The sequence below is a fragment of the Cibotium barometz genome, chromosome 9, assembly GCF_041138505.1.
Source record: "Cibotium barometz isolate CiBa-2024 chromosome 9, ASM4113850v1, whole genome shotgun sequence".
NCBI classification, from domain to species: Eukaryota; Viridiplantae; Streptophyta; class Polypodiopsida; order Cyatheales; family Cibotiaceae; genus Cibotium; species Cibotium barometz.
Window position 1 is genome coordinate 14,189,943 of NC_141054.1, and position 288,358 is coordinate 14,478,300.

General features: G+C 43.2%; 3 protein-coding genes across 6 annotated transcripts in view; 1 reads left to right on the forward strand and 2 right to left on the reverse strand.

Annotated features, from left to right (window-relative positions):
- The window catches only part of APC7 (tetratricopeptide repeat (TPR)-containing protein), a 134,481-nt gene extending 76,718 nt beyond the window's left edge, over positions 1-57,763 (reverse strand). Inside the window, exons 1-4 of the mRNA XM_086802520.1 lie at positions 57,659-57,763; positions 57,433-57,559; positions 12,858-12,926; positions 12,421-12,471 (exon numbers count right to left, since the gene is read on the reverse strand). Coding sequence (XP_086658646.1) covers positions 12,421-12,471; positions 12,858-12,926; positions 57,433-57,501 — 189 coding nt within the window. The 5' untranslated portion in view covers positions 57,502-57,559; positions 57,659-57,763. The remainder of the gene's footprint in view (positions 1-12,420; positions 12,472-12,857; positions 12,927-57,432; positions 57,560-57,658) is intronic.
- Positions 28,334-38,995, forward strand: LOC147635283 (uncharacterized). Its single transcript, XM_086803239.1, has 4 exons — positions 28,334-28,352; positions 30,155-30,996; positions 34,263-35,198; positions 38,780-38,995. Exons 1-4 carry the CDS (start codon positions 28,334-28,336, stop codon positions 38,993-38,995), a joined length of 2,013 nt encoding a protein of 670 aa, XP_086659365.1.
- Positions 57,764-100,011: 42,248 nt separating the features above from the next.
- Positions 100,012-226,694, reverse strand: LOC147635284 (histone-lysine N-methyltransferase ATXR6-like). 4 transcript variants are annotated; one of them, XM_086802521.1, is made up of 7 exons: positions 225,955-226,694; positions 142,674-142,742; positions 134,394-134,635; positions 129,579-129,713; positions 101,082-101,182; positions 100,803-101,015; positions 100,012-100,423 (listed from the first exon to the last, which is right to left on the reverse strand). In XM_086802521.1, the coding sequence occupies exons 1-7, from the start codon at positions 226,388-226,390 to the stop codon at positions 100,264-100,266; spliced, it is 1,356 nt and encodes a 451-aa protein (XP_086658647.1). In that variant the 5' UTR covers positions 226,391-226,694; the 3' UTR covers positions 100,012-100,263. The 4 variants fall into 4 exon arrangements, with proteins under 4 accessions (XP_086658647.1, XP_086658648.1, XP_086658649.1 ...); XM_086802522.1 differs by having other exon boundaries at positions 225,961-226,693; XM_086802523.1 differs by lacking the exon at positions 129,579-129,713 and having other exon boundaries at positions 225,955-226,691.
- Positions 226,695-288,358: the final 61,664 nt, after the last annotated feature.

Genomic DNA, 288,358 nt, shown 5'->3' on the forward strand with positions numbered 1-288,358 from the left:
CTTAGTTCAGCATTCATTCTTCAGTGTGCTAAGAGCTTTCCTCCTCAGCCCTAGGAGTACCCTTGCCTTCAACCTAGATTGAACTCCTACTCCTTGGTAGTTGGTGTCTTCTTGCAGCCCTTCTTGAAGCCCATCTAGTAGCCCTAGGCGCAGCCATCAGACCCCTTCAACCAGCAGCCAGGAGTCCTTTTAACGCAACGGTTCAGCTCTTCAATCATACAACAGGTGCAGATCTGCGTTACAGCCCTACAACAGCCCTACAGACCTGCGTTTGCAGATTCCCAGCAGTTTCAGCCTTGATTCATCAGTCTACATCCGTATCCAGCATTCAGTGCATCATCTAGGCATACACCAGTCGTTTGGTAAAGGTATTCTATCATTCATAAGCATTTACAGCATTCTAACATAGCTTAGAACAGTCCACCGCCTTCTTTTCTCAGCCTCAGGTGTGCAGCCCTTCCTCATACCCTTGGGAAGAGTGCATAGCCTGTCATGATTCGGGGGATAGGAGCATTCTTGGCGTTCCTATGATTTCTCATCTCCAGGCCTGACGAGCTATGTGCAAGGAAGCAGCAGGAGCATTGATTTATGCTCAGACAGCTTCTATCTCATCGATAACCGCTGTCTCATCATCTTCAGTCCCTTAGTTGGCAAATCTCCTTTCTCATTCACACATTTTTAAGGATGATCTCCTACCCAGTATCCCATAGTTAGCAGAACCTCCTAGAAATCTGCGCTAGTCTGCGGACTCCATGATCTGGCGGAGTGAGGGATGTCCACTGAAGATGGTGGTATATCTCTCTCTAATGACACTATATGCTCTGCATCTGCATACATAATGTTCCTCACTCTCAACCTCCTCCTGGCATAGTCTGCATATCCTCTCTGCTCTGGGGATCCGTACTGTCCTAACTGCCTCAATCTCAAGCTGGTGTGATGACACTCTGAGCTGGCCAATCACCACTCGGGCACTATGAGGCATGTACACATCCATGTATCTAGGTCTCTGTATGAATCCATCCGTTGAGATACGCATAAACTGATCTTTGTAGTATAGCATCTTCAGAGGTAGAGGCTGACTAGGTGTAATCCAAGTCTCTTGAGTGTACTGCTGCCATAAATCCTACTGAAGGACTCTGTTCCTCTCACTGTGAGAGAGCTGGATGTGTGGTGCATGTATATCATACTGGAAAGGTGGCAGGTGATCTATGTCAAGACCATGCTGAGTGAGCCACTGTATCATCTGTGAATACCATGATCTCCTATCTCCACTCTCTGCGAGCTGCCTGGACGCCTCAAAAGCTCTATGTGAGAGTCGATCTGATGGTCTGATCCTCTGTATGAAGCAGATCGTCTGGAAGAGGGCCTCTACTAGCATAGAAGGTGCAGCAAACTCCGTCCGGACAATGTCATGTGGGACGGAGGGTTTGCTGCGGATCATCCGTGAGAGCATGAGAATCTGAGGCCTCTCTATCTGAGACCATGTGGAGGTGGCGAGCCCAAGTGCCCATACTACTGCAGCATACATCAAAGCAGGGGTGACTAGTGTGTCAAACAACCACCCTTTGTGCGGGGCTCCTGGAAGTGTGCCTGGTGACACTGTCTCTCTAGCATGGCCAGAGCTGCATACCCTCATGTGAGTCTATCCCTGGCTACCTGTGCCATAGTAAATCTTCCTAGCGGAGTCGTAAATGTAATCCCCACGTACACATATGAGTCTACCACCTCTACCTGTCCTCCTAGTGTGAAGATGGCCTGTCGTCGAACCGGCCCTGAGGTGTGGAAAATCATGGCCTTGGTTTTCCCAAGGTTCACTGTAAGCCCCCTCTGTGTGCAGAAGTCATCGAGTGCATGGAGATGGTGCTGTAGTCCCATCTGCGACTCAGAGACCAGAATAATATCATCTGCATATAGCATAATGTGGACTGTGGTACCTGAGATGTCTACCCCGTCCCCACCACCGTGACCAATGAAGTCAGTCACCTCATCGATGTATAGCCCAAATAGTGTAGGAGAGAGTGGGCATCCTTGCTTCACACCTATGGTGCTAGCAATAACATCAGATAGCCCCCCGGGGCATCGTATGCGCCCAAAGACCTGCTCATATAAAGCATAGATGCCCCAAACCATCTCTGATGGAATCCCCAATGACTGTAGGCGCTGGAAGAGTCTCTCTCGTGGCACCGTGTCAAATGCTTTGCGGAAATCCACAAAGCAGCAGTATAATCTCTTTTCCCGCACCCTAGCCTGGTCAATCAGACATCTCAGAGTGAATATATAGTCAATAATGGAGAAAGCTCGTCGGAATCCAACCTGCCTTGGTGCTCGCAGTCACTCCTCCTCTACATATGAGCTCAACTCTGCCTCAAGCACTGCGCCATAAAGTTTGGCCGATGTATGACCAATCATGATAGTCCTGTAGTTGATGGGGTCTAGCATGTCTCTCGCTTTGTGGAGACGCACAATGGTGTGCATCGTCCACTCAGCTGGTAGGCCCTCCACTAGTGCCCTATTAAAGAGGTGAGCAACAAAGGGTCCCAGTGTGTCAGCTGCATAAATAAGATGCTCACTCTGTATACCTGTGTGGTCAGCCAATCTCCCATGATGTAACCGGCGGATAGCTCTCTCTACCATCGAGGCGGTAAAGAAAGTAGAGGTGGTAGGGCGGGATTCCTGTGGCTGTGGTATGGGCGGCTGCTGAGGAATATGGTAGAGGCTCTTGGCATGTGTGTGCCATGTGTGTGCATCCTCAATCGGGGTACGAGGGCGAGGCTCTCTCATCCTGCGCCATGCAGTAGCTGCATCTCATGAGAGAGAGAGAGAGAGAGAGAGAGAGAGAGAGATATTAAGCGTCTACTAAAGACCCAATGGGCCTATGAGACCAAAGTGATACAATAATGTCCATGGCATATCTCATCATGAAATGGAAAATAAAACAGAGAAAACATAAACATAGCTATCTCACGGGGTGATACAAAAGTGTCCATGGAAACTCATCATGGAATACTAAGAACATAGAAACATGAGAGCAACATCAGCTCCGAGTAGATGGTATACCACTCTCCAAAATATCAAGCATGGGGCTAATGAGTATGGTCGAGAGGTCTCCCTCAGCTATGTCACGTGGAAAGGTAGCTCGATGGCGGTGGAGCATGTCCTGGATCTGGAGAGCTGATGAGGTGATCGTGGCCGACGGCCGGGGGGCCAGGGGCATCGGGCACGCTGGAGTGTGGAGGCTCACTCTGACGTAACTCCTCTCAGGCGAGGTAGGTCCAGAGTAGCTCGTGGAGGGTCCACAAGATCCACTATATTGTGTCCTCCACCTCCAAGGTCCAGAAGAAACTGGTGATAGTTGGCTGGCGAGGGAGGGGGCGGGGTGCCTGGGGCCGAAGCTCTCTCAAGAAGGTGTCCCTGTGTCTGTCGAGCTCAAGCAGGAAGAAGCCTAGGCAACGCCGGTCCTGGAAGTCAATGATCCTGGAAAGTGGACCAAATCCCTCACGAAATAGACAGTGAAACCTCCCACGGATCTCATAGTATACTAGGCAGCAGCATATGTAATGCTCCTCCGTCTCAACCTCTGTGTGGCATAATCAGCAGATCCACTCCTCTCTGGGTCTCCGTATGAGCTTCCCGGCTTTGAAGATGCGCTCAACTCTACCTGTCTCCACTTTGAGGCGGTGGGATGAAACCCGTATCTGGCCAATCGCAATCCACATGGCATGGAACATGTGAACACTCAAGTAGCCCGGCTGCTGGATGAATCCATCCTCAGTGAGTGTGAGGAAGTGATCTTTGCAGAAGTGCATCTTCATGGGGAGCTCCGGAGGTGTGATCCATGTGCAATGGGTGTAGAGGCTATGAAGATCTAACCGGATAACCAAGTTGGTATCTTCGTGAGAGAGCCGGAGAAAAGGGGAGTCCTAACTATACTGAAGGGGAGTAGGCAATCCATGCAGAGCCCATATACTAAGAACCAAGTGGAAACAAGTGCATACCATACTCCAGTGTGGCCCTCAAGTGCTAGCTGGCTATGAAGATCTAACCGGATAACCCAGTTGGTATCTTCGTGAGAGAACCGGAGAAAAGGGGAGTCCAAACTGTACTGAAGGAGGGTAGGCAGTCCATGCGGAGCCCATATACTAAGAACCAAGTGGAAACAAGTGCATACCATACTCCACAGTGGTCCTCAAGTGCTAGCTATCTTGAGGACTCCAGGGCAAGCCTCGGGTACCTGTGGGGATCCACGTGACTAATGCGATGGAGGTATGTGACTATCTGGAAGAATGCATCCACTACCATCGAGACTGCATCCACTACCATCGAGACTGCAGCAAACTCTGCCTGGATAATCTGTTGTGGGACTAATGGTTTGTTGCGGATCATACGGGAGAAGAACATGACATGCAATTCGTTGCCGGTCCTCATCGGATAAATCTGGCCCCAGAAGGCTTCTCCATACATCAAGGCTAGTGTGACGAGGGTGTCAAAAAGCCAGCCCTTCGTCGTGCACTCCTGGAAATGTGCCTGGAAGCACTGCCACTCAAGTAAGCTCAAGGCTACAATGCATATCCCCGTGTCACTCTGGCATGTGCTGTGGGAAGCATGGTGAAGCGTGGGCCACTGAAAGTGACACCAAGGTAGACATAGGATGAGACAATCTCCACAGGATCCCCTCTATATGTGAAGCTCAATCTGGATGTGAAGGGGCGAGAGGTATTGAAGACCATTACCTTGGTTTTACCAAGGTTAACAAAGAGGTCCCGCTGAGTGCAAAAGTCCTGTAGGGCATCCAATTGTCTCTAAAGCCCCTCGGCCGAGTCTGAGAGGAGGACGATGTCATCTGCATAAAGTAGTATGGGGATCAATATGCCTACCAGTGTGGGACCAGCCCCGCCTAATCCGTCAATGAAGCTCGAGATCTCATCAATGTAGAGGCCGAAAAGAGTGGGTGATAGAGGGCAGCCCTATTTCACCCCAATAGTGCTGGAAATCTCTTGCGATGTACCTCCTAGGGCTCTCACTCGTCTGGTGATGGATTCATAGAGGGCGATGATGCTCCAAACCATGTCAGATGGGACTCCTATCTCCTGTAGACGGTGTGGGAGGCGGGCTCAGGGTACAGTATCAAAAGCTTTGCGGAAATCCACAAAGCAGCAATAAATCCTCTAATGTCGTGCTCTACCCTCCTCGATGATGGCACGGAGGGTGAAGATGTGGTCAAGGTTAGAGTAGCTCCTCCGAGAGCCAACCTGTCTTGAGGCTCTACATCCCTGGCTCTTTGCAAATGAACTGAGCTCCGCCTCTAGCACTGATCCATAGAGTTTGGCCAATGTGTGCCAATCATGATCGTCTTGTAATTATTAGGATCAAGTGGACCTCCGGCTTTGGGGATGGGAGTGATGGTGTTGGTGGACCAAGAGGTTGGAAATCCTTCACAAAGGGCTCTATTGAACATGTAGGCTAGTAGGGACGCCAAGGTATCATCGGCATGTAAGATGTACTCGGCAGTGAGTCCCTCATGATCCTGGGCTCGCCCATTGCATAGTCTACGAATGGCCTTGAGGACAATGCCCTTTGTGAAGAAGGTGGAGGTGGTGGGACGGGGATCTGATGGTGGAGGTGGGGGTAGGGGTGGTTGATGGGGGATATGATAGAGAGAGCGTGCATAGGAGTGCCATGTATCCGGGGAGGTGATAGGTGTGGGAGGGCGATGTTCTCGGAGTTTCCTCCGAGCCTCTTTGCAGTTCGCGACCCTAAGAAAATGTGCAGATGAAAGAAGTGGTGGCGTACGGTGGAGTATGGTGGTGGAGAGAGAGAGAGAGAGAGAGAGAGAGAGAGAAAGAAAGAAAGAAAGAAAGCAAGAAAGCTGTATTAACGTCTACTAGAGGCCGAACTCGACCTATGAGAGAGAGAGTTATATTAACATCTTCAAAAGACCTAAAGGGTCTGTGAGACCAAATGATGTGTACATAGTGTCCATGGAATCTCATCATGTGTAAGTCCAATTGGTAAGACATTTAAGTCTTAAAGCGAGTGATCAAGATCGAATCCCATTGGACACAGCATTTAGACATGCAAATGGCTGTACCCACTATAATACACACACACACACACACACACACACACACACACACACACACACTTATTTTTTTTTTAAATCTAAATAAATTTCTATTTCTATATTTAAATTTGTATTTACATTTCAATTTGTCTTTGCATTTATATTTGTATTTATATTTACTTTTACATTTATTCATATTTATATTTTATATGTGCCTACATGTATGGATGTGTGCATGCATGTATGTATGTACATATTTACGTATGTACTAACACACACACATACGTATGTGCATGCATGCATGTATGTATGTACATATTTACGTATGTACTAACACACACACATACGTATGTATCCTTGTGTGTGTGTGTGTGACATACATATGGTCTCTTACTTGGTTGTTGTGTGTGGTGGTATAGACACAGCGGCGCCTGCTCGACCTGCCTGCCCGGCTCGCCTGCTCGCCTGGCTCGCCTGCTCCCTCGACCTACTCGCCCCCTTCTGTGTGTGCTAGTGTGGTGAGGCACGTGGTTCCTGAACTTTATCGGGCCTGCTTCCTGGATTGTGTCGCCCCTCCAGCCCTTATCGTCTATCAGCCCCTTTTCCTCTCTTCCGCGTCCTGTGTGCGCCTGTACGAGTGTGTGTGTGTGTGTGCGGCTGTGTGTGTGTGTAGTGTGTGTGTTTATGCGCTTCTTCTTGTCAGTTCTTCGCACGCCATCCTCTCTCCCCGTGCAGCTTCGCCTTCCTCTTCAGGTTCAGTTCGCATCTGCAGATTTTCTACAGTTCGAAATCAGTTTCAGAATTCCAGTGTACAAAGCTTTTTTTGATTCGCATCAGCAGAAGTCAGTTTCAGCATTCCAGCAAATAGAGCTTCTTTTTGATTTGCATCAGCAGAAATTTTTTAGGCTACTGTATACAGCATACAGCTTTCATAAAATTAAAAAAAAAATAAAGTTGTTTGGCAGTGTTGTACAGACTTTACTCTTGCAATTATGTCTGAGACTGTTGTGACCTATGCTCGCCGGGATAATGCTGCAGACAGTAACAAGAGGCAACATACTGCAATTGAATCTGTCACCATGATTAAGCAAGATTCGTCGGATGCACAGTTTGTATATGAGGCTTTATGTGAGGACTTTGTAGACAGTCGTGTCAAATGGAAGGACCCGCCTCCTTCTTTCAGTTATAAGATTAAATTGCCGACGATTGTGTCTCCTCTGCGTAGATACTCAGAGAAAGGGATTATCCTCTTCTTTCCGGGCAAAATGCCTTCTGCACAAGAAGTAGCTCAATGGATTCAGTCCATTCTAGGTGGACCCTTTGTAGATGGAGTTCACTTTGCAGCAAGGGGTTTTTATGATGTTTTACTGTCTGATGGTCAATATAAGCAGCAGATTCTTGAAACTTCTCCCCTTATGTTTGGTATACAGTTGGTACATGTGTTACCTTGGTCCCCGACCAAGGACTATCAGTCCTTGATTAGGCATCGTTGTCCTGTTTGGGTCGAGGTCGTGGATTTTCCGGAATATTTGAGGGAACATTTGCCAGGTATAGCAGCCACTCTGGGCAAAGTGGTTTGTGCACCTCGTCCTACAGGAAACAAAAACAGATTTTGCATCTTGTGGGATACGGACCATGAGCAACCACCTGCAATTGCTGTTGAAGTAGAAAATGTGCGTGGCATGGGTGCACGTTATTTCAAATTAAATTGGGGAGTCTTTGCACGTGCTTGTTTCACTTGTCATAAGTTTGGGCATATGGCTTCTAAATGTCCTTCTCTGCTGCATCCTCCGCCGTTATCTGTTGTACCTCCCATTTCAGCGAATGTGCAGCCTACTCAAGTTAAGGAGATACCAACAAATCAAGCCACTTGAAATACTCAAAAGGAGAAAGAGAAAGGAAAAGCTAAAGTTATTCCATAAGTTGTTTCTTTGGCCGTGCCTAATCAATCCAAGGATAAAGGAAAAGATAAAATATCTTCGGCTGAATGGAAAACTCCGAAAAAAGCTACTATGGTTCGTCGTGCTCCTATTCCTTCACGTAATTGGACTGCATCTGCCACTATTGCACAGTCTTCTACTTCTTCGACTATGCTTTCTAGAATATGGTCGGATGTAGTTCGAGGTGCTTCCTCGAGTATGGATGCCGATGTAAATGCTTTGGATATGTGTGTTGATACGAATATGCATGAGTCTCTCTTGATTCAGGGCGAGGGCTCTCTCCCTGATTCAGTTGTTGTTATGCAGCATTGATTTTTGCTAGCTGTTCACTGTATATACCTTTGTACAGATTTGATGTTTGATGCTCCAATAAAATGTCTTTCGTACAATATTAGAGGACTTTGTGATCCTGGTAAATTTAGGCTGTTTTGGCACTATGTACATAAAATGCAACCTCATCTGGTGTGTGTGCAAGAACACAATCAGCATACCTTAGTGGGTCAATCAGGTCACTTTGCTGGTTATGATATATTTTATGCGGGCACTCAGCATTACTCGGGAGTTTTTATGCTCGTTAAGCATGATCTGCAACCAATGTTGGCCTACAATGATTCTGCTGGCAGATGGATGGTCATTCAATGTTCATTGTATGGACAAATTTATGAATTTGCAGCAGTTTATGCGCCACAAAGCTCAGCTGACAGGGCAAATATATGGTCGCAAATGTTGGCTTATCCCTGGCTCCATAATGCATTCCTTTGTGGAGATTTTAATAATGCTCCATCTCCTGAATTTAATTCCACTAGAAGAACACATATGCTTGGAGCTGAACGCAGAACATGGAATGATTTGCTCTCTTCCTGCAATATTCTGGATCTATGGCAGCATGTATTCCCTCGTCTGCAAGGGTTTACCTTTAATCACAATGCTTTTCCACATAGCTGGACACGTCTGGATCGCTGGTACTTGTTACATGCAGACCAATACGATGATTTTGTTTGCAAGCTATGGATTGATCGCTCCATGTTACTCTCTGATCATTCTCCTTTATGGTTAGGCCTTTATTTTGATATGCCGCAGGATGTTTCTATTCTTCAGAAACATAGGCTGTTGCTTTTAAACAACAGTTATCTTGTGCATGCTGATTTCAAGGAAATGGTTTTGCAAGCCATTGAGCCTTTGCCCCTTCAAATGCATGAGGATATTGACATTGCTTGGTTTCAATTTGTTCAGCGCATGCAAGCTGTGATCTGTGATTATGGTGGTTATTACATGGCCGACTTGCCGAATCGGATCTTACAGGCTAAAGAAACATGTCAATCTATGGCTGATCTTGCTCAGTTTCGGGTTTTAAATACCAATGAACAAGAATCTTTAATGCAAGCTAAGCACTTCCTCATGCTAAATGATCAGAGAAAATTGCAAAAATGGTTGACACGTTCGCGACATCGAGCTATCATAGATAAGGGTTGCTCTTCCAAAGATTTTTTCAAAAATCTACATGCTTCAAGACAAAAGGAATGCATCAGAAGGGTGAAAAAAATCTGATGGTCAATGGACTCATTCTTTGTTGGAGCTCTCGTATATTGCTAGTCAGCATTTTGCAGCTCTTTTTGCTAAACCGCCAACTACTTCACCTGACATACTTAATGCTCGTTATGCTTTATTGCATCATGGTCGGCCCATTATTTCTCCACAGGATGCTTTGGAATTAGAATCTCCGTTCACTGATATTGAACTTAAAGATGCTTTACGTTCAATGGGTCGATGGAAATCTCCCGGAGGGGATGGATTGACAGTGGAATTTTTCCATGCATTTTGGCCTCAGCTGGAACAACCATTGTTGTATATGATCAATGAAGCTTGGGCAAATGATGCACTACCATCTTCTTGAAAAGAAGGATTGGTTAAGCTTTTCCCTAAACGGGATCTTTGTGAAGCTTTTTCTGATTGGAGGCCCATTACTCTTATGCCTGTCATCTATAAGCTTCTGACTAAGATGTTGGCAAATCGTATTAAAGGATTTTTACATGATGGTTTGCATCCTGCGCAATATGGTTTTGTGCCTCGCAGGCAAATCAATGATAATTTGGCTAATGCTTATATTGCCATTGAATACGCCAAATACACAAAGCATGATGTACTCATTTTGCAGGTTGATATTGAGAAAGCTTTTGATTCTGTGCATTGGGATTATATAGCTATGACTATGAGTTATCTTGGTTTCGGTGCAAAGTGGCAAAATATTGTGTATTGGCTCTACAATGACAGTGATGCTTCTTTGATTTTGAGCTCTTCTCTATCAGATTCTTGGAAATTGGGACGTTCAGTTCGCCAGGGTTGTCCGCTTAGTTCCTTGTTGTTTGCTATTGCCACACATCCTTTTCTTTGCTACTTGGATTTTTTGCAAGCTACTGATGAATTGCATGGCTTACAGCTTCCTGCTGGGCATACTTTCCTGGCTCAGGCTTATGCTGATGATTCTTTTTTTATGCCCAAGAATACGCAACAAGATCTTCAGAGATTAATGGAGGCTTTGGAACTTTTTGGTCTGGCTGCTGGTTTGAAAGTAAACTTCCGTAAGTCTACCTTGCTTGCGCTTAATGTACAGCAATGGCATCATGTATTGTGGCCCGGTGGAATACCTCCTGGTGGACATATCGTTCGTCATTTGGGTTACCCTTTGGGTTGGCAGCTGTCATCTTCACAAATGATTCAATGGGTTATGCTAAAATTGAATCTCAAAATTGATTATTGGCAGCTTTCCACTTGGCCTCTTCATGTACGTCTCAGGATAGTGCAGGCTATTGTAATGGCTTACATACAGTTCTTTCTTCCATTGATTATGTGGAGGAAAGCTGATATAGATCGGTTTATGTCTCTGGCAATGGCAATTGTGTGGAAAACGCAACATCGTAAAAAGGGTCTTCGTCTTTTGTCAATGCCAAAGATGTGTTCTCCAAAGATACATGGTGGCTTGAACATATTGAATATTCATTTTCATGTGCTTGCTCGTAAATCCACTTTGCTGTTGGAATTTGTACAACAGCGCCAACCATGGGCTATTATGTTGGGTTATATGTGTATGTCTATGTCTTCACCTGCTTTTGGAAAGTGGACTGTTACGTATTGGGATGCAATTTTCAGCCATTTCGATGGAAAGATTGTCGGCTACCCTCTTTCATCTAAGTTAATTTTTGCCTGAAAACAGGTTACGCAATATCTTTTTTGGAATCCCAGGCTTAATGCGCAATCTTCTTCGCTTCGCCTTGAGAGTATTCATTGGTCAAAGGCTTTTGATGTACCCTTGGCTCTACGTGAACCTAGGAAGGCATATTTCCTTTCAAAGAAAGGAGTTTATCTTATTGATGATGTTTTGGATGCTGGTGCCCATGTGCTTTCTTTTGTGGTTGCCGCCAGGAAATTTGGTCTGGGGATGCATTATAGATCAATCTGGCAGCTTATTCGAGAGCTTCTTGCTCCTTTTGAACCAATTGCAGATTTGGATCGTTCTGATCGTTTGGTTGATTGGAGCCTTAAAAGAGAACAACCTGCACGAGGCCCTTTATCAATGGCTAAACTTTCGGTTCATTCGATATATCATCTCTTGTTGCCTGCCTCTTGGGTTCAAGAACATGCAAATCAGATTTGGCATCTTCATAAAAGTCAGGCTTGGTGGAAACAGCGGCTTCATTCTCTTTGGAAATGCAGTCTTCCTTTGAAAAGTAGACTTTTTTTATGGAGATGCTTGATTGGAGTCTTGCCAGTCGGCCTTTTCTTGGCTAGGCGACTTTTGGCACCTTCAACTTGTCATAGTTGTGGTGCTTCTCAAGAGACAGTCTTTCATCTTTTGTGGAGTTGTCCTCTCACCAGGACTTTATTGGATCGGATTGCTGCACGTTTGAGAGCCCGCTTCCGACAGGCACCCTTTGGGAAATACTTTTGGATCTTCGGTCTTCTCCCTTCACCCCTTAGATCCTATAAAGTCTTCTTTGATTGGGTTCGCTATTGGGCTTTATGGACTACCTGGCAGTCTCGCAACAGGATAGTTTTTGCTGGGCCTCATTTGGATACTTACTCATTCTTCCGTTCCTCTCTTCAGCAATCTTTATATGATTGTCTCTCTCTTCATGAGATTGACTCATCTATGTATGTTCTTTTTACAGATTGTTTTTAGATGTTTAACTATGTTCACACTGAACATAGTGAACACTCTAGTAGTCTCCCTTGTATATGGTCTTTTTGGTGGGTTTTCCTCGTTTTGAGGTTTCCCACATGTAATTAATGACATGAAGCTTTACCAAAAAAAAAAAAAAGGTGTGTGACATACATATGCATATGTATGCATGTATGTATATATAACACACGTACTTACGTATCTGTGTCTACTTGCACGTGCTAATGCATGATAGTTCTCACCTGTGCCCTTCTGTACTCTTTTTTCCCATACAATGCATCCGCAAATAGAATCTGCAAAATAGCCAGGCGCTCCATTACTATTCTACGTGGGGTATGAGGAACTAAAATAGTTAAAGACAACGTGGAGAGAGACACATTGTCTAACAACCTCTACATTCTGAATTTTATCCACATCCAAGGCAGCTTACACATACAGCCCACCCGCTCCCGGTGTCTGAAAATGTGACGGCCACAGGCGAGGGAGCCGTTGTTCATGGATGGCCAAACAAGCCCCTACACAGCTCGCTTGTCTGGGCTGTATGCGTAATGGCCTCAAGATCCAAGCATCAGCGACACCTAAAGCGCTAACAAAGAGTATCCAATCATGAAGACTTGGTTGCATAACCCCATGCTATCTAATGGCATTAGCCATAGACTGAGTAAAAGACCTTACATACCAGATTCTCTGCTCGTGCTGTTGGAGACAAGTCCACACTTGAGCTGATTGCAGACATCAAGAAACAACCCTGCATGACAAATCAAGCATAGCAGCAAGAATTTTGTTAAGACAACATTTTCGACAACCATTCAAACCTTGAAGAACTAGCTCTAGTTCAAAACCAAACAAGTGAAACAACACTAATTATGACTACTGGAGAACACTAGGGCTAAGGTTTTGCAGAGAATGCTGGTCATAGAGAGCTCGATTCATAGTAAAGAGGCCCTTAGTGTAAGTGTGGTATGCACACAAATCAATTATTTCAAGTCGGTGCACGATTCAAACCTATGAGAGTGTCAGACAAGAAGCAAGATCAAAACAGACAGATGGGAGCAAATCAGCATAGACAAGCAGGGAGACCAGTTTTTGGCAGCCTTTGCCCAATGTTGGAGAGCAGCCCAAGACAGTCCCAACCACAGGCTGGGCATGTAAGCAGCCCATAAAGGGGCAAAAGGGGGTATACACACCAAAAATGCAGGTTGTGGAGCCTGCCCACAAGCAGCAAGGGGGGCTCATTTTTTCCCCTTGAGTGTCATATGCACACCTTAATTCGGTGCCACATAGACATGATTATTCCTTGCAGCTCCCTAAAAGGAAAAGTTAGAGGCCGTATACAACAGTTTGGAGCCGTTTTGACAGCCCTATATGTGCCGTGAGGTGCCCACGACATGCACCAACGGTTGGGACAAGTATTAGGCATGATATGAGCACATTTTATGAATGTTTTTGAAGACTTTTTTGGCCTGAAAAGGGCTGGCCATGTCACCATTTGGCCACCCAACTCGTCCACCCGTGCTTTCGCATTATGTATGTACATTGGACTGGCGTCCATGCCAATTGCATATGCCGGGGATTGATGCCACTCATGTGATACTATGGATTTGGCTTTCCGCTAGGACTTGTGCCTGTGTGTACATGCTCAAAAATGCATAGAGGATTGGTGTTTCATTGGGTCTGGTACCTCGTGTACTTGCCTGGAACACGTCTATTTTGGTATAGTCTCATGACCGGGGATTGTCCATACCAATGTTGCATTGCATAGCATCTTTATGTGCTTGCTTGCAATCGAATTTGCATGCTGTTTTCATGCTTGCTTGACCAATGTGTAGTTCCGGGTAAGGGGACGCCCGCCCGTGAACCGTGCGCGTGAAACTGTCTACTGACATGGTTATGTGGCATGTGATAGGTGGTAAGTATTGGACAAAACCTAGCCTTAGAAACTAGCACTAATTTATAAGTGAGTGTGTACACACTTTATTAAGTTTTGAGCAACCAAAACCAAACTATACCAACCCTGTGTTCGCACACTTATGTCCCGAGGTGAACAAAACTCAATGCCCACAACCCAAACCTTATACCCTTTGTTCAAAGAGAGCAACCAGCCATGTGTCCATCCCAGCTTGCACCACAAGTTAGTTGTCCTTTCTGCCTGACACCCAAGGTGGACATCTCATCATCTCTCTCTTTCCTCTCTCTCTAGCAATAGGTGCCCCCCTTAATGAGCCTCTTTGGTTGTATTTTCTGCACTTTCTCCTTCCCAACTCCATAACCAAGCTTGCTAGTGTGTTTTCCAAGCTTCCAAGCCTATTTCCACATGGTATTCACTCTCCTACACACTCCCGATGATGACTGAAATTCAACAAAACAGCTCTTATATTTGCTGTAATTTCTGGTCTTTTGACTGAAAACCCTAATTTCAGCATTCCTTTCTCAAGTTAAACCATAGGGGAAGCTTCCCCAAGGTTTCTTTCATCCTCTTGAAGACTTTTGTCGCGAAGGAACGCGACCAATTGAAGATTTCAACACTCGAGACACTTCCATCGTAAAGACTTCCGCTGTCATCGACTCTACTTGCAATTGGTAAGCTTTAATGCTTAATTATGGAAGCAAGTGGCAGAAGGGAGGAGCAGGACTCCATGTTCACGTACCCTGTGTAGTATTCTCTTATCCTATGTGCTCTCTTGCAGATTGTTGCTACCATGTGTTGGTGGAACAATAGAGAGCAGATGATGGTAGCGACGAACATGGGCACTTTCAGAGGGTAGTGTGAGTTGCAAATCTTCACCAACAACCATATTGTTTGCAATATTGTATTCATATGCATTGGTATGGAAATCTGGTCAGAAATGCCCACGACACTATGTACTTGATTCTCCCAAGATTAATATACACTATTTGATGATTCTTATGCATGTTTTTTACACTCCCTTTTTGGATTATAAGCCTTGTTTTTATCCATTCCCTTGATTATTGTAAGAGAAGAGTACACACACCCTATTGTTATAAAAAGAGAGGGCTCTATCTCATTGTTTCAAGAAGGATAGTTGGAGGCTAAATCCATGTATTGAATGTCTTTCACAAGTTTGGCTTAAGGAGAGGTTTATTGGCAATAAGCCCGACTTGTAGTCCCTAGCCTTTTTAATTATTTTGCATAGGATATCTTTTAGTCTAAGATCAAAGATGTAATCTACCACCAAATGCCATAAGCAGTGATGTCATCCCAGAAATATATCAAGTCACATTAAGTGTACCTCTCATGGCTATATTGTGTGGGAGAAGGAAGAATTAGGGTTAGGTTAGAGTATTCATGTGGGAGACATACACAGAGAGAACAAGGGAGAGAGAGAGAGAGAGAGTTGTGGGGATAAGTCAACTCATAATGATATGAGTGTGTGACTCCCCTATCACACATGTATATTGCACTAGTACACATAGTGCACTTAGTACTTTTAATGTACTAAGTGTACTATGTACTATAACTTATGGGCTTGTACACACTATAAGGGTGGGCATAACGCCTTTACCCCAACAACCTCCCACTTAAAGGCAAAGTGCCCTTAAGTAAAGGAAAAGAAAAAATCAGCATGTACATGATAATATACAAGGCCTGGCCTCATCCAATGCCCATCAAGTGTCTGCAATGAGCAAACCGCTCCGGAGGCAAACTCTTTGTCAACAGATCAGCCGGGTTGTCATCCGTGTGAATCTTAACAAGCTGAATTTGCTTGTTCTCTATCACCTCTCTGATAAAGTGATACTTCAAATCCACATGCTTCGTCTTTGCATGAAAGACAGGGTTCTTTGCCAACTGGATGGCACTCTGACTGTCACAATGCAACAATGGAATATCCCCTGTATAGCCCAAATCAACCACTAACCGAGATAGCCATAATGCCTCCTTGCAAGCCTCTGTGGCTGCAATATACTCGGCCTCTGTAGTAGATAAGGCTGTGCACTTCTGCATCCTGGATATCCATGACACAGCACCTCCTGTGATTGTAAACACATAACCGGTAGTAGACTTCCGGTTATCTGGATGACCGGCATAATCCGAATCCGTGTAACCATGCACTAATGCATCCTGTTTGCCAAAGCATATGCACATATCCTGTGTGCCCTTTAGGTATCTCATGACACCTTTCACTGCTTCCCAATGCTTCTTGCCAGGGTTGGCCATGTATCTAGAAACCACTCCCACTGCAAATGCAATGTCCGGCCTAGTAGCAACCATGGCATACATGAGACTGCCACAAGCTGAAGCATACGGAATCTTGGCCATATCAGCCCTGTCACTATCCGACTGTGGGCTGTCCATAGCACTGAGTTTCACATATGGAGGCAAAGGAGTACTAGTCTTCTTTCCCCCGTCCATATTGAACCTCTGCAAGACTTTGCCAATGTATCCGCATACCCAAGATGTGATTTGCATCACCCAAATCCTTCATATCAAAGGTCTCATGCAGCCTCTTCTTCAAGGCATCCATCTCTTTACGAGATTTCCCGGCAATCAACATATCATCAACATACAAGATGAGGATCAATAGATTGCCATCTAAAGCTTTCTTGGTGTACAAGCAGTGATCTATGTCACTTCTCCTGAATTTCTGAGATTTCATGAATGTATCAAATTTATGATACCATTCTCTTGGTGCCTGTTTGAGCCCATAAAGACTCTTTTTCAGCTTGCATACAAGCTTCTCCTTTCCACTCACTGCATAACCCTCTGGCTGCTGCATATATATCTCCTCATGGAGATCACCATGAAGAAAAGCAGTCTTCACATCCATCTGAATCAAGTCCAGATCATCATGTGCAACCAAAGCTAACACAGCTCTAAGTGTGGTCATTTTGACCACTGGAGAGAAGATCTCATCAAAGTCCACACCATATTCCTGCTTGAAGCCCTTAGCCACTAACCTGGCTTTGTATCTTGGCTTTGCATCTGGTGCAACTTTGAGCCTGTATACCCATTTGCATGGCAAAACCTTCTTGCCTGCAGGCAAAGGCACCAACTTCCATGTTCCATTTTTATGCAGAGAATCCATCTCTGACTTCATGGCACGCTCCCAAAGAGCCTTGTCTGCCCTCTGTAAAGCCTCCTTGTAACATGAGGGCTCCCCACAGTCAGTAAGCATCAAGTAGTCAACCCCTGGAACAAACCTGTCAGGGGCTCTGGAGGGTCTTGTGGACCTCCGTACCCAATGACCATCATTTGCAGGTTGCTGTCCAGCCTGCATATCACCCATTGGTGGCTCCTGTTCCATGCCATAAGGCTGAAAAATCATGCCCGGTATCTCCTCTAACTGTGGTATATCCATAGGGATATCTTCTGCCATCTCTGGCTGTCCATTTGGACCATTTTCAGCACCATTTAAGGGCTGGTTTTCCTGCTGTAATGGCTGATTTACAGCCCTTGGTTGTTGTCCATGATGTCCATCATCATCAAAGATGACTCTGCCAGGCTCCTGTTGCCTTGCAGGCTCCTTATACATGCATGTTTCATCAAAAATGACATCATTGCTGCGTATAATCTTTCTATTCACGGGATCCCAAAGTCTATACCCCATTTCACCTCTGTCACCATATCCTAGGAATATGCATTTGTGAGACTTAGGATCAAGTTTGGTGCGCATTTCCCTGCGTATGTGCACGTACGCAACGCAACCAAACACTCTCAAGTGCTTGTATGACGGAGGCTTCCCTGTCCATACTTCCTCTGGCACTTTCCCACCAAGCCTCGTGTTAGGTGACCTGTTTATAAGGTGAACGGCTGTCATAACAGCTTCAGCCCAAAAACCATGAGGTAATGCAGCATGTGACAACATAGAACGGACCTTCTCCTGAATGGTCCTGTTCATCCTCTCTGCTGTCCCGTTTTGTGGAGGATCATAAGGAGTAGAGAGCTCCCTCTTGATGCCTTTAGCATCACAAAAGTCCTGAAACTGTTTCGACATATACTCTCCACCATTGTCGGAACGCAAAGCCTTCAGTGTTTTGCCAGTTTGATTCTCAACATGAGTAACAAACTTCTGAAACACTGAGAATGTATCACTCTTCAAACGAAGAGGATAGACCCACACCTTGCGTGTGGCATCATCTATAAAAGACACAAAATATTTTGCCCCTCCCAAAGAAAGCTGAGGCATCTCACATACATCTGTATGCACAAGCTCTAACTGAGCATCTTTCTGTCCAAGAGCTTTCTTGTGGGGGCACTGTAGTTGCCTACCATATATACAACGCTCACAAAATTGAAAACTTGAAAACTTTAGAGAAGGCAAGTAACCCAAACGAGACAATTGCTCCATTCCTTTGACACTCATGTGTCCCAACCGGCTATGCCACAGAGATTTCCGGCAGCTCGGTTGCATTTACATTAGCATGGTGACAAACACCTGCATGCATGAAATAAAGAGTGTCCACCTTAGAGCCTCTGGCAACAACCAGTGAGCCCTTACTAATCTTCCACTTTCCACGACCCAATGTGGTAACATAATCAGCATCATCAAGCTGTCCAGTAGAAAGCAGATTCTTCTTGATCTCACGCACATCCTTGACATCATGGAGCATAAGCTGTGAGCCATCTGAAAATACAAGCCTCACATCACCTCTGCCAAGAATTTTGCATGCATGGTTATCACCCAAATAAACCACTCCTTCATTGCCAGCAGTATACCTGACAAACAAGTCTCTGCAACCTGTGACATGAAAGGAGGCACCTGAATCAATGATCCATGAGTGCATACCATGACCACCTGTAAGAAGTGAATGGGCATCAAGTGAAGAAGTAAATAGGACCTCAACCTCACTGCCACCTGCATGTGACACATTGATTTCTTCAATCTTGACTCCACTTTTGCCCTTTGGCTTTACATCTTTGGCTTCATCTTTCTCTTTATCTTTGGCTTTTCCCTTTTCCTTTTGATCATTTTTCCATTTGTAGCATTGCTTTTTAATGTGTCTCTTCTTGCCACAATAATGGCATTCCAAATCCTTTTTGGAGCGAGACTTGCTCCTTCCCCGTTCTTGGCTTTTTCCCCTTTGTTGGGATCTCCCACATGCATTCATTGCATTGGACTTTCCAACAGAGTTGTTTTTCCTGTTCATCTCTTCTTGAAGAAGAGCACCCTCAACATCTGCATATGACAGCATAGCATGCGAATTGCTAGTGGCTGTCCTGAATGTGTCCCAACTCTCTGGCAAAGTGCATAACAGAAAAGTGGCTTTGAACTCATCGTCCATTGCCAACTTTTGATTAATGACCTGGATGACAATACCATTAAACTCATTTAGATGGGCTGTCATAGACGCCCCTTCCTTCATCTAAAGACCTATGAGTTTCTTCAACCAATACACTTTGCTTGAGGCACTTTGTTGGGCATACGAGTCCTGCAATCTCTGCCACATTCCCCAAGCTGTCTTCTCTTCACGAATGCTGAAAAGTAATGAGTCTGACACAGACAACATGATAGTAGATCTTGCCAGCTTATCCATATCTTCCCACTCTTCAGCAGTAAGAGAAGCGGGCATTACACCCCTTTCTTTGATAGGCTTGTGCTGCTTTTTCTGGAGCAACACATTGTAGCACTGGGTTTGCCAAATATCATAATTATGCGAGCCTTCAAGCTTCTTGATGTGAAGCAATGAAGAGCTCTCACCTGTGGTTGCCATAGCAAAATGCAACCTGTCAATGCCTGACTCCCTGCAAAAATGTGCAAACACTGCACCAAAAGCACACAAAGTGCTCACAGTTTTTCTCCCAAGCTTTATCTCCCACTGCGGAAGCACAAATGCAACTTTTCTCCCACTTTATGTGATGAAATCACCAAAATCTGGTTGCTGCAGATTTTGGACAGCACCTTAAACGTGCTCTGTTGTCCTTCCAAAGTACTGTACAGCAGTACCAAGTGCTCACCAATGATGTACCAAACCTGTACCGGCAAGTACAGCAGCTGAAATTGAACCTTTTGGTCACTCAAAACAGTGTACAGCCATGCCAAAACTTGCACAAAGCTGTGCCAAATCTGTACCAGCAGGTACAATAGCAATAAATGCTCTCCTGGCTGTCCAAATGAGTGAAAATCAGACTTTTACAGTCCTGTACACTGCATACAACAGTCCCGAACAGAAATTGGGCAAAAGCCCCTTGACTGCAAGCTGATTTTTGAGGATTCAAGGCATAAATGTCTTGCCTGCTGCTTTGCCAAGCTCAACAAGCATACGAACTTGAAAAGCCCCTTGATTTAAGATCAATTTCTGATCATACATGGTACATTGACGCACATGAAGGCATCCAGAGTGTTCACGATGCTTCCCCCTGGCCACATATACATCAAATACATGAAAGCCCCTTGATTTACAGGCACATTGAGTGCTTGTAAGGCATCAACACATTATCCACAGCATCAAATGCGATCACCTGCATGCAAATCAATCAAATCGGCACAAAAGCCCCTTGATTTGCACTGCAATTTTGCCCAAATGTGCGATTTTTCACATCATACAGCATGTATGAGTGCTTAATTGCACAATTACATCAAAAGCCCCAAATTTCGACATCCAATTTCCTGCAAATTGATCCTGATTGTGACCAATTTCCTGCAAATTGATCCTGATTGTGACCAATGTCACCCAATTTTGCCAATTTTGCTCAAAAATTGAGCAATTGGGCACTTGTACCTGCTCAATTGTTGATTGTACTTGCTCAATTGCAAATCCCAAAAAAAATTTGAGGAAAATACCTTGTAATTTTCTGATTTTTCTCTGATTTGCAGGCGGGTTTTGTTGTTGCAGGAAAAGGGGTGATGATGATGCTGCTTGTTGTGCAGGTAGGCAATAGCTGAGGAGCTCTGGTTGAATTGCTGAAGGCGACCAAGCTCAAGCTATGGAACTTGCCTCCCAATTGCGACCGAGAGGAGTTTCTGGAGGTGGCCCATGCAGGTGTCGAACTCAATGACGAGGAAGGGAAGGGCCTACGATTTGAATCGCATTGTAGTCGGGCAGGTCGTGGGGAAGGTGACGAGGAGCGAAAGGCCTACGATTCGCTAACGGGAGCGAAGGGCCTACGATTCGCTAATGGACGCCCCTTCCTTCTTCGCTGGCCTGCCTTCGCCTAGCTGCCGCCGACTCAAGTAGCCAGCCGACGACTTCACCTTCACGCACTCACAGCCACGTGTCAGTGTTGAAAGCGCTGAAAGCGCTGGCCTCCTCGCTCGACGCCCGCTACGCTGCCTTCGCAGTCTCCGCCAGCAGCGCTAGAACTCCACGCTCACCCATGTTGAGCGCCGCCCGCCAGAGCTAAACGGCTTTCGCTACACGCTGTTGTACGCAGCCTTCTACTAAAGCACACAATCGAGCCAGCAATCGTGAAAGCAAGCTTGTAGCGAAGACCATCACAGAGGTGGTTCTGCCTACAGGGCGCCTTCAAGCTGCTGGCTGCACTTCCGTTCAGACTGCCAGTGCCATCTGGGTAGCTCCAGGAGTGACTGGCTCTGATACCAGTTGTGTGGGAGAAGGAAGAATTAGGGTTAGGTTAGAGTATTCATGTGGGAGACATACACAGAGAGAACAAGGGAGAGAGAGAGAGAGAGAGAGTTGTGGGGATAAGTCAACTCATAATGATATGAGTGTGTGACTCCCCTATCACACATGTATATTGCACTAGTACACATAGTGCACTTAGTACTTTTAATGTACTAAGTGTACTATGTACTATAACTTATGGGCTTGTACACACTATAAGGGTGGGCATAACGCCTTTACCCCAACATATATAAGCACTATGTACAAGCTCATTTGGAACAATGCAATTTTCATTATGAATGGCTCACTTTTCTTTCCCCCTTAAATTTTTAACAATACATGGACAGAATCTGGGGATGAATATGCTAACAGTATGTGGCCGGGTTGCTGCAGTGATGTACTACGCAAGAGCTAGAGGCCCGATTGCTTGATGACGTGTTGGTTTACACCGAATGATTATGTTGAATATAAAGTGCTTCTTTTATATAATGTAGGGCTACTGGTCGGTCCAGAGGGATGCTATTGGCCAGCAGCAAATGGACAAAAATGCCTTTTGGGCTAGTTGTCACACATCCCCTCTCGGGCAAAAAGGAGATCATGAAAGAAGATGAGGATGATGGTAATTGGGTAAAGAGGAACATAATGAAGTATTTGGCTTCGGGTAGGATTGGTTGTTGCGGATGCAGATCATGTGCTCTTCGTCTTTTGTAGAGTCTTTTGAGTTTGGGCTGTACTGGATCGATGCCACAATGCCCATATGGATTCTCATTCACACATGCACCCGAAACATAAAAAACAAAATGCGATACAAAAGGTATGCAAGATGGTAAATGCTATGCAGTGGGTTTTCACATGAGCAGTGCCCTCACGAGGTTTTCACTTACTCATGCGCCTATTACAACAATGATAAATAATCCAAATGGTGAGGGTAGTCTCCCTCTCAAGATGTTGAGGGTGATGGTGGAGAACCAATGCCAATCCGCTCGCGAAGACGCTCGAGGATAGGCCGATTGATGGACTTTGTAAAAATGTCGGCATTGTTGTCCGCCATAGGAATGTACTGGAGCCTGATGGTACCAAGCTCAACCTGTTCCCTAATAAAATGAAAATGAACAACAACATGCTTGGTACAGTTAGAAAAAATAGGATTGCCGATGAGGGCAATCACACTGACTATCAATGAAGATGGTAGAAGCGGTGTCCATGGGAACGCGCATCTCCTCAAGAAGCTGACGGAGATACATATGTTGGAATGGGTAGCGGAAATGAGACAAACTGCTGTGAGAAAGAAAACGCAGAACTGCAAGAGAGAGAAGCTGTATAAACTCTACTATACACAAGAGATCCAGTACAAAATGGTGTGGGAGGTAAGGGTGGTATAAATTGGGAGGCAAGGGTGGTATTTATACCACCCTAGGCTGCTGGTCGGCCAGCCTAAAAAAGGCTGACAGCCCCATGAGAGCCCCACGACTGGATCAAATCCAATCGGCCAGCAAAAAATAGAGTCAACCAGCAAAAATGGTCAACTCCTGGTTGGCCAGCAGATCTACAGCCGACAACAGAAGAAAAATAGCCCCCCACGTGGTGCAATATTGGGAAAGGACAGAAAAATGGAAAAATGGAGAAAACTCGTATACAGGCGGGCACACCCACAACAGAGGCCCTCACTCCCCAAGATGTAATATGGTATTGACAAGAGATGATTGCTAACACCCTCTTTCAGCTCCTGGATGTGGAACCAACCCCAATGAGCTAGAGTGTTAACGGAGCATCTCCTGAGGTAGAGGCTTCATGAAGACGTCCGCCGCATTGTCCGTCGTCAAGCAAAAGATAAGCAAGATGTCACCAGCCAAAATCTTCTCACGAACAAAGTGATATTGTATCTCTATGCGCTTGGTCCGGGCATGGAAGACCGAGTCCCGAGAAATAGCTATACAGCTCTGGTTATCGCACTGGATGACCGTGGGTTCCTTCTATGGAAACCCAATCTCACTAAGTAACCTCCGCAACCGAACCACCTCGCAAGCAGCACTACAGGCAGCCCGATACTCTGCCTCAATAGAAGACAAGGCAATAGTTGGCTGCCTCTTGCTGCTCCAAGAAATAGCTCCTGAGAGCCAAGGGTAAATCCGTAGCCTGATGTAGATCTCCTCATGTCTGGATCTCCTCCCGAATCAGAGTCACTCCAACCTTGGAGACTGATTCGGTCCTTCGTTCCTCATCCAATGTCATAGAAGAGTCCAAGGTCCTTCATGCCCTGCAGATACCGCAAGATTTGCAATCCTACGTCCCAATGAGTCTTCAAAGGTGTCTGCATAAATGACCTCAACAGCCCCACTGGAAAACTCGAGTCCAATCTGGTAATCAACAACCAAATCAATGAACCAACAAGCTTCCGATACAAGGAGGCATCAACCTACTCACAAGGATCATGTACTGTCAGTTTGGTATTCGGGTCCATCGAAGATGAAATAGGCTTGTAGTTCTCCATCCCAAAGGCCTCCAACAACTCATGAACATACCACTACTCAAAAATAAAGAACCCCCTTTGGGTCTACAAAATCTCCAATCCCAAAAAGAAATGGAGTAAGCCTAAATCCGTCATGATGTCATCTCAAACTCCTTTGACAAGACAGCCTTCGTCATAGCTATGTGCTCCACATGACCACCAGTGAGATAAGATCATCCACATAGAGGATAATCAAGGTGACCATACCGCATTCCCGAAAGAGATCCAAGTTCGGATCTGCAACCGATCTCTGGAAACCCTTTCGCAGAAAGAAGGAATCAATCTTCTGATTCCAAGCCCTAGGAGCCTGTTTAATACCATACAAGGCCTTCCTTAACCTGTAAACCATTCCCTTTGATCCCGGAACCTCAAAGCTTCGAGGCTGCTCAACGTACACCTCCTTCTGAAAATCACCATTCAGGAAAGCAGATTTGACATCCATCTGATACACCGGCTGCTGAGAAGAGGCAAGGGCAAGAACTGTCCGAATAGTGGTCATCCTAGCTGTCAGTGCAAAAGTGTCCTCATAGTCGATGCCACACCACTGAGCATAACCCTTAGCCACAAGTCTGACCTTGTGCTTGTCCACCGACCCATCAGATGTATACTTGGTCTTGTAGACCCACTTGACACCAATGACTGACCGTTTTGACGGCCTCGGAACCAACTCCCAAGTGTTATTCTTCTCTATGGCTTCAAGTTCCACTTGCATGGCTTTCCTCCAAGTCTCCTGGGAAAGAGCTTCCTTAACAGAAGTGGGCTCTTTGTCCCGAATGATGCGAGACATCAATGCATAATTTACCTGGAAAAGCTCCGCTGACTGACGAATGCAAGAACTGGAACGTCCCTGCATGCTGCCAACATCTGGTCACGGAAAGCCCGCCGCAGCGTGTCCACATTCAAGTGGCCAAAACGGAAATGCCACAAATCACCGAGCTGAGTACCTGTCAAAGAAGAGAGTGCTGAGAATTTGTAGATCCCATTCTCCACTCCGCCTTCCCAAACAACCTGGCCTATTGCTTTGTCTCGGAGAGCAACAAAATGCTCATCAAACTCCACCCGCATGCCAGTCTTGCAAACCTCATGCACTGACAAAGATGAAAACCAAGGAATGGAACATAAAGAACCCAAGAGGAATGCTTCCCCCCTCTACCATCGGGAATAATCTCCAACTTGCCCTCACTATGAATCGGGATAGTGGATTTGTCACCAATAAAGATGTGACCTGTTTGCCGTCGAAGATCCTGTAATAACTCTCGGGAATGCCTGGAAGCACCACTGTCAAGAATCCACTCCCGACGAGTATCCCTAGCGGTGAGACCAACTGCCTCCCTGCTCGAAGAAGATGAAGCTCCGGTGTCCATAATCTCCAAGTGCACAAAAGTTGGAGACTTTGCAGTTGCAACTAAGGAATCAACACCTTTCTCGGTGCTTCGCTAAGGACATTTCCTTCAATAGTGACCCGTCTGGCCACAATGGTTACAGGTCCGCTCGGGCTTCAAGGCATCACCATCCGAGTCGGTCTCCTGCTCAGAAGACTTCGCTTGTGAAGACTTCCCTTTGCCCTTGTTGTTGTTGTTGTTGTTGTTGTTGTTGTTGTTGTTGTTGTTGCAAGCTTTCGACCGCTCGCCAATCAAGGCCTCAGAACGTCCGCCCTGTGGAGGGTTCGTAAACCGCTCTTCCTGATCCAAAACCATCGGCACAAGCTCCTCCCATGTGATGGTGCTGAGCCACCCACTGGTGATCAAAGAAGAATAGAAAGCTGAGTACTAAGGGGTAAGATGAGACAGCAAAGTGATGGCCATATCCTCTAAGAATATCTCCTTCCCAACCTGAAGAAGCTCCTGCTGAAGAGCCTAGAGTTTGTTGATGTGCTCTCGCATAGTCAAAGACTTTGCAGGATTCATCGTTCACATCTGCACTTCCAAGGAAATCCTCTTCATGGGTGATACCCTGTTCTGGCCACAATGGTTACAGGTCCGCTCGGCCTTCAAGGCATCACGATCCGAGTCGGGCTCCTCCTCAAAATACTTCGCCTATGAAGACTTTCCTTTGCCCTTCTTGTTGTTGTTATTGCGGCCTTTTGACCGCTGGCCAGTCGAGGCCTCAAAACCTCCACCCTGTGGAGGGTTCGTAAACCGCTCTTCCTGATCCAAAACCATCGGCACAAGCTCCTCCCATGCGATGGTGCTGAGCCACCCACTGGTGATCTAAGAAGAATAGAAAGCTGAGCACTGAGGGATAAGATGAGATAGCAAAGTGATGGCCATATCCTCTAAGGATATCTCCTTTTCCCAGCCTAAAGAACCTCTTATTGAAGAGCTTGGAGTTTGTTGATGTGCTCTCGCATCGTCGAAGACTTTGCAAGATTCATCACTCACATCTACACTTCCAAGGAAATCCTCTTCATGGGTGATACCCTATTATACAAAGAAGCCAAGTGCTGCCAAATCCCTCGGGCCAGCGTCATGTGTTTAATGTGATTGATCACTTGGGGTGTGCAATTAAGGAAGATGAAAGAACGCACACGGGCATTGACACGATCCCACAGTTTTGCCTGAACCTCTCACTCTTTCCTAGTAGAGAGTGAAAGCTCCTCCTCCAACTCTAGCCGTGGAACTCCAACCACAATAAAATCAGCCACATCATAAGACTCCAGGACAGACTCCATCATTACCTTCCAGATGCCATAGCTGGTCCCACTGTCGGTCCACTAGGAATGTCGAGAGGGTGGGGATCTTCACATGCTTCTCAGCCATCTCGAGTAAATCCCCCATCTCAGGGGTTCACAAGGTCTTGTGAAGGGAGGGTGAGTGGGAAAAAAATGAAGAAGCTGCAACTGCTATATGCAAGGTGGCTGTCCAGCAATAATGGCTGCCTTCTACCTGCTTCTCCACATGCCGAACAGCCTAGAAATTCTCCAATCAGCACCAAAAAACAGCAAACCCTCCCTCAAGCTCTCACTGTCTCCAAGCTTCAAGCCACCTGGGGCTCTAATACCATGTCGGAATGGGCAGCAGAAATGAGACAAACTGCTATGAGAAAGAAAACGCAGAACTGCAAGAGAGAGAAGCTATATAAACTCTACTATATACACGAGATCCGGTACAAAATGGTGTGGGGGGCAAGGGTGGTATTTACCAGGCCTGCTGGTCGGCCAACCTAAAACCGGCCGACAGCCCCATGAGAGTCCCACGACTGGATCAAATCCAGTCGGCCAGCAAAAATGGGCGACTCCTGGTCAGCCAACATAACTACAACCGACAGCAGAAGAAAAATAGCCCCCCACGTGGTGCAAAACTGGGAAAGGACAGAAAAATGGGAAAAATGGAGAAATCTCATATACAGGCGGGCACCATCAAGAAAATAGAAAGTAATGAGTTGAAGACAGTACTTTTGTTGTGACACAAAGATACCATCAAGATGTTGGACCACCTCCATGTAAAGTAAATAAGAGAGAAGACCGAGATCAATCATCTCAAACGTTCATCTCAGTTGTGCCATGATATCAGCCACTTTGGCTTGATTTGAACCAAAGATGATAAGATCATCGACATACAACACTAGGTAGCACACCATCCCCTGCTCTATGTGGATATCGATATTGGGATGGTTGAAAACCTTAACTGCATAGAAATTTGTCGATGCGATGACTTGGCGAAACTCTTGCACTACAAGCCAAGCTTTGTACTTGTCCAAGGTACCATCGGCTTTAAATTTGGTGCAGGAAATCGATTTGGTTCCAATGAGACCTTCTTATGATGAGGGCGATCCACAAGGGACCACATGCCATTACGGTCAATGCTTTGGAGTTCTTGTTCCATAGCCTGTTTCTAGGCTGACTGTTTGATTGCCTCTTTCCACGATGTTGGCTCATCATGCGCCACATAGTCTGCTGAAAACACACAAAGGCAAATGAGGCACGAGGATTGAGCGTGGTGGACCGACGAGGACCATCCAAGGGATATCGCTAGGAAGCATGCATGAATCCCGCATGGTCTAGTGGTACCAACCGGGTAAGGTCCCTGGGTAGCTGTCGGGAGGAGGAAGGCTCCTCAAGTGGCGGAGTAATAGTCAACTGATTGGGTTCATGTGGCACAGTCGGAGATTCTTGTTTGGGTGATATGGGCAGTGAAAGGCAAAGTAAGTCCCGCTCATCAAAGACAATGTCTCGACCAACGAAGACTTTGTTCGATCTTGGATCAAAGACTTTGTAGGCCTTTGATTCAGAAGAGTAGCCCACAAAAATAAACAACTCACTCCTTGGCTCAAGCTTGCCCCTCGTATCATTCAGAGTGTGTGTAAGCACCACACCCAAAGACACAAAGATGGGGAACAGTCGGTTTCTCACCATAAAATGTCTCAAAAGGGGTCTTGTGAGAGACAGCGACCATAGCACAACGGTTCAAAAGGTACAGCGCAGTGTTGACTGCTTCTAACCAAAGGCATTCAAGCAGCTCTACTACAAAGAGCATGGAGCAAGCCATATCCATAAAAGTACGGTTCTTACACTCAACCACTCCATTTTGTCAGGAAGAGTGTCACCATTTGGTCCCTTCACCAATCTTGACCAGTGTTTCACACATTGGGCAAAACCAAGGTGTGAACGGGGATCTTTCCACAGAAGAAAGCTGGAGCTTTCACCAACAAAATTTGGCCTAAAAGATGGTTTCTGAGCAAAAGCAGCATGAATTTTATTCATCCAAGTGGCTTATAAGATTCATGAGTTAGTGTGTTCACACATCATTAATACCAAGGTGGACATATTATTACCTTGGGCATGGACAGGTGGACAAAAAGAAGGCGCCTACTTCAAAACTTGGGCGACAAGTCTGGAAAAAGCACTAAGTTTATATTTTGGACAAAAGTTCAGCTATTTTGGTAAAAAGGGAAAAACCCATTGCAAATATGGCTAATCGAGTTCATTAAAAGGGGATGAGCTCTGTCTCAAAAAGCATGTGCCTATTTCTTCAGCAAGTCAGGCAGATCTCTCTCTCTCTCTCTCTCTCTCTCTCTCTCTCTCTCTCTCTCTCTGTGGCTTATAAGGTTCATGAGTTAGTGTGTTCACACACCATTAATACCAGGATGGACATATTATTACCTTGGGCATGGACGGGTGGACAAAAAGGAGGCGCCTACTTCAAAACTTGGGCTACAAGTTTGGAAAAAGCACCAAGTTGATGTTTTGGGCAAAAGTTCAGCTATTTTGGTAAAAAGGAAAAAACGCATTGCAAATATGGCTAATCCAGTTCATTAAAAGGGGCTGAGCTCTCTCTCAAAAAGCATGTGCCTATTTCTTCAGCAAGTCAGGCCCGAGACAGAGGATCATTACATATGCCGATGCCCTATATACTATGAGATTCAGGAGAGGTTCCACTGCCTCTTGCGAGGTAGGTTCGGACCACTTTCCACGATCATGGACTTCCCGGATCAGAGATGCCTAGGATTTTTTCTGATAGAGCTCCGTAGACACAGGGAGTCCTTAGTGAGATCTAGATCAGTTGTACTTGCTCGAGGACCAACACAGAGAGCTCTCACCGACTTCTTCCATACCAGCACTCCGAGGGCCGATCCACCCATCATACCCAGACCACAATCTAATGCAGGAGCTCGGCTGAGAGGTGTGACACTCGATAGAGCCACTGAGTTATGTAGAGCTCGACGCCCCAGACCCCATGGCCCTCGCCCACGGCCACACCACCACAAGACGATCCGGGCCATCATCTCCCATCATCCCAACAGCACCTCCCGCCAGCTCAATTTTACCACCTTAAGCACCACGTCACAGCGGCCCATGCGGGATGTATTAGGGTGATATGAGAGCTCTCTACTCATGTACCTAGATCAGATTTTATAGTTCTAGATTTTTGTTATCTTTCTTTATTACTATTTTGTACCTAGGATGATGTACCTCATGGATATGATGTAACCTTTTGGTCTCATAGGTCATTTTGGTCTGAGACTTGCAATATGGAACTGCAACGGAGCATTGAGACTGGATGTGGGGGCCTTAGAGGACAGCTTCAGAGATAGGGACATCATCTTCTACTCGGAGACACATCAGGCCCCAGGCAGCACATTACCGAGAGTGGCGGGATACAGATGGGAGACGACTTGCAGACAGGAGGCCCGTTCGAAGCATAGTGGTCGCGGATCCGGAGGAGTTGCAGTTCTTTTTAGAGAGGAGCTTCAGCCACTCATCCATGTTATGCGCCGTGATGAGAGCGCGAGGTACATGTGGGTCAGAGTGAGGGCAGATGAGGGTAGACCCCTATACATTGCTATATGTTACTTTCCACCCAGCACATCTCATTATGCAGCGCCCAAGGGGCAATCTCCATATATGATTCTAGATGAGGACATATGGGAGTTCTCCAGGGAGGGAGATGTTATCATACTTGGGGACTTTAATGCTCGAACGGCTCAGTACCAGACCTCCTTCTTTGACACTTCGGAGGAGATGTTGAGAGAGATAGATGTGGAGGAGATGTGTTTGACCCGGAGATCACAGGATGAGGTGGAGTGTACTGAGTATGGGAGATACCTCCTGGAGATGGGGACTGCACATGGGCTGGCCATTTTAAATGGCCTAGAGAGGTATCCACTTGCCAGTGGCTTTACTTGCTTTCCACACAGACATGGGGCCAGCACAGTGGATTATGTTTTAGCCTCACCAACCTTCATCCCGAGTATCCAGGATTTTGCGATTGGCCCCAGGCCCATCAGAGTTACGGTGGATCATGCACTTCTCTCCTTTACGGTGGATTTCCACTACAGTACCCACCAGGTTGGGCAGTCCTCCTATCACCCAAGATATACCTTCTGTAGAGAGACTGATGGAGTATACACCATAAAGATCTACAGCTTGTTGAGTGCAAAGGATCCACAGAGGCCATTAGCAGAGCTCACATAGATCCTGACAGAGGCTTTACATACAGCTGCACCGACAGCCTTCCCACACACGCAGCCCACAGTGCGACCACGTCCTGGGAGCATGCCCCAGAATAGTTGGTATGATGATGACTATAGGGAGCTCAGAGCCCAGCTACAGAGAGAGGTGGCCACAGGTGTTACTACATATAGATAGTCACGCATCATCTTCCGATCCCTCATTTGGCAAAAGAAGAGAGCATTCTTAGCTCGGCTGGAGAGAGACATCTATCAGTTGTTTTTGAGTCAGGATTCTGGGGAGGCCTGGAGATTGCTTAGAGTGCACCCCCCGCCTCCGGCCATTACCTCTCCAGATACATGGGGCGAGTATGCAGCCTCCCTCTACACAGTACCAGAGCAGCCACCACTACCGAACCCTCCAGAGCCTTGTCCACCCACTTCTACCTTCTTCACAGCAGAGATGGTGAGGAGGACCATCAACAGATTGCATACAGGGAGGGCACAGGATCATGAGGGCATTGTAGCCAAGCATTTCATACATGCTAGAGATATGATTGCAGACTTGCTAGCTCTCATGTTTAATAGAGCCATGTGTGAGGGGTTTCCTGGGACTTGGAGTACTTCCACGATTGTGCCGCTACTCAAGTCTGGAGATCCGAGCCTGCCGACTAACTACCGCACCATTATGATTGGTCACTTACTGGCCAAGCTATATGCCTCTAGAGTTGAGGAGATGGGCAGAGAGACAAGGGGTCCGAGCTCAAGGACAGGCCGGTTTCAGGAGGAGATTCTCTACTTTGGATCATATCTTTACCCTTAGGGCTATCATTGAGGAGGGCAGAGCACATGGGAGGAGGATCTACTGTGGCTTTGTGGATTTCCGCAAGGCCTTTGGACACAGTGCCGGTGCCCAGAGCTAGACTGATGCGCAGGCTGGAAGACTTGGGGGTTCCATGTGAGCTCATTTGGGGTATTATGGCACTTTATGAGACAGTAGTTGGGCAGGTGCGGACATCAGAGGGTCTCTCCCAGCCAGTACACTCCACTGTAGGGGTGAAACCGGGCTGCCCGCTCTCTCCGACTCTATTTGGACTATACATTGATGAGATCTCTGATTATATTGGGACACGAGGGGACAGAGGAGGCCAGTTGGCTGGCACTTGGATACCTCTGCTCTTATATGTTGATGATATTGTGCTTATAGCAGACTCACCAGAGGGTATGCAGAGGCACTTGGATACTTTACATGCTTATGCACAGGACAGTGGGCTCTCAGTTAACCTTGGTAAGACCAAGGTTATGGTGTTTAACACTACAGCTCAGTGGGTCTGGAGATCAATGCCTATTTTCACATATGGGCAGGAGACAGTGGAGTATGTTGACTCATACACATATCTTGGAGTGGTGTTCACTGGGCCCACATTTTCCATGAGGGGGGCAGCAGAGGCCAGATTGACTAGAGGATATGCAGCACTAGGAGGTCTAGAGAGGATGTGCTCACAAGTACAATTTCAGGAGCCACGCACTAAGCTGTGGCTTTTTGACACGCTAGTCACATCGGCTATGCTATATGGAGTACAAATCTGGGGGCCTAGCCTAGATCGTCATAGTCGATCAGGACGCACATACGATGGATGGAGATCGATGGAGAGACCACTTGTGTCCATGATCTCCAGGATGATTCGGGCTAACGCCTCGGTACCCCATGAGATTATCCGAGCCGAGATGGGAGCACCACCGATCGTAGTCGAGGCTCTTGCCAGATCAGTGTCCATTCATAGTACCTGGGAGCTTCCCCGACACCGGTATGCACGACTTGCTTTAGAGTCCTCTCATCAGCTAGCCATGGAGGGAGACACTTCATGTTGGTATGCGCAGATAGCATCCTGGTTTGAGCTCCACGGGTTCAGCTTAGACAGACTTCCACCCTTCCAGTACTCTCTAGAGGCACCCTCTCTCACCTTGACACATTCTGAGATTAGTAGAGTCATCAGACACGACCTCATTCAATTGGACACTAGGAGGACATGGCTAGAGCCCTCACAAGAGTTAGGGACGAAGATGGCTTTCTATAGAGACCATCTTCTCCGCACCACTGAGGATGGCTTTATACTTAGACCGAGCTACATGGATACCCATTTGTCTCATGGATTGAGGTGCGCCATTGGGCAGATCCGCACCTCTTCACATCAGTTAGAGATAGAGACAGGCAGATTTAGAGGCATACCTCCAGGGGACAGGATATGTCAGATTTGTTGGATAGAGCTAGAGACGGAGGAGCACTACATCTGTCGCTGCACAGCATATTATGAGATTCGAGGGCGCTACCATTGCCTTTTCAGAGAGGGATTTGGACCACTGGCTAGAATCATGGACTATTGTGATCAGCGATGCTTGGGTTTTTATCTCCTGGAGATCCGCAGGCTCAGAGAGTCCATTATGAGGAGCAGACGCCCGACTGGCAGGGAGTCCACACAGAGACAAATTATTGACTTCTTTAGAGGGACTACCCGGGAGGACACACAGTCGACAGCCCAACAGTGGGCACCCCGTGGGACTCTAGTTGAGAGAGCTATCCAGTTGGGCAGATCCAGACGCTCGAGGGTTCGCGGATCCTTACATCAGAGACGGTGCCTACACCGGAGAATTCAGAGCATCATTGTGAGGCATCGGGCTTGTCCGACCAAGCATCTCACTATGGCAGATATCCAGGCCATCCGGCAGAGACCCATGCTAGAGCTCCTAGGATGATTACCACTCCAGCCATATACTGTTGTACTCACTGTCACTTTTGTACTCTCCCATATTCATGTATTCATGTATCCATGTACTCATGTACCCCATTTTGACTAGTAGCATTAGCTTCCCACTCCCTAGTTGCTGATTCCGGATGCTCCCTACTGATGTATTGTAGGGCTAGATACTTACCTTCAGTCCTTTCTTTTCTTTTCCAGATAGTGTATCAGATGTCACATGGTTGTAACTTTGGTCTCATAGGTCACTTTGGCCTAGACATGGTGCTAGCACAGTGGATTATGTTATGGCTATGCGAGCTTTGTTTCATGTATTGAGGACTTCACAGTTGGATCTCGGCCCATTGGGGTAGTAGTGGATCATGCATTGTTGACATTGACTATCTCTTTTCACTTTATCACAGCTCAGAGGACACGAGGGGCAGATCACACTCGATATACTTTTACCTCAGAGACTGATGCTGTCTACACAGATGGGATTTATAGACGTCTGTACACAGAGGAGCCAGGGAGACCTTTGGAGGAGTTGACCCATATACTGACAGAGACTTTACAGGATGCAGCGAGAGAGGCATATCCACATACTCAGCCTGGACAGAGACAGCGTTCTGGATGTATGCCCCAGAACAGCTGGTATGATGAGGAGTGCAGAGAGACCAGAGCCCGACTGCAGCGGGAGGTTGCTTTGGGAGTCACTACTCACCGACAGTCACGTATTGCCTTCCGACGCCTTGTGCGAAGGAAGAAGCGGGCCTTCCTTGCTCAGCTAGAGCAGGAATTATACCAGTTGTTCTTGAGCCAGGATTCGAGGGAGGCTTGGCGTCTGTTTCATGAGTCCTCCCCTGCTTTGGCCATCACTTCTACAGAGGTCTGGGGTAGTTATGCAGCATCTCTATATACAGTTCCTGGACAGACACCTTTTCCTGACCCGCCAGCACCATGCCCACAGACATGTACTTTCTTTACCGCAAAGATGGTAAGGAAGGCCATTGATAGGATGAAGACTGGGAGAGCATATGATCATGATGGATTGGTCGCTGAGCACTTTATTCATGCGAGAGACATGCTGGCAGAGCTTCTAGCAGTGATGTTCAATCGTGCTATGTGCGAAGGCTTACCCGAGACTTGGAGTAGGTCCACCATCGTGCCTATCTTCAAGTCAGGGGACCCTATGGAGCCAGGGAATTATCACACTATTATGATTGGTCACACACTAGCACGATTGTATGCATCCATTCTTGAGCAGCAGTTGAGTAGATGGGCAGAGAGAGAGGGCATTCGAGCAGAGGGACAAGCAGGGTTCAGGAGAGGTTTCTCTACTCTTGACCACATCTTGACTCTGCGGGCCATTATTGAGGAGGGCAGGTCGCATGGGGACGGATTTATTGTAGCTTTGTGGACTACCGCAAAGCATTTGATACAGTGCCCAGAGCCAGATTGATGAGGCGATTACAGGAGATGGGGGTACCCACAGAGCTCATATGGGGATTATGGCTTTATATAGATCAGTTGCAGGACAAGTACGCACCCCAGAGGGGGTCTCTACTTTGGTTCACTCCACTATAGGAGTGAAGCAAGGTTGCCCGTTATCTCCTTCATTGTTTGGTATGTATGTGGATGAGGCTTCTGACTACATTGAGAGATTGGGGGACAGAGGAGCCCAGCTAGCAGGTACATGGATCCCACTATTGTTATATGATGATGATATTGTGTTGATCTCTGACTCCCTTGAGGGTATGCAGCGTCATCTGGATGCTTTACATGAGTTTGCACATGATAGTGGATTGTCTGTCAACCTTGGCAAAACCAAGGTTATGGTGTTTAACACCACGCCACAGTGGGTTAGGCGATCAGCTTCCACATTTACATATGGGCAGGATATTGTGGAGTATACAGATGCATATACATATCTTGGGGTAGTATTCAGTGGGCCAGTGTTTTCGATGAGGAGAGCAACAGAGACTAGATTGACTAGAGCACATGCAGCCCTGGGTGGTTTGGAGAGGATGTGTTCGCAGGTTTAGTTTCAGGGACCTCGAACGAAACTTTGGCTTTTTGACACTCTAGTGACATCAGCTATGCTTTATGGAGTGTAGATATGGGGACCTTCAGTGGGCCATCACAGCGCAGGCGGGTGGAGAGGTATGGAGAGGCCTTTGGTATCTATGATTGCTAGGATTATTAGAGCCAAGGCCGTGGTACCTCATGAGATTATTCGAGCAGAGCTGGCGGCTGCCCCTCTGGTGATTGAGGCTCTTACGAGATCAGTCTCCTACATACATGGCTTGTGAGATCTTCCCCGAGACAGATATGCACGCCTCGCCCTGGAGTCCTCCCGATAGTTAGCTTTACAGGGAGACACGGCTTGTTGGTATGGACAGATGACATCTTGGTTCCATGCACATGGTTTTAGCATGGACAGATTGCGTCCCTTCCAGTATTCTCTGGAGGCACCCTCTCTCACTCTCACACGGACAGAGATTACCAGACTCATCCGTCAGGATTTAGTTCAGCTGGACATTAGGAGGACATGGATACAGCCGACTGAGGAGCTGGGCACGAAGATGGCTTTCTACAGAGAGCATTTTCTTCAGCTCACAGCAGATGGTTTTGTGATCAGACCCAGTTACATGGATGTACACTTGTCTCATGCAATACGATGTGCTATTGGTCAGATTCGCACATCCTCACACCAGCTTGAGATGGCGATTGGCCGATATAGAGGTATACCAGCTGAGGCCAAGATATGCCGAGTATGCCATGGGGAGCCAGAGACAGAGCTGCATTATATATGCCATTGTACTGCATACTATGAGATACGTGGTCGTTTCCACTATTTATTCAGAGAGGGTTTTGGACCACTTTCCAGAGTCATGGGGTACCAGGACCAAAGGTGTTTGGGATTGTTCTTGCTTGAGCTGTGGAGACATAGAGATAGCCTGCTTAAGCGCACAGAGAGCCAGACTCAGAGGCACATTACAGACTTCTTTAGTCCAGCCATCACTGCGCCAGATGGACCACAGCAGCATCAGTAGGACATGGATACCGCCCACACCAGAGGTACACTGATTGATCGTGCGATTGAGCTTGGGTGGTCTAGACGCCCATGACTACGGAGGAGGGCATCCCAGCATAGACGAAGGTTGCAGCGGCGGATTCGGATTATTCTTGCGAGGCATACGGGACACCTAGTCAGGGTGCTGACCACAGAGGATATTGAGGAGATCCGCCAGTGTCCGATGCGGCACATATCTGTCAAGAATCTTGTCACGGAAGCGTTACACACACGCACAAGTAGAGAGAGAGAGAGAGAGAGATAGCCGAACAAGCTTGATATTAATTAGCAATGAAGTTAAGTTTACAATGGTGGGTATAGAGCTTATTTATATGCTCTCACAAGGGTGACCGACCTATACATGATAATTAGTTAATTATCTATAAAGGTGGTTCCCACATGAGATGCATAACTTTAACACGCCCTCTGCAGCTCATAGTGGGCATAGATGGGAAAGCCAAGTCGATGACGATGCAACCATGGACACCTCAGCATTTGCAACTACTGAGTACACCTCGGAAAATGCACCAATCAACCTGTCTTCACAAGAAAATGCCATCTTGAGCTTCAGCTGCCACATAGAATAATGAATTGTAGACAACTCCACATTCATGATCCCCCATTCGTTGAACTGCGAACACACACGTCCAAGAGATCTCCTGAACATTGAACTGTCAACACATGACCTCCAAAGTCCTCTGACAATGAACTAGGAACTCATCCCGTCCATAGTCTTACCACAATGAACTGCAAACAAAAGCACGTCCATAGTGTTGTCAAGCCGTTCTTCTCGCCAAATGCATGTGCTTTGAACTCCGTCACACGGTTCCAATACACCTGATGGAAGCTTTGATTAGCCCCCTCTCCCCCTCACGTGCCTCTCTCTGGCTGAAACATGTGAGGGGAGTATCTCCATAGTTACGTTGAAGTTGACACCTCCCAATCCCCTTCTGCTACAATAGCCCGAAGAAGATAAAGAGTCTCACTGCTCCTGGATAATGGGAACCCTGGTCCAAATGGCTTGCCACAAGATGTTAGCATGGAAATCATCCGCAACCTCGATGTCAACCAATTGATTATCAGGAAAACTATCCTTTGTGAACTGGAAACTGACAAAGAGTGATGGTTAGGGTCCTCGGATCTGAGTCTCGGAACCAACTCCACAACACGGAAACTTTGTTGTACACATGTCCACTGGTACAGATATCCTTGTCGCTTCATAGCCAAATCAAATACTTTGCTCATGCATGGAGAGTCCATCACAGTTGTAGCTAGGAAACACCCGCCAAAATTCATCAAGGCTCTCGGATTTTCTTGTTCTTTGGTCCACTTATATAGACATACTAGTCTCTTTGAGAATCGCCACCAGGTACCCCTGCCAGAATCTTGCCGACGCTCAACATGTGAACGCTCCATCGAGGTCCACTCTTCAAGGTCAACCTTCCAAACGTGCATGGGAACGATGTTTCAACTGTCCTGGACAAGCTTTTTACTTCGGCGCGGGAACAAGATCTTTGCTTTCACAAAACTTTTTTTTAAAAAAAATTGAAGCGCTGATCCGTTGGAAAATGAAACGCAGCACCTGTATGTTGTTAAAAATAGTATCTCACGTGGGAATGCCAGCTGGCCTAGGTGGACTTTTATTGGGTTTAATTATCATATCCAGTCGGCCAACTCCCTTGTGTGGGTATAAATATCCTTGCCTTCCATTGTAATTCTCATCTTCATTGCTAATAAAGTTCAGGCTGTTAGTCCACTTGTCTCTCTCTGCGTCAACTTCTCTCTCTCTCTCACTGCGTGTGTTAAGCTTCCGCATACACGATTCTGACATGGTATCAGAGCTGAGCTCTTGATCCTCGGCTGTACGCAAGGAGCAGAAGGAGAAGGAAGGCAAAGGGCTGCGTTTTCTCAACTGGAAAGCTCGTGACCTTGGCACGGAAGAGAAGAGCGCAGAGCAAGCGCGCATGCTGTGCAGGAGGCAGAACGTGACGGGTGCTCTTCGCGAGGAGGACAGAGCGCCAGGACCACCAGTTCGCGTGGAGCGTGGAGTCGGCTCAGCGGGAGCGGCAGCTCGAGTCAATCGCTAGGCTCTTGCAAAAGAAGAGGGCAGCTCGCGTGTAGCAGTTTTTTGTTTCTGTTGAGTATGGCCAGGCTGGTGCACGGCTGTAAAGAGCACTTTGATGGAAAGAGTACGATAAGGAGGGTGCTGGAGGAGAGGCTAAGAGAGCGAGCTATGCGCATTCGGGCATGCTCTCTGTGTGGCCTTGCAGAGAAGCTCACGAGAACAGCAGAGCAGGAGCTTGTGCGCCGGCAGGACAAGGCTACTGGCGCTTGGGAATGCCACCCTTTCAATCGCTATGGTAGCAATGTGCTTAGCTGGATCGGCAATGAGGCCCTTACTTCTGCTTATGCATTAGCTTCCCTAAGGTGCTCTAATCCCAAGAAATCATTCATCGAGCTTCCATCGCTCACCTCCGAGGTCATCAAACAAGACAACAAGCTTGATGGAATGGATTTTGCGCATAGGGATTTGATCCTAGAGTCATATCCAATGAAGGCAAAGATCATCCATTATGAGCTATTGGCTATGAACCACACAACATTCATCATGTTATCCAGTCTACAGGTGGCTGCTTTGATCTTTAGAAAGCTTCTTCAGGAACATGATATAGTCTCCAAAGAAGATGATGAGACAATATTAATGTCCCAAGGTAAAGTGTATGCATCCAACTCAGTGGAAGATTCGGAGCAAACATTCCAAGCTAGAGGAAGACAGAAGGCAGACAATCGTGACAGTGATACTAGAAAGGAATTGGAATTCCATAATCGAGCTTATGTGGTCCAACCCACATTGGCTAAGGATTCTGCATTCTAGTTGTATAACAGTTCCACCACATGCTTCAGCCAGAGAGAGACACGTGAGTGGAAGAGAGGGCTATTCTGAGCTCTCAAACAGGTGATTTGGACCCATTGTGTCGGAGTTCAAGGCACATGCATCTGGCATGGAACAGCTTGACAAATCTATGGACGTGATGTGTTCGTAGTTCATTGGTAGCAGACTATGGATGGGATGAGTTCCTGATTCATTGTGTAGCAGAATTTTGGGCGTCGTGTGTCGACAGTTCAAGGTTCAGAGGATTTTTTGAATGTGATGTGTTCGCAGTTCAACGAATGGGGGATCATGGATGTGGAGTTGTCTACAATTCATTATTCTATGTGGCAGCTGAAGCTCAAGATGGCATTTCTTGTGAAGACATGTTGATTGGTGCGTTCTCCGAGGTGTATCCAGTAACTGCAGTGCTGGAGTGTCCATGGTTGCATCTACATCGATTTGGCTTGTTCATCTATGCCCACTATGAGCTACAGAGAGGGTGTTAAAAATAGTATCTCACATGGGAATGCCAGCTGGCCTAGGTGGACTTTTATTGGGTTTAATTATCATATCCAGTCGGCCAACTCCCTTGTGTGGGTATAAATATCCTTGCCTTCCATTGTAATTCTCATCTTCATTGCTAATAAAGTTCAGGCTGTTAGTCCACTTGTCTCTCTCTGCGTCAACTTCTCTCTCTCTCTCACTGCGTGTGTTAAGCTTCCGCATACACGATTCTGACAGTGCTGTCGCTGCCGCCTCCACTGTACGCGCTCCTCTCGCTCCTCTGTGCTCAGCTTAGCCCTCTCAGCCTTGCTGCTCTTGGTGTCTCCAAGCTGGCCACCAGAAAAAAAACGCTGCTCTCACTTTCCATACACTCCTGCTAGACAGAAAACGCTGCTTGCCTTGTGCCTTGCTTGGCCTGCTTTGCGCCAAACGCTGCTTGCCTTGTGCTTTGCTTGGCCTGCCTTGCGCCAGATGCGGGACCATAAAGAAAGACGTCAACCACCGCCTCTGCTACTGCTGCCCATGCAACTGGTGTACAGCCTACCTGCAATCGCCAGACCTTGCTCACAACGCCTTCTCCACGTTCTGCTACCTACTGCCAGGTGCCTCGCCTTCTTCTTCTTCTCCTGCTGCTCCTTGCGTGGTGCTGCCGAGAATCACGAGCCTAGAGCTCTGATACCATGTCAAGAATCTTGTCACGGAAGCGTTACACACACGCACAAGTAGAGAGAGAGAGAGAGAGAGAGATAGCCGAACAAGCTTGATATTAATTAGCAATGAAGTTAAGTTTACAATGGTGGGTATAGAGCTTATTTATATGCTCTCACAAGGGTGACCGACCTATACATGATAATTAGTTAATTATCTATAAAGGTGGTTCCCACATGAGATGCATAACTTTAACATATCATGAGATGGAGGCACCTCCATAGTGTACCCCTCCGTCCCACGTGATATTGTATCCCCTCACTATATTCCACTCACCTCCATAGCGTACCCCCCCTCACTATATTCACACCCTATAAGGGTTTCTGTTTACCTTCCAGTTCCAGTTTCATTTTCTAGGTGCCAGTAGTATCATCTTTATTTTTCATTTTCTGGGTTTTTTTATCCAGACATTGTATCAGATCCACCATGATGTAACTTTTGGTCTCATAGATCATTATGGCCTTTTGAAGACGTTAATATAACATTTCATTTCTCTCTCTCTCTCTCTCTCTCTCTCTCTCTCTCTCTCTCTCTCTCTCTCTCTTATTATCTTCTACACAGAAACGCATCAAAAACCTGAGAGAGGGCTACCCAAAGTGGAGGGTTATACATGGGAATCAGCTTTCAAAGGACAAACACGCACCACTAGAGGGGTGCGGGGCTCGGGAGGAGTGGCATGCTTGTTTCGACCTCATTTGAGAGGCATGCTCACAATGGTTAGACACGATGAGGAGGCTCGTTTTATGTGGATGCAATTAGCCAGGCCTGGCTTGAGAGTGATGCATATTGCAGTATGCTACTTCCCAACAGAGAAATCAGAATAAGCGTGCAGGTTGACAGAGAAATGGGAGACTCCCTATGCGCCATTATTTGTAGACATTGCAGAGTTCTCCCACATCACTTTCTTTCATGATCTCATGCCCCATCATACCGCCCACACCCACACCCCCTGTCACCACCTTCACCCGGATTCATTTCCATCATGATCTTGACCACATCTATGAGGACCACCTCTCCCGCCACATTTCAGCTCTCGACTTATCCCTCCCTATCTCCACCATCACATCCCAACTTTCCTCCATCATCCATGACTCTGCCCACGCCAACTTCCCCTGCACCACATGCTCCACAGCAAGTTTGCCAGTGGGATCCCAACCCCAGAATGGATGGTATGATGAAGAGTGCAAAACCACCAAGCTTCGCCTCTTACGTGAGAGGGAACATGGGCTGATTTCAGCACATAAGATGCAACGCATCTTCCGTACATTCACTTGCCAAAAGAAACGGGCATTTCTCGCCAGTCGAGAACAAGAGTTATACCAGCTCTTTTTGAGCAAGGACAACTCAGAAGCTTGGTGCATTCTGGAAGAAAAAAGAGCACCTACACCTATCACAGATCCTAGCCTTTGGGAAGCCTATGCACGACAGCTGTATGATGTGCCAAACCAACCTATACCACAAATGTCACACATCCCTAGGCCTACATCTTATCTCTTTGATTCCCCCAATGTCACTAGGGCTCTAAAAAAGCTGCATGATGGGAGAGCAAAAGATCATGATGATCTACACACGGAACATTTCGCCCACAGGCACCACGTATTGGCTCCCATTCTTGCCAATCTTTTTAACAAAGCACTCTGTGAAGGCTTCCCACCCTCCTGGACAAACCAACACCATTGTCCCCATCCACAAAGCAGGAGAACCTACGGACCCAGGTAACTACAGGACTATCATGATTGGTCACCAAAATCTATGCGGCAGTACTAGAGGACATGATGAGCTCTATGGCAAAGAAGATAGGAAACAGAGCATCAGGCTAGGTAGGCTTTAGGAGAAACTTCTCCATGTTGGACCGTATCTTTACTTTACGTGCTATCATAGAGGAGGCGAGGTCCTCAAAGAGACGTGTATTGCTGCTTTGTGGATTTCCGCAAAGCCTTTGACTCCGTCCCTCAATCTCGTCTAATAGGACGCTTGCAAGAGCTCTAGTTCTGACATGAGATGATACGGGGTGACTATATGAGGCAGTACTCAGCCAAGTACGTGCACCCGGTGGGACCTCGGGAGATATATGTAGCACTATTGGGGTTAAGCAGGGCTGCCGACTCTCACCTACACTCTTTGGCCTATACATTGATGAGATCGCAGTATTTGTGGATAGTTTCAGAGGTAGAGGTTCACCATTGGCTCAAACAATAGTGCCCATATTGCTATATGCTGACGACATTGTCTTGATCTCAGATTCAGCCGAGGGTTTACAGAAACACTTAAATGCATTGGACAGATTTTGCAAGGAAAGAGACCTTACGGTCAATTTGGGCAAAACCAAGGTTATGGTCTTCAACACATCTTATGCAGTTGCCTCGCTATTCTCTTTTGCATACAGAGATGCCCCAGTGGAGATTGTGCAGAAGTATGTGTATCTAGGAGTCACTTTTACAGGCCCTTTGTTTTGCATGACCACGGCTGCCACTGACCGACTTGCGAGGGGCACGCCTCCCTAGCCCGTATGGAGAGACAATGTTTCCAGGCACATTTCCAAGAACCCCGCACTAAGTGCTGGCTCTTTGATACTCCAGTACGACCAGCGGCTATGTACATTGTATGGTGCAGCCCTTTGGGAGCCAGGCCTAGGGAAGGATCACTGGAGGAGCATAGAGGAGGCTACAGGTGATGATGTTGTCACGCATGATCAGGACTAAGCCATCTATACCCATGACATTCTACATGCAAGAGTTTGGGGTGGCCCCACTGGTTACAGATGCCCTTTTTCACACTCTCACTTATATTCAACATGTATACATGCTTGACAGAGATCACCTCCCACATCTAGCACTAGAGTCCTCTATGCAATTATACAGCGAGAGGGAGAGGGAGCGATTGAGACGAGCTGGACTGCCCTCCTCCTCAACGACACGGCCACCACCATTACCGACACATGCATGGTACTCTGAGGTAGTCGAGTGGTTTCATGCACATTGCATACAGATGGACCGTCTCCCCCCGTTTCAGTATAGCCTGGATTCCCCACACCTTGATCTCTCACGTCAAGAGATCATCCGGTTAGATCTACTCGGGCTACACATACACCAGACATGGGGTGTCTCCGTCAGAGATTGGTAAGAAGTGTGAGTTCTACAGAGATCACTTCTTGAGACTCTCCGAGGATGGATTCTTTGAGATCCCGAGATACATACAGATACACGTGTCACATGCCATGCGTATCACGATCGGCCAACTCAAGGTATCCTCCCACCGCCTCAAAGTAGAGACTGGCAGAGCTCAGGATATCCCACATGAGGAGAGGACATGCACAGTATGCATCACAGGAGCAATAGAGGATGAGGCCCATTATATGCTCAGTTGCCCGGCTTACTACAAGATACGGGGGAGATTCCATTGCCTCTTTCGAGAGGGATTCGGACCACTCACACGGGTGATACAGTTTGAGGATCAGAGGTGCTTGGGCATGTACTTGATGGAGCTCAGACGACACAGAGATGTAGTGTTGAGACAGCTATTAGAAGTCATCTCCTGTCTTTATGTTGACACCAGGGCCTTTGTTGTGGGTGTGCCGCCCTTGTAGGTGTTTTCTCATTTTTCCTCACTTCCCGTATTTTTCCCCATTTTTCCCTATTTTTCTGTGGCTTGGGTGGCAGCCCTGTGGTAGAAAGAGGACCTCTGAAGCTGGCCGACTGCATTTGGACATGCTGGTGCTGGCTGATTGTGTTGCTTCAGGTCCACGACCTCCCACATGAGCTGGCCGCCACCCTGCTGTTGGCCGACTGGTGATCATGGCTGGTCGTGGAGGTTCAGGCCCTGTCAAATGTCCTACAGCAGGTCGACTACTGTTTGGGGGCCATATAAAATGGCCCCACAACCCCTTGCCGCTATGGTATCATTTCGAGATCTTCTTTGTGTATATAGAGCAGAGTTACACGCCTCTATCTCTCTCTCTCTCTCTTATGCTGTTGTTTTCTGCATTGCGTTTGCTCTCGTGTTCCCAGATCTGGTCATCATCTCTGTTGCGCATTCTGACATGGTATCACAGCCTTAGGCTCTTGATTGTTCTTGGGATTTGTGTGAGTAAGAGGGGGACTTGTGTGTTGCTGATTGGTGGACTGTTCGGGACTGTTCGGGAAGAGGAGAAGCAAGAGGACGGCGGGCTGATTTGCTGGACAGCCACTTGCAGGTGTAAGTTCTTCTTTGTTCCCACTCACCCACCCTTTTTCAGAGTACATCCCCGCAATGGCAAATCTATTAGAGATGGCCGAGAGGCATGTGAAGATCCATACACTCCCCACGTTCCCGGTGGACCGTCAGTTGGACGGGAACAACTACAGCATATGGAAGGTTCTGATGGAATCTGTTCTGGAGTCTTACGACCTCACTGATTTCATCGTTGTTGGGGTTCCACGGCCGGAAGTAGAGGAAGGGGAGTTACCGTCAATCCGAAAGGACCGGGAGGCACAGGCACAGATGTGGGATCGTGTCAATGACAGGGTCCGCCGTTCGTTTATCTTCCTCAACTGCACACCGCAAGTAATCAATCATGTAAAGCATATGACGCTGGCCAGAGGTATATGGCAGCATTTGGCTTCTCTTTACAATAGGGTATCGTCCATGAAGAGGATTTCCTTGGAAGTACAGATGCGGGTTATGAGCCCTGCAAAGTCGTTGACGATGCGGGAGCATATTAACAAGCTTGAACTTGTTGACATACCGGCTCCTCCAGAATGGCAGCAAGCTTTGCAGCAACTTCAGCAGCAGTTCCAACAGCAACTCCAGGAGTCCATGGCATCCTTGGCTTCACAGATCCAGCAGCTCCACACGGACCGCCACTCCCACACGAGTTCAGTACCAACAGCAGATGCTTCATTCCTTCCAAGGTAGAAGACGACTACCTTAAAACTTTGTATCGTCTTTTACAAGCCAATAAAACAAAGAAATTGGAAATTAAACCCCCTGAATCTTATGGTGGTCAGTGCAATAAGCGCATCTTAGACCAATGGCTCTACAAACTACGGTTATACTTTGAAACCATGACCCTTTCTGATTCCAAAAAGGTGATTTTTGCGGTATCCCTCCCCAAAGACACTGCTTTATTGTGGTGGCAACGACAACAGCACGCCGGAAAATCGGTTACAACGTGAGAAAAATTCGAGCAGGTCCTCCGTAAGTAGTTCATACCTGCCAATGCGGATTTCCAAGCCCGTGCTCGCTTATGCCATTTGGACCAAAATGGTTCCTTGGCCTCTTATATCTCCCAGTTCACCAACTTGATACTGGAGATTGACTCCTTGTCCCTAGCAGACGAACTCCATGCCTTAATTGAAGGTCTTAACCCCACACTGCGTGCCGATGTTCAAAAATATAATCTTGTCGATCTTGTTGATGCTATACGTTATGCCGAGCACGTTGCAGACATTAATTCTCGAAATTCGGCCTCTTTCGAGCGAGCTAATGCCTTTCAGAAAGCCAATGGGTCTCGTACGAACCGAGATAGTCGAAGAGAATCTTCTAGCACTTCTACCTCCCGGCCTAACCCCCAATGGAATAATTCTCTAACACCCTCGCCGATGAGAAGGATCGTCCTCTTTTCAATCTCCCGACGTCCTCAGTCCTTCCAACTGCACAGTTTGGATCGTGGACGGGACCAAGAACATGACCAATCTCGCAATCCTCGTCCTTCCACTGTTCCTTCTGGACGGGATCAACAAAAGACAGGATTGTGCAAAATTTGCAATGGACCTCATTGTTGGTTTGAGTGCCCCAAAAGACCAACCCATCGACAGAATTCTAATGCTGAACCCTCCACTTCCGAGGAGAAACCCTCCAGTTGCTGACAAAGGAAAGCGTACCATTAATCATCATGCTATTGCACATGCTTCGGTGATCACCGCTACTGCCACAGCTCAATCTGCCTCTTCGCCGTTACCCCAGCGGTCTACTCAGGTTTTGGTTCTTCAAGGTTCTATTTCCAATCACCCTATTCATGTGCTCATTGAGAGTGGATGTTCTCATAACTTTGTGGGAACCACCTTGACCCAGAGATTGAAGATTCGGACTTCTCAAAGTGCTGTTATTTATGAAGTAGAGCTTGCCAATGGTTCCACATCCTTGTGTAACACTGTTGCCAAACACCTCTCCTTTCGAATTCAGCACTATCGTGACAAATTGGATTTCCAAGTCATGTCTTTGGCACAGTATGATATGATTCTTGGTCAAGAATGGTTGTATCAATATGATCCCCTGATCAGTTTCTGGAACCATTCCATACAATTTGCTCAAAATGAAGCTTGTGGCACTCGAAGGCATCAGAGACCAACCCTCTGCACCAACCCTTTCAGCTCTTCAAGCAAAACGGTGGGTCCGCAAGAGTGGTTGTTCCTCAGCACTTTTAATGGTCTATTCAGCCAAAGATCCTCCCGAGAACATGGATACGAAGATGATGTACCTCAAGCAACCTTTCTTTGCTCCATACTTGGATCTTTTTCCTCACGAGCTTCCTAGGACCTACGGTTCTCCCACCTCGGCGACCAGTCGACCATGCTATTGATCTCCTTCCTGGCAGTGCTCCACCTACTTGTGCTCCATATCAAGTTTCTTTTACGGAATCTCAGGAGATACAGTGACAACTTACTGAACTTTTGGAGAAAGGACATATTCGACCAAGCAAAAGCCCTGTTGGAGCTCCAGTACTTTTGGTAAAAAAGTAGGATAAGTCTATGCGCCTTTGCATCGACTATCGTGCCCTTAATAAGTTGACTATCAAGAATAAGTATCCTCTTCCGCGCATTGATGAATTGTTTGATCAATTGCTCCATGCAAGGTCTTCTCCAAAATTGATCTTAAGTCTGGATATCATCAGATTCGCATTCGCGAAGGTGATGAATATAAGACAGCTTTTCGCACAAAACACGGTCATTACGAGTACCTGGTCATGCCATTCGGGTTAACCAATGCCCCTTCAACATTTATGAGTCTGATGAATGATCTTTTTCGTCCTTTTTTGGACAAGTTCATTATTATCTATCTTGACGGCATCCTGGTGTTCAGCTGTAATATGGAAGAACACAAGGCACATATTAAGATCGTTTTCCAGGTGCTTCGTGACAATGCTCTTTACATTAATCCAGGTAAAAGTGAATTCTTCAAAACATCCTTTGAGTACCTCGAACATGTTGTTTCAGCAGATAGTATTTCTGTGGATCCGAAGAAAGTACAGGTTATTGTCAATTGGCCAACTCCCACAAACATCCATGATGTTCATTCAACTTCTATCACACAAAGGTTCATCGATTTTCAGAAATAGCTGCTCCTCTCACAGAACTTTTAAAGTCCGCTCCTGCATTCAAGTGGACTAAAGCCGCAACACAAGCTTTTGAGAGTTTAAAGACAGCTTTGACCACAGCTCCTGTCATGGCTATTCTTGACCCTACTCTTCCTTTTAATGTTTATACGGATGCTTCCGATATTGCCACTGGTGCCGTCTTGATGCAACATGGACGTGCTATTGCATTTGACAATCATAAGAACTCTGTGATTCAAGTAAAATACCTAGTATATAACAAGGAATTTTTGGCTATTGTTCATGCCTATTGTGCATGGAAACATTATCTCCTTGGTGCGGATTCAGTGGTGAAAACAGATCATCATTCTTTGAAATACATCTTCACGCAGCCAATTATGAATGCTAGGCAAGCACGTTGGGTCGAATTCTTAGCCAATTGAGTATGACAATTGAAAATGTTCTTGGTCTTACCAATGTGGTTGCGGATGCCCTCAATCGTATGCCGCCAACTTCGGTCTTGGTTATTTCTACAGTTGAAATGGATATACCTCAAAGTTTCAAGGATCGTGATTTTGGAAATTCATTTCAAACTCTTAATTCTCAGAATGCAACTCCTTCCAAATTGAAGATTTATGGAGCATATACATTAGTGGATGGTTTACTATATTATCAAGACCGTATTTATGTACCTCATGATACTTATGTTCGAAGAGTCTTAGTGAAAGAACATCACGAGGTCACTTATGCTGCACACCCAGGCATCAACGAGACATCGTCTTTTAACGGCTACATACTATTGGCCTCAAATGAAGCAAGATGTTATTAAGTTTGTCCAAGCATGTCTTTCATGCCAACGTATGAAAGCTAGCAGACAAGTTCCAACTAGTCTTCTTCAACGACTTCCAATTCCCAATGAACGTTGGGAAAGTATTAGTCTGGATTTTATCACTTCATTACCACATTCTTCTAAAGGCAATACACTGATTCTTGTGGTGGTTGACAGATTTTCTAAGATGGCACATTTCATTCCGTGCAAGAAAGCAGCCCAGGCTTCGGATATTGCAATACTGTTCATACAATATATCTTTAAACTTCATGGGTTGCCAAAATCTATAGTTTCTGATCGAGGTCCAAAATTTACAGGACATTTTTGGACTTCGATATTCAAGTCTCTTGGTACGAATTTACTCTTTAGCTCTACTTATCATCCACAGACAGATGGACAAATGAAACGAGTTAATCAGATTCTGAAAGAAATGTTGCGTCATTATGTTCAATCTCGATTAGCTTCATGGGAAGAATATTTACCTTTGGTGGAATTTGCTTATAATAACTCTTATCATTCAGCTATTGGAATGACACCTTTTCAAGCAGCTTATGGCCATACTCCCCTTGTTCCTGCCAACTTTGTTCTTCAACATAAAGTGACTTTAGCAGACCAACTCATTCAAGAGATGCAAGATATTTTGTTACAGATTAAGGATAAGATGGTCAGCATACAAGAGCAATATCAGCGCACAGCTAATAAGCATCGTCGTCACATTGAATTTCAAGAAGGAGACTTGGTATTATTATATATTGCCTCTCATTGATACAAGACAGTGAAATCAGTCTTTCCAAAGCTTCGCCCAAGATATTATGGACCCTTTCGTATTATTAAGAAGAACTCATCTCTCAGTTATAAGTTGGAATTACCGCCTTCTTGGGGTAGAATTCATCCAACTTTCCATATTTCTTGGCTCAAGAAGTTTGTGGACAGTGATTTTCCAATTTTAGATGTTTTGAATTATGTTCCAGAAATCAAAGATGAACGCATACTCTTAATTCCAGAGACAATTCTTGATGTCAGACAAAAAGAAACACGATATAAGAACACTACAAAAATTTTAGTTAAATGGAGAGATCTTGATGATTCTGACTCTACTTGGCAAAGTGATGAAGACTTACACGAATATCCAGAACTTCTTCGGGAATTCTTTCAAAGACAACCATCTCTTCTTAGCCGGAGTCTTATTTTAAGTGGGAGGGAATGTCACGATTGTGACTAACTCTCTTAATCTCTCCCTAATTACTCCTTAACTCCTCATTAACTGTAAAGACACCTGTGAAAGGTCACACCCTTGCACATGAATCACTATCAAAGAACATGCCTATTCAATGTTCATTAAAGACACACCCCTGAGTCCTAAGGACATAACCATTGATTCAAGAGCCACACCCCTTCACATGGATGTGCCTCTTCAATTGTACCTTTTCGACCTCTATTTAAGAAAGGCCCCTGTCTCAATGCAATCACTCAGTCTTTTCCTACATCATTTATCTTATGTTCATTAACCAAGTCTTAATCATGTTAATTAAGCTATAAAAGCTTTACCGCTCCACTGTCGACTATCCAAGTGACTGCATGGCCAAGGGGAAGAGTTGGGTCGGCTTCGATGATTGGCACAGATGGATCATCAGGTAATTGATAGATTTGAACGAGAGCAGAAGCTTCCATACGCTTACTGCCTCATCTAGCCCAATGTTTCTTCTTCCTTTTTTAAGAGTGGCCAAAGTCCAACTCAGATGTGGCGTGAGCAACATTGGTTGAGGAGCCGGGATGAGGTGTAAGAAATGACCAATCAAACATCCCTTCCGGGGTGACGAAGGATACTAACTAGGGGGGTGGACCTTGAGCAACTTGACGAGTGGTTCGCCACTGGGAAGACCTAGGCCAATTTGTACCAATGCCTTGTTGCTAGTTTCCTGGTGGGGGACCTTGCAAAGTACGTGCTGAAGTATTACCCCCTCTCGACCACCAACTTGGGGCATTGCCGCCACCTTGGTTGTTTTGACGATTCGAGTTGTTGGTGTTGGGGTTGGGGTTGGTACCTCTGTTTTCCCTGGCTTTGATGCCACTCATCATCAACATGTCTAGACGTCTGGCAATGAGTGGAGTATCTATTCCATAGTCACAAGGGACGGGGGACGGTGACGGGGGACGGGGACGGGGACGGGACGGGGGACGGCCATAAGTAGGGAACGGGGACGGGGGAGGGAACGGCACTCAAAAAATACTTTTTTTTAAAATTTTCTACTCTGCACTTATTCTACTTTGGAAGCACATCAAAATGAGCACAAATTTACACTAAAATGCTAAGATTTTGAGTCATATTAATAATTAAGTAGATACAAAACAAGTCATGACTCAAGAGTCAGGACTCAGGAGCCTTAAGGAGGCAAAATACAAGGACGGACTCAAATGAGTCAATGACAAAAAAGTGCTGAAGACTAGAGGCTAGAGGCTAGAGCTAAGTAGTAAGGCCCATGAATCATGATCCATGAATGATCATCCACGTGAAGTGCTCGCCTCATGGTCATGGGTAGCTTGTGCGGCTGCCAAAGAAGCATCAAGCTCATCCTCAGTCTCATCCTCACTGGCATGCTGCTCCTGCACCTCATCCTCTCGTTGCTCTTCTTGTTGACTCATCTCCCACTCGGTGAAGGAATCTGCCTTCTTGGTCATGCTCTTGCAAAGCATTCGCAAGTTCGCGCTGACGAAGACAAGGTCATTGGCACGCTCTACCCCGAGTCGGTTCCTCTTCCTAGAGGCAATGTGGCTGTAGGTACTCCAAAGTTGCTCCAAGCAAGAGGAGCTGACGGCCTGGCTAAGTATGCGGATGGCAAGCTGCTGCAGCTCCGGTCCATCTGAACCAAAGTCCTCCCACCATAGAGCAGCACCAACTTTGGAGCGGTCATCATGACAGCCATAGGAGCCATGAAACGACCTGTACATCGAAAGCTGGTCCCTGATCTTGCGCCTAACCGATGCATCAGGCACAAGACGATCCAAGATGATCCTCCATCCAGCACTCACCTCCCGGTCGCTCTCCTGCTTGTTGCCTTGGAATTCTGGGTCCACCACATAAGCTGCTGCATGCAATGGAGAGTAGTAGGAATTCCACCTTCCTAGACACAAGGCATGGATCTCCTCGTATCTGTCTTCGTCAGGCACGAAGTCTTTCAACTTCTCTATCATGCGATCCATGGCCTCGTAGACCTTGCCTATGCATGGCTGCATAGCGTCTACAATCCTCAACAGGTGGACTATGGGCCTCACCATAGCATCTGTGGTCTTCACACGCTCCCACCAAGAGGCGTCATCCGCCCGTAGCCTACACTCTTGGCCAGTGTTTGTATGGGACTCTTGCATGGCGACAAACTTGTCGCTAAGGAAAAGCCCCCTCAAAGCACCACTACAATCCTTCAACCGGCCCAACATGAGAAAGTTGTAGGCGAACCGGGTGTCGGAATATTTGAGAAGAGAGAGACAGGACCTCTTGTTGAACTCATGCCGAAGTCTTTGGTGGTTGAGGACAAAGGAGACCATGGTGTTGGCCTCCTCAATGAGCGGGCTGATCCATGGTAATGCCCCGATGTCCTTGAGGAGGTTGTTTAGGCAATGAGCCATACAAAAGGACACCGTGACATGTCCATACATACTTGGAGAATAGCTCCCGCCGCCCTATTGGAAGGCTCCCCATCCACAACAAAGCCCACTACATGCTCGGGGCCAACGATCTCCATGGTGGTAGCCCACTCCGCCGCAAGCACATCCGCGCTCTTCCCAGTGCCGGATGCATCATGAGATGAGATGAAGTACATCTCTCCACGGGAATATGCAACCATGCCGTGAATACTCCTCTTGCGGGTGTCACTCCATCCATCCACAATGAGGGAGACTCCGTTCCTCTCCCATTGCCGCTTTGTGTTGTCGGCCGCTTGCTCTACAATGCGCTTCTCCTTGTCGAGCAATGTAGTGCGCAAGCTCTCGGATGAGGGGGGCGTATAGGTTGAGCCATACTCCCCAATCTTCTTAACCATTACCTTGAAGTACTCCGACCTATTCAAGAAAGTAATTTACTAATGAGAAGGAGACTAGGATGATGAAAACATGAATGATGAATTGGCAATGATCGATTGCACTTACCTAGCCGCTTGAAAGGCAATGTGGTCGTGGAAGAAGAAGCGGGCCACCGCCATATCCACCTCCTCCTTCAACTTGGGGTTCCAATTCTCCCCAAGTGTAGATTGTCACCGTGGGCCACGTAATGATTGAGAGACCGTGGAGATGGAGGGTGCCGGTGTCGTGGATGGAGTAACATTCCGACTTGATGGCGAAGGTGATGGTGTGCATGATCCCGATCCACCACATGACTCCATGGTAGAGGCTTGAGTTCCTCTCCCCATTGTCGCGGGATCCACAGCCACTCATGGTGTCCTTCTTGTCGCTTCGACCGCTTCGTAGACGCTAAGCTTGTCAAGAAGTTCCCGTCTCTTCTCGGGCGTGACATTCGTGCAAAACCTCACTTCATGCCCACTCTCATGCAAGAGGTGGGCTCGCACTTTGTCGGCGCCACCCGTTCGCCGGTACGGGCAAAGCTTGCATACCCATGGCCAAGAACCGCCTCCATGAACGGATGTGGTGTAGTTTACCTCCTCCCACCATGTCCATCCCGTTGTCCTTCTACGAGAAGCCCCGGCACGTGAGGAGGATGCCATGGTTGAAGATGGCTTGCCGCTTGACTCTTGAGCCTTGAGGAGTGAGAGAGAGAGAGAGAGAGAGAGAGAGAGAGCCTTGAGGAATGAGAGAGAGAGAGAGAGAGCCTAGAGGCTTGGAAGTTGGAAGAGTCAAGACTCAAGAGGCTTGAGGGAGAGGTGAGAGCCTAGGCCCTAGAGCTTGGAACTTGGAAGTTGGAAGAGACTCGAGAGAACTTGAGAGATTCAAGAAGCTTGAGCAATGAGCAATGAACTTGTGTGTGGCAGCTTGTAGCCTTGTAGAGGTGGGCTCTTATATAGATAGGCAAGAGAGAGAGAGGGCCAAGGCCCAACAGCCATAAACGGCTAGTAGAGCCCAAGCCCAACAGCCATAAACGGCTACAGTGGCAGGCACGCAGCAGGCAGGCGCAACGGCCAGAAACGGGCGCAGGCGCAACGGCTATCTGCCGTCCCCGCACAGGCCGTCCCCGACAGCTGTCCCCCGTCCCTGCGCCGTCCCCTGCGCCGTCCCCGGTTTGAAACGCCAATCAGGGGACGCCCGTCCGTCCCCGTCCCTGCGCCGTCCCGTGTCGGCGTCCCCGCGTTCCTAGGCACCGTCCCCGCCGTCCCCTGTGACTATGATCTATTCTTTTTAGGAATATTATACCAGTAGTAGGGAGTGGGTATCGAGGTAGTGTTTTTGGGATCATTGTGGTTGCCTTGTGGTTTGCCTTGATTACCTGGATTGATGTTTGCTACCCTTTGTGGGTACAGGAGGTATAGGAAACAAGGGCCCCCTCTTGGGTAGAGGAGGAAGAAGATGACTTCTTGGGGTGAAACTGGTCATGCAACCGAGCGAAGCGCAGGAGTTGGCACTCACACTCATACATGTTAGGCATAGGTTCTAAACTAATGGTCTGCATGACAAAAGTAAAGAAACTAGGTGGTAACTTGTTTGATAATGTGATGACCTGGTCTTCCAGAGACTTGGCAGAGCCAGTGGTGGCATGCTCTGCATTAAGGCACCGGTACTCAGCAACCTTGACTTTCGGATCATCCCCCTCTTTGATAGAGAATTTTTGGATTTGATGCTCGAGATCAAAGCGACACATGCGATCACGTGCTGCATATCTCTCTACAAGGTGTGTCCATCTATCAGAGACGGGAGAACTGCTGGAGTTGTGAATGAAACTCCGGCAAAAGGCCTTGCAGCATGAGCTCCACTATGGCAGTGGCATTCCTAGCTTCCCAATAGCGACTGGTCGTCTCCCAATGTAAGACCTCGAACGGGGCTCTCCAATGAGTAAGAAGTCCCATCCTCCATGTGGTCTAGATCTGAGTAAGGAGAATCAACTTTTGGTAAGAAAGGCTAGTCCTCCAGAATCACGGGTAGATGATCCATGCTGCGTGCTCTCGAGGTCTTCAATCCCTTTGCTCACAATAGCTCTGATACCATGTGAGGGCAAAAGGACAAAAGGACCAGATGTGCGAGAGATCAAAGCAAATCAACACAGCATGCAATGGATGAATGAATGTATGTATAATGGTGAAGTAATCCACTACAAGAGGCCCTTTGATGTGAGGTGACTCTAAGTAGTAGACCAGTGAGGAAGCAAAGACGAAGTCGAAGCAAGAGGCTCAGTCGATGATGAAGGCTCGTGTCAGGGACAACGGTGGTACTCCATGTGATATAGAGGCTGCGAATGCAGGGCTGCACAAGATCAGTGTGCAAAGCAAGGCCTGCAAAATGCAAGTATGCATGCTGACTGGAGCAGGGCTGCTGCAGATGAAAATTGAGTGCTGCGCACAAGGCAGACTGGTGGCTGTCGATGGTGAAGCAGAGTGCTACGCTGAGCACTGGATGCCGTGGGGCAGGGCGATGCAACAAGATGATGTAGCAAGGGGAGGAGCGAACTGCTGAACTGATGGATGATGCCGGAGCAGATCGCTGCGCTGATCCGGGCTGCTGCTGTTGTGTGTTGCGCAGATGGTATAGCCGCGATGATGCGTTGATCAATGTGTTGATGGTCCAGGCGGCTGCTGCAGTGGTAGAGCCAACGAGTTGATGGAGTATGTGGCCAGGCTGCTGCAGTGATGTACTGCGCAGGTGGTAGAGGCCCGATTGCTTGATGACGTGTTGGTTTACGCCGATTCCCGAACGATTATGCTGAATATGAAGCGCTTCTTTTATATGATGTAGGGCTGCTGGTCGCGGTCCAGAGGGAGCCTGTCGGCCAGCAGCAAGTGGACAAAATGGTTGTCACACACTGCGCACACTTAGCCACCTCTACAAGCTGTCTATGCACACCTGCCCATCTAATCTTGGAGATAAAGTAATGGATGAGGAAACTTATAAACGATTTGTTGATAAAAAGAATAAGGAGCCGAATCTCACGTCGAAGTGCATGATGTACAAGAACATCAGTTTGGCCATTCTCTCTAAAGAAGTCTTGATAACGAGTATTGCATATTGCATAATTTCATCATGCCCCAACGACTGCCTAAGTGGATATTTATATATCCAAGCATTATAAGGGAAGAACCAAAAGCTATGTTTCGATTGTACGACAATCCAGAAGAAGACATTCAAGTATATGGTTAGCAAGCTCAACCTCATGACAGCCAGAAGCAACTGGTACACCAAACCGAACACGCCGGCAACAAGGCAAAACCGCCGCCAGTAAGAAGCAACTGGGGAGAAGAAGCAACACATCCAGCAAGCCTCACTGGACAGATGTGAGGCTGCAGTACTTGATTGAGCCAGGAAAAGCCATATGCACGTATATAGATTGGGGGTGATGCACTAGACCTCAACACAGCACTCTCTTTTTGCCCGGAGCTACTAGACACGTGGTGTCACCAAAGAAAGGCCATACCCTCTCCCCAAAGAGCGGCCCACTAGCGACACGCTTCCCATCAGCTTTAGATGGGAAGCGTGTCACCAAAGAAAGGCCATACCCTCTCCCCAAAGAGCGGCCCACTAGGGACATACACTAGCTGCACATGCCCCCACCCGGGAGGTCGATATTGAGGTTATTCACTCTATTTATGCTGAGGATGACACATGATTCCCTCTTCTACTTGGATACACTAGAGCCATTTGTACTTGTTGGGTCCACGTAGTACATTGAACCTTTACTTAGGGGGTTTTTTCTTTCTATGTTCCAAATTTTAGCCTATTCATATTGCTTGGTCTCAAAAGCCTTTGGGTCTTTGGTAGACATGAAAAAATCTCTCCCTCTCTCAATCAAAGAGGGTATACTTCCTTCAGAGGGCCAGACGCCCCACCCCCACTGCCTACAAAGACCCAAGCCCTCTTCTCATCAGCTTCAGGTCAGGGACATACTCCGGCGACACCAACAGGGGAGGTGAACATTGACTCTATATATCCAGTTGCAGGAGAGGATGCTACAAGATAGTACATACCCGTTTCATAGTACATGCAGGGTCCACGTAGTATGTGGGCCTGTTTTAGACAGACAGGATATTTTTGCTCACATGTTCATGACTTTCAACTTGTACATGAACCACGTGTACTACTTCTTGGTCTCACAGACTCTTTGGGTATTTGGTAGACGTTAATACAATCTTTCTCCCTCAAGCTATCCACAAAAAGAAAGAAAACCAACCAGAATTTCAGCTGAGTCGTACAGATTTTGCTCTAGAAGGAAAAGCATCTGCTCTCGGAAAACCTCCATATGTATGTATATGTATCTGTCTCTTTCTCTCTGTCTCCTTGACCAGATCAATCTGCACCTGTAAAAATGCGCCCTAGAAAAAGATGCGTTAATAGCAGCCTAAGTACGAGAAACATTTAACCTAATTCCCTTTCAGAGGCGCAGCACAGCACAAGACCTTCAGAGCTTTTGCCCTCCAACCTACCGAACACTTCTAGTCGAGTGTGCGTCCGTTCTGATCAAATAGTATTTCAAATGTGCGCGTATCAAACTTTTATTTTCGTTCAAATATAACTTTTAAAGATATTTAAATCAATAAGTTTTCAATGTAATACTTCAAATAAACAAGATAATAAGTATTAAGGTGTTGAAGTCCCATGCATGATGTGCTATGTTCAAAACCTGCTCGTTGATGGCGGCATGAAAAGCACACATGCACACTAGCACAAAAAGATTTCAAAAAAAAACAAGGCAATAAGGTACCCAAATGGCAAGCACTTTAATTAAGTGGGTATATATATTTTTGGATAATCTTTTTTTAGGAGAGCACTTTAATTAAGTGGGTATATATTCTCGGATAATTAAAGTGCTCTCCTGAAATCTTTTTTCGGGAGAGCAGTTTGGGTATATATTTCCGGATAATATAATAAGTTGGGCATCCAATTTTTCCCTTTTTTAAGGTGTCTTGCGGCTATTACCACTATGCCACTATATTTTTTTAATTACAAACAATAACTATACTTACTTAAACAATGAATGCTAATCAAAATGCCTATATTCCAAATCTAAATTTTCATAAAACAAAATTGCACAAACAAACCTCTACCCTTGGATCGTTTGATGATTTGACTTTTTTTTGGGGACCAATAATATATATATATATATATTATAAAAAGAAAAAGACGGCTTTACATAAACTTTCCATGCCCACAGTCAGCCCTTAACATCATCTGCATAAGATTCACTATTCAACACACTACACATCAAATCATTCTCTGAAACAAAAGAAGATTCACCCTAAGATAAGTGATATCCTTGCAAGATACATGCCTCAATTAAGGCTTCAGATGTGCAACCCCTAGGGGTTTGTTTTTCCAAAATCTCACCCTTCATCTCCCCTTTTTGAAACCATATTTTGATAGTTGGTCTGGACCCCACTGGATTCTCAATCAATGCCACAAAGATGTAACTAGCTTGTTTGACCTTCTTATACCACCTCTTTGTTCTAGGACCATACCAGGTTGTCATAATCTTCACCCTCTGCCTTCTGAGACCCTACACAACAATATCCCAGAAGTTAGGCACAACCCAGTATGTCTGCACAACTAACCCCGCACACTGCAGAGAGTGAATCAGTTGAAACAAGTCAACTTCACTACTTCTGTTAATCAAACATATAGAGCAGCACATACAAATACATTTATGCATCAATCCACTAACATCAATCCCTGTATCTTAATCTTTCTGGAATTCCAAATTTTCCATAAATAGTAGCACCTAATGATATTAAAGATCACATCCTCATGTTCATCATTAGCTGAGACCATCTGCCAAACAGCCAGTCCCCCCATTGACCATGCACTCCTCAACAATTTTGGACCCATTCCCCAATTTTAACCCAAGCTCCTTTAATAGCATGGCAATCCCAAAATGTATGTTTCCCATCTTCCAAGGCAATCCTGCATCTGGGGCAACATCCACTTGTGAAGTTCCTTTGAACCAATTTGGAGCCAATGGGCAAAGCTCCCATACAAACTCTCCACAAGAACACCTAAGATTTGGTAGGTATTTCCAGTTCCCATATTGCCTTCCACTTCCTTCTCCAACAGTTAGGGCTCCAATTCACTCTCCATATTCTGCTACAGTGAGTGACAATATCTTCACTTACCCTCAAGGCACTATACAAAACTCTAGTTGTGCCTTTGTCTAGCTTAGAGCCATTAAACCAGGTCCAATCCTTGATCCAACAAGTATCATCCACAGCAGTGGATGTCCAACCTTTCTGCACTTCCTCAACACATACCTGACCAATTGTGCTTCTATGTTAGACAGGGCAAGATCCATCTCCAATTGCTCTGGCTCTTTCCATCCCATTGATGCATTATCCCAACAATCCTTAAATCTCCTCAACCCCTTATTATTCAATCTTTTGGCTATTATGGGGTCTTGTAAGGCTAAGGGGGGTCTGAACTTATGAGTCCATCATATCCCTAAGTACAATAAAGAATTCCTTGAAGCTCTACCACATCCATTCCATACAATGAGTTCTAACACCTCTTTCAATTTAGAACACAACATCCTGCACAGTGGGGACCCAATTATTTTGAGAGGGGTATGAGAAAATACTTTATCCTTCCAGCTTAGACCCTGCCACACTCCATCCAGATACACAGCTAAACATTCCACCAATTCTCTTAACATCTTAGCTCATATTTCCTTTTGGTTAAGACATTTGGGCAGAAACATAGCCAATCTAGCAATGGTATGGGAGGGGAGATGGAGAATGCCAAGCCTACCATCAGATTTAGGCATACAAATTTTGTCCTAGGCCCTTTTCCAAAATCTAGCACAGGGCAGAAAAACATAATATAGGTATTTAATACTATGTTGTAAATAGCCACCCTATCATGAAAAGGGACACGTTCCCACTTCTTTAATTTCACAAAAAACATGTCTAATGCCCAATCAGTTAGTTGTTTATTTGTCACATCCACCCCAAAAGAAACCTCTAGGTAGCTGACAATCTGACCTCTCCTCACCACCTCACACCCCCATCTCTCCAGATAAAAGTTGACAATCTGACCTCTCCTCACCACCTCACACCCCCATCTCTCCAGATCAAAGTTATTGTCCTCATACAAACTGATCAGTTTAGACTTGTGGATATTACATTTGGATCCTGAAACATCAGCAAACTCTTGTATAATATCAAGAGCCAATCTAACATTATCATTATCAGGTTCCAAAAAGAGTAAGGAGTCATTAGCAAAACATTGTATTGCCAATTGCTCCCCATCACATAACTTCAAGCCCTTCACCCTCCCAGAGCTCTAATCAAGGGGTGAGAGGCAATAGCAAAAAGAAGAGGAGCAAGGGGGCAGCCTTGTCTTACTGATCAGTGAACCTCAAATCCTCCAACCACTCTTCCATTCAGCAGTAAATTAGACTTGCTCCCTTGGGTGAGAGTAAATATGCAAGTAGACATTCTGGAGTCAAAACCTAATTTGTCCATTACTCTAGCCACAAAGGACCAGTGCACCCTATCATATGCCTTCTCCAAATCTAGCTACAGAAGGATACATTTTTGTTTAGTCTTCAAGGCCACATACATACCCAACATAGCCATCTCAAGAGCTCTAATCAAGGGGTGAGAGGCAATAGCAAAAAGAAGAGGAGCAAGGGGGCAGCCTTGTCTTACTGATCAGTGAACCTCAAATCCTCCAACCACTCTTCCATTCAGCAGTAAATTAGACTTGCTCCCTTGGGTGAGAGTAAATATGCAAGTAGACATTCTGGAGTCAAAACCTAATTTGTCCATTACTCTAGCCACAAAGGACCAGTGCACCCTATCATATGCCTTCTCCAAATCTAGCTACAAAAGGATACATTTTTGTTTAGTCTTCAAGGCCACATACATACCCAACATAGCAACATAGATGTTATCATAGATGGATCTCCCCAATAAAGCCATGCTGCTTCTCAGAAATCATCTCCTGTAGAGCAAGGGTTATTCTAATAGCAATGACTTTGGCTAAGATTTTACATATTGCAGTCAATAAAGTGATAGGCCTCCAATGATTGAACTTGTCACAAGCATTCTGCTTAGGGATCAATTTCACCAGCCCTTCCTTTAAGTCTCTATCCAGCTTGCCTCACTTGAAGGCTTCACAACACACGAAGGCCAGAAAGTAATGAAAAACTCCATAGACACCCCATCCTAGCCAGGAGACTTTTCTCTCTCCCAACCTCAGAAGGGCCTCCCAACATTCCTCCATTTCAATGTCCCTTTCAAGCCATTTGGCTCTATCAATGTCCAGACTCCTATTAACATGTTCCAGAATCTTAGATTCAGCTTGGGCGGGCCCTTCTAGCTGCTGACACATCCTCCTTGAGACTCAGAGTAGCACCTAAGTACTCCACCCATTTCCTAGCTATTAGGCTCATCCCTTTCAATTCATGCCCATTGTCATCCAGTATCCTTTCTACCACCTCTTTACCTCCCAACTTTTCAGTTAGCTTGAACAGATACCCATCAGGTTTCCTTTTACAGGTTTCCTTTTATTGGTAAAGGTTTTCCATTTATACCTGGCTTCTTCCTTCTTGGAACACTTCTCATCCTCACTTTGATAGTTAATTTCCCCACCTGCCTCTTCTTCTGGAGATATCCCCCATCTCTTTCTTTCTTGTCTACCCTCCTTTGCCCTTAATTTCCCAACTCCCCTAATTATGCCATGCATTTTATTAGCAAACAATCTCCAAGATCCTTGCACATATCCTCTGCATTTAAGTCTCCCTATGGCTTCCTCAGTTTGCTAGACAAACAACTCATCTTTTAAAGTAGTAGATTATTCACCCTTAGTTTCCTAGAGGGGAACTTCTTCAATTCAACCTCACATCCACCAAGCACATGCCATCCCCACTCAAGGGGCATATGATCAGAAAGAGCAGTGCTGGAGTCAATAGATATTTTAAGAGTATGAGGAATCCAAGTGGCTTGTTGGCTGCAGAAAACCCTATCAATTCTAGATGAAGAACCAAAGTATTGCAAGCTAAAATAGGTATGCCCCGGATGCCCCGGGTCAGAGTTCCAACCCTATCAATTCTAGATGAAGAACCAAAGTATTGCAAGCTAAAATAGGTATGCCTCGGGTCAGAGTTCCAATCCCCCATCTCCCAACCATCTCTCATACCTAATTTACCTCTTAGCCCTTCCCATCTCACCTTTTCATGGCCCATCAGCACAATACTCCCCCACATCTATCCCTTTATTCCTATACCATATTAAAGTCTCCCATGAGGATGCAGTGCCCCTGGTAGTTCAAGTTGTCTATCCATTCCCACATTCCACTCCTTACTTTATGGTTGTGAGCTCCATATAAGTTAACTATCCATATCTTCTCTCCTTCCAAATCAATTTCTACTTCCAAAATCCTCCCATTAGGGTGATTGGCTATAATAATAGGATATAAGCTCTTTTTAACAATAGCCATGACACCACTAAACCCTCCTTTCACCCCCCCCCCCCGGCGGTACAAAACAGTCCAATCTCTAAACTTATCCTTTCTCAAAACTTTATCCCCAAACAGATTATGTTCCTGGATAACACAAATAGACAAATCCTACTCCTTAATCAAATTCCAAAAAACAACACTCTTCTTTTTATCCTTTACCCCCCTAATATTCCACGAACACCCACTTATTTTAATAGAACTCGTGAGAGGGCTGTCTCAGGGACCATTTCTACCTCTTCTCCACTACCCCCTTGATCCCCTTCTTTTTGAATCCCCTTCCAAGCTTCCTCCACCTGCCAATTAAATTTCTGAAACAGTTGAAGTTCCACTATCATCATCCCCTAATGGTTCAAAAGGATTAGAATACATCACAGGACTTAAGCTACCAGATTAATTGCTGCCTTGGTTATTCCTTGCCCCACCCCCACTTGCTTTTTTCCTACCCTCATCCTTAGCTTGTCTCACATTCATTTTCCCCTTTACTGTCTTCCATCCACCCTCTCCCCCATAATCCTCAATATTCTCTTCAATATTTTTACCCTTTTCCCCCTCCATCTCCCCCTTTTCCTCTCACTCTCCAACTTATCCAAATTTTCACCCTCTTCTTTTGCTAGGTTCCCTTTAGCACAGTTCCTAGCAATATGCCCGAAACCCACACATTTGAAGCATGCATCGGGAGGAAAGGGACCAAACTTCAACTTCAACTCCAACTTTCCTAGTTCACTAAATCCACCTCTACTGATTTAGGGGTTTCAACTTTTCTATTCCATACAATGCAAACACTATTGCCTTGCTTATTGCTAGCTTCATCCTTAGGTAGATATAATATCGGCCCAATTGCACGGGCAATTTCCCTCAAGGCGGAACGAAGCCATGGGGGTAACCCTGTGATTTCACCCCACACAAGGGCAAGATTCAACCAGACTTTTGTTGACATCAAAAAACGGATCGAAAGGAATCACATGTATAAGCCTGTGATCCATGAATAGGGGAGCTCTAGCGAATAGATTAGGGACAGCTTGCGCCTTATTAAAAAGAACATTAAAGAAGCCTTTCCCTATATAAAAAACCTGAGACACAACACGATTATGCAGAACGTCAACTTGCAACCATCTCGCTACCTCGGCTTTCAAGGGGATCTTTCCTGAGCAAAAATAATCACACTACACAAAGAGAGCAATTCAATCTGGCTCCTCACCAACTCAAAAGACACTTTCAGACATACCTTTTCACCTCTTGTTAATAGTTTTTGAGCCTGCGAGATGATCCTCTCAGCTACTCTCTCATGCAAGGAATTCTTATGATCCCTTCCTCATCATTGTTTGTGCGCGTCCTCTTCATCTTGACATCCACTCCATCCCCCCAATCCCCCCAGCCATTATCTCCTTCTTCCGATCAATTCTCCTAGAGACACTCCATGCATGCGTCTCGTCACTTGTAAACGTGCACTATACTTACCACAAACAACATATTCTAATTTGCTAATTAAAACATATCTACACCAAATCCAATACACTTCCACCCTTGGATCGGTTGAATGTAGATGCAAGTGTTTGAACCCTCTTTCTTTGTTATGAATATTTACTAAATTATTTAAAATGTTAATGTTGAAAGCTTATTCTAATAGAATGTCTTTCTTTTTTCCTGGTTTTGCACTAACTTTGTTGTGAACAAAATGTAATGAAAAACTGAATTAAAAATTTTAAAAAAACAAACATCATGACATATGTAGATATAAAAATCTTAAATATTTTTTAACATTTCAATTCTTACAATAATAAAAAATTTCAAAATATGGAGTTTTAAATGAAGGTACTTACTCAATGCATTGACAAACGTAAACACTACTTATTAGGGTTTTTCATGATATTTTAATCATGTTAAAGCATTAAGTTTTATCTTTTCCCATTCCACTTATCTTAAGCAAGAAGCTCGAAACCAAGTAGTTTGTCATTCATCAAGGTGGAACAAGGTCAACTCTCTCCTACACTATGCATTCTTTGTAGATAAACTTTGAAAACAGTATGATCTATGTCCTTTTATGCATGTGGTGTAGTACTATCACATATTCCATAGATATAGCAATACATTTAGATGAGCTCTATCATGTTATGCATGTGGTGTAGTACTATCACATATTCCATAGATATAGCAATACATTTAGATGAGCTCTATCATGTTATGCATGTGGTGTAGTACTATCACATATTCCATAGATATAGCAATACATTTAGATGAGCTCTATCATGTTATGCATGTGATGTAGTACTATCACATATTCCATATATATTGCAATACATTCTTTGTACATAAAGTTCAAAAATGGTATAGTCTCTATCCTTTATGCATGTGATGAAATTCCATACATATGGTAATACATTTAGATGCTATCCTTTACACTTGATGGGAAGCTAGGAAAGATTCTTTATATACTTTGGAGTTGTTTTCTCAACCCTTGCCAGTGAAACCAATTCCCTAAACAACTAACAAAACTATATACATCATTTTCGATTGTCTTATTGAGCCCATTCTCATCGAGTCTAAACCAAGGCACTTCTTTATCCCTTGTCTCCCAAGCAACGATGTCTGGTGCAACCTTTTGGACTATGGACCTCCATCCACAAGATTGGAGCTAGATAAACAAATTACATGTGAAGAAATTATCATACCTTATGAGTTGTAAACCCTCCCGCATATAAGTTTACAGGTCACTTATAATGTACATTAATGTATCATGTTTTTTTATGCATATATTCAAAGGATCAATTTTATGGAAGAGATAGTTGAGGGCAAACTTGGCTTGATATATCCAAAACATGTGAGCAAAATTGAAGAAATCAATGGGTGGTTTTGCATCTTAGGCACTTTATGATCTATAACTATAACCCTTATCTTATGAAATGATGGCAAAATAAACTTAAAACTTGATAGTCATAAGAGGTTTGTTTAACTAAGCATTTAATATTAGTATCCATACAACATAGCATCAAATATAGAAAAGTATTTTTACACTCATGACCTTGTGCGACTCTGACAAATTGACTCCATGATGTCGATGTCCTCACTTCCTTATGCTATGTATTTAAACATTCTAGTAAATGATTTTGTGTCAAAGACTCTTAAACCCATACATCACATGGTGGGAGACTATCTGAAATTTGTGAAAGCCAACTTTTTTTTGTTCTCAATCTTTAGCATATGTGTGGCTCATCTTTAAAATTGTGCCTAGGTGAGCCAATAGGAATTAATGATAGTGTATGATTTGTGAAACATGAGCATTTATCACTCCATATGTACATATATTTTCTCACACTTCCCTCAAAGTTATAGAGTGATATGATGATGACAACATTCAAAAGATGAGATGCTAAATATACACTCATTTGGTCATTGTGTGTACATGGAGTGATATGATGATGCCAACATTCAAAAGACGAGATGCTAAATATACTATCATTTGTCCATTGTGTGAGTATGCGTAGAGTGATATGATGATGCCAACATTCAAAAGACCAGATGCAAAATATACTATGATTTGTCCATTGTGTGTGTTTAATAATTTCTTAAAAGGTCAATAACACCCAAAACTATAAGTACAACCAAATCAATTTTAACTATCAAGTATTGCAAAGGCATTTTACACACAAAGAAAATAACGAAAAGCTTTATTTCCATGATCCGTACAAGCCTTAATCCTTGCATTCGTCTAGCAAGACCAATTGGTAAATCCATTTTAAAGGAACTACAAGTGTCAAAAGTAACATGACAATTGTTATCATCATTAACAAGGAACTAGGAAACATGACACTTGTTATCATCATTAACAAGGAACTAGGAAACATAGAACCGTGTTTTTTAGCAAATTGCATTGAATGATTCATGTGTAATTGCAACCATGCTTCATTTCAAAAAATCATACCAGATGGTTTGAAACTCTTGGAGGGTAGGAAAGGAAGGTAGTGCCTCAATAATATTATCTTTGGACCACCATGCATCTCTACTAGATAAACACCATGTGCCTAGTCTCTACTAGATGTGAACACCATGTGCCCAGTCTCTACTAGATGAACATTATGCATTATGGTGGCAAGCATGTAATTCATGAGACTCCACCCATTATTACAAAGAAAACTCTAGTTGTGCATGTAATTCACATTAAAGTAAAAAATACATGCAAAGCATTGATTATAAAAAATTTATATCTTAATTTGTTAGAGCAACAAATATGCTCAAACATTATACTCTAAGTGACGTGCACTTAGAGTATATCTAAAATTTATATCTTAATTTGTTAGAGCAACAAATATGCTCAAAGATTATAATCTAAGTGACGTGCACTTACCTTATAGTTTCTATAAAAAAATCTAACCTTTTGATAATAAACATGATAATAAACATGATCCATAAAGAGGGATTTCTTATAAGACACACCACCCTGCTATGTAGAATTCCTTTTCCAAAAGTGCATTAATATATTCCTTCCATGTTGTAGCACTTGGAAAATAAAGAGTCCCTCTAATTCAAAGGTCCGAGTGCCTCTACAAAAGTTACAAAGCTTATGTAGCTTGCAAGGATCCACCCCAAAAGTTTCAGCTAAGCGTTAATTTAACTACTCTTGAGAGTCTTCACATCTCTCAAATCCATTGTGACAAAATACACCTACAAGCTCCTCAATAAACTTAAGAGCATCCTTAGTCTACTATGAGTAAAACAATGGGGGTTATTTACGAAATTATAACTCAATGAGACTAGTCCCTATGAATGCATTTGTCGAATTCTAATGGGAGCTTCCTTGACTTATGAATGCAAATGGTATTCCCATTAGTGAAGGTTATAATAGTTATTGGTAAGGAATCAACATTATTACCAAATGAAACCTTTTTTCATCCTTTGACCATGATTAGCCAAGTGGTCAAGTTTTTTTAATTAATGGGCCTTTATAACATTAAGGGGATTATGGATGTTAAGTATTAGGAGGTCATCAAAGTGTCTAAAAATCCTTTGAGTACCTTTAATTATGGCTTCAAGGCAATTCTCTTTCTTACGGGGAATACACTTGTAGTAATGTCTTATATTTGTATTAAATGCATTATCAATATGACTGGAAATCTTTATAAAAACACCATACTAAGAATTAGGATTGTACTTGGATGCCATGCATCACATAAAGATCATATTGAGATTCGAACTTGAGACCTTTTGTTCCTAGCACTACCTTCTATCCCACCCCCCCACGAAGCATGTGCTCTTATCATGGCTTGTTTCAATTTTACTCATATGTTTTAATTTGGTGCAATTTACTTATGCTCCATGGAGTGGGGATCATACTTATACTCTATGGAGTCCATTCCTACACGTGTTCCCATGGTTGGTAGGAACTCAAATGCAATATCACCATTATATTTCCTAGGAATCTCCACGACCTTGATAACCTCTTTGACATTTAACAAAATCTTTGTTAATGTTTTTTCCTTCTTTGTGATCCAAAGGTATTCCAAGATGCTCTTACCATCTCCTCTTGCAATAGGTTGATGCACTGATTTTGTTGTTATCTTGTAAGGGGCTGCATAAATCTATCACATTAGTTTAAGTTGGAAGTCCTATGGGTAGGCTATCTAAAATGGCTATTGGTTGTGGGTTTGAGTTTAACTAAGTATCAACTATTGCGGAGTAATTCACCAAAGAGAGTCCTCAAGTATAACTGTATATAGAACTCCTCCCCCGATGATTAGAGGTAGGCTCTAGAGGGACACACAACTCTTGGGACCCAATATTTACTATTACTTGCAATCCATAGAATGACATGGGGGGGGCTACTTGTTCTTATAAGAACTTTGCATTAATGAGAACTTGACCATTGCTGAAACATAGATTCTTCTTAGAAGATGGGAAGGAGATTATGCAGCTCATTGTAAAGAGGGAAAAAAGAAGTACACAAGAACAAAAAAGAATATCACAACAGGTACAATGACACACGAAATGAATGGTGATCAACACCCTTAAATAATTTGGTGGTTTTTTTGATCGTTTTAATATAATTATTATTTATGAAACAATATTAATTTCCTAAAAAATAATTTTAGTGCATATATATATATATATATATATATATATATATATATATATATATTGTGCACTTTAACAAATTTGAAGAACCAAACCATAATCACAAAGAGAAGCCTAGTACAAATCTTGAGATGATAAACATGCATGATTTTCAAATAATAGATTTGACTGGTAATAAATTTTTCTTTTTCACTACAGTGGTCCTATCTATTTCAAAAGGGGATCAGCAAATATATATATATATATATATATACCTATACATTTATATACATTTACATGTATGTATATGTATATGTATATACATGTATGTATATGTATATGTATATATATATATATATATATATATATATATATATATATATATATATATATATATATATATATATAAATGTATATACATATACATTTACATGTCTATACATATACATATATAGATGTATACATATATATATACATACATACATACATACATGCATACATATATATACATACATATATATATGTATATATATATATATATGTATATATATATATATGTATATATATATATATGTATATATATATATATGTATATATATATATATATATATATATATATATATGTATACATATACATATATATATATGTATACATATATATATATATATATATATATGTATACATATATATATATGTATATGTATACATATACATATATATATATATGTATACATATATATATATATATATATATATATATATATATATATATATATATATATATATGTATACATATACATATATATATGTATACATATATATATGTATGCATATATATATATATATGCATTCAGCTATATTATTTTAGCCCCATATCTTAGCCATTGGGCTCTATCACATGGCTCTCATCATTATGCAAGAGGTAGCAATGTGGTGTAAAAATGAATGGTGGTCATTGGTTGCTTAAGGTGACAAGGAAAATAAAAAAGGTAGAAATTTGGAAAAAAATTGGTTCTCTCTCTTTGCCTTGAATTGGACACTCTTAAGTACCAAAAATTGGATCCTCTTTCTCTCTCTTTGCACATCTCAAACCCCCATGTCCCCAAAGAGAATGCCTCCCCCGGAGCATTTATAATCTAAGGGCTTCACTGAAAATCCAGATGAGATCGCAATATTGTAGGATGTGGGCATGTCACAAGTGGCCATATTAAGTGAGGTAACCAATACATCTAGATTATAATTGGGTGCAAGGCCTGTTCCTACAATGCCCATCAATAATCGTGTTCCTAGTAGTAGTGCCACCATTACTGAAGAAGAGGAGTCCATAAAGGAAAGTTTTGGCCAAGAGGTTGATTAACACATCTCCACAAATTGGGTGAAGGACCACTTGGTTGATAATCATCACCACCTTCCTAGAGTGCCTCTTTGTTGCCTCCTTGCAAATCCCACAAATGAGGATTTTATCTAAGGGTTAATTAAAAGCATGGAAGAGAGCACATACTAGTCGATAATGGTGGCGTTCATTGTCTCTGAGGGTTTCCCTGGCTAAGAGTGCCTTTCATTTTACTGTCGAAGTGTAGTTGGTCACGACCTATCATTGTCAACGGAGTTTAACACGATACTAGAGTAGACGGAAGGATGGCAACACATGGTTGGGAAGATGTTTGTTGTTTGGGATGGCAACCATCAACTCAAAGCATGGTAGGAATGGGCAAAAACCACTTGAGTTGAAAGAGAGAAGGTTCCAAAGGTGATTTGTAGGGTGGTTTGATTCTTGCAGAAAGTAGGAGGAGGAGGTTAGGTTCCTGTTGGTGCTACACATGATAAACAAGTAAACCGATTGTATCTTATTTTTTTGTAATTGAATTGAACAAACATCTTATATGTCATCATACACCTTATTTATTATGCATGCCAAATTTCTAGGGTCACTACCATTCATGTGCCGAACACAACACATGATATATTTATGATGCAACGTGTGGGCCTTGCCGATTCGTAAATTGTTGTTGTCAAAGTTCAGTGACGCAGATCGTGCATGGGCTGAGAAAGCTCTTAGGCATCAGGGGCCTAACAGATCGAAGTGGCTGAAGCTTCCCATGGCACTCCTCTCTCAATTGGTGTTCAAGGTTTGTGTGCGACTCGTACTCAGACTACAATAAAGCCATGTTTTGATTTCGAAAGATGTTTCTAAATTACAGTCTGAGTTTGATGCCACATACTAAGCTAAGGTCATTGGCTTGCCTAAGCAAGGGAGTAGAGAATACATTCAAAATGTATAAATGATTGACAAGAATTATAAAGATGCCCTGAAGGAGACGAAGGTGCTATTAACAAAGAGGGGACATGATCTAGCACAAATTGGCAACCTTGATTGTGGCAAAATAGTTTTTCAAGAAGGTGATCTCCTACTAGGGCTAGGGTGAAAAGGCTAGCAGATTCACTACTTCCAAGCTAGCAGATATTGCTCGGGCACATATTTCAAATGCAGAGTAAGATCACACATTTTCTCTCGATGCATTAAATTATTTTTGATATGTAGCTAGACACATAAAGCTGGTTCACAATGTAGGAAATGTAGGCTCGTTGACATATTTGTGGGTGGTGAGTTTGAAATGAGAGACGCCCAAATTCCTCCAGCATCCGATAGAGCATTCTTCGTGGTGCGGATACATCGGCATGTGTACTAATTCCAATTTATCGAGTATATGCTGCAACTCTACGCAAAGTTGGAGGCGAGCTCACCCGTCAGAATACACGAGAGAGACACACTATACTCTAGGGTAGGTATCACGGATGCCATCAAAGGTTTCAGTAAGAATCACTTTGAAAAGGCATTTGTAAGGTGGAAAGGGCAAATGCGTGCCACCTAGGATCCTGACCAGCAACCACACTTACCGTGTACGACACGACGCCTCTTGTACGGGTATGTAGTAGCATGTCACGATACTATGTGTCTTATATTATTGTTATTTTATTATTTTGTTAGAGAACTAAAATGTCCTAGCATGCCACGATATTGTGTGTCTTATATATTGTTGTTATTATATTATTTTGTTAGAGAATTAAAATGTTTTTGTATTAGGTGGTAGAGAAGTTGTGTGTGTAATCAGATATATATTCCCGAGCACTCTTGAGACACATGGGTGCAATCCAAGACAGAGGAGACATGATTGTAACCCAAGAAGTGGGTCGATGAGCTACGGGGCAAGGACACTTGGATATTGTGCCCATGGTGGATAGAATACCTCAAGGGGGAGTTTCCTCTGCGAGACTGAGCAGTTTCATAGTACATTTCATTGTGTAGGGTAGCATGTTTATATAAACTATGAAGTTTGTTTTTAGGGAGTTTAAAGTTGTTATAATGGTTGAATGCATGAGCGAAGAAGGGAAAGAAGCCTCTCATCGAGCAGCAATCAGCCCCGCTGAGGAGAAGAAGGGCAAGAAATTAGCAAAACAAGGAGCAACCTAAGGACAAGGGTAAGAAGCTAAATGAACATGCACCTCCATCATCCACAACTGTGACAACAACGCCCAAAAAGAGGTCCCGGCTAGAGTGAGAAGGGGATGACGATGATGAGGATGTTGAGGATAGTGACTATACTTTATCAAGACAAACCCGTGTGGAGTTTATGATGAGTTGAGTGGTGAAAGTTTATTCCAAAAAGGTTTAAATACTTCAAAGTCCCTCGAACACTCCCCGCCAGCTGTTGTAACCAAACTTCCCTTAGATAAACATATATGCCAAATGCTCCCTCCAGCATTCTAGCGTAAGACAGTCCTTTAAGAAACAGGGTTTCTATGCAAGTTGTCAGTTTTGATTTTGTTTGAATACCATGAATAATCTTAAATCCGTATCTCAATACTTCTAGATCTAGGTCTGAATTCCAAACAGAATTCCTCGAATTCTGTTAACTTGATCCTCATATTAGAATCAAAAGTCTTAGCTTAGTTTCAGATTCGGCAAACATATGGATGCACATACACATGAACAAATGTATGCATGAGCAATCTTATGTGCGCAAACATATGCATACACATGCCCAGCAGCCTGGCCAGCAGAAGAGCAAAGGCGCCCATCACATAAAGCAAAGAGTTGTAGATTTATGCATGACAATTCAGGTCATGGGAGATAAATTAAGCCGACCCCTGTTCTGCCCACCAACCAGCCGACTAGCATCCTATAGTAGAGGTCATATAGGCATTTCTACAGTGGGGTTAAGAATTCCTACTTTGGGCATGATGACATCAATGTTTCCTAACACACATAACCTAGTTTCCATAAAAGTTAGGTTCAAGAAGTGTCGCATACATCATTAATAACTTTTTTCATTTCCTAATCATTGTTGTCCAACTATTGATCTATAGCTTCTCAAGTGATATTCAGCTCTTATTGAGGCAATTTTTTGGCAACACTTCCATTTTTGTAGTGGGGTTAAGAATTCCTACTGTGCACATGATGACATCAATGGTTCCTAACACACATTATCTAGTTTACACAAAAGTTAGGTTCAAGAAGTGTCACATACATAATTAATAATTTCTTTCATTTCCTAATCATTGTTGTCCAACTATTAACCTTATAGCTTCTCAAGTGATATTCAGCTCCTCTTATTGAGGTAATTTTTTGGTAGCACTTACATTTCTTGTTCTCAAATCACCTTCCATCCAGTCCTTAAGATCCTTCCATAGACTTGAATTTCTTTTCAAAAGCTCCTCCCACAAATCCTGTGCAGTCGTAGATTTGCATGCACTTGAGTACTCTTCACTAGCATGTACTTCTTCAAGCTCATGTGAGACATTCATAGCCTCATGCACTCCTTTCCGGCACTGCACGCCATAATTTTCATAGATGCTAAAATATGTGGCCATGACTGTAGCCCCTGATACACCATTGTGGATCATGATCTTAATTTGGTGTTTATTACAAATATTCCCAAGCTCAGCCCACTGACATGTACAACAAAAACCAATATCCAATGTTGAAAATTGAAATGATGCTTTAACATAGGGTGAGAAAAAGGCCGACCCCCTTGTAAATATGATTATATTATCAAAGGAAGTTTACATATAATGCTTCGTGTGGGTAATGCTTGCCAAATTTCTAATGACATTCATCCATATGAGAAATGACTTCAAACATATTGTGTCATAGTAGAGGTTGAATCCACAACTTCTATCCATGAAGGACCTCACTCCCCAATCCCCTATATCTTGTCACACAAGTATCTATTCTCCAATGGCATCCAATGGCATCCATACACATGCAAATGTGTGCTAGGCTAAGACATAGGAGACCTTAATGCCAAGAACAAAGATGTAGAGTATATTTAGAGAACATAAGAATCTCTTACCTAAGAATTTGAAGCCATTTGCAGATACCTTCCAGCTTTAGGTCGAAGTAATGATGATAGAATACTTGATCAATCTCTTGGCTAAAATGAGGGTTTTTATAAATTAGGATTTCAAATGAATTAAGGTTTTTAAAAATTATTATGAACCAAGATTTTTTTAGTTTTAGGAAGGCTATTTGGTGATAAAATTGATCAAAACCCTTGCCATCATGTAGAAATCCATGAGAGAATAGCATATTAGGTCAATCTAATGCTAGAAAGAAAAAATGGACCATATCCAACAACATTCATTAATATGAAAACAACTTCAAACATGTCATGTCATAGTAGAGGCTGAATCCACAGCTTTTATCCTAAGGACTTCACTCCCCAATCTCATGTATGTTGCCACACAAGGAGCTATGCTCCACTCGCATCATCACATACATGCAAGTGTGTGCTAGGGGCGAGACATAGGAGACCTTAATGGGTAAGAACACGTACGTAGAGTAGTGTGTTCAAGGTAGGAGCTTCCCTTAGCCTTGCCAAATCGTGTGACATTGGCCTTGCCTTACAGAGCCACAATAATGCAACTACCGGATGTGGGTGTGCTAGCTTGTTTGACTGTGTCTTCATTCTATTATCACATGGGAATGCTACTTGACAACACAATGGGGTGAAGGGAGAGATCTCTATGCCTAAAATGAGGCAAAAAGAGATAGCCTTTGTGATGGTCCTCTCTCATAAAAGGTAGTGAAAGAAGAAGAGGCTAAAGCTAATCCAAGAGGGAAACCTACAAACAAACCTATCTAGCATGCATACATGCAAGCAAGATCTAATAGTATACATGCAAGAAAAAATAGAGAGGAGAAGAGCTCACAAATATTCTATAAGTGAATGACTATGACCAAACTTAAAAATAGTCCAACTAAACTTAAAAATGGTTCAGCATCTATTACTAGTCCTGATCAAGTATGTACATAAAGTCATGAACAAGTATGTAGAAAGTCCTTAGACTAGCTACAAAAAAGTTTGCGGAACTTTGCAACATAATCTTCCACTATCATTTTCTTCTGGGTCATTCTGGATAGCTTATCCAAGATATGCACAGATGTCTTATCCTCTTTGAAGCGTTGAAGGAATGCATCCCGGATGGAATTATAGGTGGGGAAATGGGCATAATCATACTGAGCTACCGAGAGAGCAGCACTTTTGTGAAGTGTGGGAATGAAAGTAGCCTTCTTGAGATTCTGGTCCAGTGGGCCAGGAACATTGACATGCCAAGCTGTGTCAAACATCAGGATGTGGGCATCGAAGGCCTAGTCCACCAATTGTTTATTTGTGACATCCACCCCCCAAAAGGAATTCCTAGATGTCTAACAATCTGCCCTCTTTAACAACCTCACTTCCCCACCTTTCCACGTCAAAATCATTGTCTTCAGAAAGACTTATAATTCTGGACTTTTGGATATTGCACATGATCCAGAGGCATTTGCAAACTCCTATATGATGCTTAAATCATGTCTCATATTTTCATTATTAGCCTTCAAGAACATCAATGAGTCATTTGGTCTTTAGGTTACACACCGTATTCACACCTTGACTAGGCCACATTATATTTCTAGTCCATCCATGCCTCCTATTCCCTTGATTTCTTTTTACCATTTACCCTTGCCCACATTTCATCCTCTCCCTTACCTTAAAAATTTTATGGTTCATAGGTGGGTGTTGTTTAGTGGAAAACCCTTTGTTGTATCCATGTATCTAATACAAGGGATAGGATCATAATAAAAAAACTTGAACCTAGCTAATGTGAAATTCTATCACACAGAAAGTGACGGACAAGGGTGTCGATTGCGTGAGCTTGTACTACTGATTTTCGTGCCCGCTTGCCCCTCTGCTGCCCCCACCTGCCTTATGCTGCCCTCGCCTGCCCATCTATAGCCCCTCACCTCCCCCTTGTGTGCTGCCCTTGCTTGCCCTTCTACAGTCCTCACCTTCCCTCCTGCTGCCCCCACCAACCCTCCTGTTGCTCCTGCCAACCCTTCTGTGCAGGCCCTCGCCTGCCCCTCTTCTGCCTCGCCTGCCCTTCTTCAGCCCCGCCAGCCCTTTTGCTGCCCCTGCCTGCCCCTCTGCTGCCCCTGCCTGCCCCTCTTCTGCCCCTCCTACCCATCTACTGCTGTCCCCGCCTCCTGCCCCACTACTTTTGCCACCCCAATTGCTCCCGCCTTCGCCCCCCTCTTCTGCACGTGCCTCTTTATTAGCAGTAATTTTATCTGGATTCAAGTCGACCGCCCATTTTTTTGATTGGCTTTATGGCTTCTTCTGTCATAGCCAACAATCTTTTGTCACCCCCACTGGCCAACTAGGAGAATAATCAAATTTTCACAGGACGAGCTCACCTCTCTTCAGCTCACGACATTGACCTTGAGGTCCAAACCACCCTTGTTGCGAGAGTTTATGGTTCCCACCCCTCCTGTTCGCGTCGCAGGCCCGTGAATGGCTTTTAGCAGCTCTCCCTTCGGAGCTGATTGTGCACTTCCAGGATACTCGTTTTCTTGGTCGAGGCTTCTTCCAGGTGGACTTTCATTCTTCAGAAGCTACTTCTCAGGTTTTGGTTGGCAGTCCCTTCCCTCTTGGTCCTAGGAAGATTTTCTTCTTTCCTTACCAGCAGGTGGGCTTTGATCCTGTGGGGCGGAGGATCAGCGCCTTACCCCGGTCTGACTACGGTTCCCTGCTCTTCCTCGGTCCTATTATTGGAAGCTTTTAGCTTCCATAGGGGCATCCTTTGGCCAAATTCTAGAGGTACCAGTCCTTCCGAGCTCTCCCGCCTCAGCCTCCGCGCGGCCGTTACCGCCACTCTTGATGGTGTACCCCGGGTCCTTGTGCTTGTTCCTGATCCATCGATTACTGATGATTATGTTATGCACTTTAGAGACCTGACGGATCTCATTTCCGACAGAGGATGGAGATTACAAGCAGACTTGACCAGTGTCGGATTTTGTCATTGACAAGGTCACATTGCTAGAGAGATTATCCCAGATTGAGGGGCCATGCTAGGAGGTGGCATGGCCCTATCCATCAGAGGCCTTCTACAGTTGCCGAGACTCCATTTTCTCCTTTGCCACAACATACCACATAACATTGGGTTGTGGTTAGGGATGGCAACCACCCTCGGACCCCCGTACCTGCCCCTTCACCCACACCCCTTATGGAGCACCCTAACCCCTATGGAGCTCTTGCCTCACAGGATGTTGATCCTTCTTTGGAGGATGAGGCTTTCTAGGCACATGATTTGGATCCTTCACAAGAGGATGCTGCATTACAGGTACAGGATGATTGTACCCTTGAGGATGATGTTGCGCATTCACATTGTCATGGTATCTCTCCAGTTCTGAGGACTTTTCCCCAGAGTGGGAGAGAGAGGTAAGGTTTACATCGTCAGATTTTCCCTCCCTTACCTATGCGAGACATACTTCCGCCTCTAAAGGGGGTACTTTGTCGACCACAAGATTTGGTCGCTCCTACTCTCAGTCCTTTTGTGAGGATTGTCTCTTGGAACATTCAGGGTCGGGGGGTTTTTTTCCTCGTCAGCGGAAACAAATTGTAAAAACCCAGCTTCATTGTGCAGTCACAAGTGGATCTATGGATGTATTGCTCTTGCAAGAGCATAAACTAGATGCTAGCCCCCAGTGCGGGAGATCAGGCAAGCTTCTCTCAGGACACACCTTTTGGTCACCAGCTGTTGGTACCAAGGGTGGTGTTTGTATCTCTGTTTCAGCTTTGAACTTGCCTTGCATCATTGGACATGGTGTCATTTAGCTTACGAGAGTGTAGTGGATCCTTCTTATGCAAGGTACTACATGCAATGGTATTCTCAACCTCTATGCTCCTAAACATAGAGGTGAGAGGATTGCCTTTTGGAAATATCTCACTACACTGATGCCTCTTGCTGACCATTGGATTATTGGTGGTGATTTTAACATGGTTGAAATGCCAACGGAGAAAAGAGGTGGACATGAGGGCTTGGTGCATCCTCTTTAAAGAGCGTCTTGGGAGAGGTTTATACACTCCATTCGTGGCATAGATTGTTGGCATGAGGATGACATTTTGAGGAGTCCATCCACTCTTCTTTATTCATGGTCTAACATGAGAAGAGATGCATGATGTTTCTATGCAAGGTTAGACAGATTTTATGTGGATGATTGGGTGCTTGACAGAGGTGGACATACTTTTCTTGCTACAGGGCACCTCTAAATTGGATCATTGCCTAGTGGTTTTATGAATTAGAGATCCGAATTGTCATGGATTAGCACCCCTTGTACGCATCCCTGATCATTTGTTTTTAGATGCAGAATTGTCGTGTCGTATGCTTGATATTTGGATATCTCATGATTTACAGGTCTCTCAAAGCCTGGCCTCTACTCGCTATGATATTAGTGACTTTTATCACACATGTGCCCTGTCTAAGAGGCAAGAGGCCTTGGATTTAGAAAGGGATATTAGACATAGATTGGTTTCCTTGCAGAAAGAGCATGAGAAACATCCTTATGCTCAATGGGTTGCAGATTCTTTATGTATTGTTAGGGCATAGCTTCATCACTCTCTTGAGCAGTGCGCAGAGTACCGTTTCCATGCCCAAGAATCCTTTTGGACACAGATGGGTGGCAGATGTACCAAACATTTCTTTGCTACTTATTACGGCCCAGAGATAGTGTTAGGTAGTTGCAAGATTCACATGGTACTCTTCACTCAGATTCTCTTGTGGTTAGACAGATTGCCATTGATTTTTATCGCCAGCTTCTTGGTGCTGAGCCACACTCTGATTTGAGACATAGGGCACAAAGGAAGGTTTGGAATGCATTGCCACATTTGATCACTGAGGAGATGTGTGCCGCTCTGGATGCCCCTTTCTCTATGATGCAAGAGTTCAGTCATGCTCTTCATGCCTTACCTCATGGTAAGTGTCCAGGGGAGGATGGCCTCTCCCCTATTTTTTTCATTACTTTTTGGGATGAGATTGGGGCTGAGATCACATCGTCTCTGAGCACGAGATGTGGGACACACTCTATGCCTTCTTCTCTCACTGAGGGGCTTATTTATCTTATTCCTAAGTGTGGGGATAAGACATTGATTGGCCAGTGGTGACCTATCACCTTACTTGGGATTGCCTATAAGATTCTTGCTAAGGCAGTGAGCATCAGATTGCAACCAATTTTGCAGGATGTCATTCATGATACTCAAAATGGATTCTTACACGACGGGGCAGGAGCATCTTTGATAACATTTTCTCATTTTGGGAGGCCGTCGAATGGACTAAAGCGAGCAATCAGCCCTTAGCCATTCTGCTCTTGGATTTTGAGAAGGCCTATGATAGAGTGGATTGGGACTTCCTTGAGGGTACTCTCAGCCATATGGGCTTCTCTCAGAGATGGATCAAGGGAGTTTCACCCATGTATCATGATGCCCATAGTAGAGTGCTCGATAGCAGAGAGCGGTTTTAGATTTCTTTTGCTCCCCATTATTATATATCATAGTTGTAGAGGCCATGAGTATCTTTCTCCGCTCCACTGTTGATATTTCAGGATTGAGGTTTCCTCTTCGTAGTAGTCAAGAGGAATTGGTTGACTCTGAGTTAGCTGATGACAACAGGGGCACTCATTAATTGGCACAAATCTGTTGGTTTTTGGGTTAGTGATTCACTGAGAGTTGTTTGGGGTGCAGAGCTTGGTTTTACTTGGATCAGCAGGATGCATTGCTAGATATTTGGGATGCCAAGTTGAGATTGATGTTTCTCCTACACAGTAGTTTTTTCTGGTACTTATGAGTATCCGGAAGAAGCTCCTCCATTGGAGCTCTAGGAGATTAGATTTAGCTTCCAGAGCTTTGGTGGCTAATCAAGTATTTCTTGCCTCAGCTTGGTTTATTTCCTCTTGTTGGTTTATTTCCTCTTGTTGGTGCTTCTCTCATGCGTGCATTGGCCAATTGCGGAGATTGATCCGCAATTTTCTTTGGTCGGGGGTTTGGATGACACCTCAAACACTCGTGCCCAGGGCAGCTTGGCTCACAGTTATTCAGCCCAAACGAGAGGAGGGCTTGAATATTATCGATCCGGATGTTCAGTGCAGGGCATTGCTTTGCAAACTTATGGTCAGAGGTTTCCTACCAGGCGGCACTGAGTCTTGGAAGGATTTTTCTTGTCTCAGATTTTTGGATGTGCAACTAGGGTCAGGAGAGACTGGATGCCCAGCACACGTTTTTTGTTCATAGAGGCTGATTTCAGGGCACCATCTTCCCCTCTTATTGTAGCCATTATTAGAGCATGGAGAAGCATGAGATCTTTTTAAGACAAAGGCCTCCTAGGTCTTTGGATGAGGCTGACCCGACAACCTATTATGTGGAACGAGCTCATTAGGGAGATGAGGCTAGTCAGCCACTTGGTGCATCTCGTTATATGAAGTGGTCAGGATGGGAGAGATGTGCACACACTTTCGGAGGATCGAAGAGCTGCATCCATTCAGCATCTTAGGGGCTCTCGCATTTGTATTGATCAGATTGATGTAGCTATTCCGCATAAGCGGCTTTCTGGGACCTTTCACAAAAACTATCATCCAAGTTGGCTTGGAGTTTTTTTGAGGATAGGCATACCTCTGCAAGTCATTGCTCTCTTGGGCCAGGAGGCTACAGATTGCATCATTTACTCTATCATGCCTAGAGGAAGATTGAGGAGATGTAGTATGGAGGAGATCATCCCAGATACTAGGCTTAGTCCAGTGAGGATTGTTGGTCATGCGGAGAAGCGTTGGTTCATTGACCCTTCTCCTCAGATAGTGACTCATGGCTCTTGGTGTTTGTGTTATATGGTGGCAGTCCTATCAGGATTGTTGGTCGTTCGGACAAGCATTGGTTCATTGACCCTTCTCTTCCTCTAGTACCACAGGTCTTACATGGCATCATGATGCTCCTCAGGAAATCACCTTACATATTGGGGTGATTCTATTCTTTTCCGGCTTATAGCTGTGATTTTTGTATGTTTTTCTCATACTACTTAATATAGAAGTCTCTTTTGGAAAAAAATAAAAATAAAACTTTAGTCACTCCCACATACCCCACGCAATATACGAGATTTCAGTCATTTACAAGATGAAACAATGACTAGTAGAAAGCTTTAGCTTGCATGCAAGATTGTTGGTGTCCTCTTACTTCCACACTAACAACACATGTACAACATAACGACTTAAACTCAACATACCATACACCCTGTAAAATGACGTTCGTATTTCTAGCACACATAACCCATCAAGCATCGCCCTTTGGTGAGTGACCATAATAACCATCCAAAATAAAAAGACACAGAACTACCACCATCCACAAAAATTATTTGCACACACAAAAACTCTAATCTCAAGAGTGGAGTTATTAGGTTGCCATCACATGTAAAGGTTGAGCCTTTGGATATCAGCCAGTGCTTCCTTGTTTTTAATAGTCAGGAGTCTTGTAAGCATGAGTATGAAAAACTCAAACACATAAAACTATACCATAGCCTTGAGATTGCAGCAGCAAAAGCTTCACGATCTTCACCAGCTTCCAGCTTCCAGGATAGTGAATTTGAGTAAATTCTTCAAAGGTAACGACATGAAACAACTTCATGTCACACTCTGGTCCTCCACACTATCAATGAGCTACTCAAGCATAAACTGTTGAACTATTTGCTCAAAAATTCTACAGCATCTCCTTCTCATTAATGGCCAAAGGATCTGAACACCACGTCTTGGAACTCCTTTTATAACCATTTCCTATCTCTCTAGTCAGCAGCCCACGTACCTGCTATACTTCTCACATCCATGAGCATCATCATCATCATCATAATGACCATCATTTCAATTGCCATACGTCCCCCATATCTACAATGGCCTCAACCTTCATTGGCTTGCCTTATTAAGCCTTTGACACAAAGCTTCAGCCTTAACTTTTTAGTTTTTTGAAATTTTCAATTACCATTATGGCTTGTTCCCATGCTACACACACATCACACATTTCTCCCCAAGCACACCCAATATTGGCACTAGTTCACACAGGTAACCACCACTACCACATTAACACTCAAAAACAAGCATATACAAAGGCAAGCCATCATCTTCACCATCAACATCGAGCCATGAACCTTCCAAAGGCTTCAAAACATGTTAGTCATGCCCATCACATCAATCCCTGCCACAACAAGATGAGCTAAAGACCATCAAGTGCCTCTCCTTCTCTTGCTGCCAAAACCATTGGTTGAGTAAACTGTTACATCAAGGAGTTAAGGGAAAGCCACATCATATCCTGAACTTTTAAGACACACACAACACCAAACAAGAATCAAATGCTATAGCATATTTACATAATTCATGTCCTAGATGCATCCAACTGCCACTCCTAAGAGCACCGGTACAACTAACAGATTATACATATACGGGGTTGTTTTTTGAGCCTCACATACTTTGCCTTCCCCCCTCACTGCTAGATCATTCATGCTCAACAACAAAGAATAAAACACATAAGCCATTTTTTTTTCTTCGTCTTGTTGTGTAAGGTCTTCATCTGCAACCTGTGAGCAAAACATCCTTCATTATAGTCATGAGACTTGCTATGTACTTCTTCAGTATAGATTTGCAAGCTAATAGGTTCCATTCTTGAATCTCTCTAACACATAGAATGGTCCTTCCCACTTGATTTGAAACTTTGTTTTGAAAGGTGTTATCGAGTATGTTGTTGTATCTAAGTACAAGATCACCTCTCCCAATGTTCTTATCTTTGACTTTCTTGTTGAACCTCTCATGGTTCTTTAGCAATACTTGAGCATAATGCTCAAAGGCTTGTATCTTGTCAAGTTGTTGTAAAGCATTAGCACATATTTCTTCATGCTTCATTAATACCTTCACAGTTCGTATCTCCACTTCTATAGGTAGCAAGGCTTTCTTCTAAACACTAGATGGAAAGGAGATAATTTAGTTCCCTCTTTAATAACAACCCTGTAGGCCCATAGGGCACTAGGTAATTCCAAATCCCAAGTTTTGCCATATCCTTCCATCATCTTGGTCAACATCTTAATAAGCTCACCACTGAATCTTTCATTCATTCCATTACACTAAGGATAGTAAGGAGTAGTGTACTTATGTTGAATTTTCAACTTAGCACACAGATGGGATATGAGATCTCCTCTAAATCTTGGTCCATTATATAACAAAAGCTCCAAAGCTACACTAAACTTATAGATGTCTTCATAGAAAAAATTAGCTACATCTTTGGCTTTAATCTACTTCACAGCTCGAGCTTCTGCCCATTTTGAAAGGTAATCCACAGTAATAAGAATGTAACACTTCCCTCTAGATGTCATGGGCAAAGGCCCCACCGCATCAATACCCCACCTTTCAAAAACATCATAAGACAAAAATGTATGTCTAAGCTCATATTTTAACACTCTCTTGCCTAACGGTTGGCATTGTATGCAAGACCTACACCAATGTGATACATCTTTTTTAATGCTAGGCCAAACATAGCCTTCCAAAATCACTTTATGCAGGGTTATTTTCATAGCATAATGACCACCACATGCTCCCTCATGGTTGGCTTCAAGGATCTTGTAAATTTCCTCTCTCCATGGTACCCTTCTAAGTACTAAATCTGCACCCTTCATATATAAGACATCATTGAGCACATCATGAATTTTGTTTTGCTTTCTTGACAAAGGTATACTTCTTGGATTTCCCCAAGCCCTCTGGAAGATGACATGTCAACAAAAAATGTTCCTCATGTTCTAAGCTTTCCCTCCCTAGATATAAAGGAGGATTAGCCTTTACAATAAACACTTATGAAATACTTTGGTAAGCTGCCGCGCATGAGCTTCCTCGTTCTTCTTCCTCTCAACATGCCTGAGAGACCATGCTTCATACCTGTTTAATAGTCTTTTTATTTGTTGACACATCTTTTTCAAGACTACTTTTTTACTTTGCCACACACCTAACACTTGTTTTACAACAAGTAAAGTGTCACCTTTGATCTTCTTTCTCAATTCCCATATCAAGTGCAAGGAGCAAACCCCTTTCCAAAGTTGCATATTCAGCTTCATTATGACTTGATACTTGCAACTTTACAGTTAATTATTTTACTATGTTCCCTCTAGAATCATACAAGACAATCCCTCTCGAAGCTTCATTGTGGGCCTTCTTGTAAGAACCATAAAAAATCATGGTAAAAGCACCTTCCATCTTTGCATCTATAACTTCCTCCACCTTTGGTTTTACATGTTTCCAATAAATAGGGCCCTCCTTATAAGTGAGTATATCTGCAAGGGTACCTCTAGTTGATTCCTTAACTAGAAAAGAATATTGGAATTCTTACAACTCCCAACCCACTTTATCATTCTTTTTGACAAAATTACATTGTTTATAAGCTGAGGAAGTAAAGCATAACTAGTCAAGAACACAAAAGGCTTTGGAAGGAGATAATGTCAAAATCTCCTACAAGCAAAGATCACACTAATCATTACTTGCTCTGCTTCACTATAGTTTATTTCCACCATAGCTTTCACATCACTCACATAGTATATGGGCCTCATCTAGAGACTCCCCTTTCCTTGTTGAAGCAAAACTACACCCACAACATCAAAACCTAGTGAAGGGTTTACATAAAATTCTTTGTCCCAACCAGGAGCTTGCATAGATGAAAGGCTACAAAGTACTTCCTTAACTTTGTCGAAGAACTCTTCACATTCATGGATCCACATAAGAGGATAATGCTTGACAACTTGTTGGAGAGGATACAAGACTTGAGAAGCCAGAGGAATGAACATGCCCATATATTTGACTTTGTGAAAATCATTGATTGCTTTGTGTCCTTTGGTGGAGAGGAGCTAAAAGCACCAAAAGCTTTCCTCTTGTCATCATCTACTTCAATACCATTCTCTGAAATGACATGTCCAAGCAATTTGACTTTACAATGACATTGAGCAAGGAAACACTTTTTTAGGTTAAGTTGACCACACTGCTCCTATCCAATCTTACAAATTCAAGCTTCAATTTTTCATAATGCAAAAGTCTACTACTATAAATGCAGATGTCATCAATGAAGACCTTAATGAACTTCCCAAGATAAGGTACAAACACAATATTAATCCTCCTTTGAAAAGAAGAATGCCCATTGGTCAAGCCAAAAGGTAACATTTAGTAGCAGATCAACCCTAAGATGTTATGAAGGTGGTTTTCTTTTGATCTTCAAGGGCAATCTGGAGTTGGAAGTAGCTTGAATAGCCATCACAAATGTTGTATCTTTTATGACCTGCTCTACTGAATCCAAGACTTCATCTATATAAGGAAGAGGATAATGGTCTCTTTTTAGCTGCATTAAGCATCTTGTAATCCACACAAAATTCTCCACCTTCCATCCTTCTTTGGTCGAATAACAACTGGACTCACCCATTCAGAAGTGGTGATTGGGTAGATGAAGCCGGGCCCTCAATAACTTCTCTACTTCTTCCTTAAGTGTATCTTTTTGACCTTTTCCCAAAGGCCTTAACCTTTGGTATACTAGTTTGGCACCTTCTTTGAGTTCAACATGAAGAGCCTCTCTTTTGAAGCCCTGAATCTCTTCATAAGATGTGATGAAAAGATTAGGAAAATTTTGTAACATGATTTTGTATTGATGCTGTTGATGAACAGAAGTAAGATCAGTACTTAACATTTTATCAACAAAGTCTTCCTTTACATCTTTTTGGCTTCAAGAAACTCCTCAATTTCTTCAAAAGATTTCCACGTTACCCATCACTTGTCCTATATATACATGTTTCTTTCATTCACAGGTTCCAAAGCAAGCATGGACACATCAAGATCACTTGAATCTGACCCTATGCTCCCCTCCTCGCTTCCCCTTTCACTCTTATTATCCTCATTCTGAGTGTTTTTCCCTTCCTCTTTATCTTCTTCCCCTAACAATTTTCTGTCAATCATGCTATACTTTTTCCTCATTATTTTTTATCATAAAGTGTAATTGTACCTTTTTCCCAGTCTTGAATTCAACACACTAACCTAAGCCATGGCCTTCCTAAAATCAAAGGGAAAGCACCCAACCCTACAAGCATAATGTGACAATTCACTTTTACATTTACACCAAATACTTTTACATCAAGATCCTTGAGAATACCTAAGCACCTTACTTTAGCATGATTTGTAAGCGGATCCTAAACCTTGAAACCCCACTTGTTTCTAACCCAAGCCTCTCAACACAAGACTATGTAATTACACATATCTGTGCACCCCCATCAATGTAAGCTTCACCCATACCTTGACCTTTGTGCAAAGCATCAATAACTGGGTATGTATCGGGAAGCTCCTCTAAAGAGTGCACCTTGAAAATACCTTTCCTTGGTTCCTTGCCTTTTGGATTTACTAACCTTTTCCACTCCCTTCTTAATCTTGGAAAAAGCTCCATGAGTTGGCCATAAGATATGTCCACCTTCTTATTAATAAGATCCTCCTTTAGCACATAGTTCTCTTGACCATCTCCTAGAGGCAAATTTGCTGCTTTGATAGTGTCTTCTAGGTTTGGTTTTCTTCTTGCATATCATTGCCTCTTCTTGTCATTTTTCCTTCTTGGCTTTTTCTTGAAATTCTTTCTCTCTCGAGTTCTCTTCATGGGCATGACATTAAGCTCCTGATCTGAGGTTAATTTCTTCCACTTGGATCGAGCTTATAGGCTCCTTTGCCTTTCTCCAATGGTGTCAAACCACTAGAGCTTGGCTGGTCGTTGATTTCCACTGCAAAATCATACTTTGATTAGGTAAAGTTGATGGCAAAGGGTACATATCTCCCCTCCCTTTCTAGGAGGCTTATCACAATTAGGGCTTGTATGGCCCCCTGCACCACACTTAGAGCAATTGTAGGGTTCAAACCTCCTTCTAGACATTCCCCTACCTCTACCTCCACCATTTCCTTCACTGTGTGACCTTTGTCACATGCTTCATACCCTGGACCAGGTGGCCTATATCCTCTTCCCCTTCCCCCTAATAGGTTCAGGCTAAGGTTCTTGAAGAGGCTGACTACTTCATGCATTTCTTTCTTCAACTCATCATCATTTTGATTTTTAACTAACAGTTGGGGTGAGGTTTGCACTAAGTTCTTCACTTCTTCTTTGGTCCTTTCCTCTATGGTCTCCACACCATGGCTTACTTCCTTCCCAAGCTACCCTAACCTAATCATCTTCCATTCTTTCTCCTTAGCTAACTCTATAGCTTCCTCAAAAGTTTTAATATTTTTAAAATCCACCTTCAATCTTAAGTTCCCTCTTAAACTAGCAATAAGCCTATCCTTTTTTAACATGGTAGGAGGGGTTTCACTTCCTAGAGCAACACACCAGCTGCACATAGATGTCCCCATAATTTCATGCCACACCCGATTGAGATCTTCAGTCTTCTGATAATATTATAGGAACTCTTGCTTTGTAGCTTCATAGGTGAGCTCTTGTGGAGGATTTCTTGCATGCATAGAAGCTTCATATCCCTTCAACCATTTTTGGGCCTCATTCTGTAAGCATTAATAAAGAATCCTTAGCATAAAGACATGCTCTTGCTTGTTTTTGATCAAGCAAGTGATCTCCAACTGCTCCATGAATTCTTTGGCATCTTCATGCAACAACCCATGGAAAAAAGAAAAATCTTGAGCCATATCTACGTAATTGGCAAAGATAAAGGCACCTAAGATGGGCTCCTCAGTGGGGGTACCAAAAGGATGTGAGGTGATGAGCAACACAATCAGTCTTTGCCTCTACAGCTAGCCTCTGTCAGACTCCCAACCCTTTAAATATACTCAAGGAGCACTCTATGACTATTTGCTAAACACCAATCCCTAATCACGACAATCCCTATCTTGACAACATACACTCCTGAAGAAACTTCCACAACAAGCTTTCTATTCCAAGAAGTTGATATGGTAATCTTGCTAGCTATTGGGTTAACACACACCCAACTGACAAGCAAAGCCACTGCCACACTTTAATGGAAATTAATCCCACTGCACTTAGCTGCACATATGAGATTCCAAAAAAAAACCTAACACCTAACATAGCCATCACAAGAAGAAACACCACTGATATGTGGCAAAGGAACCTAGTTTTATACAAAAACCACTTCTGGATATGTCAAAAGGCTTAATACATTGTTATAACTAACAAAAAGAAAAACTAGTATTCATATAAAGTCAATTATAGTCCATGTTTTCTTATTGCTATCTCTACATCAACTACCCATTTTGGTAGATCCTAGGGAGTTTGCACATCACTCAACCCTCTGCCTAGTAGTTGGAGTAGAATGAACCATTCATACTCTATGCAGAAGGAACATATAATGTCTAGTGGAAAACCCTCCGTTGTGAGATATGTTGTATCCATGGCTCTAATACAAGGGATAGGATCATAATAAAAAAACTTTAGTCACTTCCACACACCCCACACACAATATATGAGATTTCAGTCGTTACAAGATGATACAATGAGTAATAGAAAGCTCCAGCTTGCATGCAAGATTGTCATTGTTCTCTTACTTCCACACTAACAACACATGCATAGCATAACGACTTAAACTCAACAAGAACTCAACATACCATACACCCTATAAAATAATGATGTTGGTATTGAGACTGACCATAATAACCATCCAAAATAAAAAGACAGAGAACTACCACCATCCACAAACATTATTTGCACACACAAAAAACTCTAAGCTTAGGAGCAGAGTTACTAGGTTGCCATCACATGTAAAGGTTAAGCCTTCGGATATGAGCCCATGCTTCCTTGATAGTCAGAATCTCTCTGCTCAAAAATTCTGCAGCACCTCCTTCTCATTAATGGCCAAAGGCTCTGAACACCACCCCCTAGAACTCCTTTTATAACCATTTCCTATCTCTCTAGTCTCAGCAGCCCACGTACCTCGTATACTTACCTTGGACCACTTCAAACCTTCTCACACCCACATGAGCATGATGATGATGATGATCATCATCATCATAATGACCATCGTTTCAACCACCATGCGTCCCCCATACCTGCAGTGGCGTCAACCTTCATCTGCTTCTTGCCTTGTTAAGCCTTTAACCCTATGCTTCAGCCTCAACTTTTTACTTTTTAAAAAAATTTCAATTACCATTATGGCTTGTTTCCACGCTACACACACATCACACCATTTCTCCCCAAGCACACCCAATATTGGCACTAGTTCACATAGGTAACCACCACTCAAACACAAGTATATACAAAGGCAAGCCATCATCTTCACCATCAGCATTGAGCAATGAACCTTCCAAAGGCTTCAAAACATGTTGGTAATGCCCATCACATCAATCCCTTCCAACAAGATGAGCTAAAGTCCATCTATCCTTGTCCTACTCTACTAAAACCATTGGTTGACTGAACTATTACATTAAAGAGTTAAGGGAAAGCCTCATCATATCCTGAGCTTCGAAGACACACACACAACACCAAACAAGAATCACATGCTATAACATATTTACATAATTCATGTCCTAGATGCAAGCCAATGGCCACTCCTAACAACACAAGTACTAACAGATTATTCATATACACTGAGGTTTTGGGGTTGTTTTTCTAGCCTCACAATGGACCAACTACCCATTGTGGTCCTATATGATGCACCATGTATTGGTCGCCAAGGGATTTGGAATGTTGTTTGTTAGCATTAATGCACACCCTATCTTGCCAGTGCGCAACAACATAGTACATGTACTTTGGATGGTGATACAAGTTTTGATGTAACTATGGCATCTTCCTACATACCTCCCACAACAGAGCAAGCTAGGTGAGATGGTTGGGATGCCCATGCACATACACATGCACATGCATTAGTGGAACTTTTAGTGAAAAGGAGCAATATTCCTCATACTCGCTCATGTAAAACTATGAAGTATGCTTGTTGTTGTCCTTGACCAAGTGCACAACGAGGCACGAGTGGCCTACTTGCACAAGTAGTTTGAGTCCAAGCATATGAATGAGGAAGATTTAATGGATGAGTTTCTCACAAGGATTAAAGATCTTGGGGGCAATTGACATGTATTGATGAGGTCTATCCAGACAATTCTTTGGTATCTACTATATTCATAGCACTACTGGATTTATACTAGGGTTTTATATCTAGACTTTGTCTCATAATGAAGGGTAACCCCAATGCCATTAACTTTTGATAAGGTGGTTGCAGAGTGATCTTGGAAGAAGAGAAATCTCGATAAAACCAAACTATTGTGTGTGGGAGATTAGGCATTTGGTACCAATCTCAGCAAAAAGGAAAAGGCAAAGCCTTTTCTCTAGCGGCTATAAGCCAAAGGCAGAACCAACCCAGTCTTCTAGAAAAAGAATGATGAGAAAGGGGGTGATAAGCCTAAGAAGAAGGGAAAATGAAACTAGTGCCACAATCCAAGCCATTACATTTAATGAATGTAGAAAAAGGCTGGAGAAGGAAAAGAAGAAAGAGTCAAGCGCATGGCTGTGGTGGTTGATGTATTAGCACCAAGTGCTGAAAAGAAGGAGACATCGAACTATGCATAGGGTGATTGGGCATTCATTGCAATTATGATGCTTTTATTCATGATGTTTATGCATGTCAGAGACAGCGAGACAGATCAACATGTTTGGTACTTTGATAGTGGTGCTACTAGCAAGCACATTACTTCTCAGCGTATTCTATTTTCCCCACTTAAGTCTTCTCCTTAAGGAGAAATAATCACGTGTAAATAACTCCTCATATCCAATAAAAGGAGTTGGTAAGGTTGTCTTCTCACTGTTGCAAATGGTGATTCACTCTCTCTTAGAATTCTTGTTTGTTCTAGGCATCAAAAAGAACTTGTTATTAGTCTTGACCACCATTGGTAGGATAGGCGTAGTGATAAGATTGGTTGATAACAGGTATATAGTTCATGAGACGAGAGTGAGGAGACATCTCTGTAGTATCTGGTACTCTAAGCTATGGGCTTTACAGGTTAGACATGTATGAGAGATTGGCACATAATGCGTGTTCAATTACTACCACACGTGTTAGGATTGACATGGAGCCAATGCATGCTTGCTTTGGTCACTTCAATTTTGGTAGTTTGTTGCGTCTTAAAAGGCAAGAGATAGTTTTCGAGTTACCATCAAACATGTATATGAGGGGTGTATTCTAGGTAAGATGCAACATGCATCATTCCCGAAAGATGGATCAATTAGGGTTGTCCACAAATTACAGCTTATACATAGTGATGTATGTGGTCCCATGAGGACACCATCGACCGGAAGTTATCATTACTTTGTGACTTTTATTGATGACTACTCCGGCACACTTGGGTGTATCCGTTGAAGGCAAAGTCACAGGTTTTTACATGCCTTAGACACTTTGTTTCTATGGCTGAAAATGTGTCTGCATGTAAAGTTAGCACCCTTCATATAGATTGAGGGCCGAAGTATATATCAAAGGAGTTTCATGTATATATGTCTAAAAGAGGCTTAAAACATCAATGCACAATACCTCACACCTTAGCAAAATGGTGTAGTTGAGAGGAAGGGGGGGCAGATCTCTCATGAAGATGGCATATTGTATAGTTAAATTCCAAGACTTATCCAATGTTTTTTGGTTGGAAGTAATTATGTGTGTCACTTATGTGCTAAACAAATGCCCCACCAAGGCCTTAGATAATTACCCCCTATGAAGCTTGGAATGGCAGGAAGCTCTTTGTTGCTCATTTGTGTACTTTTGGTTGTCTTGCTTATTCTCTTGTACCTAAGCAACAATGCAATAAGCTCGATGATAAGGTAATCAAATGTATTTTTGCAGCATACAACTCAGAAAGCAAAGGATATAGAATTTACCATCTCGCCACAAAATGGATTTTAATGAGTAGAGATGTTGTCTTTGTTGAGAACTCAATTCAGCCTAGTTCATCCCATGCTTTTATGTAAAAAATAACAAAATGTATGCTCACAGGACACCTTTGATGCACTCCTAGCTTTGTATAATGTCAGGTAGCCATATGTAACGCAAATGGATGCTCAAAAAGGTGCCACAAATCAGCCCATACTAGCTGAAAATCAGCTCGAATTTCAGCCCACAAATCAGTCTATTGATGAGGCAGGTACGGATGAGGCAAGGGAAGCCATACAAGCATCCACAAGTATGCCAAAATGGCTGGTGTGCAGACATTGAGGGACATCAAATTATAGTACTCCTTTACCTAGGAGGATACGTGCAGGTTCTCATCATGCATCTTATTCTTTTGTGGATCATGCTCTCATTGCCAGTATATGGAATAAAAGAGGAACCTATTTCCTTTGAGGAAATACGTGAAAATGATTATTGGATGGAGGCCATGTAGGATGAGTGACTCAATTCTAAAAAATGACACTTGGTATTTAGAAAATATACCTTATGTTAAAAAGGAAATTGGTTCATAAGCTAAAGCATAAAGTTGATGGTAGCATTTGATCGTTATAAGATAAGGCTTGTTGTAAAGGCTTGTGCTCAAGAGAAGGGCAGAGCTTTTGATGAGACCTTTGCATCCATGTCTCGTATGACTACGATTAGGTGTATTATTGGATTGGTAGTGCTCATGGTTGGAATGCACATCAGTTGGATATCAAGATTCCTTCTTAAATGGTGACTTGCATGAGGAGGTTTATGTATCTAAGCTTCATTGTTTTATCTTAAGCAGGCTCCCAGAGCATGGTACCAGAAGATAAATGCATACTTGGTTGTAAATAGTTTTTGCAGAGTACCCTTTATGTAAAGAGAATTAAAGATTATTTTTTGGTCATCGTTTATATGTTAATGACATGCTACTCACAGGCCCTAATGAGGAGAATACATGTGTCATTTGAGATGAAAATTTGAGCTCGTTACATTATTATTTGGACATACAGTTTATGTAGCATGATGATGGTATTGTGATATTGGAGTTAAGGTACATATAGATGCTACTTACATGGTTTGGTCTTGATTTGAAGAGTGTAAGCCTATTGTTACACCATCAACAAGATGTTGATGCCTCATCTATCTATGTAATACGTGGCCTGGCATTTAGTTTGCAATCTCCCAATCGAGTAGGGTTATACATAGTCCTGGAAGTAGGCATTGATAGGCCACCAAGCAAGTCTTATGATACTTACAGTTCAATCCATTGGCTTATTCTATGCTAAGGGGGATGATGTTCAATTGCATGATTTTAATGATTTTGATTAGGTTGGATGTTATGACATGCGAGTGTCCACTAGTGGCTTTTGCTTTCACCTTGGTGATTCATATATATCATGGCTCAATAAGAAGCAGCCGATTGCGGCCACTTTGAGTTGTGAAGTTGAGTACATGGCAGCTTTTATATAGCGATAGTGATGTGTGTATGGCGGCTCAAATGCCTTTGGTAGATCTTGGTGTTGGAGAGTAGCCACCCACCTCCATCTTCACTATTGTGTTAACAGCTACAATGTATTAGCTCTTGGTGAGGAACCCAGTGTTTCATGCTCACAGGAAACACATTAAGGTGCATTATCATTATTTCAAGGAGGAGAAATTAGCCTAGTTTATGTTTCTACACATGACAATGTGATATGTCCATGAAGGCTCTCCCACGAGAGAAGTTTGAGATTTTTGCAAAGCTTTGGGCTTATTGCTATTTGGGGATCGATCAGCCTCATGATCTCTGTACATGTTCATATCATCACCACTGTATAATTCATATGGTAGTGATGTGTGGACGTAGGCTAATAATGGGCTGGACACTTTTTCCCTCTTTAGGAGGCTTTTTCCTCAAGCATATATACGCACTCTTATGAGTGTGTAAGTGACCTTCACTTCACTTGTACTTCCCTCGATCTTAATCCCATTAACTAAAGAAATAAACCATTGGCAAGTACCTTCCATTAATTGAAGAAATAAACCATTGGCAGGTACCTTCTTCCATTAATTGAAGAATGGAGAATAACACAATTTTAAATCTCTTAATATATTGAAATTCATAAATTTATTAGGCATGTGGATTCTTAAGAGAACATTAACCATATTTATATGTATTCTAAGTAAGAACACTGAAATAAGTTCATGCATTCTAAGTATGAACACTCAAATATGTACATGTTTTTATTATGAGTTCATTTGCCTTTCCATATGTACACACATACATACGTATATATACAACACACACACACACACACACACATGTATGTATGTATGTACACACACATACATGCATACATATATATATATAAAAAATCTATAAATTAGTGTTGAACCTTTTTTGGTTGACTGGCTCATTTACAAGTTGTGCTAAAGCTAGTTTTATACTTGTTGAAAAACATTTAAAATGTTATAATTATTAACCCTGGGGGAGGTTTTAAAAACCTTCAAGGGATTTTACGTCTTTACAAACTATTCAACCTAAGGCTTTTTAACATTAGCTTAAATTTATTGAGAGGATATTGTTGGCATGATAGTGTGATTGCCCATAAGCAATAGACAATCTATGGAGGCAATTCGGAGAAGCTATTCATGTGTGTGTAATTTAATTTGTTTTCAATGAAAATCTAGATTGAAAAAGAAAGTATTCCTAGTAATAATTAGAACTTAAGATTTGCAATTATTAGCACTAAGAAAGTTTATCTATTTTTTTGTTTATTTTAAAGTTATTAATATTATTTAATTTCAATTAATGTGTGTGTGTGTGTGTGTGTGTGGATGTGTGTATGTATGTATGTATTATGTATATATTAATGTGTGTATGTATGTATTATGTATATGTATGTGTACATGTATATGTATGTATGTCTATGTGTTTCGTGTTTTGTGGGTGTGTGTGCATGTGTGTGTCTCTCTCCTAGGGATACATACATGTATATGCATGTATGTCTATGTGTTGCATGTTTGTGTGTGTGTGTGTGTGTGTGTGTGTGTGTGTGTCTCGGGGATACATACATGTATATGTATATATGTCGATGTGTTATGTGTTGTGTGTTGTGTGTGTGTGTGTGTGTGTGTGTGTTTCCTGGGGACCACAATTGCCAACTTCAAAGAGAAAGGCTTCTTCTATTATCTAGTGGCTTCTTATAATGGAGACAGGGCCAATTTTTTTATTGTGGACAAGCATGAAGGGTCTAAGGTTTTGAACCTTGGAGAAGTTAGTTTTAATTATATTTTTTAAATGCTTGCATTGACCTGTAAAGCCCAATAGCCAGCATGCTTACTTGAGTTCCACTCCTCAAGTCTCAATGATTATAAGCCTTGGTTAGACCCTGGTAAATAATTTAAAACAAGATTAGTTTGGTTTACCCTTAGATAAGATACCTTATATCTTATAGTATAACTATGATGCTTTATTCATTTGCATTATTACATTCATGTACTCCTTCATCGCTTGTACCATTTGATTTACCCCTTAGATAAGATGACTTATATCTCATAGTCTAACCATGATACCTTGTTACATTGGCGTTAAAATGATTTATCCTTATCATTGCACCTTGATTCTGGAGTAAGTGGCATGAACATTCATTCTTAATGGAGTCATAGTTTTCTCTTCATGAATAGAACATGTGAAACCATGGTTTTCAAGTTGAGTAGAATCGCCCTTGTTAGTTTGTTCTTATGTGATCAAGTGCCTAGTGAATGCCTAAACTCCATATAAAAATCAACGTGAATTTGTTAAGATTTCCAAAAAAATTGTGAGTGGTCTCCTTTTGAGCTATGCATTGAGTCGAAATTGGGTTATGGTGGATCTATTTTAAGAAGTTTTTGTATATTTAGGTTTCCAAACTAAATTTGTCACCATACCATGATCCTTGTTGTGTTTGTGAAAAGCTGAATGAGAATAGTATCAAATCTAGACATGTTGGTCCATGAGAGATAGTGAGGGGGCAATATAAGCAAAGCATGGGGAATTGTTGTTAGGAGAGAGCTTCTATAGCCTTGAGTCCTCTAATGAAAGAAACAAGGATGAGATTTTTGTGGGAGGTTTCTTAACTAAGAATCAATTGTCATAGTAAAACATAATAGGGCAATGTATTGCAATATATAAAACTATCAAGTTTTTTTGGCTATGCACATAATCACCCTAGACAACATGCCCCAGTAAACGGAGACATGAATTTTTCATTTCAAACTTTCGATGGAAACCAAGGAGAAAATATGAAGTTTCACCTTTGAAAACTTGATTACATGTGCTAGCTCAAGATGACTCACACATGTTGACCTTGTTTGCAAACACACCATGAGATCACACCAAGGGATCATGCTTGGATGTGGTACAATTTTTTAGGTACATAATCCCAAAGGATATGGGAATAAGCTAAGAGCTTATTTAAAGAGGAATTTATATACGTAATAGGTATTTTCACAATGACATAAACCATTTTCAACTATTGCACTTGATTGAAAGAAGGATAAGTAAGGAGTAACAAAGATTACAAGCTATACAACAAGCTCAAGCAAGGTAATTTGATTATTTCCATGAGAGGAATAAAAGCCCAATAAAAAGAAAAAAGTCAAGATGGTATTTTGGATACAAGATCCCAAAAAGGGAATAAAATTAACGAAAAAGGGAGATCAAAAGAAAAGTTAGAATTTATCAAGGATCAATGAAAATCAATTACCAAGCTACCAAGTCATGTTTTTAAATCCAAACAAGATCTCTAGGAGGAAGAGCAAAGATACAAAAAGGGTAGTAAAAAAGCAAGTCTAAAAGATCAAGCCATGAAGCTAGAAGACTCAAAGAGATCTTCGAAAGCGAAGATGATATTGAAACATGATGTCAAGAACAAGAAGAAGAAGATAAATAATATTTGCATTAAAAATCTAGAGAAATGGAGTGTTTTTGCTAATAATATTAAAAAACATATTGCAGGACTTGTGGAATGAAGAAGGCTAAATGACTATTTTAATGAGATCATGTGAAAAGAGTGGAATATTCTAAGGGAAAAATTTACCATTTAAAAAAAAAGAGAACCAATAGTAGGTTCTTGTGTATCACTAGCACGGAAGGGAAACCTAGTTTTATGGAAATCTTTCACAAAAACTACTAGAGAACCAATGTGGATCCTATTTTTAGTTATTTAGTGATACCAAGTTTTAAAATTAATAATCCTAAGGGAAAATTGACACACACATACACAGATGAAGAAGAGGGGCAAGTAGGGAGGAGGGCCAAGGGTTTCACTACAAGAAGGGGTAAGGTCCCCCTCTCCTGTAAGGTCCCCCTCTCCTGTAAGAGGGGCAAGTAGGGAGGAGGGCCAGGGGTTTCACTACAAGAAGGGGTAAGGTCCCCCTCTCCTGTAAGAGAAATATTTCTTATATTACATATCTGCCATAGGAGAAGGATCCATTTGACACAACTATAAAAAGAAACCTCGAAGAACAATCTGATATGCAGAGATCAAACCAAGTATATAGAGAAGAAACGATGCAAGTAAAACATACATGGTGTACATACATTAAACAATTCAAATCTTTGAGGTTGGTGCTCTTTCTTTACATATAATGAACAAAGTAATTAAGAAATATTTAAAAATTTAATGATAATCTAAGAAAATGGTTAAGTACAAAGATGGAACATAACATTAGGTACTGAATTCAATTGATCAAACTCATTTTGAATTGGATTAATGAATGGATTAAGCACTCTAATCAAAATTGGTTGCATGTCATTTTACAAAGGAACTATATTAAATATTGGTGATAATTGAGGAGTGATTTAAAGAAGATGTAGATGGTATTACACATACATAGCGACCATGCACAATCCAACAAGAACCTAAAGAGATTGGATAGAGCCAACCTCATATTTGTTGAGAAGATCTTTAGCCTTTTTTGGGTGATAATTGTAGACTTTTGCTTCGATCGCTAAATTTAGAAAATGTGTCTCACAATATCCATGCACATCAACATATTGCCCATCAATTAACTGCTTAAACTAAAACAACAATTCTTATTTTATAATGACAAGGAAATGTGCCATTCCCCCGTTTAATCGTATGAGCATTTCTTTTCTTTTTCTTGAAAGCCCTTGTTCGAGGGGATGTGGTCGAGCTAGAAGCTACGCAACTCACACAGAAAACACTCACGCACACAAACCTACGGTGTCAAGGCTTGAACCCACGACCTCTTCGTTAGAGGGGGGGGGGGGGGGGAGGTGGATGGCGTCGTTTTACAAGGTGCAACATGTTCTCGAATGTTTTCATCCTCAGTTCTCACTGTGCGTTTGAGCACTGTTTTGAGTTGATCTCGTAGTCACTCAAGCGGTTTTTGGTATGAGAGCCATCGTCCTCGTCGCTGAGTATGTTCTAATACCAATAGATTAAGCCAATCGATTCCAGCCAAGTGAAACTACAGAGATTGATGCCCATCTATTGGGAGAGACAAACCCTTGCATTGATAGATCTTTGCATGTACTCTTTCTTCTCCTGGGATAGTTGTCCCTTTTGCTTCTTTAGGTTGGTATGCGTACTCTTCTTTTCGGACCAGAATACCATTCCCCTCATAGAGGTGGATACATATACTCTTCTCATGGATTAATACACTGTAACGAACGTATCATTCCTCTTTTACAGGCCCATACTCTTCTTATTATGGGACAACTATTCATGCAACTCTAGTTTCTTATGGTTGGGATATGTATTTGTACTTAGTTGTGTTGTTTAACAAGAAAATTCCTTCAGATATGGTTCATAGTGAAAGAATAACAGAAACATTATGTTATATCAACAAAATAGTCTGATAGGTGAATTTGATTATTATAAGAGAATAATGCTATTTACATCGGATACTTTACATGGGTTTGTTATTGCAAGAATGTTTTTAATTACAAAGTGAATATTACAATTATTATTGTAATAAGGAGAATGAGATGACTTAATATATATCATTTCATGCTAGTATGTTAACACACACGCCCGCGCGCACATAGACAATGTTTTCAAGAACACAGTTTTTAGTGAAGTTTTTGGTCAACCAACCCGATTGCCATAACGAAAATTCTTCCAAGTCTTCTCTACATGCATGGATCTTTGTCAAATGTGCTTGAACTAGCTCAAAACCCTTCAACTTTCCTAGAGATGCTCACCTTTGCTAAAGCACATTCCAAATCCTTCCTCGTGACCTGAAATATCTAGGGTCTCATCTTCACACAATTGAGGAGACATGCCAATGGGGATAAAACTCAGTCACAAGATTAGAAATAGGTTCTTTGCTAATGTATGAATATCTAAAAGCATGTACAGAGATGTGTCCATGATAGGCTTGAGCAAGCCCAATAAACTATCAATGTCTTTGATTACTAGGAAATGGTATAAGTATCCTTTAACACATAAACCTTTCCGGTCATATTCCTTCCTTCTTTTTCCAGTCTTTGACCTTACTAGGACATGGTATATGTATCCTTTAAGACATAAACCTTTGCAGTCATATTCCTCCCTTCTTTTTGCTGTACAATTCAGAAACATTACACAAGCCTTGGATGGTGGGCCGATTGCCTGTCCACCATTAGTCCCAACCCTCACACACCATTCTTAGTTGTTCTCACAAAAAGTAATGGGCAGTATGTGTAATGCAACTCAGAAGCTCTAACACTTGTTTCAAATTATGTTCCACATGCCCCTCTCAATCAAGTAAAGGGCATTTGTGTAATCAAATTGTTCTAGCCACCATCTTACAAAAAATCCCAAGGAGTATTGGAACCCCAACGGTTGATATCACCCCCCTTTAGGGATCAAGTGAATGATCATGTTGTCCTAAATGAACTCCAAAACATGTGTGAAATCCCTGACCAACACCCTTATTGCTTAGATATTCTAGTGAGACCAACGTTTGATAAATTCCATATTGTAGTGCAATATTCACTGACAGACTTTATAAAGCAAACAATACATACAGTTGAGAGGGGTCAAACTAATTTTTTTTAAAATGTTTGGCCGAAAAATTCATACAAGCACAAGTGCTGAAAAGTTGAATCAAATGCACATTGACTGAGTTCACCTGCTCAATTAAATAAGCATGTAACCTTACTAATGACTCTTCTCCATCAAAATAAATAAAAGGGAGAAGAAAGTGGCTACTAAAGGCCTCAAAAGTCGCATGAAATGTTGTAACAAAGAATACCCTCTTGAAGTTTTGATTTTAAGAGGGCTATACGAAATGTTGTGTTGGATACTCCTTGTGATAAGCATTGTAATCGTAGTATAAACGCTCACCCTTGGCAATATCTCTAATGGCAATTAAAAGGACCCTTGCTTGGCCATTAATATCGTACCTTACACACCTTAGATTTTGTTTTCTCCTCCCTTCCCTGCCATGACACAAGTCATGAAATGTCAAGCCACATTCGTACAATAAACTTGTGTACAAAATTTTAAAAGATTAAAAAACCCCCACGTGTGCACACGCACATGCCCACACGTACTGTTGCTCGCGCCCACCCACACGCATGCATGCTCAAGCTCAATGATAATTTCTAAAAATATTATCCACTACCCAACTTGACATATCTAATGAGCCTAAAGCCTCTTGGGCTGTAGCTCAGTGGTAGTGCCCCCACCTCTAGCAGGGGAGATTGTTGGTTTGAATCTACCTAGTGGCATGTATCTCAAAACCAACTCTTGCATCAGGGAAATATATATACATATATATATATATCTAATGGGAAGGATAGGGATATTAATATTTACAAGGTATGGTTATTGATTCCTGAGATAAACCGTGCAATGTTTCCTCTTTTATCAGGGCAGATCACCAGCTCTTTTGATGAGTCACGTGGAAAAAGAAGGCCCATAAGGTTGTCGCTATCATCGTTCAACCTATTGCGCATGTAGTCTACGTCCCCGGTGTACTCAGCAATAAGAGTCAAATCTTTGATGTGATTGTCGGCCTCAACAACAAACCTGCAAAGACCAGATAAATTGAGTTTCTAACATGATTAGGAGTTTGTAACGTCTATAAAAACATACCCTTCACGAGGGTCATATGTCACCATCAGAGGCGGCCATTCTCCTCTTGCACACATCAGCTTGCATAGACTCAAAGTTGCTAGATCTTCCTTCCCAATAACCTGCCACAACCAAAGACTCAAAATCAAGCTCAACCAGCTCATTTCAAACAATATGAAACTGTTTCAGGTGTTTTTTGCAGTTTTTTTTTTTTATATCAAAGAAGTTGTGGAGCCAAATTCCAATGGGTAGCCATCTTTTGTACCAAACTTTTGTTCATTTCTCCCTCTTTTCTAAAGTAAGGAGTGACTTTATGGACTAGGAGATCCGCGACAAACAAGCTAGCTAAGTAATTCAGTTATGTCTAATGTGATTTAATAATAGTTTCAGCTCCGATGCAAACAATGATATACCAAACTCTCCTTTCATGTGCTCCATGGAGCTAGAGATCACAAAGATTCCTCTTCTGCCATCCCTTTTGGTAGTGCTTTCCCTTCTTACCGGGCATTCTTTCCTCCATCCTTTAAAAAAAGCAACTCTTGCTTCTACCCAGCTTTTTCCCCTTCTGCCCCAATCAACCTCTTCTCTACTCCCAACCTTTGCCGCCACCTCTCCTGATGCTTCTCCTCGATCCTTGTTCTTGCTAATGACAGCCCGTGTCTCCTGACCTTGCTTTTAAAGATCCAAGTGTTATGCTAGTGGTTCAGTGTAGCTAATCAAATACCACATTTACCCCTACTAGGAAGCATGGATCAGAGGGAACATGGTTAACAAAGATTGGAGACGATATTAAAAGTTTTAGATCGGGTGTCTAAAAGTATACACTAGATTCCACATTGATTTGCTATGTATGTTCAGAACTTACGTAAAATGTGAAAGGATAGGGCATCATGCCTCGTTAGCCATGCTCATTGTATTGTGCAATTTTGATTTGTGATATGAGTGTGATGCTCTTGCGAGAGTCCAACTACAATGAAACATGCTCTGATAAGCTCTGGAGGAAGCTTACATGATGAATGCTTTTAGCAAGCATGGAAAGTGATAACCTCAGTGCAGGTGAAGGAGGCAAATATCCAGATGCCCTTCTCCCCATTTATGGCTTCCATTATCCAAGCATGGCCACAGGCATCGGTTTCGTCTTCAACAATGACTTCTGATGACCAGTCACTAAGGATGAAAGTGACAAACAACCCATGATATGAAATGACAGATGGTGATGACCATGGGCACCTTCTGAAGGATAGAAACCATATAGTAAAGGCCTTTTCAAACTATTCCCTTCTTTGATTATACTGCTACAAATGGAAGCTCAGGGCTTCCACTTGCATGCCTGTGAGGAAACCCCATTGGGGGTAACGTCACATTACTTGGGTTCTTATGGAGGAGCCCATGGAGACCTAGTACTGACCAGAAGATTTAGCTCTTCTTTTGACTTAGAGCACATGGTTGATTGCTGTCAATAAATGCTCCATCTGTCAGTTGTCACGGCCACTGCCAACGTCACCCTCACTTTGCTGCTGTTTTGCACTGTGCTGGCCACGTCGCCTCTCCTCTACTCGACTTTCTAGTCGCCATCAGCAGCCCGATTACTCTCAGATTCCTAGGTCTTCCTCGTGCATATTGGCCTATGTTAGAGGCCATCCGGTCCGCCTTTGGGTTGCTACCAGTTCTGCAGCAAGTCCACGCCAGCCAGTACTTGTTCTTTTTTTTTTTTCTAAAGGGGCTCCCGACAGATCAAGTGACACGTGTCTAAATACCCACTTCAGCATTTATAACATTTGGGCTTTTTCAAGTAAAACATCATGGAGACCAACAGAGCCAGTCTGGCAATTGAAAAGTTCAATGGAAGCAACTTCCCAACATGACAAATAAAGATGTGTCTCCTGATGATGAGAGATGGCATCTGGAATATAGTGAATGCCACGGACCTCAAACCAAGTGACAGAGTGGAGAAGATTTGCACGTGGAATGAGCGTAATGACGAGGCCATGGTGCTCATTAGGCTCAGGTTGTCTGAAAAACCTCATTCATCATTTGGATTTCACCAAAAGCTCAAAGGGTGTATGGGACAAGTTGGAAAACTTGTTTGGTGATAAAGTCATTAACTTCAAAGTGTTCCTTAAGCGCACCCCCCCCCCCCCCCCCCCCCCCTCCTCCAACACAAAAAACAAAAGCTTAAAAATGAATGAAAGAGAAACTTTGGGAGAACATTTGAGCAATCTAGGCTCCATAATACAACTTTTTTCTGGCTTGGGAGTTGCTCTGGATGAAGATGACAAGAAAGTTGTGCTTCTATCAAGTATAGAAGAGTTCCATTGAAACCTTGACTGTACTATGGGTGGCTCGAGAAATGACTTACGATGAGATGATTGCAGTTCTCATAGACGAAGACCGCCGCAAAGAGCGATTTGAGAGTTCCCTTGAGTCAGATAGGGACATGTTCACAAACTATCAGATGTAACTTCTTTAAAAAGCTCAGACACAAAGGACCGATGCTTCAAGAAGATGGCCAAAGAGCAAGAGAAGGTGCATGCAAACTTGGTGGCAAAAGATGAAGAAGTCATCCAAGAAGCATAAGCATTTTCAGCAGTAGAACATGCAGTGTAGCATGCAATAGGTTGATCGTCGTAACGTGTAGCAAAGCCTTCTTTATACCTGCGAGTATGTGCATTCCACTTTGAGAGAGAAAGAAGATAGTAGTTGACACAGTATTGGGTCCCAATTTACCCACTGAAGCCCCCACTCCACCCCCCCCCCCCCCCCCCCCCCATTTGCTTATATTTCTATGGAAAACATTTACAATGAATATGAACGATGACTGAGGACTGCCAAACACAAGGACGAAGGACACCGAACGCAGGCTGTTCCAGATGCTCCGAAGTCGCTATCTCAAGATTTGCTCAGGCGGGACCCCAGCTTCCTCTGGTTGGTTTCACAGCCAGGAGCTGAGAGGGGGTGTTAGAAGTCATCTCCTTTCTATTTTTATACACCAGGGCCTTTGTTGTGGGTGTGCCCGCCCTTATGAGGTGTTTTCTCATTTTTCCCCACTCTCTGTATTTTTTTTTCCATTTTTTTCCATTTTTCCATGGTGCGGATGCTTTGCATTAGAGCAAGAAAAGTATTTCATGTAGTATATTGTTTTCTTATTAAGTAGTAAGTTATCATCATGAAGTAAATAAGTTTAGGTTGGAAAATCTATATCTATTGTTGAGGTTGCAAGTCCATCAATAGAAAGATTATGTAAACACATTTGTTCGTAAAGTTTGATAGTGTTTCACTTTCTAAGCTCCTTAATTAAAGAAAGAATAGAGGATCGCTCTCTTGTTGAAAAAATTTGACTAAGTCTAAAGCTGCAAGTAAAGTGAAAACAAGAGTTTGCAAATTGATTGATTATGCTCTTCAATGACCACTATGTAATCCCAAAACTGAGGGATGCACAAATGCTGGCTGAATGCTGAAGATGCTCTTCGTGGAAGCCTTGGGAATACTGCTGAAAGTATGCACAAGGGAGCCAGTGGCTATAGGCACAATTGACCTGCTGGAAATGCTGAGATCTGATTGTGAATGATGGATGATTTATGCTGAATATTCAGCGCTGCTTATATATGCATTAGGGATGCTGGTCGGTCCGGGGAAGTACTGTCGGCCAGCATAAATTGGACAAAAAATGCAATATTGCAGCATTAAATGTTGCGCATAAGCCCAATGCTAAGGCCTGGCGGACTCACATATGCTGGCCGACTTGCTGTTGGTGGTCTCTGACGATGGCCAACTGTTGCCTTCAGCATCCAAACCTGGCTGACTGCAGGTATAGGCTGCCATTTGGCTGCCTTTGGCTCAAATAGCCTTTCATGATGCCCTTATGGGCTGGCCATGCTATGGGCTAGCCTTTGGCTGGCCATAGGCTTGTCTACCATGCAACTATATGCAACTACTGCTAAGGTTTGACTTCTACATGCCCTAACTGATGAATACTCGAAGTGGGTAAGAGGACTGACACATGCAAACTCCCTATAGCTGTGGAGACTGACCTACGCAGCCCGTGCCTGACATGTCCCGGACTGGGGCTCACAATGGAGCCACGGCATATGACAAATATTCCTAAAAAGGTAAAATCCTACTGATGAATGTTCCACTGATGTAGAGCTAGTGTGTCACATAGCACTCCAGTGCAGGGTGCATGTGACATGCATCTATTGTCATGGATAATATTTCTCTAAAAGAGGAAGATTATGATTGGGCTTTTTAAAAGCCAATTTGTGTGGGTCATGGGTTCTCTGCTTAGGTGGTTCCCCAAAATTGATTGTAATAAAATGTGGTGTGTGTCAATCTTTCTTTCTATGTGTGTATAATAAGCCTTGAATCTTATAAAAAGGCTCCAATTTTTTCTTCATACTCTTGTTTAGATCAAGGGGAGGTTATCCTAATAAACTCATGCAGGCTGTCATTTGTGGTCAAGCTCATATATCAAGCCATGAGAGTTCAAGTGTTGGTGCCATTGACCACATGGTGCAGTCTAGAGTCCAAACCACAATGACTATTGAAGGTTTTTCAAGCACCTCCACCTTCGCTCCCAAAGGGGGTTTGGTTAGGGTTCAGAGCCTAATGTGTGTGAACAACCTCTTAAGGTGTGAACACCCTCTTATGAGAAGATAGTATAAGTGTGCCACATGTCATTAGTATAGTGTGTGTGTGTGTGTGTGTGTGTGTGTGTGATTTCTATAGGTCAAAAGATAAGGCTACCAACCTACAAAAGTATGTGCTTGTGAAGAGATTCAACATCTATCAAAACCATCATTGAGTCGTGCAATACTCTCTCTCTTGAGTTTTATCATGTTTTCTCTAAAGTCGCCATAGCTCAAGCCCAGTGAGATAGCTATGTTTATGTTTCTTTCTGTTTTATTTTCCATTCCATGATGAGATATGCTATGGAAATTATTGTATCACTTTGGTCTCATAGGCCCATGGGGTCTTTGGTAGACGCTTAATATATCTTTCTTTCTCTCTCTCACACCCCCATATCCTCTACATACCCACTTTGTATCCATGATGATGAGGATGGTGATCCTCCATGATGAGAATGACGATGATGATCCATACATATCTACATCTACCTAGGGATTAGAGTTAGCTCTTTTTGTGTTATATTGTCTTTTTTTCCATGATGAGATTCCATGGACACATTGTACACCTTTTGTCTCAAAGACCTGTTGGGTCTTTTGCTATCTTCTTCTTCTTCTTCTCTCTCGCTCTCTCTCTCTCTCTCTCTCTCTCTCTCTCTCTCTCCATCATTTCTAGACTAGAGCTCCGAGAGAAGATCCACCCACTACACTCGACCTCCAAGTTGATGCAGTGCCCTATGCAGGATATTTTAGGGTGATGTGAGAACTTGACACTCTTTGTATTGGGATCAGCTTTGGCATTTCAGCTCTTGTTCTTTTATTTAGTACCCATGATGATGTATTCCATGGACATGATGTAATCTTTTGGTCTCATAGGTCATTTTGGCCTTTTGTAGACATTAATATAACTTTCTTTCTTTCTCGGGAGGTTGAGTCACACAAGCACTTCATATGCAGGTGCACCACATATTATGAGATTCGAGGGAGGTTCCAGCGTCTCTTCAGAGAGGGATTGGACCCTTATCCAGGATCATGGATTATCCAAATCAGCGGTGCCTAGGCCTCTTCCTACTAGAGCTGCATGGCCAAAGAGACTCAATGATTAGAGAGTTGAGACCTCGTGGGAGACATCCACCCCGGCCCCAGGCAACCATCACTCAGTTCTCCCGACCACGACAAGATGCCACACCAGCCATGGATGACATACCCACAACTTCATCGAGCCAGCGAGCCCGATGTCCTAGACTCCCTGGACCTTGCCAGCAACACATACATTAGCCCCAACTTGAGGAGAAGTTGCAAAGCCTTCTATAGGCCCCTAACCTCTCCACATATGATTGGCGTCGGATGGAGAGGCCGCAGATCCTCATGATCTCTAGGATGATTCGCAGCAAGCCATCAGTACCACATGAGATCGTCAGATCAGAGCTTGCAGTGCCCCCCATGATGGTAGAGGCTCTATTTCAGACCATAGCCTACATCAGATGCATCAAAGGCATGGGTCCAGAGAGACTACACCGCTTGGCCATGGAGTCCTCATAGAGTATTGCTACAGAGGACCATCACCCATCATGGTATGCTGCAGTAGATGAGTGGTTCTCAACACATGAGTCGAGACCTCGTGGGAGACATCCGCCCCGGCCCCAAGCAACCATCACTCAGTTCTCCCGACCACAACAGGATGCCACACCAGCCATGGATGACATACCCACAACTTCATCGAGCCAGCAAGCCCGATGTCCTAGACTCCCTGGACCTTGCCAGCAACACATACATTAGCCCCAGCTTGAGGAGAAGTTGCAAAGCCTTCTATAGGCCCCTAACCTCTCCACATATGATTGGCGTCGGATGGAGAGGCCACAGATCCTCATGATCTCTAGGATGATTCGCAGCAAGCCATCAGTACCACATGAGATCGTCAGAGCAGAGCTTGCAGTGCCCCCCATGATGGTAGAGGCTCTATTTTAGACCATAGCCTACATTAGATGCATCAAAGGCATGGGTCTAGAGAGACTACACCGCTTGGCCATGGAGTCCTCATAGAGTATTGCTACAGAGGGCCATCACCCATCATGGTATGCTGCAGTAGATGAGTGGTTTTCAACACATGGGCTCGACATGGATAGATTACCACCCTTCAAGCATGATGATGACTCCCCATACTTTACACTCTCCCGAGAGGAGAGGAATAGAGTTCAGAGACATGATTTGATCCAGATAAACACCAGGGAGAATTTGTCAGGTCCCCTACCCACCAAGATGCAGTACTAGAGAGATCATTTCCTTAGATTCATAGAGGATGGATTTGTCAGATGCCCAATCTATATGGATGTACACATGTCTCATGCTATGAGGGTGACTATTGGTCAGATCAAAGTTTCCTCTCGCAATCTGGAGATGAGGTAGGGAGAGCAGCACAGACCCCTAGAGAGGACAGAATATGGAGATTATGCCACAGAGAGGATGGATTTGTCAGATGCCCAATCTATATGGATGTACACATGTCTCATGCTATGAGGGTGACTATTGGTCAGATCAGAGTTTCCTCTCGCACTCTGGAGATGAGGTAGGGAGAGCAGCACGACCCCTAGAGAGGACAGAATATGGAGACTATGCCACAGAGAGGTAGAGACAGAGGAGCATTACATATGCAGATGCCCTGTATATTATGAGATCAGAGGGAGATACCACTGCTTGTTCAAAGAGGATTTTGGCCCACTTAGCCAAGTGATGGAGTATCATGATCAGAGATGCTTAGGCCTTTTCGTCCTTGCGCTACACCGACATAGAGAGAGGCTTCTATAGGTGTAGAGCCAGAGATCCCAACCCCACAGACCACCAGCTTCTTCAGGCCTATCAGCGAGCCACATCCCCCTCCCCGTGTATCATCCACCTCCCGACAAGAGCTGGATTTTGATGTTCTCAAATCGTATTTCCATGACAGGCAGTCAAAGTGGGAGCATTATCTTCCTTTGGCTCACACTACAAAGAACCTCGGAGATCAAAGCTGCCAAGACACCGCGATTACCCAGACGCAAACCACCACTACTCCATTAGGCCTAGTCTGCCCACATCCAAGCACGATACCGCAGAGCTATGGAGGAGAGAGTCCAGAGGCTACACTAGGGCACAACAAATGTGAGAGTCCTCGTCACCCCATGGCCCATGTATGATGTACTACACCCCACCATCTCCACTAGGTGGAATTAGTAGTATACCACCTATCATGATTGTACATCTATAGCATGCTAGACAGTGACTGCATGGTGAGTTGCATATGACTAGGATTAGCTTTTCATTTCAGTTTTTCTTTCCTTGATACTCAAGATATGGACTTGTTGTATACAGATTTGTTTCATAGGCCAATCTGGCCTTCCGTAGACGTTAATATATATTCTCTCTCCTCCAGACAGCTAGCACTTGAGGGCCACTCTAGAGTATGGTATACACTAGTTTCCACTTGGTTCTCATTATATGGGCTCTGCATGGACCGCCTACCCCAACTTCAGTATAGTTTGGATTCCCCTTTTCTCCGGCTCTCTCACCACGATACCAATTGGGTTATCTGGTTAGATCTTCTCAGCCTCTACGCACATTGCACATGGATCACACCTCCGGAGCTCCCCCCAAAGATGCACTTCTACAGAGATCACTTCCTCACACTCACTGAGGATGGATTCATCCAGCAGCCGGGCTACTTGAGTGTTCACATGTCCCATGCCATGCGGATTGCGATTGGCCAAATACGGGTTCCATCCCACCGCCTCAGAATGGAGACAGGTAGAGCTGAGCGCATCTTTAGAGCCGGGAAGCTCATACGAAGACCCAGAGAGGAGAGGACCTACCGACTATGCCACATAGAGGTTGAAATGGAGGAGCATTACATATGCCGCTGCCCAGTATACTATGAGATCCGTGGGAGGTTTCACTGTCTATTTCGTAAGGGATTTGGTCAACTCTCCAGGATCATTGACTTCTAGAACCAGCGTTCCCTAGCCTCTTCTTGCTTGAGCTCCGTAGACACAGAGACACCTTCTTGAGAGCTTCGGCCCCAGCCACCCTGCCCCCTCCCTCGCTAGCCAACCATCACCAGTTTCTTCCGGACCCAGGAGGTGGAGGACACCGACATAGTGGATCTTGCGGACCCTCCACAAGCTGCTCTGGACCTACCTCGCCCGAGAGGAGTTACCTCGGACTGAGCCTCTGCACTCCTGCGTGCCCGACGCCCTCGGCCCTCCCGTCGGCCATGATCACCTCATCAGCTCCAGATCCAGGACATGCTCCACCGCCATCGAGCTACCTTTCCACATGACATAGCTGAGGGAGACCTCTCGGCCATACTCACTAGCCCCATGCTTGATATTTTGGAGAGTGGTATACCATCTACTCGGAGCTGATGTTGCTCTCATGTTTCTATGTTCTTTGTATTCCATGAGGAGTTTCCATGGATAGTTTTGTATCACCCCAGTGAGATAGCTATGTTTATGTTTTCTTTTTGTTTTATTTTCCATTCCATGATGAGATATGCCATGGACATTATTGTATCACTTTGGTCTCATAGGCCCATTGGGTCTTTAGTAGATGCTCTCTCTCTCTCTCTCTCTCTCTCTCTCTCTCTCTTTCTCTCTCTCTCTCTCTCTCTGCCTTCTTTCACTGCCCCATCTGCGCCCATCTTCGCCCACCTGCGCCTCTTTCTCTCTCTCTCTCTCTTCAAAACTGCGCCTCCTCTCTCTCCGCTTTCCCCACACGCCCGCTGCCCCACCTGTGCCTCTTTCTAACTCTTCGCTGCCCCCTCTTCCCTTCTCTCTCTTCCCTGCCCCACCTTTGCCTCTCCCTCTCTTCGATCGTGCGCCTTATCCTCTCTCTTCGTTGCCCCCTCTTCCTGTCCAACCTGTGCCTCCTCTCTCCTCCTCTTGTTGCCTGTACCTGCCTCCCCACTTGCAGCTGGCCGCCTATGGGGGCCACCAGCTGAGAACCAGAATCAGTACTAGAAAGAGGACACCTGCAGTCCAACATGGACAGCTCGCGGTCAGGAATCAAGGACTAGAGGTGAGGAGGAGAGGAAATACAGCTCAATTTGGGCGAGCACACAGAACATCAGTGACCCCCATATCAAAACATGCCTGACCACCATGAGAAAGGTATGCAAAATGCAAGATACAGACATTGAGCACCTACAAACAAAGCTCGGGGAGAACAAGGATAGTGATGACCTTATGCATGGGTTGCGTGCATCCATGCAAGAGGAGATGGATAGGTGGAAGGTAGACGTGCAGGTACACATGGCAACTCAGCTCAGCAACATGCAGGAGGAAATGGTCCAAATGTTGGACACAAACCAGCCACCATGCCTCACTAATCACAGAGCTGGAGGCCCAAGCCGCCACCCTTAGAGTGGAAAATGAGACCTTGAGGACACGTACTCAATTCGAAGAAGGAGAAATTCAGCCATCCCTCAATGATGAGCTGAATACACTTAGAAAGCAAATGAAGACCCCCCCAGGAACAAGAGGAGAAGGCGGCAAATGAGGCAACCACATGGGCTGAGATGATTAAGAAGACACAGAAACAAGTGGAAGAAGCGGGCAGCTGGATTGAGGTTGCCAAGAAGCAATGGAACCCACCATCATCACCAAACATCATCAATGACACACTCAAAGAGGAGAAAAGAAGGAAGATTAGGGCATTGAATGTGAGAGTGGTGGGATGGAAGGAAGGAGCCTCGCTGAAAGAGGACGCCATAGCACTATGCAGAAAGATGGAAATCTCTGATACCTCTGTGTGTGTGTGTGTGTGTGAGAGAGAGAGAGAGAGAGAGAGAGAGAGAGAGAGAGAGAGAGAGAGAGAGACTCCTCTAATTAAAAGGAGAGAGAGACAAAGATTAAGCTTTTGATTAGCAAGAGAGAGAGAGAGAGAGACAACGAGAAAGAGGGGAGTTGATTTGATAATAGGGGTGGAGATAATAGTTGTTGGGAGGGAGAGAGTTACTTTGATTACAGGGGTGGAGATAGATTATTTATTCTATAACATTTGTTAGGAGGGAGAGAGAGAGTATTTACGTTGTAATAGTTAGGAGGGGGAGAGAGAGAGAGAAGTTACACTATAACTTGGGTGGGCAAAGACACCACCAAGGAACATGCACTCATCCTCAAGTTTGCGGGGTTGGAGGTGAGGCAAGCATTCCTTACCAAAAGGCGGGAACTAAAAGGAGAAAAGACTTACCTCGAAGATGATCTCACACTAGCACAGGTGGCACACAGGAGGGAGTGCATGCCACGCATCTTGGATGCACGGGAAGGCAAGGAAATGGGCAGTGTACAAAGATGGGAGGGTGATCATCACCGAGTAACGTGCCGAATGATGGTGCGAGACCTATTAGACCAAGCTAGAGATTGCGGTTTGGAACTGCAATGGCGCCTTGAGGACACATGCAGGTTTGTTTGAGGAGACATTTAGAGGGAGAGACTTAGTCTTATACACAGATACACATCAGTGCCAGGGGAGTCGGCTTCCAGAGGTGAGAGGATACAGATGGGAGTCTGTTCACTGCCCATAGCCACGCATAGCAGGAGGTACCCAAGGGTCGGGAGGGGTGGCTTTACCATACAGGGAGGAGCTTCAGCATGTGATACAGGTGGCCGGGCGAGATGAGGCTGCACGGTTTTTGTGGGTGAGCACTAAGGATCCAGACAAAGAGGGCCCTAGACATCTACCTTGCAGTGTGCTACTTTGCACCCTCCACTTCTAAATATGCCACCCATGAGAGTCCCCGTACCCGTTCCTTTTTTTTATAGTGAAGATGTATTTATATTAATAATATGAAAAGAGTACATATAAACTGTGGGTTAGTCTTCTCAAACAATCAAGAGAAGAACTACCCACAGAAATTGCTCAATCCAATATCCTCTTAGTGAGTAGTTTCATTGTGTCTGACTCCCATCTGTTACACTCACCAGACTAGCAATGTTAGATTTCACTAAACAGATAACTTTCTTAGGATCTACACTTTGCATGCCATCATTAACAAAGACCAGAGTGTTCCTCGTAGACCAAATCTCCCACAGGCATATAAATCTTGCAAATCCAAAAAGGCTATTACTCTCCTCTGCTGGACCAATCTTTTTACCCAAAACCCAATGGGACCATGTACATTGCAGCCCAAAAATGTCCCCCTGTACCTGCCCCTTTATGATGACATTATGAAGTTTTCAAGTCTAGGGGACATCCTCCTGGCTAGAGACTTCAATGCCCGCACCGCATGTGCACAGGTACCCTTCTTTGAGATAGATGATCCCATGTACCAAGAGATTGACACGGTGGGTACGGATCTGGAGTGGACATCAGGATACAACAGCCACACAGACTATGGAGAGTATCTTTTAGCCCTAAGCGGGGCTCATAGACTAGCCATTTATACTGGCCTAGCCAGATGGTGAGGATCCAACTCCACCACCTCCTACCCCTTCGGACATGGAGCCAGTACAATGGATTATCTAATGGAATCCCTCCCTCTGATCCCACTCATTCTGGAGTTTACCATCTCACCTTGCCCCATCGATGTTGGGGCCAACCATGCATACCTAGCCTTCTCCCTCACATGCCGATACACCACCCAACCACCTCCTTTGCCCCATCACCGCCCGAGATACCACTTCACCAGAGAGACCTCTTCCATCTATTCTAATCACGTCTACTGCATCCTCTCTGACCTCGACCCCCACATCCCACTTTATGAGCTTACCACACAACTCCATACGTCCGTTGCAGCCATAGTAGCAAAAACACATGTTTCATACTTCACTGAAAGTACGAAACGTTTCGAAACATTTCGGTTTTTTTGAAACGAGTTTTTTATCTGCTGTTTTTTTTTAATAAATATTTTGGGGATTTTGAACGTTTAGAAAACATATGGCTGAAAATTTGGGCCCTTTTTATGCTTTTGCTGCTCATGAGTCCAGAACACGCACAAGCGTTTCTACATACACATTTCCTGCACACACACACCCCCCCCCCCTTCGGGAGGGGGATTTCTACCACGCGGGGCATTCCCATCACGTATTGTGCTATGTAGGTAATCAATTTAAATGTTTTTGCATGAGGTTGTGTTGGAAGTTGGGCTGGAAAACATTGTGCAGGTGGTGGCTGACAATGGTTCAAATTGTGTTAGTATGGGCCGCATGCTTGAGGACGAGTTCCCACGCATTGTTTGGACACCATGTGCCTGTCATAGTTTGGATCTTATGATGAAGGATATGGGCAAGCTTGGTTGGGTGCATGAAATATTTAATATAGCTCGCTTCATTGTCAAATTTGTCACAAAGAGGTGGTCCAAGATACTTTCTGTTTACAGGGCATAGGGTGAGCAGGACTTGTGTAAACCCTTGACCGCTAGGTTTCCATACATGTTCATAGTGCTTGACAGAGTAGTAAGAGTCCGACAAGGACACTTACGATTAGTGGTGGCCAAGGAGTGGTATGATTGGGAGGGAGGCTGACAATAAGTGTCCAAAGTCAAATAAGTTTGCCAGCATTATCATGGGTGGTGAGTGGTGGGCAACGGCAGAGCAGAGGGGTTGATGAGAGTTTTGCAACCTTTCTACAGCATACTGTGTATCACCGACATGGAGGGCAGCACCATGGGACTCTTGTATGAGTACATAGACAAACTCGGGGAGGCCCTAAATAAGGCAACTCATATTTCTGACATTGAGTAAGTATTGTCTTCACTCTTAACTCTTAAATTTCAGCTCTAAACTTCCAGCATTTGGAATCTAAATTTGAATGCTTAACAAACTAGGAAGGCTAGCCTTCGTGCTATTTGGAACGAACGTTGGGATTGGTTTCATAGACCAATCCATGCGGTGGCCCACTTTCTCCATCCTTTGTGGAGACACGAAGACCAGGCAATCTACAAGGAGTTGGAGGATGGTTGGTGGACCGAGTATGTGACAGCATGGGTGGAGATGTGGTTGAGCTAGCTATCTTGGAGTAGCAGCAGCTTGTCTTCCGCAACAAGACAAGAAAACATTTTGGGTCACCTACTACGGAATTGCATTCAAGGATGTTGCAACCCATATCTTGGTGGGAAAAATATGGTATAAACGCCCCGCAGCTGGTGATTTTCATTAAAGTTTTGTGTTCATGTCACATGTGTTGTCACTTGTGTCATGAATGATGAATCATGATTCATGACTCACCCATGAATTTTGGTATTTAAATTTTGGCAAAGGAGGCTTGCTATGAGAGTGCTCTCACAAGACTGCAGCTCAGGTCCTTGTGAGAGAAATTGGAGTACATGGGCCCTTTTCTACTGCACAATTAGAGCGATTGGTTTTTTGTCATTGCAACCTCTGTCTACTTGAGTAGAGAGGCAATTCCATAGAGCCCATACAAGTGAATGTCGACAAAATCGACATCGAGAAAGTGAAAGACATCCCGGAGATACCACCTGATGAGCAAGACATTTACACCATGTTATATGAGGAGGCGATGTAGGGAACTAGGCAAACCCGTAGCCACTCTCGAGCTAGGGTCGGAGTTCGAGTGGGTACATATGGTGCTAGTACAAGTGTTGCACTTGGCATAGATGGTGCTAGCACGAGTGTTGCAGCGAAGGCAGCGGGGACAGACGATGCGGATGACTCGTCTGATTGGGTTACAACTTCTGAGGCATCCGATGTTGAGAATGAGGATGAGGCTACGGAGTTGGATGATGCAGAGGAGGATGACTAGGCTTCTAGAGTCTAGACTCTAGTATCTACTTTAGTACTTAGTCATTCTCAGTTTTTTTACAGGTTCATTTATGGGCATGCAACATGTTGACATTGGACATTGTTGTAGCTATTAGCCCATAGCCTTCAGTTTTTTTTTTAATGTATTATGTCACATGTGCCAGACTGTCAGTTGCCTTGGCCAATGGCCATGGCCCATGTCACATTTCTTTAGACAATCTTTTTGGTTACTTGTAAGTTGTGCTATGTGGGCTGGTGAAACTTGAGTGTTAAGTTTTAACATGTATCAGACTTCAGTTTGACAATCTTTTTGGTTACTTGTAAGTTGTGCTATGTTGGCTGGTGAAACTTGAGTGTTAAGTTTTAACATGTCTCAGACTTCAGTTTGACATATGCAAATTGCAATGTCTTGCTTTTATTTACAATTTTGTAAGTCTGTAAGTTCAAGTTGACATGCTGTTTGTTGAAAGTCTTGTAAAGTTGTGTAAAACTTGTTGAAGGTCCCTATTTTTGGGTACTATATACTCCCCCCCCACCGATTATGAAACCTTTTGTATACTTTTGGGCCTACGAATGAAACCTTTCGAAACGCGTTTCAAAAACCCTTTTTATGAAACTCTTGGCTAATATGGTTGCAGCTGCCTTCCCACACTCGAGAGCCACCCCTACACCACCAGGAGGGACTGTCCCACATAATAGCTAGTACGATGAGGAATGTCGTGATACCTGAGCCTGTCTACATCGGGAGGTGGCACTAGGATCCACCACTCACCAACAGGTGCGAGTGATCTTCTGACGTCTCACACAAAGGAAGAAGAGAGCCTACCTAAGCAAGCTTTAGCAGGAGCTATACCAGCTATTTCTTGGGAGGGATTGTAAGGAGGCCTGGGGGATCTTCCAAGATCATTGCTTGCCGACTCCGATTACTTCACCCGGCACCTAGCACACCTATGCCACCTCTCTACTATGCCCCCGAGCAGCCACCTCTCCCCCATCCACCCAAACGTCGTTCCCCACACTCTTCCTTCTTTCACCTGGAGCATGGTGAGAGATGCTATTGACAGGATGTAGACTGGGAGAGCACAGGATCATGATGGACTCCTCACCAGTCACATGTTTAACAGGGCTCTATGTGAGGGCTTCCCCATCACCTGGTCATCGAATACTATTGTACCTATCTTGAAAGCAGGTGACCCCATGGACCTCAACAACTATAGGACTATCACGATTGGTCACACCTTGGCCAAGATTTATGGTTCGATTTTGGAGCATGAGCTTAGTAGATGGTCTGAGGAGCAAAGACTCAGAGCACCAGAGCATGTAGGCTTGAGGAGAGGAAGACCTTTAAGAGTCTTCCGGAGAATCGGAGAGCTGCATCCATTCAGCATCTTAGGGACTCTTGCATACGTATTGATCAGATTGATGCAGCAATTCCACATGAGTGGCTCTCTGGGACCTTTCATGGAGACTATCATCCGATTGGTTGGAAGTCTTTTCGAGGATAGGCATACCTTTGCAGGTCATTGCTCTCCCAGGCCAGGAGGCTACAGATTGCATCATCTACTCTATCATGCCTGGAGGGAGATTGAGAAGATGTAGCATGGAGGGGATCATCCCAGATACTAGGCTTAGTCCAGTTTGAGGATTGTTGGTCGTTCGGCAGGGAAGCGACCCTTCTCCTCAGATAGTGACTCATGGCTCTTTGTGTTTGTGGCTATATGGTGGTAGTCCTATCAGATATCTTCAGTGGGATCGAGAGAGTGGGAGTGGATTGATGCTTTCAATCCATTGAAAAGCCTTCCCTTTTTCAGTTTTACACTCCGGAATGCCAAGCTTCTCCTCCCTCGACAAATGCATAGGATCTCTACTCTCAGCCTCATTGGGAGAGTTCTGATATTTCTCCAGTCATACAAAAGGAGCCAAATCTCTCATTTATTTTGGTTATTTTTACATGGTGGTCTCCCCACGCATCACTGGAGATCGGTTTTTGGTGTAGCACCTACCTGCCCTAGATGTGCAGCAGACTCTGAGACTGTATAGCATTGTTTATGGGGATGCAGCCAACATATTTGGGTTTCTATAGCCCAACTTATGGGCAAATTGAGTGGCCACGCCATGCATGTGACTTGGGGGACAGTTGCTTGGCTCTCCCAATCCAGTCCGCAGCTTTTTTACGAGGGGAGTTTCATTCGTAAAGGTATTGCCTAGCATCGTTTATTGCAAGATGTCCCTCACTCTAATTATACACCCCCCCAGATAGAGGATTGACACCAGTTGGGAGATTGTCGCCAGTATTACAACATGGCAGATACGGAGAACTAGATGCACGGAGGCTATTGAGGGTGTCTAGATTTTTGGGTCTCAGTGCATTAGTAATATATGGGGTGACATCATCCATACTCTCATGGCTACTTGGGCTCGTATTTAGGGGTCCTCTCGTTCTACGCATGCACAACCCGTTATATTTATGAGGAAGTGGGACCATGGAATTCCCACAGGTCTCTCATGGCATCATGATACTCCTTTGTGGTTGAAATCACCTTCCATATTGGGGTGATTCTATTCTTTTCCGGCTTACAGTCGTACTTGTTGTATGCCTTTTTCATACTTGATAGAAGTCTCTTTCTTGAGAGAAAAAAAAAAAAGAGGTAAATATGCTTAGTTCAAGCTTCTGCAACATTAAAAAATTAGGGCTTTTTCAAAAGTTCTACAAATATTTCCAAATTGAAGCTTATGCATTTGCAAACTTTAGGGACTTTTTGAGCAAAAACGTCAAATTAAAGTTCATTTAATAGCAAAAATTTAGGGGTTCTCCAAAAATCAAGCCAAATCAACAAAATTGAGCTTCCACACATTCCAATTTTGGGGGTTTCTTCAAAATTGAACATGCTGCATCAAATTGATGTCATGCCAGCTGCATTGGCACAGAAACATCCCCAGTGCGACGGAAAAAGATCCTTCTATTACTTACCAAGATAAACAACCGTAATGGCTAAGTACAACCTCGTCTCCACATGGGGAGCAAGAGTCAAGAAGGTTTATAGTGCCAAGTGGGCTCACCACCACTGTGAGTTAGAAAGGGCCCTTGACGGATCCTCAAGAAGGCATCCCAACACTTCTACATGCGGTCTAAGCCACCTTTAGCTTCCCCCCACTGACCACGGAGGGTATGAATAACATTGAGCTCCGGATGAACTCCATTGGCGGGGTGAGGGCACCTTCGATGACTTCACTGCATCCATCTCTCCATATGTGCCATGCAACAATACTGTTGCAAATCTCCCATCTCTAGCAAGAACTTGGAGTCCAGTGACCAGTAGATGGAGCTAGGATTGGCATTGTAGAAATAGGAAGGTGAGAGACTTGAAGGTCTAGTCCCCACCCTCCTCGTCATATGACATGATAGCTACGGTCCCGGTGGTCCAAGCAACTGTGCCCAACGTAACAACATGGGAGGAGGCCCGGTCCATAGTGAAGATGCGAAGGATCCACTACCAAACCAGTTGAGCCTTCACACAATCACAATGACAATAACATTGGGACTCCCGCGGATGGCCACATCTTGGACATAATGCTTTCCTACCTTGAATGGCCAACCAAGTGCCAACTGCCAAACTCCTATGTGCCAGCTGCTTCTACGGCCGAAAACTATTCCATAGCCTCTTCCAAAGATCTGAGAGAAAGTTCAGACAAAGAGGCCGTGGGACAGCCAGTGTCCTACTGTTGTTGGAGTGCCCTCAACCTCTCGCATCTGAATCCTATGGCCCAACTGTACTGTGTATGCGAAAAAGGGGATACTAGGAGTCTCCTCCGTGTCCTCTGGATCATGCCATGTCCACTGGTCCCAGTGAAGACGCATGAGAAGCCGCCCTCCCAAATCCACAAATGCCAGTGGCCACCTTGGCCAATCACTCTCACCCTCTGCAAGCTGCATCCCCTAAAATCCTCCAAGGGGAACTCTGCTCTCTCCCGTCTGCCATGAGGTCCAATAGAGAAGGTGAGAAAGATGGAGTTCTCATCCATGCCATGCACTGCCAAGGGTATATCATGCCTAGTGAACACTCCCAGCCACTGCGGGGGAGGAGGGTCCATTATCGGGGCTCGCCACTCCGGAGGGATGGAAGAGTCGATGTCAAGGCTGAGCCTGTCTCTAACCCAAATCCGAGTAAGGCCCCTCTCCTAGGCCTCTAGGGGCTGCTCCCTGAATGTAAGCCAATCTCCAATTGACCTAGCAAGACCCGTGCTCAAAGCTCCCCACAATATGTGCGGGCAAGCCCCAAGCATGTGACCACTAGGCACACGGACCAGGGGATTCCAAATCAAAGGCTGTCGGAGACGCTCCTTGAAGGCTACTACAGACCGATGAAGGGCTGGCCAGAGATGATCCCAAGCACACAGACTGGTTGGTCTTCTTTGTTGATGTTTGAAAGCTTACTCTCATCATTTAAACCCTAAATGCTATAGTTTGTTGTATGAAACCCTAGCTTTGATTCAAACCTAGAGCCTTGCAACTCCGTGTTGCTCCAAACCCAGGGCTCACCACCCAAAAGAAGGCCCTGAACAATCAATTGGCACAAAAACGTCCTCGAAAATTATCGTGCTTCATCAACAAACGCACATGAAGTTGTTAAGCTTTCCAAAATCACTCCTTTTTATATTCATGTGTGCGTGTCAAGGGTTCTCTGCCCCGGTTGTCTCCCAAAATGAGATGTAATAACCCTGTATGTGTCAGATTGCAATGCTCTTGTGTGCGTGATGTAATCAAAAGAGGTGTGTGGATGTAAGCAATGATGTCATAGTCCATGACATGTGTCATTGCTCGTATGTATGTGACGTAGTCAAAAGATAAGGCTGGTATCTTTTCATGTCCTCTCACTAGGGACCCTATTGGCAGCATAGGGCTCCTGATTGGTTGAGATCTCCACCTTTCTTGGTGTGAAATCTCCATTTTGTAAAAAATTTTCATACTTAATAGAAGTCTCCTTTTTGAAAAAAAAAAAAAGGAAAAAAAAAAAGAAAAAAAGATAAGGCTCTGTAAGTCTATAAAAGCATTGTACTTGTTGGTGAACATAAAGAATCAATCAAGTATCTCATTGAATCGTGCAACATATTATTTCTCTAGAGATTTGTTCTCTCTCTATTTGCACATGCACACCATGGGTATCTTCCATCAACCATAGCTCCTACTAGCTTCTCTGCAAACCCTAGAGTGAACACAATCGGCTATGTATTCCCGATGCCAAAACAAGGATCATGAATGAAGCCCATGACAGTCCAATCGCAAGACAACGTGGTTACATAAAGACATACACGGTGGTTAAGAAAAGTTTCTTCTTGCCAAGACTCGAGAGGGTTGTATTGCATTAGATCAATGCCTGGCATGTTAGAAGGCTAAAGATGAGAGGGTTAAAATGCCACAGAAATCATGTCCTATGGACATTCCTCATATGAAATGGGAGTGCATAAGTATGGATTTCGTCACTGGATTGCCTTCAGTTCATGCATGATATGATTCTATCTTGGTAATAGTCGACAAGCCGAACAAGGTTGCTCATTTAGTTCCAATAAAGAAAACCTCCGCTATCCTTCATGTTGCTAATGTCTTCGTGAAAGAAATATTCAGATTGCATGGCTTAACCAGAAGGATTGTATGTGATAGATATGCTAAGTTTCTCTGGACAGTGTTCTTTAAAGCACTCCACACTTCTTTAGACCTTAGTACTTCTTATCATCTAGAAAGAGACGGCGAAACGGAAAGGGTGAATCAAATAATTGAGGATGTCCTTCAATCTTATTGTCGCCTAGAACCTCTCAGATGGATGAATTACTTGCATCTAGTTAAATTTTTCTACAATTCTTCTTATCACCACACTATTGGGATGAGTCCATTTAACGCACTTTTTTATGGACAAGATTGCATGACACCCTTGCCTTAGTCAGATCCAATGATTAGGGTTGAAGTATCTAAGAAAATGCTGGATGAAATGGATCATCACATTCAGTCCATTCGAAACGATATAAAGACTGCCCACGATAGGCAACAGCAGTATGCCGATCCAAAGCAGACTCATCGAGAGTTTGAAGAAGGTGACATGGTATTTCTTCAAGCCACATGGCCATATGCATTGCGACGAGGCCTACATGGCCATGTAGCCATGCTTTTTTTTGGTAAAAAGTTTCAATTTGTTTCTAAATTCTCTCTCTCTCTCTCTCTCTCTCTATATATATATATGTATGTATGTATGTATGTATGTATGTATGTATGTATGTATGTACACACACACACACATATATGTATATATCTGTGTGTATGTGTGTAATATCTATGTATATTTATGGAAAAAAGAAATCGGGGTCACTTAAGAAAACTAAATTCATTAAATAAAAAAAGACTAGGAGATTGAAACTACAATTTTTTCTTAGAAAAAATTAGAACTTATTCGTGTGCGACCCAAGAGAAGTTCTATCTTCTTGGGAAAATATAATAAGCTGTCACCAAGAGATTGTGGACCATATGTGATTGTTGAGATGTCAAGCTCAACATGAGCTGACACTCACGAGACGCCTGCATGACCATTTGACATTTGTATCATTGGCGGGTTTGGTAGCTAGCACCGACGTATCTTCGCTAGAGATTCTACAGCTAGACTACACTAACTAGTCCACATCTACCCACTCCTCTTAGCGTGTTCCATAGTAACATAAAAACATGTTTTGCCCTCTTGAAATGGCACGAAATGGTTCGAAACAAAACGAAACCTGCCCATCGAAATAGTGTTTCACCCAAATGTAAAGTGAGGTTTAAAAAAAGGACAAAAGTTTTTTTTTTTGAATGCGATTTTTGCCGTCGTTTCCGTCCTTGTTTGCTGCCCATTTGCCACTTCACGCATCCGACACTTCTTCTCGGCCGCAACCTGTTACTCTACCTCTTCTCCTCGTCCACTCCTCCTTTTCGCTCCACTTCTTCTCCTCCACGCCTCCTCTTCCTCTTTCTCTCTTCTCCTCCACCGTCCACCTCTCCTCTTTCTCTCGTTTTCTTGTCTTCCAAGTTTCTCTCCTTTTCTTCTCACCTCCCTCTTCCCTTCCAACTTGTTTCTTTCTTCCTCTCTTCCTCTCCTTTTCTTGCCCAAATTTTGAAAATATCCAAAAACCTACTCCAAAAATCATGAATTTCATACCCACTAGTCCCAAAAAAATGTACCTTCATCTTTCTGTTGGCTATGTTATAAATTTGGTATGTGTATATAATTAGTGTCATTTCAAAACCTTTGCGTTTCGTCCAAAACAGACGAAACGAAACAAAATGAAACCTTCGAAACAATGAAACGACAAAACAGACAAAACGTTTCATGTTACTATGGCGTGTTCACATTATGGACCACTTGTATATACTCTATTATGTGTGTTAGTCACTTTATCTTCTTTGTAGACCTCTTTTGTTGTGTGAAGAAGAAGAAGAATTTTCAGCCTCTCACCTTGTGTGTTCTCTTCTAGGGTTTGTGTGAGTGTGTGTGCACTTGCAAGAGCTCAAGCTCTCTTCTCCCCTGCATCTTTTCATGGTATCAGAGCCTGGTTCATGCTAAGGGCTAAGCAGCAAGCAAGAGAGGCACAGGAAGCGGTACAAGGGTAAGAGCTTTATCTACTCTTTCCTCTTTGTGTTGGCTACTACATCCTTGTCGAGAGCTCTTCGGAAGGCACTGGTAAACGAACTCCGACTGAAGAGCTTTCTTTGCGGGAGGAAAGCTACAGGGCAACTAGATTGTCCTATTGAACGTCGATTTTCAAGCCAAAAACACGTTTCGGGCGCGTTTGGACCTCCGTTTTTCAATTCACGGGCGTTCACCAGCACTTCGGGTAAGTTTTGATTCTCTACAGAACTCTATTTTTAGAACTGCAGGAAAGGCGATTGGTTGTGCAGACACTGTGTGTGCTGCAAAGAGGTCTCAAAGTTGCCATTGGGTGTATGTCTGCAAAGTAAGGTCACAAGTTGTGACAATTTGGGTGCAGTATAGTACTGTTGTAGAGAATACAGCAGTTTGTGCAGGTCAAGCAAGAGTGTTGTTGTTGGTAAATTTATGTTGCAGAAAAGATGTCAAATGATCGAATAAACCAGATTGTTGCAGAGAAGCTTGACAAGAACAACTTCCATGCTTCGAGGTTTAGATTGAAAAATTTCCTGATGGAAAAAGGTTACTGGGACTACATTGAAGGTGAATATGAGGAGGCACTGGAGATATCGGGGATTAATCCAACTGCTGCAAATATAAAAGAGTTCAAGGATTGGAATCAAGGAGCAAGGAAAGTCATGTATTGGCTTTCTATCAGCATACAAGACACTATGATTGGGCATATACAGGATGCCAAGTCACCTAAGGAGGCATGGGACACCTTGGTGAAGTTGTATGAAACCAACACCAAGGCATGAAAAATTCAGTTGAAGAATGTGCTTCATACTGTGGAAAAGAAGAATATGTCTGTGAATGACTATGCTTTGAAGATCAAGGGCATTGTGGTATCCCTTGCATCAATTGGTGTTTCTGTTAATGATGATGATAAGGTGGAAGTGTGTCTGCGTGGTCTCAGGCCACAATACAAGGCGTTCAAGACGTCTATTCAGACTCGGGAGAACATTCCCAGCTTCACAGATTTGGTGTCAATGTTGCTCATTGAAGAGAAGAACTTGGGTAAAGATTAAGAATCTTCACAAAACAGAAACAGTTCAGAGGAGCAGGCCCTCTACACAAGTGCAAGTAGAGGACGAGGTAGAGATCGTGGACGTGGCCAAGGTGGTGGCCGAATAGGTAATCAGAACTATGGTTACCAACAGCAACAGTCCCAGGGTTCACAACAACATACAAGTGGAAGAGGCCAGTTTAGAGGCAGGGGGAGTCAACGACGTCGTGGTAATTGGCAAAGACAGCATAATGATACAAGAGACTGTTTTTACTGTGGTAAACCTGGGCATGTGCAGGCAGATTGCTATAAGAAGGAGAGTGACATGCGAAATGGAAAAGTGCAGCAAAACAACTATGCATCCTCTAGCAAAAATAATGAGGATAATGAGAGGTTGTTTGTTATGCAACATGTGGTTAATGCTATGTCTGGAAATGATGTAGCAGCATGTAAGGATAATGTATGGTATATTGATTCAAGTGCTTCGAACCACGTGACACGTCATGGTGAGTGGTTCAAGGAAATGAAGAGTCTTGAAAGACCAGGTTTTGTTGAAACAGGTGATGATACTGCTCATCCGATTTCCCATGTTGGAGATGTGCCATTGTCTATGCAGGATGGTAAGATGAAGTACCTTGCAGATGTACTTCATGTTCCAAACATTACAAAGAATCTGGTTTCTGTTGGCCAGATGATTGAGCAGGGTTTGCAGGTTCGGTTTAACCCTGATGGCTGTTATATAGAAGACTTTAAAGATAAGTGCAGGTTGGTTGCAAAAGGCAACAGAGTGAGCAAAATACTTACATTGAATGTGAATATGCCTGAAGTGAGTGCTGCAATGTTTGCAAATGGTTCAGGAGTTGTTGCAGATACAGACATTTAGCATAAGAGAATTGGGCATGCCAATGTGCAGAGAATGAAGTCTATGTAGACTAAACAAATTGTGACAGGACTGCCTAAGTTTAAAGTTGAAGGTATGCAGAAAGTTTGTGAAGCATGTCGATTAGGAAAGCAAACAAAACATGTATTTCCACATGACAGAAATGTGAGCAGGAATGTACTAGATGTTGTGCATTCACATGTATGGGGTGTTGGGTGACTGCTGGTACTACGTAACATTCATTGATGACCACACAAGGAAGTGTGGGTGTACTTAATGAAGGAGAAGAGTGAAGTTTTCACTCATTTTCAGAATTTCAGAGTTATGGCTGAAAAGCAGACAGGAAAGCATGTGAAGTACCTAAGATCATATGGAGGGGGAGAATACTTCTCCAATGAGTTCCCTGAATTCTTGCGAAAGAATTGCATTCAGAGACAATTTACATGGCAATGTAGATACACTCCACAGCAAAATGGAGTTACTGAGCGGAAAAACACGCACATTACAGAGATAGCACGAGCATTGATGGCTGAGAAGAATATGCCACATAGCTATTGGGCTGAACAGCAGTTTACATTATAAACAGGACTCCTACTGCAACCATACATGATGTAACGCCAGAGGAGAAGTTTACTGGCAAGAAATCTGATTTGTCTCACTAAAAAGTTATTGGATATATTGCATATGTGCATGTGCCAGATGAGTTACGTACCAAGCTAGATCCAAAAGCAGAAAAATGTGTGTTTCTTGGGTATTCCCTTGAGCAAAAGGGATATAGATGTTATAATCCTGCTACACGTGAATTGAAGGTAAGCAAGGATGTTGTATTTGATGAGATGAGTAGCTGGTATGCTAATCAAAAGGATGCTGTTGGGACTGATGTAAGTGGAAATGTGGTTGCACAAAACGCAAGTCAGCAATCACAGTCATTGAGTGGACCAGGAGAGTCCTCATCTAACGGTTCTGTTGATAGACCATGAAGTGGCAGGCTGCGTCATAATACCAGTCCTGAAAATGTAGTTAGTACATCACATAAAGGTAAAGAGAAAGTGATTGAGCCCCTTGGTATGCCTGATATTTTTGCACGGCATTCTCTTGTTGATGGAGATTCTAGTGGCTCGGAGATGAGCCTTGATGAGGAGCTTGGGATTCCAGCAATGAGGACACCTAGTGTGAAGAAGGCTATGGAAGCCATGAATGCAAAGTTACGAAGATCTGAAAAAGTCAAAAATCATGTGCAGAGGTTGACTTATGATGGTTATGTGGCACATCACTATGCGTATATGGCAAAAGTTGTACAAGTTGTAGAACCCACATGCTTTGATGAGGCTATTGGAAATGTGTATTGGGAGAAAGCTATGGATGAGGAGATGGATGCATTGTATGGAAATGAGACTCGGGATTTGGTGCCATTGCTTGAAGGCAAGAAAGCTATTGGCTGTAAGTGGGTGTATAAGGTGAAACATAACAGTGATGGTAGCATAAGCAGGTACAAGGCTAGATTGGTAGCCAAAGGATATATGCACACACACATGGGATTGATTATGAGGAGACATTTGCCCCAGTTGCAAAGATGGCAACTGTGAGAGTTGTGATTGCGGTGGCTGCAGCTCTACAGGCTGGTTTTTACATCAGATGGATGTCAAAAATGCGTTCTTGCATGGTGACTTATAAGAAGAGGTGTATATGGATCAGCCACCACATTTTGAGGATACAGGTCACCCAAAGTATGTGTGTAAGCTTCGTAAGGCCTTATGGACTGAAGCAAGCTCCACGAGCATTGCATGATAAGATTGCTAAGTATCTTGTCACTATTGGTTTTCATATGGCATATGCAGATCACTCTTTGTATGTGCGTAAGAGTGATAAGGGTATTGTGATCATCACTATATATGTAGATGATCTTATTGTTGGTAGTGACAACTTGGAAGAGATTGAGCATGTGAAAAGTATTCTCAAAAGGAAGTTTGAGATGAAGGATTTGGGAGATCTGCGCTACTATTTGGGAATTGAGGTCATTCGCACACCTGAGGGTATTTAGCTGTCACAGAGACAGTATGCATTGGACATGTTGTCCAAGTATGGGATGATTGATTGTAAGCCAATCTCGGTGTCATTAGGTCAAAATGGCAAGCTTAGTGCGGATGCAAGTTATGTGTTGGAGGATCCCACTATGTACAGGAAGATTATGGAGAGTCTGATCTATGTTAGCAGGCCAGATTTGAGCTACACTGTTGGCTTAGAGAGCCAGTTTATGCAGGTTCCATGCAAACCACATCTTGACAGTGTGCGACGCACACTTCGATACTTGAGGGCTACTGTTGATTATGCATTGTTTTATGCAGCAAGTGTACCATTGGAGCTATATGGGTACACAGATGCAGCTTGGGCAGGTAGCATTTCAGATAGGAGATCTACCAGTGGATTTATGTTTTCATTAGGGAGTGCTGCTGTGACATGGAGCAGCAAGAAGCAGCCCACAGTTGCCTTGTCGAGTACAGAGGCAGAGTACAGAGGAGCTGTGGTGGCAGCATGTGACGTAGCTTGGTTACGCAAGCTGCTTGCCGATTTGGGGTTGCATGTGGAGAGAAAGATTGTCATATACTGTGACAATCTTAGCAGTATACAGTTGGCCAGAAACCCAATTTTTCATGTGCGGATGAAACACATTGAGATGCATTACCACTTCATCACAGGGGCAGGCGACATCAACTTGGCCTACGTCAACACACAGGATCAGGTTGCTGATATCTTCACGAAGGCCTTGGGAGTTGAGAAGCTTCGCAGATTTCGAGATATGCTTGGAGTTCATGAGATGGAGTTGAGCTTGAGGGGGAGTGTTGAGATGTCAAGCTCAACATGAGTTGACGCTCACGAGGCGCCTCCATGACCGTTTGACATTTATATCACCAGCAGGTTTGGTAGCTGGCACCGACATCTTCGCCAGAGATTCTACAGCTGGACTACACAGACTAGTCCACATCTACCCACTCCTCTTAGCGTGTTCACATTACGGACCGCCTGTATATACTCTCTTATGTGTGTTAGTCACTTTATCTTCTTTCTAGACCTCTTTTGTTGTGTGAAGAAGAAGAAGAATTTTCAGCCTCTCACCTTGTGTGTTCTCTTCTAGGGTTTGTGTGAGTGTGTGTGTGCTTGCAAGAGCTCAAGCTCTCTTCTCCCCTGCATCTTTTCAGTGATTATGTGAAAGATTGGAAGTCAAGCCACATCTTCAAGTCCACAATGTGTTTCATATCAACTTACTCAAGAAATATGTGCCAAATTCCAATCAGCAGGTTGCCTTTCCAGCCCAAGGCTAGATAAAGTTGAAACTAGAAATCATCTTGGATGTTCAAGAGTAACCTCTAGAGAAAAGCCACTTGGGAAACAAAAGCAGAGCTGCTCACTTGCGAGAAGAGGATATCTCAATTCTTCAAGAGGGGGAGAATGTAAGATCCCTCACTAAGGTAACCCTCAGTTACGTAGAAATTTGTATTAAACCTCATCTTTTTAAGTCATATTTCTAGAGAGAGAAATTTTGATCCAAGTAAAGTATTCATTTGGAAAATTTCTCCTTGGTTAGTAAAACTTGTATATATGCTCAGTTTTTTATTGTTTGACCCATATTTTTAGAGTTACAAAAAATTTACGGAAACCGTAACAAGGTCAAAACTGGGAACAAGTTGGGATATGAAAGTTCAGACTCTGATTAAGGTCAAATAACCCCTCAAAGTTTATTTTCCTGATATTTAGAGAACTTCGAAAAAGACAAACTGAAATCAGAGTTCTCGTGCTTAGTCAACCAGAAATTGTATAAAAATATTAAACAAAAGTTAAAATAAAATAAAGGAGGATTAAGCAAAAATATTGCGTGGAAAAATGTCAAACCTTTGGGGGAAATCATAGGTCCAAACCCTCGAACAACATTGGTGTACCCCACTCACGAGAAAAGATCTCTAAATTAGTTGGTAGGGTTGAAAGCTAAGGTTCAAAGATTGGAATTTATGGGCCTTAAAAATTAAATAGGAAAAGAGAGGATAATGCTTGAACTCCCACACATTTAGAGAAGGGAGGTAAATTTACTAACTCCATGTGGTAGCCATGTTTTAGTTGAGTCTAGCACTCAAATTATTATATAACGACCCCCTCCCCCCTGAATTTCCAACGCATTTTTGGCTGCTCCCATTTTCATGTGTATTTACCCTTCAAAAAGTTAGGAGAGAGAGGAGATAGTAAGACCGTTCCCGAGGAAGTGTGTAACCAAACCAGCCATCACATCAAGCAATAGGCGGCCAGTTCAAACCCCAAGAAGGGCAGCCCAACACCCAAGAAGCTCATGCCTAGAAGAGGCCAAGAGGTAAGCCCTCAAGCTCCCTCTCTCCCAAGAGGAAATGACATTAATGAGGCTCCCTTCTACCCTTTATAGGGGGAAAAGGGGCCCATTCACCTCATGTGGGATAAATCCCTCCCCTCTCCTCAAGCCCTCACACTAGTCTTGAATTTATGTTGTCTTGCTTCATGAGATTTTCAATAATGCCTTTTTTACATGTGATTTTCAAGAGGCTATATGTTACAAATGAAATTGATTTTTTCATGCTTCTTGTATCATTACCATCATCATCAGTATCACCATCAACAGCAGCAGCATCATCATCATAAGCGTCATGGAAAGGCTTTGGTGACCTGTCGGCAGCCATCTGACATCAGTCGGCAGCCAGCAAGGACCCACGCAGCAGGCGGCCAGGCGCTAGTGTGTCAGCCAACAACATGGGCAATCATTAAAGGCAGCACAGCATTTATAACAGCGATATTATCGATATTATTTGTCCAACACAGGCCGACAGCAGCAGTAGCTGGCCGATCAGCATTTCCAGCATATATATAAGCATAAAACCATCATTCATCATTCATTCAGCACATTCAGCATAGAAGAAGTAGAAGTCCGCATCTAGCATGTAGAAGGGGCCAGAGGTCAACCCTTTGGGGGTAGACCAAGGGCCTAGACCATTTACAGACATACAGTCACCTTTTTATACCATATAATAAAGAAAACCCTGACACCAACTATCTCTCTCTTCTTCTCTCTCCTCTGTCTTAATCATGTTAAATCAGCATCTTGTTCTTAATCAGCCTTAGGGTTGTGGATCCGCATGCAACATGGACTGTTCTAGACAAGACTGTTATGACCACTGGCACCTACCACATGATGATGGCAGAGGGCCTCCTGGACCAAACATGGTCTATAGAGATTGTTTAGAGAGTCACATTCCAACCCGTCCACACACCACTTATCTACCTTACTGTCTAAGGTGGCCTAGCTTCTATTGGCATAAAGCCCCTATTGACATTTTAAGGGTTAGCACAATTGAGAGAGAGGCTATGGGGGCTCAAAGAACACCATGGTGACTGTATGTGTGTGTAGAGAGAGAGAGAAAGAAGAAGAAGAAAGATATATTAACGTCTACGAGACGCCAAAGTCGGCCTATGAGACAAAAAATAATACAACTGTGTTCTTCCGGTCATCGGAAGAAAAGGAAAAGAAAGAAAAGGAAAAGTGTGCATGTGTCTGGATACAACCGTGAATCATCATGGATCGGTGGAGCCCATATACAAACAATATAAAGGGGGGTGGGATGTGGATGGAGTGCTAAGGCAAGATGCATCTCTATATGCTGAAGGGGTAGTACAAGCATGCTATGCAGATCTATGTCTAACTCCATCCAGTGCCATAAGAGGGATATAAGATATCATACATCGCTGATGTTGAGGCTGTGAGTGGCGTGAACATGTACCCTGAGTCTGAATGAAAGCGAGCTAGCCTCTCCTGTGTCTCCATTTGGTGTCTCATATGGATAGCTGCTATCTCTCGGTGACAGAGTCGGGGTGCTCTGTGTCCATTCTGTCTAGGTCTCCTCCTGGCTCTCAATTCCTCTGCTCTCTGTGCGGTCACCCCACGTGGTACATCAGCTGGCACTGGCATAGCTCTCTGGAGGAAGAAATCTGTGAGCTGGGACTGTCTCCCACCCCTAGTGGGAGCGGGTGTCTAGAGGAGTCTCTCTCTCGAACTATGAAGCTCTAGTAGTAGTCTGCCAAGCTGTTGCTGGTCCGAGGCCTCCATCAACTGATGTAGTGAAGAGTGCTCCTCAAACAATCCTGCATAACTATCTTTGACCCCTTGGTGGGCTCTACATCTACATACAAAGTGATCCTCAGTCTCCACCTCCTCGCGGCACAATCTGCATATCCGCTTGGCTCTGGGAACCGTGCCGCTCTCCCAGCCTCTATCTCTAGCTGATGTGATGAGACTCGTAGCTGTCCAATAGCAACGCGAGAGCTGTGTGGCATGTATACATCCATATACCGCGGTCGTTGTGTATAAACCCATCCCCTAAGATGCTCATAAAGTGGTCTCTGTAAGTATTGTGCGACTCAATGATGATTTTATTAGATTGATTTAGGCTCCACCAAGTACAATGCTTTTGTAGCCTAAGGATTATACCAACCCCAAACACTTATCTTTAATGCACACTTACCCACCTATAAGACGTGGTTCAAACACACACATACATACTAGCACTCATAGGGAGTGTTTACACACACATGGACACAGACTCACAAATTGGGTTTACACACATGCAAGGTAGACACATGAGACTCCGAATCCCAACAAAACCCCCCTTCGGCGTGAAGGTGGAGTGACTTGAGAAGATCTTCAACATGCTCTATGATGGCCTCCGAACTGCACTATATCTCCAACTAAGACATGTTTTCTATGCCAACTCAACAACTTAAGTCTGAGCATGGCTCAGAGGCTCTCAACCAAGCACCAAAGTCTTTCGTATGAGCATTGCTAGGAGGCTCCAAGTCTAAGCATGCTTGAAGAGAAACTCAGTGGTCTAGGGGACAATGGCACGCACATCTTGGAACTCACTTGCAAGGCCTTATTTTTGGGAGCTCCATCCACAACAACAGCATACATCAGCCCTCAAACTAACCCCCCCTCACTCTAAACAGGGTTTAACATAGGAGATGGAGCCTTTTATAGATCAAGGCGATATAAACATATAAAAAGAAAAATACACAAGATATTATTACATCTCGAGGAGAGAACCCTAGACACTCAAGTGGTGAAGGTGTCCGCCTAGGACGAAGAGGTCCTAGGTTCAAAACCCCCCTTGGTGCTTCCTCGGCAGCATCGCCTATGGGTGGATAATTAAGTGCCTATAGGCGGGCAGCCACGGGCGGTGGAAAATCAGTAACTACGCGAGGATCTTGGGCCTGAGGCCAATTTTGCAAAATCCCCAAATCTATTCTGATGTTGCAGCTTCAATTTGATGAAGAAATTGAAAATGCAAAAAAAGCCCTAAAATTTTAAGAAGATGATGTTGATGATCGATGTGGGGACTTGCTATCTGTAGGTGATGGAATCGAGGTGCTGCACATGAGTTGGAGAGGTAGATTGCTGATGACGTGGAGGTGATAGGTGCTAGTGAGACGGCAAGGTTGTCACGTGTAGAAGTCAAAGCACACGTGGGGAGAGAGGAGAAAGCCGAGTAAGGACAGTCGGTTGTTGTTAGTGTCCTTGGTTCTCCAAGAGGGAGAGTCCGAGACAACGTTAATCTAGATACTCCATAACCCGAGATAATGGCCCAAACCCCTATCTGAATAGGCAATGAAATCTCCCCCTGATCTCATAATACACTGGCACTGACAAATATAATGCTCCTCAGACTCTACTCCTCCATGGCACAATCTACAAAGTTCTCTCTCTCTAGGGATCCCCCCCTGCTCTACCAACCTCAATCTCGAGCCTATGGGATGTGACCCTTAAGTGCTATCCTCATGACATGTGACATGAAAACATCCAAGTACCATGGTCTCGATATGATTGTAAGCCTCAGAAAATGGTCACCGTGTAGTGTTGCATCTTGAGCAAGGGCGGGTGGGGAAGGAGAGAGAGGAGGCGGTGCAGGTGGGGCAGTGAAAGAGAGGAGGCGGCGCAACTTGCAAGGAGGCAGCGAAGAGAGAGAAGGGAAGAGGATAGCGAAGAGAGAGGAGGCGCAGGTGGGGCAGAAGAAAGAGAGAGAGAGGGAGGTGGGGTAGAGAGATAGATAGAGAGAAGAGAGAGGTAGAGAGAGAACCAATGTTGTAGAGAGAGGCGCAGGTGGGGAAAGGGGAGAGAGAGGAGGAGGTGCAGGTGGGGCAGCGAAAAGAGAGGAGGCGGCGCAGGGGGGCAGCGAAGAGAGAGAAGGGAAGAGGGAGCGACGAGGAGAGAGGAGGCGCAGGTGGGGCAGAAGAGAGAAAGAAAGAAAGAAAGAAAGTTGTATTAACGTCTTCAAAAGGCCAAAATGACCTTTGAGACCAAAAGGTTACATTATATCCATGAGGTACATCATCTTGGGTACAAAATAGTAATAAAGAAAGATAAAAAAAAATCTAGAACTTTAAAATCTGATCTAGGTACATGAGCAAAGAGCTCTCATATCACCCTAATACATCCCTCATGGGCCGCTATGACATGGTGCTCAAGGTGGTAAAACTGAGCTAGCGCGAGAAGGTCCCGCAATGATGGGAGATGATGGCCTGGATCCACCTGTGGTGGCATGGCCGTGGGCGAGGGCCATGGGGTCTGGGGCGTCGAGCTCTGCATAACTCAATGGCTCTGTCGAGTGTCACACCTCTCGGCCAAGCTCCTGCACTAGCCTGTGGTCTGGGTATGATGGGTGGATCGGCCGTCGGAGTGCTGATATGGAAGAAGTCGGTGAGAGCTCTCTGTGCTGGTCCTCGAGCAAGTACAACTGATCTGGATCTCACTAAGGACTCCCTGTGTCTACGGAGAGAGAGAGAGAGAGAGAGAGAGAGAGAACCAAAGCTGTAGAGAGAGAAAAGTATTGCACGACTCAAGGATGATTTTATTAGATTTTGATTTAGGCTTCACCAAGTACAACGCTTTTCTAGCCTAAGGGTTATACCAACCCCAAAGACTTACCTTTAATGCACACGTATCCACCTATAAGAGGTGGTTCACACACACGCATACATACTAACACTTATAGGGAGTGTTTACACACACATGGACACACAAGATTCACAAACTTGGTTTACACACATGCAAGGCGGACACATGGGAGTCCGAATCCCAACAGCCTCCTGTCTTAGCAGCTCAATGTCGGCCGTCAAACCTCCTTTCACCGGAGCACATAGGTATGGAGCTTAACGCAATTTGAAGTATCAAATGAATCATCCAGTACTTTGTTGCTTGTGCAATTTGAGTTTCAGTTTTGTAGTGTGAAAGATCCTACTTCTGAGTGTGTGCATACAACGCACATTATGTATTCTCTTGGACATAGATTCATATTTACATATACATATGTGCCAAAAAAAGCTATAAGCTAGATTGTAAATAGGAGCACAAAGAGAGAGAAACCTGCATGCCTCCCCTTTCATTAGCAGCTCGGTTTGTTGCCTCAGGTGCAAGGCCAGGTGGATATGTAAGCTCATCACTGAACTCAACATTTGTACTAGTCAAAGCAGTTGCAAGTGAGGCCATCTGCTGCAATCTGCGAGTCGGATCTTTTGAAGGTACATGAGGAAGCAGCTTTCTCTTTTTTTTGTAAATACACAAGCTCTGTCTTCTTCTCCTCCGTCCTTCGAAGCCCAAGTCCACATCTTTCACAAATCCACATGACAACCAAAGAAAAAAGCATCAGAATTTTATGTTACAAGAGAATCTTATCAAGTAGCTCGAAGTCCTTCCAAAAGTGTTATCCCAAAGCCCAACCATTGACATTGCAAATGCACAAAGACCCTACAAGCCAGATGACTTCAAGGAGACAAGAGCTTGAAGTGATAAATCAGCAGCTCTGAAGATTTTAGACACTACCAACTAAGCGGGAGAGCACATGCCCACTAGAGAAGGTCAGGTGTTGCATCTCATCAGCATGAACATCAAGAAGGAACACATATACACTCTCTGGTAGGCGCAGCCATACCACAGACAGAGAAAATGGGGAACCATTGCTCAGCAACAAGAGCAGCGCCAACATGAGAGATTGTCCAATGTCCACCATTCTCAGCATCAAAAGTTCATCATGAAGCAAAGAGCGAGCTTACTCAGCAAGTGCAAGGGCTGCACAAATGGTAGAGGGCAAATAGGGGTGCACAAACAGGGGTTGTAAGTATGCTCAGCGTGAGTAAAAAATTGGGGCAAAGACCTATGCTCAGCATGAGCAATAATAACGTGCTGCGAAAGGGTGGATCCAGGATCTCCTCCAAGCTGCACTTATTGGCAAGCCCAGCCAGATCTCCAACATTCAGTTTCTCGACAACGTCTACATTTGGCTTCAGTAAGATTCAGCTGCCCTTCGGTACGGAGTTTTGCAGCTAAGCCCCATCGCCTTGCACAGTGCACAAGCGTACTTTGCTAGATGGCACCATGGCTTCATGCGCCACTAGCCTCAGTAGTCAGCTTCCCAGTGACTGTCTACTTCCTGAGCCTCCCAAACGAGTAACACAAGCTTCTCTCGGTGATAGGATGGAATCTTGGACGGGTGAACGAGACCCCGTGGTCAAGGGAAGATGCCATGGCTGGGGCTGCAGGCCTCCCATCCATCTGACTGCTGCTCATCCCCTCCCAACAGAATCTCCCATGGCACCTTTCCATCCCCTGACTGGATGGCTCTTGGTTCACTCAAAGGATAGAGTTCTCAAGCCTCCGTGGCCAGTGTCTGGTGCTGGACCATGAGTGGGACAGCCCCTTAATCGAGCCTATGATTCATGATCATGCCACATTCTTCTCAGAATTTCAGATCAAACTTGACCCATCTAGCTATAGAAAGCCCAGCAACTCCTATGCAAACAGGCAATGGAGACACCTCTTCCATTGCCACATTGGTTTCACATTACAGCACCGCATCTACAGATACCTACACTGCAAGAAGGATCATCTAAATGCAGCCCCGCGCAGGGCGGACATACCTACACTGCAAGAAGGATCATCCGAATGCAGTCCCAAGCAGGACGGGCATACCTAGCTGTGCCCCAACTTCTTTGAAGTTTGACCAAGCTCCTGTACTTATTCACCTCGGAGACTCTTGGTAGCAGGACCGTCAACAGATGGCCAGACTCCCAGACTATCTCATACAAGACCAAAAGGTCCGACAGCATGTAGAAGAAATCTCAGAGACCTCCTTGTCCCCCCGGCTTTATCACCTCAATGCTTAACAGGGCCCTTGGGGAGATCAGCTTTTCCCTCCAATCAACAGCCCAAGACACATTCCAAACCTTTGAAGAGCAGGAATGGATCCGTTGACACAGCCTAGCCTTTCTTCGGCACCTCTAGGCAAAGACCCCAAATAGCACATGGGTTGGAGACCCAAATGGAAGTTGCCCGCACTTCCATGAAGGCGTCCCAGCGGGTGAAGTATTGCTACCACACAAGAGCCTCCTTTAGGACCCAGGATAGAGATAGGACGACAGGGGACTTCTTCACTTCCACCCGCCTAAACCATCAACTGGATGGCATGTGCTGCCTCCATGGCCCACAGAGTGGTGGAGTCGGATCCACCTTGTGTCTCGACCAATGCTTTAGATCTTTACTCACAACATCCGAATTCCCCAAGAGGGGCAAGGCATTTAGCAGATCTCACGGCACACTAGGGTCATCGCTGAGCTCTTTTCTAGAGCGTTCTAAAACGACGAGCTGGAGAAAGCTCTTTAGGCCTTTCCCTGAAGGATGTGCCCGAAAGAGGATAAACTCCCAGTCTTTTTCTTCTAGCGGTGTTTGGAGCTTTTGAAGGGTTGCCTTAGAATGGACTTCAGGTCATGACCATGGATAGCCTGCAAGAATGTCTCTCAGGGGAGGCAGACTAGAGGCCAGGCAGTGATCACACTGTTTGGTACCATGCCGCAGTGATCACACTGCTTGGTACCATTTACAAAATCCTTGCCAAAGCCATCAGTTGATGTCTCCAGCCTTTCCTCCCCAGCATGATCCACGGCACCCACACACGCTTTATCTGGGATAACATTTTCATCTTTTGGGAGGTGACAACAATGACACAGACCCACTAACAAGATTTGATTCCTCTCTTGCTAGACTTCAAGAAGGCCTATGACCAGGTAGATTGGGTTTTCTTGAAGGGCATTATGGTCAATATGGGGTTTCCAAACGATCTGGATGAGGGGAGTGTTGGCTCTATACTCTCCTCAGGGTGCACAAGGTGAGAACAACTCCATCTTCTGCTCCATTCGCTGAGGCATGCCCCTGGGCCTCTTCCCTCTTCTTGTTTGTGGCAAAGGCCATGAGAAACTTTTTGGGGGCACACACCACACATCAGCAGGGCCTTAAGACTCCCTATTCACAACTTGAAGGAGCTCCTCGGAATTCAAGGATGACACGGAAGCTTACATTGCCAGAACCTACAACGTTTTCCATCACCAATGGAGTTTTGCCTCATCTCTCAGGCAAAAAAAAGCTGGCACAAGTCTTGTGGTGTCTCGATGGGCACCTCTTTTTTCATGACTAGGCAACTGATGGAGGCTTTTTAATGGAGACTGTAAGATCCCTCCAAGGTCTCCCTAAACGCAATCAACAAGATTAGTACCAAAAAAGAAGTGGTGCATGCTAACTCACCTCCCAACGATAGGTTTAAGACTATAAACCACCCCTGAGCAAGAGGCTAAGGCTCACTCCCATCTGCCAAGTCCATGGCGGGAATCTTTCATCTAGGCTTAGCCCCACTGTCAACAATAATAATAACCCACAAGTCACATATATAGTAATTACTGCTGTTATAAATAACCAACTAGTCATAAACAGCCAGTAATTCTAGTTTTACTAATAAAACACCTTAGCCACCCATATCAGCTTGCTTTCCCTAATCCCACGGCTCTCCTAAACTTGCCCGATTAGGCCACTAATCCCAAGGATTAAGGTTAGGTAATTTTTCCACTCATATCAATGTCATAGGAACTCCTTAAATCTGCAACCATTGTTCCTACAACTAACTCATTGAAACTAAAGACGAGATCAAAACCAAATCAAGGTCATAAAAAACTCACAACCTCTCAAACTCCGACTCCCATGGAACTGGATAACCTGAAATCATAGAGGCAATTATCAAAGCTAATTATATTACCTATCCACACCAAGATTGGGTAATTCCTGTTCTTGAACCTTGGGGATCCATCCCCGCCTGCAAACAGAACTTTTTGGGCACTCTCAAATAACAAGTATTCCCTCGGAAAACTTGCTTAATGAACACTTCCTACCAGCGTAAAACTGTGTTCAAACTGAGCACAGCTGATGGAATTCTCCAGTGACCAGCTTCTCCTGCATATTGCTCCAAGTCCTCGGGCTGGTCAATAGAATTCAACCATATTCGAATGGATGGTATAAAGCCCTCCAGCGTTTCATACTTTTGGAGAACTTTCAGCTATCAGGAAAACCAGTCCTAAGCGACCGGAACCACCGAATGGAACATGCCCTGATTCCTGGAGATTTTTCGCTTGTAACCTTGCCCTTAACTGTCAGTTCTGGTTACGCAAATCACTCTGACGTTCGGCCGCGTGCCATCATCGGGTCCTCCCCAATGATAAGCTTCGTGCTTGACTGGCAGAGCCGGTGGTTAGGCAGACGCCCCATTGTTTGAGGTGTTGCTATGAATCCGATTGATTATTCTCATGGTTTCATCACCGCGAGTCCAACCATTTTAAAGATTTCTTCTGAGTCAGTAAAACGACGTAGTACCGAAGAGGACTTGAACCTCTGACCGTTCTATTCAAAGCCTGGTACTCCCAATCAAGATACCGGTGCATCTATTCCATCAGGAAATCTCTAACTTCATAAATTGGAATACTAGAAGTCCTACCGTTACCAAGGATCTTCGGCAAACTCGACCATTCAAATGCACCTCTCCCAATCAAATGGTCGCACAGAGACCTATGCATGTACATATCCTCCAAAACCAAATTCACCCTCTCTGTTCATCAGACTCAGGATGATCAGCAAATTCATAGGCAATTCTGACCAAACCAAATGGTTTCTTGGTGTCCAAATGCAGATAACATTTCACCAAGATCTGATACACCTCTCTGTTGCCTGACAGAGTGAGGATAATCATCACAAGTAGGAGCCTATCTCAACCAAACTGTGATTGCCTAAAGTATCCAAAAACTTGAGGTCCCACTCAATCATTGTGTCAAGGTGGCAAGATGCAAAGCGAAAATCTACTAGCATCATCAACACTCTTCCGGGTCGAACTAGTATAACCCCACCAGCCAATACCTTGCTACACAAGTCCTACATAATAGACATATTAGTAGGCTGTAACACTGGACATCTTCCACATCTATATTCACCCCATTAACTAGTCATCCATCAATCCTGAGTTTTGGATAACTATATAATCAGAGGCTAAAACATCTGTCTCGACAAAATCCTGTAAACCCGCACATGTGATACGTCCTAGCATCCCATTCCACCAAAACATACCCCACATACGTCTTACAAACCGATCACTCCTTAGCTTGCAATCTTCCGAAAGATTTCCAAGGGTTGCTAGCAATCTCTTTCTCAAATCAACTCCTGCTTCCTCTCAGTCCAGACATCCACCAAAGAGGAGTATAGATGTATCGAGAAACCCTGCATGTCATAGATCCTAGCGTCCCATACCACCAGGATTACTCCGTACAAGACTCCCTTTAGACATAAGATTAATTTGGAGTGATGAGTTCCTTCCAAATCCTGACTTGACACAGCTAGCCTCCCACCTAAAGGACACTGACTTTCAGGTTAGCACACCACATCAATCTGTCCCGTATAACTTTCCTTGTTATTTCCATAATCTTGGAGCTACCGTGAGTGTATAACACTCGCGTACAGCAATCCAGCCTCAAGTAAAACTATGGCTATAGCAACTCACTGGCACAAATATTGGCGCAAATCACACTTGTAAAAAGCTGGCCAGATCCTGAGTATATAGCTGCAACAACTGAATCCTATGAACCTCAATTCAAACTCAGGGGATAGTCCCGGGAAATGATACCTTTACCTAGAATAGTACCATTTCCCGAAAGAAACAATAAATCCCATACAAAGTTGCTAACTCCCCTATAGCATCAACCTTTGCCAGGACTGAACTTTTCTTTCACTCTAAGCTTGGCGCCAGACGCACGTGGGGCGGCCCCTTAATCAAACCTACAATCTGGGATCATGCCATATTCTTCACAGGGTTCCGGATGGAGCTTGACTGATCTAGCTACAAGGAGCCCCATGGCTCCTACATAACCCGGGCAATGGAGACACACCTCTTCATCTTTTGGCACATTGTTCTTGCTGCAGAACGCAACATCTATGCATCCCTACACCACGAGAAGGATCATTCCAATGCACCACACAGAGCAAGGCAGGGGCCAAGCAGATATACCTAGCCGGGCACATATGCACCCATTTCAAGCATCTCTGCTTGTGCACAGGCTACCTTTACTCTCCTCTGAAACATTTGGCGAAATCCTCACTCTCAGGATGACTCGAGAAAAGTGTAGAACCTATTCCCCTAACTATGTGCATTGTTTTTTGGGATAGGTGGGGCTCACAGCCACTGCCACAAGATCATTATTCGAGAGAAGCTTCAGCAAGATCAATGCGCTATTCTCCAGCAGCAGTGTCTCACTGCAAGCCGCACAAGGCAATGCCCTTGGGGAGCAGCCACACCTAGTCTCCAGCTAGAGGAAAGCCCATCTATTTACTGCATAAATTTCCGTGCTAGAAATTCCGATTCGGAAATTAGCCGAGAGAGATCAATCACGGTGTGGAGTAAATGCCAATTCATCAGGCTCATGACCTGAAGACTGCGGGTTCGAACCCTGCCCCCGCACGTAATGCTGTAGGGCTTTTGGGGAACCATGGCAGGGTCTGCATCTCCATCAACAGTCAGCTTCTACCCTAGGTGGTTGACTCAAGCCCGCTTGTGCTAGGTAAAAAGCAGTCTAGTTACAGTGCAACTCTGCGAGGGAGCTGCATCAACCTCCTCAACGTCTATGGTCCCAACGGATCTCAAGATCGGACAAGCTTTTGGAAACATGTGAGGTAGAGGCTCCCTCATGCTGATGCTTGGTGCATGGGAGGAGATTTCAACATGATAGATTCCCCTCGAATCGCCAAGGAACAGCATGAACACCATCTCCAAATTTGACCGCAGGGACATCTAGCCAGGCTGCTTGATTTCTACCTGAACAAGTGGGCCTACCATCAAGGAGGCCATTGGCATCCTTGCAAGCACCACCTTTTCTGTTCACACCCCCATGCTTATTCATCTTGAAGATGCTTCATAGAAGGCCGTCAACAGACAGCCAAACAGTACGACTATCTCATCCAGGACCCCAAGCTCAGACAGAGTGTAGAAGAGATGTAAGGATATCTCCTTGTTCCCTGTAACTCTGCCACCTAAACACTTGACAGGGCCCTTGAGAGATCATCTTTTTTAGTCAGTCAGTAGCTCAAGGCAGGCTCCAGACTTTTAAAAATCAGGAGCGGAGCCTTCGACATAGCCTAGCCTTGCTTCAGCAACTCCAGGAGCACACCCCATACAGCCCATGGATTGAAGCCCAGATGTAGGCAGCCAGAGTACCGACAGGTGAAATATTGTGTAGGTGTGTCCTTTAGGGAACAGGGCGAGAGAGGACCTCTTCTAGCAGCATATGAGTGTCGTCTCCCCACACCTAAGCTTTTTTCTGGAGTTCCAGTTCTTAGATGACAAGCTAAAGAAAGTATTCCCTGCAGAAAGTGCTTGAGCGAGGATAGACTTCTAGTCTCCTGCTTCAACCAGTATTAGAAGCTTTCAATGACGTTATAGCCATGGGTATCCTGCCAGAGTGCCTCTCAGAGGGATTTGTTGGTACCATGTAAAAAATCCTTGCCAAATCCATCAGTCTATGCCTCCAGCCTTTCCTCCACGACACCCACAGCAGCCAAATGCTTCATCCGGGATAGGAGCATCTTGGATATCATTTTCACCTTCTTAGAGACCACAACAATGGCACAAAACAACTAGCAAAATTTGGCATTGGGTCTTCCTAGACTTCAAGATGGGCCTTCTTGAAGGGCACTATGGTCCACATGGGATTCCCAACGACCTGCCAAATGGGCAAATGAAATCACCCCACAGTATCAGATAGCCCCTTTCTCGAACAGTGGGCGGAAACTCTTGCAGTGGAGCATGGCTTTCCTCAGCAGGACTATTTCAAATTCACGCATCCACCACATGATTCATCGAGTGCTCTCCTGTTGGTATTTTTATCAAACATGTGCAGTTCAAATTACCAAGCTTATTCATACTACCTTTGGTCGTGGCTTCATGGATTAGCAAGACATTAAGGCCAGAAAAACCATTATTTCTCCCACCTAGGGATAATATATCGTCGTCTCTTGAAGATGTGGGTTTCCATAACTCCACTTGTTTCCTGAGGATCAAAAGTAGATAGCCTCTACCACATTGCACTCACCTTCCATGCAACTAGCCAAATCTAAAAGAAGGGTTCAACAAGATCACCTTCTACAAATTGTAAGAAACAAGCTCCTTCTCTCCAACATAGCTTGAGACCTCCAACATCCCACCTCCACTTTAACATGCAAGAGATATAGTTGTTTTCTTATAAACTGAAGCATGCTCTAGCACTGAGATTAAAGTTGAATTTTGAATTATACCTGAATGGCTTGCAAGTGGCTTTTGGATGTGGAAAAAGTCAACTATTTTTGTCTGAACGAGAGGAAAATCTGCAGTTTGCAACAACATCAAGCAACAAGGGAAGTGTCATAGACTGAAAAGTAGTTCAAAAGTCCTCAAATTTGAGCTTATTTCTCTAGAGAATAAAAAAAAAACTTATTATTTCTTCGTTTTTAAAAATAAATAGCATGTCTACTCTCAAAACCATTCCCAAATAGCATGTCACTTCTTGTTGGTGCTATGACCGTGGGGATGCATTAGACAGTTGCAACAGAGGGTAATCCGCAATTTCATATATTCAAGGTTTTGCACATCAAATACGAGGGCCAAAGTTGCTTGGGAAACTATTTGTAACATGTGACGGAATTATGCGTAGATGAAGAATCCTGTTACACAAAGTCTCACACCGCCTTTTGTATCCTAAGTTTCGTGTGCCTTTAGCAATCCACTTTATCACTTCACACTTTAAGAGATGAGAGAGAGAGAGAGAGAAATGAAATGAAATGAAATGTTATATTAACGTCTTCAAAAGGCCATAATGACCTATGAGACCAAAAGTTACATCATGGTGGATCTGATACAATGTCTGGATAAAAAAACCCAGAAAATGAAAAATAAAGATGATACTACTGGCACCTAGAAAATGAAACTGGAACTGGAATATAGCGAGGGGGGGGGTACGCTATGGAGGTGAGTGGAATATAGTGAGGGGATACAATATCATGTGGGACGGAGGGATACACTATGGAGGTGCCTCCATCTCATAATATGTGCTGCATCGGACACTGGCGGATCTCCTCAATATCCTCTGTGGTCAGCACCCTGACTGGGTGTCCCGCATGCCTCGCAAGAATAATCCGAATCTGCCGCTGCAACCTCCGTCTATGCTGGGATGCCCCCCTCCGTAGTCGTGGGCGTCTGGACCACCCAAGCTCAATCGCACGATCAATCAGTGTACCCCTGGTGTGGGCGGTATCCATGTCCTGCTGCTGCTGTGGTCCATCTGGCGCAGTGATGGCTGGACTAAAGAAATCTGTAATGTGCCTCTAAGTCTGGCTCTCTGTGCGCCTAAGCAAGCTATCTCTATGTCTCCGCAGCTCAAGCAAGAACAATCCCAAACACCTCTGGTCCTGGTACCCCATGACTCTGGAAAGTGGTCCAAAACCCTCTCTGAATAAACAGTGGAAACGACCACGTATCTCATAGTATGCAGTACAATGGCATATATAATGCAGCTCTGTCTCTGGCTCCCCATGGCATACTCGGCATATCCTGGCCTCAGCTGGTATACCTCTATATCGGCCAATCTCAATCTCAAGCTGGTGTGAGGATGTGCGAATCTGACCAATAGCACATCGTACTACATGAGACAAGTGTACATCCATGTAACTGGGTCTGATCACAAAACCATCTGCTGTGAGCTGAAGAAAATGCTCTCTGTAGAAAGCCATCTTCGTGCCCAGCTCCTCAGTCGGCTGTATCCATGTCCTCCTAATGTCCAGCTGAACTAAATCCTGACGGATGAGTCTGGTAATCTCTGTCCGTGTGAGAGTGAGAGAGGGTGCCTCCAGAGAATACTGGAAGGGAGGCAATCTGTCCATGCTAAAACCATGTGCCTGGAACCAAGATGTCATCTGTCCATACCAACAAGCCGTGTCTCCCTGTAAAGCTAATTGTCAGGAGGACTCCAGGGCGAGGCGTGCATATCTGTCTCGGGGAAGATCCCACAAGCCATGTATGTAGGAGACTGATCTCGTAAGAGCCTCAATCACCAGAGGGACAGCCGCCAGCTCAGCTCGAATAATCTCATGAGGTACCACGGCCTTGGCTCTAATTATCCTAGCAATCATAGATACCAAAGGCCTCTCCATACCTCTCCACCCGCCTGCGCTGTGATGGCCCACTGAAGGTCCCCATATCTGCACTCCATGAAGCATAGCTGATGTCACTAGAGTGTCAAAAAGCCAAGTTTCGTTCGAGGTTCCTGAAACTGAGCCTGCGAACACATCCTCACCCGATTTGTAGACCTTATTGGGTCCCAAATCACCCACTGAAGGGCCCTCTCCTATTGTTAGGAGTATTTGCTTTATTACTTTGAAGAGAATGACTGACTTTGGGGCTGTAGATAAGCCAAACGCAAGACCTTCGGAAGACCAAGAGTCGGGCTGACTGTACACTGTTGTAGAAGCACCGATGATGACCAATCTCAATGCCAATGCACTCTTCCAAGGAACTGTAGGAAGTCTGCAAGACTGAGGCTGAGAGATGGCTGAATTGGGACTGTTTCTATGGCTGTGAATATGCAACGATGAGGGCTGAGTATGCTGTGTTTTGCTTCACCCGGGAGGATGGAGAAAACGATGATGAATGAATGCTGAATTCTGATGTGAAGCTGAGAAACGCTGATGGACTGAAGCGCTTCTTTTACCAGGCTGATGCTGATGCGTTTCTGATGGCTGAATGCTTGTATGCTTCAAAACGATGATGGATGATTTGCTGAATGCTGGGATGAATGATGAGATGATGCAAACGCTTGCTATTTATATGAGTGTATAGCGCTGGTCGGCTTAAATAAGCTACACGACTTGTTTATATGATATATGTTGAATGCTGGTTATAATGCTGAATATAATGCTAATAAACTGGCCGACTTGATATTAAATGCTGTCGATTGGATGATAATAATGGATAAATGGTCTAAGGCTTATTCAAGGCTTATGCAATGGTTCACATGCACATGAGATGAATGCTATGCAAATGCAGACCATGAACTAATGCAAACCCTAAGGCTTCTACTGACTTCTACATGCATGAATGATCTCTTCAAGTGGGTTAAGGGACTTGATTGACTCATTGACACTCTAAGGCTGAGGAAAGACCTACATAACTCATGCCTAACATATCCCAGACTGGGGCTTGCAATGGGGCCATGGCATACGACAAAATCATATCCTAAAGGGTCCTACTACTGTACAATGATGCACTGATGATAAGCCATCTTGTCACTATGCACTACAGTGTAAAGTGCATGTGACACTATTATCCTTCCCAAGCACGAAGGGAGATTGAACATCCTTGATCCAAAGATCCAATGCAAAGCTCTAAACCATATCCTTAGATGTGTCCAGCGGAAGGATTTCTTCATGTACCATATCCTTACATGTGTCCCTAAGAGTGGTACAGCACACGTTTTATTCTCAGGCAGATTACCACCACCGGTCCTCCCCATGGGTTTCTTCTATCATCCCAGCTTGAAGTTGTATGCAGATATTTTTGCATCACAAGCCCCCAAGCTCAGTAGATGAGGCCGACAAGCAGCCCATTATGTGGAACGACCTTATCAAAGATGATCTAGGTTGACCCCTGGGTGCAGTAGAATATATGCAATGACCAAGCTGGGAGAGATGCTATGTACTTGGACACTATTCTACAGATTAGGGGATTAGGGACCTAATCCACTGAGGTTAGGGGGGCCCACAATTAGGGATTAGCAGGCACATACTTGGCTAGGGTTCCTAGATTGATAAAACAAGCTTCATGCCCTTTGAAAGCAAGTTAGCTATTTATGGCGTAGTTATCACTATATAGGTGAGAGCTTGGGTTATTGTGAGACACGGTTGTGCAAATGCACCACTGAAGGTGTAGCTTTGTGGCGTGCACATGGCGAGTACGTAGGTTGGCATTTCGAAGAATTTCAGGCAAGCTTCGGTGGTATAGAACTCCAGAGTTAGAGACGGGCCGATGGGCTTGTGCTGGAAGCCCTGACCTTGGCTCGGAGGAGATGCCAATCATGGTTGGAAAGTGAGCTAGCTTGCTAGCTCATGATTTGGTGTGGGACTAACCTTATTTTCAGCTGTGTTTTGGGAAGATTTTGGGATGGACTTTATAGTTGGTATCAGAGCAACCCTAACATAGAGTTGAGGAGGTATGGGTGTCTAGGCGTCATATATGTCGGGATTTCTAGGTATTGTTTTCTCTTTCTGTCAAAAAACAAATTGCTCTATTGAAGTCGTACAAGGATTGGTTGGTGTCAAGGTTGCATGATTGTTGTGTGTTAGAGACATGAGAGAAGAGCGTTGATATTTATTGGGCTTGAAGCGAGTACCCTATTCAGGTCTGAGTAGGGGGAGAACCCTAAAATCACGGTGGCTCATGGCAAATTGGCGCAAAAGGTGCAAAGGGAAGCATAGCCCAAAGAGCTATGGCAGCCAGCCTTACGGCAGCCAAGTAAGGCTACCTAGGCGGCTGTTTTGGGTGGCAGCCTGGCCAGGCGGCAACCAACAGCCAAGATCAGCAGCCAGCGTAGCCTGGGCAGCAAGCCAAGCAGGTGCCGCCTAAGTTAAAGCCTAGAACACAGGCTGGCACCGCCTAGACGGGTCCAAGCAGGGCACAAGAAAAAGCCAGGGCAGCAGACTGTATGTGTAGACAACAACATCAGCATGATTGTATGGGCAGAGAAGCTAAGAAAGTGTACGCAAGAAAAACCAGCATGCACAAGAAAAAAGCAGGCCGCCAGGTTTAGGGAAAAGCAGCATCATTGGAAAGCAGATGTTTTTTTTTTTCATTATAAATATTCAACGGCTTTTTTTTAAAAAGAGGGGAAAGCTATAGGTCAACTTAAAGCACATGGTTTTTTTAAATAAAACTAAAACAGCACATTAGTTTGTTAAGGGGAAAAAAAACCAAAAGCAAGGGAGTTCTTGAACTTTAGGTATAAAAGGGGGGTTTGCTTGTGAGGTCTCCACATTGAAAGTCAATCTCCTTGATTAGGAGGGCTGAAAGTACTCGGCCAGCTTCCAAGAGCAAGATTTGTACTTAAGTTCGTGGGAGTGGGATTTTTGGAGCACTTCATCTCTACACTTGACACACCAGTTTTCCTTAAGCAGCCGCAAATAAGCCTGGACACTAATCTACGGATTAGGAACCTAATCCTCTGGCTTGGTCCAAGAGAGCAGATATGCTCATGCCGTGCACATGGCGAAAACTGAGGTTGGTATGTTGAAGGCTTTCAGGCAGGCTTCGGTGGTATGCAATGCCAGTGTTAGACACGGGCCTATGGGATTGTGAAGGAAGCCCCAGCCTTGGGTCGGGGGAGATCAGTGGATGCCAGCTGCGGTTGGGAGTGAGCTAGCCTACTACCTCATGATTTGGTTTGGAACTAACCTTGTTTTCAGCTGTGTTTAGGGCTGATTTTGGGATGGAATTTACAGATGGACAGCGACAACACTTGATTGGAAGACCTTTAAAAGTCTTCCACATGACCAGAGGGAGGCATCTACCCAACATTTCATACAGAGTCAACGACAAATTGAACAGATTGATGCAGCTATACCTAACCATTGGATCACTGGTACATTCTTAGACGAGTATCACCACTAGTGGTTGGGGGATTTTTCCAAGGACAGGCATGCCCCTCAACCTGATGGGAATTCCAAAACGAGAGGAAGAAGAGGCTGTTGCCTTCTATTCCATTCAGTCTGAATGGTGGATGGAGAGAGGTGACACTTTGGATTAGCCGATCCTTGCTCCATAGCTTGATGCAATTTGTTTTCCAGGTAATTGTCATTTGAACATCGGTATTTATGATTCAAGGTAAGGTAAGGTATGGCATTGGCATTGAAAATTCTTTCTTCATGCACAATGAATTCAAAAAATGTGCTGCATCAAAGACATTACCTTCTAATGAAGATAGGACTGATGATGAAAAGCAACCCTAGAAAGAGGATAACTTTAGAAAGAGAGGTTACAGGATGTTTGGCTGCTTGCAACCCTGCCAACGGTATATAGCATCAGGCCAGGCAGGAACTACTCCACTCTAGATCATATTTTCACCATGCGGGCCATCATAGAAGAGGCAACGTCACAATACTATTGCTTTGTGGATTTCCACAAAGCTTTCCACTCCATCCCTCGGTCCCATTTACTAGGACGCCTGCAGGAGCTTGAGTTCCCACATGACAAGATATGGGAGGTGATGACTCTTTATGAGGCAGTGACTGGTAGGGTTCAAGCACCATGAGGGCTTCTGGGGAAATATGCAGCACCATTGGGATCAAACAAGGCTGGCCACTCTCTCCCATGCTCTTTGGGCCTTGGCATGTAAACTAATGAGATATCAACTTTCATGGACAGATTTGGAGAGACAGGCTCACCATTGGCTGAGGTGGTAGTGCCCATCTTGTTATATGCACATGACATAGTCATGATATCAGATTCAGCCAAGGGATTACAAAGACATCTAGAAGCACTTGAGAGGTTTTGTGACAAGAGAGACCTCACAGTCAAACTCCGCAAAACCAAGGTCACGGTCTTTCAGTGATGCAATATGAGGATCACAGCTGCGTAGTGGCACCGTTTACACTCTTTTGGCCACTTGGGCCCGCATACAAAGATCTTTTACAGCTGGGCAGACAAAAGATAACACATCTATGAGAGTGGAACCATGGTATTTTCTTCTCCTTCACTCCTCTACGGGGCTTTTATGATACCATAGTGCCCCTGATTGGTTGAGATCTCCCTACATTTTGGCTTGAGATCTCCCTTTGTATGAATTTATTTTACTTAAAAGAAGTCTCTTTTTTGAAAGAGAAAAAAAAACATTCCCAAAAGAAAGGTACGCATGTTGCTATCCGCTTTATTTCAAAAAGAGCCAGCGAGTTAATAGAAGACTCTCCTTTGAAAAAAAAAAAAGGGGAGCCAGCGAGGCCATGATTATAGCTGATACATCTTTAACACTTTAGGCTGTTTCTTTTCCTTCTTCTCTGATTGAAAACACAAGCTTCAAATTTGAGATCTCCCTTTGTATGAATTTATTTTCCTTAATAGAAGGCTCTTTTTTAAAAGAGACAAAAATAACATTCCCACAAAAAAGTTACGCACCTTGCTATCCTCTTTATTTCAAAAAGAGCCAAAGAGACCATTATTATAGCTAAGAGATCTTTAACAATTTAGGATGTTTCTTTTCCTTCTTCTCTGTTTGAAAACACAAGCTTCAAATTTGAAACATAACTTACATAAATGACAATTTGCATAAAATTGGTCAATGCAAAGCTCCTTGTGGTATAACACCTTTTACATACTTTCTTGACTTCTATGTACATATATCTACGTGTATCTTTATACACACATGTTACACAAAAATATGTGTATTGACCATGTGTTCATATAAGTGTGCACATTCATGCATGCACACTACAACTACCTAATAAAAATGCCCACATCATCAAGAGAGAGAAAGAAAAAAAGCAATGAAGTGATATTTGTTAGCATTCATGGTGCCATATGTAACTTCCTGAGAGGGCCCAGGGGTTTCACAAAACCACTTGACCATTAATGCAATTTAACACTGAAATTGACCACAGCCTTTTCACATACGCCACTTAATCCACAAAACTGTAAAAGAGAGATGTGCACAGCTGACACTGCATAAAGGCCGGAATGGGCCGACCCCCCCCCCCCCCCCCCCCCGGAGTATTTTATTACCCAAGGAGAATAATATCATGTACAAGCTTTGAGGGCCTTACTCTACCCACGGGAGATGCCGCATTACCCATATACGAATGCCATAACACAGCCCAACACCAGGCAACCATAAAATTCAGCCGGTACACAAGTTGTAGAAATGCCGAGCCAACAATACAAACCATATACCTCCGTGTGGGTATTGATTCTTCCCCAATCCACGGGTCTTCATACAATAGAGCTAGTACAACAAGTACAACTCTCCATTCAGCCGGTACAACAAGTACAATGGTTAATACAGCAAGTACAATGGTTGGTACAACAAGTAAAATGGCTGGTACAATAGGTATAGTGGTTGGTATGGCTGGTATAGCCGGTACAATCAATGGTACAACAAGTACAGTGGCTGAAAATCATAATAAAATGCCTTGCCTTCAGTATTTCTTTGCGATGGAAGCCTCAAAACAGTCGCCAACAGCCATTATACTTCATGCGCAGCCTTAAAGAGAGAGAGAAAGAGAGCAGTCGTCCTTAGGGCAGCCTGTAACGGTGGTAGAGGCTAGTGTGCAACAAGAGAGCCTCCTCCAAATGAAGAGAAAGGGCTCCAATTTATAGATTTGGGCCTCCCATGAACTAAAATGGCAAGAGATGACTATAATGACAAGTGGAGAATTACATAAAAGCTGAAGTGACAAGTGTAAGGCCACTTGTCTCACTTTGATCCACTTTCTGACAAGTGTGAGGCCACTTGTCTCACTTTGATCCATTTTCTTGCCACATGTCGCAATCTAAGAGATGGGTTCTCCCATAATCTTTACCTTTAAAAATATCCTAACTCGTAGACCTTCTGCTAAATGTGCTTTGGCGTGTCCCCTCATTTCCTCAATTTCCAAACATAATGATCCTTTGTATTCCAGGATAATCCCCCCTTCCCAAATCTTGTACTTTCCAAATATTTAGACGTCGTGGAGTCCACCATGCCCCTTTCATATTGGAAAATGTCTAGGCTGGTGATGTTAGAATTTATGCATCTCAGTGTATTTGGGTTGTACCATTTATTGGACATTTATTGTATTTTCTCCTTATTTTATGAAGTCGTGAGTTGGGGGGCATGTTCTAGAGCAGTCAGCCAAGTGCTCATACTCACTATTTAAGGAGGCCTCCCATTTCTCACTGATCATCCAATCCCTTGCACAAGTTCAACATTCTCTTACTGGCCAAATGCCATTGTAAAGCTTCAAGCTAATATAAAAGGTGATCTTGTCCACAAGCTCTGTCTACTCTCTCTCTCGTCTTGTTTATGCTTCCACCTGTGCATTCTCCAACATGGTATCACTCGCTTAGGTTCAGGCTGCTCCATCTATTGCAAATCTGCCCTGGCTGCACATCAATCCCAAACAATGGCTGCATTTCCCTAATCTGTTGCGTTTTCGGGTCCAACCAGCCCTCTTCTTGCTGTCAGCTAGTTTCTTGGCTGCGTTTTCTTCTATAGAGGCAAGTGTTGGAGTTTTGCCTTTGTTTTCTGCTCCGGCATGAATTGTTGGTGAGTTTCTTGCACGTGGAGTCTCTAGACAAGTGGATGTACATCTCCTCCTTCCTCCATGAGTCCCTGCCCTTCCGGTAGGAGGTTTCTTGGACCATTTTGCTAATGTCCAGCCTCCTCTCTCAAATTTGAGACTGATTGGTTCTAGAGCCTCGCTTCGTTGGAAAGCACTTGAGAGAAGTCTTTGAGAGCTGAGATCAGTGTTTCTTGTTGCTGTGGATATGGCTCCCCCCTGTACGAACAAGGATGACAAGTTGAAAGGACCCAACTATGCCCATTGGAAGCTTCAGATGCGGATCTAGTTCATCCACAAGGGTTTGAGGGATATTATTCAGGGCACTGAAAGGAAGCTCGAGTGTCCTCACAACTGTACGAGGTGGACTCAAGATCAGGAGGAGGAATTTATTTCAGAATTACAAGACTTGGAGAATCAGGACTCGAAGGCGCATTCTGTGCTTGTGCGGACCATCATAGAGGAGGTCTCACCGGCCGTGCAAAATCTCACCAGTGCTCATCAAGTATGGTCTAAATTGGAGGATCTCTTTGCTCGAGATTCATTGATGAGGGCACTTACTTTGCAAAGGCAGCTCTACGGTTTGTTATTCCCTGAAGGCAGTTCCATGCAGTCGTTCCTTATGAAGGCCAAGCTTATCCATGACCAGTTATCGGCTATGGGTGTTGCTTTGTCCTTTGCTCAACTGGCTCCACTTGTCCTCGCCAAGCTTCCCTCGGACTATGTTGTGATTTCTCGATCTTTGCGGTGCCAAGTCACATCCACTCAGTTGGATCTTGATGATCTTAGCTCCCTACTTTTGGAGGAGGAGTCCGTTCTCGTTTCACATGGTAAGTTAAAGGTGTTAGTCAGCAGTTCTGACCAAGCACTTTCATCAGTTCAGAAGAAAGGTCGGAGTCGCTACTTCTCTTGCGGGAAAAGAGAACATCTGTCTAAGGATTGTTTGTCCAAGAAGAAGGACAAGACCAAGGGCAAGGCTTCATCTCAGAGAAAGGACAAAGACACGACACATGACAAGGATACAGATTCTAGTACCACTTCTAGGGCTCCCAGGGCGCTTCCGGCTCAGGAGGACCCAGATGGTGTACTTCTCTATAGTACACATGCAGTTCCCCCCCATGTACTTCCAGCCAGAGGAGGCTTGTGGATGGGAGAGGGGGTTGATTACAGCCCCACTTACTGGTGCATGGGGACCGTGATTCGGAGTTCCAAGCATTAGATATCTGGCAGGACATGGTTATCTTTTGTATAGCAAGGATTATGAATTGGATCTGTTCCAAGTTCATTGTTCGAGGCTTTTTGGGACGTGATGTGTTCCGTCCACTGTTGGAGATTATGGGCGCAATGTGTCCAACAACTCATCATCTATTCTTGGAGTTCACTGCATACTTGTGTGGAAATTGGTGGCCATGCAAATTTCCTTGTTGTTCGTGGTGGCATTTTGTTTTGAGGAAACAAGTTGGTGGGTAACCTCTTCGAGGTGATTCCAGTATTCGCAGTGCTAGAGGGTCCATGGTTGCATCTTCATCCGCTTATCTTCTTCCGACTCTTGCACACTATGAATTGCAGAGGGGGTGTTAGAATTTATGCATCTCAGTGTATTTGGGTTGTACCATTTATTGGACATTTATTGTATTTTCTCCTTCTTTTATGAAGTCGTGAGCTGGTCGGCCTATTCTAGAGCAGTCAGCCGAGTGCTCATACTCACTATTTAAGCCATTTCTCACTTATCATCCAATCCCTTGCCCAAGTTCAACATTCTCTTGCTGGCCAATTGCCATTGTAAAGCTTCAAGCTAATATATAAGGTGATCTTGTCCACAAGCTCTCTCTGCTCTCTCTCGTCTTGCTTATGCTTCCGCTTGTGCATTCTCCAACAGGTGACACCCTAAGAGTGGAGCATCTGCAAAGAGAGAGATGGGGGTTCAAGCCATGATAAGTTGTTGCACAAAGATAGAGAGGTAGAGTGATAGAGGGGGGGGGGAGAGAGAGAGAGAGAGATGTGATAGCAAACAAGAGAGAGAGAGAGAGAATTCAAAACTCAAATGAAGCTCACAGTATTAGAACCACCCAAGTACATGCTTTTATAGGCATCAAGCCTTGTCTTTTGACCAAAACCAAATAAACCCAAAGAGGGTGTTTACACCAACTAACTCTGAAATACCCCAAAAAAAAACTCCCTTCAGAGTGATGGAGGTGATGCCTAACAAACTTTCGTTAGTCACAGTGATATGGGCTCTAAGCTGCAATCACCTGATACAAAAGAGCACACTGCTGGCAACACCCAAACTCTTATGTTGAGTCTCGTATAAGAGCTTGACTACTAGATGACAACCTACATCAATTTGTCAAGACAACCCCCCTTGTTCTAAGCAATGGTAAAGGGGAATAATTGAGCATTACAAAAGAAAACACACACAAAATATTTAATTTAGATTTTGGGGGACTTCTAGGTAGAGAACCCATGACTCAAACATAATAGAAAACAAAACATAATTTTGGAAGTTTAAAAAATTCCCCTGGAGAGTATGTTGGCGAAGAGTAGTCTCTTTCAGTGAAGTTTCCATGCCACTGCCAACGCAGATTTTGTTGGGCCAATGTAGATGCTTGTACCTTCCATGGCACTACAGAATCTCCAACTTGAGATTTTGAAAAAAAAAAAAACCCAAATTTATGGGGATGAAGAGGCTTCAATCTAATGAATTTCTCCATATTTCAGAAAAGCCCCTTTCACATGATGCATGTGTTTTGCTATAATCACTTGCCGTAGGGCTTGTGGGCTATTGCACCCTAAAAATAGTGACCGTAAGACTTGCACAAAGCTGGTGTCTTGGGTTCAATAATGTAGCATCTGTTGGACAGCTTTGTGATGTATGTTTATGCTTCTATAGACTATTAGACCTGCGTTTTGCTTCATAGCCAATGCTAACTGCACATACACCTCTCTATAGCTTGTGTTAATGGCTGATGGCTGCCTCACGCAATGGTATCGACCTTGGGTGTACAAGAATGATGAGAGATGGCTGCACTGATGAGAAAACCCATAGGGGCGAAATCTGATGAGACAACGTGCAGCTAAGATGAGAAAACAAAGAGTAGGCAGATCTGATGAGAAAACGCACAGCTTCAGAAAGGAAACGCAGCAGTGATGATGGCGGCAACAAAAAATGCAAAGAGCACATATGAAGCATATCTAAACGCAATTGTGATGATGGAGGCAGCAAGAAAACGCATCATTGAATGAAGCAGCATAAACGCACATCACAAAGCTGGACTAAGCAAGTGTTGTTACAACCCCACATATCTCCTAAGCACGAAACACAAGTAATTAGTAGAAACCCCCTAAGAGGGGTGCAAGCTAGCTCACCACCCAACCGTAGGTTAGCATCCGCAAACCTCCCCCAAGCGAGAGGCGAAGGCTCCAATCTCACAAACCATGCCAGTCAGCACTCGTATACCACCAACACCTACCCGCCGAGGCTTTCGGCATGACCATCCATGATCCGTTGAATCCAATCATGTTCCCGACGGTAATCCCAGTCCATCACACACCACAAAGTGAATAACTCTCTATGAACAATAATACCGCAAGTCTCACTTACATAGTGGCTACTGCTACTATAAATAATTGTCCGGTCATAAATAGCCAGTATACTTGGTATTATTAACCATGAGACTCAGCCGTCTGTATCAACCTGCTTCCTCTAATCCCAGGGCTCCCCTAACACTACTAGATTAGACCACTAATCCTAAAGATTAGAAAACGCATCATTGAAGGCAGCAGCATAAACGCACATCACAAAGTTGTCCAACAGATGCTACGTTAAAGGGCTGAATGTTCGCCCTCTTATGTAGCATCTGCTGGACAGCTTTGTGATGTGAGTTTATGCTTCTACAAGCTGGTTACACCTGTGTTTTTCTTCATAGCTGTAGCCGACTGCACATAGACCTCTCTGTAGCTTGTGTTAATGGCTGATGGCTGCCTCACACCCTAGTATCAACCTTGATATACTAATGAGAAAACGCATAGGGGCCAAATCTCATGAGAAAACGCACAACTCAGATGAGAAAACGTACATCTTCAGAAAGTAAATGATGGCGACAGTAGAAAACTCATCATTGAAGGCAACGCAAAAAACGCAAAGCGCACATAGAAAGCATAGCTAGGTGGCTCTCATAACAGTTAGCATTCATGGTGCCAAGAGTGGAGCATGTGCAAAGAGAGAGATGGAGGTTCAAGCCATGACAAGTTGTTGCACACAGATAGAGAGATAAAGAGAGTAAGAAAGAGAGAAAGAAAGAACGAAAGATATATTAAGCGTCTACTAAAGACCCAATGGGCCTATGAGACCAAAGTGGTACAATAATGTCCATGGCATATCTCATCATGGAATGGAAAATAAAACAGAATGAAAACATAAATATAGCTATCTCACTGGGGTGATACAAAACTGTCCATGGAAACTCGTCATGGAATACTAAGAACATAAAAACATGGGAACAACATCAGCTCCGAGTAGATGGTATACCACTCTCCAAAATGTCAAGCATGGGGTTGACGAGTATGGCCGAGAGATCTGCCTCAGCTATGTCACGTGGAAAGGTAGCTCGATGGCGGTGGAGCATGTCCTAGATCTGGAGCTGATGAGGTGATCGTGGCCGACGGGGGGGTCGAGGGCGTCGGGCACGCTGGAGTGCAGAGGCTCGGTCTGAGGTAACTCCTCTCGGGCGAGAGAGAGAGAGAGAGAGAGAGAGAGAGAGAGAGAGAGACTGCAAAACTAAAATGATGCTCAATGTATTAGAACCACCCAAGTACATGCTTTTATAGGCATCAAGCCTTATCTTTTGACCAAAACCAAATAAGGGATGTTCACACCCAAAGAGGGTGTTCACACCAACAAACTCCGAAATACCCAACAATATTAACATCTACAAAAGACCCCAAGGGTCCATGAGACCATAAGTGATACAATGATACCATGGATATATTGAGCCCTGGAAAAAGTAATTAAGAGGAGAGGAAAAACATATATCACTAGAGTATACAGATGTGATATCAGCATGTGACCCTATAGGGGAGAAACTAGCCATGATCAATTAATAATGATGCCCTTCTCAGCCAATATGGATGTGATGGCTGAGAAAATATCTAGCTTCTGTGATGGAAGCATGTCATGGCATTGAAGAACCTCTTGAATCCACATTTGTCCAGTGGAGGGTCATGATCATGATGTTCTAGGTCGGGGACATCTAGATCGAGCTCTATCACTACGGAACCCTCTAGGGTGGAGGATCGCGGGTAGTGGCATCTAATGGCTTCCATGACATGGCCTCATCTATGATGGCCCGTAGAAAGAAGATACTATTCCACGAAAAGAGGCTGCAAATGCTTGATCCGCAGCAATCATACTATTCCGGTTGGACCGGGATTGCACAAGAGAGCTACCAAATCCCGATTTCCCTTTGCCACGAAAAGAGGCTGCAAATGCCTGATCTGCAGTAATCATACTATTCCGGTTGGACCGGGATTTGGACCGGGATTTCTCTTCATGTAACAAGCCCCCTCCTCCGCCTCTGCCCTTACGCTCCCCGCTCCCCCCCCCCTTGCGCGCTTTCCTCGCCCCCCCTTTCGTTCCCCGCTGCCCCCCCCCCTCGTTCCCCCGCCCTCCCCCTTTTCTTTTTTCTTTTCCTTTTTTTTCTTTTTTTTTTTCTTCGCCCCCCTCTCCCCTCTGTTTTCTCCGCCCATCCTTCTCCTCCCCTCCCCGCTCCGTTTTCTCGTGCAGCTTGGCTCTTGCAGGACCCCCGTTTATCGCTTCGCCCTCGACTCAGCTTCAGACTCTGATGGAGGCTCCTCCCGCCCCACCTCAGATGGACTCTTCCGCAGCCCCCTCGCCCGCCCCTGAGGATACCCCCATCAGGCTTTCTCTTTCGCCAAAAGAGGAAGCGAGCCTCGCCGCAGAGGTGGAACGCCTCCAGGCACATTCCACCATCTGATGCATAGTAACTAGAAACGGCGTTTCCGCCCTCTGGAAACGATTCGGCCGTTTCCGGAAACGGCAGACTGGCGGAAACGCCATTTCCGTACATTTTTTTTTGGTAGGTTAAACGGGGGGGGGGGGGGGGGCATGTGCGATTTTTTCATTGCGCTCCTCCTTTCCTGCGATTCTGCGAACGCTACGCCTATCACCCATTGCCACACAAGGGCCCAAGGCTCAAGGCCAAGGCCCTAAGGCTCAAGCCTTTGCCCCCACAAGGCCCCAAGGCCTGTACTCTGCAGCAGCCTGCTCTCCAGTCTCACAGGTGGCTGCCGGGCAGCCCATTCTTCAAGGCTTCAAGGCTCAAGCCCAAGCCTCCAAGGGCAAGTGTTCTCAAGGGCAAGTGCTTTCAAGTCTCACTATGCCTACAGATCCCTATTGGCAGTATGCAACAAAAGGGGATGGATATGTCGGAGGTGGGGGTTCCAGCAAGTGGAAATGTAATTTTTGTGGATATGAAAAAACAGGTTCAGTGACCCGGGTAAAAGACCATTTGGGGCATGTCCCGGGCAGAGATGTCGCTTTATGTCAAAATGTGCCGCCCGATGTATTGGCATCACTTGAGGGTTGGAGAAAGCAACGCCTTGGTTTGGATGTTGGTGAGCAACATATGGCAGCACATGCAACAGGTGAAGCATCCTCGAGCCAAGTGGCCTCTTCAAAGAGGACAAGAGTTGAGAGCCAGATAGATGTTGACAGTGCACATGTATCTTCGAGTGTGGGTGAGGGCCCTAGTGCAAAGAGGACGCCTTTACCTAGTGTGGAAGTGCCTGCAAAGGGTTCATTGCAAAGAGCAAGCATTACAGCAGGCTTGCAAAATCAAGCCATGAAGGAGGCAACAAGGGAGGTCACGCGCTTGTTTATACGGTGTGCTATCTCTTTCAATGTGGCTCGCACCATACAATGGAAGAAGACCATGCGGGCCGTTAGCCGCATCGACTGTGAGTGGTAGGGTCCCTCGGCTGAGACAATCCGCACACGAGAATTAAAGAAGGAGAAACTCAATGTAGAAGGCCAGCTTGAGTTTTTTAAAGAAACATGGAAGAAATATGGCTGCACTATCTTATGTGATGGATGGTCAGATGTACGCAAGAGGAATGTGTATAATGTGCTTATCTCCTCTTGTAAAGGCACCATGTTTTACAAGGCCATTGATGCATTGGCTGCAGGTCTCACCATTACAGGTCTCTTTATTTGGACACACATCAAGAAGGTGATTGAGGAGATTGGCCCACAAAATGTTGTGCAGGTTATTACGCACAATGGAAGCAATTGTGTCTCCATGGGGAGTATGTTGGAGGATGCATTCCCAACAATTGTGTGGACCCCTTGTGCCTCCCATAGTCTTGATTTATTGATTGAGGATTTGGGGAGAATTTTTTGGGTCAGCGAAATCTTTGCAACCGCGAGGAGCATTGTCAAATTTGTGACACAAAGACCAAAGGTTTTGAGCATGTACAGGGCTAATAGTACCTTGGAGCTTCTCAAGCCATCCACTACGAGGTTTGCATACATGTTCGTACTGCTTGAGCGGCTTCTTCGTGTGCGGCCAAATCTGATTCGCACTATTAGTTGTGATGCATGGATCCAGTCGGGTAAGAGTATGACTCCAAAGTTTGTGGATTTTAGACGCAAGATCCTCAATGAAGCATGGTGGGAAGAGGCAAAGGCATTAGGGAAGACCTTAAATCTCATCTACAGAGTCTTACGCATTACGGACATGGAGGAGAGTACACTAGGCCTCATTTATGAGTACATGGATAGGATCGGGAAGGCACTAGACAACAATGCCTACCTATCTGTAGAGAGGTACGTACTTCTTCGCTCACGACTCATGGCTCATGAGCCTTTGCCAAATTGCCTTTTTGTCTTGGCTCTTTTCTAAGTTCTAACTTTAAAGTCTTTCTTTGGTTTTGTTTGTTACTTGTAGAATCGCGGAGATCAAGCAGATTTGGCAAAACCGTTGGGTTTGGTTTCATAGACCAATCCATGCCGTGGCTCATGTGTTGCATCCTCTATGGCGTAGCGAGGATCACCTTGATGTGGAGAAATAGTGTGGTGGCAATTTGGAGATGTTGCGATGCTTAGAGGATGATCTCCTTGCTTTCCGGAACAACACTGGCTACTTCACAAGACCTAATGCAAAACTTCGAGAAACGCAGCTTCAACCGGTCTCATGGTGGGAGAAATATGGACATGGTGTGCCTACATTGGTGAGTAAGAAGCCCCTCCGCTTAAGCTTTAACGGCGACACCTTATTTGTATAATGTACTAATCCTAAATCTGCTCTTTGAACAGAGACGTCTTGCCATTCGAGTCCTCTCACAAGATTGCAGCTCTGGATCTTGTGAGAGGAATTGGAGCACATGGGCACTCTACCATACGAAGAGGAGGAACAAGTTGACTACAGCCCAACTTGAGCGTCTTGTTTTCTGCAATTGTAACTTGAAGCTTCTTGAGCGGGCAGCTATGGGTCCTGAGCCAATGCAAGTGAATGTCGACAAGATTTGACATTGAGAAGGTGCAGGATATTCCCACAATTCTACAAGAGGACCGAGATCTTTACACTTTGCTTTACGAGGAGGCCACAACACCAGTTCACGACACACGTGGTGGTCGTCGTAGGAGAGGGAGGCCGGCTGCTGCAGCTAGTACTAGTGCTGCTACTAGAGAGGAGGCTACTGGAGAGGACTCATCTTCTTGCAGTGAGGACACACGCGAGAGCCATGAGGACTCTCAGGAGGATTCAGACTCCTTGGGTGCTTCAGATGAGGCTCAACAGTGATCACTGATTCACTGATGTTCCATGTTTTTTGTTTAGTTTTTCTTATCCTTAGGGATCCCGGATTATGGACAGCCGGCATGTCGGTTATTTTGTAGTTTTTGAACCATTTAATTTTGAAAATTGGCAGTGCCACAGTGGGCACCTCTGACTCCCAAGTTTGATGATCATCGCTGATATGTATGATGTATTATGATCACAATTTGCAGCTCGCTATGTATGCTTCAGCCTTCAGCCTTCAGTTTTTTATGGTTCACATGAATTTGCCGCGACATCATACATGTCCATTATCTACATTCTGTTAAGTGTTATGATTCTAATGTCCACTTGAGTCTTTGATGTGTCTTGTTTGAGGTCTCTATGCATGTTTTTTGCATCTCTTGACATAAGTTTATTTAATAGGATGTCTCTATGCATGTTTTTTACATGTCTAAAATAAATTCAAAAGAAACTTCGTTTCTTGCCGTTTCCGACCTCGCGGAAACTCGGAAACACCGTTTCCAACCCAGTCCGAACCGACCGTTTCTGCCGGTCCAGGTTACTATGCACCATCTGCCGTATAGTTGGCACCTGCCCCAGCAGAGGGGAGATCCGTGATCTACTCCAGGCCCGCCTTCTTGCAGATGTGGGCAAGATCCTGGACGTTCAGTTACTGGGCCGCGGACACTACTAGATTGAGTTAGAGCGTGGCCCAGGTCCTAGCCATGAGTCCCCTTGACATCAGGGGCGCTCAAACCTTGGCAGCATGGTTTCGACCCAACAGCGACCGAGCAGGGAGAGCGCCTATTCCATGTTACAGTCTGCTTCCCTGGACTTCGCCGCCCGCGAGTACCTTCCGCTCCTTTCTAGGATAAGATCATTGGTGGGCTCGGTGCTTGAGACTGGCCCCACAGCAGCTTCAGTGGTGGCTAGAGCAGCTGGCCTGCCTTCGGTCAGAGTTTTGGTTTCTGACATCTCCTCCCTTCCAAAGGTCATTCACTTACCTAGCATAGGGGGGGGATGGATTGATCAGAGAGTGGAGTTTTCGGGGCTCCCGAACTAGTGTTTTATATGCAGGCAGGTCGGCCACCTGGCCAAGGCCTGCCCTCGCAGGAGACCCCGACCTTCACCACAACAGCACACCTCCGATGGCCCGTCCACAGATGCGGCTCAGCAGGCAGCCTCCGGGACACCTGCTCAGCCCACAGAGACCTCGGATTGGTAGCCTGGACAGGGGCGCCGTAGCGGGAGACAGCCACAGCAGCATGCCCAGAGACCGACGCAGCACCAGACACAGCCTCAACATGACAGGGTTCCACTGAGGAACAACTTCGCTCCCCTCCAGGAGGAGACCCCAGCGCAGGCTGAGAATCAGGAGATGCTAGCACCCCCCCCCCCTTCGCCCTCACCCCCCCTCCCCCGCCCCCCCTTCCAGCCTTGCTTCCACCTTCGCCTCCTCCCGTCCCTGCTCCCGCTTTTTCAGCGGCTCCTTCTCCCCCCCCTCCTCCCCCTCCGCTTGCCTCAGCTCCTCGGGAGACAATGGCAGTTCTCTGGCGCTCACTTGCAGTCCGGCGGGCACTGGGCACCGACCTTGCTCGAGCACCGCAGAGGAGACCTACCATGCCGATTCGTGCTTCACGGATATCCTCTATCTGCAGTCGGCTGAGTAGTCTCGACACTAGACAGCGCTGGGAGGCTTTCAACGACTACTCCACACGCCTCTTTGGAGCGGAGGGCCCCCATGAGCCAGTACCCATCAGAGTTCATGTGGTGATACCTCCGGCCCGAGGGGAGGAGGCACTTGATTCAGCGGTGGCCTTCTCCTTCCCTCTTTGCGGCACTAGCAACCGGGAGTGGATTCTTTTTTTTTTCCGAGAAAAGATCCTTTCATTAGTTATATAAAAACGCCCGTAGGGCTACAAAAGATCCTCTCCTGCTCCCAAGAAAAACAGAGCAGAGAACAAAGCAAGGCAGCTAGGGAGACTCTCCCTAGGTGCTGAAAAGTACAAGTATCAGTACAAAGAACTGAGGGGCTATATCATACAATAGGAGGGGGAAAAGCCAAACAGGTGGCTTGTAGTGCCAACGGGGGGACCCCACGTGTAGGGTATAGAAGGGGCCGCTGCGCCAGGTGGTGTGAAAGGCCTGGCGCCGCAAGATCGCCTCATCCGAGTCGCCCCGGATGCGGTCATACTGTCCTCGCAGGGTGTGGATCAACTCCTGCCAAATCCCCCGAATAGTCTCTGCTGGTGGCTCCAATCTCCCCTCAAAGGCCCTGAAACACCGGGCCCTCCAGGTGAACCAGATGGTGAGGCTGCAGAGGAGCTCCCATCGTAGATCCCTCTCCTGTGTCCAGCTGGCGGACGAGAAATCCGGTGAAAGAACAAGGCGAGGCTGGCCCCTAATGAATCTGATGGCCTGGTTGTCCGGGTAGCCAATTCTGTTGCGCCTGAGGGCAGTCCCATAGGCAATGTCTCTGTGTCTCTATAGGGTGGCCGCATCGGACGCAGGCCGCCGGAAGACCGCTGTATACAAGCCAAGTGCCAACTCCAAAGCCCCTGTGGGGCGACCAGCCCCACTGGAAAGTCGAGATCTTGCGGGCCTGTCGACTAGCCCAGAGCCAGGCCCAAAAATCCTCCAGGAACTCCTGTGAGAGTCCCTGTAACCGCCAGTGCCCCGCTGCAACTGGAGAGGCCATCCTCCTCGCCGTCAAAATATGCCGCCTCAACCGAACAGTATACTGGAAAAAGGTGATCTCTGTGGCCTCAAGGGATGCATAAGGATCATGCCAGTCGTATTCACCAGGGTCCCACTGGAGCCGGGCCAAGGGGCGCGCTGCATATGCCCATATGCGCCAATCCGGAAGCACCTCTACAGGGTCTGGGTCAATATGCCACTTCCGAGAAGCAGCGGCCACTACCCGTATCCTCTGAAAGGTGCACTCTGAAACCAAAGGCGACTCCACCTCCACTCTCTGAAGTCTGCCCTCATCCTGAATCTCATAGTAGAGGCATCTGCCATCCTCAGTGCAAGCTCTGACAGCAATCAGGATCTCCAACTGTGTAAAGGCTCCCATCCACCGTGGGGCCACTAGCTCGAGAGGCATGAACCACTCCTCTGTGAGTGCCTCCTGAATGTCATCCCTCATAATCAACCCCCCTCTGAAGTGACTCAGCCTCTCCACCTGGATCTCCTCTGGGAGATTGTAGAAGGCCTGCCAGTCTCCAAAGCTACGTGCTGGGCCTGCCGCCAAAGGTCCCCAGGCTAGACGAGGCCGAGAACCCAGCATATGACCCTGCTCTGTGCGAACCGCTGGGCTCCAGATGAGCGGTTGTCTGGCCCGCTCCTCAACACAAGGAGGAGGTCTCTGAGAGAGCCCCGGTCTCAGCAGCTCCCAAGCTCGCAGGATGCTCAAGGCAAATCTGTCCTCCCATCCTCTACTGAGGCCTGTCCTCCTCATCTCTATGAAGATCCATCGAATCTCTGGTGCCCAAGTGCCCCCTGCTGGGGGAGCCCGAACCTGCAGCCGCTGCAAAAGAAGCTCTTTCCAAGGCTCAGCGCCTGGAAGCAGCCCCCGAACAATAAGCTTCTCCGATAAGGCTCTACTCTGATCGACTGGATCTACAATGCCCAAGCCTCCCTGGGTCAGCGAAAGTAACTACCCAAGCAACCTTTGCCCGAGCTAGCTGACCGTCCCGCCCAGACCAAAGAAAGTCCCTGATCAGCCTCTGTACCTGGCTGATGCAAGAGCTCGAGAAGATCCAGCAAGACGTAATGTACCACATGGTCGCTAAAAGCACTTGATTTGCCACCACCACCCACCCAAGGATAGCTGAGCTGTACTCCAATACAAAAGCTTCTTCCGAATGCTCAAGAGAAGAGGGGCAATCTGCTACTCAGGTTACAAATCTAGTCCAATCTGGCATCCCAAATATCGCACTGCTGTGCCAGGAGGAATCCATCTAAAACCTGGGTCTGGGCTCCATGCCGGAGTGGGAGCGCTACTGATCCAAAAGGCCACTGTCTTGCGCCAATTGATCAATGCCCCCGAAGCTGCACTAAAAACCTGGAGTGACTGCTCTGCCCGAAGAAGATTGGCCTCTTGGCCATGCAAAAATAAGCCCGTGTCGTCAGCAAACTCAGCATCGAGCAGGTCCTCCCCCGGACTAGGAGCTGGAGTCCTCTCAAACCAACCTTCTCTGCCGTCAAATACATGCTCATAGCCTCAGCAAAGAAGAAAAAAAGAAACAGGGTGAGAGGACACCCCTGACACACTGATCTGGCCAGCTCAAAACTCGACCCCCGTCCTCCTGCAATCAACACCTGGCTACGAGCTATGGAATACAGAGCCGCCACCCCTCTAATCCAACCTGGCTCAAAGCCCAGGCGAAGCATAGTGCCCTCTAAGAAACCCCAATCGTATGCCTTCTCAAAATCGAGAAGCATCAGACCAAGTCCTCACCAAGAAATCTAGCTCGAGCCGTCGCCTCCCAGAAGGTGAAAATGTTGTCAAGGATACTACGCTCCTTGACGAATCCTGTCTGGGTAGCATGAATCAACTCCCCCAGGAAGGGCTGGATCCTCAAACTCAAGGCCTTTGCTAAGACCTTGTAGACAGTATTGAGGATCGTAATAGGTCTCCAATGCCGAATATCATCTGATACTCCCTCCCCCTTGGGGATAAGAAAGATCAAGCCCTCTGAAAAGCTCTGTGGAATCACCTGAGAGGCCTGGCGACGATAGTAAAACTCATGTCTCTGCTCCTCTGCCTCTCTAACCTCCTGGAGTGCCTGGCTCAGTTGGGACGGCACCTACTCACATGCAAGCTGCTGCTCTTGAAGGCGCTGAAGCGAAGCAAGGCTGCGTCTCAGCCGATGCTCCCGCTCGCGAGTCTCACCCAGCCGTGTCAAAGCTGCAGCGTGCAGAAAAGAGCTAAGCTCGATGAGTCCCTAGGCACACTGGCCTGATGCATGCTGGTCAGAGCACTGACTATCATGCCAAATCCTCTCAATGTCCTCAGCGAGACTAGGATCTGTAAGTACCCTCTCTGGGATCCTCAACTGCAAGCTGGGCTCCCGTGTCCTCTCCTCAAGTGTCAAAATCACTGGCGCATGGTCTGAAAATGAGGTGCCAGCGAGAATGCCAACGGAGCCTCCTCGCTCCCCTAACCAGTCGCCCACATAAAAGCGATCAATCCGTGGTAGATCAGTCCCTCCCTGCTGGCGATCCGATCGAGAGAAACTAAGACTATCCTGAGAGCAGGAGAAGGCCCCATGCTGCCATGCATCAGTGATCCTCAGTGACATGCAAAATCGCTCCCAAGCTGCAAGCTCCGTGCCGTGCACTGTAACATGACTACCTCCCACCCTATCGGCCGGGTCCTCAAGCATGTTGAAGTCTCCCCCGACACACCAATGTGCGGCCTCTGGCAATGCATCCGTAACCTGGGTCCAGAACTCTGCTCTGGCACTAGCATGGTTGGGCGCATAGACGTTGAGCACACCCAAGAGCTCATCATGCATCCTAAGAATGACATACTGTGCTCTACCAGGCACAATGATCCCTCGATCCACAATGGCCTGCCGCCATACATCTGCAATGACCATGCATACTCCTCCCTGTCCACCCAAAGGGCCAAACCCTGCAGACCAAAAGGTGTCCCATCTACCAAGCGTCACCGAACCATATCTCCGGATCCTGCTCTCACCCAAGTGGTGCTCCTGCATCATCAAGATATCAATATTGCCACCAACTAGGCATCTCTGAAGCTCCTGCCTCAAGCAACCACGATAGCGTATATAATGTGCTCCGCCAAGGCCCTGTACATTCCATGAGATGATCCTCATGGATGACCTGCTGAGGTGGATGTTGTCTCAACCGTACGGCGGGCCTTCGCAAGCGGCTTGGATGGAGAATAGTCCCCATCCGAGCGGCTACGAATCTGCCCACCCGGTGTGTTGCAAGAATCACGGATCAGGCACCAGTGGCTGTGTCCTCCCGCTTAGACAGAGCAACCTCGTGTATGCATACATATCTAGGGTCGCGTGCTAAGTCTGCCACTATGCGAACGACCAAATGACGAATCCCTGAGGCATCCACACTCCCGGGATCCAAGAAAAAATGAGCCAACTCCCATAGTCGGCCTATCACATCTGTCACCTCCAGATCACTCACATGATGAGAAAACTCAACTGCCTGAGTCTTCAAAGTGCTAAGAGCGAGCTCCAGAATCCACTCCCGATCGCATGGGCCACATAGAGGGAACGAGAAGGCCACCGCTGAATCAAGTGCCTCCTCCCCGCGGGCCGGAGGTATCACTACATGAACTCTGATGGGTGCTGGCTCATGGGGGCCCTCTGCTCCAAAAAGCCGTGTGAAGGAGTAATCAAAAGCCTCCGAGCGCTGTCTAGTGCCGAGGCGACTCAGCCGACTGCGAATAGATGATATCCGTGAAGCCTGAATCGGCATGGTAAGTCTCCTCTGCGGTGCTCAAGCAAGGTCGGTGCTTAGAGCCCTCCGGACTACAGGTGAATGCCAGGGGACTGCCAGGGCCTCCCGGGGAGCTGAGGCGGGCGGGGGGGGAGCGAGGGGGGTGGAGAAGGAGCCGCTGCCGAAACCGGAGCGGGGACGGGAGGAGGCGAAGGTGGAAGCAAGGCGGTAGGGGGGGACGGCGGTGGGGGGGGAGGGGGAGGGGGAGGGGGTGCTGGCATCTCCTGGTCCTCAGTCGTCGCAGGGGTCTCCTCCTGGAGGGGAGCAAAGCTATTCCTCACAGGAACCCAGTGATCCTGAGACTGTGGCTGCTGCTGCATAGGCCTGGGCGTGCTGCTGTGGCTGTCTCCCTCGACGGCACCCCTGTCCAGGCTGCCACTCCGAGGTCTCTGTGGCCTGAGCAGGTGTCCCGGAGGCTGCCTGCCGAGCCGCATCTGTGGGCGGGCCATCAGGGGCCTGCTGCTGCGGTGAAGGTCGGGGTCTCCTGCGAGGGCAGGCCTTGGCCAGATGGCTGACCTGCCTGCAAATAAAGCACTGGTTCGGGAGCCCCGAGAACTCCACTCTCTCATCAATCCATCCTCCCCCCCCTCTCTAGGTAGCTGAATGACCTTCGGAAGGGAGGAGATGTCGGGAACCAAAACTCTGACCAAAGGTAGCCCAGCTGCTCTGGCCACCATTGAAGCACCGAACCCACCAATGCTCCTAGCCTTGAAAGGAGCGGAAGGTACTCACGGCGGAGTCCAGGGAAGCAAACTGTAACATGGAAAAGGCGCTCTCCCTGCTCGGCCGCTGCTGCTGGGTCCAAACCATGCTGCCAAGGTCTGAAGAATGCCCGAGCACCCCTGATGTCAAGGGGACTCATGGCTAGGACCTTGGCCACGCTCTGGGCTGTCTCGAACTCGATCTGGTAGTGTCCACGGCCCAGTAGCTGAACGTCCAGGATGTTGCCCACATCTGCAAGAAGGCGGGCCTGGAGAAGATCCCGGATCTCCCCTCTACTGGGGCGAGTGCCGACTATACGGCAGTTGGTGGAATGTGCCTGGAGGCGTTCCACCTCTGCGGCGAGGCTCGCTTCCTCGAAAGAGAAAGCCTGATGGGGGTATCCTCAGGGGCGGGTGAGGGGGCTGCGGAAGAGTCCCTCTGAGGTGGGGCGGGAGGAGCCTCCATCAGTGTCTGAAGCAACGTCGAAGGCGGAGCGAAAGCGGAGAGTCCTGCAAGAACCGAGCTGCACACAAAGGACGGAGGGGGAAGGCGAAAGGCAAAAAAGAAAAAAAAAGCCCCAGGGGACGGAAAAATCAGAAAAAAAGGGGAGGGGTGGGGCGGCGAAGACAAAAAAGCCCCTAGGGGGGAGACGGAAGCAGCGCGAAGGGGGCCGAGGGGGGGAGATAAGGCGACGGCGGCGAAAGGGGGGGCGGGGCGCTAAAGAAGAATGGGAGGGCGCGAAGGGGATGAGCAGGAGCTGGGGGCGGCGGGCGCTGCAACGCTGGGGCGCGCGGGACAGCCAGGCGGGGAAGAGGGGGCAAACGAGAGGGCAGGTGGGGGGGGGGGGCAGACGCGAGGGCGGGAGAGGGGGGATGGCGTGCAGTCAACCCGAGCAGAGGGGGGGGGGGGGGGGGGGCCGAGAGCTTCAGTGAGCCGGTGACGTATCTGGCGGCTTTCATAAACCTCCCCGGGAGTGGACTCTTGATCTCGCTCTTAGTGTGTTGAAGACTCAAGCAGTTGAGTTTTCTCACCATGTGAGCGATTTGGAGATGACAGATGTGATAGGCCAACTCTGGGAGTTGGCACATTTCTTTGATACCGAGAGTGTGGATGCCGCCGAGATTCGACATTTGGTGGTTCGCATAGTGGCAGACCTAGCACGAGACCCTGGCTATGTATGCATACATGAGGTTTCTCTCTCCGAGCGGGAGGCACACCGGGTGGGCAGATTCGTAGCCACTCGGATGGGGATTACTCTCCATCCAAGCCGCTTGCAAAGGCCCGCCGTATGGCTGAGACAGCCTCCACCTCAGCAGGTCATCCATGAGGATCATCTCATGGAATGTACAGGGCCTTGGCGGCGCACACTATGTACGTTATCGTGGTTGCTTGAGGCAGGAGCTTCAGAGATGCCTGGTTCGGGGCAGTATTGATATTCTGATGATGCAGGAGCACCATTTGAGTGAGAGCAGGATTCAGAGATATGGGTCGGTGATGCCTGGTAGATGGGACACATTTTGGTCTGCAGGCTTTGGCCCCTTGGGTGGGCAGGGAGGAGTATGTATGGTCATTGCGGATGTATGGCGGCAAGCCATTGTGGATCGCGGCAGGCCATTGTGGATCGCGGGGTCATTGTGCTTGGTAGAGCATAGTATGTTATTTTGAGGATGCACGATGAGGCTTTTGGTGTGCTCAATGTCTATGCGCCCAACCATGCTAGTGCCAGAGTAGAGTTCTGGACCCCTGTTATTACAGATGCATTGCCCGAGGCCGCACATTGGTGTGTTGGGGGAGACTTCAACATGCTTGAGGACCCGGCCGATAGGGTGGGAGGCAGTCATGTTACAGTGCACGGCACAAAGCTTGTAGCCTGGGAGCGATTTTGTATGTCACTACGGATCACTGATGCATGGCAACATGAGGCTTTCTCTCGCTCTCAGGACAGTCTTAGTTTTTCTCGGTCGGATCGCCGCGACAGGGAGGGACTAATCTATCATGGATTGATCGCTTCTATGTGGGCGACGGGTTCGGGAAGCGGGGTGGCTCCGTTGGCATTCTCGCTGGCACCTCTTTTTCAGACCATGCGCCAGTTATTTTGACACTGGAGGAGAGGAGACGGGAGACCAGCTTGCAGTTGAGGATCCCAGAGAGCATACTTACAGATCCCAGTCTTTCTGAGGACATTGAGAGGATATGGCATGATAGCCAGAGCTCTGACCTGGATGCAGCAGGCCAGTGTGCCCAGGGACTCATCGAGCTTAGCTCTTTCCTGCACGCTACAGCCTTGACACGGCTGAGAGAGACTCGAGAGCGGGAGCGTCGCTTGAGACGTAGCCTTGCTTCGCTTCAGCGTCTTCAGGAGCAGCTGCCTACATGTGAGTGGGTGGCGTCCCAGCTGACCCAAGCACGCCAGCAGGTTAGAGAGGCAGAGGAGCAGAGACATGAGTTCTACTATCATCGCCAGGCCTCTCAGTGCACGCAGCTTGGTGATAGAGTGACTGGGGAGTTTTTTGAGATCATCGGACCCCGCCATGCTCGAGCAGGAGTACGCCAGCTCAGGAGGCAGGACGGATCGTTAGCCACTGAGCCCGGGGAGATTAGAGCCATTGCCACTAAGTTCTATAGAGACTTGCTTTCAGCAGAGCCAGCCACGGAGGCACGTGATGCTTGCAGACACACTGTGTGGGCCCATGTCCAGAGGAGGGTCACAGATCGTATGCGCACAGTTTTGGGTGAGCCCCTTTCAGAGGATGAGCTTGTTGAGGCTTTGAGAGTCCTTGCGCGTCATAGTTGCCCTGGGGAGGACGGATCGATGCTTGCCTTCTTTATGCGCTGTTGGGACCTTTTGGGGCCAGGCCTCCGCAGGGGCTTTCAGTATGTTTTGGACACTGGGGTGATGCCACAGAGCTTTTCAGAGGGCTTGATCTTTCTTATCCCCAAGGGGAGGGAGTATCAGATGATATTCGGCATTGGAGGCCTATTACGATCCTCAATACTGTCTACAAGGTCCTAGCAAAGGCCTTGAGTTTGAGGATCCAGCCCTTCCTTGGGGAGTTGATTCATGCTACCCAGACAGGATTCGTCAAGGAGCGCAGTATCCTTGACAACATTTTCACCTTTTGGGAGGCGACCGCCCGAGCTAGATTTCTAGGTGAGGACTTGGTCGTGATGCTTCTGGATTTTGAGAAGGCATACGATAGAGTGGATTGGGGCTTCCTAGAGGGCACTATGCTTCGCCTGGGTTTTGAGCCATACTGGATTCGAGGAGTGGCGGCTCTGTACTCCACAGCTCATAGCCAGCTGTTGATTGGCAGGAGGACAGGGGCCGAGTTTTGAGTTGACCAGATCAGTCCGTCAAGGATGCCCTCTCGCCCCGTTCCTTTTTCTCTTCTTTGCAGAGGCTATGAGCATGTATCTGACAGCAGAGGAGGTTCGTTTGAGAGGACTTCAGCTTCCCGGGGGGAGGACCTGCTCGATTCCGAGTTTGCTAATGACACAGGATTGTTTCTACATGGCCAGGAGGCCAATCTGCAGAGGGCAGAGCAGTCGCTACAAGTTTTTGGTGTGGCTTCGGGAGCATTGATCAATTGGCACAAGACAGTGGCTTTTTGGATCAATAGCGCTCCCGCTCCGTCATGGAGCCCAGACCCGGGTTTTAGATGTATTCCTCCTAGCACAGCGGTGCGGTGTCTGGGATGCCAGATTGGACTTGATTTGTCACCTGAGCAGCAGATCGCCCCACTTCTTCTGAGCATTCGGAAGAAGCTTTTATATTGGAGTACAGCTCGGCTATCCTTGGCTAGGAGGGTGGTGGTGACAAATCAGGTGCTTTTAGCGACTATGTGGTACATCACGTCTTGCTGGATCTTCTCGAGCTCTTGCATCAGCCACGTACAGAGGCTGATCAGGAACTTTCTTTGGTCTGGGCGGGATGGTCAGCCGGCCCGGGCTAAGGTTACTTGGGCAGTTATCACTCTTCCGCTGGCCCAGGGAGGCTTGGGCATTATAGATCCAGCTAATCAGAGTAGAGCCTTGTTGGGGAAGCTTATTGTTCGGGGGCTGCTTCCAGGCGCTGAGCCTTGGAAGGAGCTTCTTTTTCAGCGGCTGCATGCTAGAGCTCCCCCAACAGGGGGCACTTGGGCACCAGAGATAAGGTGGATCTTCATAGAGATGAGGAGGACACGCCTCAGTAGAGGATGGGAGGACAGATTTGCCTTGAGCATCCTGCGAGCTTGGGAGCTGCTGAGATCGAAGCTTTCTCAGAGACCTCCCACTTGTGATGAGGAGCGGGCCAGACAACCGCTCATCTGGAGCCCCGCGATATGCACAAAGCATGGTCATATGCTGGGTTCTCGGGCTCGTCTAGCTTGGGGACCATTGGCGGCAGGCCCAACACGCAGTTTTGGAGATTGGCAGGCCTTTTGCAGCCTCTCGGAGGAGATCTAGGCGGAGAGGCTGAGTCACTTCAGAGGGGGGCTGATTATGAGGGATGACATTCAGGAGGCACTCACTGAGGAGTGGTTCATGCCTTTCGAGCTAGCGGCCCCACGGTGGATGGGAGCCTTTACACAATTGGAGATCCTAATTGCTATCAGAGCTTGCACTGAGGATGGTAGATGCCTCTTCTATGAGATACAAGATGAGGGCAGACTTCAAAGAGTGGAGGTGGAGTCGCCTTTGGTTGCAGAGTGCATCTTTCAGAGGATACGGGTAGTGGCCGCCGCTTCTCGGAAGTGGCATATTGATCCAGACCCTGCAGATGTGGACTCTGATTGGCGCATATGGGCATATGCTGCGCGCCCCTTGGCCCGGCTCCAGTGGGACCCTGGCGAGTACGAGTGGCATGATCCTTATGCGTCCCCCGAGGCCACAAAGGTCACCTTTTTCCAGTACACTGTTCAGTTGGGGAGGCATATTTTGACAGCGAGGAGGATGGTCGCTCCAGCTGCATCGGAGCATTGGAGGCTACATGGACTCTCATAGGAGTTCCTGAAGGATTTTCGGACCAGGCTCTCGGCTAGCCGACAGGCACGCAGGATCTCGATTTTCCAGTGGCTGGTTGCACAGGGGCTCTGCAGTTGGCACCTGGCTTGTCTACAGTGACCTTCCATCGGCCTGCGCCAGATGCGGCCACCCATTGGAGACACAGCGACATTGCCTATGGGACTGTCCACAGGCGCAGCAGATTTGGCTGAGGATTCTGCGCATTTTGGCCCCCCTCTCTCCAGAGGGCATGTATACGTGGGGAGCCGTGCTTGGTCGACTTCGTCAGGGCCTGCTCTGGGATACGAGTCGGAGCAGGACAGCCAGGCCATCAGATTCATTCGGGGCCAGCCTCGTCTTTTTCCTTCACCGGATTTCTCGTCCGCCGGCTGGACACAGGAGAGGGATCTACAATGGGAGCTTCTCAATAGCCTCACCATATGGTTCAACTGGAGAGCCCGTTGTTTCAGGGCCTTTGAGGGGAGACTGGAGCCACCAGCAGAGACTGTTCGGAGTATCTGGCAAGAGTTGATTCACACCCTGCGAGGACAGTATGACCGCATCCGGGGCGACTCGGATCGAGCGATCTTGCGGCGCCAAGCCTTTCACACCACTTGGCGTAGCGGCCCCTTCTATACTCTACACGCGGGTACCCCCCGATGGCACTACAGGCCACCTGTTTGGATTTTCCCCCCTCCTATTGTATGATATAGCCTCTCAATTATTTGTACTTGTATTTGCACTTTTTTGCACCTAGGGAGAGTCTCCCTAGCTGCCTTGATTGCATCTCTCCTCTGCCTTCTTATGAGCAAGGGAGGGGTTTTGTAGCCCAGTGGGTGTTTTTTTATAACTAATGTAAGGATCTTTTCTCGAAAAAAAAAAAAAAAGGAATGACTTATCGTCTACATGAAAGAGCAATCAATGCATGAGTCTACGTATCTTTAGCATCCCATCTAAGTTTTTCCTGTGTAGAAGGGACAAGTGCAGGTGGTGCACTTCCACTAGAACGAGAATCACTAGTCCCAACAGTGGACTCCCCAGACGTGCTACTTGCAGGTGCAGGACTAGTAAATCTTAACTGAGCACCAGATACATATACCCATAAATTCTTTGCAACGAGTATATGTTTCATCATATATGTCTGCATGGAATAGTTAGTACCATCAAGCTTGTCCTAGACAAAGAGCATCCTGAATACATCATTATTAGAAATGACTCAAAGCAAACTAACAATCTTCCCCAAGCAAATGTCACTGCACAATGCAATGCAGACCCTCAAATGTCCACTAAAAGGCAGCCTTTTGAGATGCCCAATGATTCACAGATGAGAAGAACCTACAAGTGTATTGAAATGACAGTGTAGGGATAGAAAAGTTATCTAAATAGAGGCTTGATGACCAAAAAAGACCCCAATGATGGGTGTCAGTGTCATATGTCAATGCCGAGTGCATGAAAAGAGAGGTCGAGGAATGCTGGATTCAACCCACGACTCAATTCAGCTGTGTTTTTGGAAAAGATGAAAATTTGCTGAAGGATTTTGATGGCCTAAACAGGCTTTGATTCTAGACTTCTTCAACTTGGGAGACTCGAAAAATGACGAGGAATACACCCGTGCAGAAACAGCGAAAAAATTTTCACTTCCAAAAATGGGCTCTGCAATGGTGGCGCCGACGGGCGGAACAAGCAGCTCAACCGACGGAGAGGCACTGCTAGGGTGGAGGAGGCGGAGTTGCCCAAATCAAAAAATTGATGTGGGGCTTTGCTATTTAACACCTAGGCGAGTATTCTAGTGTAGGCGAAATTGCGGAGCAAAGGGTGGAGCAGGCGACGACCGCTGTTTGTTGGGCGAGGGCTGCACGGCTATGTAGGACAACGGGTGCAGGGCGGAGCTTGGCAACAGCTGCAAGAGTTATACGGGCTGGTCAACGTGGATTCGTGTATGGGCAGCAGGCCAACCAACTAAGCGGGCTGTCATACCAATGTTGGGTATGGAGGAAGCTCTGCAACCACACACACACACACACACACACACACACACACACACAGCACAAACAAAAAACTAAGTGTGAGAGAGAGAGTATGCTGGAAAGTTGTACTCAATGATAATTAAATAAAAGTTCAAAGTACAATATATGAGACCTCAGTCCAAAAGGCCAACACACTGGAGCATGTTCCCACAGGGAAAAAAAACCCGTCTACGCAAGGTAAAAAGTGTTCGTGGATAGATCTTGTTCACACCAGAGACTTCCCGAGACTGTAGCTAACAACATGCGGGTTATAATCAAAGATTCATGATCTTCTATGCTAACCTAGCATGACCCTCAGTGTAAAAATTGTTCATTATGTTTGAGTGGACCAAAGAGTATTAACAAAAGCTCATACATGTATTGGCAAATGTGCCATTGCATGCATGAGTGCACCAAAGGGTGTTGACAAAGCTTATGATAAGCTCATACATGTATTAGTAAATATGCCAATATTACGAGCACCACTGTGGGATGTAATTTTCCATGTCTATGTGGACGCCTTGAGCTTTGTAATTGGTTGCATATTAGCATAGCCTAGGGAGCTCTAACTCGCTCTCTTTCCTTGGCCAACTCTCTCTCTCTCTCTCTCAGATACGGGGGACATTCCACTGCCTCTTCCGAGAGGGATTCGGACCACTCACACGGGTGATACAGTTTGAGGATTAGCGGTGCTTGGGCATGTACCTGATGGAGCTCAGACGACATAGGGATGTAGTGTTGCGGCAGCATGCTCAGAGACAGCCCCAGCTCCGACAGGACACCTCACAGAGAGCCATCACAGATTTCTTTGTGGTACATACATCCACATCGGAATCTACTGCCCACAACAATTCCTCTGCTACGACATCAGAGCCCACCACCCGTACCCGCTCTCCAGCTCCACGGCCGAGAGGAGTTCTTAGTGAGAGAGCTCGATCCATTCTGCGAGCCAGACGTCCCCAACACAGAGCATCAGGACCCTCCACCACACAGACGGATTCGTGAGGTTCTCCACCGACATGTCACGCTCCCATCACAGAGGTCTGACATTCACTCCACCATCAGATCGGTTCTTGCCGAGGCGGGTATCGACATTAGCTGATCACAGCATATCTCACTCTACACACGATCATCTGTTGATCACATGTACTGTCAGATATTTTCATTTTACTTTTTCTTTCAATTTTCCATGGCTCAGCATATCCATGGTACCATTGTATTACTTTTGGTCTCATAGGCCCTTGGGGTCTTCCATAGACGTTAATATCTCTCTCTCTCTCTCTCTCTCTCTCTCTCTCTCTCTCTCTCTCTCTCTCTATACATACATACATACATACACAACCTTTTGTTGTACCTCAGTAGGAGTTTTTTCCTTTCATAGCTGTTTAAAACGGTTTTAGGACTTTTAAGTTTTAGTCCTTTTTGTCTTACTTTTGATGAGACACCATCAGCTGTGTACTATGTTTTGGTCTCATAGGCCACTTTGGCCTTTCACAGACGTTAATCTCTCTCTCTCTCTCTCATGATATTTAACACCTCCTCACAGTGGATAACTAGATCTACAGTACAGTTTACATACAGTGGAGAGCCTGTGGAGTATGTTACCTCATATGTATACCTTGGGATCACTTTTGCTGGACCTCAGTTCTCGATGTGGAAGGCGGCCGACGCTAGATTGACGAGGGGATATGCAGCCCCTCGCTCGCTAGATAGGCAATGCTCACAGATACAGTTTCAGGAGCCGAGGACGAAGCTTTGGCTATTTGATACTCTAGTTACACCTGCACTACTATATGGTGGCCCCATCTGGGGTCCTAGCTTATACCACAGGAGGAGAGAGAGAAGAGAGCTGGCCGAGGCAGATACAGAGGAGGTATATGATGGGTGGAAGCCGATGGAGAGGCCCCTAGTGGCGATGATCTCACGCATGATTAGGAGTAAACCATTAGTGCCACATGAGATTGTGCGGGCAAAGATGGGCGCCGCACCGATAGTGACAGAGGCTCTATTCCAGACAGTGACATATTGGCATAGGCTATGGGAGCTTCCACTTGATAGATACCCCCGGCTAGCCCTGGAGTCCTCGAGACAGTTGACACTTGAGGGAGATACAAAGTGCTGGTATGCACAGGTAGGCACTTGGTTTGGCATGCACGGTATGCAAATGGAGGCACTCCCCCCCTTCCAATACAGCAAAGAGGCCCCGTCATTTGCTCTCAACCACACATAGCGGAGCAGGGTTATCAAGGATTACATTGTCAGACTCGATACTCAAAGGACATGGAGTTCACCTAGTCGTCCACTGGGGACAAAGATGGCCTTCTACAGAGATCACCTCCTATGCCTGACAGAGGATGGGTTCATCATCCGTCCACGCTACATGGACATACACCTATCCTTTGGGGTGAGATGTGCGATCGGCCAAATCCGCACCTCGTCCCACCAGCTGAGAGTGGAGACTGCCAGATATGGGCCTAGGGCGGCCGCACCAGAGGACAGGATATGCCAGCTCTGTCACACAGAGCCCGAGACAGAGGACCGTTACATATGTCGATGCCCCGTGTACTATGAGATTCGAGGGAGGTTCCACTGCCTCTTCCGAGCTGGGTTCGGACCACTTTCCAGGATCATGGACTTCCGGATCAGAGATGCCTGGGACTTTTTCCTCTAGAGCTCCGTAGACACAAGGAGTCCTTAGTGAGATCCAGATCAGTTGCACTTGCTCGAGGACCAGCACAGAGAGCTCTCACTGACTTCTTCTTCCATACCAGCACTCCGAGGGCCGATCCACCCATCATACCCAAACCACAGGCTAGTGTAGGAGCTTGGCCGAGAGGTGTGACACTGGACAGAGCCACTGAGCTATGCAGAGCTCGACGCCCCAGACCCCATGGCCCTCGCCTGCGCCCACACGACCACAGGAAGATCCGGGCCATCATCTCCCATCATCGTAGGACCTTCTCGCGCCAGCTCAGTTTTACCACCTTAAGCACCATGTCATAGCGGCCCATGAGGGATGTATTAGGGTGATATGAGAGCTCTCTGCTCATGTACCTAGATCCGATTTTAAAGTTCTAGATTTTTGTTATCTTTCTTTATTACTATTTTGTACCCAGGATTATGTACCTCATGGATATGATGTAACCTTTTAGTCTCATGGGTCATTTTGGCCTTTTGAAGACATTAATACAACTCTCTCTCTCTCTCTCTCTCTCTCTCCTCACTGACACCTCTTTTGTAGAGGCTTGGTGAGCCGGGAAGGACTTGACGAGGGAGAGCCCTCTCCTCCTCAAGTTCAAAGATACAAAGTCCTGTTTGGCTTGCTTGAGGAGAGGGCCACCCTCCGAACCACCACAATATTCCTTGGAGATGACCTCACCCCCCTACAGGTGGAAGACAGGAAAGCCGGGATGGTTCAGGTTATGGAAGCTCGCAAGGCAAGAAAATGAGCCGTTTATCGGGATGACTGAGTCATCATCACAGACAAACACCCCACATGACCGTGCGGGGCCTATGAGACCGTAGATGCATTGAGGATGGGAGTATGCAATTGTAATGGAACTCTGGTCAGACACAGGAGGCTTCACAGAGACTTACACACATAGGGATATTATCTTCTACACAGAAACGCATCAAAGCCCTAAGAGAGGGATACCCAATGTGGAGGGTTACACATGGGAGTCAGCTTTCAGAGGACAAACACGCACCAGTGGGGGGGTGCATGGCTCAGGAGGAGTGGCATGATTGTTTCGCCCTCATTTGAGAGGCATGCTCACAATGGTTAGACACAATGAGGAGGCTCGCTTTATGAGGATGCGATTAGCCAAGCCTGGCTTGAGAGTGATGCATATTGCAATATGCTACTTCCCACCAAAGAAATCAGAATATAAATGCAGGTTGACAAGGTTGACAGAGAAAGGGGAGACTCCATATGCGCCATTATTTGCAGACATTGCAGAGTTCTCCCAACAAGGAGAGTTCCTCCTATTAGGAGACTTTAATGCACGGACAAAAGGGGAACAAGTGCAGACATATGACTTCTAGGGAGATGCCATTATGTTGTCAGAAATTGACTTGGCTGAGATGGGCCTCCAGAGGGTCAACCAGGATATGGGGAATGCAACACCATATGGTAGACACTTCGTGGAGATGGGGGCTTTGCATGAGTTGGTTATATATAATGGGTTGTCCAGATGGCCGCATTCGAACAGCCTTACATCTTTTCCACATGGGGGAGGCACTAGTACGGTGGATTACCTCATGGGATCTCCCGCTCTTATACCACACATCCCAGACTTCACCATCCCTCCTCCCCCAATACTAGCTGACCACGCATTACTTTCTTTCACGATCTCATGGCCCATCTTACCGCCCACACCCACACCCCCTGTCACCACCTTCACCCAGATTCATTTTCATCATGATCTTGAACACATCTATGAGGACCACCTCTCCCGCCACATTTCAGCTCTCCACTTATCCCTCCCTATCTCCACCATCACATCCCAATCCATGACTCCGCCCACGCCAGCTTCCCCTACACCACATGCTCCACAGCAAGTTTGCCAGTGATCTCTTTGATTCCCCCAATGTTACTAGGGCTCTTATAAAACTGCATAATGGGAGAGCAAAAGATCATGAGGATCTACGCGCGGAACATTTTGCCCACGGGCACCACGTTTTGGCTCCCATTCTTGCCAGTCTTTTTAACATAGCACTCTCTGAAGGCTTCCCACCCTCCTGAACTACCAACACCATTGTCCCCATCCACAAAGCAGGAGACCCCACGGACCCAGGTAACTACAAGACTATCATGATTGGTCACACAATGGCAAAAATCTATGGGGCAGTACTAGAGGACATGATGAGCTCTATGGTAGAGAGGATGGGAAACACAGCATCAGGCCAGGCAGGCGTCAGGAGAAACTTCCCCATGCTGGACCATATCTTTACTTTATGGGCCATCATACACGCGGCGAGGTCCTCAAAGAGACACGTGTATTGCTGCTTTGTGGATTTCCGCAAAGCCTTTGACTCCGTCCCTCGATCTCGTCTGATAGGACGCTTGCAGGAGCTCCATTTCTCACATGAGATGATATGGGGTGTGATGGCACTATATGAGGCAATACTCAGCCGAGTACGTGCACCCGGTGGGACCTCGGGAGATATATGTAGCAGTATTGGGGTTAAGCAGGGCTGCCCACTCTCACCTACACTCTTTGCCCTATATATTGATGAGATCGCAGTATTTATGGATAGTTTCGGTGGTAGAGGTTCACCATTGGCTCAGACAATAGTGCCCATATTGCTATACGCTGACGACATTGTCTTGATCTCAGATTCAGCTGAGGTTTTACAGAAACACTTAAATGCATTGGACAGATTTTGTAGGGAGAGAGACCTTTCTTATGGTCTTCAACACATCTTATGCAGTCACCTCACGATTTTCTTTCATATACAGAGATACCCCAGTGGAGATTGTGCAGAACCAAGGTTATGGTCTTCAACACATCTTATGCAGTCACCTCACGATTTTCTTTCATATACAGAGATACCCCAGTGGAGATTGTGCAGAAGTGTGTGTATCTAGGAGTCACTTTTACAGGCTCTTTGTTCTGCATGACCACAACTGCCCGACTTGCGAGGGGGCACGCCTCCCTAACCCGTATGGAGAGATAGTGTTTCCAAGCACAGTTCCAAGAGCTTCGCACTAAGTGCTGGCTCTTTGATACTCTAGTACGACCAACGGCTATGTATGGTGCAGCCTTTTGGGGACCAAGCCTAGGGAAGGATCACTGGAGGAGCATAGAGAGGCTACAGGTGATGATGTTGTCACACATGATCAGGAGTAAGCCATCTGTACCACATGACATTCAACATGCAGAGTTTGGGGTGGCCCCACTCGTTTTACAGATGCCCTTTTTCAGACTGTCACTTATATTCAGCATGTATACACGCTTGATAGAGATCACCTCCCACGACTAGCACTAGAGTTCTCTATGCAATTATACGACGAAAGGGAGAGGGAGCGACTCAGACGAGCTGGACTCTTGGTAACTCTTGGTATCTGCTCAATTCCAGACTTAATGACGCAAATAGAATTTCCATCGGAGTCGGGCCAAAAATAGCAATTCTCCTAAACTTTAGGAGTGTGATTCTTTGTATCCCAAGATAATCCCCCATTCCCAAAGCTTGTTCTTTCCGAATATTTGGACATCTTGGAGTCCACCAGACCCTTTTTCATACTAGAAAATGTCTAGGCTGGTGACATCTTCCCGGCCTTTTAAACAGTTTACCGCAACTATGATAGCTCCCTTGCGGGAAAGCAAGGTTGTTCTCATCCAAAAGAATGAGCCCGGATCTAGTCATACTAGAGTCCTCAAATGAAGGCCATCCATCCATAGACAGCGACTATATACTAGTTAACTCCCAGGTGGACATCTATCACACTCTACAGAGAAAGAGCTAGGCTCAAGTCACATGTCAAAGTGACTAATCATATCAATACTTACTGATCACATCAGCGAAAGATAACATTGGTTGTGCAGCCTCTTGGAGTATTACCCAGTCTCACGCAAGCCTTACTTGAGTGGAACTCTCAGGTCAATACGCTCAAGGAACCCAAGCTTGCTCCCAAGTATTATGGACCTTTTCAGGTTACCAAGAAGATCAACGATGTATGTTATCGTTTGGACCTTCCAAATCATTGGAGGATACATAATGCCTTCCATGTCAGTTTGTTGAAACCATATACAGGACTACCCCTAGAGGAGCCTATATTGGAGGATCCACCAGAAGTGGAAGAACAAGAAGAAATCTTACAGCCGGAACAGATTGTATTCCATTCCATGAGAAAATGAGGAAAGACAATGGTCAAGAAATTCCTCTTGAAGTTTAAGAACTACTCACCTATGGATGCGAAATGGATGCCAAAAGAGTACTTCAAGGACTACCCAGATATTCTTCGAGCTTATGAGGAAGCAATTGGTCTAGATGTATTTGAAGTACAGGCTTGAAATGTCTTGAGATAAAGACAGATTTAAGAGGGAGGGATTGTAGCCCTAGCCCTCTTCATTGTACATATTCATATTGAAATGGAATTGATCATTATCTTGCTTATGTAATGGTCTTGAGTGGATATGCTCTAGTTTGGGTGGCAACGATGCCAAAAAACCCAAGGAGCAAGCTTTGTATATGGGAGGCAACAATGCCAGAAGACCCATTGGACGGCAACGATGCCAAATATATTGGACATTCGCAGTCGGGCGGTCATTGCAATCAGATGGCCCACATGACTGTATTGGCATGTCTCAGATAAGAAGAGGACCACACTCGCACCAAAGTCAAAGAGGATTATCTTCGCAGGCTATAGTCTGAGATCTAAAGGGTACCGCTTCTGGGATCCAAAATTTAATGACATCATCATTTCCCGTGATGCTTGGTTTGATGAGAGCTTGTTTGGCATTGACTTCTCTCCACCTGATGCATCTATAGAGTTTCTGGATGATCCATTCCCGACGGATGTTGGTGATCTTATACCTCTTCCATATCCAGCTCCTCCTCCTCCTCCTCCTCCTCCTCCTCATCCTCCTCCTCCTCCTACTCCAACTCCGGTGACAGCTGCTACTTTACAGCCACCAGTTCCTATTGCACCAGCATCTGCAGCTCCCAGTCCCTCTACAAATCCTGCTTTGACTCCGGGATTACCCCCACCAGTGCTTACTTCTTCACCTCTCCTAGCAGCATCGAATGAGTCCTCTACTGCAGTTGGATCTTCTTCTTCTTCACGCTTTGAGAGGAAGGCTGGCCTACCTCGATGGGTTCAGCAACTCTTTAGAGATTCTGGTCTCGCTCATGCACAGCTCCATAACCAGATCTCTACCACGACCCCTGGACCTCGTCGTTGATCTCGAACTTCCACGTCTCATCACACAGTGAATTATGCTCTCATGAGTTCTCTCCAGGAGATCGATGAGCTTGAGAGTCCAGAGGAGGCTCTTTCACAGCCACAGTGGCGGCAAGCCATGGAAGCAGAGATGTCCTCTATTGAGAGGAATCACACTTGGTCTTTGGTGCCACCGCCTTTACATCGTCGTGTGATTGGTGTGAAATGGATTTTCAAAGTCAAGTTTCATGCAGATGGTACTTTGGACAAGTACAAAGCCCGCCTTGTTGCTCAAGGATATGCTCAGAAGGCAGGTGAAGACTTTGATGAGACATTTGCTCCTATAGCCAGGTATACCACCATCAGGATTGTTTTGGCTTTTGTTGCACACTTCAAATGGCCCGTGTTCAAGATGGATGTCAAATCCGCTTTTCTGAATGGAGATTTAGAGGAGGAAGTTTATGTTCAGCACCCTCCTTGTTTTGTGATTCAGGGATAGGACACCCATGTATATCTTTTGAAGAAGGTTCTTTATGGTCTCAAACAGGCACAGTGTGCCTCGTATCAGAAGATTGATGCCTTCTTGTTATCTCTTGACTTTGAGAGGGCATATGTAAACATCAATCTCTATGTGCTTCTTTCTGATGGGTATATTTGTGTCATTGTTTTGTATGTTGATGACCTCATCCTTTTTGGCTTAGATACTGAGTTGGTCACACAGGTTTTAGTCCAAGCTTTCTCTAACATTTGAGATGACTGATCTTGGCCTTCTTCATTATTTTCTTGGGCTGGAGGTTTGACAGAAAGATGGCTGTATCTTCATTTCTCGGCAGAAGTATGTCAAGAAGTTGCTCTCACTTTACGGGTTGTCAGACTGTACACCTCTCTCTTGTCCCATGGATCCCAATGCCAAGTTATCCAACGAGGATGATACACCCTTGCCGGATTCCACACAATACCGGCAGATTGTTAGCTTATTGCTTTACCTAGCCAACACTCGTCATCCAGATATCTCCTATGCTATGAGTGTTCTCAGTCAGTTCTCATCAACCGCTCGAAGGTCTCATTGGCAGGCAGCCTTGAGAGTTCTTCGTCATCTTTGAGGTACTTCAGATTATGGCATCACCTATTCCAGTGGTGCTGATTTGGTTGGTTTCACAAATTCTAGTCGGACAAGCTGCATTGATACTCGGTCTACATTTGGATATTGCTTCATGCATGGTACTGGATTGGTTTCTTGGAAGTCTCAAAAGAAGAGGACTGTTTCTGCTACTTCCACCGAGACTGAGTACAAATCCTACCTTCTTTTCTCCACTGAGGCACTTTGGATTCATTAGATTCTGGAGCATTTGTGCTGTGTCAACACTTCCCCAGTTACCATCTTCTCGGATTCTTAGAGTATATTACTCTAGCTCAGAATCCCGTGATACGGAAACGATCCAAGCATATTGAAATGCATTATCATTTTGTACGTGACTGGATCGAGTTGGGACTTCTTCGGTTGGCCTATTGTTCTACCAAGGACAATGTAGTTGATCTCTTCACCAAACCACTTCCGAGAGCTACTTTGAAGGTGTTACTTCAGCGTGCTGGTATTGGACCAGCCCTCTGGTGCTAAAGAGGAGGTGCTGGAATATATATCATCTCCAGAGGGTCTACATACACCTTTTCATGCTTGTATTGGTCATTTTATGAGACCTTGCATTAGCATATTTTAGCAGACATTATTTAGGAATTTTCTACCATTTTAAAGGCTTTTTATAGCATTTTTATGCTACATGGTAGTTGTCGGCCTACTACGGCTGGCCGACCAGCTCATAGGAGGGATATATAAGGGTGCACACCCTTCCCCTCACATTCCATCTCATTCTTGCATATCTGATGGAGGTCATTGGTTGTAGAGACAGTCTCTTATGCTTGCAAGCACCTACAGGCTTCTCTCGTGCTCATTTTCAGCAATAATCAACTATTCCCAGCCTTCTAAAGTTTGTGGTTTGGGCCTACAACCTGTGTTTGCTCTTTCTTTCAATTACATGATGTACATGGTCAATATTTACATGGGAGCTCTTATGGAAAAACCACTCTTTGCCAAGCAAAACATGTATGTTATTAAGGAGTGAAAAAGAAAGCTCCTTGTAATCCGAGGAAAATTTTGTTGCCAGAGTACCAAGTTACACTTTGCACAAGTTTACAATGTATTGATAGTCAATGGACACCATGGAATATAAAGTCTTTGAACAAATAAAGTGTTAATAAAAATGTCAGTATTCCCATCATCAAACGAAACATGCACATGGTTGTCTTAACTTTATTCATCACTTGGATCATAGTCATATGAAAACGCTTTTGGTCCCTTCGAAACGAGATGAAATGTTTCAAAACAGCACGAAACCTCCGGGTTGAAATGATGTTTCGTCCAAAAGTCATATTTTAGGTTGATTTCCCCCCCCCCAACCTTGGGTTTAAATCTTGCATATACGTACACATATATACATAGATGTAGATCTATATATATATATATATATAGATGTAGATCTATATATATATATAGATGTAGATCTATATATACATGTTTTGAATTGAAGTCAAATGATGACCAATTTCTCTTCCATTTATTTCTAGTTTCTCATTTAGCCTTTCAAATTTAAGTAATTGAAATTCAACATTAGGAAGCCCAATTTCTTACTTCTCCCCAAATTTTCACCTCCATTGTAGATTCCAACTCCTTCGATATCGAATAAAATTGTCAAAAAGGACACCTTAAATCTGAAGCTTCTTTCCATGTGTGTTCTAGGTCATGCATTATGACTTTGAAACTTTGGACTTGCTTTCTTTTAGGTCACAAGGAGTCACAACAAAACAAAAGCTAGGAGTTGTCGGATTGAGTTTGTCTTGTGTAAAAACAAAAACAAAAGTGCATTTGTGTGTTCTTGATGGCTACAACATCCTTTTATTTGTAGGTGACCATTTTCTCCACCTTCTACTCATGCTATAAATAAGGTCTTGTCTCGTTTCTTATTTTGGACTAGTGTGCTTTATGCACCTAGAAAATACACAATTTCCTTTTGGCTTCAACTTTTTTGCAATAATAGTTAAAAGACTTATTTCTTCTCTTGTTGGTGTTGGTAGGTGGGGGTTCTTGAAGCAGTGCTTATTTTATAGAGTCAACGATATTTTCTCCCTCTTTGATTTTGTAGATACCTCTACGAAAAATTAATTCTCTTCTAGAAACATCTATTTTTGGTTTTCTAAAAGAAAAACGAATCCATGTGTGCATGGCACACAACTGCAAATAAAGTAGGAAACTTAGATATGTGTATTTTTCAGTAACTTTATGGGTTGTATTTGACAAAGGTGTTCCACTTGTCATTATTGCTTATGTAGGACTACATAAAATATTGGTGACATGTAGGAGAAACGCCGCTTGTAAAGGGAATTTTCTTTTCTATGAAAAACTAATGGATTTGTTTTCTTTATATGACAAATCAAGGTGTTTTATTCAAGTAATACTTTATCATTAAATATTAGGTTTTTATTTGTTACGTGCCTAACACTAACCCTTGGGGTTAGGGGAGTCTTGGGATTAGGAAAAACAGGTGGATTCAAGTGGCTAAGGTTCAGATTTGATAAATCCAAGGTTATTGCTTATTTATGTCTGGACTATTATTTATAGCAACAAAAAGCTCTGTATAAGTGAGTCGGTTTATTATTGATTCATTGTGGTCAGAACTTGGACCAAGAGGCTTACTCTTGCCATGGACATGGTGGATCATGGGTAATCTTGCTGAGGGACCCTGTGGGCAAGCACTGGTGGTATAGAACGCCAGGGATTTTTGACATGGACTTGTGAGAGTGGAACCTTAGCCCTTGGCTTGGGGGAGGTTTTGTGGACGCAAACCTATAGTTGGGTGGTGAGCGTGCTTGCACCCTTCTTTGTTTGTACTAATCTTGTTTATGCCTATGTATTAGGTGATCGTTCGGGAGGAGTCCCTTACAATTGATATTAGAGCTAACCTAATTGTGGAGCTAAGCAAGGTTTGCATGTCGTTTGTGTTTTTTCAAGGTCACCCAATCTAGGTATCTTTCGGTCACCATATCTGTGTTTTAATCTCCCAAGAAGTAGATACCCTTTTAGATTTTTTTGACATGATAGGGTTCATGTGACTTTTGAGAGAGAAAGGGGGGATTTGTATGCATGGGTGTGTAGATAATACCAAAAATTCCTGTTTTGCAAAGAAAACCTTAGTTCTTTACTGGCTCTTGCGGGGTTCTTCTTTCGCACCAAGGCTTTTGCGGGTGAAAAAAAGGAGAGGACCTAGGAAGTGGTTGATTCTTGGCTCAACCGTTGGAATGCACACTTCAAGTTCCACCCATTCTCAGAAGCCCGGAACATTCAAATGGTTAGGAGTTTCCTGAAGGGGAAAGCCTTGACATGGTGGAGAGAACTTAGGAATAAACCTTGTACTTGGGGGGAGTTCGAGATGGTGTTTCAGGACAAGTTCCTCCAGGCAAAGGATGAGTTTGATATTGTGGCCAAGTTTATGGACTTGCATATGAAGAACATGTCTTTCAACACTTGAGGATGCCATTCGGTATGCTAGGATTTATGAGGAGACGATTGCCGGCCAGACTTGAATGTCTCTCAGAAACCTCAAACGATAGAAACCTCTTAATAGGTTTCCAGGTAAATGAAAGTTTAAGTCTTTGAAGGCTCGGGAGAACCAACCCAGGCTTCGGGTGAACCCAATCCGAAGAAGGATCAAAAGCACCACCAGACCCTTCGGAACATTAGGGAGGATATGTACTTCACTTGCACTCAGAATGACCATATGAAGGCGCGTTGTCCAAAGACAAAGGGCAAGGCAACTCATTTGACCGAAGTAACATGTAACCCTCAAGTTTCTTCCATGGATACTATTGTTTTAGGTCAGAGTGCTTGCATGGAATGTATTTTCAACATGGCAATCTTTCGACCTAACGGCCTCATACGTATGTATGGGTCGGTGTTAGGGGAGACTGTGTACATTCTTTTTTACCCTAGTAGCACTCAACTTCTTCAATGCCAAACTTGTGTAGAAGCTCGGAGTATGCAACCAAGTGATCACGTGTATGTGAACCCGGCAACGGGACATGGATAGATCTGGGACAGACGTGTGTCTCAGTTACCGATATCTATTTAAAGTTATATAGAGTCCCTAGATTTTTTGATTATGAATCTGCACAGGGTCGATGTTATACTAGGTAAAGAATGGTTTTATAGCCATGACATACATGTAGATTGGAAGGGTCATATTTTATCCTTTGTAATGGAAGATAGTTCAGTAGGGTAATTTTGCAGTCCCACCCTCTATTTTGTAAATTCAGGAGGACTTCGAAATGTAATGTAATATTTTGCTATGAATTGTTTCAATGTGTTTTGTACCCTTTCATCTGAAGTGAATTGTAGTTGATAACAGTTAAGTTAGATGTTTGAGGGACAGTGGATTAGAAAGCATCAATGCGGGGTTTCAGAGGTGTTTTCTTTGTTGAGTCAGTTTGTGATCTTCTAGCTTGACGGTTGGTTGATCATAGGATTGTTTAGATTCTAGGGTCTCAACTTGTGAGTATTGCATCTTACAGGACGAGCCAGCTGGGGGAGGACGAGATTGTCTAACAATGGTCGGAATATCTCAGGATTGGGACAGATCACAAGGTATATTTCCCTCTGGGAGCTTCATTCCAACGAGAGTTGTCGGATGTGTGAATTATTTCATTGTTTCTTCCAGAGGTTTACCTATAGGGTGAACCATGCCATGCAGTGGAGGTGTAGTGCACCAAGACCTAGTTGGGAAAAAATAGATCACTCCGACTCAGCTTTAAATGCCTTAAGGAAATTTTATATGGTGTGTATCCTAGTGGTATGGGACACCCCTAGGTACGAGGATTTAGCAGATCTTGAAAAGGATGGATATTATGTTGTGGCTAACAAATAGTTGTCTCGGTGATTTTAGGTTTCCAGTTTGGAGGATTGAAGGATCGTTTATGTTCTTCAAGGACTGAGAAGGTTTTATTTTTTCTGTCTTGTTTCCACGGCATAGTAGCAACGGAATGAGAACGGGAAGGGGAACGAGAACGGGGATGGGAATGAAACAAAAGCCCCATCAGGGGAACGAGAATGGGCCATAGGGAGAATGGGAATGAGAGAGAACGACCTGGATAATTCCTAGAAATGACAGTAAATCTTAACATACACTCCTCATTTTAAAACCCGTATTACGTAACTGAAAAACGAAAAGACATACTTACAGAATTTGCAAAAGTTTAGATGTAACCAAATCAAAGACACACTAAAGTCTAGTGCACCACACAATTTGCAAATACATACTAATAGATCTCAGAGTTCAAAATAAATTATTCCACATCATACATGACATAGGTGACAAAAGACACAAAATGTGGTCCACGGCCTAGATAGAAGAAACAACCCAGGTCCCAAGCAATAAACTTGTCCAAGGCGGCACATGCAAATGACACAAAATATTGGGCTTCAGACTCGAGAGTCCAAGGCTCAAGGTGACATGCAAATAGTAAGGGGATATCATGTATGGCTACTGCCAGTGATGTCTTCAAGGAGACTATCATCTATGTCATCCAAGAAAGCCATATCATCAAGACCAACATCTGTAGCATCCAAAGCTTTAACCCCATCCTAACCAGGATCTGCAAGTACATTGTCTCCTCATTATCCGAGGACTCCTCATCAAGCAATATAAACTTTTGTGGTTTGGGAGAAGCCATATCACGAAGCAAGCGCAAATGCAGCCCCAATCTTAAACTTGTCTCTTTGTGCATCGGCCGATCCAAACCTTCCCAACTTGCTACGATAAAATCCAAGTTGGTCTTTCACTAACCTTCATTTATCATCACCACGAACCTACCTAGAAATCACCATCTCCCAACCATCCATTACCTCATCGTCGGCCTCTTGTCCACATCCTTAGAAGTCGGAATCCAAGACATATGCAGCAGCATGCATGGGAGAATGATGACCATTCCATCGTGCTTCACATAATTCTCAAAGCTCTTCATATTTCTTATCGAACAAGCCCATTTCCCCTATTTTCTCGATCATTCGGTCAGCCCCCTTATAAACCTTGGCAATGCATGGCTCCCGTCCATCAGCAATCCACATCAAGCGCATGATCAGCTTCATCACAGCATTGATAGTGTTGACTTCATCCCGAAATGTGAAGTCTTGTATGGTTCTCACAACCTCTATGCTGGCTCTTGACCGAGAAGGAGCATATCCCATCCACTCATTGCATACAACCAACTACTTCAAAGGCAAGTTCACTTTGGATACCTCTTCATCATGAGAAAGTTATAACTAAAGCATGTCTCCGAGTACTTCAAGAGATCCTTTCTAGGCGATCTCTTGCGGAATTCATTCAAAATAAATTGATGGTTTTGAATGAAGCTTATTATCTCCTTGCCTTTCTGAATGTGTGGATCAACCCATGGCAAGCTGCCAATATCCTTCAGTATGTTGCTCAAACAATGAGCAAAGCGTGGACTAAATGTGATATGCGCATACCTCTCTTCAAGCTTTAGACGAGCTGCTCTATTCGTTGCCTCACCATCAGCTAAGAACTGAATAACATTCTGTGGGCCAACTTTCTCAATACTTGGGCCCACTCTTCCATAAGCTGATCTGCAGTTTTTCCAGTCCTAGAAGCATCATGTGAGGAAATTAATTGCATTCTTCCTTGAGAATAAGCAACCATGTCATGAATGGACCTTTTTCGAGTGTCACTCCAGCCATTTGCAATAAGTGACACACCGTTCTTTGCCTTCATGCACAGGTTCTAAAGCACATTCAATTGCTGCTTTCTCCTTTTGCAACAAGGTGGTGCGTAGTGTCTCATAGGAAGGAGGCTTGTGTGTTGGGCCATACCGTGCAATCTCCTGGACCATTTCAATAAAATATGGGGACCTAGCAACATTGAATGTATATGATCATGATAAAAGAACCTTGCAACAGCTGCTTCTATCATCTCTTTCTTTGTGGGGATCCCAAGTTGCTCCCAAGGTTTGGTGCTTGCCGGAGCTTGCACCCATAGGCTATGAATCTTGGGAAAATGCAAAGCTCCCAAGTCCCCCACACTGCAATCCATCTCTCGTGCTTACATCGTCCCCATGTCTAGTGAAGTAAGATGCACCAATTACTAGTTACTTTCATGCACATGCTTTCTCCTCTTCACTTGGGTACTTTGCCAAAATCTCTCTATGCATTTCAGGTGTTGTCCCTGGACATTTGTTCACTTGCAGACTTTTTCATTGTTAGCATGGCATAGATGTGCTCTCACACGGTTTGCTCCTCCTGACTTCTCGTTGTTACATTGCTTACATTTCCATCGTGTTTCACCTCCCTTAGATGATGTCACATGCACACCCATTAGGTCTACCAGTGACATGGCATCCATAAACATCAATCAGATAGCATTCAGGATCATCAAGCATTAAGCATGGCATTAATCCAGCATTTACAGCATATAGCACAACATGCACATGTGTTTTGGGGCTTCTACAGCACCCACATCAACTACATAAGACATTCATAGCATGTAGAGCATGCAACATGGCAGGTTGTGGGCATTTATGGCAGCCAACAGCAGTTCTCAGCAGCTGACAGCAGATAATAAGCATTTAAGGAAGTCGTGAGGACATAGACAGCTGGCCGACTGCTGTACAGTACCCGACCAGCAGCATTCTCTCATATAAATAGAAGCGCATCATAATCAGCATAACCTCTTCCTCTCTTCTCAGCGTTTCCTTCCTAGGGAGCAAGGAGAGATCAGCAGATCAGCGGCACAGTCAGCATATAGTCAGTAGATAGCATCATAGACAGCATTCAGTCATCTTCCTATCTCCCACATAGAGGAAAGCCGGCATCCAAGGGTGGACCTTAGCAGTGGAGAAAAGAAAGTCATTCACCATCAGCATTCAGCATATTTCTCTCATTCTGAGAAGGATATTCAGCATAGATCTATTCATAGATCTCAGTTGTAACCATTGCATTTAATATAGCTGCATTGCATTTATTGTCTATCTCTTAAGAATCATTAAGTGAAGTTTAGTATTAGCCTAAAGTTGATTACTACGGTCAATCCCCCACATGTCACAGATGAATAGCATTCTAGCCTTTCAACCTCGTACCACCAAGTAGCATTTGAAGCTGAACATTTTGAGCCCGAGGAAGCCATGATTTCTGCAAATTCGTGCACATAGCAATAATGAAGCGGAGTATCTGACTTTGGAAGTTGGATTGCAAATATGAACAAATTGATCAGCATTTCAAAGCTACCCATGAGAGAGAGAGAGAGAGAGGAGCAAGGAGATTTTCTTCTCAGGAATTGTACAAGGGCTACGCTGACTTCAAGTGATAAATAAATAACTGTGGGGGCGCCACGCTTTGGGGCCAAGTGGTCTTTTGTGCAGGAGCACTCTAGCTCCACCTCTTTTTCTTCTTCTTCCAAGTTTATTATTCCAAGTCATAAAGAGTTTTTAAGTGTGATTAAGTGTGCTCACCGCCCGTAAAGTTTCATAAGGCCGGTTTCAAGGTTCCATTGCCGGCATTCATCGTTGACTTTTTCAAAAGGGCAAGCCTGTGGTCGAGACATTTAATACTATGGCTGGAACTAGTGCGAAGATGAAGGATTTATCTTCAAAAGAGGAAGACTACTTCGAAGAAGACGAGGAAAGCGAGCAAGAATTACCTCCCGAAATGCCAGAATTTGAAGATGATGATGCCACCTATGAGGCAAGGATGCAGAGCTTGATGGAGGGATTAATGGAACTCGCGAAGGATTCACGTTTTCCACAAAACTTCAAAGTTGATTCTAAACCACGGAAACAGGGGTCTGAGAAGAAAACTAAGCCTCAACATTCGGCTTCCATCTACCCAAATTTTCAGCCATACCCCGACTCTTCTTCTTCTTTTCCCCCACCTACCCATGGAAACCTTTTTAATACTTCTCATCCTGGTTACTTTGGCGGAGGCTCTGTCTTTCATTCCATGATAGGTGTACCCAACATGGGCATGACTGGGAGCTATGGTATGCAACCAATTATGTATGGAGGTATGCCAGGAGGTATGTATGGAACTTATGGTGGTGGTGGTGGAAGTGCTTTTGGTATGCCTGGTATGGTATGATGGGCATGGGATCTAATGCTGTGGGCAATTCTTTTCTCAAACCACATCCCTATGATAATCTTGTTCCAGGCGAAAAGCCAAAAGATTATAAAGAGGGTGGTGCTGCAGTAAAATTTGATACTTTTAGTGGTGCAAAGGATCGTTTGAAGGCTCTCACCTTCATTCAACAGTTTGATGCGGCATTTTCTGGTGGTAACTTCACAGAGGCATCTAAGGTACGGAAGGCAACTTCTTTCCCAAAGGGAAATGCTCTTCATTGGTGGTCGACACTTCTTCATCAGGGTATAGCACCTAGCACTTGGGTGGAGTTCAAGCAAATCTTCTCTTCTTTATGGTTGACACCGACTTTTGGGATGGATGTAATGACGGCTTGGCATCGATTAGATTCTAGAGATTGTAGTAATCTGGAAGAATATAACAAGAAATTTTGGGATGCTCTGCTACTACCGGTCACATCCTTTAGGCCCGTATCACTGGTGGAGCAAGTTGAGACATATTGTTGTGGGTTACCCAAGGAGCTTCATGACTATTGCATTAAAACAACGGTCATCAATATGACTCAAATGATAGAAAATGCTCAGACTGGATATGCCATGCTTATTGGTCAGATGTCAGGATTTTAAGGATCAACGTCTCTTCTCAAAGAAAGCATTTAAAGAGGCAAAGGAGTCAAAGGACAACAAAGACACTGAACCACGAGAGAAGGGGCAATCCAAGAAGAGGAAATTTCAGTCCTTACCTCAAAGAACAAATGAAGAAAAGAAACAGCTTATAGCTGCCAACAAACGTTTCTCTTGTGGAGAAGAGGGACATCGGTACTATAGGTGTCCGAAGAGAGCACTTAAAAACGCAGATGATTCACAGGAAGAACCTAAAGCAAAGAAACAAAAACCCTCTGCTGGACTAGTACCTGACTTGATAGGATTGAAGCAAGGGGATGCATCTTCAGAGTTGTGCAAAGCATGGGGAAGACTTCGAGATCGGGAGGTTTTGATCTTTTTCGATCCTGGGACTCGTGCAAACTTCATCACCCCCGAGCTTGCAGCAAAGTTGGGCATCAAACCAGAGGTGATGGGTGTGTTGCATGAGGCTACTTTGGCTTGTCCTTGACATTCGGTTGAGGTTACACCGATCATTGGGAAACTGTGTCTCAGTGTGCAGACTTACACAGACAGAGAGGATGATTTCTACGTTATGCTGTTGGAGGGTTGTGATGTCTTGTTGGGTATGCCTTGGTGCCATAAAGTTAAATCGGTGGTGGATACTTTCAATAGGAAAATCACTCTCACTCACAAGAATAAGGAACACACTCTTGATGTAAAGCTTAAAGGAGAATCTATTCCTGTTGTATTGGCCTCAGCCATTTCTCATTTAATAAAGAAACATCTTCCTGTTTACTTAGTGTTTGTTAAAGAGAATCAAGATACCACAGATTCCAACCTGTCTGAGTTGGACAAGGAAAGAATGGATTTTCTCACAAGTTTTCAAGATTGTTTTTCAGTGGCTTTGCCAGGGGAGTTGCCGCCTGCTAGGCCTGAGGATCATGGGATTGATTTGATTCCTGGAAGTTCACCACCGAATAAGCCACCTTATAGGGTGAGTGCAGCCCAACAAGAAGAGATTATGAGCCAAGTGCGTGATCTGTTGGACAAAGGGTTGATTCAACCGAGCTCTTCGCCCTATTGTTCACCAGTGCTTTTGGTACAAAAGAAAGATGGTTCTTCGCAGATGTGCATTGATTACAGGTCACTGAATAAGATTACCATCAAGAACAGATTCCCTATACCACGAATCGATGATATTTTGGATTGGTTACAAGGAGCAGCTTACTTCAGTCGCATTGATCTCAAGAGTGGATACCATCAAATTCGCATCAGACCAGAAGATGTGCACAAGAAAGCCTTCACGACAACTTTTGGACTTTATGAGTTTTTGGTCATGCCTTTTGGTCTTACGAATGCTCCAGCGACTTTAAACACGATGATGGATCGGATTTTTCGACCCCACCGTGCTTTTGTGGGCACTTTCTTTGATGATATGATTGTGTTTTCTCATTCAGAAAAGGAGCATTGGGAGCATTTGACCAAAGTGTTTGAGAAACACAGAAAGCATAGGTTGGTTGTCAATGGAAAGAAGAGTGAATTTCTCATGCAAGAGATTCATTTTCTTGGACACATAGTGTCTAAGAATGGTGTCAGGATGGATCTAGCGAAAATTGAAGCGATAAAGAATTGGCCAGATTTGCATACTATACATGATGTGAGAAGTTTCTTAGAACTTTGTTCATATTACAGGAGGTTTATCCGATTCTTTGCAAAAATTGCTTCACCTTTACATCACCTGACCAAAAAGGATGTAAAATTTCGATAGACAGAGAAGGAAGTGGAAGTTTTCAACAAGCTTAAGGAAAAGCTAACCACTAGTCCAGTTTTGGTTCTACCAGATCTACATGAACCTTTTATGGTACAGTGTGATGCATGTGGAAATAGCATTGGAGTTGTTCTTATGCAGGATGGACATGTTATTGCTTATGAGAGTAGAACTTTGTCACCAGCAAAAAGGAATCTACAAGTATATGAGAAGGAGCTTCTTGCGGTGATTCATACTCTTTCTACTTGGAAGTATTACCTTCTTGGGGCTGATTTCATTGTTCAGAGTGATCACTAGACTCTACGATACTTCCTTACTCAAATGAAGCTCTCAGAGAAGCATACGAGATGGGCAAACTTTTTGTCCATGTTTCACTTTCAGATTGTTCATGTGGATGGCAAAAAAAAACGTGGTTGTGGATGCCTTGTCTAACCACATGTGGCCGCTGTGTCTATTATCTTTCATCATGAACTTGATGATATGCGAGAACAATATGCTCATGACACGGATTTTGAGCAGATTTTTGATCGTTTGACTGAAGCAAAGCGAGTTGATCATTATTCTCTCAAGAAAGGATTTTTGATGATGCATGAGAAATTGTGTGTCACATCTCAGTTGAGGCAGAAGGTTATGACAGAATGCCATGCTCCGCCTTATGCAAGCCATCATGGTATTGAGGCTACAGTGAAAGCTTTGGAGGCATTCTTTTATTGGCCTAGTATGCGCAAAGATGCTGATGCTTTTGTTCGTGGTTGCATCATTTGTCAGAAGGTGAAGTATGACCGTCAAAAGACACCTGGGTTACTTCATCCTTTGCCTATTCCAGATAGACCGTGGGAGAGTATTGCTATGGATTTTATCTTTGATCTTCCTAGGACAAAGAGTGGGAATGATGGCGTCTGGACTATCGTGGATCGTTTCAGCAAGCAGGCCCATTTCATTGCAGTCAGGAAGAAGATTAATGCAGAGCAAATGGTGAGGATATTTTTGACAAATATCTTCAAGTACCATGGGATGCCCACATCTATTGTTAGTGACTGAGATCCTCGAATGACGAGTTTTATTTGGAGAGCATTGTTCGAGAACATGAAGACTTCGTTGAAATTCTCATCGTCTTTTCATCGACAAGCAGATGGGCAATCGAAAATTGCCAACTCTGTTGTATTGGATCTTTTAAAGTGTTATGTTTCGGATCATAAGGAGCAGTGGGAAAAGTATCTTCCTTTGGTGGAGTTTGCTTACAATAACACCATTCACACTTCGACAGGTAAGGCACCTTTAGAGATTGTGGAAGGCGGGAAGAAAGTACCTCCGATCCTGCATACAAAAGATAAGATCTTCGAGGCAAATCGTTTTGTAGAGAATATGGATGAGGCTTACAAGAAGGTCAAGTTGGCTCTTCAAAGGACTCGAGAGAAACAGAGGAAAGCAGCAAACCTTCACCGTCGATCATTGGTTTTTGATTTGAGTGATTGGGTGCTTTTGAGATTTGAGAAGGCTAGACTCAAGAAAATGAAGGGTAAACAGCACTTATATCCTAAACTGAGTATGCGGTACTATGGGCCTTTTCAGGTGATTGAGAAGATAAGTGATGTTTCTAATCGTCTTCAGCTACCGAATCATTGGAGGATTCATAATGCATTCCATGTGAGTCTTCTTAACCTTTAAGAGGTGAGGTGCCTACAGATCAAGTTGATGAGCCACAACCAGAAGTCGAAGAACTAGATGAGATTCTTTAACCAGAACAGATTTTGGCACAAAAAGAAAGAAAAGTCAGAGGAAAAGTTTCATGTCGATATCTGGTGAAGTGAAGTTTGTGAACTATTCACCTATGGATTTGAAGTGGATGGAGGAGGGTGACTTGGCAGATTCACCGAGGATACTAAAACTTTACCTTGAGGCTTTTGGTTTGGAGCCTACCTTAGAAAGTGCTTCAACAGGTTCAGCTTGAATTCTGAAGTAGAGCGGAGCAGGTAAAGCATCCAGGGGGACATGACTATTCACAAGGTGGATGCTCTTGATTTATGTTATTCAGATATTCTGTTTCAGTTGGCAGGACATAGCTTTCTTATGGGTCTCTTAGGTTCTGTTTCAGTTTGGCAGATCCTTTGAATGAACAATCAAGGACAATTGCTTTGTTTTAAGAGGGGGGTATGTTACAGGACTGAGTATTTTACCTCTTTTCTTAAGCACTGTGATTATATTTAAACATGTTTAGCATTCACTGATCATGTTTTTTTCTGTATGTGCATGTGTAAGATTGTACACGTGTGTGGATGCAGATACATGTTTGGTGTGTGTGTGTACACGTGTGTGGATGCAGATACATGTTTGGTGTGTGTGTGTACATGTAAGTCTCGTGTGTGTGTGTGTGTGTGAGTGTGAGAAGGTGCGCTCCTTGGCCGCCGAAGACCTGCTCGCCTGCTCCGTCAACCTGCTCACCTGCTCCCTCGACCTGCTCGCCCCTTTTGGGTGAGCACGTGTGGTGAGGTGCTTGTCCCTGGACTGTATCGGGCTTCATTCCTGGATTGTGTCGGCCTTGCAGTAATCTACGCGACCTTCTGAGGGTTCCCAGATGCACTTTTTTCTCATCGCCAATCTGCTCTTCTTCCTCTCTTCCGCGACCTGTGCGTGTATAGGAGAGTGTGTGTGTGTGCGTGTGTGTCTGAGCCTCGCTACAGGTCACTTTTTTCCCTTCTGTGTAAGTCGCTACTACAGGTCTCTGTTTTTCCCCTCCTTGTAAGATTGTATTCCAATAGCGCTGTCCCCCCTTTTTTTATGATCTGTGTCTTCCTGCTGAATCGAATAGTCTCGATGGCAGAAACAAGCAAGTATTATGTCAAGAGAGCTCTTTCTCCTGAACCTAAAAGACAATCAAGGGAATCTCTGCCCCCCATAGCTCCTTCATCTGAAGATGCTTCCTATGTGTTTTGACATGTTGAATGAGGATTTTCAACAAAGTAGAAGAGAATGGATACTACCTGCTCCGGAACTCACTTACAAGATGAAGTTGCCTTCTCTTGTGCATCCTCTGAAGAAGCTCTCTCAAACTGCAGGCATCATCTTTTTTCCAAGTAAAATACCCTCGGCTAATGATGTGGGACAATGGGTGAATTCTCTCCTAGGTGGATGCTATGTAGAAGGAGTCTATTTTGCCTCCAGAGGATTTTATGAAGTTCATCTCTTGGATGCATTGACAAAACAAAAGATGTTGGAAATGTCCCCTTTATTTTTTGGTTGTCAAATGGTGCACATCATGCCTTGGTCTCCTAATAAGGATTATCAGAATCTCATCAAACATCACTGCCCTGTATGGGTTGAAGTCGTTGATTTCCCAGATTACATGAGAACAGAGCTTCCAGGCTTAGCGATGACATTGGGACAAGTGATTTGTCCCCCTCATCCCACAGGTAACAAAAATCGTTTTTGCATCTTATGGGATACTGATAGACCAACCCCCTCTTCTATTGCAGTTGAGATTGAGGGTGTTAATTTGGGAAAGAAATATTTCACTTTGAAATGGGGCATTTTTGCTGGAGCTTGTTTCTCTTGTCACAAGTTCGGGCATCTAGCTTCTGAGTGTCCCTCAATCCTTCATCCGCCTCCTCCAGCTGCCATTCCTCCGCCATCTAATAAAGGAGGTCAAAAGACTTATGTGGAAAAGACTGAAGCTAAAGGAGCAAAGCCTTCAGTTCATATAGGGAACCAAGCCAATTTAGCCCAAAACAAGGATAAAGGAAAAAGCAAGCTAGTGGAAAATAATTCATCTTCTCACGAGGGTTGGCAGAATGCAAAGAAGACGGTGCCTCTCAAACAAAGACCTCTCCAATCTCGCAATTGGGATGCTTCTGCTCCATCTCCTGGTCAACCTTCTACCTCTTCGGACAGCCCCATCTCAAAGGCATGGGTCAATGCAGTTAAGAAGGGTATTCCACTTTGTGAAGAAGATGATTTAGTCAGGGAACTGGATTTTGAGGGTCAGCAAGACCCTGTGGCAATGGCAGAGGCTTGATGCCTCCCTTTCTCTTTGAGGACTGCTCATCTCTTGTACATATTTTCATGCGTACTTCTCTTAAATGTTTTTCTTATAATATACAGGGCCTCTGCAATCAGCATAAATGGAGGCTCCTATGGCATTATATAAATAATACTCATCCAGATGTTGTGTGTCTTCAAGAGCATAATTAGCATTCTTTTGCTGGCCAGCATGGGTTCTTTTCAGGCTATGATATATTTTATGCAGGATCTGGACAATTCTCTGGGCTGTGCATTTTAGCCAGACATGATCTGCAACCCTGTGTAGCATATAATGATATTTGTGGCCGATGGATGATTATCCAATGCATGATCAATGGAGAGATTTTTGAAATAGGCTCCTTGTATGCCTCTCAAATTTCAGCTTCCAGAGCTCAAATGTGGGACTCCATAAACCAATATCCTTGGTCTTCAAATGCTCTACTTTGTGGTGATTTTAATAATTCTCCTCACTGGAAGGACAATACCACACATAAATCCCATATGCTTCCCTTTGAAATCCACCGATGGGAACATATGACTTCTTCTCTTCATACTGCAGATTTATAGACAGCAACTCACCCTTCGGTTTTGGGATTCACATATCATCATAATGCTTTTACAGAATATTGGGCCAGGCTTGATAGATGGTATCTTATTCATGCTCAGCAATATGATGATTATACATGTCAAATGTGGACTAATTATTCTCAACAACTATCTGATCATACTCCACTCTGGCTCAACCTCTCTTTTGGTATGCCTCTCGATGATATTCAGCTCTCTTTAGTCAGACATTTGCAGATTAATCAATTATATCTTTCTCATGAAAAATTCCAGCAAATGATCAGATTGGCTTGTAAGCCATTGTTATCTCATGCTCAGGAGGATCTGGATTTTGCTTGGAACTCTTTTGTACATTGTATTCAAAATGTCATTAAGGAATATGGAAGATGGTACATGGCAGAAACCAGACAGCATATCCACTGGGCAAAATCATACAAGCATTCCTTGGTACAGATTAGCCATCAAAGGTCTCTTTCTGCTTCTGAACAAAATTCATTGTCTTGTGCTTCTTCCATAATTGATGCTAATGATAAACGCAAGCTTTCCAAATGGCAGACAAGGGCTAGAGTTAAACCTATGCTAGATAAGGGCTGCTCCTCGAAATCTTTCTTTCAAAACTTACACACGTACAGACAAAGTCAATCTATCATGAGAGTCAGGAAACCGGATGGTCTTTGGACCTAGACTTTATCGCAGCTAGAAAAACAATGTCTGGATCATTTTCGGCTTCTTTTTTCTCTACCATCTTCTTCTACATCTCAGGCTGCATTGGCTCGGAGCAGATTTATTGAGCTTGTTTCTCCTATTGTTTCTTTGCAAAAAGCTTCAATGCTGGAAATGTCCTTTTCAGATACAGAATTGGATGAAGCCCTCAAGCATTTGGGTAAACATAAATCCCCAGGTTGGGATGGTTTGACGGTTGAATTTTTTGTAGCCTTCTGGGCTGAATTGAAGGGTCCAATCTTGAAGCTCGTTAATGTAGCCTGGCAGCATCAACATCTTCCCTCAGCTTGGAAGCATGGTTTAGTTAAGCTTCTGCCCAAAAAACCTCTGTGTGAGACAATGGATGACTGGAGGCCTATCACTTTGATGCCTGTTATATATAAACTTATTGCTAAAATGTTAGTACACCGGATAAAGGATATCCTTCATGATGGACTTCATCCCAAGCAATATGGTTTTGTTCCAAGAAGGCACATACATGATAATATCTCCAATACTCTCATTGCAATGGAATATGCAAAATACTCTGCTCAAGATGTCTTGGTCATGCAAGTGGATGTGGCAAAGGCATTTGATACGGTGCAGTGGGATTATGTTTCTCAAATCATGTCTAAACTTGGTTTTGGGCCAAAGCTAGTTAATGTCATATATTGGCTTTACTCAGATTCCACTGCTCAATGCTTTATAGGGAAACATTTGTCTGAGTCTTGGACTCTAGAAACGATCAGTTCGACAGGGATGCCCTCTCAGTGCTCTGTTCTATGCTATTGCTTCGCATCCTTTGCTTCTTTACATGGATCATCTGGTTGATACTAGACAGTTAGAGGGGCTTCAGATTTCTGGTTCACGGCCTTTCATTGCACAGGCTTATGCAGATGATTCATTCTTCATGCCAAAGAACAGTCCTTTGGAGCTTCGTCTATTGATGGATACTCTTTCAGATTTTGGGTTGGCAGCTGGTTTAAAATTTTCAGAAATCAAAACTCTTACCTCTCAAGCATTGTGACTGGCATGCTATCCTGTGGCCCGGCCAGATTATTTATCCGGAAAGCATAGTAAGACACTTGGGCTATCCCATTGGCTGGAAAATCAGAAATAAGCAACAAATATCTTGGGTGCTAAACAAAATTAAGGACAAATAAGAATATTGGAAGATCTCCACTTGGCCATTACATGTACGGCTTCGAATTGTTCAGTCCATTGTTCTGGCTTATGTCCAATTCTACCTTCCTCTCTTACATTGGTCATCTCGAGATCTTTCTTCTTTTATGTCTCAAGCCATGGAGATTTTTTGGAAAACTAAGCTTCATAAAAAAGCTTTAAGGTTGCTCAAAATGGACCTGCTTTGCTCGCCAAAAATGCATGGTGGTTTGAATATTATAAACATCAAATTTCATGTGCTGGCAAGAAAGATCACTATGCTCAAAACCTTTTTTCAACAAGAGCAGCCTTGGTCTATCATGTTGGCAATTTTGTGTGGTCGGATGCGCACAAATGCTTATGGTCGTTGGTTGGTTGATCCATCGGAAGTAGTACTTGGCAAATTTCAAGGTAAAATCCCTGGTTGTCCATTTTCTACTTCCTTGATTCAGGATTGGAAGAAAGTGCTCTCTCGCATCAAATGGTCTCCCCATCCTGCTTCTATAGCTTCCTCGCTTCGAATGGAAAGCATACATTGGAGTGCTGTTTTTTACTCTCCCCTTGCTGTACAACAACCAATCAGAGCTTACAATGGGCATCCGGTTCATTGACGACGTAGTGGATACTAGAGGGCAAATTCTTTCTTTTCCGGCAGCAGCATGCCAACAATACAATCTTGGGATGCATCATAGATCTATATGGAAAGCTATTGCAGATCTCTTACACCCTTTCATTCCGATTCCAAGTTTCCTTCTCAAGGCAATCTGTGGGTCTACAACTAGTCAGCAGCCAATGCAGCAGCTGACGTGGCACTGGTGACTGATGTAGGCAGCTTCCGTGGTACTCGTGGCACACACAGCTGATGTGGCTCGCTGTAGGAAGCTGACATGGCTAGCTACAGGAACAGGCGCTGACGTAGCTTGCACAAGCGCTGACACGGCTGGCTACATGTGATGACATGGCATAGGCACTGCCACGTGTCAGGGGCAGGCCTGGCTTGCAGTTCAGCAAGACTCAGCGCAAGAGAAGCGAGCAAGCGCACTCAACGCAAGGAAAAGTACTGGGCATTTTTTCTTAGGGGAAAAAGCTACCTCTACGTGGAGCAAGGAGATTTTCTTCTAGCGAGTTGTACAAGGGCTACGCCGACTTCAAGTGATAAATAAATACGTGCGGGGGCGCCACGCTTTGGGGCCCAATTAGAGGAGCACGAGCTTTGGCGCCACGCTTTGGGGCCAATTGGACTTTTGTGCACGAGCACTCTAGCTCCACCTCTTTTTCTTCTTCTTCCAAGTTTAAGAGTTCTGAGGATGCTCGGGCTTCCTCTCAGTGCCCTAAACAATATCCCACAAACCCTTGTGGATGAACCAGATCCGCATCTGAAGCTTCCAATGGGCATAGTTGGGTCCTTTCAACTTATCATCCTTGTTCATACAAGGGGGAGCCATATCGACAGTAACAAGAAACACACATCTCAGCTCTCAAAGACTTCTCTCAAGGGCTTTCCAACAAAGCGAGGCTCCAAAACCAATCATCCCCCTCTCAAACCTGAGAGAGAAGGAGGCTGGACAGCAGCAAAACAGAACAAGAAACCATCGGGAACCTCCTACCGGAAGGGCAGGGACTCATGGAGGAAGAAGGAGATGTACAGCCACTTGTCTCGCCACTCCACATGCAAGAAACTCACCAACAACTAATGCCGAAGCACAAAACACAGCCAAAACTCCAACGCTTGCCTCTGTAGAAGAAAACGCAGCCAAGAACCTAGCCAGCTTGCCGTTGTAGGAGAAAACGCAGGCAAGAAACTGGCTAGAAGAGGGTTGGTTGGACCACAAAACGTAGGAAGGCAAGAAAACGCAGCCACTGAATGGGACTGATCTGCAGCCAGGAGGAGCTATGGCAAAAAACGCAAGGTGCAGATGAGAAGGCGGGCAGATTTGCAGAAGATGGAGCAGCCTGAAACTAAGCGAGTGATACCATGTTGGAGAATGCACAAGCGGAAGCATAAAAAAGACGAGAGAGAGTAGAGAGAGCTTGTGGCAAGGTGGTTCCAAACGTAGTGAACGATACATTTAGTACGTTTGGAAAACGTGTTGAAAAGATTCCAAACGTAGTAAACGCTGCCCCCGATATATATATATATATATACAAAATTTATAGTTTACTTATAAAATTTTGAAATATGAAGTCTGAAGATTCATCAATGAGCATTAAAGCACTTACTAATACTATACAACCTTTAGTTTCAATTTTGCAGGAGGGAGAGAGAGAAAGAAAGAAAAGAAAGAAAGAAAGAAAGATTTTATTAACGTCTTTCAAAAGACCGAACTCGGCCTATGAGACAAATTAGTGTACCTGTATGGGATATCCTCTCTCATCCCAACAAAATGAAAAAGTACTGAACTAAAAAGCTGAATCTGGGCGTGCAATAAGTACAATAAGTGGTGAAGGGGATGGAGCTCTACTACTAGGAGAATGCAAAGCTATATGCATGGAGTATACAATCATGATATGCAACCTAGCTAGATCCATCCTGTACCATACTGGGGGTATAAAATGGTATACATCAATGAAGGGGGTGTCCACAACTCCCTGAAGAACATGCCTGGGTGTGCTCTGAAGCGAGCCAGTCGCTCCGCACCCTCTCTCTGAAACTGAGCTCTAATCTCTGTCATCTCTCTCTGGTATAGGCATGGTGTCCGAAAGCCAGGTGTCCTCTGTCTCCTGCGGGCTCTGAGTGTGTCTGCTCTCTGGAGAGAGAGACTTGAGCGTGTGCGGGGGGGGGGAGAGAGAGAGAGAGAGAGAGAGAGAGAGTGAGTTGAGCGCCGCATAGAGACGCCCGCAGGAGAAGACTTGAGCGCCGCACAAAGGCTGCCACACGCACATAAGGAAAAGCAGAAAAAAAGACGTTGACTTGTGTCCGTTTTTTAACCTATAAAATCAAAAGTGCACGTTCACAATGTAGTTTGGATGCAACTATGGCTTGTGGACAAGATCACCTTTTATATTAGCTTGAAGCTTTACAATGGCAATTGGCCAACAAGAGAATGTTGAACTTGTGCAAGGGATTGGATGATTAAGTGAGAAATGGGAGGCCTCCTTTATATAGTGCATGAGTGAATTGGCTGACTGCCTCTAGGGACAAGCCGATTGTCCACGACCCATAAATGAAGGAGAAAATACAGTAAATGTCCAATAAATGGTACAACCCAATTACACTGAGATGCATAAATTCTAACACCATCCGCGCTTAGTAGAGCACTCGGTGCACAATTACCCTGACATAGTGTTTGAGAGGCACTTCAAGTTTTTTACACACTTAAGTCAATCAGTGATTGACTCACTTGAGTTCATGCTCATCGTGATTATCCTTGGTCTGTCAGACAACAAAGATAATATATCAAATTTATGTGGAATGTTGTATGCATTCGGCTCCAAGATTTCGGTTGATGTTGTATGCATTTGACACAAGGAGATCATTTGATTGGTCGGATTTGCCAATGATTATGCTGAACATATGACCCCTAGTGGTGAACATATGACTCATGGCGACAACTCGGTAATGTTTAATAGGGGTTCTAGCTGACACATATTGACTCACACTGGAGGTTTTTATCAACGGTGTTCTGGTTTGAACACATGCCTCATATGTTTTATTAATTTTGTTATGTTTTTAACATGGTTGTGATGTCTGCATTCTCTAATATTACTTAAGATGAGAGTGTTGAGACACTTGATAGTTATATGATTCTCGGATAGGGAGGTAATTGCTAATCATCCTCAATCTAATGGACAATCAGAGAGGGTGAATCAGGTGTTAGAGGATAATGCTTCAGGCATACATCTGCAACCATATGGTTCAGAAAGGTTCATCCCAATGGTCGAGTTTACCTACACCAATAACGATCGGTTATAATTTGTTTATGTTATGTACAAATGATAGATCCCCAATAATGACGGGACTCCAAGGTATTCAATTTTATACACTTAAATATTTCTTGACGTGTGCAAGAGATACTGATGATCACTGCACAATTCTATCAACGGTGCTCATGATGGCCACGGCGTAGTTTTACGCTAATAGGAAGCGTTCGCTGAGAAGCTTTTCCAAGGAAATGCTTGTGTATTTGAGAGTACCCAAAAGTTCTGAGGCATTGTGGACGGGGATGGAGGATCCCCTAGGCACGAAGAATTACCCAATCCTCGTGTGGATAGTCATGTGCAAGACGTGTATGCTCATTCCAAGAGCTGATCTCTAACAGGCAACAAGAAAGGACAGGTTGTGGGTATGAACCAGGCGCTTTGGTGTGCAAGAGAACCCAGGATTGGAAAAAGAGCCTGTCGACTACAATTACAAGGCCGGCCAACATGATATTCAGGTTGGGTTCAAGCTGATGTTGGCCAACAACAAGTCAGCCAGGTGTCATGCACCAAGAAGCACTATGAAAAAGAGGCTACGCTCATCGTTTTGAGTCATTCATTCCAGCCACGAGTGAGTCATAGACTAGACATAGATTAGGGTATTTACCTTTTTAAGAAGACAGCCTATGACTGTAAAGATTGTACTTCCTTTTTGTACATTATGAATATATTGAATACTCCGCTACCTCTCTCTCTCTTCTCTATCTTTTGCTTTAGGGCTGAAAAAGACTCCTATAGCTTCCGCATGTGACATTGGTATCAGAGCTTCAGGCACGTTCTAAGATATTGTTGCTTTCCATGTCCAACCCACCCTTACTACATCGCGCATGGATGAAACCATCACCCGTGTCTTGATCTTTTGGTGGTGTGGAAACCAAGCAACATTGTCTCAGCATCAGGCTCAACAAGGCTAAACACTAATTCAGTCCTAGATGAAGGTGCACAGGTCCAAGGTACAGGAAAGTGCACAGGTACAAGGCCCAAGGAAAGGAACACAAGACATGGAAGAAATTTCCAAGAGGTTGGTTGGTGCTGTTCCACAAGACCCAAGGGAATGGCAGTCCTATGATCAGGTGCCACTTGGGACACACCAGGAAAGGATTTCAAGCAACGGTTCCAAGGGAGGATGGTCCTCCAAGGAGTGGAGTGAGAGTGCCAGACTCGATACTCAGGAAAGAAGACCAAAGAAAGTGTTCACGGACAGGGTAGGAATGGGGATGGAACAAATGCACAAATCTTCATCAGAGTTAGAGTGGACTTGGAGACCGAGCTGGGTTTTCAGTGAAAAGGTTGCCAAGAAGGGAGGGATAACAGGGGGACTCCAAGAATAGACAATGGGATGATGACAGTCATCCAAGAACAGAAGTTGGAATCCCGTCATCAAGTTTAGCAGAGGGGGATGTCATGTGCAAGACGTGCATGCTCATTCCAGAAGCTGATCTCTGATAGGCAGCAGAAAGGACACAAGTTGCGGGCATGAACCATGCGCTTTAGTGTGCAGGAGAACCCAGGATTGGAGCAAGAGCCTGCCGGCTGTAGTTACAAGGCTAGCCAACATGATAATCAGGTTGGGTTCAGGCTGATGTTGGCCGACAGCAGAGCAGGTAGGTGTCATGCACCAGGAAGCGCTATAAAAAGGAGCTATGCTCATCGTTTTGAGTCATTCAGTCCAGCCAAGACTAAGTCATAGACTAGGCATAGATAAGGGTATCTACCTTTTCAAGAAGACAACATATGGCTATAAAGATTGTACTTCCTTTTTGTACATTATGAATATACTGAATACTCCGCTATCTCTCTCTCTTCTCTATCTTCTCCTTGCGTTTTGCATCAAGCATGTTCTAGGATGGTGTTTAGGGCTGAAAAAGACTCCCAGAGCTTTCGCATGTGATAAATAGATAATGTGAGCTATGACAAAATGTTTCCATAATTTTAGGTTATCCGATTCCATGTGAGTTGGAGATTGAGGGGTTGTGTGGATTTCTCACGACCTTGATTTGGTTTTGATTTTTTCTTTTGTTCCACATAGATAGTCATGTAGAAACGATGGCTTGTGATTACGCTGGTTTCTATATAGGTAACTATGTGGAAAGATCAGAGACATATGTAGACCTAATGTTGGAGTCAGTTGTCTGAGTAGCTAGACTTTGTCGAGTTCATTTTCGAATTTCGAGAGTGGAAATGTCTTAGGTGATAAAGTATGTTACGTACCTGACGCTAACCACATGGTAAGAGGGACCTAATTCGGGGTTAGAGGACCCTAAGAATTAGTACAACAGGCTATGATTACTCAAATTACGATTTATAAGTGTCATCCCATAAGTTATCGCTATTTATGAGTGAGCAAGTATTCCTAGGTTGACTAAGGCTATAAGTGGAGTGAGCTTATTGTGTGGACTACCATATTGTTTTGTGTCCGTATGGCCGGAGACCTCTACCTAGGCCTCGGGCATGGTCCATGAAAGCCTTAGCCCAAGGTCTTGAGGGTGGTCTATGGATTTAGACCTATGGTTGGGAGAAGCTAGCCTACACCCCTTCTATTTAGTACTGATCTTGTTACTTGTGTTTAGGAGGTCTTGGGGAATCTTACAATCAAGCCGAGAAAAAATATTCATAAAATCCACTGTGTGTAACGTCTATCAAGGTCTTGGTGTGAGTCTTTTATTCTAGTTATGAGAAATGCCTTGGAAAACAAAACACGCTTATTATCTTTGTGAATAGTCTTGAATGATCAATGAAAACAAAGCACACTTTCTATCTTTGTGAATAGTGTTAAAAAACAAAGCACACTTTAATCTATCTTTTGAGTCTTAAGGAGACTGCATTTCATAAAAATACCAAAGAAGATTCATTACTGCAACTCACCAAAGGAGAAATTAACAGAAAAAGATATGCTTTTTTCGAAACAAAAATATGAGATATATTACTAAGGAATATGAATGTACTAATAAAGACAATGTACAACACGAAGAACTTTGCCATTTGTACAAAATGTTTTATAAACTGTTTGCAAGACACAAACATGAAATATATAACTAAGAAGTAGTGCTCAAAATTAAAGCCTTCAACAAGCATCAATGTCTGCCAAACCTTTGTATAAAGGCTTTAAGCACTATTACACTAGCTCTAAACTTCATGTAGTTGCTCCTCTCTAGTTTTTGAATCATTGTTGCATTAGTGGCCAAAGACTGTAGCTTAGTCACCTTCTATGTGATTATTGAAGATACCAAATGGTTGTATCTTCTAACTCCTCCCTATCTAATGATGATCATCACATTGCTAGTGTTCTCGCATTTTTTGGCTTTTCTTATTTATTAAGTATAAATGGCCGTTTATAAAAGCCTTCTTAGGGGCCTGCTCTAATCAAAAGAATTGAGCCAAAATTGAGAAATTGCTGATAATGTTATCCAAGCAAGCCATCAATTCCATATGAGATCATGCTCACCAAGTTCACAGACCTAAGATCAACAGAAACTATATTCACCTACCTTCACAGGATTTAGTTCTTGACAATTGATCCCTTTATCTCTAGAATCTTGGAGCTCAACACAAGACTACTAAAAAACATGTTTCCTTACATCATAAAGCATGAAATCAACTAGATTTTCTCCATCTTCAAATATATACATTGGCTTCTTCTATCATTATAGCTCTTGTGCGCGACTTCTTAACACATTTTTTGTTGCACATTTTTGGAACTATTGGCCGATCATGCATCAAGATATTTGGAAATATCATAGAACTTGTGAAGTATGTTGATTCTTTGGTAAGGAGGACCTCAAAGGAAACACCCTACCTTTCCTCTAATGGCTTTTAAAAAATAAGATATTGATTTTATACATGCTTACCAATCATAGCCCGGAGGAAGAGCTACATACTAGTGGTAACTAATTACTTCACCAAATGGACCAAGACTATAGTAACTTGTAAATGTGATATTGTCATAGTTACAAAACTCATTGTCCACATAAACACAAGGTTTGCATGTTTATCTAGAGATAGTATCAAATCAACTTACACAATTTATAGGAGATGTAGTAGAGAAGTTATTGAAATTTTTTATGGCATTCTAGAAAATATCTCTATTCAATATTTTTAAAAATGGGATAAGATCCTAAGGTTTGGTATAATAAACTTACATCATCACATATAAGGTAACAAACAGGTACACTTCATTTGAGTTAGGCTTTGGAACATAGACTACCATGCCTTTGAAATATGAGCTTCCTACACTGAAAGTAATAATGCAACCTAATGTAAAAGATGCAAAGAAGATACTCAAAAGCTAGAAGAAACTCCAAGGTTAGGCAAGCAAAACATGAAAACTACACATCTTAAGAAAAAGATGGCCTTTGATAATGACTTAATAAAATCCAACAAAAAGCCCAAATGATTTAGTTCTAATGTTTGATGCGCGGCTAGACAAGACATTTGACAAAAATATTCTACCACGTTGAAAAAGACCTTATCAAGTGGTGAAAATGCTTGACTAGGGTGTTGTGGTTTTCAGAAGACAACATGACAAAAAACTTACAAAAGTGTAAAACTCATTGTACGTGAAACCTTTCCTATCAATGTCGACATCAAACTTTAAAGAGGATGGAGCTCTAAAAGTGTTCATTGTACATGAAACCTTTCCTATCAATGTCGACATTAAACTTTAAAGAAGATGGAGCTCTTAAAGATTAACAACCTATAGTGATGAACTTTAAGTCAATTACACTTCCTTCCTTCACTAATGATATATGTAACTAATTCAATTACATAATTGAATCAGTTACACATATCGTTATGTTTGAGCATTGTGACACTAAGATAATGAGAATTCAGAGTGATTAATGCAAGCTTTCAACTCCTTCTATGAGAAGTTTTTAAGATCCTCCTTCATCGCCCTAAATTTCCATCTTGAATTCCCTACTGAGTAGATCTGTTACAGTAATTAATTTATTAATTGTTAGGTGACCCAACAAGTGAAAAAAATATCTTAGGTTAAGTTGATTGTGAGTGAATCCGATCAACGGTAACACGTGTGAGGCGTGCCCAAGCTAATTTGATTGTGAGTGAATCCGATCAATGGTAACACGTGTGAGACGTGTGGTGTGAGTTTGAACTTTGATTGTGAGTGAATCCGATCAACTCTGTGAATACGTGCGACGCGTGCAAAGATATTGTGAGTGAATCCAATGTGAGAGTGAATCCAATTAATTATGTGAAGATACTGTGAGTGAATCCAATTAATTATGTGTGATGTATGGTTTATGTGTGAAGCATAGTAGATAATGATTTCCACTTGTGAGTATTATTTTTGTGAGTGATTCCAAAGTAATTGTGATCTAACACTATGGACTGTCTGTCACATGCGGAAGCTTCGGGGAAGATCGGTAACTTCAATGCTCAGAAATCAGCACACTTGTCGCTCGCGACAAAATTAACGCACAAAACTGAATGTAGATGTGAAAAAAAATAGAGAGAGAGAGAGGGGGAGAAGAGAACACAATATTGGGTCCCGATTACCCTCTGTAGGGCCCCCACCATGAATGGTGTATTTGCTTTTATTAGAATGATGCAAAACTGAAAATATTAGCTGAGGATAATCCTCTGCCCTTGACCTTCAGAATCCACCCTTGCGTTAACCACTCCTTGGCTGTCCTGGCCCCTTGAGTAGCTTCAACACTTGGTGAAATATGAGATGAATGAATTGAAATATGCCCTGGGTATTTATACCCCCAACTTATGCTGGTCGCCTGGCTATATTTCCCTCCACGACCTGTTTATCTAGCATTAAATGCTGTTTTTTTTTGTGTGTTCACACTAGGGCTGTCTGGCCACTTGCGCATGAATCTGGCCTGGTCTGGCCGCCCTGTGGGCTGCTGTCCAGGCCTGCGCAGGCTGCTGGGCAGCCCCTGGGCACTGGCCGACTGGCTGCTGGGCAACCCTTTGGCCTGGCCGCCTGGCTGGGCTGGCCCATAGGCCCTGTCGGCTGCCTGGCCAGGCCCCTTGGGCTGGACGCCAGCCTGCCTAGCCCAAGGCTAGGGCAAGTGGCACATCATGGGACCCTCCTGGCCCATTGGGGTGGTTCTAAACCTCCCCATGTCCACTTAGGCTTGGCTCTGGTTTAGCCCTATGGGCTGGCCCCCTATTCTAGATGCAAATCCTACCTGTCTAAACAGCAGTTTGGCATCCAGTGTCATACCAGATACACAAAACCACTGACATCATTCTAGAGGGAGACTCTCAACACGGATTGGCACTGATTCATGTGCAAGACAATGCATGCCTGACCTCGGACGACTAGAGTGGAACCCTGGCTGACTCGGCCCGGACTGGGCTCACATGGGACCAGTTTTCCACCCCAAGTCCTGCACCTTGTGTACAGATATGTCTACGTGGCATCCAAGTGCGGGATGCACGTGACATCCCCTTCTACATAACTTGACGGAAGCTGCATAGCCTCCAAATAATCCGTCAATAACGCCGGATAGTTGTCGAAAAACTCTTTGTCAAGCCATACCGTTTCGTGGGTCCCTCGGTCATGAAACTTTGTGAGGAACTGTCTTTGTTTTCGGCCTAAGCCATGCTTGAAGCGGTGCAAAAGAATCTGTTCTAGAACCATAGCTTTAGCTTCATCAATGATATCTGGTTCCCCCTATCGGACCTGCATATGGTTTTAACCAACTGACATGGAACACATCGTGCATAGTCCAACTCGGAGGTAGCTTCAACTTCATGGACACCTCATTAATCTTTCTCTAGATGGGAAAATATCCGAAGCTCCTGAATGACAACTTTGGGCATCGCTTGCCTACATGTTTCAACCTTTGCTTCATAATCCGAAGATAAACCCAATCATCTTCCAAAAACTTCATATCCCTTCAATCTTTATTGGCCTGTCGAGTGTAGGCCTCCTGCGCTTTAGCCAACCTGTCTTTTACTGACACCAAAATCTCCTGGTAAGTCTCCGTCAATCTGTTCGCTTCAGGTACTGAAGACGAGGTTCTGGTCAATAGCGACTAGAATGGTCTTCCAAACGCTATCTCATATGGAGTCCTACCAATAGCTGAAGAAAAAGAATCATTCAAAACAGCTTGAACTAAAGGCAAATATGATTCCCACTTACCTTGCTGATCGTGGACATAACACTTCACCATATCAAAGGCCAACTGGTTGTAGATTTCTGTCTGGCCGTCCGTCTATGGGTGAAATGCATTGGAAAAATTCAATTTAGTACCGAAGTTATTAAACAATGCCTTCCAAAAAAGACTGGTAAACTTGGCATCTCGGTCTGACACGATGGTCCTAGGGATCCCGCCAATCGGGTACCAATGCCGAATGAACAAATGGACAACATCTTCGGTGGTCACATTAACCCTACATGCAATAAGCATAACAAATTTGCTAAATCTATCAACTATAGTTAAGCACTGAGTATTACGCTTACCCGTACTGGGACGTAGATTCATGACAAAATCCATCGAAATATCTTGGAAAGGTCCCTCAAGAATTAGCAAGGGCTGTAACAACCCTATCTTCTTCCCATGAGAAGCTTTCACCTTTTGACAAATATCACAATGACGAAAGCACATCTCGCCTCATCTTGGCCAATAATATTGTCGTTCCAACTTCTCCAAAGTCGAATTCATGCCCCTATGACCACCAGTAATGGCATCATGGGCGTCATGAAGAAGAGCTGTCCTGAACGACTTCATGACACACGGTCAGCCTTTGTAAAAAAGCCAACCATCGCGTATCAAAAAGTGACATGGTCTCGTGGCATCCAACGCATGTTCCCACTGTGTACTCAATTCCTCGAAATCCGAGAACCTGTGCTTCATGTCGTCTAGTCCCGTACCAACAAGATCGAGTCTAGTGGTCCCTTCCTGCTCAAAGCATCAGCCACTAGATTGGTCTTTCCTGGAAGGTACTCAATCAGACCACCAAATTGCTGGAATATCTGGCTCCAGCGGTATTGTCGGTCACTCCATTGTGCACTTGGCATTGTCTAAATCTAGCGTAATGCCCGATGGTCAGTGCAAACCTCAAAGTCACAGCCATAGTTGCAAAAAACGCATTTTTTAGAAAAAAAAATAAAAATAAAAAACGTGTACGTTTCAAAACGTCCCAATTTTTTGAAAGTGTTTTTTTATGGCAGTTTTTTTATTTTTTAAAAAATAATTTTTTCAAAAAAAAATAAAATATATTTTTACATTTTTTTGAGACGCGTTTTTTTAAAAACAAGAATGCTCAATGTTGAATGGTCATTGTTAAATCAATATTAAAGTTGGCATTGCCGCCACCAAACCCATGGAGTCCTGGGACCATGTGAGTGTATTATCATTATGATTTAATGAATTATGACAGCCATAGGCTTCAAATTGTTCACTCTTGAGTTTTTATGCACAAGTTTAATTTTTACACATGAAATCTGTGGTTCCTAGGGTTAAAAACTATATATACATGCCATAATTATAGCTTAAAAATTTAATGAATAAAAAATTTATTTTAAAAACTTTCCAAAAAATAAAAAACGTTTTTAAAAGTATAAAACTCGTATAATACTACCCATTTTAAAAACATCTGGCAACTATGGTCACAGTCATAAAGAAAATGTTTCCAATGTTTCAAGGCCTGTATAATGGCGAGGAATTCCCGATCGTAGACTGAGTAATTCTTTTCTGCGGGCAGTAACTTACGAGACATGTAAGCTAGTGAATGACCATTCTGTTGTAATACACCTCCAATTGCAATGTTACTCACATGGGTGATCACCTGAAATGGCTCGTCCCACGAGGCAAGTGCTAGACAAGGCGTCTCTGACAAAGCTACCTTGAGGTTCTTGAATGCCTCCAATGCTCGTGGAGTCATTCAAATCTGTTGCCTTCTTGTCGTGACATCCTTTAGCAGATCGGTGAGATCCGCCAAGAGGTCAAAAAACTTGTCTATGTGGGTGGAGTATGCCTAGCATATACCCACAAAGGATCTGATGTCATAAGCAGTCTATGGAACTTTCCAATTCATAATCTCAGCCACCTTGGCCGGATCAAGTCGAATGCCTTCTGCACTAATTATATATCCAAGGTAATGAACCTCAAACAAATAAAATTCTGACTTCTTCTCATTGACGTAGAGCTCGTTACTTTCCAACAACTTCAGGACTTTCTCCACACATCAATGTCATGCTGCTCAACCGTAGTTGAGAAAACTAGTATGTCGTTCAAAAATATGAACACACTTTCCAATCAATTCTCGGAACACACGCATCATCATGCGGATGAATGTGGCTAGGGCGTTCGTCAAGCCAAAAGGCATGACCAAAAATTCATAGTGGGCCCATTCCATACGGAAGGCTGTCTTGGGGATGTCCCCCTCAACAATCCTCACCTGGTGGTACCCACTCTTCAAATCGAGTTTCGAGAACATCTTAGCTCCATTCAACCTCTCAAGAATATAATCTATTCGAGGCATCGAGAATCTACTCTTGATAGTCAGCTTATTGAGTGCACGATAATCGACACAAACGAGAAGACCCATCTTTCTTCTTGACAAACAGGATCGGTGCTGCAAATGGTGACACGCTGGGGCGGATGAAGCTAGATTGCAACAATTCTTGGAGTTGATGGTCTAACTCCGATTCCATTGCCTTGGAAAGACGATATGGAAACTTACTCGGGGGTTCCGAGTCTGGGAAGAGATCGATCTTGTGGTCCTCCGGTCTGGACAGGGGGAGCTAGAAAGGGAGACTGTTCCGAAGAAAAATCTTCTAGAACTTTTCATGGAGAGCCAAATACTTCTTGGAAGCACTGGCCACCGTCTGGGCAGTCTAGATGTGGATCATCGCACAATGTGCGCCTTTCCTGATTGCTCGTTTAGCCTGCAAGTGGCTTATGAGCGTAACATGCGAAAGCTTCAGGGGAGATCGGTAACTTCAATGCTCAGAAATCAGCACACTTGTCGCGACGAAATTAACGCACAAAACTAAATGTAGATGTGCAAAAAAATAGAGAGAGAGAGAGAGAGAGAGAGAGAGAGAGAGAGAGAGAGAGGAAGGGAGAAGAGGACACAGTATTGGGTTCCTAATACCCTCTATAGAGCCCCCACCATAAATGGTGTATTTGCTTTTATTAGAATGATGCAAAACTGAAAATAAAAGACTGAACCTGAACCTTCTTTAGCTGAGGATAATCCTTTGTCCTTGACCTTCAGAATCCACCCTTGCGTTAACTCCTCCTTGGCTGTCCTGGCCCCTTGAGTAGCTTCAGCACTTGGTGAAATATGAGATGAATGAATTGAAATATGCCCTGGGTATTTATACCCCCAACTTATGCTGGTCGCCTGGCTATATTTCCCTCCACGACCTGTTTATCTAGCATTAAATGCTATTTTTTGTGTTCACACCAAGTCTATCTGGCCACTTGCGCATGAATCTGGCCTGGTCCGACCGCCCTGTGGGCTGCTGTCCAGGCCTGTGCAGGCTGCTGGGCAACCCCTGGGCACTGGGCACTGGCCAACTGGCTGCTGGGCAGTCCTTTGGCCTGGCCGCCTGGCTGGGCTAGCCCATAGGCCCTGTCGGTTGCCTGGCCAGGCCCCTTGGGCTGGCCGACAGCCTGCCTAGCCCAAGGCTAGGGCAAGTGGCACATCATGGGGCCCTCCTGGACCCTTGGGGTGGTTCTAAACCTCCCCATGTCCACTTAGGCTTAGCCCCCTATTCTACATGCAAATCCTACTTGTCTAAACAGCGGTTTGGCATCCAATGTCATACCAAATACACAAAACCACTGACATCATTCTAGAGGAAGACTCTCAGGGCAGACTGGCACTGATTCATGTGCAGGACAATGCACACCTGACCTCGGATGACCGGAGTGGAACCCTGGCTAACTCGTCCCAAACTGGGCTCACATGAGACCAATTTTCCACCCCAGGTCCTGCACCTTCTGTACAGATATGTCTACGTGGCATCCAAGTGAGGGATGCACGTGACACTGTCTTTGAGTATTGATCATAAGTTCGGGACAATGAAGGTGGACATTAGACAAAATTATCTAGCCGTGCACATGTGTGCAAAATAATTAATTTTGTATGGTTTGGCCCACTGTACATATGTTGAGCAAGGTTTATTTTTTATGAGATACTTTAAAAGCATTGGACTATGGTTCAATTTTATAAAAGCCCAATTTTAGAAAAGCTATGCTATTTATGGCTTCAAGGGCTAAATTTATGAAATATGATTTAAATATCGTGTGGGAGTGGAGCCGCACACGTCGAGGGAGAGGATTGCACCCAATCTTATGTTCTCTGATTTTATGCTCGAGTTATACTATGGTGTCTATGGTTTATTTCCTTTATTGTCAATTTGTGGAATATTCAAAGCTCCATGTACCAAAGGTCTTGTAACAGTGGTATCAGAGGACGCCAAATTCAAGTGTTGAATTTGGGTCATGGAGACTTGAAGAAAAATAAAGAAATTGATTTTTTCTCAAGGGTTATTTGCTTGGTTCAAATTTGAAGACTTTTCTACAAATTCAAAATACTTGCACGGGAAGTGAAGGATCTGCCAAAAAGCTTGCAAAGGATACTTACATCAAGGTCAACTCAAAAATTGAAGAAGAGGCACTAAGATATAAAAAGTTACAATTCTTTATCCAAAGAACAAGAAAATTACAGGTGGTTATTGACCAAAGGACAAAGAAGGGTGGAAAACCACTCTGCAAATCCACCCTCTTTATGAAAAAGTGGTTTTCTGAATTCTTTGGCCCCTTGTGAATCCGTCTGTACGGATGAAATCGGCAAGGAAAGGGTGACTGAGCTTCATAGCAAGTTTGCTGAACCAGTGAGCATGTCAGAGATGTATAATGGACGATGTAGACGACTTCCAATTTTCTATTTTCTCTTCTTCAATTACTAATCGCTAAAGCACAGCCTAGGAGAATTAAAAAGCCAAATTTTTATTTTCTTTATTATTATTTCCTTCTCTACTTTCCCAACAATTCGACGACGTCGGGCTTCTACTCTTACTTTTTTTTCTTCCCTACACGCTAATGGCGGATTCTCTAATGCGCTATCTGTAGAGCCGTCAGCAGCTTCTTAGCATTTTTGCTTATAATTTCAAGTCTTAGATTTACTCGTATATACTGCCAATAAAGAGCTGCAGTTATACCCTCGGTATATACGGGTAGTCATGATCCTTGGAATTTTAAGGTAAATACCATCATGTCTACGAAGGTGATGGGAGAGGTCCAGATATTGGCACCACTGTCATTCTTCCTTGAATGTAAGGGAATGGTAGTGGTGCTATTCTCCACTTTCAAGGTGATGGGAGGTCATGAGAATGGCACTATTGCCATTCTTCCTTCAATGTAAGGGAGAATAGTAGTGGTGCTGTGACATGAAAAATTGATATCTTTCATTTTCAATTTTGTACATATTTTGATGGTTTCTCAATGGTAATAAGGTGGAAGCTTGTCCAAGAAGATTGTGGCACCTACAATGGAATAACGGCGTGGTGATGCGGCGGCTACCCTGTTAACAGCATTCTATCTTCAAATATAATGGTTTTACTTGATTTAGGGTGCACACATTGTAAATGCCACAAGTATGCTTGATAAATACTTTGGTATGGTAGATAGGCTAGTGAGTGGAAAATAAAAGTGGGCCTTCATATAGAGAGGGTGATTCTCCACCTATAAAAGGAGCCCTCCTCTCCCTTTCAAATCAATGAATGAAGCCTCCTCAATTGAGCATTTTGTGTCATTGCCATTCTCTTATCTTCAAACCCTTATTCAAACACTCTCTTTACATATGTTAATGTCTCATTTAGCACATTAGCTCCTCATGCTGCTTAACCCAATTTAAGACCTCTTTGATGATTCATGATAAGACCTTTCCTTCAAAGCTTTGATTAAAGCTTAGTTTTAAAAGCTTTAATTATTTTAAAAGCTTAATATAAAAGCTTAAAGTAACACTTTTACATATCAGCAAAAATCTCAATTTGTGGGCATCAAAAAAATCTCAGTTTGTGCAGTTTGTGGACACCAAATCTCAATAGCAAAATTTTCAGATTTTATGAAAAAAAAAGAACTCATAACAAAATTTTCGCAAATTGTTCGAGGTGAAAAATCAAGCGTCCCAGAATTTCTTTCTAAATTTTCGGAATCAAGGCGATAATTAGATTATTATTTTTTATTTCTCGTTGGATGCCATCTACTTCGAGCGCTTCAACAAGCCTTCTTTCGAATACACGGAGTCAAATAAGCTTGTTATTTTTCTATCTTATTTTCGCACTTCCATATTATTTTACTTGGTTCTTCTACAATGGTAACCTATCCTCTACCACCAACTATCCAAGATCAATTAAATGCAGTTCAAGCTCAACTCGTCAGTGAGCGTAATCAAAGAGAAGAACTTGAGAGAAGAATTGCACGCAAGAAAAGAAGAAGATCGTCTTCCAGATCCGTTTCTTCAGATTCTAAGGAGCATCGCATACGCAAGACAATACAGGCTACTCTTCAAGTACAGGCAAGGAAGAAGGAAAGAAAGATTAGCCACAAAGCTTTCACTTTTCAGAATTTTGATAGTAAGAAGGAACCAAAGATCGTATTATCATGGCTTAGTTAACTTGACGACTATTTTTTTGGGAAAAATTTTTCTGAGAAGGACAAAGTCAAATGTGCTACCAACCATTTGGTTGAGAGTGCATCTCTATGGTGGAATGCCATCAAGCAAGGACCAAGTAGACCAAAGACTTCGAAGGAATTTCCAAAGCTCATCAAACAAAATTTTCTTCCACCTCAACACAAAGCTAGGGCGCATCAACAATGGATATGTTACGCCAACTTGATAAAAAAACTATGCAGATGTATATGGATAAATTTTGGTAAATACTTATCCAATTTCAAGCCATTGAGAGAGTGTGATCGAAGGAACAAAAGCGGAAGTTCATAGCCGGATTAAAGTCAGTCATTAGAGCGGAAGTGAACATGTTCCATCCTCATTCTCTTAGCAACGCCATTTCTTTAGTGACAAACTGTGAGAAGAAAAATGGATATTTCAAGAACACCACAGTGGCGGATTCTTACATTCCTCAGTTTCCTCAATCTAACCCTCTTTTCAAACCTTTTGAGAAATTTCAACGTAAAGGTGAAGCAACAAGGGACAATGGTACACAAGCGAATGGAAAGAAGACCAAATTGTCAAAGAAGAATAACAATGGAGAGTAAAAACCTCGTGTGATTACATGCTGCAGATGTGACAAAGGACATTATGCATATGAGTGCCCAGAGAAGACACAGAATCGAGTTGCGGCCGTAAACGTGATTGAAGACGAAGACAACGGCTACCAAACAAATCAAGAGGATACTCCAAATCATGACTTCTACAACTAACAAGGTAAGCCTAAAACTCATTCTTATACATTGTTCAATATGAAAACAAATTTAGAATAGGTGACCTTTTTGCCAAGCAAGAGGAGAAAAATTACTTTAGAGTATGTTTATTAATTTCCTAAATAGACAAAGAATAGTACTTAGTTAAATTCAAATTATTCATCATAATAGTTTCAATGACTGATATGTACTTTCTAAACGCGGAAGAAAATACATATTAGACAATTTGCTATTAAGACTTAAGTGAAATAACAATGATGCACATAAGTTTTTCGATTGATCACTGAAGAATATATCACTTATTGTCATTTCACAATGAACCCATAGAGCTTAACATATCTATAAATATATTTCAACTAAAAACTTTCTACAAATTATTTTCTTTTCAACTTCAAAAGAAGGTGGATGAGTTATCTATGATACACATTCGTGCTAGTGCTCATGAAAAATACTCTTTTTGATGTCCGTGATGGATACTTTTAATGATATTTATCTGTGATGGATAACTTATCACAATTAAGTATTGAAAAGGATTCTATTTGCGAGACGGATACTCTATCCTGACTCTTTTTACTTGCTCAAATTTAAATATACAACTGAGGACAGTTGCAACCCAAGCAAGAGAGATGTTACGGTAATTAATTTATTAATTGTTGGGTGACCAAACAAGTGAAAAGAATATCTTGGGTCAAGTTGATTGTGAGTGAATCCGATCAACGGTAACACGCGTGAGACGTGTCCAAGCTAATTTGATTGTGAGTGAATCCGATCAACGGTAATACGTGTGAGACGTGTGATGTGAGTTTGATTATGAGTGAATCCGATCAACTCTGTGAATACGTGCGACGCATGATGCAAAGACATTGTGAGTGAATCCAATTATTTATGTGAAGACATTGTGAGTGAATCCGATTAATTATGTTAATTTTGTATGGTTTGGCCCATTCGGGCAAGGTTTATTTTTTATGAGATACTTTAGAAGCATTGGACTATGGTTCAATTTTGTAAAAGCCCAATTTTGAAAAAACTACGCTATTTATGACTCCAAGGGCTAAATTTATGAAATATAATTTAAATACCACGTGTGGGAGTGGAGCCACACACGTCGAGAGGAGGATTGCACCCAATCTTGTGTTCTCTGATTTTATGCTCTTGAGTTATGCTATGGTGTCTATGATTTATTTCCTTTATTGTCAATTTGTGGAATATTCAAATCTGCATGTACCAAAGGTCCTATAACAAGATCTTATATACCCTTAATCATTTCCTTGCTACTTCATGTGAGGATAAGCACATTAATAAAGAACACAACAACAAAGCCTTCGTCATTCTTGTGATAAGGACACTCATGAAAGTCCATACTATGAAAGTACACATCAATGCAAGCCCTAAAAGCTTGTTTAAACCCACACAAGAGTAAGATGCTCTTGTTCCCTTTTGTTAAGTCTAGTTACTTCTCAAAGTAGACCTCCTTATATTTAAAAAGATAACATTTGCATCATGTTGATTAATATTCCATTTGGAATAAGTAGCCAATTTATGACCATGGCAATGACACTCATCTTGGATATATAGAAAAAGTATTTATCTAGGTAATATCTATCATTTGTGAGAAACCCTTTGCCACTGGCCATGCTAATGATACTCATCTTAGCTACACAAGCAAAAGTTTCCTTGTAGTGATTTGTGAGGAACCCTTTCCACTAGTTGACTTGTAAGGCTCCATGATGCCATCATTATTGTATTGCATCTTACGAACTCATTTGTAACCTATGAATTTTTGCTTGTGGTACTTGTACTACCTCCCATTTGTTATTTTTCATTATTCATACATGCTAGGTAGTCTCCTATCTCTATTTGACTTGGGAGCACCATTATGGTTTGATTCGCTTATGGGCTTCCTTGATGGGGTTGTAAAACAATCAAGAAATTATCTTCTCCTATTCTCTAAGTGTCTCCTAAATTTATGGTGGAATTCAAATTGGTGTATGTTTTATAAGTAAATGATTTGCAACATAATGTCAAAAGCCCATTCTCAATGGATGTATATATATCTAGATGAATGCAAGAACATGCCCAAATTCACCTTATAATATGTGCAATTTATAACCTCATGGTAGTCATCCACAAGACAATAACCATCAACTCCATCATGCATAGTATGGACTAGATACCTTAAAGAGGAAGTATATGTATACTAGCATAAAAAGTAAGCCATAGTGCAAGCTATATGGTGATTGAAGCAAGCTCCACGAGGTTGGTATTCAAGAATTGGTAAAGGCATTTCATTGCAAGGAGAATTGATCAAAAATCCAGCATTCTCCACATAAATTATCAAAACCTTCAGCTTTAACCACGATGTAATATGGGCGAATCACTTTTCATGCAGATAGCAAGTACTTAAACAAACCTACCATCACCCCTTGATATTGCATTTATTGTGAAACAAAATATATTTCCACCCATGGAATTTGCCTTAAATTGGACTCAATTTCATAGAAGAGAACAAAGGAATCTATAGTGGGATATAGAAGCATAATGTGACTTGGCTAAAGATGCAGTTTGTGAATATGTAAATTGCTTGATAATTTTTGGAAGCTCAACTGAATTCCACTATGCTAATCAAAGTCATATTCAAGACATGATGAGATTCTCAAACAGATCCATGATCCATGATCCAACTGCTATAGCTACATGGCAATCCTAGCTAAAGCTTCAATGTTCAAGGCACCTCCAACTACAATATTCTACACACACATTATGCTATTTTCTCTAATATGATATCCCGACTTTCTAAAGATTCACTCTCCTTCATTTTTCTCACTCCCTCCACCCCAAAAACATGGACCATTATAGTCCAAACAAGCCCGCTAATCATAGTAACAAAAAAACCTGTCTAGCTTTCGAAACTTCAAAACGGTTTTAAAAAACCTCAAAACCTCTCCAATATGGCTGTTTCATCCAAACTTCAAGCTTGGTTTTTTTTCCCCACCAATTTTTATGGGATTTTTTTATTTTTGTTTTTCTTTCATATCCTCCTCATCATCTTCCTTCCCTCATCTTTTCCGACCTCCCTCCTTCCCTTTTCCATCTTCTGCTACTTCTTTCACCTCGACTCCTCCTTCCTTCATTCTCTTCTTCTCTCCTCTTCTTCTCCTTTCTCTTCTTCTCTCCTCTTCTTCTCCCTTGCTCTTCTTCTCCCTTGCTCTTCTTCTCCTTTTCTCTTCTTCTCCTCTCTTCTTTCCCCTTTTTATTCATACACCATCCTTCAATGTTATAAATCTTTCCCAATTTCTACCTTCTCTTCTTCAATTTCTTAAGAGTCCTTGATTGAACCACTTGTGGCATCTAATCAAGCAAAATTACCATAATGCCTCATCAAAATAAGGATGGTTCCCCAAGATGTGTGAGAAGACACCATTTTTTCATCATTACACTATGTTTTAGATGGCTACTATAAGTACTTTAAGTATTTATACGTTATGAAATTATTGATTATTAGAAACCTCGCGGTTTCTTAGCCAAGGGACGAAACCTTTCGAACAAAACCCAAAAAACCTCGAAACGTTTCTTGCGACTATGCCACTAATAGAATGCGCTTTCACCATGCCCCACCCCCACTCCCTAGCTTGGAGACCCTCATCACTAGAGTACACAAGCAACGTCTTTGTAATCATTGTAAGGTAAAGATTGAGTCTCTTGCATACATGTTGCATACACACATGCCTCTTTATTGTAGAGAAACCATTGAGTGTTTGTAGGGTCTTGTTGCTTGCTTCTAAACTTCACTAAGTACTCACATTTGAATAGTTTCTTATCGGCCATTTGGCATGCTTCAAGTTATTGAGTCTCCCCATCTTTGTTTGAGACATCCTTGGGGTCTTTTGTTGGATGTAAAAAAATGTTTCTCATGTACACATAAAAATATTCATTTTGGTACTCATAGGCACTAGTCTCTACTATTTGTTACAATTTCAATGAGCAACTTTTTCCTAAATCAGTCACATGAAAACCTCCAAAATGTTTCTTGCATGAAACAAACAAAATGCTTCCTCCGAAACACAAGTTTTACCCAAATCAAAGAAGGCTTTCTTTGCCTATTGATACTACCCCAATAGCTCTCAGCCTACCCCCTAAGCTTTGCACACCTCAAGTAAAGCGAGCAATGCTAACTTGATGTAGATATTTTGGAGAGTTTTGTTGCCAATCCTTACCATTTAAACTTGAAACGAAGACCTACAAAGCAAGATCTTCGAAACAATGAAACACATGAAATGTTTCTTGTCACTGCGAGCCTCTTTCTATCATATTACAATCAAAATAAAATAACTTCCTATACTATCCATCGATGCCTTTTTCTATAATATTATAATCAAAATAAAATAACTTCCTATACTATCCATCAATGCCTCTTTCTATAATATTACAATCAAAATAGAATAACGTCCTATACTATCCATCGATGTCGTAACTTTTTTATTTCATGAACTATGTTGAACTTTTTGTGCTGCTCGACATACTTGATGGTTTTCACAAATCACATTTTGAAATGATTTCCTCTCTCACACTTCTCTACTAGTTAGCCTTCTTCATTTGTAAGCATTTATCTTAGGGTTCTATTTTCTAAGTTGCAATAGTGTGGAAATATTGTGGCACATTTTTTCTTTGCATTCTCAACTAGCGGTTCTTTCATGCTATTGTGCATGATAATATCAAGTGATTGAGTCTCTTTAACCATTGAGGTCATTTGTTAGTTTGTTTCTATCTTGTTGTAAAACGTTATTTGCTTCCTCATGTTCGCATGTAGGTTTGTGACAAAAATCATATTTGCATCTAGCAATACGGATATCTAATTATGCTTTTTTGTCCCTAACCTTATTCATTGTTAGGCAGTGTCCCCCTTCGGTGTCATGCACATGTTTACAATATATTTTAATTGTTTTGCTACAAGAATTGTGTGCATGATGAATGATTTTAATAATATAACATTTAGACCCTTGTGGTCTTTTGTTAGAGTTTAATAAAACCTCTCTCTCTCTCTCTCTCACACACACACAACATACGGGTGTGCCCCCTCCAGATACTTTTCACCATGTCCACATGTCATAGCTAGTGAAGATGTTGCCATGATGTCAGAGGCCTAACCTCACACAAATGCATAAAGATAGGTAGCCACGATCATAGGGAGATGTAATACAACACCACAGCCCGCTCATGACCCAAGACTCAGCTTATTGCAGAGGCCAAGGAGGAGATGCTACATGGGTATCTATAAGTCTTCTCTCACGGAGCCACATGTGTTTGGTTCATGCCACCCTTATATCTAGCTTTTATAGTCAAACCATTTTCAGCTTCTATTATCAATTAGTCGATTGATTGTTTTTTCTTTTAACATGTTTTCATGCCCATGCGGATGCTGGATACACTTTTGATGTATAATCTTGGTTTAATAGACCCTTGTGTCTTTTGCAAGACGTTAATATAACTCTCTCTCTCTCTCTCTCTCTCTCTCTCTCTCTCTCTCACACACACACACACACACACATATTTTGGAGAGTGGAGCTGATGCTGCTCTCATGTTTCCATGATGAGTTTCCATGGACAGTTGTATCACCCAAGTGAGATAGCTATGTTTATGTTTTCTTTCTGTTTTATTTTCCATTCCATGATGAGATATGCCATGGACATTATTGTATCACTTTGGGCTCATAGGCCCATTGGGTCTTTAGTAGACTCTTAATGTATCTTTCTTTCTTTTTTTCGTTCTATCAGCCAGATAAAGGGAATGTACTTGAGATGCTGAGTCCTCCCTTTCCTTAAACTGGGCAGTTTTTCTCACTATGCCCATGAATGTTCTATTTTTTTAAGCTAGACTGCTTTATCTCTATTCCATGATAAAGTTACTTCATGGATGGATTGTACACTTTTGGTCAGATAGATCCTTTGGTTATTAGTATTTATTCTCTCTCTCTCTCTCTCTCTCTCTCTCTCTCTCTCTCTCTCACACACACACACTCTCTTAATCCTCTTTAACATTGTTTTGTTTTTACAACTATAATTTGCAGCGCAAGGCCAGAAAGAACCTGGACCTGCAACTCTGTCTTTTTTGGAGCAGAACGGGCAGAACCATTTGCCTTTGGGAACCTTGATGAGCATGGGACAGAGGCAGTACATGTGGAAGCCCTTGTCGCAGCTGTCGCAGATGAGCATTTCCGGGTCAGCGTCGCCTTTCCTGCAGATCTTACAGACCAAGTCATCATAGGGTGTCCTTTCCATCTCCTCTTCGGATTCGGATTCAACATGCATCGACGGGCCATTTCTGTAAATGTCATCCAGTGACCTTTCCTTTTTGAAATGATGATCATCATCATCCGAAAAGCCATCCATAGCAGCCTTCTCCTCCTCTTGTTTAGCTGCTACTGCTTTGTAGTGCGAGCAGCCAAGGCAACCAAGTCTGCATTCTGGTGGCCTTTTAGGCCTTCTCCTGTATTCGAAGCAGCGTCCTGCAGGTTCCTCCATTGATGCGTCGTCGAAAGCTTGGCAAACTAAGGCTAGGGTGCCTGAAAATAATGGTCTTTTCGTCTGCAAACCCTAGTGAGACTGGCCATTGTTTTGGCGCCTTGAAAGCGATGATCAGAGGGAGCTACTGATTTGCATGCTTTTGTGGGAAAAGCTAACACTGACTGATCAGGGCATGGGGGCACAAACACTAAATGTGTGCATTAAAGATCATAAAGGTGTGCATTAAGCAATGCGTATTGGGTGTCCAGGAAGGCAGGGAGGGAGGGAAGGAGGGAGGGAGGCAGGGAGAGGCACGTAGAAGGCATGTAGGAGAAGCAACAAAGGGATGAAAGCCAGGTACAAAACAAAAACACATTGACAAGATGGTTTGCGTCTTAAGGAGTTTTTTTAAAAACAAGTGATAAGCGAGATGAGCTTAAGCTCAACCCAAATTTATATCATGGGATTGCTCCTCTCGCCATCATGTGTATGTACCATTGGAGCTCACCCCTCGCCCAACAAGCAAGTGCAATGACCCTAAGCCCTCCAAGTAGTTCTCTACACATGATCTGCAAGATTGATGAGTGCAACCCTCCTAAGTATATGTCCAATCATTTACACACTTAGCTCATGTGTATGTGACTTGAGGCTCGCTTTACAAGCAGCATCCATCAATTAGCTAGACACCAGTGGACCCTAATGTTCTCTATCGATTCACACAGTCCATTATAATTTGCGATTTTACACCTTACAATCAACCGATGGGCTTAGCCCCCACAGTAAAGTTTCACGGTGGGAGGCTCGTGGTTGTTTGGGATTCATTTCTCATCAACTTAAGGAGATTGTGTCTCACTAAGTCCCACAGTAAACTCTAGATCATGTGTAGCAAACTACTTGGAGGGCTTAGGGTAAGTACAAATGTATTCTTGCCTATTTTCATTATTCTTCATGGCTTAGGTTTTAATAATTACAAATGAATAATTACAAAACAATCTACCTTTTCTTTCTTTTTTTCCCCTCCTCCTTTAAATAACAAATTGAGAGAAGTACATGACTATAAGGGAGCAACATTAGATGTGGTGTGTCCCCAATAGACGATTCATGTAGAGATCTCCTATTCCCCCCATGTTTGATCTTCTCCGAATAGTTTTCCACACAGCCACGGCATTCTTGGGGAAAATTAAGCAATTGTATACACAAAAATGTGATTGCCCCTTTCATCTTCCATGTTGTCATCGTGTTCCCAATGATGTTCTCCACTTTTATTGAATTAATTTTGCCAAAAGTAATTCGTTTTGTACAACAAGTCTTGGTGGATACTTGTCTTTTATCATGATACATTTGTCTTTAGGATTCTCATCAGTCGAACACAAATTAATGCCGTCGCGCACTCTAGCAATGTTATCTTATGCCCTGTCATTCTTTCGCTCCATGGTTCCAAAGCTTAGATTGTTGAATTGTTGTTATCTTACGCCTTGTCGTTTCTTTAACTCCAAAATTGATTGATTCCAGATATTAGATTGTTGAATTTTTTAAAGCATGGTACTGTAACCTTACCCTCCCATACCATTATCTAGCCTCCTCCGTTCTTTATCCCATGCTCTTAATGTTTCTGGCAAGTATAATACCAATTAGTTGTAGCACTAGTTAAGCAAACTGCAAATACTACTTCTTGTAACCTATTCCTTGTGCCCATCCAGTACCACTGAGCATGTGGTTTTGAATTGCTGCATGAAGTTTTGCACACCCTCATGTCTAAAAACAAGTGTAATCGTGTGTTCTTGGCTACGGTCAAGTGTTTGGACTTGGTCCTCCTATGATGAAGTCTATAACACTTTCTTTCAAACCAAGTCAAGTAAGAGATTAAATAGTATACAAATTGGTGTCAATCCATGTTTATTTTCTTTGTTATGTTGTCTAGAGGTCCTACCATCAATTGACTTGTAAGATCTAAACGATCCTTTTATTGCAATACAAAGATAACTTCTCTTATAGATATTAGTGTTAAGTGAACAAAATCTATTTAGTTAAAAAGAGTGTGCTTCTTAGATGAATCTTCTATACTTAGTAATTCCTTTTGTGTTTTACACCTATGTTAGGATGTTTAACTATGTAATAACATGTGTACTTAGTAATTTATTGTGGGTTTTACCCTTATGTTGAGATTACCTGAACTTACAGATTCCTTGTGTGTTTTACTTTAGTCACTTTGTAAGAATTTTCAAGTCTCTCATGGACTTATCTCCATAATGATAGTGGTTTTCTTAACAATAACATCAAAATTTGGGTAATTGGTCAAGGAAGAGTCTAGCAACTATCATCCCCCCCCCCCCCCTCCTCCCCCATTTTCTCATCATTAGGGGATACCTGCAATATAATGATATTATGGTGGTACTATGCAAGGACTAAAGGAGGCCAATCGTAACATTCCTCCCTCTTCCTATTGTCACCAAAGGAGTGCCAAAAAAATTGGCTTATTACTAGGCTTTCTTGAGTTTTGTACCTTTTATAGGTTTTTGGATTTGAGATTGATACATCTAATCCAATTATTTCTTACTCTCACCATTCACACTACACACCTAACAAATTACATTATGGTTACGAATTGCAATATATTGTGATTTGCACTCTTCACTGTAACATGCATTATCTATTGCAAATCTTCCAAACTAAAATTAGAGAAACATATAAAGATGGAATTCTTCTCATAAGGAGTTCAATCCTTCTTTAAATGATTGGAATTCTTCTCATAAGGAGTCCAATCCTTCTCATAAGGAGTTCAATCCTTCTTTAAATGATTGCTTGCTTGTGCTTCTCTAGCAATCCTCTTTGTTTAATTTAATATTTTCCTTACACACATTAGCAAGCATACCCTTGGTTATATCGACTTACCACCATATTGAAAACCTTCTGAAAATAGTGAGAGGGTATTTACCCTTAGTAAGACATTGACTTTGCCATTTGTTTCACCCTTGTTGAAAATTTGTTAAGAATCATAGTATTCATGTGCAAGAGTGTGCTAAACAGAAGCTATGGTGGTTCGAACATGAGAAATGCCATAGTTAATGAAACAAGTTAACATTAATTCTTATGATTAAGATAGGGAGAGGTACTAATCACACGATCACAACTTGCATTAGAGATAATGACATGAAACTCCATCTTACATCCACATGTGGCTTTTACATATACAACAAAGAGATAAGATCTCCTTTTTGTTCCACATGCTACTTGTCATCATCCACATAAATACTACGCATGCCTTTTGCCCCACATTCATTGAACCCATACACATGGTTCTCACATACACCCAACCATACATCATTTCCCATATCCTAAGGTTGCTACCCACACATAGAACATAAGGAAATCGACATAGACATGACACACACACACACACACATACGCACCACATTTTTAACACCCCCTTTGGTGCCCAAATGGGTCTCATCCCAAGAGTAGGACACACATACATAACATGACATTCTTTTCCCCCCATTGATGGAGACACATATAAATCACTTATCCTACATCATCGATGGGCTAGAGGTGATTACATCAACATGATATAACATCATGGAGATGAACATAGCATCGTCACATGCACACACATATAGGCACATCTTGACCAAGTGCTGCCCAATCCCAAGGTTAACATAGACATAATCTCGTAGACATTAACATAAATATTGAGATCATATATGGGGACATTAGACACTATGCCTCATAATGGGGTGACCATACACATAACATGACATACATGAGAACATAAACATACATGTCATCACATAACATGGTTGAACATAGCCATCATTGGCTTCATGGTCTTCATGTTCATGTTGAGCTCCATCTTGACCTTATCTTGAGCTCCATTCACATTTGTTTTCACACAAGCCGCTTCATCTTGGTCTTCATGTGGCTCCATCATCCTCATGAGGCCATACATCATCATGGCCCATGAACATTCATGGCTTACATACATGGTTTACATCATGGCATAAAGAATTTCTTGAAAAATACATGGCTCATCAGAAAAAACATTGCATTGTACATGGTATTAGGTGCCATACATTTCCTTGACATAGCATAGACTGACATCTATCCACTTGGCACAGCTTGGCATCTTCAAAATGCCTTGACATAGCATCCCATCATCATAATGGTATGTTGAAAGTGGCATTGAATCAACACATAACATAGATGGATTTGTGTGGCATACAATCTCATTACATCCATTGCCTCTCTTACCACCACATAACATTGAAGAAATAAGCATCATACAAGGGGGTTGTGCTCAAGCAATAATGTATTGGGCTTTAGAGCATTAAAAGAGCTTATTTTGTAATTTAAGCTTATAATTAAGATTATTAGAAAATGATTAATTACACTAATTAAAGCTCAAGGAAATGGGAGCATACAGATGAGATCTCACAAATAGCTACTACATATCTTCAATTTTTGAACTCACATGTGGGTTCACAGCTATCCAAAACCCCTGGATCTCAATGCAATTAGATCATCTTCAATTGAGTTAAGCGTAGTAGCATTCTCCCCCAAATTTTCAAGCGATTGTTTATAGGCCATCCCGTGCACATTTCTTTGAGATTGAGGCTAATTCCTCTCATGGGCCAATGCACACAGAGGTTTCTCTTGACCCTCCTAGGAGGGCTTTCTTAATGCTTTTATGTAGGGCTTCGATGTGATCCTCCACTAGAGACTGCTCTTGGCCACCATAGAATCCTTCAAGTGGATAATTTGACTAATTAAGATAAATACAGTAAGGGTCAATGTGGATGAAGGTTAGATGATAGGCTCTGATACCGCGCTGAGAATCATAGTATTCATGTGCAAAAGAGTGCTAAACGGAAGCTGTGGTGGTTCAAACATGAGAAATGCCATATTTAATCAAGAAATTAACACTAATTACTATAATTAAGAGAGGGAGAGGTACTAATCACATGATCACAACTTGCATTAGAGATAATGACATGCAACGCCATATTACATCCACATGTGGCCTTTACATATATAACAAAGAGATAAGATTTCCTTTTTGGTCCAAATGCCTTGTCCACATGCTACTTGCCATCATCCACATAAATGCTACACGTGTCTTTCCCCCCACGCATTCATTGAACCCATACATATGGTTCTCACATACACCCAACCATACATCATTTCCCATATCCTAAGGTTGCTACCCACATATAAAATATAAGGAAATTGACATAGACATGACACACACACACATATGGTACCACATTTGGCACCACATTTTTAACAAAATCAATCAATAATTGGTTAAATCATGATAAAAGAATATGGAGTATGATGGTGGATGAAAGGGCCCTTGTGGAAAAGCTGAACTCAATGAAAATTTGGAGAAACTAGGCAAATGCAGCTAGAACTAAAAGGTTGGGGATAAATGATGTACACTAAAATCAATATCTAGCCTATAGGATTAAAGTAAAGATGATTAAAGAAAATTAGGATTAATGAAGTCCAAAACTTATAATATGAGAACTAGGCCCAAAACTAATAAGGGTCTACAAACCATTTGTGGAAAAAACCAATGATAGGCATGTTTATGTAGAGGTGAATCTAAGGATTTAATTTTTTATTCATATAGGTGAAGCTAAAGACTCAAAGCATTTTTTTTAAAAATACCTAGAGGTGAAGCTAAAGACTGAAAGGAGGCGAAGTTAAAGAGACCCAAAGGAGAGCTGATATTTCTTTTAGAGCTTATAATTATATCTACCTAGAGGTGAATGTAAAGATATAAATTTTTATTCATAAAAGTGAAGCTAAATACTTAAAGGAGAGCTCCTATTTATAAAAGTGAAGCTAAATACTTAAAGGAGAGCTCCTATTTATGTCTAGAACCATTAACCCTACCACCCAAAGCAAGAATAACCCATAAGAAGTTGGTGCAATAGGAGATAAAATGTGTATCAAAGTGACCAAAAGTTTTATGTGCATCACCCCATGAAGTGATCTCTTTGGACAACCAATGTTTGTACTCCTTACAAAATTAGACATTGGAAAGTATGAACATAAATGTAAAATAATAGAGATGTACACATTAAAGTGATGAAAGAAATATTGACACAAGAAATCACCCTTCTAAGTTATAATTGTGTGAGTTGGTTTAATAAGACTATAGTTAGTCATATGAGATACATGAAAAAAAATTATAGACAATATTCATCCAAGATACATGATTCTATCTTGTACACTCAATTAAACAAAGCATCTGATGGTATTTTTATCTTAAATTATGTTGGTATTTTTATCTTAAATTATGTGTGTATGTTTAATAAAGAACTCAAAGAAATAACTTTGAGAGTTGAAATCTAGTCCCTGCATGAAAGATCTACCCCAAATCATCACCTCATCATCACAAGGGGTACACAAGTAACCTCACCTATTCATACCAACCTACGAATAACTATGTTCACTCAAATTGAAAGAATGTCTTATATCATTTATAAGATAAATAGAAGATATAGTAATGAGGATAACACACTATTGAGAATGTCATCATCGGTATATATTTATTAAATATAAATAAAAAATTTAACTCAACACATTTTTTACATTCATGCACATGTGTGTAGTGAAACCTAATAAATGGTTCCCCATTATCATATTTGTAGGTTCCTTCAATCAAATTTGTAGGTTCCTTCAAAGAATTTAGTGCCATTATATCATGACAGAGTAGATTATTTCAACATATGTTAACTTGCAAAACAAAACTTAAGGATGTCATTAATATCAAGCAAGATAGCCAACTTAGTCTTTGATATATAGAGGGTGATGCTTAAAAAACACCTCGTAAAAGAGGTGGGTAGTATGAAAGTCCTAATTTTATAAATTGAACTTTGGATTCAAGTCTCCATTTAAAAAAATCAATCTCCAAGAGGTATCTAAAATTCTTGATTAGGGTATTGAAGCTTGGGATTTAAGGCTCTATTTGAAAAAAATCTAATTTATTGCATAATAATATTAAAGAGGTATCTAAAATTCTTGATTAGGGTATAGAAAAACTTTTGTTGCCATGCATAGTTGATCCATTAACAACTCCCATAAATATTAAAAAGTGTATACTTTGGTATGCCCAAAACATAAGCATGACCACCCAATATGGTGAAAATTACCTGAATGGTAGCCACCCCAGGAAACTAAGTATCATTTGAGGGGGGATTTTGGAATATTATTATAAACAAAAACTATGGCCTAAAGACGATTTACATACAAATTTTATAAATTGCCAAAAAGTCATGGATGTACATAGTAAAAAGTGCTCATAAAGACAAGAAAATAAAAATACTCTTTGTGTATAAGATTCACATTTTCACTAAATCTAGCAAAACTTACACAAATCCCATGAACACACTCTTATACTTAGTTCTTATTTAGCTTCTCATCTCTTATTCTTCCATGTACAATTGATCCTCAAAGCTTTTTTTCTAAAGCCCATGATCAACATTACTAGATTATTAAGGTATATATTCTAATTAATATTTATATGGGTAACACATCCTACATACCTTGTTACTTTATTATATATAATGTTTACATCAATTTGATTTACAAATGTACCTACATATAAATGATTAAAAAAGGGTTTGCCAAACCTAGTCACCATGTTTCTTTGGGCTAGGTTTAGTAGTAAAGAACTATTCACATATGTTTTCAAAGGGACAATTATTGGGAAACTTTCACCCACTCACCTTAGTCGTTTGAATGACCTCAAATGCTATATTACCTAAACTAGGTGATACAATAACTTACACTCATTGTGATGACCTCAAATGCCATCTCACCTAAACTAGGTGGTACAATAACTTGCACTCATTGTGATGAGAGTCTAGAAGTACAATTAAGCACCAATTGATTTCTCCCATTGACTCTAAACGTGAAGTCAAGAATCCCCCCCCCCTCTCTCTCTCTCTCTCTCTCTCTCTCTCTCTCTCTCTCTCTCTCTCTCTCGTTTCCCCACCCGCCCTCTCTCTCTTCGCTTTTCTCTCTACGCCCATTTCCCCACCCGCCTCTCTCTCTCTCTCTCTCTCTCTCTCTCTCTCTCTCTCTCTCTCTCTCTCTCTCTCTCTCTCTCTCTCTCCTTCTGTTCGCTGACCTCTCTCCCTCTCTTCGCTTCTGCTCGTGCCACCCCCCTTTCCCACCCGCCCCTGTTCGCTTCTGTCGCCCTCTCTCTCTCTCTCTCTCTCTCTCTCTCTCTCTCTCTCTCTCTCTCTCTCTCTCTCTCTCTCTCTCTCTCTCTCTCTCCGCTTATGGTCGTGCCTCCCTCTCTCGCTTCGCTTCTCTGCTGTTCGCTTCGCTTCTCTCTGCGCCCCCGTTTCCCCATCCGCCCTCTCTCTCTTCGCTTTTCTCTCTACACCCATTTCCCCACCCTCCCTCTCTCTCTCTCTCTCTCTCTCTCTCTCTCTCTCTCTCTCTCTCTCTCTCTCTCTCCTCTCTCTCTCTCTCTCTCTCTCTTCGCTTCTGCCCGTCGCCTTCTATTCGCTGACCTCTCTCCCTCTCTTCGCTTCTGCTCGTGCTGCCCCCCTTTCCCACCCGCCCCTGTTCGCTTCCGTCGCCCTCTCTCTCTCTCTCTCTCTTTCTCTCTCTCTCTCTCTCCGCTTCTGGTCGTGCCGCCCCCCGTTTCCCACCTGCCCTTGCTCAGGCCCCTAAGGCAGCAACATAACTCTCCCTCTCTCTCTCTCTCTCTCTTTCCCGTTGCCCATCTCTCTTGCTACTCACATACGCACCTGTGCACCTATTGCCCACCTGCGCACCTTAGTTGTAGGGTAGGGTTGTAACCCACCTCCAAGCAGGTAAGGGCTTGCACCTCATGGGGGAAGAGCAACCTCTCAAACAGTCCAACAGTTTGACATGGCCAGCAAGAAAACCTTCTTCGAAACCCTTATCTCCCCTCCTACCAAACCCAATGAAAAATCATCACCATGGGAGCGGTACCTCCTGAGCATGATTCAACATCTTCAGCAAACAAATTCAGCCTTGCAAAATGAACTACATCAGACAAAACAACATCTTTCAACCCTAGAGAAACAGATTAAGGAACAACAACACAAAAAAGAAAACAGGGAGGAAATCACACAGGTAAATTTACTTGATCCACAGCCTAAAGAAATTCTTATTAAAAGAAGTAATATCACAGATAAATGAAGAGAACGAGCAGCAATGGATTGCAAAAGAAATTAGGGTGGGTGGTTTGTCAAAGGGTTGGGAACAGGTGGAGGTATTGGAGGACGAGGAGATTGCGAATGATACTTATGTCCCGGAATGCGAGATTCTACAAAGAAAGCTGTGCAGAGCTATCCCTTTCATCGACATTAGAGATCCCTCACTGGCAATCAAAGGAAAACATGTGGTTTTAAGGTACGCAGATATGAAAGACAAAGTTAAAGTCATGAAGCAAACAAGGTCGCTTAAGGGAACAAAGGTGTGGATGGCGGATGAACTCACAGCCACACAACTAAAAAACAGGAAACAAGAACTCAATAAAGTATACGAAGCAAGGAAACAAGGAAAATGGGCAGTCTACCGTAGAGGTAGAGCTGTTATTGTAGATTTCAGGACAACCAAACATGGTAGTAATGAAGAGTAGCTGCTAGAGAAATCCTTCATGTTGTCTAGGATTCTCCTACGGTCATGTAGGGAATTTGAACTATTTTTAGTTTTATCTCTATTTTCATTTTATTGCCCCCGAAGCGGAATGTAATCACATGGATGTATCTGATTAGTCCTATAGGTCAGATGTGGCCTCTAAAGGACGTTAGTATAGTTTTCTTTTTTTCTTTCTTTCTCTCTCTCTCTCTCTCTCTCTCTCTCTCTCTCTCTCTAATCATTAATATTTGCTAATCATTTGAGAAAAATGTATCAAAATACCTTGCTTACATTTCCTTTGATCATTGATATATTTTTTGGTTGAAAAAGAGTGCTTGGAAACCTCAAATGGACAAGTAACATCTCATATGTGCTAATCATGACCTTGGGCAAGAAGGTGCTTTAATAAATTACAAGACTATCTTTGAAGACTTTTATATTTTCACATTTTTGTGGCCTCTTAAGGATTTGATGCCCCAAGCCCCTTGATTTTTTCAATATTCTTCATACACATCCTTGAAGTATATAAATAGAGTTTATAGAATGGCTTTTGATGGGGGCCTTGCACAAGTAGTACTAGGGTCCTCATGGGAGTAAAAATGTAGATTTTATAGATGTTCCATCGGATATATACCATACAGGCATACATGGTTGTTACAAATTTATCATTTCAAATTATTTGATACTTACAACGTGTGCACGGGCACATGCATCTCTCCTAAAGATTGACAGACGTCTCTTTGGGTGCCACACCAGTGTTTTGGGAATCCATGGTAGCCATGTTATCATTGTTTCGTGGCTCCATGTGGCCATCATTTTCAGGCGCCAGTACACCAGTGGTTTTTGGCTCAGTCCCATCACCAAAGTTTTCGGACGCCAACACACCAATGTTTTGTCACTCCATGTCCACCATGTTGTGCACACGTTTGTTGGAATGTTTTTGTTTAGACTCATTGAGGTCTCTTATATTGGGCAAGACCAAGTCTGTCGGTCCACCAATGGGAAATTGAATTTCAAATGTCAAGGGGTGGTAAATCAATTTATAAAGGTTCAAATTCAAAACCATTTGTAAACATCGGGCATCAGTACAGGTGCCGGTATCAGTGTCGAAACATACCAGCATCGGAAAGAGAAGGTAGTCACCATTGAACGATGTTTGGGTACGATGGCATGGGGAAGAGTGGGATTTTCCAAGGCTTCTCGAGCACTAGGAGACTTGAAAAATGCATATTGAGGCGCTACTTGTCATATACAACATCATCCGATAGACCAAAACTTGCAAGCATGTGGGGGGATCCCCTGCCACAAGTGTGGTCGCAATAAGACGATGTTTGGGTACAATGGCACGGGGAAGAGTAGGATTTTCCAAGAACTAGGAAACTTGAAAAAATGCACATTGTTGGGTGCTACTTGACATATCAAACATCATCCGATAGTGACCAAACTTTGCAAGCAAGTAGGGGGAGGGACACATGCTTGCAAAGTTTGGTCACCATCGGATGATGTTTGGGTACGATTACGTGGGGAAGAGTGGGATTTTCCAAGGCCTTTTGAACACTAGGAGACTTTAAAAATGTACACTAGGCACTACTTGCAATATAAAAAACTGTCTGATAATGACCAAACTTTGCAATTATATAGGATGGACTTCCCCCACATGCTTGCAAAGTTTTGTTATCACCATCGGATGATGTTTTGGTACAATGTCATGGGGAAGAGCAGAATTTTCCTAGGCCTCTCTCGAGCACTAGGAGTGTGCCATTTTCAAGTCTCCTAGTGCTCAAGAAGCCTTGGAAAATCCCCCTCTTCCCCATGCCATCATACCCAAACATCGTCTGATGGTGAACATCTTCTCGTCGCTCGTCTACACATAGACATGGTAGTGAGTGGGGGTGGTTGTTTTGGTGGGAGTGGTGGCACAGATGGGTTAACCCCTCCACATCATGCCCACCCATCTCCTCCACACATTTAGTACACCACACACACCTTGGAGTCCTTATAGTCCTCTCCCCCAGGGTGGGAAAGTCTATCATGTACGTAATGGTGCGGTGGTGCAAGATGATGTAGGGAGGGAAATGAAAGGGAGTATTTGCCAACTCTTGAAGGTTCAATTTGCACAAGAGGTTATGAAGAAGTGGGATTCCCTAGACCGAGACAAGAAGAACTTTAATATCTCACAAATTAAAAGCGAGTACAGTCGTGCAGGTGAAGTAGTCCCAAACTAATGGATTAACCATGTCATGGTTAAAACCACAGCATCACGTAGATCCAAGGTGAGGGATGCTTTGAAGAATGGGAAGCAAAAACTTGTTTGGCTTGATGGACAAGGAGTGCTAGATGATTCAAGCAGAGTATAGGGACACGTTGATCAATACAACTAGCAAAAGGCAACTCCGGAGTCTCGTATGGATAGTGTGGGCTCGTCTCATCTTGGTAGTGGCGGCCATGAGTCCTTCCACAAGTACTTTGTAAGTTTTTTTTATATATCTTTGTATATTGTTTGTCTATGATGTATGTTAGGTATAGGATTTTGACTTTTTTCAAGCTTGTTCATACAAGAGACCATGGTAGGTCGTCCTCTATTTACATAGGAGGAGAGTTACAAGTATGGCACATAGGCGCTCCTTGAGCAACTGGAGTCGGAGGAGGGCATGCCCCATCAATTGGGGAGCGCCAAATAAATGTTGATATGCTGCAGCTTGGCAAGTAGTGCGTTGCTAAGTTTACATCCTACCTACTTGTATGTAGTCTTGACATTTTAATTAGTAGGCTTGCCATTTTGGAAAATATATGGTGTTGGAAGAACACCGTCATGTAAATATGGAATTATGTAACTGTTTTTGTTTCCGTAATGCAAATTGTCACTTTTTTTGTCATCTTTTCACACAACTGTATAAATATTAATAAAAATAGGCATAATGGTGCAATTTGCAGAGCTACATCATTATGCTAAAAAAAAAATCATAACAGAGCGTCGATATAGGCACCGGTATGCCCACTGGTATATTCATCAGTTTAAGCGAACGTATAAGCATCAGTATAGCTATCGATATCATCGTCGGTAACTAAATTTTTCTAGCATGTATACCAATGGTTATATTAACATCTATACTGGCGCATATGTACCGACACTTATATCGGCATCCAAAGCATTTTGCCTATAATATTCTGGTCCTAGTATAGGCACCAGTGACACATAATTTTCCTGTAGTGCCTTTAACTATGCATTTATTTTTGGAAATTAGTGTAAAATAATACCTTAACTCGTTGATACCCTAGATGTTGCTCTTAACTAGAATCATGGGTTTTGCATCCAGGCACAATTTTGTTTAGTAGTTTACGACATTATTCAAGCATGAGAAAAGAGAAAGCCGCCCATTGAGAAGATGTAAGTAGTACTATTTGTATTGGGAAAACTAATGACCATCAATGCATCATCTTCATAGCTTTTCAATCATGTGGATATTAGAAATATCACCAACACTAGCATGGTGCATCCTATGCAAATTAATTCACTTTTGCCACATATAGGCTATGCAAAATCTTAGTTTTTGAATCATGTGGATATTAGAAAGATTACCAAGAGTAGCATGGTGCATCTTGCAAATCAATTCACTTGCCACATATAGGCTATGAACAGTCATAACTTTTAAATCATGTGGATATTAAAAACATTACCAAGAGTAGCATGGTGCATCCTATGTAAACCAATTCATGTGCCACATATAGGTTATGAACAATTAAAACCAATTACGTTAATGTATTTATACCTATCACACTTCAAGAAATAAATTTTTAATAAAACACTTTATCTATAAGTATCATCTGTGTTAACTTGACCCAATTTTTTGAAATAAAAATCTCCTCAATTCAAAATTTTAAGATATTTTTTCTTTTTGAATATCGATGACTAGTGTGATTCTTTAAGATATAGAAATAAGATATTTGCAATTCTTATGTCTTTGTTGAGAACACTCTTGATAATCACCCCTATAGCCCATAATAAAGCCTAATAAATAAGCATAAAGTATCTCATCTTATTTGGTCGTCCAAACTTCTTCTTTGAGCTAGATCACAAAAACATTGCTGAACATTTTCTTTCCATTGTAAACACACCATATTGAGCTTTGTTACTACATTTGAGAACCTAAATTTCTTAGGCAAACTTTATCATCAATTTTATCCAGCCAACATCGAGACCTTGGTGGCCCATATTTTGAAATACATGAAGAATTGAATTTTCTTTATGATCTTGCAAGACCTGATAGCTTGCTTTGCTCAAGTAAAACATAACCAAATAATAATGTAGTGTAAAATATTCCTTACCCATGTCAAAAATAAGCCTCTCATTAACTATTCATTAAATGGATCAAATTAAATGATAATGTAGTGTAAAGTATTCTTTACCCACGTAAAAAATAAGCCTCTCATTAACTATTTAAATGTCTCAAATTATTTCTCTCAAAGAATAATTAAACAATTCTATTAAAAAGTACTTAAATATGTGTAGCATGGGTTTAAATACTAGTTACTAAAATTTAAATATCACGTGTGATATGTTAAATTATAGAATTTGATTTGTATAATCAAAATTTGGATAACTCCTCAAGGGGTAGGGCCTCACCTTTAGCACAAGTTGGTTGGAGGTAAGAAAGGTAAGAAAGGTAAGAAAGCTTATTAGGTATACATGATACATGAGTGTAATATAGCTATATTTTTGTAATCTCTTTGGCCTTGCAAGGATCTTGTATATAAGATGGATATTTACCATAAGTAAATAGGAAATTTATACAAAAGAAGCCATTCTATCAACAAAAACGAGATAAAAGAAAAGAAATTGATACGTAGTAAATTGCTTCCTTAAGATAGATTATGATTCACTTTATTGTAGTAAGTTATCAAAATTTCAAGTGAGAACTCTTTTTGCAATGGTTTGATTGTTTTACTAGATTCTACAAATTAGAGATTACTAAATATTATTCATAATCATGGATTATAGTATATAATACTACAAATATATTTACATGTTACATAAGATATCACAATATATATCACTTGAGTGCATACGCGACTAATTTTAATTAGGCATGTAAGCAACCTTTACTTTGAGAAAACATGGATCATTTCTAAGCTACATGTGTATCATTTGTATGCTTATGGTGTGTATCATTTGTGCATAATAAACTTGGATAGAGGAATATTATTTATACCTTTCGAGATAAACTTGACATATATAAAGAAATTACATGACATGGCAAGTGAAAGGATGTGACCTTATAGATGTGGTGGTAACTATCTGAGTATGAATTTCATCTTGTAATGTAGCCATGCATTTGAATCAATACAATATTCTCTTTTGTTTCAATATTTTACGAATAATAAATAATGTATCATCATTAATTGTCTCTTTGTGCATAAGTGCATATGTAGGAAACAAAGTATAGTATCATTGAATGTGATGGTAATAGATAGCTAGCCAGCTTATTGATGGGGATAAGAACGATGCTAGCCATATGGTTGTAACGGTGACACTAATAGATACCTAGCCATATCGTTAAGGGTGATGGTAATAGACACCTAGCTAGCTTCTACTTGTGATATTCATGGGGATGCGAATGATGCTAGCCATCTTTATGGAGGTAGTGACTAGCTATATTACATTATATGTATTTCTTAATGATATACACATGTTAATATTACGAATAATAAAGAATGTATCATCATTAATTGTCTCTTTGTGCATAGTGCATATGTAGGAAACAAAGTATAATATCATTGAGAGTGATGGTAATAGATAGCTAGCCAGCTTATTGACAGGGATAAGAACGATGCTAGCCATATGGTTGTAAGGGTGACACTAATAGATACCTAGCCATATTGTTAAGGGTTGATGGTAATAGACACCTAGCTAGCTTCTACTTATGATATTCCTGGGATGCGAATGATGCTAGCCATCTTTATGGAGGTAGTGACTAGGTATATTTACATTATATGTATTTCTTAATGATATACACATATGTTAATGTATGTATTTCTTGATGTTATACACATATGTTAATGTATGTATTTCTTGATGAATATACACATATGTTGAAGTATCATATGAGTTTTGACTTTACTCCACTTCCTCTCAGTCAAGTTTTCAAACTTCAATATAAAATGTACGAAGTGCTCATGAACTATTCACATGTAGAAACTTATTACATAATGATAATATGCATCCAACACCATAGGAGGGGGGGTGGAATTTGCTCAATTTCTCTTTTATGAAATAAATTTAAATTATTACATATTCAAATTGAAATTTTCAATTTCATGAATTATGACCCATAGCTCAACTTTCTTTAAATGTGTGCAAATAAACGCAACCTACATGCTATATATTATGTTTCTTATGTTAATATGTTCTATTTATCACACACGCACAAGCACATGAACATATGCATGTATGTGCACACACACACACACACACACACACACACACACACACACACACACACACACACACACACACACACACACACACACACACATACACATATATGCACACACACACATGCACATGCACAATGCGTGCACACACACACACACACACACACACACACACACACACAAAAGGCATATACACACAATATGCATGTGTGCGCGCGCACACACACACACACACATGAAAACTCACACAAATATAGCCATACACACATAAAGGGAAAAAAGAAAATACAAACACAATAGTGTAGATGAAAGTTAGCATGTTTTATATGAAAGAGACATAAATTTAAGGAGCGGTGTTAACAACCATGGTTAACATTTTTTGTAATACATATGAAAAACCTTTTAAAAAGCACCCATTACTGTTTTGTAATGTCATCAACCTTGTTTTGTAAAGCACATAGTTGTTAACCACTCTGGTTAGCATGGTCTCACTTGTCTTACTTTTGTAAGATGTGCTTCACCATCTTACTAGAAGTTATCTTCTGTAAGAAGGTGTTATGGAGGTCCAGAATGCAGCCTTACTATGTACTTAACACTAAATAGGGGAAATCTATGACTTCACATATATAGTTGCTTAGGTTAGAAATAGTCATGGAGTATTTTTTTAAGTCATGGCTAACCAATACCAAAACTAGCCAATTATATATAAGATAATTTGTATGAGCTCCCTTCCCTCTTCTCTCTACTCCCTTGTATTGCTGCTTGGTTGGGAATGGTAGTAGGCTCTCTCTTGCATGAGTTTTACATCTCTTTCCGCCTCTTATTTTAGGAGTCCTTTGTCTCGCCTTTATCAGGGTAGGTCAAGATTTTCCTCTACACCTTAATGGCTATATGAAACTCTCCATTATGTTAATGGAGTGACAATCTCCAAATGATGGGCTGGCGCACCCACACGAGAAGTTACGTTTACGACTCTTTAGCAAAGTTTCAATAATAATGATTTGATAAGATTGATAAACCATTAATAAACATATAGAGCAGTGCTACCAAGGATTAGCCTTAGTGCTTAGCTCCAAATCTGATCTATTCCAAGATATTGGGACTACCCAATTTTTCTTGGTGTTGATTAAGAGGTCACACTCTGAAAGGCACCGGTATTAGAGCCTTGATATATTTATTTTTTTATTTTCATTCTTGGTTTGCATTAGGTCTTAGTAATTTGAATTTGCAAGTTTTGAAAGGGTTAAAACCTTGGTTTTCTTAACCATTTGCATGATTTCCTTACACAAAAGGTGTGGATTTCATTGTGTTAAGTTGAGGGATTACTTAGCCTAGGTAAACAAGAGTGAGAGCTACTCCAAAAACCCTTGTAGAAGCTCTGAACTTATGGACTAAAGTTTTGAAAGTTATGTTTTTTTTAAAATGCATTTTACATTGCATTAGGTAGGAAAAAACACAAAAATCAAACCAGAAAACCATGTTGTTTTTGTGGCATGAAAAATGCAGTTTACATAAATCACGTATGTGAAACTATAAGTTTTTTGTAACTTGTTATGCATAATATTTTACGGTTGATATATCTGTACCTGATTGGGAAGGCATTGAATGTAATGATTAGCTTTAGAAGTATAAAATTTGTTGTTTTGGGATAACATGTGAAAACACAAGATTTTCATGGCATGAAAATAAGAAATGACCACCTCTATGGGCCTTATACAAATCTCTATATGGTCCTACTTGAGATCCAAAACAACCAACAGACTTTGCTGGAGGTCCTAATATACCGTGGGCCCTACTTGAGGATTAGAACATCCAATGCCTACTAACTTGAGGATTAGAACATCCAATGCCTACTAACCGAGGTTCTAAACATCTTGGTAGGCCCTTGGACTAACATATGAAGCAAACGGGCTTGCTCCATATACATGCTCAAAATCAACACACCTTGTGTGTTCAGCCAAGATTATCATGCCCTCCATATCCCAAAAATTTAGTAAAAACTTAGCAGTTTATGCCTAGGCATTTCTCATTTAAAGAGTGACTCTTAGTGCTTACTAAGCTCCATAATGTAAATTCCTAGGCAGTGAGACGACTAAGGAAGTCAAGATTTTAGACTAGGACCAAATCCCTCATGGAAGAGGCATTGAAATATCCCTCGAATCTCATAAAGTGCAACTACTGTGTGTAACCTCTATGGCTACCCCCTCCCTATTTCCATTGATATCCTAAGCCATATCCAAGGTTAATCATGTTGCCTAAGAAGGTGTGAGGATAGGTGTGGGTTATGGTTGGTAAAAGTATAGGGGCATGGGTGTGGATATGGCATTGGGGCATGGGCATTACTCCATACTCTAGTTGCCAAAATAATGTGAGGAGGGTACCCGCGGTGAAACATTTAGATCATACTATAAATAGGTGTGGGTTACGATGGGTAAAAGTATAGGGGCATGAGTGTGGATATGGCATTGGGGCATAGGCATTAGTTCACATTTTGGTTGCCAAAATAATGCGAGGTTAGATCATACTATGTATGTTTAGATTATAATGTGGATAATGTGAGGGTGATACGAATGTTTAGATCATAATGTGGATAATGTGAGGAGGATACTCATAATGTGGATATTAGGATCCCCGAAGGAGATACCACTCTTTGAGAGGTTAATGAGTGGAAGAGGAGGAGGAGGTAATGTAATTTTAATAGGTGAGGCAGTAAAGTAATGTAATAACAAAAATGATCGTTTAACCACCTATGGTTCTATCCATACGTGCTAACCCATTGTGGGATTAACATATGCTGCCACTAACATTCTACATCAAAGAGCAAAGGTAGGCACACCAAAAGTATGTATAATCAAGCTATGAAGCAACAATGTCCATATTTACTACTTAGATGGGCGCCCATAATGGCTTGACGGAATACATATGGTGATTCCCCACTCTCCAAGAGTGTTTGGCAACAACAAGTAAGAATTAACACATGCGTAAAAATCATATGTTTTATGATGGCATGAAAATCAGGATTTTAAGAGTTGTTGATGAGCTAGTCATTACCTTGAATGTTAATAAGCCTTGTTTTTTGGATTCCTCTTGAAACTTTGGTGATGATCTTGAGATCCTCATGGCATGAGAACCAGTTGTTTTTTCAAAATAGGTGTGAAAGAAGAAATAGGGGGTTTCTTGCCCATCTAATCCTTTAGGCCCATTGACACCTAGATTGTCATTATTCATTTCAATTGGCTGACTACTATTGTAGCAACTACTTTATGAGTAGCCACAAGTACCTACGTACTCACCTGTTGGTAGAAAGAATGGTAGAAAGAATGTAAATTTTATATGCACTACAGCCTCGCCACCATCGACATCCTTTTAAGTACACTAGATGGGGAGGGCCATGGTGGGTGAAATCCTGGTCAATGGTAAAACCCATTGCCATGATTCCCTTGAAGGTACATCTGCCCCCATATGATCCTTTAGGCCCATTTATACCTAGATTTCCATATTTCATTCCTATTGGATGACTATAGTAGCATTTACTTTATGAGTAGTCACAAGTACTTACTCACCTACTGGTGGAAAGAACATAAATTTTATACATCAATGTACCCCAAGGAGAAAAAGGCAAACTATTGTAAGAAGTTAGAAGCTACCATGACCAAACAATAAGTCTACAAAGAAAAATCTAGGAGCAGTATTGGAAGGCTAAACATAATGGAAAAAGATAACTGGCAAGACTACTGAGGAGATAAAGATAAAAAAAGATGTAAAGGCACTATCGAAAGACTAAACATAATGGAAAAAGATAACTGGTAGGACCACTGAGGAAACAAAGATCCAAAGAAACACTGAGGTAGGAAACAAAGATCTAAAGAAACACCTACAAAGAATGTAAGAAACAAGTAAACAAAAATCGAAAAAACAACTCTAGGACCACTATCTAGACAAATCTAGGAACACTATCTAGACAAATCTAAACAAACAAAGAAATAAAGGAGCACTATCTAGACAAATCTAAACACCTACAAAGAATGCAAGAAACTAAGATAAATCTAGGAGCACTATCACCAGACTAAACATAATGAAAAAGATAATTGGCAGGACCACTTAGGAGATAAAGATAATCATAGTTAAGGAAATAAAGATCTAAAGAAACACCTATAGAGAATGCAAGAAATCAAGAAGCTAAAGATGTTATTACATCAGGACCAGTAGGAGTAGGAAAGAAATAAAGAGAAGATAAATTGGCAACATAAATAAAGTTGTCTTTTGCAACAACAAGAAGTAAGATTTAATATGTTACCAAACATGCTTCAAGATGTGTTGCAAACTTTCCTCCAAGGGTTGGAGTAGTCAGATATCATGATCTTGAAGGAGAGCAATAAATCCATTGAGGGTGTCGATGAAAAACAAAGCTAGGTTGATGTAAGGATTGTGGAAGAACTAGCAACTTCAAGTGAAAAAATCATCATTGAAAAAGTAATAGAAGGAGTGGTGTAAGCGACCAAGGCAACTTCCAATAAGTAGTAAAATGATGGGGTTTAGTAGTTAATAGACTAGGAAAAGCCACCAATGGAATAGTGTGGGGGAAAACGCACCCTAAATCCAAGTGGGTGTGGACCCAAAGCCATGCCTCTAATGTCAACTTTAAAGCTTAAGCAAGAATGGAGAGTAGTGGCTTCCACCTCGAGGATTATGCTGACACCACCTTCAAAAAAGCTAGAAGAGCCCATGGACCCCGAGTAGCAACAAGCAACACCTTGCCCATGTATAGTGGCCTTATCTATCCTTGTTTCCATTAAAGAAGAGCCACCCATGGTCCCGAACCCCAAAGAGAACCATGCACACACTTTTGTGGCACAGTCGAGTAATCCCAAGGCTTAAAGGGATCACCACGACCTCGTAACACCTATGTGCACGACATCGCAAAATCAACTCACTACCTGGGAGGCCAAAGTTTAGATAAGCGCACCAGCCAAGCTGATCGTGGTGGTGGCATTTAGGCTTTCATCATGGATGGGCAAGCGACTCTCCACCCTTGCTCGAGTGCATGCACGGTAAGTGTCATAACCCTAACTCATAAAATGAGTACATATGTAGCATAGCCTCCCCACACAATTGTATAAAGTCACTACCTTAACCACTAGAAATGTTAAAAAACATAAAAACTCAAAAATATTTCAAGAATCATATTTTTTTGAAAGAAAAGAGGTTTGAGTTGGTGATCGCAAGAGTTTGATTGCCTTATCCTTAAGTCAGACTGATCGGATGATTTGAGGTGCCTGGCAATTTGTAAGGTCAAATTGGACGATTTAAAGGCAAGGATAGGAGGGTGGAATTGAAGAGGTCAAATCATGATCGTAGAAGTGAGATTGACGAATCAAGATGAGACATTGGTGAGGTCAGATCTCGTAATCGACGTGATGAAGGATAATGAATTGTCTTTATTGTCTAGGGATCACCAACAATCCAAGATTGGCAATCAAAGAGTTTGAATCGTCTAAAAAAAGTGGGATCGTTTTTGGAAAGTGAGATCATCCAGGAGTCGCGGATCACCATAATCCAAGATCAATGATGATCAAAGAAATCGAAGCGTCTAGAAAGTGGGACCATCTAGGAGTCGAATCACCCCACGATCCAAGGTTTGTCAAATTCAAGATGAGAGATCGGTGAGGTTGAATCACGATTTGAGGAAAAGAATTAGGGATCAAAGAGGTTGGATCTTCTAGAAAGTCAAATTGTCAGGAAAGTGTAGTCACATGATCGGGTATCTTGGATCACGATTTTTGATGATGTGGCACCTGGATCACCTGTATGTAGAGAGTGAATCGCGTGCATGAATCACCTCATGTCTCATGTCTAGAGGGAGAGAACCCTCCCTCTGCACCTTGCGCACCTTAGTTGCTTACAAAGGGAGTGATTAGAAGAAGTCAGGCTTACCCTTGTATAGCTGACATCTTCTATCTCCTCCACTTGCTCTAGTTAGATCCACCTGAAGAAGAGGGAGTGAATAGAAGAAGTGGACCTTGCCCTTGGGAGTAGCCAATATGTAAAGAGAGTTGAAGTAGGGCTTGTGTCTTGAGCCACTAGCAGAGAGAGCAGGGAGAAGAGACAATGCCATGTGCCTTGGCCGTTTGTGTAGTGAGGTGTAGAGGAGAGCAGGGCTTGCCTTTGGGTGACACAAAGAGAGAGAAGTAGGGCGATGCGCTTGGTCGCCGAGCAGCCAAACTAGCTAGTAGGAGAAGCAAGGTAGCGAGCAAGATTAGGGTTTTCTATGAAGTAGTTGTTTATTAGATTAAACAAGGAGCCAAACTAGCTAGTTGGAGAAGCAAGGTAGCGAGCAAGATTAGGGTTTTCTATGACGTTGTTGTTTATTAGATTAAACAAGGAGTTTCTCTGTGATTATAGTCATGTCAACCTTGTGGACATGGGCGTTGAGTATTTTAAATGCATGAGGAGAGGTTATGGCATTCTCCTTGAGATCGAGCATTATGGTAGCATGGTAGGTCTCCTTGGGTGTGCAAGAGAACTCATGAGTATTCAGGGCTTGCTGGGGAGTGAGAGGAGTAGTCGCTCTGCTCATCAAGTTTCCTAGTCCCCCATCGCTGCCTACCATTTCCTCTAGTGCTATAAAAAACACACCTCGCTCACTCACACAATGAGCATCATTAGACACACATGGGCCAGTTTCAAGTGCACCTTGCTCTTACCGTGTATATTAGCTTAGTTGACCCAACATTTTAATGGTAGCATGGTGCTTTTAGAAATTGATGAATTGGATAGTTTCCAAAGGCTTTGGCTTGAAGATTTTGGCAATGGAACAGCTACTAAAGTAACGCTATGATTGGAAGGGAAAAAGTTGAGAAGAGAAAGATTCATCACCACTTGGTTTTGCATCAGGTAGCTTAATGGAGACCATAGGCACTAGTTTTTCAACTCAACTAGGTTCGTTGCTCAACACACATGTAAATCACCCTCGTTACTCCCATTTGATGTAATATTCGTCAAATAAGGTTAATGACGGGAGTCCTAATCCTAAGTCTTATGCTTCCTATCATATATGGAGGAAGGCATCCCTTTTTCGACTAATTTTTGGAGCTACAGTGTTGGGGCATAGCTGTAATTCAACTTTGAATTCATTGTAACTAGTGTCAAAAGGTCCTACCAACAATGACATAGATGCCATCACACATGGGGTTTCTTTTCTCCAATGGCATACCTATTAGCTAGAGAACTTGTTTGGGTGAGTGGCTTTGAACGAGCCATTGAGAGCATAATAGAGTGTTGCATTCTTTTAATGTTTTACCTCATTAAATGCCATTCACTATGTAGCTTACTTATCGTAATTTATGAATGGGCATGTGTGCGTATGTCTTAATGCATGCATGTTTGAGAGAGAGAGAGAGAGAGAGAGAGAGAGATGAGAGAGAGAGAGAGAGAGAGAGGAGAGAGAGAGAGAGAGAGGAGAGAGAAGAGAGAGAAGAGAGAGAGAGAGAGAGAGAGAGAGGTTTTTAGAAAAACATATTTTCATGCGATCACGGTCATGCATAGATTTTTAGCCTGCACAGTGTTTATGTTTGGCCCTAATTTCATTGTGGGAGAGCTTGAAGCGGTTCCACCAGCTGTGGTAGTTATGCAAGGGTTTTACCCCCCCTTTCAAAGCCATTCGTGCTGCAGACATATTTTCCATCCGGGCAGTGGAGAATTCGTGAAAGCATGCAGATTTTTCAACCTCTGCACAATGTTTGTGTTTGCCCTAATTTCTATGTGGGTGAGCCTAAAAGCAGTTCCAGCAATTGTGTTGGAGTTTTACCCCCCTTTCGGAGCCATTCATGCATACAAATTTTCCATGTGGGCAGTGGATCTTCTCGTCTTTGTTTACAGGGCTGAAACGTAACGCTTCTCCTTCTTCTGGTGGAAGCATTAATTTTCGATGTTGAGCAGTGGAAGTCAGGGAACCATAGATATGGATTTTGTAGAGGCACATGTTTCAACAGAAGATGCAGAGAATTTTGAGGGTGGAGGGCTAGAGTCAGAGTCTGAAGATCAGGCTAAAAGGCAGAGCTTGATCGAAGGTGAATATGGAGGGAAGGAGGCTAGTCGGATGCTTCAGGATGCCTTGCTTCTTGATGCACCTCAGGAAGAGAACCATGAGGTGGCTTTTGACTTTCGAGTTGCACAAGCTAATAAGATTTGCAGCCATATGTGATGGAAAATCATGTTAAGGCTACCAAGGTTCCAATAGAGGAATAGGTAGATGCCCGAGTGAAAACATGGCGGTTTGTTGCACAAGCTAATCGATTTGCAGCCATATGTGATGGCAAATCATGTTAAGCTACCAAGGTTCCAATAGAGGAAGTGGTAGATGCCCGAGTGAAAACATGGCGGTTTGTGGCACAAGTGGAATCCTTTCATAACAAGGTTGCAATTTTGTTATTTACTAGACAAATTCCATTCTTTAACAGGATTACAAATTGGTTACATTATTTATTAGATGGTAATTTTGTGGAGAAGATCTCTGATGGTCCTAGAGGATTCTATGAGGTCCTATTCTCATCCAAAGAAGTTCAAGATTTGGTTATACAGAAAAGTCCTATTATTTCTAGATGTACATTTGGTGCATGTTGTACCCTGGTGCCCTATGGTAGAGTATAGAGATATGTTGCGCTAGGCATGCCCTATTTGGGTGGAGGTTGTAGACTTTCCATCAACTATGTGGGAATTGTTATTGTTGGCCATGTGTACTATTGGGCAGGTGTTGGTGGAGCCCAGAATGTCGTCCAAGAATAAAAACAGGGGTTTGCATGATGCTGTGGGATACTAGGAAGCCCTGACCTCGACATTCAGGTTATACATGGATGGATTTGATCCTTTGTATTTCGAATTAAAGTGGGGATCATTTGCAGGCCATTACTTCCATTGTGGGGAGATGGGTCACTTTATTTTAGAGTGTCAAAGGAAGTAAATGCTCAGCCACAACTGAATATGTCCTAGGGTCCGACTCATAAGGATACATTAGCCATCTGGTTTAAATATAGAGAAGGGCAAATAAGTAGTAAAACAAAGTGAGCAAGCGGTAGATAAAGGTAAACAAGTTTTGGCAGATAAAGGTAAACAAGTTTTGGTAGATACAGAAGATAGACTTTGGCTTGTGGTGGTGAAGAGAGGCACTTGCTAGACAGCTACTTCTAGTGGTAATCAAAATGTGGGTGCTAGTCATGGTGCCTCTTCATCATTTCGTCATGGTGCCACAAGATGGACTTGAGAGAAAGATAACTAAGGCAGGGTATCACACTCTCCGGTATAATCTGAGACCTTAAGTTACGAAAGAAAATCAGTAAATTTTTCTCTTCTATTTGATAAAAAAGGGGCTATGGTCTCAGCCTGGGACAAGAAGTATCAGACTGTCAAGTGGAGACAGGATACATAACATGTGATGCCCGTACTTAAGGTGAGAAGGAACAAGTGGATGTGTATGGGAATATATGGAGACAGAAGGCATTGAGGATCCTATGCAATATTTTAAGGAAAGAGGGGTCGATGGTGGTACCTCTCATTGATTAGCTTTCTGTTTCTGATGGATTATGAAGATTGCTCTTTGGGATGTAAAAGGTGGTGTTCACCGTGTTCCGAGAATTATCGCTGTGGCGTATTGTGTTTCAAGGTCAACGGGATATGTTTTTGTGTTGTGGAGCATAAGCAACATTCAATGGCTAGACAAGTATACAATTACAAGGAATTTCACGTGTTTTATAGTGGGCACCCCACTACACAATCATGGGTCATGATTGCAGTGAAATCTTAATTTAAGCCATCATTGGTTATGCACGATGTCCGAGGGCGGTTCCTTGTTGTGGAAGTGGAGTTTATGGATGAAACATTATGGCTTGTGGGGCTATATGCACCTAATGGCATTGCACAATGTTGTCAGTTATGGGACGATTTATTGTGTTTGTACACCGCTAAGCCTAGCTTTGTGTTGGACGATTTTAATGTATGTGAATTGCCAGAGCATGCTTCTACATCTCACTCTATTATGGATGGGCCGGAGAGGCTCAGCTAGAATGTGTTTGCCAATCAAGTTTTGAAACAAGATATGTGGGCATGGCTATGAGAGAGGATTTACATATTCCTCTTAATAGCATGTGGGTACAAGAACTCATCTGGACCGAATGTATATTTGCCAGCATGATTTGTTTCTACCAGAGATATTGTCCATGCAGGTGGAATATAATCACATTTTGTCAGATCATTTCCCTTTGGTATTGGAGATGCATAGCTATTATGTGGATGCTTATAGGCCATTATTGGGAAAGGCCCCTCTTAAGATTAATCGGTCTTTCTTGGAGCATATTGCTTTCCATTAGTTTATATTGTAGGTGTTACAAAACTTTTGAGGCCATGTAATCTCTGTTGGGGTGTCAGCTTGGGAGTGTTGTATATTCAATATTCAAAAGCTTGCTTGCCAATATGGGATTCATAATGCATCATATTTTAGGGAGAAGTTGTGGAATCTAGAATCATTACTGGTTGATTTAAACCACCTAGTTGATTTAAACCAGGTGGTTCAAGAGGATGATTCTGGCCTTGACATTGAGATAGCTATTGATTGGTTATCCCATCAGGTTGTAGCATTGCATGAGAATCAATATGTGAGATATAAGCTTATGGCTCGAATGGATGCCCTAATGGATTTAGTGACATACGTTCTTTGCTTGTTTGCAACAAAAGCATGCATGTGAGAATATTGTTAGGGCGCAAGATAGACAAGGAATATTGATTATTGATCCTGCTTGTGTTCTAGATGTGTGTATGGACTTTTATCGCTATTTGTTGGGTTTACATGAGGTCATATCTCTTGATGTCATTGCTAGAGAGTCTTTGTTTCACTTGGTTCGTCACTAGGTATCATATGTTTCTGCAAATGAATTAGAAAGAGATATTTCTGAGGATGAGGTGGAAGTTGTGTTGAAGCATTTGCCTAAAAGGAAAAATCTAGGATGGGATGGGCTCCCCAATGAGCTTTTCATAAAGTATGTTGATGAGTTGAAGGCCCCTCTCGCTTCTATTTTTTAGGAGGTGTGGAATACATGTATCATGCCTAAAGTTCTATCCCCAGTTAATCTACGTCGTGAAAAACTCTTCACGCATGAACTCTGCGGACTTCACATGGGATTAAATTTCAAAATTATTATTTTTTTGGCCGCGTGAACATCTGTTTCACGCCATGAAAAACTCTTCACGCGCGTGAACCGGACTTCACATGGAAATTAAATTTTGATATTTATTTTTATTTTTTTATTTTTTTAAATTTTTATTATGTGAACTTCTGTTTCACGTAATGAAAAACTCTTCACGCGTGAACTCCGCAGACCTCACGTGGGATTAAATTTCATTTTTTTGTGTGAACTTATGTTTCACGCCGTGAAAAACTCTTCACGCATGAACTAGACTTTACATGGAAATTAAATTTTACAAATTTATTTATTTTTTCATGAACTTTTGTTTCACGTCGTGAAAAACTCCACGTGTGAACTCCGCGGACTTCATGTGGGATTAAATTTTATTTTATTTTTTGCCGCGTGAACTTCTATTTCACAACGTGAAAAACTCCACGCATGAATTGTAATTGACGTGGAAATTAAATTTTAATTTTTTTATTTTTTATTTTTGCGTGAACTTCTGTTTCAAGCCGTGAAAAACTCTTCATGCATGAACTCCATGGACTTCAAGTGGGAGTAAATTAATTTCATTATAAAAAAAAAAACCAGGTGAACTTTTGTTTCATGCCGTGAGAGAAACTTTTCACGCGTGAACTTGACTTCTCGTGGAAATTGAATTTCATTTTTTTTTGTTTTGTTGCATGAACTTCTGTTTCACGCCATGAAAAACTCTTAACACGTGAACTCCGTATACTTCACGTGTGGGATTGAATTTCATATTTTTTTGGGTTTTTTTTGGTTGTGCGTGAACTTATGTTTCACGTCGTGAAAAACTCTTCACACGCGTGAAGTGGACTTCACGTGGAAATTAAATTTTAAATTTTTTTCTTTTTTACATGAACTTTTGTTTCACGTTGTAAAAAACTCTTCTCATGCGTGAACTCCGTAGATTTCACGTGGGATTATTATTATTATTTTTGGTTGCGTGAACATTTGTTTCACGCCGTGAAAAACTCTTCACGCGTGAACTGGACTTCACGTGGAAATTAAATTTTGATATTTTTTTAATTTTTTATTGCGTGAACTTTTGTTTCACACCGTGAAAAACTCTTCAAGCATGAACTCCGCGGACTTCACGTGGAATTAATTTTTTTTTCTTGTTGCGTGAACTTATGTTTCACGTCGTGAAAAACTCTTCATGTGTGAACCAGATTTTATGTGGAAATTAAATTTCTATATTATTATTATTATTATTTTTTCGTGAACTTTTGTTTCATGCCGTGAAAAACTCTTCACATATGAACTCAGCAGACTTCACGTGAGATTAAATTTTGTTTTCTTTTTTGCTGTGTGAACTTCTATTTCAGGATGTGAAAAACTCTTCACGCGTGAATTGGAATTCACGTGGAAATTAAATTTCTATTTTTTTTTAATTTTTATTTTTGCATGAACTTCTGTTTCACGCCGTGAAAAACTCTTCACACGTGAACTTTGCGGAGTTCACGTGGGATTAAATTTCATTCTATTTTATTTTTTACTACATGAACTTCTGCTTCACGCCCTACGAGAAAAACTCTCACGTGTGAACGGGACTTCACGTGGAAATTAAATTTTGATTTTTTTAATTTTTTATTTTGTTGCGTGAACTTTTGTTTCACGTTGTAAAAAACTCTTCATGAGTGAATTCTGCGGACTTCACGTGGGATTAAATTTTTTTTTGGCACGTAAACTTTTGTTTCACGTGGTGAAAAACGGCGTGAATCAAACTTCACGTGGAAATTAAATTGTAAATTTTTTTTTTGGAAACTTCTGTTTCACGCCCTGAAAAACTCCACGTGTGAACTCTACGGACTTCACGTAGGATTAATTTTTTTATTTTTGGTCACGTGAACTTTTATTTCACGTCGTGAAAAACTCTTCACATATGAACTGGACTTCACGTGGAGATTAAAATTTGCATATTTATTTTTATTTTGTTGCGTGAACTTCTTTTTTACGTCGTGAAAAACTCTTTATACGTAAACTCCGTGGGATTAAATTTTATTTTTTTGTTTTTTTTACCGCGTGAACTTCTATTTCACGCCGTGAAAAATTCTTCAAGGGTGAACCGGACTTCACGTGGAAAATAAATTTTGATATTGATATTGATATTTATTTTTTATTTTTTGTTGCATGAACTTCTGTTTCACACCGTGAAAAACTCTTCACGCGTGAACTCCGCGGACTTCACTTGGAATTAAATTTTATTTTATTTTATTTTTTTGACGCGTGAACTTTCTTTTTACGTTGTGAAAAACTCCACGCGTGAACTGGACTTCACGTGGAAATTTTTTCTTTGGCGTGAACTTCTGTTTCACGCTGTGAAAATTTTTTAACGCGTGAACTCCACAGACTTCACATGGGATTAATTTTTTTTAAATTTATTTTTTGTTGCGCGAACTTCCATTTCACACCGTGAAAAACTTTTTAGGCGTAAACCGGACTTCACGTGGAAAATAAATTTTGATTTTTTGATTTTTTTTTGTTGCATGAACTTCTGTTTCATGTGGTGAAAAACTCTTCAAGCATGAACTATGCGGACTTAACATGGGATTAAATTTTATTTTTATTTATTTTTTATCGCGTGAACTTCTATCTCACGCAGTGAAAAACTTTTCACACGTGAACTGGACTTCATGTGGAAATTAAATATCGATTTTTTTTTTTTGCGTGAACTTTTGTTTCACATCGTGAAAAACTCTTCACGCTTGAACTCCAAGGACTTCACGTGGGATTAAATTTTATTTTATTTTATTTATTTATTTTTTACCTCGTGAACTTCTGTTTCACGCTATGAAAAACTTTTCACGCATGAACTAGACTTCAGGTGGAAATTAAATTTTGATTTTTTTTGGTTGCGTGAACTTCTGTTTCACCCCATGAATAACTCTTCACGTATGAATTCCTTGAACTTCACGTGGGATTAAATTTTATTTTATTTTATTTTTACCGCGTGAACTTCTATTTTACACAGTGAAAAACTCTTCGTGGAAATTTTTTTTTGATTTTATTATTATTTTTTATTTTTGATTTTGATTTTGCGTGAACTTCTGTTTCATGCCTTGAAAAACTCTTCACGTGTGAACTCCGCGAACTTCACGCGAGATTAAATTTAATTTTATTTATTTTTTATTTTACCGCGTGAACTTCCATTTCATGTGGTGAAAAACTATTCACATGTGAACCGGACTTCACGTGAAAATTAAATTTTATTTTTTTTTATTTTGTTTCTTGAACTTCTATTTCACGATGTGAAAAACTCTTCACGCGTGAACTCCACGGACTTCACATGGCATTAAATTTCATTTTTTTAGTGTATGAACTTTTGTTTCACGCCGTTGAAAAACTCCATGCGTGAATCGGACTTCACGTGAAAGTTAATTAAATTTTTTTTTGCGTGAACTTTTATTTCACGCTGTAAAAAACTTTTCGCGCGTGAACTCCACGGACTTCACGTGGGATTAATTTTTTATTTTTATTTTTGGTCGCGTGTACTTCTGTTTCACGTTGTGAAAAACTCTTCATGCGTGAACCGGACTTCACGTGGAAATTAGATTTCAATTTTTTTTTCCCGTGAACTTTTGTTTCATGCTACGAAAAACTCTTTACGCATGAACTCCGCGGACTTCACATGGGATTAAATTTATTTTTTTATTTTTTATTTTTTATATCTCGTGAACTTTTGTTTCATGTCGTGAAAAACTCCTCACGCGTGAAGTGGACTTCACGTGAAAATTAAAAGTTATTTTTTTTGTTTTTTATTTTTTCTTCACGTGGAAATTAAAATTTATTTTATTTTTGTTGCGTGATTTTTTGTTTCATGCCGTGAAAAACTCTTTACGCGTGAACTCCGTGGACTTCACATGGGATTAAATGTTAATTTTTAAATGTTTTTTTATCTCGTGAACTTTTGTTTCATGCCTTAAAAAACTCTTCAGGCGTGAACCGGACTTCACATGGAAATTAAATTTTGACTTTATTATTATGTTTATTATTTTGCTTGAACTTCTGTTTCAAGCCGTGAAAAACTCTTCACACATGAACTCGACTTCACTCGGGATTAATTTTTTTATTTTTATTTGCCGCCTGAACTTATGTCTCATGCCGTGAAAAACTTTTCACGTGTTCACGTGGAAATTAAATTTTGATATTTTTTAATTTATATTTTTTTTATTTTTTGTTGCGTGAACTTTTGTTTCACGCCGTGAAAATTCTTCATGCATGAACTCCACGGACTTCACTTGAGATTAAATTTCTTTTTTTTTTTTTGTTGTTACGTGAACTTATGTTTCATGCCATGAAAAACTCTTTACGCGTGAACTAAACTTCACGTGGAAATTAAATTTTATTTTATTTTTCTTGCGTGAACTTCTGTTTCAGTTCGTGAAAAACTCTTCACGCGTGAACTCCGCGGACTTCACATGGGATTAAATTTTATTTTATTTTTGGTCGAGTGAACTTATGTTTCGCATTGAAAAATTCTTCACGCGTGAACCGGACTTTACGTGGAAATTAAATTTTTTATTTTTTTAAATTGTTGCGTGAGCTTTTGTTTCACGCCGTGAAAAACTCTTCACGCCTCAACTCCATGCACTTCACGTGGGATTAAATTACATTATTTTTTATTTTTATTTACTGCATAAACTTCTGTTTGATGCCTTGAAAAACTCTTCACGCATGAGTTCACGCATGAGCTGCTGGACTTTACGTGGAAATTAAATTTTAACTTTTTTTATTACGTAAACTTTTGTTTTACGTCGTGAAAAATTCTTCACGCGAGCGTGAACTCCGCGGACTTCACGTGGGATTAAATTTCATTTTTTTCTGACGTGAACTTTTGTTTCATGCTGTGAAAAACTCTTAAAGCGTGATGCGGACTTCACGTGGAAATTACATTTTAAATTTTTTTTTTTGGTTGCGTGAACTTATGTTTCACGCCGAAAAATTCTTCACACGTGAACCGGACTTCACGTGGAAATGAAATTTTTATTTTTTTTTGTTGCCTGACCTTTTGTTTCACACTAGGAAAAACTTTTCATGTGTGAACTCTACAGACTTGTGAGATTAAATTTCATTTTTTTAAACCACGTGAACTTCTATTTCACGCTGTGAAAAACACTTTACGCGTGAACCGGACTCCACGTGGAAATTAAATTTTGATTTTTTTTTGTTTTAGTGCTTAAACTTTTGTTTCACACTGTGAAAAACTCTTCACGCGTGAACTCCGTAGACTTCTAGTGGGATTTATTTTTTTTAATTTTTATTTTTTATCACGTGATATGTTTCACGCCGTGAAAAACTCTTCACTTGTGAACCTTACTCCACGTGGAATTTAAATTTATTTTTTTATTTTTAATTTTTTACATGAACTTTTGTTTCACGTCGTGAAAAACTCTTTACGCGTAAACTCCGAGGACTTCATGTGGGATTATTATTATTATTATTATTATTTTTTATTGCATAAACTTCTATTTCACGTCGTGAAAAGCTCATCATGTGTGAACCGAACTTCACGTGGAAATTAAATTTCAATTTTTAATTTTTTTAATTTTTTATTGCGTGAACTTCTGTTTTACGTGAAAAACTCTACACGTGAATCGGACTTCATGTGAAAATTAAATTTTGATATTTTTTTTGCTTGAACTATTGTTTCACGCCGTGAAAAACTCTTCACGCGTGAACTTCACAGACTTCACGTGTGATTATTAATATTATTTTTTTGTCGTGTGAACTTTTGTTTCAAGCCGTGAAAAACTTTTCATATGTGAACTTTGTAGACTTCACGTGTGATTAAATTTTATTTTTTTTTATCGCGTGAATTTTTGTCTCATGTCGTGAAAAACTCTTTAAGCGTGAACTAGACAGACTTCACGTGGAAATTAAATTAAATTTTTTTTTCGTGAACTTATGTTTCACGCCGTCCAAAAATCCTCATGTATGAACTCCACGGACTTCACGTGGGATTAAATTTCACTTTTTTTTGGGCCACGTGAACTTATGTTTCACGCCGTGGACAACTCTTCACATGTGGAGCGGACTTCACGTGGAAATTAAATTTCTATGTTTTTTTCTTTTTTTTTAAATTATTGCGTGAACTTCTGTTTCACGTCGTGTAAAACTCTTTACGCGTGAACTCTGCGGACTTCACGTGAGATTATTTAATTTTTTACTGCGTGAACTTCTGTTTCACGCCTTGAAAAACTCTTCATGCATGAACCGAACTTCTGTTTCACGCCTTGAAAAACTCTTCATGCATGAACCGGACTTCACGTGGAAATTAAATTTTGATTTTTGATTTTTTTTTGCTCTTACTTCTATTTCACACGGTGAAAAACTCTTCATGCGTGAACTCCGCGGACTTGATGTGGGGATTAAATTTTATTATTTTTATTTATTTTTTACCACATGAACTTATGTGTCACGTCATGAAAAACTCTTCATGCGTGAACCAGACTTCACGTGGAAATTAAATTTTGATTTTGATTTTTTTTTTGTTGCGTGAACTTTTATTTCATGTCGTGAAAAACTTTTCACGCGTGAACTCCACGGACTTCACGTGGGATTAAATTTCATTTTTTTTTCGACGTGAACTTTTGTTTCATGCTCTGAAAAACTCTTCACACGTGAACTCTGCGGACCTCACGTGAGATTAATTCATTTTTTTTATCGCGTGAACTTTTGTTTCATGCGTGAAAAACTCCACACGTGAACTCCACGTGGGAATAATTTTCATTTTTTAAAACCGTGTGAACTTTTGTTTCGTGCCGTGAAAAACTCTTCACGCGTGAACTGGACTTCACCTGGAAATTATTATTATTTTTGGTTGTATGATTTTTTGTTTCACGCCGTGAAAAACTCCACGCGTGAACTCCGCGGACTTCATGTAGGACTAAATTTTATTTTTATTTTTTTATTTTTACTGTGTGAACTTCTATTTCATGCCTTAAAAAACTCTTCATGCGTGAATTGAACTTTACGTGGAAATTAAATTTTGATTTTATTATTATTATTATTATTTTGCGTCAACTTCTGTTTCATGCCGTGAAAAACTCTTCATGCGTGAACTCCGCGGGCTTCACGTGGGATTAAATTTCATTTTTTTCGAATGAATTTCTGTTTCACGCCGTGAAAAACTCTTCACGCGTGAACCGGGTTTCACGTGGAAATTACCTTTCGATTTTTTTAATTTGTATTTTTTGCGTGAACTTATGTTTCATGCCGTGAAAAACTCTTCACACGTGAACTCTGTGGAATTCATGTGGATTAATTTATTTAATTTTTGGCCTCTTGAACTTCTGTTTCATGCCGTTGAAAAACTCTTCTGTTTCACACTGTGAAAAACTCTTCACGCGTGAACCGCACTTCACGTGGAAATTACATTTCAGTTTTTTTTTGGTTGCTTGAACTTCTGTTTCATGCTCTGAAAAACTCTTCACGCGTGAACTCCGCGGACTTGACGTGGGATTAATATATATATATTTTTTTCCGTGTGAACTTTTATTTTACGCCGTGAAAAACTCTTCACGCATGAATCGGACTTCATGTGGAAATTAAATTTTGAATTTTTTAAATTTGCGTGGACTTTTGTTTCACGCCGTCAAAAACTCTTCGTGCGTGAACTTTGTGGAATTCACGTGGGATTAAATATATATATTTTTGGCCACGTGAACGTATGTTTCACATCGTGAAAAACTCTTAACACATGAACCGGACTTCATGTGGAAATTAAATTTTGATTTTATTTTTTTTATTTTTTATTTTTGCATGAACTTCTATTTCACGTCATGAAAAACTCTTCACGCATGAACTCCGCGGACTTCACGTGGGATTAAATTTTATTTTTTATTTATTTTTATTATTTTTTAAATCTCGTGAACTTTTGTTTCACGTTGTGAAAAACTCTTCACGCGCGTGAACCGGACTTCACGTGGAAATTAAATTTTGATTTTTTTTAAACGTGAACTTCTGTTTCACGTCATGAAAAACTCGTCACGCGCGTGAACTGCACTTCACATGGAAATTAAATTTTAATTTTATTATTATTATTATTATTTACTGCGTGAACTTCTATTTCATGCCGTGAAAAACTCTTCATGCGTGAACTGGACTTCATGTGGAAATTAAATTTTGATTTTTGTTTTGTTTTGTTTGGTTTTTTTTTTGTGTGAACTTCTATTTCACGCTGTGAAAAACTCTTTACCCGTGAACTCCACATACTTCACGTGGGATTAAATTTTTTTTAAAAAAGCGCGTGAACTTCTATTTCACACTGTGAGAAACTCTTTGTGCGTGAACCCGACTTCAAGTCGAAATTAAATTTTGATTAATTGATTGATTGATTTATTTTTGCGTGAACTTATGTTTCACGCCGTGAAAAACTCTTCACGCGTGAACCGGACTTCACGTGGAAATTAAATTTTAATTTTTTAATTTTTAATTTTTTGCTGCATGGACTTCTGTTTCACGCCGTGAGAAACTCTTCACGCATGAACCGGACTTTACGTGAAAATTAAATTTTGATTTTATTTTTTATTTTTAATTATTTTATTTTTTTGGCCTCGTGAAGAACTGCTGTTTCACGCCGTGAAACACTCTTCACGCATGAACTGGACTTCACATGGAAATTAAATTTTGATTGTATTTTATTTTATATTTATTTATTTTTTGTTGCGTAAACTTTTATTTCACACCATGAAAAACTCTTCATGCGTGAACCGGACTTCACGTGGAAATTAAATTTCGATTTTATTTTATTTTTATTTTTATTTTTGGCCGCGTGAATTGCTGTTTCACACCGTGAAACACTCTTCACGCGTGAACCGAACTTCACGTGGGATTAAATTTCAATTTTTTTTATTGAGTCTTGTGGGAAATACGAATTTTCCTTTTTGGGGGGAATATTTTTTGAATTTAGAATGAAAGGGATATGGGCATTTTTCTAAAAAGGTAAGTGGAATAAAAAAAGTCAACCCTTTAATGACACACCTTACACCCTTTATAAATGACCCCCAAAATGGACATATTGACAACTCATGCTCATCTTCTCATTGAATGCTCATTAGTCTTAAAATGAGTTATGTAAAAAGGTGATTAAAGATTAATCCATGATTAATCCTTCACTAATCTTTCGCTCTTTTACACTAATCAAGGACTCTAATTAACCACTAATCTCTAATTAATTCACACAATTAAGCACACCATTGGATATAGCAAGGAAAAACTAATCTATGTGCATCAATAATTGTATAAATTAATCTAAATTAGAAAATTAATTAGACTCTTAATTATAGTCTCCTTTTTAAGGCAAAATTAAGCAAAGAGTGTCAAATTTCTCCAATCGATCAAAAAATTGATGTGGTTAGGTGTTTTGATGCATCTAGATGCTCTCAAAACACTCAAAAACTCCAATTTCGACTACTCAAATGATCAATTTAGACCCCAATTAACACATTTTCTAAATTTTTAGCCTCTTGATCAAGATTAATCACCCCCCTTAGTGACAAGAACTAGTCCATTAAGAGAAATTAGTCAAATTCAAGGGCTTTTGATGGTTTTAAGAAATTTTTTGAAAGATTAAGCTACTCCTAATGCTTGCTAACACTCTAATCCAAACAATTTCAACAAAAAACACACAATTAAACCAAAATTAATGATCTTAGATCTATGTTTAAACTAAAGAGAGCTAACATTCACTAAGAAATGCATTCTCTTGCATTGTTTGATGCAATGGATACAAACTAAGCCTAACACAAACTATGTGCAAGCCCTAAGAACATGAAAAACCACAAAAATAACAACAAAAACAACAAATTAATCTAAAAATTAAGTAAAAAGCATTCTTTTCAAAAACAAAAAAGAAAGCTATTCTACACCAAATCTCACACAAATCACCATCAAATCCACATCTTTTTCATGGAAAACCACTAATCAAGATAATGGCTCACTTCACTCACACACACTCACTAGCATGCATTAGGGAGAGAAATTAGTAAGAGGATTAGCAAGAGCAAGACTCAATTGCACAATGGTAGAGTATGTTGTATTATGAGAGAAATTCACTTATATACATGGCCATAAGTGTTCACACTCACTTAAACTATGGCCGACTGGGCATTTTAGGCTCATAAGAGGCCTAATGCTATTACAATGACTACTCTCATAATATATCCATGAAGTACATCACTTAGTACTTCATCCTAACTTGCTACTACATGCTCTTGAAGCGGAAATCGCCATAAATACTCCGTCACACCATTACGGGCGCCCGTCCAAGTTGTAGCTTTGGACACTATTGCTTGATATCTTAAATGTATGACCCTTTCGTGTATCTATCATGACTCCTTGATGAAAGATAACGGCGGTAGCTCTTGTTAATCCTAGAATTGGATTAACAATAATCTATTATGATTAGCATGATATCTTTTTTCTTTCCTTTATTGCCATGGATGGGCAAAGATTTGCATCAGATACAATAGACAATTCAATTTATGCTATGGAAAAGAGAAGGAAATAAGCCAGGGCAAAGGTGGATTTCTTGGGAACATGTTTCTACTCCAAAGAGGAGTGGAGGGGCAGCCCTATTAGATGTTAGATTACATATGGTCGTCGCTAGGAGATGGCCTTTATTTTGCAAGATATGTATGTATCTCAAGAGCCACGGGTGGTAATGGCTAAAGCCTTGATAGAGGAGGTCGCACTTGTGCATGGTAATACCAGGATTGATGGTACATGGTGGGATGTAGTGAATGGTCCCCAACAGGTTCGAGTGGTGGCTTCACCTCTCCTTTCTCATTTGATGATCTCATGGAAGGAGGTGTTGGCACACACTAAATGGAAGACTTCAAATCAATAGTTGCAACAATTGAATTCTATGGTAGGTGAGGTGTTGGCTACTTCATGACTCCTAGGGTATGGAACATCAGGAAGAGTAGGGCTTGGTGTGGAAGGAAGTCCTCTTACAGGGCTGGTGGTCTAAGATTCCATATCAAGGGAAGGGGTTCCTATGGCCCATGCTAGTTGGAGGCCTACCATTGGGGGACCAGTTGGCGAAAGCGGCATATTGCTTCTAGTAATTGTGTGTTTTGTACTACATGCTTGGAAACATGCCCACATCTTTTCATTTCATGTCCGGTGGCAAAGAAGATGTGGGATTTCCTTTCTCACGTATGGAATCCATTGACAGATAGGCTCGTAAAGGTTAAAGATTGGATTTTTGGCAAGATTTTGAATGGGCCAGATAACCCAGAGCATTCAGTTTTCATTCATTTTTTCAGGTGGATAGGTTTGTGGCATATCTCTTTAACTAGGAATGCCTTCATATTTGATGCAAAAGTTGGTATTATAGCTTACATAGGTCGTATAAAAGGGCTACTATTGTGGCAAGTCTCTTCCTTGTGCGGTCAACTCATTTGGTAGAGAATGTCATGGCTATATATTGGATGAGGGTACTCTGAGCTACACCTATGGTTCAGAGTAACGATTGAGGGAAAGCTGGTACATCACATGGTGGCCATGTTGCCATTTGTAAAGTAATTTCAGTAATATATCTTCTATTACAAAGAAAAAGAGTGGGAGAGAGAGAAATCATGTCTTCACCACTACCCCAACAAGAGCCACAAGATCCCGACCACTCCAAACTCTTCACTAACATAAGCCCCCACCTCTTCAAATTCAAGAGCGACTTTGAATGAGCCATTGAGAGTATAAGAGAGTGGGCAAACTCTACATTCTTATAATGTTTTACCCAGCCATTCATTATATGTAGCTTACCTATCTTAATTTATTAATGGGCATGACAGAGAGAGAGAGAGAGAGAGAGAGAGAGAGAGAGAGAGAGAGAGAGAGAGAGAAAGCATGTCTTCATCACCCATAAGACCCTAGCCACTCCAGACTCTTCAGCAACATAAACCCCCACCTCTTCAACTTTAAGGCACCGACTCACGCACCATCATCGGCATGCCTGCCAAAGCGTTTGGCAAAGCTACAAGCCTACAACCTCAAAGCTAGTGCAACTACAAGCAACCACATGGCACACTAACATTGACATCGGAAATAAGGAAAACCCATCATGGGCATGAAGCTATCAATGTATAACACTTTTATTCGACTGGCTATCAATGTTCCAGTAAGTAATGAGCAATGTAATAGCAACGTTTGCATGTTTTGGACAATCTGATAAGTATAGGTAACCACTTAACTCTCTTTTTAGTGCTTATATTGGCTCCCCACTGAGTGGGTAGAGCGCTCCCCATGGAGGGTAGAGTTGGTATAACTGTTGGGATTATTTGCACGTATATATCATAGCCAATTACCAAACCCAAACGAAAATCTTGCTACCACACTAAACCAAAGTCGGCTTCTACTTTATAGTTAAACCCTTGTAAGTTTCTAGTTTGTAGTCAATCCTCTTCACTCACATCCATTCACGATTGGAACTTAGGTGCATAGCCCTAGATACTCTCCTACCTTGTGATCTATTTGATACCAGTTCATACACTTATGCCTTTGGGCTAATTGCCCCCACCAACAATGATCTCAACCAAACCTTTTTGAGGAACTCTGACATAAGATATTGTTCTTGCATGCAATATCCATGCCCCATATGCGAGCACTTTGCATGGATGCCTTTGATCTTGTTGTCTTGACTTCTTCATTGAGTCTTATTCTTGCTAAGCCTAGCCTTCTTTCTATCCATGAAGCATAATTCTCGCATTCACGTACTCACAAGGGCTATTATTTTCCATCCACACCTGGCATGCTGGGTCTTTGTGAAGATGCCACCAAAGAAGCCTTCGCCTTGCCTACTCACATGGGCATCCCAATTGTAGTCTATGGAGTTGTTAGATCCATGATGCAACCAAATGGAGATCTCCACACAAAGCAGTGACTCCATTAAACAGGCTCTACATCTCCCTCCTAGGCACTAAACTTGCCTACACATGTGCTAATAAAGTGAGGTAGAGATGCCAAAAAGATCACGCAATGCTGTATGCCAAGGTTGGTAGTGTCTGTCGCGCAACTCTAAAATGTCACCCCTAAGATGCGAACTCTCTATAATTCTTCCATTCTATTTGTCAACATCACCATGCTTTAAGAAAGTTGCAACTGTTCAAAAGTAGCTCAAGAATCACCTGGATCCATTTGGCCATATCTGGCAAGCCACCAATCGTTCATGACTTACCACTATCCTTGGTAGACCAGGTGTCTTCAATTCTTCCATTCTCATGGACAACCTCGGTCACACCCGCCTTATTGACCACAACCTTATTACACACCCGCCTTATTGCCCACAACCTTATTACACATCAACTATCGATTTCCTATCTCAAACCATGTATAAGAGTTGAAGAAAGCTAAAAAAAAGAGTCATAGAGTGTTGGAGCTGTTTTTACCAGTAAAAGCTTCTACATGGGCCCACCTTTTTCCCTAATGCTCATGCACATCACCTACAATATCCAGGGGCTCTGCATGTAATAGACACATAGGCACTATTCTTTCATGAATCTGCATTGAGCCTCATCACACTAATAGCCATCCAAGTACATTTCTGGATGGGGGGACCATGGCGGGCGTAAGCTTAGCCCATGGTACGACCCGTCGCATGGATCTTTGTACAATTGACAAGGCCCTTTTGTGCCTCATCTTTGACCACACCATCCATTCAACCTACCCAACCTTCATTCCAAGTGCTTCTTGTCGACACTACCGAATACCTTGATCCACAGAGGCTGCCCAACTCCATTTATAGTCGTGTACTACCATGCCTCTAACAAGCTATTGATCTTTGCACAACCATGTGCAAGATATATTACCATGTGCATAACCATGTCCAAATCTACTACCATGCCTCTAACAAGCTATTGATCTTGCACAGCAATGTGCAAGATCTACTACCATGTGTAAATCTACTACCATGCCTCTAATAAGCTATTGATCTTGACTCCCCACAAAGAAAGGGATGCTAAGTAAATTTTGAAGAAAGCACCAAAGAGAGATGAAGAAAGCAATTGTGTTGAAGAAGTTTTTATTTGAAGAAGTACACCCATACAGGCACACTTTTTGCCCATTATCCATGCATGTCTGCCCATGCACGTCACTTGCGTACTTCATGACAAGCATCATAATTTTTTTTTCACTTTTCACATCTCATGGCATATATAAACACATGTATCTGCAACTAACCTCGTTAATGTTAACCCTCTAGGTACATCTGGACGAGGGAACCATGGTGGCATGGTTGGCCCATGGTATAATAACCCATCATCACTTAGAGAATCCTTGACCTTGAAGGAACCTCTAACTCCCATGCTTATATCCTCTACTTTGACTCCAATTCACCACCAAAAAAGCCTCTTCGCCCAACCGACGTATTCATCAAGTAAAGCCTCATTTAGGTATACTACCCCATCGTGCTAAGTTGTCCTGGACCTCCATCTAGCCATGCCAATCATTCCATGGTGGTCCTAGCACTAATTCTACCACTCATAGGGTACGGACTTTAAAGGGCCTGCACTACTTCCACAACCAATAAAGGCTTGCCATGAAGCACCTCTACATTGCCTCTCTTCCTATGCCACCTCAATAGGTTGCCTGCTATCCAAGCTATCCAAATCTTCCCATCACTTTGCCCTGCATCTGGCTACGGATTCTAACCATATAACCTTAGCCGCCAACTCTATGGCATATCTACTATGACCATCCACTTCTTGACACCAACATCACCACCAACTTGGGTGCACCAACTTGGGTGACACACAAGGATGTGGCCACCCTTAGGAAGGGGCTATATTAACCACTCCATTGGTTAACATGGTTTCACTTGCCAACTTGGGTGACAAAAGGATGTGGCCACCTTTAGGAAGGGCTATATTAACCACTCCATTGGTTAACATGGTTTCACTTGCCAACTTGGGTGACAAAAGGATGTGGCCACCTTTAGGAAGGGCCGATGTTAACCACTCCATTGGTTAACATGGTTTCACTTGCCCGACCTACTCTAAGGCACTTTACCATCTTACCTGGAAACTTAACCTTTATAAGACGACGTTAGAACTTATAAAGCAGCCTTACCGTGTGCTAAATGTCGTATAGAGTATGACTACTTTGGTTTAGGCACAAAGGTCTAGGCATAAACCAACTATAAGTCTCTCAATATTATAATCCACACCTCACTTATACAGTGATAACTGCTACTATAAATAACCATTTAGACATAAATAGCCAATTCACATAGATTTACTAGTAATGGACCTTAGCCACCCATATTTTCTCACTTTTTCTAATCTCACGACCTCTAACCTTGCCAAATTAGGCCCTAATCCTAGGATTAGTACTAGGTGGGTAACATACTTCCCTCCTGAAACATTTGCTCCTAAATGAAGTTAGGGAACCGATATTATAGCTACACTATCTCCCAAGTTGAGTCCTCCTCCAACCTATCTTTTCACTTAAATTTCATATTCCTAAACTACCTCTCCCTAAATTCAATCATGACCTGGGTCTCATGTGGAATAAAGGACAAGATCAACTTATTCCTAAACTACCTCTCCCTGAATTCAATCATGACTTGGGTATCATGTGGAATAAAGGACAATATTTTAACCTTAACATGTTCCTAAGAAGTAAGAGTAACAATATTATCCTCACTCCCCAATTTCTCCTAGAGTTTACTCACATGGAAAATTGGATGAACTTGCACATTAGGAGGTAGTTCTAGCTTATAGGCCATTAGGAGAAATAATATTATCCTCAGTTCCCAATTTATCCTAGAGTCTACTCACATGAGAAACTGGATGAACTTGCACATTAGGAGGTAGTTCTACTCACATGGAACATTGGATAAACTTGCACATTAGATGGTAAGCCTAGATTTTAGGCCACCTCACCAATCTTTTTCAAAATTCGGTATGGTTTCCCTATCTATAATGTCATAGAATTCTTGGTACTTGAAAATATATTAGAATTCCCTCAGCAGATAACTCCCTCAGTAGAAGTGTGATATGTCCTTTCTGATAGTATCCCATGCACTTAATAGCATCTCTTACATATTTGCTAATAAATCCCTAGCTACATCTATTTATATCCTGTAAGAGAATAGGACATATCTTACGAGCATCTCTTACATATTTGCTAAGAAATCCCTAGCTACATTAATATACCTGACAACACTCACAAGAAGTAGGATCTTTCACAACTCAAAACTTTAAAACTCAAATTGTACAAAATTGAAGTGATACAACAGATGGAAAATATCCACACCCATTTGCTTCTATAAAGGGAGATTTAATGGGCTGATCTAGAACTGCTAAGATGGAGATTGTATGCTAGTAGAACATAGGTAGTAAACTCATAGTGATGATTGATGAACTTTGGGGAGAAATGTCTAGTTGTGTATCTATATAGGCCTGTATATACAGGGAGGCCTTGACATGATAGCAACATAGGTCCGTGGTCATAGTTGGTGCCATTGTCCATGGTGTAGGCTTAGCCCATAAAGGTATACTAAGAATTGTATAGAAATTCCCCACCTCCCACAGCCATCTGAGCTCATCTTGAGCCCCATTCTTAGGCCACGTAATGTCAGGATAGGGTGTCCAAGAGTAAAGTCTATCTTCTCCATGTGTGGACCATTATGAGAGATAATGATCCAATGTAGCATGTAGCCTATTTAGCAGTGTGCTAAATCTATTCCAAGCCATTTTCTAAACTATCTGGCCTTATAGACCACATTCTCATGTGAATACGAGAAAGTCGTGTGTGCCTCAGGGTGCTCAACCATGGCTACTCTAGAATGTGGGCTATACAAACATGAGCTAGCCAATGCTACTTAAATGAGGGTAGAACATTGATATCAACATGCCCCCTTAATGTTCACCTGAAGAAGGTGAACTACCTCTATGGTTCAATGCTAAGTCAATGAAGATGATGCTCCATTTGATCCTTGCTTTGTGAATATGTTTGCGAATTTCTCTATGGTTGGGTAGTAGACAATCTCAACCTCTCAAAACATGATGAGCTCAAGTATAAAGTGATAATGAATCTCAATGTGTTTTGTGTGAGCATGAAACACGTGATTTTGAGCAACAGCCATGCAACTCTTGTTGTCACATTGTAGCGTTGTAGTGCACCACTCCTATATCATGTAGAATCCTCCTCATCCATAATGCCTCACATGACATAAAGCATATAGCTTTGTACTTAGCCTCCTATCGATGACAGTGTAACTGCGGGTTGTTTCTTATTGATCCATGAAATGTATCCCAAATCAAGAGAGAAAAATAATACCTAGTCTTATTGAGCACATGGTATCGAATTCACATGCCCAATTTGAGTCACAAAAGCCATTGAGAGTCTTGTCACAACATAGTAATCTTGAGTACCTTGGATGTATCACAACATCTGCATACCTACTTATTATTCTCCACGGGCTTGTTGGTGGAGAACTTAATTAAGATACCAACAACAAAACTAATGTCTAGTCTAGGATTACACAAGAAGATAAGACTACCAATAAGTTTCCTATATACGGTCTTATTCACAAGGTTTGAGGTGTTTCTTTGAGAGCCAGCTTTTGATTTTCCTCCATTGGCATACTAATTGCCTTGCATTTAGTCATGCCAAATGCCTATAGTATCTCACCTGTATATTTCTACTGAGAGATAAAACTGTTATCTGGCTTCTTCTAGACTTCAATAATTCATGAGCCCAAGATCTATCATCTCAAACTCTGCACTAAGCACTAAGCATATGTTGTATTTGTGAAATCTTTTTATGGTGATCCCTTGTTAAGATGAGGTCATCTACATAGAGAACAGTGACCATATACTTTTGCTATTCACAAAATACATACAAATTTTCATATGAAGAGCTACATAAGAGACCAATACTCATAAAGTAAGCATCAATCCTCAGGTACCATGCATGTGGGAGAGCTTGTTTCAAGCTGTAGAGTGCCTTCTATAACTTGAAAATTTTGCTTTGGAATCGGGAACCACAAACCTAGGTGGATATTCCCACATGTACCTCCTCCTTGAGGTTCCCATTGAGGAAGTAGATTTTACATCCATTTGAAGAATATGCCATCCCCCTTGCACTGCCAATGTAAGAACAATGTGGATTATAGTTAACTTGGGTGTAGGAGAAAAAGTTTTGCAAAACCTTTGTTGATAGTCATGTCTTGTCCTTTTTTGAAGTACCATCAGATATGTATTTTTCTTTGTAAACCCACTTAGTGCCAATTACCTTACACCTTGAAGTACTATCTACAAGGTCCCAAGTGTGGTTTTTGAGAATGGAGTCATATTCTTCTTGCACTACTGCCATCCACTTTGGATCCCTTTGTGTTTCAACAAAGGTGGTCGGATCTTAAATCTTAAGTACCTTTGTCTCATAAGGAGAAAAATTCACAAGGTTCTCCCAAGCCCTATTTTCTCCTCTAACCTTCTAGATCCACAAACATCTTGAGTTGTATCCTCAATAGTCAGAGGTTCTGCTCCATCCAAAACTTGCCTATACCACTTAGGGAATGGCTTACCTTTTTTATGGCACATCATGATCTTGTTATTTATCTTCAAAATCCATGTCCATAGGAGTGAGCTACCCTCCATTAGAATTCTAGGAAGCCCGTGTTGCATATGGAGGTTGTGTTGCTTTGGTGATTTCCTTGTTGCATGATGAAGTAAAAAAAGGATCCTCCTCCATATGATGTTGTTGTTCTTAGAATACCACATCCACATCTCACTATGATCTTCTTTTCCTCCTAAGTGTCATAGAGCCGATATCCCTTCCAGTCCATATTGTAACACAAAAATATGCATAATTGAGAGACACATGTTGGCCCTAGATTTTTCCATGTCCTACCCTGTCAAAATTTTATATTTTTTCACAAAATTGTTCAATCCCCTCTTATATGTATACATGTTTAGATTTTGAATTGCAAACCCCACTATGTAAATATACATACGTGAATTACATGAAAGAAGTATTTGTTTAATCCTCTCCCACATGTATACATTATGTATATCCTTTAGTTAAAAAAAACCCTCCACTATCATGTTATGTTACATATATGTAAGGTGAACATGCCCCCACACCCCTCACCCCCTCATGCCAGGGTTATTAGTAGCCTACACTTACTAGAAAACACAACCACCACATAACAAAAATAAGATATACTTGCTATTCCTTTACAATTGAGAGCATCCCAGCGTGATCACCCATTTTTATCACCTATTAGATGGCTGAGACGGTCCTAGTCAACGCTACACTAGAGGACTCATTGGGGTACTAGGTTTCACCTAAATGGAGAGGAGATTGTGGGTTGCTACTTGGGGAAACATACCCACCAAGGGTAAGCACACCCTTGTTTGTGAGGTCCAAAGGGAGCATGAAGCCACCTGCTCTAGGAGCCCTCCTTATCTAGCACCATAAGATGGTCATACCTTTTTTGACTATAGCCTTCCCTTAGCTATTCTCACACCTATTCTCATGCTCACTTATCTTTTACCTTTAAAGGGTGGCTTTAAAGGTAACATAGGGTGGCTTCACTTCTGTTTTACCTTTAAAGTTTTTATAAAGATGGATAAGAAATTAACATGGGCTGAAGATGCGTGCAAATAAAGTGAGAGATCACAATCGCTAGAGAGAATTCTAGTGGCTAACATGCCTCGAGAAAGAGGGATAAGTAATGAGAGAATACTACTCATTTCAATAAGAGGGGTGCACGCATGTTCTTGAGATATCAAACAAGCTCACAACTAGTGCTGTGCACATTGATGACCCACTTGGGTAATACCTTTTGCACTCACACCACTAGATAGGTTGGTGAGATTATGGGTGATATGCCCCGAGTGGTTTATAAGCTATGTGAGACAGGCGCTTTGGTGAACTAGAGTTATGGCATAGTTACAGCGCCAACTCATGTAGTTGGTGAACTAGAGTTATGGCATAGTTATAGCGCCAACTCATGTAGTTGGTTCATTCTATGGGCTGACCTTTATATGTTATAATAGGAGAGTACTTTCCCTTATAGTATGTACTCTTATCTCTTTATGATATGGTTTCAGAGAAGAGAAGAGAATAGAAGAAAATTCAGCCATCCATCTCTCTTGTGTTCTTGTCTACTCTTGTGTGTGTGTGTGTGTGTGTGTTTAGATTTTGAATTTCAAACCCCACTCTATCAACAAGCTTAGACATCCATCTCTCTTATGTTCTTGCCTATTCTTGTGCATATGTACTTCCTCTCGCCCAAAAATCCCCTTACGCCCCACACTCCCTCCCTCAAATCGCCCCTCCTGTCCTATCTCTTCCTTAAATCGTACCTCACACACCCTCTCTCCCTCATACGCCCCTCTCTCTCCCTCAAATCGCCCCTCACATGCCCACTCTTTCCCTCATTTGAATTCATCAAAATGCCCCTAATGTTCTGTCTTCCTCAAGTCGCCCCTCACGTCCCTCACTCCTCTCTCTCTCTCTCTCTCTCTCTCTCTCTCTCTCTCTCTCTCTCTCTCTCGTCATCTTAAACCCCCATGTCCCTAAAGAAAATGCCTCCCCAGACACGTTTACAATCCAAGGGACTGAAAATCTAGACGAGATCACAATATCGCAGGATGTGGGCATGTCACAAGTTGCCACGTCAAGCAAGGTAACCAATATATCTGGATTACAGTTGGGTGCGAGGCCTGGTCTCCTACAATGCCCACCAACAATCGTGTTGCTCGTAGTAGTGCCATGATTGCCAAAGAAGAGGACTCCATAAAGGAGAGTTTTAGCCAACTGGTTGATCGACACATCTCCACGAATTGAGTGGAGGACCACTTGCTTGATAATCATCATCGCCTTCCTAGAGTGCCTCTTTGGCATCTCCTTGTAAACTCGGCAATTCGTACGAATAAGGATTGCATCAAAGGGCTAATTAAAAGTATGGAAGAGAGCACATAACAGTGGACAAAGGCGGCATTCATTGTCTCTGAGGGTATCCCTGGCCACCAAGAACCCCTTCCATTTGACCGCCGAAGTGCAGTTGGTCATGACCTATCATTGTCAGCAGAGTTTGACACGATACTAGAATAGAGGGAAGGATGGCGACATCCATTATATGACTATGACAAAGAGGTCATGGCCAGAGTGGGAAGGGGATGACGATGATGAGGATGTTGAGGATATCGATGAGGATGATGAGCATGAGTCCCATGCATGGGGTGATGAGCAAGTGAGCCCACATGGTGAGAGCGAAGAGAATAGGTCGGAGAGTTCAAAAGAAGATGACGTAGACCTATTGGGATTTAATAAGCTTAACATGTTTGGGTTTTAACATAAGTTTATTATTTGAACAACATTAATAACATGTGATTGGTCTTGTCAAAATGAAGACTTCAATTCACAAGTGGTGGATCCTCTCCACTTAGGTCTCAAATCCAACATTGATCACCTCTGTCTCGCACTTTTGAGAAAGCAAAAATACAGGTATGATCTCTTACTCGTGCCAGTGACTCTCTCCATTCGTCGTTGTGGTGATATAGTTTGCAGCCCACTTATATGTTTTGTTGTTCTAGGAATCTTGCAATATTTGAACAATTTAGATGAGGTTGAGAAGCATGGACACGTACAATAGCCTTGGAGGCCTGTGGGCTAATTTTTTGACAAATCTTGCTTTCTCCAAGACCAAGGTTGTGGTTCTCTAATGGAATGTATTGAGGGAGGTGCTTATGGAGCCAGCCTTTGTACTCGTTGTCCGCAGAGTTCCTACATGGCGACGACACTATGGTTTGTACTCGTTGTCTGCTGTAGAGTTCCTACATGGCGACGACACTATGGTTTGTACTCTACGTGCAGAGCACTTGGGGATTGCTATGCGAGAGGCAAAGACGTGGAGCTTTACATTGCGCGTAGGACTTTATTCTTGCACTTCCCACAATACTTGTATGTCATGTTAGAAGATGGACGAGAAGAGGTGAGTGAAGGAGTGGTTTTTTTAAATGTGAATAAGCATCATTTCCCTAACGTACTTACAAGTGTGTGAACATAGGTCAATGTTTTGGTCATCGGAGTGGTTTTTTTAAATGTGAATAAGCATCATTTCCCTAACGTACTTACAAGTGTGTGAACATAGGTCAATGTTTTGGTCATCATCTTTACGCACCCCAATTCGAGTATGTCCATTTGGACCAAAATATGACAAGCGGGGAGGTGAGGTAGTTGTAGATCTTCCAGGTTTTGAGGTGGATGACGATATCTTCCTAGAGCCTAAACCACAAGAGGGTACCCAACCATACAAGTTGGATCTAGATGGGAATCCATTCCGAGATATTATTGAGCATAGTAGCCCTTTTGCAAGGTAAATAGAGCACTCACTTCATTACAATTCGTTTCAAGTAGTGTAATCATTATATATTCATTGTCTTTTATATAGTCATCCATTTATATATGCTAATGAAAGATTTTACTATGGCAAGTGGTTACTAAGGATGTTCACATGCAGTCCTAGATTGCTTTGCCAGAACTAGGACCCTTGCTAGAGCATGTAGGATACTACATCGGCATTGCACTAGCGTGGAGAGCAACGAGGTGTGCTTTAGTTCGTGTATACAACCACTTTTGTACGTTCTCAAAGATTTAGGTCAATAGTATTCCAAGGGTGATATCAGTGAGTACACCGACGTGAAAGCAATAGAGGGACGTGGGGACATAGTCTCCACAAGTTCCTCACCATCCTCCTCCATCCACCCCAGTAGCCATGAGCCCAACAAGGTCAAGTGTCTCATCATGGCCACCCGATGTTCCAAGGGATTCCCCATTTCGAACAGTTATGTCATAGATGTTCCCTGTGGCTTCTTTTGCGATGCCCTCATCATGGGCACCACGTTCCAAACTTGCGAGGCCGCTATTTCCACATACACTTGCACCCTTTGGTAGGCTCTCTATATGTAGCCACCTTTCTTCTTCCATTAGCAGTCGCGAGCGACCTCCTTATTGATGTATTTCATCGCTTATAATTGACAAAAATATATTGATTTACACAGTATTGTGATGCACTTTTGTACACTCATATTATATCTATGGCATTATTTTTTTCTTTTTCTATAACCGTTTAGATAATTAAATGGACAATAGAGAGAGATGGAGCAAGATGGATAGAGATGGAGAGGCCATGAGAGAGAGTGTGATTGAAAGAGAGAAATTTGAGTGAGACTTTAAAAAATAGTTATTTTTTATTTTTGAGACCTTATAAGTAAGTAGAGATTTCCATGTTCCACTACTCTTATTCTAGGGATACATCCCACCCAGCCACCCCTTATATCTTCATATTGTCATAGGCTAGCATAAACTCTATTATCATGGGTTCATCCACCAAGCCCTCTAATATGATGTTTGTAAGCATCTTAAGTAAAGCTCTTTAATCTTTCACGCACCTCAAAGAAAAAGAACCAAGATCGGATGCCCTTATGGAAGCATGGACAACAACGTGTGAAGTGTAGGAGCTCTACAAGAAGCTCACAATAGAGAAAGTGGTAGACCTTGTAGACAAGAACATGCTAGAGGTGAAAGCAGGAATAGCCATTGGGATATGGAGAGATTTTGGCATCATTGAAGAGGCCTCTTTGAGGAGAAGTTGCCACCTTCAATGCAAATTTAGGGTAGACAAAGAAGGCCAAGATGATAGTTGAGGTCCCACATGCTTTCATGTATTGTTGCTTGTGTTCAGCATCTCGTAGGTGTTTTTCATAATATGCTACAATATTGTAATTTTGCTTTGAAATATAATGGAAGTTTCATCTCTCTATAGTGTCTTTGTGAAGAAGTAGCAATGATAGTGGCCCATGGAAGTAAATAACATTGTGTACACACATGCTTTCATGTATTGTTGTGTTCAACATCTCGTGGGTGTTTGTCATAATATGCTGTAGTCTTGTAATTTTGCTTTGGAATATAATGGAAGTTTTATCCCTCTATGGTGTCTTTGTTAGAAAAGTTGCAATGATAGTGGCCCATGGTGTCTTGTGCTCAACATGCGTAGAAGTCTTGGAATGTATTGGACAATATTGGAAGTTTCATCGTTGCCCGCTGTCTTTAAAAAAAACATGCTATGAAATCGGAGAGAGAAAGAGTGAGACATTAGAGAGAGAAAGAATAGGTAGAGACAAAAAAAGTAGAGAGAGAAACCGCTCGGTGCCTCAAAACCAAAAAGCACTCGCTCGAAAATGCTCGCTAAGAAAATTCACGGTAGTAGCTCAATTGGTAGAAGAGGACAAGTGTTATCCAGAGGTACTGGGTTGGATCCTCGTTGACTACGATGGATGTGCACCTTGTACAAATTGCCAGTGGTGGTGTGTGTGAGTTGTATACACAAGCCATGTGGAAATATCTATTCCTTGTTAATTTCAAGCCTTTCTTTATTTTTTAAAAAAGGACTAGAAAAGATAGAGTATTCCTCTAGGAATTCTTTTTCAATCAAGAAAAAACTAGAATGTTTCGGTACCCTTATCCTCTTGATTGCTTGCATGTGTATGTTGTCAATGTACTTTCGTATAAACATCTTGAAGTGCTTGAATAAAGATGGGCATTGCAACCCATACCATTTCTATAGCACATCTTCTTCGTAAGCGTGTCTTTCTCAAGTTTATGTGAACAACTTATAGAGCTCGGAACGAGTATGAACATCAAGCCTATGATTATATTCGACGTGAGGAATCGATGGACATCGACAGAGATCTCAGAGTACATTGCAAGGTAGATAATTCCAAATGCATTACCACATTTGAATCTGAGTTACACGTCATTCATCAAGTCATAGGATTTTTGTGCTTGTTTGTGTGAGTGAAGTAAAAAAAAAAACCATACATAAAGTATGGTGGGGAGTTGGCACAGTCCTCCCCGAAATTCAATAAACATAGGAGAACTTTTTCCAAATAGCACTTTCAATATCAAAAGTGGACCAAAACACCTTCAATGTTGAAGGCGGCCATTAGTCCTACATATTGATTCATGATACAAAACTCATTTTCAAATGTGTATGAATTTGTAATTTTCTAATTTGCGAGGTACTTTTGAATCCCTATCAAACATAAGAACATGCTTCAAGCTCATCGATTGTAGATATCATCCAGAATTTTTCCTTGGACAAGAACGCCATCAAGAAGGAGCGTCAGATCATCCTGCAAGAACTCGAAGAAGAGGTAGTGAGAATAATGGATAATGGCTAGGCGATATTCCCCCCTCCTCTGATCTGTCATGTAATGGCCTTCGCTAATTTGAGCAGTGTCCTGCTGCTTTTCCAACAACTTGCACATCAATTCAATTGTTTTTAGTGTGCTTGGGTAGCCACGTGGGCTGCTCTGGATGCTTGCTTTCCTGCAAGCATCTTAGGCCACCCAAGGTAACAAGATTTGGGGATGATGCAGCCGCCTTGGCTAATAGATCTGCAACCCTGGGTGGTGCCACTGTTTTTTCTTCAACGCAGGGTTGCAAATATTGAAGTTTATGCTCCAACTTTGACTCCCTTTTAATAGATACCTCAGAGGGTTTTGTCAGGAATCCCAATCTGCTAAAGAGAGCAGCATGGAGTCTCCTTCTACCAAGCTCACCCTTAATATCATTGAACCTGAAACAACCACGAAGATACAATAACGGTTAGGTCTAGATGCACCTCCACTACCTTCCTGTATCCTCATCAATGTCACCACAAGATCTCGTCTCCAAATTAGATCTCTCTCTCTCTCTCTCTCTCTCTCTCTCCTCGTCTTTTCTTTCCTTCCTCCTCTTCTTTTTCACCTTCAATGCTGTAACACATCTTCACTTACCCCAAGTAATACTTGCTGCATTCCCAAATTTTCCACCCCCCTAAACCACTCCTCTTTGCCATAACCATTTCTTTGCCTTCCTCCAACATCATAACCTTGAGATTTCTCACCACACTTTTCCTTTATCGTGAACACACAGTGTTTACGAATGGTAAATAGATTTCCATTTTTCCATGATACTGCTCATTAAAAGCGCTAGATGAGAGAGGAGTACCTGGAAACCTCGACAGATGTCTCCATGAGAAAATCCAAAGCCCTAACCCGAGTCTCCGCTTTCATCCGCAAAACCCCAAACTTGTTATCAGGCGGAATCTGGTACGTTCTGCAGGAAGAGAGGAAAGTTGCAATCAAATAGGGCTTCGTTGTACTCACACGGCACGAAATCAAGAGGATTGGTGACTCCAAGCATGCGTTTTCTTGTCTGCTTTGCACGCGGTGGTGTCTTTGGATCCGCTTCCGCCACTGTTGTGGGTGACATCAATCCGCCGCTAGCAATTATCTAGCTTTTGCTACCAACTGAAACCCCCACCGTTTTCATTGGGCCAGGCCGTCTGACTTTACCTTCTAGATAATAGATAATTTTCAAGCTTCCTTGGATAACCCTCTCTCCTATTGATATGCACGTTACTATCTTATGAGAGATTTTCCAAATTTCAAACGTGAAATTACTCCATTGTGACTCATGAGGTTCCAAAGCTTCTGAAAGTTGCCCACTGCAAGCCCTGCCCTGAAATTCGATATACTACACAATGCATAGTACAAGGCTCAAGCTAGGCTTAGTTCATTGAAAATGATAACATTATGAGGCTTGGGTAGCCATGAAAGCTCGTAGGCCTCAATCCATTGCCACAATACAAGAGTAAGTGATGTGGAGATTGGGGTTTTTTAGCGGGTGAGGGAAACCAATTCTCACACTACCTAGGATTGTCCTTGGTGCCTATCCCAACCATTGCTTGTAATGGTCTTCCAAGGTTTGTAACCTCAAGGGACTTAAGACATGGAAAATAGTTTTCTCCTTGAGCTTAGGATGATGTGGATAAGTTGAAAACAAAAATAATCAACATCAAGAGTATGTTACAACTACAAAATAGAAAGATTTCCAATGCAAAAAATAATGTTCATTATTGGAAAAAAGTATTTTAGTATATTGTTTTTTATAAGGCCACCCATAAGCAAGTTTTCTTCCCAAGGTAGGGTTGCAATTTTCAGGCAGGGGTTTTTGGACTGATATATTTGCGGGCGGTGGATCTGGCGTTCATCTTGTCGTTGACAAGGAATCTGTTCGCAAGGATGTGCAGACCAGAGAACTGATGCGCGATGCTACTCCTGTTGGAAGTATATAACCTTGTGCAGAGATGCCATAACCTCGCCATCGACTTGGGGCTTTTCTCTCTCTCTCTCTCTCTCTCTCTCTCTTTCATCTTGTGCACCCCGATTCTGGAGGCTTCATGCACAGTTGTGGGCGATGGGGGCTCCCTGCCATGATAATAAGAAGAGGGGGCTGGTGCACAAATCTAGGGTTATTGAAACTCAGACATGCCGAGAATCACGTGCTGTTGGAAAGATACGTGGAGTGTACCACGGTTTGCAGGATTTGCCAAATGCGAGTGAGCTGCAAACAGGAGCAGAGACATACACGCTGAGATGAGAGATGGAGTCCCAATCTGGGTTTAAATGTCTGCTCCCTGCAGATTCATGAATGAATTCGAAGTTAAAAGTAATGGGAAGCCATCTCATGAATCTGCCTTTCACAACTCGTTTTCTGTTGGTATTGTTGGAGCCTGTAGACAAGGGTAGACAAACACATGCTGAGATTGCCAGAGAAGGGTTGTTGGAAGGAGGCCTTAAGGTGGGGCAACTTTTCTGCACAGAATGGCGAATAAATCTCTGATTTGGTGGTCCCAAGAGGTCAAAGGCGTGATGATGGAGAAACATGACGTTTCTTTTACAAGGATACCAAAGCAAAGCTATGGAGAGGAACAATGTTGATGACAGTAATCAGGTTGAGAGGTTAGACTTGCATCTTTGGAACAAGGGATGCCACCTCCAGCCTTCAACAGAGGACCTTACATACATCTTGAGAGACCTAGCCTTGTTCTACTCTACATGTGCAAATTGAAATGGAGGCCCATAGAACAGCTGAGAAGTACCAGAGCCTCAGACAAGGGTACATTCAGGCGTGATCAGAAGGAGACCTTGGTGATGGTTGTTGGCAACACGCTGCTTGACATGTGCACTCACTGACAAAAAGCACAGCTTGTGCCTGAACACTGATTGCAATCATGGAATGGATGGAACTTGAGGGGTTCTTTCCAGATGCTGTCACCTTTGCTGGCAGATTGACAGTTTTTGGCATTTGGAGCCTCGGACAAGGGGAGAGAAATGCATGCCGCAATTGCAAAAAAAGGCTTGCTGGAATGAGACCACATTTTTGGCAAGGCACAGGTTGATATGTATGCAAAATGTGGCTCACTTGTGAATGTACAGCAAGTGTGTATAAATGTCCAGGCTTAAATCACAAGAGTTTGTGAACTGTAATGCTTGCAGGATATGCTAAACAACTGAATTATTTTGAGCAGCAACAACCCTGTCACATTTCTTTGTGGCTTAAAATCTTGTGATAGTACTGGAGCTACAAACAAGGGCAAAGTGGAACTATAATGATGATCGTCTCCTTTAGAGCGTATTTGGTGTTAGCTCTAAGGAAAGAGACCTTATATACTTGTAATGCAACTTATCAGCACAAGAAGTATCCAAGGCGCAGTCTCATAGACATCAGAAAGCACAAGGTATGCCAATGTGGTACTGTGTACTGTATGCATGTTAAAGACTGACTGCAGGGCTGTAAGTCCCTGCTGTGAATTGACCTCGAGAACTTGCAGATGACTAGGGTAAAGATGAAGTACTAGCCTGCCTGTATGCACAGGTGGACAACCCCTAGATGGCTGCGTTTTCATCGCATTGAACTATTTTGAGCTCATGCAACTCAAGGGGTTCTCTCAGGATGTCTGCAACTTAATTTGTTTCAGCATAGGATATCGACATGGATTATTTGTCCTGTGTGCATGGCACGGACTATGTACTAGTGAACGTCTATGGCCATCAATACAAGTGGATGAGAAAAAGTGAGGGTATCTCGAAAAGTATGTGTGTTGCAAATCAAATCAGAATCAACCCTCGGTCATGTTATCCATCCGAATCTTATTAAAGCCGCATGCATGCAGCACAACATAGTCCACATCATAATAGCCCACATGTGGTATTGAGCAAGGCCATAACATATACAGTTTGCGTGCATGTCACGACTTGAACGAAGTACTGTTTTACACATGCAGCAGAGTGACACTTCTACTTAACTAAATAAATAGTTCGTGTGCATGTCACAATTTGAACGGAGTACTGTTTTACACATATGCAGCAGTGTGACACATTTACTTAACTAAATCTCTGCACAATGTCCACGTTATTAAGATGAGTGATCTTTTTTTGAAAAAGCAGTAGCGCTTGCATTCCACAATGCCTTTAATGGCACACAATGGGAGCAGTTTTTTGCACTGACCTCCCAAGTTACAAGATGTTACGACAAAGAATGAAGCTCATTTTAGGTGCAGAGATTTTATTGATAGTGCTTGCATTTTGCAACAGGCTAATTCCAAAGGAGGATGGGAGGTAACTTGAGTGCTTGCATTTTGCAACGGATCAACTCAAGAGCAAGCTAATAATGTGGGGGTGAGTAGGACTTAGGGTAAGGGGGAGAGGAATGGGATGTTGTGTAGACAGGAGGTGGGGTATGATAGGAAGGGGGAGAATAGACGGGTGGTGGCTTGTGGTAAGGGGGGGATTTAGGAGGAGCGTAGGCTGGAGGGGGCTTGTGGTAAGGGGGGGATTTTGGGGGTGTGTACACTGGTGGGGGCTTGTGGTAGGGGGGGGATTTAGGTGGAGATGGTGCGTGGTAAGGGGGGGACTTGGGGGGTGTGTAGACTGGTGGGGACTTGTGGTAAGGGGGTGATTTAGGTGGAGTGTAGACTGGAGGGGGCTTGTGGTAAGGGGGGGATTTTGGGGGTGTGTGCACTGGTGGGGGCTTGTGGTAGGGGGGGGATTTACGTGGAGTGTAGACAGGAGATGGTGTGTGGTAAGGGGGTGTGTAGACTGGTGGGGGCTTGTGGTAAGGGGGGGATTTAGGTGGAGTGTAGACTGGAGGGGGCTTGTGGTAAGGGGGGGACTTGGGGTGTGTGTAGACTGGTGGGGGCTTGTGGTAGGGGGGGGATTTAGGTGGAGTGTAGACTGGAGATGGTGTGTGGTAAGGGGGGGACTTGGGAGGTGTGTAGACTGGAGGGGGCTTGTGATAAGGGGGGGACCTGGGGGGTGTGTAGATTGGTGGGGGCTTATGGTAAGGGGGAGATTTTGCTGGAGTGCAGGGTTTGGGGGGCTTGTGGTAAGGGGGGGATTTTGGTGGTGTGTAAACTGGAGGGGGCTTGTGGTACGGTGGAGACTTGGGGGGTGTGTAGACTGGTGGGGGCTTGTGGTAAGGGGGAGATTTTGCTGGAGTGTAGGGTGGCGGGGGCGTGTGGTAAGGGGGGGATTTTGGTGGTGTGTAAACTGGAGGGGGCGTGTGGTACGGTGGGGACTTGGGGGGGGTATAGACTGGTGGGGGCTTGTGGTAAGGTGGGGATTTGGGGGGTGTATATACTGGCGGGGGCTTGTGGTAAGGTGGGGATTTGGGAGGGGTATAGACGGGTGGCGGTGGCTTGTGGTAAGGGGGGGATTTAGGGGGAGAGTAGACAGGTGATGGCTTGTGATAAGGTGGGGATTTGGGAGGGGTATAGACGGGTGGCGGTGGCTTGTGGTAAGGGGGGGAATTAGGGGGAGAGTAGACGGGAGGGGGCTTGTGATAAGGAGGGGATTTGGGGGGATTGTGGTACGGTGGTAGCTTGTGGTAAGGTGGGGATTGGGGGGGAGTGTAGACAGGAGGTGGCTTGTGATAAGGGGGGGACTTGGGGGGAGTGTAGACAGGAGGTGGCTTGTGGTAAGGGGGGGATTTAGGTGGAAGAGGAGTGTGGTAAGGAGAGGGGGGGGAGTGATAATAAGGAGAGGGAGGAGGGGACTTATAGTAGTTGGCAGCAGAAGGCGAGAGGACGGATGCAAGAACGAGGAGAAGCAATGAAAGTCCCATGCTGCGAGTCCCCATGACGATCATTGGTGAGCAGAGTACTATGGCGCAGACTTGTTACAAAGCAATCGTTGAGGGGGGGGGCTTTCTTATGTACGCAGCCAAGGTTGGGGTGGGATCCTGATGTTCTGAGAGACGTGCGCATGATCGTAGGTGGCGAACGAAGCACGATGTTAACACCGCACGGTGTTTTAATGGTTGACGAATGCATGCTTGATCGCCGCACCGACTTGAGCTGGCAATCGTGCGTGAGCGTGCTCCATTCATTGACCAAGTTTAATCACGCTCATGAATCCCTTGCAAGGGTTCTTTACCAGCTCAAGAGCGTGAGTGTGTGTTGCAACTACACTGAAAAACCTAACGTTAACTCCAGAATGCATCATTAAACATTATGAGTTAGCATTTTTCTATACATCATATTGAATCCACAAAGTACCTTATTTATATACATTGTAACTTATCTTTTATGAAGTGAATGCAAAACCCTAGCTAAGCTACACATAAATGCTTGCCCATTAATAGTGTAGATAGCATGTTACAATGATGGAGGACCAAGTGTGAAACACCACAAGCATCAAATCGCTTACTTGTGTGTCCACCCAAGACCGATTCGCATAACCAAGACAATCGGAATACTTGTAATCCATAGTTGCACACGTACCATCAACAAACTAAAGAGGACAATAAAAGGGGTAGGTTAGCACTCGTTCACCATCAAACCATAGGCTCCAAACTTGATACAACGGGAAGCCACCCCTGAACTAGAGGCCATGCAAAACCTAGTGTCATTACCATCCACTCAAAGTACATGTCCTCTAATATCAATAGCCAAAAACACCAAAATCAACTCTTTTCAAGCTCTCTCTCTCTCTCTCTCTATATATATATATATATACATATATATGTATATATACATATATATGTATATATACATATATGTACACACACACATATGCACACACATCTATACATACATACATACATACATACATACATATGTATGTATGTATACATACATACATACATACATACATACATACATACATACATATATATATATATATATATATATATATATATATATATATATATATATATATACATACACACACACACATGTAATATGTATGTATATATGTATATATATACATACATAAGAGCTCTCATCCACATGCTCCATGCACCCTTGTGCCATCCATGTGTTCATAATGCCCACATGCCTTGTGCACCCTTTCACATTCCATGTGCCTACTTTTTGACCATTGACTACATTCATCCATTCACATCCTCTAATAACCTTAGTCTTCATCCATTCTAATTTCATGACATCTTGAGCTCCATCTACCTTTCTCCCACATACATGACATGACATGCCACCGTATTTCAACAGCATATTGGGGAACTCGTCATGTGTGAGGCCAAGCATTTCTTTGTCCTCTACACACGATTCTGCACAGTGCACGAGGGGAAGGTCAGTGCCGATGCCGAAGCTTGGAGCTTGGAGAAGTGTTGGATCGGCCAGAGTGATGGGGCCCCTAAGGGCCACACCTCAGTGACAAGACGTTGAGGAAGACAAGAAGAGTGTTACACTGTGCATGAAGCCAAACCCTAAGCAGAAGCCTGTGTCACCATCTCCTCCCTTAGCCTTGCCTACATCAGAGAGAGAGAGAGAGAGAGAGCTTGAAAAGAGTTGATTTTGGTGTTTTTTGGCTATTGGTATTAGAGGACATGTACTTTGCATGGATGGTAATGACACTAGGTTTTGCATGGCCTCTAGTTCAGGGGTGGCTTCCCGTTGTATCAAGTTTGGAGCCTATGGTTTGATGGTGACGAGTGCTAACCTACCCCTTTTATTGTCCTCTTTAGTTTGTTGATGGTCACATTTTTGCATTAAGAGAATGAGGTTGATACATCCATTTATAGCTCTCATAGATCTCTTATCCACATTCTCCATGCATGTGGATGAGAGCTCTATGAGAGCTATAAATGGATGTCTTCGCCATAATACTACTCACCAATGATCGTCATGGTGGGTACTCGTAGCATGGAGCTTTCATTGCTTCTCCTTGTTCTCGCATCCATCCTCTCGCCTTCTGTTGCCAACTACTATAAGTTCCCTCCTCACATTTTTTGCATTAAGAGAATGATTTTGATACATCCATTTATAGCTCTCATCCACATGCTCCATGCACCCTTGTGCCATCCATGTGTTCATAAATGGCCACGTGCCTTCTTGTACACCCTTTCACTTTCCATGTGCCTACTTTTTGACCATTGACTCCCATTTACATTTATGCATTCACATCCTCTAATAACCTTAGTCTTCATCCATTCTAATTTCATGACATCCTAAGCTCCATCTACCTTGTTCCCACATACATGTGCCCCATACATGACTATTAAGAGACTAAGGTTATGTAAAAGGGGAGGAAAAGGGTGTGTGTGTGTGAAGGGACTTAAGGTCCACTAGCTCATCTATTTAAAGGTGAAGCTAGGAGGCATTTAGTATTGAGCAAGAAGCCTAGTTGTATTTTGAGCAACTTAATAAGCAAGATATTTTCTTGTATTTTGCAAGTCTCTCTCCTCCACATAATGATCTAGCATGAGCACCACGAAATCTTATCATGGTATCTAAAGCTTTAAAATCAAGTTTTTTCTTGCTCTAATCCTCTCCTCTTTGCTCTAATCACCTAAGTGATCTTGTGAGGGCTTGTTGCTGATCCTATTTTTGAGTTTGAAGCAGTGGCCATACACCATGAGGTATTCATGAGCCTCATACTCATCAAGCTCCATCATCATCATCATCTTCAAGTGCACAAAGCTTTTCAAAGTGTGCTTATAAGCACTAATAGTGTTGATTAACACTAATGAGGCTTCTAATCCAGCAAAGGGGAGTCATTCCAAAGTGTTTTTAAACAAGAGTGTTCTTAAACACTAATGGTGAATCTAATCACCAATGCAAGTGTCATTAGATGCTAGAAATGTGCTCTTAAGCACTAATCGTATTTTTTAAACACTAATGGTGATCTTAATCACCAAACAAAGTGTTCATTGACACTAATGAAGCTCTCCCCATCAGAATTAGTGGTTGGGTACAAACCCTAAGTGCTAAACCATAAGCTTAACCATCTTAATCTCCTTTTTTATGCAACATCCTTGGCATTCTTGGCTTGATTAAGGGTTGTTGCACTTTCATAAGCCTTTCTCTTTCTACTTAAGCCAATATATATATTTTTTTTTGGGTTTTTTCTTCTTCATAAATCAGCCCATTACTCTCTAGTAATCTCCTTCAATACCAAATGTCAAAGGACAACACCCAAATTAAGAAGTTCTCAGGAGAGGGCTTCTACACTTGGCAAGTCCTTGTCAAGTACAAGATGATGTCCAAAGGTTTTTGGCCATTCATCTCCGGCACTAAGGTTATTGATCGAACTAAAGCTGAAGATATTGAAGATGATGAGAGGGCACAAGCCATCATCATGCTTCATCTTGATGAGGCTCTCATCCACCATGTGGACCAGCTTTCGACTGCAAAGGAGAAATGGGATGAGCTTGATAAGCTCTATGGAGCTCGTGGTAAGAATTCCAAGATCTCACTTAAAATTGAATTTTTCAGCTTGGAACTCAAAGAGGGAGACGGCATTGGAGCCTTCATCTCTCACTTGAAGGGCCTTATGGCTCAACTTGCATCAGTGAATGCAAGAATGGATGAAGATGATGCAGTGGCTATTTTGCTAAAAGCAATCAAGAAGGTGTACCCCACCTT

Excerpts from the sequence above, each read along its gene's own strand:
- LOC147635284 (XM_086802521.1), bottom strand. The coding sequence starts at position 226,390 with ATGGAGGAACCTGCAGGACGCTGCTTCGAATACAGGAGAAGGCCTAAA. Across the intron at positions 142,743-225,954 it reads AGACAGAGTTGCAGGTCCAG|ATTTTCCTCTCGTTCAGACA; the intron begins GTTCTTTCTGGC and ends TGCAAACTGCAG. Across the intron at positions 101,016-101,081 it reads ACATATGACCCTCGTGAAGG|GTTTGTTGTTGAGGCCGACA; the intron begins GTATGTTTTTAT and ends TGGTCTTTGCAG.
- LOC147635283 (XM_086803239.1), top strand. Across the intron at positions 30,997-34,262 it reads TCCACTACAGTACCCACCAG|AGGACACGAGGGGCAGATCA; the intron begins GTTGGGCAGTCC and ends ATCACAGCTCAG. Across the intron at positions 35,199-38,779 it reads ACCACATCTTGACTCTGCGG|GAGCAGAAGGAGAAGGAAGG; the intron begins GCCATTATTGAG and ends GCTGTACGCAAG.